Source organism: Neolamprologus brichardi, chromosome 13 (genome assembly GCF_056152115.1).
Source record: "Neolamprologus brichardi isolate AB-2024 chromosome 13, ASM5615211v1, whole genome shotgun sequence".
Taxonomy (NCBI): domain Eukaryota; kingdom Metazoa; phylum Chordata; class Actinopteri; order Cichliformes; family Cichlidae; genus Neolamprologus; species Neolamprologus brichardi.
The window spans coordinates 22,156,947-22,407,352 of record NC_142116.1 but is presented as its reverse complement, the minus strand read 5'-3'; the positions used below and the strand labels follow the sequence as shown (position 1 = coordinate 22,407,352).

Here is a 250,406-nt window from a genome sequence, read left to right as displayed (position 1 = left end):
ATTTATAATAATTACATAATAATCGCTTTTATGACGTTATAACTATTAAGTAAGTTCTTGAAGATACCATGTATACTAATTAGATATTCCCATACCAAACCAAAAAGAAAGATGTGCCACACAGAACTTGTGCAGCCCAGACAATTTCTCTTTCCAGTCAAAATTCAAACGTAGAAATTCTCCAGACTACCACCCTAAAATAACCAGTGTCGCAGATATTCGATGGAATATCTAAGACAACCTTTAGCGAATTACTCGTCTTTTCAACAAAACGTTCCACCCTGACTTCTTCCACAGAGTGAAATATCTTTACTGGAAGTCCTGCAGATGTGATTTGCGATTGCTTTCTGTTAACCATCTGTGCATCTTTTTGAATATTGGCCACTGTTGTGTGATGCTTACTCCATACGTTTGTTTTCATTCACTTTTCATGATTATTTTTAGGTCTCAATTTAAAATTTGGCTTCTCCCTGTGGTCATTTAACATCACCGAGAAGTTGTTTTGTGCATCATATTTTTTTCTTCTTGTTTTTATGTCATTGTCATTTTTTTGTAGTTTTTTCCCCCTTTTTGTAGTAACACCTTTCATCTTTTTACAACCACTCTCTTGGAATAAATGTACATATCATCACGTTTGGGTTTACTATCTAATTTTGAGTGACAATTGGGGTATTTTCTATGTGTCATTGTTTTAACTTTGTATCTCTTTAAGTGTACTTTGTGTCTCATTTTAGTCATTTTACATCTTTGTATTGACATTTGGTCTCTTTACCAGCATCTTACATCTCTTTGGTGTGTCATTCTGGATGATTATTTTGTGTATATTATATTTGTGGATAAAACAAGACCAGGACCCAGATGAAAAAAACAAAACAATTTAACTTACCGTTGTGATGAATGAATGACAGGTGTTTGTCATAAAATATTTATATGAGTATCTCCATGCTCAATAAAATTTAAAATGTTATCCAATATGGCTTCCAGTAAGTGATTTAAGTCACCGGTCTGTCATAATCATAAGTTTCATAAACTGCACGCCACCCAACTTATCTGTCTATCATAACAGCAGCAAGCTCTTTAACTTTTTGTTTGTGCGAAAGGAATTTCACCTATGCGAGCCAGGAATGAGAACACAACACCGTGCTGCTGACTGGAGATGCCTTCAGGTGCTCCCTTCAAGCTCCTACAAAATGAGTTGTGCCAAAAACTGGTTTCCGATTCTTCTGTTTTTATTATGTCTTTTTTCTCATAAATACACTATAGTCAACAGGAGTCACGAAGGGGTTATATATAAAACAAAGAAACGACTTGTTCCACAAAAAATCTTTATGACCCCGTCTTATTGCATCAACATCATGATTATAATCCAGTCCCTTTTGGCCAATTAAAATATCTTTATAGAAGTGTGATGTTAGTTCTTGCCATTTTAATTTTAATGACACATTTGACTTGCAAGTGGGTAGCTTCTGTTTCAGTAACATCACAAGGTGACAGGGCTCAAAACGATTTGCTATCATTCATAAGTGGTATGTTTAGCAGATTAATAGTGGTTTGCAGCAATGCAAATACCTCCAATTATGTTTTTATTTTTATTATTTTGCGGGGGCAAATACCAGAAATCACCTTTCGGCACGACACAGGTTTTTAGATGCTCTTTTTCTTAATATAGAATAATTACAGCAGCACAACCACACGCAGGTAGACAAATACTCATCAGAATATCTGGTTTCTTACTTTATGATTTAGGCTATATGATACTATTGCTTCGATAGGAAATGCGCACAAAGCGAGTCAGTGATGCTTGAAGCAACACTTGCCATATGGCCATATCTCTTTTGCTTGTCCTTTCCACAAATCTGTAAGCGGTTTGTGTCAAATTTAAATGACAGCGCTACCTTTAATTTGCCATTACACAGTATTGCAGTGTTACAGTAATGGTGAAAGTCAGAAAGAAAGCAACATTGGATTTATAACCTATTATACTGGATTGCGTACTCAAAGTATAGAAGTATAATCATGCATTTATGTTCTTTCAGTCTGTTGCACATTTGTTCATACCTATTACTGCATGGTTGGTGGAGCTAATTTTCTGCACTGTTAGAGAACATGAATATATTGCATAATTGAAACAGTTAGGGTAACATATGTACATCACTATTTACCGACTGACCAGAGGCGCATGCTCCCTTTATACCCCCGACAAGACTTGAACATGAACTTCCACGTGTCGCAAGCACGACACTTTTTCACCGCCATCTGTTTGTCCGACCGCACCTGAAAGCAGCACGAAAGAGGCGGTGCCTTTGTGCTGACGTCAGAGCGGGCCGGCCCTCGAGCAGGGCTGGCTGAGCACACTCTGAGCGGCGACATCCATTACCCCGGGAAGGAGAGCTAGCTTGCAAAAATGCCTCCCAAAGACCTCGACCCACCCCTAAAAGCTGGTCCGTGGGCGCACGTTGTTGTGTTATTCCACTGACACACGAGGCAGAAAAGGACATGAGTGCGATAAAATGGCAGGGTTTTGAATGTTTGGTTCCTCTGGGTATCAGCGTGGCGTCGGCGGCGGGTCGTTTCCAAAGTTGTCGATTAGCAGGGCGCGTGAAGGATCGGTATTAAAGGAGCAGTACGCCTCCCGTATCCTCAAAACATGGAGAAGCCGCAGAGCGAGCTGGACCGAGACCGACAGTACTGTGAACTTTGCGGGAGGTTTGATAACCTTCTTAAGTGCGGTAGATGCCGCAGCTCCTTCTACTGCAGCAAGGAGCACCAGAAGCAGGACTGGAAGAAACACAAGCTCATTTGTAAGGAGGCGGACAAGCCGCAGCCGCCCGCACAGAAGCCCGAGCAGGCACCGCCGCCCGGGGACGACGAGGCGCCTGAGAAATGTCGAGAAGAGCAAAGCTCCGAGCAAGCTGACATTGCAAACACAAAAGCACTGAGAATTGAGGTGAGAGCTGGACATGATATGTCCGACGGCACCGCCACACCTAACGGACAGAGCAGCTTATCCCCGCAGAAACTTGCCGTGGAGTGCATAGTGCCGTGCATGAATAAGCACGGCATCTGTGTGGTGGACGGCTTTGTAGGAGCAGAGATCGGGCTGGGCATTCTTGAAAATGTCAAGGCCCTGTACGAAACTGGCAAGTTCACAGACGGTCAACTGGTGAGTCAAAAGAGCGACTCCACTAAAGACATCCGAGGGGATAAAATCACGTGGATCGATGGCAAGGAGCCCCGCTGCGAGAGGATCCAATTTCTAATGAATCGCATGGACGACCTGATTAGACATTGTAATGGCAAACTGGGAAACTATGCGATAAATGGAAGAACAAAGGTAAGTACGAAGCACACGCGCACACTGCGCATCTACTGCATTCATCCTCCAGGAGCCAGAGGCTTGCTGGTGTGACACCTGCCACACACACTACAAGGTCAGGGATGAAATCAAAAGTACCGCAGTTTTTAACAGGGGTGCATCATTCTGCAGAAGCTTTTTTTCCTCCCACTTTGTCGTTAAAGCGCTATTAGGTGTAATAGATCAACCCTGTTTGCTAATTAGATTCGAATTTGCGGGTAAGAGGCCGGTGAGTCCTCTTCTGGCTTTGCTCTGAGTCAGAAAGGTGATTGCTGGTGCTGCTCACATGTTAATGGTTTTGTTTTGGACGCACGAAGAGTGTGCACAGACAGCGCACGTGTTCGGTCGCCATGGCAATAGAAAGACACCTTCAAATCATTGCTTTAAATAAACCCAATACCTCAACCAATAAGAAAGATTAAATTTGGATAGATCACGTGTCTGCAGCATCTTTGAATCAAATGAAATCCAGCTGAAATCTAATGAAAGCAAAGCACGAGGCACATTGTTCTAGCAAGCAGCTGCAATCATATGCCATGCTGAACTGTTTATTCTAGCCTAAAATGATTTAAAAAAAAGTATATTGATCCTAGTTCAGATGTGTAAATAGTTTAGCTTTCTGATGCTTACAGAATATATTCCTAAATCCATATTATCCATAGATTACTGCTCAAATCCAGTCCTCACCTCTACAGGCTGCACTCCCTCCATTAAGTGTGTATTGTTCATATTTTGAATGACTATTGGTTTTTAGATGTGTTTTGTAGGTGTTTAATTATGTTTGGTGCTCTATTTAAAATAAACATGATGGGGAAAGCATCAGATATAGAAAGCAGAGTTTCCAAATTAAAGATCAGATTTCGCTGAAAGCACCTTAGTAAGCAGTGAATAGCAGAGCTATATGTTGTAACAGACTGCATTAGTTTCAGGACAGTCATTCTGACCAGTGACACGACTAACACAGTTAACACATGCTGCCACATGCACAAACAATGGAGACAGTCCAGCTTATCAGAGTGTATACCCATATGGAAAAGATATATATAAATCTTATAAAGTTTTTATCTGTCTTGTATGAAACTTGTATGAAAAGCATACAAGAGTGAAAACACATATAAGATCCCTTGAAAAATATATAATGAAACTTGTATGTTTTGTATATTTACTAAAAAAAAAATATGAAAGTAATGAGAAAGTGGCCACTTTCATGAGTAAATCATGTAAGCCTTATATGATTTATATATGATTTACTCATGAAAGTGGCCACTTTCATGAGTAAATCATATATGTTTTTACTATTTCTTTTCCATATGGGTATATTGCATTCATATGTTTGTACTTTAGCTTTTATTTTTGGTAAAATGTGAGTGTTGTGAAGAAGCTGCAACCATGTGGCAGAAACCAGCCCGAGGCCCCATTCTACTGAGAATTTACTGCAGCTCACTGTGACCTCTGACCTCGCTTTAGTGGTGACAGGTTGTGGTGATAAGTTCAGTGTCACGCACATGTGTCACACGACATATTTGGTTAGGCAGCATTCCTATACTGAGAAGAAAACCTGCATGTTTCAGGGGGGAAAGGAAGCTGTGGGTAGCTTCTGTTTCACTAAAATGTGCTTTCTAAGAACTTGTTTTTAATTGTCGGATGTCCTCGTTTTTTCAGGCTGAGCAGCTAGAGTTCAGAAGCTCTCCCGACACCTGGTTTGTTTTTTCCTAACTGTTAGTGCTGTCTAGTGGATAAAAATGGTTGCGTGTGACCTGCGACTCTTGACAGATCTGGTCACCATGGCCTTATAGCATTAGACGTTATTATAATATTAGAGAAATAAATCAACTTTGTAGTCACACACTTCTCACACAGTTGATGGAGTGGATGGAGCCATCACAAATATCTGCTCTGTTGGTTGAGAATAAATAAAAGCTGCTGAACTGTGAAACAATTTTTTTTAATGATTTTTGTTAATATTATAATCTTGATTGTTTAATATAATTATTTATTAACCTAACATCAAGCTGTTTGAGATTAAATCAGTTTTTCAGAGCGATTTCTTTAGTTTTTAAATTGAATTCAAAATGAAAAAAATAAATAAATCAGTGAATAAGAGGTGAGTGGGATACATGGCCTAGATTTATGGCTAAACTGACAGGTATTTTTGACCACAAAGTCTTTTTCACAAGAGTTAGGGTTTTCTACCTACACCACAGGAAGCTTGCTGCTGGTGGAGGCTGTGCCGGCAGTGGGCTCATACACTTTAGGACAGCGGTCCCCAACCTTTTTTGCGCCACGGACCGGTTTTCATATTATGGACCGGCCTTTTAAGGTGTCGCGGATAAATACAACAAAATAAAACTAGTACAGGTACCGGAAAATTTATTCATAACACACGTGAAAAGACCAAGGAAAACCGAGTAAACGGTAAAAACGATAACAAAATAACGCTGAAAACCGATAAAAACCCTGAAAACTATACATTTCACACCTGAGCCTCAACTCTCGCGGCCCGGTACCAAACGACTCACGGACCGGTACCGGTCCGAGGCCCGAGGGTTGGGGACCGCTGCTTTAGGAGACCTGCACAGCAGCCGTGAAGTGAATAACAAAGAGCTTAAGCTCACAGCTTTACTTTCTCCAGATAAATCACTAACACTTTGAAACTGGTTCAAAACATTGCGGACTAAACCAGTAGGTATTTTTTTACTAAAATATAAATATAATATAACATAAACTTTCTGGTCATTTGGGGAAATGTAGGGTTTTTTTGTATTGTTTTGTCCAAATCGTGTGTAGATTAAACATGATTTAACTGCAGAGTTAACAAACACCATATATTGGAATCAGCACATTTTTAGAATAGTTTAATAATACGTAAACATTGTGGCCTTTAAAAAGGTCAGATTTCTTACAGAGGTGCTATTAAAATCTGGTACATTGAAAAAAAATGATTACAAAAGATTTAAGGTCTTATTAACAGTTATTGCATCTATGGTTGAGCCATATTATACCGTTCACGGTAATACTGGTACAATGTAAGGCAACGATAAGAAAATAAAATTGCGATAGAATATGGGTAAAACGCGCATGCCAGTGCCTTTGTTTTCATACGCACATGGCCGAAAAAGCGTGGCGGCAACGGAGAAGGGGGAAAGCGGATCGTTGAGTGAAACGGATGAACCAGAATTGACCCTGTGCACGAGAAAATGCTAACTTCCTGGTTTGAGAACGGATGTGGGGTTGTACATTTCCGGTAGCTTTACTTTGCGGTCAATTGCTACTGCAAAGATATACTCCAAAATCATGTCCAAAACTCGAAAACGGAAAGATCGCGTTAAGTTACAAAGAGCAGAAGGTGGGAACACTCAACACTGTTGTGTCATAAAAAATCTAATGATCAATTTTGATGTTTAAAGAGTTTAGATCGATCAGTTGTTTACATCACTCAACACAAGCAGAACTGCATTACTAGATGCAGAAGACACATCGTCCACATTCAGAAGCACATCTCTGTACAGTGACTGGTCTTATGATTTAAACAGGCAAATGTTCAGCATTCACACTACAGTTGAAGAATAGTCAAACCAGATGTTTCCCGTTATGTCGATATCAGCTAGTCAAGTACACACCTACACAGCATGTCAACAAACCGTGAAAAAAAGCCACACAAAAAATGAATGATTGCTGGTAAGGGTTTCTACACATTAGTATTTATGAAGGGTATGTTGTGACTTACCTTAAAAATTACAGCGGTCCCTCGCTAATAACGCGGTTCACCTTTCACCTGGCTGTGAGATTTTTTCGTGCAAGTTTGCATGCTTATTTTTTTACATCACATTGTCCTGCGTCCTGATCGCTGCAGACGATCTCCTCCGTGACGTCTCTCCTGTACAATACAGAATCTCTGCATCGATCGCTAGCAGTGTGACTCTGAAGTGCAGTGCTGTATGTCCACAATGTCCACGACACGTTTTGCACCGTCAAAAAATAAAATTGGCTACTTGATTTCACCTATCACTGGTTATTTTTAGAACATAACACCCGCGATAAACGAGGGACAGCTGAGAAATATAACATTTGAATCCATTTTCTCTTTTGCCCTGAGGCACGGGGGAAAAATATCGACAAGTTGATGAACATTATTTACAGATATATTGGGTAAATGCCCAAGACATCTATAGAAGTGTAAATCGCCGCTTGATTCATTCACTTGCTTAACTTGTTTTGGACCGTAAACCAGGCGCGAATAGGACACCGGAAACAAAGCTCCCCACAGGAGTTTCCGCACCAGAAGTAGCATATGCTAACGTGCACATAGTCAATTGGTTTGTAAAAATGGTTCCACTTCACCAAAGCACATTTTTTTTGTAGAACATGCAAGCGGGCCGTCGTTATTGTTGTATTTGTCGGACTAAGGTGCTCGTAAATCTGGGAGTAATCTGGGTCCAAAACCCCGTTCTACAGGTCCCAAAGTCAAACGAACATTGCGGCACACTGAGAGTTAAAAACTGTCTAAATTATTTCATCTTTAATATAACGATCAGCATTGATGCTTTACCAGGTGTAATAATTAAGTTTAACATCCAGGCATCCATGATGAGTTAGAAGTTAGCAGGAAGTTAGCGGAAGTTAGCTCGCTAGTTACCTAAGCATGATATAGCATGTTCTGACTGAGAGATTTCTGAACAAATTAAAACGTACAGCTCTGCTATCACCTCCAACATAAATGAAGACAGAAAACCAAACAGCAATGACATTTGTAGGGTTACTGAAGTTGGGCTAGCTGGTATATAATGATGTGCTACGTGATCGCTAGCGACACAGCTATGTTAGCATAACATAAACAGTGAAGCTGGAGGATGAACGCTAACTTTTTTCCACTCGATAAAAGTTAACGTGAAGGTTCCTGATGGTTAGAGACAAATGCAATCTCATGGCAGGATGCTGTAAACGGACCAAACTTCCGTCAGGAGAACAACTGAGATAATCCATCCACAATACGAGGTTAGTCATTAATATACTGCAACAACATGGGAATAGAGCAGCTGTGATAGAATACAGCATTAATGAATCAATGGTACAGAAGTGGAGGAAGAAGAATGAGTCGAATAAAGTTTGATTTATCTGACTGCTTTGTTTTGCTTAATGTGCCTTATAATCCCGTGCACCTTATGGTCCGAAAAATACGTATTTGACTTTTTTATTTGGCACACTGCAGTTTAATGTTGCAAAGCACCTCTTTTTAACTTTAGTGGATATTATACATGGTTATGCTCAGGATATGTCAGCCCATTTCTACTGGAAATGCCTTTTGGTTAAACTTTCAGCAGGGAATTTGCATTTGCACTGTTAAATTTTTATAAAACTTTAATGCACATAAAAAATAGCTGCTTGTTTAAGTGAAAATAAATGGATGGGTTTCGTTGAGCTATTAAAGTTGTGGAGTTGTATTTTGTCTCGCATTCACTATATCGTCTGTTATATCGTTATCGCAAATTTTCAAATATATATCATGATAAATATTTTTGGCCATATTGCCCTGCTCTAATTGGATCTAATGGTCTTTTTCTTTATGCCACTTAAATTAAATAATTTTTCCATCCAGTTAAACATTTAAAACAGAAAAATAAATTTAAAAAAAGTTTAAAATTCAGTTTATATTTATACATTTCATCTTAGTAACTTGAAATTTCAGTTTATCATCTAAAAAGTTTGAGTTGCTAAATTTAAATTTTGAGATAAGTTTGACTTATACATGGCAAAATAAATAAAATTTAACAATTAAATGTCAGAAAACAGCCTTTCATAGCTCTTTGAGTTTTACAATAATTAGTGTGAATGCTTGTAAAAGCATTCACAGTATTGTTCTTCTAATCTTTATTATTATTTTCTTTTCCGTACGTTTTTCGCCGTCTATCTCCTTCAAAACCGTTCAACTTAGAAAAACCATTCAAACACCATCAGATTCCTCTTCTTTTGGAAAGGTGTGCTTCTATTTTTTTCATTTTTAACATTTATATTTTTAATTTTATTCAACTTTTTTCATCAAAAATTTCCCATGTATTTCAATGGGGAGACCCTTCAAATCCTCATTCAACTTACTCATTTTTAAACTCTTACTACTTCCACATACATTGACATAGAGCAACCATTCAAACTTTAAAACGAAGACAAGACATTCAACTATTCAACTTGTATTTATCTTTTCAATATCTATTATACTTTTTCTTCAGTTCCAGTTTAAGTTTCATGATGTTTTTTCAGCCGTTTCAGAGTTTATAATGGGTGTGTATGGGACGGAATGTTGGCGCTAGAGTGAGACAGCTCAACTGCTAGAGTGAGAGGAGCGAAAAAATTAATCTTAAAATCTTTTTTAAAACTGCTGCTGTTTCTGCAGCGTTTGCTCTACAGGTATGATTTTACCCTCAAAACGTAGCCATGGCTGTCCTCTTTCTTCCAATGTGTTTACTATTGTACTAGGTGTTATGGTTCTTTCATAAATGTCACCAATGCACAGCCTCCTCCCTCCAACTCTTCCATAGACTCTAATGTTAAAATGGCTCAGGAGGTTCGTTTGAAAATCAGAAGAGCATGGGTTCTTTCCACTGTCACCACGTCCATATAATAAACTCCACAGGCATGAAAACTGAGAATTCAGTAGACCAGACATTGCTGCCACTCACGGTGAAAGAATTTTGTCAATACGACCTGTACTTTTCATTTGGGAACGATTTGTTTCGGGCTGACTTTTCTGTTCATTTTAAGCAGCAAAAGTGAGGCGCATGTCTGTGTGCGTGTCACACCTGCCTGCCTAACGAGCTCTGCCTGCCACTCTTCCGAGATTCATCTTAAACACTTCTCTTTCAACTGCTGCTGTGTCCACAGTGTTTGCTCTACAGCCATCATTTTACCCTCAAAACGTCGCCATCGTTGTTCTCTTTCCAACAGCATGTCTTTCAAAGCTCAGAGATGTAAACTTTTTAAACTGTGTGGATCCAAGTGGAGGGATCACATTTTAGTCATTCAGTGATTCAAAGAATATGAACTTTTAATATTCATTCAGATGTTTTATGACTCTAAATTTTATTTTCTCATTTCTTAGGTTTTTCTAATTTACATTTAAAACATTTTCAGCTATTTTCCAACTTCTTCTGTGTAAATGTCAGCTTTTAGCAGTTCAGCACTTTTTTTTTCCAGGCGAAAATTTCTGTATTTTTCATCTCATTCAACATTTTTAACTTAAATTCAGCTATTAATTCATTTCAGTGCATACATTCAGATTCAAGCATTCACACTGCAGTTTCTTCAGAAAATGCACTTTCTAGTTTCATTATTTAATATCCTGATCTGTAAACTTTTTTTTTATCTTTTTACTCTTTTGCATATAAAAACAAAGCTCCAACCTTCTGACAAGCTTTAAGCAGTTTTGTGGACTTCTTTGGTCTTTGACCTTGAGATGTATTTGTCACATCTTTTTAGAGGGAAATAACAGACTATACCAGAACTGGAATTAGCACTTAAAAATGATACACTAAGAGTTGTCCCTGATCTACATTTGTTACATCATGTTCTGTTATAACAGCCCTTGACATTTAAAGGCTCTAGTGGTGAAACAGCCCACATTCGAGTCTGTGGCCTTTACTCGCTCCAGGTACTTGTTTTTATGTGCTGGCACAGCTCTAGTTGCCGTATGCTGTTATTTTTAGGTTGCTTCTCCTGTCCAGTTGGTCCCCCCTCCTCTCCCACCCTTGGCTGTTTTGGAGAAAGCACATTATTTCAGGTTGTGCTGTTGATCCATGCAGCTGGCCGCTCACTCACACTCTACTGAGAACTTGACTTCCTCGCCTACTGCCCTAGTTGCCTTGGCAAACACACGGCTGGACTGTGACCAGCAAATATCAGCATGACTTGCACAAATGGAAATGCTGCAAGTATCAATGGCTCAAAGGGATATGACACAATGTAAGCACAATTCGCATTGGGAGAGACAGAGGAAAAAGATTTTCCCCAAATAGTTATTAAATGCTATTGTTTCCATTTCCCCCATTCACTTGATAACACTGTGGGAAGTTGCAGGCAGTTGCAGGCAGCGGGACATGTTTGTTTCTTTGCAGATCCAGCATGTTGAATGCTCTCTGATACCATTTAAACATTATCCGGAAACCTAAAGAAGCTTGTAGCAGCAACATAATTGTCCTGTTACTGACTTATTTCACGCTACTGTTAGTCTGTCTTACATGATAAAAGAATAGCCAGCTAAGCTAAGGCTCCATTATAAACACCCTTACTGCTACTTTTCAAAGTTGACATTATTAAAGTTATGCCGTTCACATGAAACGTGATAGCCGTGTTAAGCATGCTGAAATATGACTCAGTACTGAATTTAAACACTGTACATACTGTAATGAGGTCCCACAGCAGCTTAAGTTTTCAAATATAATGCAGCCCAATACACACAAGGGAGATGTTGCTCCTGATTTGTTTGTTTTTTTTGGTCCTTTTTGTCATGTCATAGTCAGGGCGCTGCAAGGCTGCACATATATGGATTCCAGCTGCATTACTGTCTCAAACATGACTCTTTATTGTGAAAAACAACGGGTCAGCTGTGGAAAAAACATCCCCCTGTAACATAACTGTAGGCAAGACCTAGAGACAACAATAAACAAACAGTTTTCTGGGCTTTCTTTTAGTGCTTCCTTGTGTATGCGATAATTTGTTGTTTCAGCAAGGAATACAAACCAGAGACATCCCATAGATGTAATTTAATTGTGTGCATTTGCAGGTTTTGTTAGTCTTAGTTGTCTGTAAATGCATTGAAGTTTGGTAATAGACTGTTAGATTAAAGATAAACATTTAAAAATGTTGTTCTGGTTTTTATAATGTCTTTGGGCACTAATTGATTCATCAAGAATACATTTGTAAATTGTCAAGAAAAGGGCGACTTTAAGGAAGTTTAATTGAAAAGCTGTTACTGACGTAGACTGTGAGCATGTAATACGGTATGTGGTATTGCAATTTTCCGTTGTTTTTTCAAAATCTTTTCCTCATGCTATGAAATCATCTTGTCAATTCATTCATTTCAAAGCTGTTCAACTTAAACAGGACAGAACTGGACTAATACCGCGGAAGCACTAGCTGGTAGTCGGGCCGTACGCGTGTCTTTGTGCAGTTGAACATAATCCACAAAGTCCGCTTGTAGTTGAAAAACAAACAGGCAAACATTTATTTCCACAGTCTTGAAATACAGTGATCCGTTTGAATGTTCCTGTACACTGCAAACACGGTAAGAAAACTGTTTTACTCCACAGCTAGTTAAAGCCGTTACTCCACACTGCCAGTCGTGAACGCTCCCCCCGTGCACAGTTGCCATGTATTAAAGGAACAATACGTAAAAATTAAATAAGGCAAAAGTAAGTAAAAACTGAAATTCCCCATTATCTTACACTTATCCTTATCCAAAATGATTCAAATTATTAACAAATATACACTCTGTGCAGTCTGAGTAAACTAAGAGATGATTAGACCTTTATCTTATACATGGACAGACCCCTTCCCTATCAACAGAGTTTGATAACAGTGTTTTGACGTTGTTGGCAGTTATTTGCTTTTGTCATTTGTTCTGTCACAGAGCGACGTGTGGACATGTGCTTTCAGAAGGAAGTTGACCGTTGACCTAAATTTTAAAGCTGTACAGAGCGAGTAGACAAGAGGAAGTCATGTGACAGTGGTCCTCTGAGCGCTGGGGACAGCTATACATTATGCTATAGGCTCCACGAGCTGCTCATTCCATCCGCCTACAGTACCAGCTTGACTTAAGTGCAGCACATTTCATGCCTGGTTTTATCCTGCTTATTGTTTAACCATCTCACTGTTGACCAGAAATAGTCTAGGAATTATTCAGCGCTCAGGCTCACCCATCATGGTCACGTATCCCCTCTCAAAGCCTGTAATCCATCTGTGAATTTCTTCAAATGCTCATGATACCATTCTTTTAATTAAAACCATAATGTGGTCTAAGCCGTGTAGAGTGATTTCTAAATCAGTGTGACATACCAGAGAGAGGGATGAATGCATCTAATTTAATCCAGCATTTGTTACAGTGTCGTTTTCTTGAATAAGTGCTCATCAGTTAAAATGAAGCTGTTAAAATATACATTGTATTAAAGCTTTAAGCGCACATCCATCCTTCTGTTTCCTATCACAGCTGTCTAAGAGCAACACCTGGCCATGATCCAGGTGGAGCCCTGAGAAAGAGCTCTTTGTTTTTTACTACTTGCAACCATGAGCTTGAAGACAGGAAGGATTTATGATGGGTGGAGAGTGATAGTAATGGTGGTTTTAAAAAAACAAATTAAAACATTTTTCTTTTAAATAGAAAAAGACAGTCTCAGGGGATCACAAGCTAATGTATTCCAAGCCCGGATAAACAGGATGGTTGTGTTCGGGAAGGGCATCTGGCATAATGTCAGTGCCATATCAAACATGAACATCCATCCACTGTGGTGACCCACAGTGGAGCAGATGAACATATTTTTGCAAATTAGATACTTTAATAATTATAATTGCCTCTTTGCAAGAGTAAATGAAGGCTTCGGCTGTTATTTAAGTCATGTTTAATATAGATGTAGATTTCACTTTGTCTTTTACTTAGAAAGCCAATTTTTTAACTCATATCTTGACATGTTCAACTGTAACATATCAACATGCTGCATCACCCAGTTTCAGAATGAGTTCACATGGCTCTCACACAGTTGATGGAGTGGATGGAGCCATCAGAGGTCAGATACAAATATCTGCTTTGTTGGTTTTTGGGCTGTTCGATATAACGATATATATCGGATGATGATATAAAAATGTCTATCGTTTCATCGTTTGTTTCGTGGTGTCGCAAAATAAACTGTTTACGGCAATATTTTTTCATTATTTTGATGGTCACTGTAGTGGCTATATTAATTTCTTAAAGTTTTCTCTTTCTCTTATATTTAATATAACCACACTACTGACAGACAAGCGTTTGTTTTTATGCGTTGTCGTTAGCAACAACGACGGTAAAACCACCGCGTGTCCGCTTGTTCCACATAAACCTTTCACAATAAAGCTCAAGATCCTGTTGAGACTTTTCAAAACTGAATCACGTGAAAGATGCAGAGTGTTTACGGATGGGAAGCAAAAAAGAGCCGCCAGGTGCTAAAAAATAAACCTTAGACTCAAACGTTAGAACAGGCTTTTCCCCGCAGCACGCAAAGAAAACAGCGGCCGTTACAACTTATGTCTAAAAATGTATCATTTCAGGCATCGGTTAAAACACTCGACTTCAGGTACACGACGCCCAGCTGGAAACACTTAACGCAAGTCGAGCTGCCCGAGATTCACAGAATTTACAGAAAATGTTACATTTTTGTGATTTATATCGTTATCGGGATGATAGATGTCTTATAGCGGGATATGAGATTTTGGTCATATCGCACAGCCCTAGTTGGTTTTCATTGAATATAAGTCAAGGCTCTTGAACTCTGTGAAAAATCATAATGATTTTAGTCAATATTGCAATTGTGATTATTTAATATAATTATTTATTAACTTAAACATCAAGTTATGGAGATTAAGTCTTTTTTCTGGGGGATTTCCTTAATAAGCCGGTCGTGCACCTCTCGATTTTTGTAACCTGTCGCGTTTTGCTGCCACAGCTGGGTTGAAGACTCAAGTGTTCAATCATGTCAGTTTTTATCACCATTTTCAGGATATTTCGGTACAGAAGATTAGAGGGTCACTGATTGCACATGTTTTATTATATCAGCTCTGATGTGATAGTATTGTCTGAGTGGAAACGCCTTTCGTTCAGGAGAAGACAGCAGCGGCTGTCTGCGCCTTAACGGCAAGCATAAATAGACGTGGCTTTAAAAGCCGTTAACAGCGGTGCACGAAGCGATCAACATGGTGGGCACACTGGGCCCTTTAGGAGACACTCACAGCAACCATGGGTGAACAACAAGGCGCTGAAGCTGACAGTTTTACTTTCTCTAGATAAATCTTGCTCATCGAAGGCTCTCTTTTAGTCCTCGTGGCTGAAGCTGCACTAAACAGTGAGCGAGCTTGAGATTTAAAGGAAAAGGGTGGGCTCGATTTATGACGCAAGAAAAAGCGAGAGCTTTATAGCAAAAATGAATAGTAATAAAGAAAAGTTATCCTTTTTTCCCCCTATTGGTTTTATAACTCAGTTAATTCCACTAATATGAATAGACACAGACTGACTGACTGCAGGGCCGTTTTGGTCTGTCACTGGATCCCAGACCTTAAAGCACTTACTTAAAGCAGCTCACAGAGATCAACATATGCATTTATCTTTAGTTCGCCAGCGGGAGAGTGTGCTGAGATATACAGCGCTTTCAAGTTTAAACAATTCCTCCCAGAATATTTGCGTAACAGTACCAGAGAGTGCGTTTGTGTTTCCACTGCAACATGTGGAGGTTAAAGGGTAGTGTTGCTGCTGCATACGTCCCTCAATTGTTCACAGCCTGCCATAAAGAAGAAAAGAGTAAACTGGGCCATTACTTTAAACAAGGATTTCCTCTGAGGCAGCACCACTCTCGGACAGATAAAGCAGTGAGCTATCCTGGGCCAAAACCCAAACGGTCGTGGTTCCCACACTCCTCTGTGCTACAAGGTCTCCATCCCAACTGTTTGTACTCATGTTTGGATAAGCATCTCTTATGTGAAGTGAGCGGACTCCTTGCAGTTTTTCCATTTTTCTCCACCCCAGTTCAAGGCTCACATCCTGAGTTATGTGTCGACACAGGGTGAAAGTTCCCTAATGTCATGTGTAGATGCATTTGTTTCACAGGTCTGTTTTAAGCAACTGTCCTTTATGTTTAAAGCTGTAACCAGTTTTTAATTTGAGGACATGTTCTGGTAAACATATGCCATTCTGCTGAATTTCTTAGTTATTTCCTTCTTTCTATATAGGAGCCCTTTAAATGTTTGCATTAGCATTTCTTTTACCCAACAATGCTTAAGTGAAGTGTGTGTATATATATATATATATATATATATATATATATATATTAGGGGTGCAGCGATACACAAAATTCACGGTTCGGTTCGATACTTTGGTGTCACAGTTCGATATTTTTTCAATACAAAAAATGTTCATGCTTTTTTAATTTGTCATTTATTAAAATTATAAATACACATTTTAACTCAAAAGTACAGTTTATAAATTTAATGTTGCTGAAACAACAAAGTAATTAAAAAAAATAATCTATCTGATCGAGAACTCGCTCATCTTTGGAAAAGAGAGTTTATTACAGAGAAATGGCTCTTTCCAAAATAAAAGCTATACTATACGCTTCTTCTGAGCTATATTCTCAGCAGCATATTAAACATATCAGGTCCCCATAAGGAGAATCGTGTGCTAACGCTGTCTAAATGACTCGGGTAAAGTTTGTAGCATGCGTGCTTGTTGTTTTTGTCTGCTTCCACTTGTCTTTGCACTAGGATGATGTTGGCGTAAATGTGTAGTCATATTTGTTGTGTTCCCACTAGTGCTGTCAGCGTCAATCTGAAATGACGTTAACGCCACAACACGGCAAATCTCCGTTAATGAGCTACTGCGGATCGCCCCGTGTGTGGGGCTGGACGACGTCAACACGTTAACGAGCTAACTGCGCTAACGCACTAGTTCCCACCCATGTAATTGAGCATTGCTGGCACATCCAACATACTGTTTTACTTTAGTCCATGACTCGCTTACCTTCACGGTCATACGTCACATGAAAACCAAAATAGTTCCAAACGCCAGATCTGAATGAGGGTGGGGGAGGTTCAATTTGCCATGTTGCAAGGAGAGCTTAACTTCTGTCTTGCTAGCTTGCCCTGCGCTCAGTGAATCTGCGTTCGACTACCCCGCCTAGGCTGCACTGTCGAGCGCAGATCCACTGGGCGCTCAACACAGACAGCATCGTCAGAAGGAAAGTTGATAAAATAAACATTTTTGTATTGTTCGATACATATGCGTACCGAACCGAAAGCACTGTATCGAACGGTTCAATATCGATACGAGTATCGTTGCACCCCTAATATATATGTATACCTGAAAGGCAGAGAGTTGTCGTGGAAAATAAATAATGGGACTGTTTGTTGGGAGCAAACTGAGAGAACAGCTGAAAGGATGTTCAGGGATCAGAAGTGAGAAATGGCAGGGTGAAAGTTTACACGCTGAAACACTCTGAACTTTCCACAAAGCTGTGGGCTTTTTGGAACGTGTCCTGAATAATTTCAGGCTGGTGATGAAAGTACTAGCATATTCTCGTTTTAAGTAAGCTGTCATACAATTTATTACAACCTACCTACTCACACCACAAAGTTGTTGTTGCTGGGGTTTTTAAGTCAAGAAATTTAATTTATTCAAAGGTCAGCACAACACAAAACATGTTTATTTCCCTCACCCAAATCATATTTTCATACTTATTCACTACATTTTTACATTCATATCTCACCTTGGAGCCCTCCCCTCAATTTGAGAATCACTCATATAATCCCAAATTGTCTCTTATCTCTTCATCTCTTTAGTTCCACATCTAATATCATCTACTTTCTGTCAGTGTTGGAACAGATGGAGAGATTTACCATCCCTCTAAAACTCTGTTATTTATGCACTACATTGATTTGCAGTAAAACAGTAGTCTCTGTTGTTCACTGTTAAATTTGTCTTAATGCTCTCATTGCTCTACAGCAGAGTGTTATTTTTTGTCAACTTCACTGGTCACTTGCAGACGTAAATTTAAAGTAAAAGATGTGCACGTTCCTTAAGATGTAAAGTGCTTTTGTTCTCTTAGATAAGAGTATTTGTATTTTATTTGATCAGACTTTTATGTAAAAAATAAATAAATTGATAACCCAATTCTTTGTTTAAATGCTGTTCAATGCTGTAATGCTTAATTAATGCTAATCTCCGTGCACATTCAGAAGCCCTGTAAAACTGCACTGTTAGCCAAACTATAAACTTCCCTTATATGCCAACACAGTAGTCTGGAAAAATTCATAATGTTAGTTTCCAGTCTAAAAGTACCAGATAAGTAACCCTTCAATTATTAGCTTTTATTATGCAACATTTGAAAGCATGTGCTGCAGCAGCAGCGTTTGGGTACCAGGCTTTATTTGTTTATGTCCTCGGCCATTATCAAAGACCCATTTATTTAATTGACTGCTGTTTTTTGTTTTGTTTTTTTTAATCAAGAAGTGCATGGTTTGGTACTAGTTGCAGGTTGTGCGTGTTTGTAATGTCAATTATTTTCATGCTCTTTTAATATCCATCTGTGAAAAGAAGCCTTCCTTTCCTGTGGCCTCAGCGACAGCCTCTGAGCTTTCTTCTGTGACCTCCTCTCGCTCTCTGCCTGTGAATGCCCATCGGCTTCAGAAGCCATGCCTGTGGAATGTAAACAAACAACACCAAGAGTAAGGTCAGCCTCCTAATGAGGGCCGCGGAGGAATGCGGAAGAATAAGTGGCTAAAGGAAGGGAAGCTCAAATAGGTATAGAGGTTAGGGGTGAAGAGAGTGAGGAAACAAGTGTGTTAAAAATAGCTTTCATTTGAAAACATTTACTCCTGTCCCCACTATATCAGCAGTAACTCTGTTAGACAAAGGGAATGGAATTATGGGCTACCTGAGTTTAGTAGGACATGTTTTTTATTGTGGGAAATATGAATGTTTTTTCCTTCCCAACTATTATTATTATTTATATAGTTGTTGTTATTATTTTAATACAGATTCTTACACTCCGAGGCTGTCTGTATTTTGCATTTTTGTAAATGTTTTAGCTAAAAAATCTTATTCTCTGAGGATTTTTGTTTTTGTATAGACCAGCAATCCATATAGGTTTAGCTGTTATGCATGTCATGGTTTTTTTGTAACAAGAATAATCACAAACCGCTCTTGCATTTGTTATATAGCATGTGCTGATGTCAAGCTTTCCTGGATCTGATGAAGCATTAGAACGTTTCTACAGCTGTCTATTTGAGGGAATTGAAAGCTAAAATGCCGCGTCGGGAGTTTTGCAGAGCGCCTAGGCTCTTGCACCTCAGCTCAGCAGATGCACAAACACACACACTTCCCCTACCCACACACACACATCTCATTCCACACAAACGTGCTTTTCCTAGCAGCCGCTGTTTACCCATCTCCAGCCTTGCAGCGCGAGCCCAGCAGTTGAGGGTGGGAGGGGTGACATTGCCGAGGATCAGCCAGCCCTCCTCACGATCTGCACGTAGCACAACCATTAAAATACTGCTGCCTCTGGAGGGAGGCCAAGAGTCAAAGTTCACTCAGTTCACTCTTGTCTTCTTCTCCAGCCCCACCCCTATGTTTTCTCTGTCTGTGCCCCTCTACCTCTTTCTCTGCCACACACAGACTCACACAAAGAAAGAAAGCATACTGGATTGCGACTTACTTACAGGAAGCGCTTTGTCAGTTCGTACCCCCCCATCCCCCAACCCAGCAACTGTTCTTGTTAAACCCACCCCATTTATATTTAAAAAAAAAGATAAAATTCATGCAGCCAGAGCTACCCCCCCCCCCCCCCCCCCCCCCATCTTTATGTCAGATTTTTGTTGTTTTTCAGCTTTAAAGGCCCTGATAATGTGCATTCCAGCGGTAACCTGCATCACACAAAACATGTGAACACAATGTGGCCTGACGCAAGTAACTGTGATCAGACATGTAGAGTAAGAAGATGCCGACGTGGGTCTGATGTCATTTTATTTTAATGCTCTCACTATGGCGTTAAAAGGCTTTGCACGCAAAGATTTACAATTTTTCTGTGGTGCAGTGAAATAATCATAAAATTTGTCTATGTGCAGAAGTAAATGTACCTGTTCAACTCCCGGATGTTCATTTTGAATCCCAGCACCTTCAGTCTTTTCTTTGTTGAAAGGGTAGCTTTAACTATGTGCTAGCATAGATGCTCTATAATATTTTATAGGGTAGAAACCCTGAGGAAGAAGTTTAGTCTACACTGAGTGTTTATAATAATGTTGCTATGGTTTATGTTGATGCAAGTCCTTGAAAGAATGTGGATGAACTTGCCTTTGTCTGTCATATCGCTGCTTAGACACTGCTTAGCATGAGGGCTTATTCCACCCTGTGTGCACGTTCACCACTCATCTGAAAAGAAAACACACGCTGTTTGGTGTTCAAGTGTCAGCTGTAATTTCAGTGCAAAGGCTCTGAGATGTCTGAGAAATTTCTACTGTTGAAGAAAACAACACATTTTTCTGTATCACAGTCCTCGGGGTGGTGTGCAAATTACCGCTTGTGTGTGTCTTATTCCTGAAGGGCATTCGAAGGAGCGGGCGTGCTCTCTCGATGTTTACACCGAGAAGTTTACAAGAGCTCGTGGAGGTTCACTGCCAACACCCAAGCAGATCATGCAAGTCTTAGTAGAGCAGGACGAGGGGAAGTTGCAGCATGATATCTCCGGTTTATTTTCCTTGCCAGTTTAAAGTTTATAACGAGGCAGCTGTGTTTTAGGCAGCTTGTGCCTTGTGTCAGTCCTGGTGCAGGTGAGGCAGTGCTACAATCAGACTGCGGCGAGGCTTTCTGCTACTTCCACATCACGAGCCAGCAAATCCAGTTCGAGCTCCTTTGCTCCTGTTCCTCCCTTCTTTCTTGTCCTTGCAGTTCAGCTTTTGTTCGACACATGAGCTGTAGAGACTGAATGCCTACATTTCTGCTGTTGTCACTGCATATCTGTTTTTACTAATCAGGATTTTTTTTCATGTTCCTCTCTTCAGGCAATGGTGGCATGTTACCCCGGAAACGGGACAGGATATGTGCGCCATGTGGATAACCCTAACGGCGATGGACGGTGTGTCACATGCATATATTACCTTAATAGAGATTGGAATGCCAAGGTATGGTAGTGATGTGTGGAGGACCTTCTTGTTATCACCATTTGATTCAAGAGTGATTTGAAATTAGAGCCCTACCGATACCCGGCCGTTATTGGTCTGCCGCAGATCTTTAACGAGTTTGAGCAATACTGGAAGGTTGATTTTAAGAAAGCAACCCCATCGTTTTGAGTTATTTTACGTGATATTTTTTTGTTTTAATTTCAATGACTCCTGTATTGGTCGGGCTCTATTTGAAATTATTTGTAAAATAATCATCAAAACAAAGTCATCATGTCATGTGTTTGTGTGTCAGGTCTTCATAACTTCTGACTTCCTGCCACAAGCATTTGACCAGTCAGTGCAGTTGGTGTGTGTGTGTGTGTGTGTATGTGTGTGTGTGTGTGTGTGTGTGTGTGTGTGTGTGTGTGTGTGTGTGTGTGTGGGGCACTGTTGTCACCCTCCACCCTGCTTTATTCCATACACCACACCCGTACAGAGTTCATGATAGTGGTTACGTGTAGGTAAATGCTGTGTGGCCACTCTCCCTTTTTCATATTTCCCATTAAAATGCAGAGAAGGAAAAACACCCCATACTACCTTCCATGTTTCTTTGTTGTTGTTGTTTTATTACAGGGATTTTCATATAGTGGTCAAATTAATTGAACTTTGTGTCATACAGTACTTAAAATATATCCACAGGAAGTCAGTATTATCTTAACTTTATTTTTAGATGTCCTGCTTGAACTGCCTTTCACCTTTACAATTGCCTAATTCATTGAAGATGTTAGAAGTGTTGTCTTGAGATTTTTGTGCATATCAACAAGATAACGTCTTGTACTGCAGATACAGATTACTGCAGATTTGCGGAGAGCTCTTTCATGGTTTGATCCTCCTCATCCACCACATATCAAAGCTGCTCTGTTCAATTGCTGACTGTAGAGGCCATTTGGGTACAGGGAATTCAGTGTTACTTACAAAACCAGTCTGAGATTATATAATATATATGACATTAGAGCAGGGCGATATGACCAAAAAATATTTATCACGATATACATTTGAAAATTTGCGATAACGATATAACTGACGATATAATTGACACTAGACAAAATACTTTACAACTCCACAATTTTATTAGTGCAAACAAAAAACCATCAATGTATTTTCACTTAAACAAGCAGCTGTTTTTTATGTGCATTAAAGTTATATAAAAATTTGCTGTGCAAATGCAAATTCATTGCTGACAGTTTAACCAAAAGGCATTTCTAGTGGAAATTGGCCGACATATCCTCAGCATAACCATGTATAATATCCACAAAGCTTAAAAAGAGGTTATACACACACAATATGGTAATATTATGTTGAAGCACAGTACGTATCACTCCGCGGGACTCCTGACTACCATAGCCGTAATGCTCCCGACAGTCCATCAAGCGGTGCGGCTTTGTAGCTTAGCAAAGTTGTACTAAAACATTTGACAGATTTTCTAACGCCGTGTACGACATAAAGGTCAGTAAACACAACCAGAATTCATACATAAGGCCCACGAGATTATAAGGGACACTGTCGATTTTCAGAAAAATCAAAGGATTGATTTTAAGTGTGCATGGTAATAACGACGGTCCGCTAGCATGCTCTACCAAAAATAGTGCTTTGTTGTGTATCTGACGGACGAAAGCTAAACCAGTTCCACACTGAAGTTGCAGCATTTTTACAAACCAATTCTGGTTCATCCGTTTCATTCAACGATCCGCTTTCGTCCTTCTCATTCTACGTCGTCGCCATGCTTTTTCTGCCATGTGCATATGAAAACAAAGGCACTGCGCATGTGCATTTTACCCATATTCTATCGCGATATTTCGTTTTCTTATCGTTGCCCATTATACCGGTATTACCGTGAATAGTATGATATGGCCCAGCCCAATATGACATCAACATCAGGAGATGGGTACACTGGTCACAGAGTGAAGGTCATGGTCAAAAAATATTCAGGTAGGTCATGACATTTAAATGAAGCTCAGCTGGTATTAAAGGGGACAAAAGGGTATGACATGAAACCGCCTCCCACACCATTACACCCCCTCCTTGAATCTGCTGCTGGAGCTCATCAGCTTTAAGGCTGACGTGTTGTGCGTTCAGTGTGATGTAACAGATGTGTGATGTAATGGGTGGTTATTTGAGTTACTCGTTCTGTCAGTTCGACCCAGTCTAGCCGTTCTTCTATGACCTTTGCCATCACAAGGCATTTTTTATTCATTTAACTGGATCATTTTTCCTTCCAGACGTTTCAGTAAAGCCTAAAGTTGCGCATGCAAGTGTAAGTAGATCGTCAGTGGCAATATGCATTTAACTGCAATGTGCTTCAAGAGTTTGACGTATTTGTCCTTAGATAAGCAGTTGGGGAACATACCTTCTAGACAGGTTCCAAGTTTCCATAACAGAAGGCAGCAACTGTAAAGTGGATCACTTTCATGTTTCTTTGAGGAGACGGTGACATGACACCAGTGCTGGGGCGGTATGACTTGTATTTGTATCGCAGTGTTTTTTAGTCTTTTTACAGAAGCAGGCCTTTTATATATTTTCACAGTAAGTTGTTCATCTGCCAGGATTGTGCAGAATAAAAAGTGTTTTACTGTCATAATAAAAACTAAATAAACATAGAGGGTTTTTTCTTTAAATGATTAAATAAAAAAATAATCTACTCTTGGGCTATCTTTAAAAAAATATACATTTGAAAAGGGCTCTAGAGGCAGTTTTCAACATAGACTGTATATAAAAGATGGTCCTATCCACCATACCATAACCTGTTGCATAGTGAAGTCCTGGGTTGAAGCCTCAAACAGAGCGTTTTCACTACTTTTTCAAACAGTCAGGAGTAAATGGCGGGTCTGACTGTGAAATCAAGGGACACTGCATTCCCTGCTTTATCTTCCATTCTGACTGTAGTGAGGAACATAAGTTACTAATTGAACTGCATCTTGCTGTCACTGCGACCTGAAACTAGCAACTGAGCTCATAAAGTCATGCACAAAGTGTTTATTGAGGTCGAAGAGCAAAGCAATAATTTTTCTACAACTGAAAGTCTTTGTGCAAGGCACTTGTCATTGGCTGTACTTGTTCAGACCTGGAAGCTGTGTCCAATTTTTATATATAGTAAATGTTTCAGTTCACTGTATTGCCACATTTTGGCTTACTTTTTAAATGATTGTGGTGTTAATTGTTAATCCATTGTCATATAAAATAATCGTGAATTATTATTTGTCAATCTAATATAGTTTTTTTTGTTATAAAGAGGGTGCAGAGATCATACAGTTCCCCTCCCAATACGCTCTAAAATGCATATAATATAGTGTGTATAATCTCTGGGGAAAACTGTGTTGAGCGTTGTCTCTTCACCGATATAGCGATATTTGAAAAGATCATATTATGCATGAAATTAGGACTGGTATACTGGATGTGCGGCTATATCTGCTAGCATTACAAGTCACATGAGTAAACAAGAGGCTGACGTCCACACTTCCTTACATAGTTGACCTCCAGACCTGTATATGAAAATGACATAATTACAGGAAACTCTGTGCTGCTTTGAGATGCGAGTTTGCGGCAGAAACCAGGTCATGCATGAGTCTGTGTTCTCGCTGTGATTTTTTTTTTCTAAACATCTATCACTGAGCAAGCAGTGAGGTGAGTGGAATGTGAGAGGAGACAAAATACACGGCCGAGTTAACAGTACTTTTACATTTAATTGCAAATACTGAGGCTGTGATCAACCCTTTTGCTGGTCACTTATGTACTGCTTTCAGCTGCTGCCTTATTCATCACAGGTCTCCACATACAACCCTCAGACCCTCAAAGGGATTCCTGGTTGTTTTAGCATGTTACTGTTGTTCATCTGCATTAATGCGGTTTCTGTGATGGTCAGGATGATTTACTTTGAGTTGTGATAACAGTAGGTACTTTTTTTTTTTTTTTAGTTTATCAGATGTCACTACACCTTATTCAAAGCAGCAGTCTCCTGAATCTGACTTGCACCATTGACGTTGTATCATCTGTTCTCTGAGCACTTCCTCCGCAGAATTTCCTGTTTTCTTATCTATATAGTAAATCTTTTCCTGTTAATGCATGTATCAGTCATGAGGTAGGTTGTGCTGCTTTTTTCATGCTCATGCTTTAGTTGTTACAGCAAGCCATGTGCTAGATTCCTGTTGGACATGTGAATAATTACAATCTGGCCTCTGATTGGCTATTAGTAGGCTTATAGAATGTGGTTGCCTGGATACCGGGGCCTCACTATGAGAGAGTGACATGGCTTTGGAATGTTCAGGTTCAGTTGTTCCAGTTATTTACCCCCCAAATTTATGTCTCTTCAGCCGCCACGCCTTCTGTATAAAATCACTTTGAGACTTGAACATGTAGGTGTCCATCTATCTGCAATGCAGTAAATAAAATGTTGATGTAATATTATACAGTCATTGACCAGTTTTGTAGATGTGAATGATTACTTTAACCCATGTTACGGGAAACACCACTACTGGAAAGGAGATAGACACAGGCAAGCAAATGTAAGAGAAAATAAATGACTCAGCCGCTTCACTGCATATACGAAGTGCAAAGTATGCTTAAAGGTTTAACCTACAACCCATATATTTTTCCCTCCTTTTGGAGTCACTTTAAACATCAAGCTAAAGTACTTTGCGACTGTAGGGAAAGAAAAAGCTGCCTTTCAGAAACCTCAGCATTTTAGTGTCTGCCAAGGTGAGTTGAGAGGAAAGCGAAACAACAAAATATGATCACTGAGAAACAAGGAGCCTTACGAACAATAATAAGGTTAAATTCATGTGTTTTAAGATTTGTTAAAATGGAAAGTATAAAGCCTAATCTTTAAAATATAGACGAGCTGGGCTGGTTTCACAGTAGAGGAACGTGATGGCTAAAGGTTCTGCCTCCAGTTTTATTTTTGGAAACTCTCTGAACCACAAGTCTGCACTCTGACAGTTGTGTACTCTTTTGGAATAATGTGAAATTGCGAGGCCTTAAAGATACGATGCAGCTTTGTATGCACTGAGAAAAGCTTTAATACCGTTTCTCGATTTAAAGGGAGCTTATGAAGGGAAGCTTTTATGAGAAAATGTGTTCTTTTTGTTCTGGTTGCTCTCAGTACTGTGTTTTTTGTTTGTTTTTTTTATGGGAGGGTGAATTAAAGGCTTTTCAGAGAGAGAGGCATGCAGACATCCTAAAAACATGAAAATATAAAAGTTCAATTAGGAAGTAACAATGCACCAACTATTTTTTTTCACTGTCTTGTGACAGGATGTTCCATTTTGTTGACAATGTTGCACAGTCGTCGAGACTGTTACGTATGAGACAAAGAACATATTCTTGTCAAAAATGACTCCCAAGATTTCTGATATTAGCAATGAAGGCCAAGGTAACATCACTGAATATACATGTTAAGACTGTGTTTCCCTGAGGTTTTTGGCCAATATACTTAGTTGGCTTTAGAAATAGAAAATTACAGGTCATCCAATTCGTTGTGCCTTCAGATGTTTTTGTAGTTTAACCAACTGTTGTGTGTGTTCTGGATATGTGTTTGAGTCTTATATGCATGGAAATAGAGATTTATGCACTGTTTCTTTGTAACATTCCCTATGGAAGCACGTTTAAGGTAGAAAGTATCTATCTCTAACACAGAACCCTGTGGAACTCCATGGCTACATACAGGAAAGAATCATCTCAGACATAAAAACATGGGGAACTTGAATTATTATGTTAACAACCTGTGCTGTGTCAGTTTATCTAGTAGGACAAGTATAGAGATGAGTACAGTAGTCTGAGATTGTGACAAGATTGTTGGGTGGCGTTTGACATTTCTGTTTCTGTGATAAATCCTGACCTAGACAGACTTTAATGATACAGCTGTGAGATAGTCACCGTTTTATTTTTAAAGATATGAAGAGTCAAGTGATCATTGGTGGTGTCAGTCTGGCTACAGTGCTGGGTTTTTTTTCCAGTCAGCAATGAGCAATATGCAATTCTGCCATTACTAAAGGCATTTTTTTCAATGTTGTGATACTTTTGGTGAAATTCTTCCACATTAGTAAAACTCCCACCTCCTGTGCAGCTGTATCGCAGCTGTATGAAGTATTTATATTTTGCAAGACTAGCTGCTATTTTTAAAAGTTAATATGCTGTACATTAGTAAGAAGTATGAAGTATCCATACATGCTTTTTCTAGTATAATTATTTTGCTCAGGGTTCCGGGGGATTTTATCTTCCTCCAGCCTACAGTGGGTGAGTGGCGAGGACCGGTCCTGCGTGCGTTAACACCCACGCTTGTAGTCACCACTCCTATCATTCCTGTGAGCATGTTGCAGTAATCACCGCCACCATCACCAGTACTAAAGCTAAAGTTATGAGCCCTGATTTACAGTAAATGTTATTTGATAATGATAAACAGTCATCCACCAGTGTGTGAATGGGTGGATGACTGGGTGTGTAAAGTGCTTTGGGGTCCCTAGGGGGGACTAGTAAAAGCGCTATACAAATACAGGCCATTTACCATTTTACTGGTATCAGTGCAAGGTGCTGTCAGGTTTGGTGAGACTATTTCTTTAACTTGGACAGAGTGTAAAAACATCACGTCCCTACCACAGTTTCCAGCACCTACTCAAAAAAAAGTGTCTCATCAGCAATCTCAGTATTAGTAATTTCATAACTCTGTCATTGATGGGAAGCTTCCTTTTATGAAGAAAGATAACAGACTATTAATACTGAGAAAATTCTGGTAATGTGATCGCTGTCTTTGAAATAATTTAAAGCTCAGCCGTCTGTTAAAGCAATCTGTACAGTCCACCCCAGTGTGTGACTCAAGCTGCATGAGTGGGTGTAATGGTGTGTGTGTGTGTGTGTGTGTATAGAACTAGTGTGCCATGCATTCAGAGAAGACCCAAAGCAGGAAGGCAGTTCATTTGTAAATGAGCAGAAAAATTCATTGGCACTTATTTTGCTGACAGATAAATCCTTTCGCTTTACTTTAAAGCAAAAATCCAAATCCTGCTTTGGTTTCAAGCTTCTGAGACATCAGACTTTGCTCCTTTGTCTTCATTAACTGAATTGTATATTTGGAGTTTTAACTGTTGGCCTTAACTATTGAGCATAAGGACAATAGTTTGTAGCAATCTGTTGATGTAATTAGCTGTAATCAATAATAAAGAGTTGCACTGGTGATCCAGAGCACAGCTAACTATTGAATATTAATTCCAATCATGTCTTGGGCTGTTTTTCTACTTACATGACTTTACTGACTGGCTGAACTACAGGATGGACTCCAGCCCTGATTCTATATTTGAGGATAGCCTAAGAGTCTATAGCCATGCTAGCCTTTGCTGCATTCAGCATGTTCAGTTCAGCTCCATGTGGGTCAGGAGGTCGTGCCCTTTAGGCAAAGGGTAATCCTGGTTGGGTTAATCCATACAACCTCATCTGCAGGCCTGCATAATAATGGTCAGGCCAGATGGCTGCCCCTCCCTGAGCCTGGTTCTGAAAGTACGTCGTGTTAAACTGGAGATTTTCCTTCCCACTTTCGCCAATTAGGGTGTCATGGGCGTTGACTGATTGTTGTGGTTTTCTCTCCATTATTGTAGGGTCTTTACCTTAGAATATAAAGTGTGTTGAAGCAACTGTTGCTGTGGTTTGGCGCTGTATAAATAGAATTAAATTAAAATCACATACATAGAGTTAAACTGCTGTTAAAATGAGTGGTCCCTGAGCTCGTTGACTCAAATTGCAGGGGAAAACCATTTCTCTCATCTTCTTTGTCGCTATTGTGCTTTATTTAGTTTGGTCACACCATTGGCATTCCCCCTCATTCACTGTACATGGGAATAGCATTACATTAGGGTGTGAGCCTTTATAATGTGCCAGTTTGCGTGTGAAGAGAGGGCTATCATATCAGCTGTGTGAGAGTTTAAGCGGCACGCTTGCAGTAATCTGCTTTTTCACTCCCCAGCTCCTTTATCCAGCCACAGCAGTTTTCCTGTGGGTTATTCTTCCTATCCCTCCACAGGAAAGCCGTCCCCCGCTGCTGCTTCCTATCCTGAGCTTTCCTCCTTGCCCTTGGAGTTGGACAGCCCTTTTCCTTCGACACTATCGTTCCACGTTGATAACTTAAGAAGCTGTCTGTGTGTCTGTTTTATGAGTAGTACATGTGTTTATTGTGGGGGCCTCCTGTCTCTGAATAGTTACCTGTCAGCGATGAAGATTAAGTCCAGAGATGTGATCACTGCAGAAGCTTCACATATGTTTGCTTCCTACAGTCTCGCTTTACCTTCCTGCTATTGCTTTGTCCTGATTTGTATACATAATGGGGTTGTTTATTCGTGTTCTGCTCTTCCAGGAACATGGAGGCCTTCTTCGAATCTTCCCAGAGGGAAAGGCCCAGTTTGCCGACATAGAGCCAAAATTTGACCGTCTGCTTTTGTTCTGGTCGGACAGACGGAACCCTCACGAGGTTCAGCCCGCTTACGCCACAAGGTCAGTGTCTAAGTGTGTCCGCTGCACATGCTCAGGCAGTCTCGTTCTCTTTTACGGGAGGCTCACTGCTCCTGTTCCATCTTCACAGGTATGCCATCACCGTGTGGTATTTTGACGCAGACGAGCGAGCCAGAGCTAAAGAAAAGTACTTAACAGGTAGGATTTAACGTATCAACTGCACAGTCTTTGCTTCTGGGTATCAACCCCTTTGTGATGTCTTACGTCATCTCTTGTGTGTTTGTTTCCCTTGCGTGCAGGTGCGGGGGATAAAGGAGTAAAAGTTGATCTCAACAAATCGTCAGATCCCAGCTAGTGGGATGCACAGTTCCCCTGCAAACAGTCATTAAGTGCTCTGTCCTAAGAATGTGGCCTATAGTGAGCGTGCAAGTGTGTGTTTTAACTGCCATACAGCAGACTTTAGTATGAGTGGGTGGAAGATCTGTGCTTATGGAGAGAGAAAAAAAAGACAAAAATCTGGTGATTTCTGTTCATTTTCAGCCAACCTCTGCGACCCAGCGGAACTTGAATGTCATAACATTGTACTGAAAGGGATAGTATGTTGTTTTTGCTCTATTTTCTTTCACCTCTGGTGAAGGAAGCTAATGTTACAACTGACATTTTCAGCCATTTTCTTTGAACAGGTATTAAGCTCAGAGCAAGTCTTCATCTTTTTCTTTTTTTTTTTGCTGTTTATTTCTTAAAGGTACAGTGTTCTGCAAATTTGTCATGTGTTATGCTTTTCACAATGAATCAGCTGTTATAATAAGCTACTGTATGTGCTTATGTTTGCAGTCATTTCAGAAATGATCTAAAATTCAGATTCCCGACAGAACGTCTTAGTTTAAGTTCTTCTGCAGCGCAGTAGATGCTAATGGAGGATACATGAACTCTCGCTGACTGATCATTTGTATTTTCAGCGTCGGAATGTGAATATGCGCAGAAATGCATATTAAGGCTACCTGAAACATGATTGCTGAGTCAGTTTATTTACGCATACCAACCTTCCACACTGTGCATGAGCAAATATTTTTAAAGCGTGTTTAATTTGTTTTAATCCAGTATGTCTGGACTAAGCAGTATTTGAACTCTCTAAGCAAGGTGCAAGGTCCCCCCCCCCACCCCCAAAAAAAGACAAAAAAAAGGCATGAACTGTGTTGGTAAAAGCACTTTTCAGATTTGGTTTTATTGCAAATCGTCATCTTCCGATGTTAAACAGTTTTATGCAGTTTTTCCTCACATTATTCAGGCTTAACATGAATTATCGGACTCAACATCAAGTTTGCAAGACACATACTTAGACGGTATCCTTGACAAGGACTCGGTTTTTATGTGCAGTCCCGGTTGCACCATATACAGTGCAAAGATCTGTGCTGCTCCCTGCAGGAAACTTGCTGTACTGCATCTTTTTTTGTTTGTTTGTTTGGAGGTTTTTTGTCTGTAGATGCGTTGCTGATTGAAATGAGCATCTATTTTTGGAAATAAAAATAAAAATTTCTCAGTTTCAACAATTGATATGCTGTCTTTGTGCTCTTTTTGGGTTTTAGTGATTTTACGCAGTTACGTTCTAGAGAAGAGCTTACGTGTCTGTGCTCAGAAGTGCTCTCCTTTTCATCACAGCTCAATGGGAAAATGTGTCAGGCCTGCAGAAGCTGTTATTTGTCACTGAGCATGATCATTATGTAACAGTCGTCATGGGTTCACCTAAACCTATTTGTGTTATGTAGGGTTTGAAGATTTGCCATGAGTAATATGAGTAAAGGTGACATAGCTATAATTCGTGATATTGGAGTTGCAGTTTAAAAGGACAGAAATTAAAATGCTACATCACATTAAGTACAGATAGATTAGGTTTGAATAGTAGTAACTGGCTTTTTTTCCATTGTGAAACCCACAAGTGCACGCTGCCAAATTTCAGAGGCAGTGAAGCAACCACAAACTGTAACATCTGCACCATCATCTTGTCATGGGTGAAATGAGGTTATTCTTCTAGCAAGCTCTGTTTGGTTTTCATCAATGTGGTTATCTCAGCTATCCAGTTTTTTTCTAGTCATCTGCAGATACTGCGCTGAAATCTCATTTACTGCAGAACAATTTGACACAATGTTGAGGTTCTTTTAAATCACCTGCCAGACACAGTTTCTATTCATTTTTCTTTGGAGAAGGCTTCAGATCTTTGAATATGACCCTCCACGCTTCCAATAGCAGAGAGGACAAGTCCTCGTTGTCAGGTGTTCAAAGAAAAGGGATCACTCCCTAAAGAGAGTTTAATCATCAGTACCTAATCTTGTTTTTTTGATTTTCTGTTCCTAAGTGACCACAAACCCTTGCGAGTTCTCCTTTGTTTGAGTGTTTCACCATCATTAATAGAAGCTGGAGAGGAAAGCCGTCTCTTTCTGCTTTCTAGCAAGACTGTTGAAGTTAAGTATCTTTACCGTTAGTTTCTTGTGCTTATCTAGCTCAAGGCACTGACATTTATGTACTGAGAATTACTAGAGATTCCTAAAAAGAAAAGACATACTCCTCATGTGTTAATGTCATAGATGACACAGGTGCTACAGAAGTCTCCAAAAGCACATTTTTTGTACAAAAAGATGAGAATCTGTAGCTGCCAAAGCTGTAAGAGATCCACATAGAAACTATTCTGGTGCGATATTAAAACTAAACTTCATTTGTATGGTATTTTTCTTTTTTGTTTTTTTAATATGAACTAAATGAATATCTTCTCTATATAAACAAATCTGTATGGAAAAAAGGAAACTTGTTCATAGATGTTACATAAAACAGAAATACAGTACATATTACAGAGATCAGGATATATATTAAGTAATATTCAATATAAACCTTTACAAGCAGATCAGGCTTTATACAAAGAGTGTGCAAAATCACGTCCCTTTACTGGGTCTGTATACATACTGGCAACAAAAGTCTATTAGTTCTTTAGACAAAATAGAAAATTGGATGTTTGAAGTCTGAAGGGCACTTTGATCCCAGTGTGCCTTGGTCGGTCAGTCAGTGTGCAAAACTTTACAATTTATAAAAAAAAAAAGCCACAGGTCCGAGGAAGTCATCATGGCCTCCTGTCAGTAGTGGCTGAGCTCCTCTGGAGGAGTGAAGTTGTAACTGTCATCGCCGATGTAGGCGCCGATGCCGCCGCTTTGGCTCCCCCACTCATAACTGTCAGCGGCGAGACTAGAAAGTCAAAAATCAAAACACTTGAAGCATCTCATGAACATTCTTTTCCTGTGCAGCAGTTTCTAGGGAACATGTTGTGGCACGCTTACCTGGCTTGGATGTTTTGAGGCATTACGCTCCACGCTAGGTCATCGTCACTGTCGTAACGCCGCGGGTTGTCAAAGAAATAGGCCCTAGAGGAGAAGACGTGACCAGGAAGCCCAGTGCCGCTCTGTGGTACAAGACAAACAGAAGGCATCAGTGCAAACGCTCAAAGGTAACTGTCCTCCTTATAAACCTGTGATCTCAAGGAGGGTTCCTGACTGGTTTAAGGTAACTGCTGGCTCACCCTGTCCAGTTTAGGCTGTCGAACTCTGAAGAAGAAAACTACAAGAGATGTGGGGAGCAGCTCCCACACGAACAAGATCACTCCGAAGACGATGTAGCCGGTGTCGCCCAGAGTCGACTGTAGGTCTGCCTGACAGAAACAAAATTGACGCATGCATTTTAGAATAACATGAGAGCAAAAAGGGGACACATGCAAGTCTTACTAAATTCTGACCAGCTACTCTGAACAGTCAAACACAGCTAATTGGCTTTTAAGAGATAAAATATTTAAAAGAGCTGGAAAACAGACTGATTTCTCTAGAACTTGCACTAAAACCGATTTTTTGTTACATATTTGCAGCAGAGCAAAGAAACAAAAAAGTAAGCTTTAGATGGGCCGGTCTGAGCTAGCATAGCTGCTTCCCCTTGTTTCCACACTTCCTACAGTCTCTTTGTGAGGTATCGATTTACTATAGAGAGCAATCATTCCTCTTATCCAGTTTATCCAGTTAGACAGGAAACCAAATGACATTTTCGGACAAAGGCACTCAAACTGTTAACATGAACCATCGTGACCCCCTCCCCCGGTGATTCACCTGGTCTGAAACGTTGTACCAGTCATAGTCAAAGGAGTTAATACTCTTGTTTGAGAGCGCCAACACCACCAGATTGTAGCAGGCCCTGGATGCGTACAGAAGGATGACGATGGCTCCTATAATCGTCACCTGGCACACTGATGTCCCCTTCAGTTTAAAAAAACAAAACAAAACAGAATGACTCGTGAATTCATATTAGGCTGAAAATAAGACATAAACTGGTGAGACGTCAAGAAATGGCTTAAAGAAAGTGATCTAGATCGTCACTAAAAATATTATGTGCTTCCCCTTTCCACGCCTCACCACTCCACTAAGTTTCATGAAACTGTGCTGCTGGGTTTTTTGCATCAGCGTGCTCAAAACTGGGAAAACAGACCTTCACGCACAGGAGAAATTTCTGTATCTTTAATTAAGGTGTGATTGGGACACAAGAAGCATGTCCACACTGTATCGAACCTTAAGCTTTCGTATGCACCGCAGCACAATTTGTCACGCACAAGAACGACGCCCAGTTGCTAGGGAACTATCTCTACGTGGCAAGTACGAATTATTATTAGAAGTGACTCTTCACACGAGGGTGCACAATACCTTTTGATGCTAGTGACGCACTGGCTGTTAAATCAGTCGTAAGTGGCAGTGTTCAGGAAGTGTTCTATACCGCAACAATCCTGCCTGACTTTGAGTTGCAGGACATCTCACCTTGGACTCCAGGTAAATGTTGGCCAGCGACATCTTGGCGATCTTGTAAAGACACAAGGCCAGCGAGATGGCGCACAGGACGAAGAGCGTGTCGTTGATCGCGACCCTCACCAGCACGATGGTGTGGGCTTCTGCAGAGGACATCCTCACCAGCAGGGCGCACACCAAATTGACAACTAAAAACACCAGGCTGATAAACAGGAAGGTGAGATACAGTGGCAGCCTGGTGGTGAGGAAACAAAAACAGGCAAAGATTTATTAACCCCAAAAATTACTATTAAAAAGAAGAAGACTCTTTATTTTATTTAAGTCCACCAGCTGGTCTTACCTGTACTTCAAAAGCTCCGGTGCATATTTGGACTTTGCCTTAAAAATAACCTGTGAAAAGGAAACAAACAGTTTCATTCAAATGAGCAATGGCCTTGTGTCAGACTGCTTTCACTTCTCTGTTCTTGCTCTCTGAAACGCACAAGACACTCTGATTAAACAGGAACCTCCAGGCTGTAAAACGATTTAGAGCTGAACTTCGGATATGCAATGGTCACACAGCGCAGGGCCTCAGAAGCTTTGAGCCTCGCTTCTCGTTCGCAAATGTGACTCACATCAAGCGCAATAGGATTTACGCTAAAAATAGGCTTCAGGCAGAGGCCAGAGGAGCTATTATTTAGTATCTGGATTATGTAAGCAGTTGAAGGAATGATTCACTGCATCCCACTTTTGCACCTGATGTGAATGGGAGTCTGTTGCACTGAGAGCAACAGGTAATATTCAGTGGACGACTTACTTCCTATATGAATCACTGTTACAGTGGCATGTCAAGCCCGGGCTCATGGCCTGTATCCTGACAATGCCACTCTCTAAAATTCAAAATCCTGAAAAATTAAAAAATAAATAGAGCCATCCATCCAGCCACAGTGGGTGGGTGTATGGCTCTGAGTTCATGTGCATTCAAAGACAAAGACAAATTAAGAAAATTATGACATGAGGTTTATGGCCTATATTACTAGTAAAGCGCTATACAAATACAGGCCATTTACCATATTATCAAAATGCGTTTAAACTGGCCAACTGATTCAATGCAAATGAATTTTATTTATATAGCACCAAATCACAACAACAGTCTCCTCAAGGTGCTTTAGAGTGTAAGGTAAAGTCCCAACAATAGTACTATGAAAACCCCAACAATCAGATGACCTAGTGTGAGCAAGCACCTGGCGACGGTGGGAAGGAAGAACACCCTTTTAACAGGAAGAAACCTCCAAAAGAATCAGGCTCACAGAGGGGCAGTGATCTGCCTAGACTGGCTGGGGGTTATACCTAGAGTGACCAGGTGGTCCACCTTTCTCCCCATCCTCTCATCCATGACAGTAGAATACACAAAACAATCACATACATCAGTATTTTAAAGCAGCTCTCAGCATTTCCACATTATCCCACTCAAATCTACCCTTTGCCCCACATTTAGTTTGTTTGCTAGTTCATTATCACACTGCAAGTTGGATGTTGGACTAACTGGTTTATAAACCAGCTGGGGTGTGACACAATTTGTTTTAGCCCAGACATAGACTTCCCTCATTAATCAAACACTGTGCTGGCACACGAAAAAGAAAAATAACGTGACAACATCTGAGCAACTCACCTGAGCAAAGTACAGGTTCATGAGGCAGAGTGTGAAGAACTGCAGGCAAACGGGGAAGCAATAGAGCAGCCAGAAGGGAAAGGGTCCCAGAGTGTTGGCCGTGACAAAGTTCTTGAAGTAGAAGGAGAAAAGCACGGTGCGCAGCGCCGACCACAGCAGGCACAGAAACAGGAACACGGTCTGGTAGCTGAAGCGCTTGTGTCGGTACCGCAGGACCAGCCAGAGCTGGATGTAGATGAAGATGAAGAGGAGAGAGTAAAAGACGGTGTAGACCACCGTCAGGCCCAAAGTGACGTAGGGTGGCACGGCTGGGCTCAAAGTAGGCAGGGGCTGCGAGTCGTCCGACGCCCAGAGCCCCTTCTCCTTCGCCAGAGCCTCCATGACCTGCTCTCTGTGTCCGGGGTGAGAAGGTGATCACCGCCAGCTCCTGCGGCTTCACAGAGCCAGCTTGTCGGCTCTTGTCTCTCTCTCACGCCCGGCTGAAGAGAGAGATGGAAGCCAGAGGGAAAACAGGAGAAAGGGGGAGGAGAAAACAAGGCTGTCAAGACGAGCGAGGAGGGAAGAAACGCAGCAAGTCCAACTTCCTGCAGCCGAGCCGGAGAGCGAAGCACATGATCAGCGATGAGAATGAGCCGTTTGTCAGGAGAGAGAGCAGGAAGCCGCTCAGAGTTGCAAGCAGGAGCTCCGAGAGAGGACCAGCCTCCTCCAGCGCCCCCATCCGCTCCGTTCTGCGCACTCGTTTACTCAACGCGACGCATCAGCTGACGCACGTCGCCGTACCTTTAACCCCGCGGAGGGGTTTCCCACCGCAGCGCCGATCCTGGGAGAGTTTACATGTGTTTACCTTCAGTTCATCAAGATGAGTGAAATAAAGAGTATAATTAATCACGCAGGGGGAGCTGCCCTCCCGGTTCACACAGTTTAATGACAAAAGTCAGGATCCTTAATCAGTTTTTATTTTTCTTTCATTTTGACTTTTTGAAATGTATTTATTTTTAACTCGGTTTAGTTTCAGTTCCTTTCCAGAGTGGAAAGTAACTAGTTTTTGATGTTTTATAATTTTTTAGTTTCAGTTTAGTTTTTAGTATGTAAAAAATATGTTTACTTCGGTTTTTATTAGTTTCAGTATTAGTTGTTTTCTTTATTGAATTCCTGTTAATGTATGGAGAGAATGTGTCAGGGTTAAGATTCAGGAAAATCTGGAAAGGTATTATACTGAAACAATGTAATGAACATGTCCGCCAAAGCCTCATCAGGTAAGTTCTGATAATAAATTTAACCAAATTAACAAATATTAAAACTGAAGCTTTTTACTCGATTTATTTATTTATTTTATTCGCATCTAGTTTTAGTTACTGTAATAACCTCATGTTTTGAACGAGAACGTGTAAACCCCAGATCAACATTACGGTTTAAATTTTTTATGAAGTTTAAAGACTTATTATACGCTAATTAATTATTCTTAATGAGATACATTTGCACACAAAAAGGAGGAAAATGTTATTTTTATTTAGCGTCTGGCACTTGTCCTCTTTACAAGACAGAGCCTCAGACTTTCGAGGTTATCTCATTTCAAATTCCAGTTAATCAGAATGTATTTGTATATTTAATAGATTATTGCAGTCCAAAGGTCCTTACAGATGACTGATAAGCCAATCGTAAAACAGGGCAAAAAATTTAATTTACAAAAAGGACACAAGAATTGAATAAGGTCAATAAAGTAATGATTTTATTTCCTGTGATTGGCTGCAACTTGCAAACAGAAGGTTTGAACCGCCGGTGCTGTGCTCACAGTCAGAGGTGTTTGCCTCTTTCAGGACTTCACTTTAATGCGTCAGGTCACAGGACTTTCTAACATTAGCTTTGCCTCTTATTCACACTGATCTTCAAAAAACTGGATTTAGAAACCTTACTGCCTGTAACTGGAATGAGCTCCAACAAATACAGAAATAAATAAACATGGAGCTACATTTTCTGATGTTACCGGAACATTTTAAAATGATCTATTTATGAATCTGAAATCATTCTTGTGCATACTTTTCCTCAACTATGTATAATGTGTTTTTCTATTTCTATGTACATTCTTTCTTGATCAAAGTGGGACATCCTGTTTAAATAAAGGGTGTAATACTGAACATGATCTAGATCCCAGAGCAGAAAAGTCTGTCTGAGCAGTCGAAACCTGAGGTTTTGACTCTCTGAGAAGACACTGACGTCATTATTGTAGACTTTTTCCATGTTTAATATGAATATGCAGCACTGTAACAGTATGTTGATGACACAAAATAAGAAAAAAAGTATGATAGGTTGACTTTATGGTATAAAGACACTGTTTATACAGTTAAATTATCATAAAGAAATGAACAACCTTGGCGAAAGACAAACTTTTAAATGGTCAACAAATGTTCGAACTAATCCTACAGAGGCGATTGTTTCCTGACTTTTAGTTCCTGTTATGAGTCATGATCCAAAAATACTGAATCCTACAGCTTTGATGAAGCAGATCGGTTCTTCATTTGACCTTTCCTGCCTGGAAAACACCCACATTTTTAGAACTTCACAAATACATTGTGCGATGTAGCTTTTCCATTTTAAAAAGTAAGTCCCATGGCTTTCATGACATCATCAGGATTATTTTCTGCCACATTTTAAACTACATCCTGAGTTTCAGAAGACCTCATATAGTTTTCATACATTGAATAGTCCACCTGGTCACAAATAAAACATTTTTTGTGTTTTAAAATGAAAATGAAATCTAATGTAACATTTCCCTGTAATTCCAACCACAAGTCATATACAGTGGGGCAAAAAAGTATTTAGTCAGCCACCGATTGTGCAAGTTCCCCCACTTAAAATGATGACAGAGGTCAGTAATTTGCACCAGAGGTACACTTCAACTGTGAGAGACAGAATGTGAAAAAAAAATCCATGAATTCACATGGTAGGATTTGTAAAGAATTTATTCGTAAATCAGGGTGGAAAATAAGTATTTGGTCAATAACAAAAATACAACTCAATACTTTGTAACATAACCTTTGTTGGCAATAACAGAGGTCAAACGTTTACTATAGGTCTTTACCAGGTTTGCACACACAGTAGCTGGTATTTTGGCCCATTCCTCCATGCAGATCTTCTCAAGAGCAGTGATGTTTTGGGGCTGTCGCCGAGCAACACGGACTTTCAACTCCCGCCACAGATTTTCTATGGGGTTGAGGTCTGGAGACTGGCTAGGCCACTCCAGGACTTTCAAATGCTTCTTACAGAGCCACTCCTTTGTTGCCCGGGCGGTGTGTTTTGGATCATTGTCATGTTGGAAGACCCAGCCTCGTTTCGTCTTCAAAGTTCTCACTGATGGAAGGAGGTTTTGGCTCAAAATCTCACGATACTTGGCCCCATTCATTCTGTCCTTAACACGGATCAGTCGTCCTGTCCCCTTGGCAGAAAAACAGCCCCATAGCATGATGTTTCCACCCCCATGCTTCACAGTAGGTATGGTGTTCTTGGGATGCAACTCAGTATTCTTCTTCCTCCAAACACGACGAGTTGAGTTTATACCAAAAAGTTCTACTTTGGTTTCATCTGACCACATGACATTCTCCCAATCCTCTGCTGTATCATCCATGTGCTCTCTGGCAAACTTCAGACGGGCCTGGACATGCACTGGCTTCAGCAGCGGAACACGTCTGGCACTGCGGGATTTGATTCCCTGCCGTTGTAGTGTGTTACTGATGGTGACCTTTGTTACTTTGGTCCCAGCTCTCTGCAGGTCATTCACCAGGTCCCCCCGTGTGGTTCTGGGATCTTTGCTCACCGTTCTCATGATCATTTTGACCCCACGGGATGAGATCTTGCGTGGAGCCCCAGATCGAGGGAGATTATCAGTGGTCTTGTATGTCTTCCATTTTCTGATGATTGCTCCCACAGTTGATTTTTTCACACCAAGCTGCTTGCCTATTGTAGATTCACTCTTCCCAGTCTGGTGCAGGTCTACAATTCTTTTCCTGGTGTCCTTCGAAAGCTCTTTGGTCTTGGCCATGGCGGAGTTTGGAGTCTGACTGGTTGAGGCTGTGGACAGGTGTCTTTTATACAGATGATGAGGTCAAACAGGTGCCATTTATACAGGTAACGAGTGGGGGACAGAAAAGCTTCTTACAGAAGACGTTACAGGTCTGTGAGAGCCAGGGATTTTCCTTGTTTGAGGTGTATTTTTGTTATTGACCAAATACTTATTTTCCACCCTGATTTACGAATAAATTCTTTACAAATCCTACCATGTGAATTCATGGATTTTTTTTTTCACATTCTGTCTCTCACAGTTGAAGTGTACCTCTGGTGCAAATTACTGACCTCTGTCATCATTTTAAGTGGGGGAACTTGCACAATCGGTGGCTGACTAAATACTTTTTTGCCCCACTGTAATTCAGTTTATGACCCAATCGGTTATTTATCCAATGTGCACAGAAATCTAAGGGACGTTTGTTTGTTATGGTAAATATCCTAGCAGCAAGGTTTTGGTTTCACAAGACCAGGGCATGTGAACACAAAGAATGTCAAGGATGGAGGTCACTGTGATCCATTAATCTTTTAGCACACGGGGTCAGTGCCAGCCAGACACCAAACAGGATGCCATCAGCTACAGTACCTCCGCCTTGGCTGTGAAACCACAGGCTGGTACTCTCCAATATCAGAGATATGTGATTTTGTGTTTGGCCTGTGTAAATGCGAACATAAATGCGTATATTTTTACTTCAAAGATGTATAATTCAACAAGAGGCTTAATTACGGCATTAATTAGGCCAGGTCAGTGCAGTTTGTACAGCGTGCTGGGATGAACTGTTCTGCTGTTGGGGAATACCATTCTCCCACTCCACTCTGACATGGAGTGGGAGGTGTGGATGGATGTCTTAGTCCATTCCAAAGTTTAGGTGGGTGGTAAGTGTCAAAGTAACATCCACATGAATGCCAGGACTCAAGGCATTTCCCGGCAGAAGATTGCAGTAAACTGACCAGTCAGTGGTTTCACTGTTGTGGCTGTATAGTGTCAGTCTATACAGATAGCATAAAACCTCTTTGTACATGGTATATATCGGTTTCTTTGCTCACTCAGAATTACTTCAGCCTGCCTGCAGCCCTTCGTATTGCCTGCATCTCTGGTTTCATCTGTAACAGTATTGGAGTGATAATGAAATAGCACTTCAGTCTGATTATCAGGCCACAGCGTCCTGTTACAGACACATCAAACACCAGCCTGCTGGTTCCTAGGCAACTTGGTAAGAGAAAGCAGACTTTCTCAGACAGTAACAAGTCAGAGCTAATGGCATCACCAGCTCTGATGTAAATATCCCAACAAGGGTCCATTGTGTCTCACCATTCAAACGCAGAGAGATCCATTTTATTTGCTACAAACAATGTGCTGTTATGAATAACATTCTCTGCAGCCCATGTATAACAATCTAAATCTGTGTTAAGGAAATACAAGTGCACTCTGTTATTTAAATATGGTGTATGCAAATTAATTTTGAAGCCATGTGAATCTGTGGGGTAGGCATTTAGAAACCACAAATGGAAATCCCACAAAGTGACCACGAGGTGGCGCCTTTTAGCTGTAGAAAAACAGAAATACATCGGGGGATACTGTCTTGCTGATTTTGGAACCACAGCATGTTCGGTGCTGTGAAAAAGTATTTGCTCTCTTCCTGATTTCTTCTTTTTTTGCATATTTGTTACAGTTAAATTTTTCAGATCATCAAACATTTCATCTTTTAAACATTTCATGTGTTTGCGTGTGTGTGTGTGTGTGTGTGTGTGTGTGTGTGTGTGTGTGTGTGTGTGACGGACTGAAGTAGACTAAGAGATCTCAACATCTGAGATTCATTTGGAAGTGTAATTTCTAAGGTTTTGGGACTTCAGTGAAGCACGGTAGGAGCCATTATCTACAAATGGAAAAACCTTGGAACAACATCTTGAACATTCCCAGGAAAGGCCAGCCTATCAAAATTATTCCAATAACCCTTTAATGATCCATTCAGGAGGTTACAAAAACACAGAGAACAACATCTAAAGAACTGCAGGTCTCACTTGTGTCAGTTAAGTTCAGAGTTCATAAATCAACAAGTCCACCTTCGACTGGATTTTAAAAAAGGGGGAGGTTTTTGAGTGGCCTAGTCAAAGTCTGGACTTACATCAGATTGAGATGCTTTGATGTGACCTTAAACAAGCCGTTCATGCTCGAAAAGACTCATTGCCCGTTATTACAAATGCTTGATCATTGGCCTAACTTTGTGCTGAACATTGGGGGGGGGGGGGGGGGGGGGGGGGGGGGGGGTCAAGATCTCTTTCTAAATAAATAAATACAGCTGGGTAAATTCCCAGATGATTAAACATGCAACTATTTTGCTGGTAATACCTGAAATGAGTAAACAAAATCAACAGCCTATTTATGCAAGATAATTCATAATTTTATTTTGGGGGGGGGGGGGGGGGGGGGGGAGAGAGAGCTGTCATAACCCCCCTGGAAATTATGCCCCTCTGCTTGATTTCAGTTTTGCTGCCAAAAGTGGCCAAATCAGTTGTTAGCTTTAAGGGGCAATTACTTGTTGTCATGGGGCCAGGTATGTTTTTCCCTTAATAAATGAAATAATCATTTTAAATCATTTGTATTTCCTTGGGTTGTCTTTGTCTAAAAGTTTGATGACCTGAAGCATTTAAGTGTGTCAAATATACTCAGGGGAAAATACTTCGTAAATTATAAATTGTTACTACTTGTTAGGTCAAATTTACAAAGAGAACCTAGCAGCTCAGAGGAACAGAAGAAATATTTCATTTACACAGTCTCAGCAGGTTTGAAAAAGAAGTTAATGTTGGGTGTTTTATCACAACATTAGGCAGCTTCATAAATCACTGTCTTGTTTAAAGACATCTCATCCTCGTGGTATTTATGAGAAAACCGCAGAAACATTGTCTAAACATATCAGATACTTTGGAAATCATTCTAGGTCTTGCAGGTAATTTGTCATTGAAGATACTTTAAGTGCTACAGCAGTGGGTGAGTCTGCATTTTGGAGTGATGGTAAACATTTGCAAAAACCCTTTGTGGGGGACCATGAATACCAACTGTCAGAGCACTGTGGACCAAAGAGTTGGACGGTTCACTAAGCATCTCAAAAACAGCTCCAAGTTGAAGCATATTACTGTACCGGCATGCCTCTCATTATCCCAACTGGAGATGAGTCTGATAGCCTCAGCACATGCCTCAAATGATTAGTGTATGGTACAGTGCTTTGTGATATTGTCCTTTACATAATGTTTCAGTCAAACCGGGCATGGGGCTCTGTTGCCGGTTACTGGTCCATGCTCTGATGGCCTGCTGGCCTGTGTCCAAACCTGCAAATACAGCTTCAGTGTTGTCCCTCCAGAGACAGTGGCCCTTCTATTAAAACCACTTATAATCTGCACATAGTGTCTGTTTTCTACTGTATTGGCAACACTGTAATAATCCGTTTGAAGAATTTTAAATAAAGGATCTGCAAATGACCTTAGCTCTTCTCAGAGTTTAATTTGACTCAGTCAAAGTGCATGCCATTATAAAAAGAAAACAACAACAACAGCACCATACCATTTGTTTCAGGAACATTAATGAAAGCAAAGCATGGGCTACCTCTCACTGAAACTCCTCTGTGAGTTAGTGACCGCCCACAACTCTTTCTACAACTACTGGGTTGGATGTATCACTCGCGCCTTTAACGCAGGACTGCTTAGCTCCCTCTGAAAGACGGACCATGGGTTGGAAGGAGCAAGGCTGGATCGCTTGTCTGAGTTTTCTCGGACTTGTGGTCTCGGTACAGAGCATAAGTCGAGACGAACTTTTTCCTTTTGGTCCGAGCGCAAGAGACCAGTTACTGGAGCCAGGGAATGATCAGACGTACCGACTGGATCTGAGCACCCCGGTGTTGTTTTATGATGGCACTTTCGGCAGCATCTTTGTAAGTTAATTCTTAACCTTTTGATGATTATTATTATTAACATTAATACACTTGCGTTGGCTTTACTGGTCATCAAACGTCCGTAGTTCTTGCGCAATTGCGCGTTAGCCAGAAATGGAGTGAGTTTAAACAGTTCCTTGAAGTTGGAAAACGGAGTTCCAGCAGGGTATCACTTTTTCCTTGTCTGTGGAGTATTTGTAAATACTGGATTTCTTATCGCTGTATCATGTCGAAAGCATGTGCCCAGGCATTTCTTTGTTTCCCTCGAGGTTATCATTTTACTGCCGGTACCAAATACCAAACCTTATTTTGCAATCCATCCTAAAAACACCCAGTGATGAGACAGAGAACTTTACAGAGTGGTCACTGGGAGGTTTGTTTCTGGAATAAATGCAGTGAATCATGTAAAACTGTATGATTTGCTAGAATATTAACTGTTGGCCTGTAGTGTTTTTAAAAAAGAAGCCGCACCATTGTGTGGAACGGACAAACAGCCCTTTATTCCCGCAGTTCTGGTTTCAAAGAAAAGTGCTACATCTCTGTTTCAGTGCTGCATGAGGAAACTGTGCCATGACGCAGTGATTACACTAACAGATGCATTCGTCAAAGCTTTGCTGATGTTTTATGCATAAAGATGTTTCTACCAAGCATTCAAGCTCTTAAAATGAAAGTTTCTTCTTTAGTAAAGCTTGCCATTCATTCCACAGTAGCCTGTCCAGTCTCAACCCAGTGGAGGCTGTCTCTGCACGATCTCCTTAAATGGAGATCGTGCAGAGATAATGATTAACGTGATTAACACATGAGCCTGAAGCTTAAATGAAACACATGAATGCAGCGTTCACCAATTAGTCTGCTGACTGCCTCCAGGTTAACCTTCCATTACCCACCACAAACATATTTCTGCGCTGCAGTCAAGATGCCCTCAAGAGTTTTGTTTTCATCTGTGAGACGGTCTGCCCTGAACTGTCTCTGCCCTGGGGTGGGGGGGATGATTCTTCTCACCCTTCATGAGTATGATCCATTTTTTTACTGAGCACTTACATGTTAACCACTAACCTTAGAGCTCTCTATCTGCAGCACCTCTGTAAATAGGATCACTGATCATTTTCCCAGATCTACCCTCCATTTTGGCAGGAAGTTTCTGTAATGACATTTAGTGCGCAATCTTTAGGCTCTCTGGGGCTACTCATCGGGGGCAAGGACAGGAAACCTTTTGTTTTTTCCTTTGGTCAGGAAGTGAAGGAGCCCCCATGTCCAGTGTGTGTCTGGGCGTGTTTTCTTCACACGAGCGCCTTTTTCTTTCTTTTTTACGAGCCTCGCATGTGTTCCCACTGCAAGTGTGTAAAGACTGCGTTAAATAGCATCTTGTTTGTTCATTAGCACAGTAGTGGGACATAGCTGCTGACTCAAATCATTACTGTAATGAAGATCAAAGTGGGTCAGATTGTATCCCCTGTGAAACAGTTCAAGTTGTGTCAAGAATAAAACTGTGTACAACATCGCAGGGATTTCATTTCAGTTTCTGTCTTCTAGATTAATGATTTTAGCTTTTCCTTTCAGATTAATACCAATGGGTTCGTCGCCACAAAAGAGCCAGAAAGCGAGCTGACGTATCTTGGCAAAATGCCCCCAAAATTTGGCATGATTGCAGCTCTGCAAGGAGACCTGCACACGAGCGATGGCGTGGGGAAAGTTTTCTTCCGAGAGGACTCCAGTCCTGATATTCTACGCCGCGCTGCTGAGCACATCAACAGGGCTTTCCCTGAAGACGACGAAATCAATCCCACCCATGCTGTGGTGGTCACCTGGGTTGATGTCACCACCCATGGACTTGAGAGCAGAGGAGATAGCGGCATCAAGAAGGTGAGTGTCACATAGTTATTCAAGTAATCTCAAGTGGATGTGATCACTGACAGAGTCTATAATGTTTTGTTCCTCAGAGAAACACCTTCCAGCTGGTTATTGCATCTCAGGAGACCACCTCATACGCTATTGTCCTGTATCCAAGGGATGGGATAAAGTTTTCCTCCATGCTTGTGGGAGACACTAATGTAATCATGCATGCTGGTTTCAGTAAGGGTTTAGTCTGGGGTTTCCTCAGTTACAGCAAGGGACCATACTACCGCACCACCACTGATGACGAGCAGTCCGTGAGAGCTTTAACAGAGTAAGTGAGACGGTAACAATGACGGTTCTTGAAGACATGTTTTCTGCCCAGAATCTAAACTTTTCCCCCCACAGGGAGACGAACTCTGGCCTGAGGGGTGTATGGGTGTACGAGATTGGGACTTCTCCCTATTTTAGCAACGTGGCTCCAGGTGAGGTCCCTGAGCTGCCCACTGAGGCTCCACCACAAGAAGATGTTGACGCTTATGAGGAGTCCAGCGCTGCAAGGAAGCCGTTGTACCCTGACAGAGAGGTGGTAGCCTACCCTCCTTATCTGGGGGAACAGACTGAAGTCCACCCAGTTCAGTTCCAACCACAGAACCCGGAGGTGGTGGAGGTGGATGATCCAATTATAAATGTAGATGGTGAGTTTATGATGTTTTAATCCAACGAGTGCTTTTTAGTGAGCCGTTCACCCACACTCGCTGATGGTAGCAAGCTGGTCTGCAGCTCTGCTTCCTGAGCCATGCTGTCTATCACAGTGTATTTTGAGAGTGAGAGCATGTTGTATATTGTCTTATCAGCTGTTCCAGTCATGGTATTCTTACTGTTCCTACCGTTTCCCATGTTTTCAGTGTTCTCGTACAACCTTGGCAGCTGTACAAACAACAGAAATAAATGCTCCAAGTTTGGTGAATGCAGGGACTATGCCAACGGATACTGCTGCCATTGCATCTCTGGCTTCTATGGCAACGGGATACAGTGTGTGGCAGAAGGTACACGCAGAAAAGCATTTAAATATGACGTTTTTTATTAGCTGGTTGATGTGGAAACATTAGAAGAAATCTTAGCTGTTCTTGGATGAAATTCATTTTAAGTGAAGTGGGTTTGCACGTCTCTGTGAGTAACTTCAGTGGGGTGGCTGTGTTTTTGTTTTGTTTTCTTTGGGGGATTTTGCAGGAAAGCCACAGAGGGTGAACGGCAAAGTAGACGGAAGAGTGTTTGTGGGCAGGTCTCCTTCTCCGGTGGAGTTCGCCAACATCGACCTCCATTCTTACATTGTTGCGAATGAGGGTCGAGCCTACGTCGCCATCAGTGACCTCCCAGAGACTGTTGGGCCCTCGCTGGAGCCCCTGGTGTCAATTAGTGGTGTGATTGGGTGGGCGTTTGCTCTGGAGCACCCAGGCTTCAAGAACGGCTTCAGCATCATCGGTGAGTGAGAACAATGCTGCAATGAAGATATCTCATGATGTGTGTGATGTCTTGTAGTTTTTACAGGGTTTCAAAAAAAAAAACTAGTGGGAAGCATACATTTCTGTAAACAAATGTCAGCGCTGCTGCAAACACAGCTTGCATACAGCTGCAGTCTTCTGCGCTGTCTCCCTGAATTCCACTCGCATTACCTCAGCTGTAACAGAAGGCCACGAGACAAAGTTCATCCCGGGCCAGTATTAGAGTTAACATCCTCCTCTCTGGCCTCCACAGGGGGGGAGTTCACTCGGCAGGCTGAGGTGACCTTTATGCCAGGGAATGAAAAGCTGAACATCAGGCAAGAGTTTAAAGGCATCGATGAACACGACCACCTGATTGTGAGCACCAACCTGGAGGGCCGGGTGGCTGAGGTGCCTATTGGCTCCACCATGAAGCTCGACCCGTATTCTGAGATCTACCAGTACAACAACAACTGTGAGACATGACTTGAACAGAGAAACAATATTTCACCACCTTTTCTGATTTTGACCGAGACATAAAAGAAGTAAAAAAAGTTGAGCGTTTATAACGTGTCCATCTTGCCTTTCAGTGATCACCTCGTCGTCCACTCGGGACTACGTAGTGACTCTGCCGGATGGATCCAGGGAAACCAGGAGATTTCAGTGGCGTGAGACCATCTCCTTCAACGGCTGCTATCATAGCGAGACTTTGAGAGACATGAAACCTACACAGATGCTAAGCGTGGACCACATTTTTGCCATTTACGATCCTGGACAACGACTCATCCGATTCGCCCTGACCAGCAAGATCGGGGACATCAATGGTGAGAAGACTTTTTTGTTTTCCTGCCTTTGGTTTGAGCTCACTTCCTTCCTCAGGAACAACGTCCTGACAGAGAGATTATTTTTACCAGACAGGCTTTTTGTTGCTATTGTTAAATGATAAAAATAGGTATGTTTTGCTTCAAAAACCCAAAACAAAACCTGTTTAGAAATAAAATTCACCTTTCCTTTTCAGGAGGGCAGCCGGAGCAGAACCCATGCTTAACCGGAAGACACGGATGTGACACGAATGCTGTTTGCAAAGTCAGAGAGGGAGCAACGTTCACTTGCCAATGTGCTGCTGGTTTCAGCGGCGATGGACGCACATGTTATGGTAAGAACTGCATATTTAATCGTGTAACAAAGAGCAGTTAGAGTTTATTTTCTGCTTTTGGAAAAATCTAACTGTTTCCATATCTTTCAAACTCATCATTAAAATCAACCCAGATTTTCTAAAGCCTTCCTTCCTGACTAGGGAACAGCACAATCATACAATTAGCAGGGGGAGTCCCATAGGATAAACAAAGCATTTCCGACTCAGAGACCAGGTTAACAGAGCTAGTTCAAGCTCTATACAACCGAATCTTTTGCATTAGAGACCAAACAGGAAGAGGAAGGAAGAATTTCAGACAGATGCTATCATAAAAGTATTAGGAAATCTAATCAGGCTCTTTTCTTTGATCCCAAAACATTTGATAATGTAATGAAAAACTTATCTGGCAAACCAGACTTCTCAAACTCAAACCCAGTCCAAGACTATTTAAATCAAGTCATTTTGTTTACATGACTCAACGTCACATGTAAAGATTCCCAGGATTTTACATACATAAAAACAGGAAAAAGGCACTTGGACAGAGAGGCGATCTGTCCAGGATGTACCCCGCCTCTCATCCTATGACAGCTGGGATACGCTCCAGCCTCTTCTGTGACTCTGAATTAGATAAGCAAAAGACAGTAGACAGACGAAAAAAAATGTTATCAGTTCAGCATCTCATCACTACTCTTTTCTTTCTTTTTCTTTTTTTAATCAGACAACGATGAGTGCAGAGAGGATCCTCAGCGCTGCGGCCCTAACGCTATCTGCAACAACCAGCCCGGGACCTTCCGCTGCGAGTGCGAAGAGGGGTATCAGTTCGGTAGTGACCAGAGAACCTGCATGAGTAAGTGGCTTTTGTGTGCTGTAAAGTGCTATTCCATATCAGGCAAACCCCACCTGGTTCTAAGTAGGTAGAGGTGCAAACATAACCTGTAATAAAATTCATTATAGTATGAAAAAGTCTGTGGTGATTATTAACACGTGTAACAGCAGCAGCAAATTACTTTTGCTCAGCGCGGTGGCTGTAAAGTATTTTCTGGCATGCCCCCAAAGGATCCAACTTGAATTTCAGTTAAATAAATATTCAAGTATATTCATTCGTCTTAATTTCACGCCATATTTTTCACCCTGTTCCCCAACTTAAGCGGCTCTATCCAAAACCAGTCAACACATTATTTTTCTCACGCTGATAGCATTTCCCAGAACTTGTTCTGCTTCTCCTCAGAGGTTGATCGACCCGTGGACCACTGTGAGGCAGGCACCCATACCTGCTCACCCCATGCTCAGTGCAGCTACACCGGAGGCTCGTCCTATGTCTGCACCTGCCTACAAGGGTTCACAGGAGACGGTAGAAGCTGCCAAGGTACTGCAGACAAACATTATGCTCTCAGATTTTTTTTCATTGCTTGTTTGTTTGTGAGTTTTCTTTTTTGCATGTTAGTTCACCAACCTGCAATAAGCAGTGTTACATGTTTTCTATTATTAAATGAGTTTTTAGGTAATTTTACTGACAAAAAAGGCTTAAAGTTTGTTGGCTGCATGTAAGAATTTGCAGTTTTCCCTGTTTCTTCCATTTATAAAATAAAATGAAACAATTAAATTAAATAGTAGGAGCTTCTAAAGTAGGGGTGTGAAACATAAGGCCCAGGGGCCAGAATCGGCCCAGCAAAAACTCCACTCCGGAGTTTTAGAAACACAGTTTTAACTTTACTTACTATAACTTCACTTTATTTATATTTGTTTAAGTTTTACACCTTTTCCTATTGATGAAGATTCCCCCCACCCCGCTTTATACACAATTAAATGATGGAAATTTCCTGGGTTTTTTTTACTATCTACCACAGAAATTTATGGTTTTGTTTTTTTTTTACAGTGAGTTCACAGAAAAGGACTTTGTTTTCTGAATGAAACTTTGAATTTTATAACTACAGGACAGTCTGGGCAATGATTTTACACATTTGTCATGTAATTTCACTGGTCCGGCGCACTTAAGATCAAAGCAGCTTTAAGTGTGACCGGTCAAAAACGAGGGACATGAAGAAAAATCTGCTGAAAGTAAGGACTATGTTCAGTGTGGCCAAAATCACTTGATTCACCAAATGCATCCTTAGGAATTATTTGAATTGTTACACCATCTGCTCGGGACTGTGGGCGGTGAAGTTGGTTGCATAATACACCAACAGAGACCGAAGAGTGAAACATTAAAAACAGATGGGAATTTCATGTGTAGAGGTCCCGGGTCTGGGTGTAGGGTTTTTTGGAGGGGTTTTTCTGGTCTGGGTCCTTCCATTCTTTCCACATTTTTGCTTGATTTTCTGCTATTTGAGGAAAGTTTAAGTCAAAGGTTCGCCCAAGTTCTGCTGCATGGATCTCCACTCATAAAATTACACAGAAAATGTTCATATTTGATTTTTTTTTTTCTGCTCTCTCATCCTCCATCCATCCATCTCGCTATCATCTCATCCATCTGCCTGAAGACATAGACGAGTGTCAGCAAAGCAGGTGTCACTCAGACGCCGTGTGTTACAACACCGAGGGATCCTTCACCTGCCAGTGCAGGCCGGGTTACAGCGGCGACGGTTTCCAGTGCCTTCCTGGTAGGTGAACTCTCTGAATTGAACCGCTTTAAACAGGGTGTTATTTGTTAGCGTGCTTGGTTGCACATTCATTCTGGGGGTTGAAAATAAAGCCTGTGTAGTTACATGTTTGTTTTGGAGGTCCTTCACTGGAGTTCAGACAGCCGAGTAATAGTTTTTTGTTTGATGTTGTTTCACAAAATGGGTCATTTTCATTCACAGCCTTGTAGCCGTTTAGGCCGTAGGGGGTGTTTGGAAAATGAATTCCTCGCCAGAGTATATTGGTGCCAGCTGGAATCTGTTTCTCATTCCCTTCTGGAAAGCGCGAGGAATTTGTCATGCCTTGTGAAGGATGTGAATATGTGTAGCTGAAATTTAAATTAGAAGACTCCAAAAAGATAAAAGAAACAAGTTCGGGGAGTTTGTTGCAGGCTGTATTTGTTAATTTTTGAGTCTTTCTTTTCATATTTTTCTTCAGGGAGGACAAAAACACGATGTGAGGTTCACAGAGAGAGCGTCCTGGGTGTGTCTGGCCCACGGGGGCCGCGGCCTCCGATTGGCGCTTACATCCCCACGTGTGATAACAACGGTCAATATGAGCCCATGCAGTGCCATGGAAGCACGGGACATTGCTGGTGCGTGGACCAAAATGGACAGGAGATCTCGGAGACTCGCACCGGACCTGGCAGCAGACCAATGTGTGAGTAAATCACAGAAAGAGGTGACAGTGTCACTCACAGTGGCATTAAACAAAAACTATGGAAGCACAAACACTTCGGGAGTTTTGATGAACTGATTTGTGTGCGTCTCAATTAGGTATCGACCACAATACTGGGCTGCCGCCCGTCGGACCCCGGCCACGGCCCGATGTAGACGCCCTGACCCCAGGAACACACCTGCTGTTTGCCCAGAGCGGCAGGATAGAGCACGTTCCTCTGGGGGGTTACGACATGAAAAAGAACGATGCCAAGCCCGTCCTCCACCTGCCCGTAAGTTCATCTTTAAGAGAGGAGTTATTTCATAAATGTTTATGTGGCTTTTGCAGCAGTTTTATTCTTATTTTTAAGTTAAAGCCACAATTTCCTGTCAGGATTGTTTACTTAATTTAAATAATATATGAGAAAACAGTCACAAATAACTGCGCTCTGTTGTCCTAAAACTTTCTTCAGCTCTGGGATTTTTCCCATCTGCTTCTCGCATCCAAAGCTTGCACTTTATTGGGGGCACATGGTGACATTCAAGCTAATTGCTAACATCAGTCAGACAACTTTACAGTTGCAGTCTGCTTTTCTTGTTGCACTGATTTCCAAAACAGCTGGCATGAAGTCTGCTTGAGCTCCTCACTGTGTGACTCAGTTTGTTTGGATTTAAAGTCTCGACGATACCATCCAAAAAGCACATCTGCTCCACGTTCTGGACCGTTGTTGTGTGACGAAAACTGCACTTCAAAGGTTTGTTGTTTGCTCACACCCTCCTTGGCTCCACAGGAGAAGGTCATCATTGGTGTAGCCTACGACTGTGTGGAGAAAACGGTGTACTGGACAGAAATCACGTCTCCCTCCATCAGCAAGGCCAACATCGAGGGGGGAGAGCCCACTTCTGTCATTAGTTCAGGTAGTGTTTTCTTCACGCTACTGGTTCCACTACATTTTGAAAGAGGAGGTTAAAAAAAACAGAAAAATGCACTGTTTTAACAGGTTTGGAAAGCCCAGAAGGGATTGCGATCGACCACTTGGGTCGAACAATGTTCTGGACGGATTCCGCTAAGGATCGCATCGAGGTGGCGTCTTTGGACGGGTCTAACCGGCGTGTCCTCATAAACACCGACCTCGTCAACCCCCGAGCCATCATCGCTGACCCTTCCAACGGGTGCGTTACGATTTAACAGCCTGTTTATTGAACATAGTTTGAGTTAAACAGCACTCTCTGTAAAAATCTGCGATGCTCATTTACTTTAAAGAGCAGGTAACATTCACAAACAGATTGATATTCAGTGTTGCTGAACATCACAGCAGACTCACTCTTCACCTGTCCTCCAACAGTAACCTATACTGGGCTGACTGGAACCGTAAAGCCCCCAAGATTGAGACATCTTACATGGATGGATCCAACAGACGGGTGCTGGTTAGAGACAATCTAGGCCTGCCAAACGGCTTGACTTACGACCCTCACAGCTCACAGCTTTGCTGGGCAGACGCAGGTAGATTTCAGACGGGTGACTCATCTGTGAAACGGTGTCTGCTGTGTGCAATCAGCACTAATTACAGTCTCTCGCCTGCAGGCACGCATAAAATGGAGTGCATGGATCCAGGTCGGGGTAGTCGCAGTACGGTTTTGGAGAGGATCCAGTATCCTTTTGGAATGACAGCTTTCGGGAAAAACATCTACTACACCGACTGGCAAAGGTTTGATTTTTATTTTAAGAATGTTTTTTCAAACTCTACCTTTTTAAAACGTGAAAAATATATATATATATATTTCTTGCAGCTGGAGTTTGTTTATAAATGAGACCCACTGGTGTTGTAGCACCCAAGACACAGGGTTTTTACTTTTACCTGTGATTCAATGTGTCAAGGCAGAGGAAAGAGAGGGAAGGTTAAAGGTCAAAAAGCTGCCCACACTCAACCCCCTTTACATTCTCTGTGGCAGGGCTCAGACGCTCCCACGCTCGAAATTGTGGAGCTTCCTCCACATGTGTCCGGCTCTGTAAGTTATTTATTCCTGAGCGACTGCAGAAAAAAAGGGGAGGGCTTTGTGTGTGTGCGCATGTGTGAGTATGTGTGTGTGTTAGTGTGCACATGAGGTGAGGAGGAGTCCTAAAAAGTGACAGCTGCTTGCAATTTCTCAGCCCCAGACGTCTGCGAGTGACCTCCACAGGGCCTCCCTGTGATCTCGCCAGGGCCGCAGAAAGGTTGAGAGGAGGTGGTGTGGGTGGTGCACACTTAAACAGTTTACAACAAACTATGTCATGTTGTGGCTAAGAAACCCACCCTCATCACCCTCTTTGGCCTTACTCAGTCTGTAGGAAACATAAGGAGGCCGGACGGATGATTGCGCAAGCTCAGATAGTCCTGGATTTCTGAACTCCTGTGCTGACTGTGTTTGCAACAGGGATGCTGTGATTGCAGTGGACCGCTATGCCAGCAGGGAGTCAGATGAGTTCCAGCCTCAGAAGCGGACCAGGTTATACGGGATTGCCACAGCCTATGCCCAGTGTCCTGCAGGTAGGAAGTTGTGATGACACATTCCCCTTCAATTCCCCCTCTTCACATGTGCGAAGCGAATCTTTGCATGGTATCTAACCCTGATGTTCAGCTCCACTTTAAAGCCGCATGCAGAAACTGCTTGACCCTTGTATATTTGGGGGCTACCTTTGAGGCCAACCTTATTATGCATTCCTTTTCCTTTTTGGGACCAGGCTGACCTAGTTGTGACCTCTGCAGGCTCTCTAAAGAATCCTTTAGAGCACTTTGCAAACAAAACAAACAAACAAAAAAACATGAGTACAGTTCTTAATCTTTAAGCAACTGGGGGAATTCTTCCAGCTTGTATTTATTATCAAGCAAAGGAATGACTAATGGCACCAGGCAACAGCCTCTCTTCTAGATAAGGTTAAAGCCAGGGAATGCAGAGTCAGGGGAAAGGGGCCTCCAACATCTGGAGATTGCTGCGTGCTTCCTTTGGATGTTTTTAGTGCATTAATAACAAGCAGTGAAGAGGCTATTTCCCACCGATGCCTGCTGTAAAATGTTTCCTTTGTCCCCTCCGTCTGTCAGGACAAAACTACTGTTCTGGAAACAACGGTGGCTGCTCCCACCTGTGTTTAGCAACACCAAACGGCCGTTCCTGCAAGTGTCCCGACAACGCGGCTCAAGTGGGCTGCGTCGAGAGAGAGTACTGAAAGGAGACATCCGGCGCTCCCGGAGTGGACAAGTTTTAAATCCGGAGCCCCTCAGCATGACTAAATTCTAACTGCTGCAGAACCAGAACCGCCTCTGAAAAGCAGGGGTGAACTTACTGTGCCTTTTTTTTTCTACTGCTCACTGTTATTGTTACCTACATTTTTTTTGTGTGTGTGTTACATTTCTCATTTATAAAATCACAATGAACTGTAAGTAGAAGCACTACCATGGTGACCTTTTTCCTGAGTGCACGAAAACTGAGAATGAAGCTCGAGGGAATGCGTAATTCTAATGTGAACTTTATCAGAGCGGTAGATGACGTCATCTCATGCACTACTGCACGCTGAACCTGGGCTTTTTCTCATGGAAGTGTTATTGTGCAACAGGGTAGGGGGGAAGCTGGTGGGATGAGTCTAGATGCTGAGCAGAAATGTGAGGGAATAAACATTTTTCTGACACCGTGGGCTCCCGAGTTTGTTGCTTTACAGCGACACCTTGTGTTAGGTAAGTGAATTACAAATATTCATATCTGGTGCTGTTGCGGTAGGTGTCGCCATTGTATAACCTCAAAAAGGGGATGCCTTGTGATATACAGTACCTGCCATGGTTGAATAAATAACTTGTCTTGCAGATTTATATGTATGAAAATGTAATAAATGTTTATTCTTAAACAATTTCTGCGCGACTTTTATCGCAGATGACTTATACACAGGTGCCATTATACACCATTTCTTCCAACAGGCTTATTTTTAACAAGCTGTGTATTTAAAGACTGTCTCTGTGTGTGTGTGTGTGTGTGTGTGTGTGTGTGTGTGTGTGTGTGTGTGTGTGTGTGTGTGTGTGTGTGTGTGTGTGTGTGTGTGTTTCTTGTCACATGACTTTTTTTGCGTCTGCTTGGATGATGCTTCTTCTTTCTCAAAAAGGATCAAGAAAAGCTGCCACCCACGCAGTCTGTGTGCTGGAGGGGGGAGACACGTACGTCAGTGGTGCATTAAGGGGGCTTTTAATAAACCCGGAATATTTTTATCATAAAGACTTGAAACCTGATTGAAAACCTGCTTCGAGCCGCAGAAGTCCTATCCAAAATATCAGTGACTGTCATTGTCTAACAATAAAAAAATTCTGGCCATTAGTGCTGTGCAAGACTGCAAAATTTGTTATTGATCGGACACAAAGTAAATATTGGGACAGTATTTTCAATATACGGATACTTTTAATCTATAAAGATTGTGTGTGTGTGTGTGTGTGTGTGTGTGTGTGTGTGTGTGTGTGTGTGTGTGTGTGTTATTTACTATAAATAAAAAAAGACCTGACGATCAAAAAGGTTCAGATATTTTTCAAAGGGCATGTTTGATAGAAAAAAAAAGTATCGATTCTATCGTGCTACTATTGATCTAATACCAATACCAGCGTTGGAATCGATACTTTTGGTTCAGTCCGCCTACCTCTACTGGCCATCTGTCAAGCCACGGGTAAGGAACAGCAGGGGAGATAGTGACCAAAACCAAGAAGCTAGTTCTGTTTTTCATAACTGTGACAGATGTGCTTGTCTTGCTTCACTGATTACCAGCTGTCCATTAAAATGTATGAATAAGGGAAAAAAATAATTCAGTGTCCTGAAGCCCACAGTAATGTCACCATAAAATAAATAAAAGCAGCAAATCCTTGTTCTTTTTTTTTTTCACGAAACACATCAATCATTTGTCATTACGCAAAAATTACCTCAGTCGATTCGTTTAACTTTATAAGTAGTTCAACTACATTTTCATACTCGTAATAACCCTAATCTGCAAGAAAGATAACCTAACGCCGGGATTTTTAGACAATTCGCCTCGAGTGTGGCGTCTTCTCACTTTGATATGCACAAACAAGCAAATTACACTTTAGTGGAAAAAATGGATTAGGCTTGCCAGTCTGTTATGCCATCTACAGAGCTTCCCCAAACGCACCACCATTCCCTGGGCTAAAAGCTTTGATTGATTGGAAAATGATTTGCGTGTTATCCAATGGGGAGCAGAACAGGAGTTAGTGGGCACGCCAAAGACCTTAATAACAAAATGGTCATTTGCACCCTCAGATAGTTCTTTGAGGAAAAAAGCTGATCAGCGCATAGAAAACTTAACTATTTGGCTTTCAAGGGCTAAACATGCATTATGCATTACGCACAGTCATATTAAGTCTTAGATCATATTAATAGTTTCCAAGGAAATAAATCGCGAAATTAGTGTAAATGTTTAGGTGTTATTACAAAACATTTGCTATGACTTCTCTTTGGATTCTAGGAGGTTCTTCGCAGCCAACTAAATGGGCTGTATTGTAGAGGGAGTTGTCTTGCAGTCAGAGCTGAGGGCTTAACGACCCAATATCTTTAGTGCTGGATGGATGCTAGCTTTAGCTGGGTTAATTTGGGGGAAAACGAAGGTATGTCATAAAATTTATTCTTCTTATTACAGGTAAATATCATACATGTAAGAGATATGTGGCTGTACCCATAGCACCTGCTTGTTATGGATGTTCTTGAAGATGTGTTGGTCGCTCTGTGATACAGTTTTGACAGCTGCCGTACACAGGACGGTGCGATGCAACAATCAGCAGAGCAGAGCCGCTAACGTCACGGCTGCTGGCTAAAGAGCCAAGAACTCCGGAATAGCTACTTTATTCGTTAAAAAACGCTCATAAAGTCAGTCGGTAATGCGTATCTCAGGAGAATATGGCATTTATTTGGACATTTTTTTAAAGTTACCGAAGCTGCTGGGTTGTTTCTTTTTCGGTCAAGCTAGCCACAACTATAAACACGCTAACGGAGATGAACTTTCAAAATATATCTAACTCGTTCGTGCTATGTAAAGTATACGTATTTTAAGTAAAGCCCAGTTCCGAGGAGGGGAATAGCCACATTACAGAGTTTCCACTTGCAATTTATATATTTCTTTTGTCTCAGTATGAAACCTAGATGTCTCTGCATTTGAATATTTCCATAACACACTTGAAACGAAATTTTAAATATAAACATACAAATTGCATTTGAGTGTAATCTAAGCGTTTAATACTGACTGAATACAGTAAGCATCCAAATTGGATATTTTATTTTCACTTTATTTGAGATTCGGGTTATCGATGTTCATTTACTGCAATATAAATGTGGGTGCATTTATTTTGAAAACACAATTTGTCGCCGGAAATGGGATGTGTGTTGCTGCGTAAAAACTTCACGCAGTTCTGTCAGATACCTAGCTAGCTAGCTGTCTGTATGGCTACTGTCCGTTTTGTTTTGGTAATGCTCTAGCGTGTCAAACTCGCTTGGGCGAAGTTTATGGTTCAGGTGCGGGTTTTTTGTTGTTGTCGTTTTTAACTGTTAGTGTATCTGCGTTTGTTGACAAAAGTGAATGCGGCTTTGCCAGCTAATTCTGCTTTGCTAACCCATCAGACTTTGTATTTTTCAGCAGAAGCCCAGTTTAAAAGTGGCAGAGCGATGCAGTGAATATGCTATGAAAGACTCCGAAGAAGATTTGGGGCTTCGTTCGGGTTATCCCGGGGCACTTCCAGCCACCTGGAGGATTGAGAAAGAACCCCAGAGGAGACCTTTCTGATTCCTAACTTCCTCAACCAGACTTGGTGTTGTATCTGGAAGTGTGGACGATATGGCCAGTCCACAGGAGACGGATCTGTGCTATGCGTGGGAAAAGTATATGGACTGTAGACTGCAAGGAGCCGATCTCCAGGTATGGCGCTTCTGGCAGGAGTTTAACGTCAGAGATCATTCTTTGGGTGGTGGTGCTGCTTACTTTTTACAGGAGCAGGTTCTTAAAAAAGGACATGTCATTGTACTTGGGAAAGGTCTGAAGACAGCCATGTATCTTGTTTATTCTGATGGAGACAAGTTATTTGTTTTCAATCACGATACAGTTGCCAAACCAGTTCTCTCCAGGATTTCATTCAAAGGGCTGAGTCGATACAAAGTTAGTGTGCTTTCTACGCTTGAATAGCAAGAGTTTGTTCTGTGACAGGTGCTATATGAACGCTTTTAACCTAGATAAACTCATGAATAAGCTAATCTTATCCAGAAATACTTTGCTTCTCATTTTTGCCCTCGCTGTGCTGAGGTCAGTGTTCACTAACACGTTTAGGCAAAATGCTCCAGTATGAATTTTGTGCAGAATTATACATGTGCATATAAAAAGTGGGTAAGGGGGAGAGTCACTGACTATCAAAGAAAATGACTTCCGATGTGTTTTTGCTTATACCTTAAACCCTCTGGTTTACCTTGGCGGTCCCCAGATATCACTTAAGTGGCCAGAAATGTGGCTGGTGCACACCAGAGGCCTGCGTAGGCCCAGCATTAAGTCACTGCACAGAGGTGGAGGCAGGTGTAAACCACAGATTATTCACTGTTGGCGCCGCATAAAGGTGCTTTGCTTTCTATCTCATTGTATCCTGTGCATATGTGGTAGCGGTTCTGAAAACTGTCAGATCTCTGCAGCTCTTTCATCCCCCTCTTTCTGTCAGGGAATGAACGGCATCCAGATCACGAGACTTGGATTAGGTTCAGACTGCGGATCTAAGAGTACACACTCGCGCACACACAGGGGCACACTCACTCATAATGTACCCCATTACTTTTGATTAATCATGTGTGATTTGTCCTTTTAAAGACAGACCTACTATCATTTTTAAAGCTAATTAGTGTTTAGAAAGCCTTGAGGGTTTATTCTCTCTTGGAAATAATGACTTCTTTCCTCCATAGTCATCATGTCTTTGCTGGTGTAGAATGCTTCATTGCTTTGTTAATCACATTAGTATGCATTATGATATCAGCAGGAGGAATGGTGCTGGCTTTTTCTCAGTTGTTGCAACACTTGGAGTGTGCCAGGCAGGCTCAGCCTTTCTATTACTGGTAACTTTTGTCACTTGTGACGAATCTCATGGGACAACTGAGTGCGCTCCTCCACCTGTCAGCTTCCCAGTGATCAAAGTGCCATGCAAGTCTGTGTGTAGAGAGATGGTTAGGTGAGCACAGCTGTCCTGTCCTGTGTTATGATCCTGTAGCTTGCCCTCCTGATTGAGCCTGCAGCACACAGATGCAGCTCATTCTGCCAACCCCGTCAGTGCAAGAGCGTCTACTTTCCATCCTTTTCACCCAAAGTGACATCTTCTGTTCATGGCAGTCAGTCTACAGGTAAACACAATAAAGCGATCATGGGAAATGTCCAACCGTTGACAGAAGCAAGGCTCTGTTGTGCTGCTCTGCATCCATTTCTGTGATCACACCTTCTAGAGAAGAGGGGAGGGAAAACACAGCTTCTCCCGCTGCAATCAATAAGAGAGCACAAAAAAAGGTGTGAAATATACCGGTGTTGCAGCTCCTCACTTTTATCATCTTTTATTCATGCCTCTCTCTGCTTTTCTTCTTAAGGTGTTTCAGGACTAATTTCACACCCTGTGTTTCCATCATTTGTTCACAGCGCAATCACCGTAGTCATTAACATAAGTGCTGGGTGGGCTAACCCTGACCGATATGTTCCTCTTTCTGTTTCCTCTTGTGGCTCGATCGTCACTCTCTTCTGAGAAAGCAGACAGTGCGAGTTTGTTTATGCTCCACGTAATCACAGATTTTTATGAAGCTGCAAAGACAAAAGACATACAATTTCTCTATGATTTATAGTATTTATTTATTTATTTATTTTAAATGCCACAAGGACGACTTTGTCAGACCTTAGATGTGGCCACTGAAATTTGCATACTTATCACTGGTAACTTGAGCGTTCTTAATGTGGGTGTTAGTTTTTAGTGTCTCAGAATTATGCACTCAACAAATGTCTTGCTTCTTTGTAGCCAGAGGGAATTATTTCGGGGGGGATTTAGCCTCACAGTGGGACTGTGACCTGTCCAGGGTGTACCCCATCTCAAACCCTATGACAGCTGAGATAGGCAGTTACTAAAAAAAAATCAAAACTGGTTAGAGTAGAATGTTTGGATTGATACTGCTGCCTCTTTTTGCCCCTTGTCACTTAGTTTCTCCTAGTTTGCACATTATATTACCATTTAGATGACAGCAATATGGCATAACCACAGCCACTTCGTGTGCTGAATTGGTGGTATTTACCAAGGGCGTGCGCATGTATCATAGCTTCAGTATAACAGGATTACTGACATTAAGCTTTTCTATGCATTCATTCTAATGGAGCCAAAGCTACTGAATTAGTGTGATCTGCTACAAAGAGGATATTTCGAAGGATCTGAAAGGATACTTTTCATTCAGTCCAGTCTCTCTGAATCTTGATGAGCAGAGTCCATTTAGCAGAATGGCTGCCTGGCGAGGAGCCAGGCAAGAAAACAGGTTGCCTGTTGATAGTTAAGTTTCATTATGAGCTAACAGGATGTTTCAAAACACCAAAGTGAGGTGTTTGTAGCGCTTCTCTTTTTCTTGCTTTTTGGCACAAAGGGGGTTCAGCTTAGTGATCTCTTTGCTTGCTCTGTATGACTCCTGAACTACTTAAAATTCCATTAACTGAACCAGTTGGTCTTGAATTCATGTAAGGTCCGCTTGGCTTTAGCTTTTTTGCATAAATGTGGATAACCAGTCTTTTCCTGCACGGTGGATGAACACATCTTGTGAGTTATGGTTTTGGCAGTTCACAAATTATGGGGTGTAGTGTTAATTACACTGTCTGTGCAGTGTCAATTAATATGTGACAGCAGATACTTTTGTTTAAAGCTGATAAAATGGTATGTTTGTTTTGTTTGAATTGTTTTTATTAATTTTTTTTTTAAAATTAGGACAGCCACACATTCCACCCACATCACTTGTTATTACTTCTCCGAGTTCTGTTCTGTGCATCTCGTTCATGCTGTGGTAAAGCACTGAATCCTTGTCTAAAGAAGATTAAACTTGTCGAGCAAAGCATGAGACAAAAATGTGGTGAATACTAAAAGGAGAGTAAAGATGGCAGTGCTGCTTCACTTTCATCCCCAGTGTTTATTTGGCTTGTCAGGACTGAACAGTGAGGGGAAAAAACTGTGCCATCCTCGTATTTTTAGAATATTTTGGTTAAAGGCTGTGCTGTCAATGTTATTTCTGTGATCGTATTAACGGAGACCTTATGCTGTGCTGTTTGTCTTGCAAACGATTGAACTCATAGCAGTACAGTGCAGGAAATGTAATTGTAGCAGTAAAAATGGAAAAATAATTAATTATAGTGTTTTCTTTTCATTTTAGGGTAAAGTACACTAAATGGTCTATACTAGGCCATTTAACTAGCCTATAACTTATTAAAAGGCATATATCTGCAGTGCTATATTTAGTTTAACCCTAGGTTATTCACTAAAGAATATTTGTTTGTCATTTTTGAACTGTGTGTATCTATTTGTGCAATGTAAGTTCTTATCGGTGTATCTCATTCATCTTCATACTAGTCAGAAATGAATGTTCAGTTCTTTCTTACCATAATTTAGATTAGTGATTTTGAAATTTATGTGAGTAATTGAAAAATGACAACCACTAAGTTTATGCTGGAGAGTTCTCGATCTTTATGCTTTCAGTGTTAGTAATTCCTAACCTCGGGTGGTGGGAGGTTGTTCTATCATACCTAATGTGTCAGAGTCACGTGGACCAATAAGATGTAATGCATTTAGAGACCACTTCAAGATCTCTTCTTTTTTCTTGTTTTAGACTTATCCCACAAATAAATCAGATCACTGAGGTCCAGTGAATTAATTTGTTAGGCAGAGATGGACTTCAGTCAAGATGTAGACGCATCTTCAGCGTCACTGATGGAAGTAGGACACTCCAGAGCTTTTTTGCAAGCTCATCAAAACAGACCGGTAACAGTAATATTACATTTAGAGAAACGCCTAAAAACTTGATTTTACTTTTTCATAGGCCCTTTATTTGTTATGCCTTGTTAATACTGAATTGGACGGCTTTTTACCTTACTTTACCTTACCTTTATTTTTTGTGTAACTTGCTGAGATTTAAGTCCATATCAACGTGGTGGCATCACGTAGCTGCTGTAGGTTTGCACATGCATGATGCAAATCTCCCGTTCCACTATGGAGGCCATTTGACTTCAGAGACCCTATGTGAAGAAACCAGTTTGAGGTGATTTGAGCTTTGTGACATGGCACGTTATCTTTCTGGAAACAGCCATCAGAAGATGGTTAAACTGTGGTGAAAAAGATCAGCAGCAACACTGCGGTGTTTAAAAGATGGCTAGTTGACACTGATGGACTGACCACATGTAGCTGTCGATACAAGACAGGATGGATTTGTGCTCTGATGTTTATGCCAAATTTTAACACTACCATGCAAAAGCAGAAATCGACACTCATCAGCTGGCACACTGTTTTTCAAATTTTGATGAGCCTGTGAGATTTTATAACCTCAGTTTCCCATTCTTAGCTGACAGGAATGGCAGTGTGGTCTTCTGCTGTTTTAGCCCGTCTGCAGCTAGATTTGATGTGCTGTGCATTAAGAGATGCTCTTCTGCATACTTCAGTTGTAAGGAATGGTTATTTGAGTAGCTGTTGCTTTTCTGTCAGCTCAAAGCAGTCTGGGAGTTTTCCTCTGACTTCGGGAATCAACGAGGCATTTTTTGCAAAGAGAATTGCTGCTCACTGGATATTTTCTCTTTTTGTGGTTGTGTGGTAAAATCTCGGTAGCTCAGCAGTTTCTGAAATACTTAAATGGGCATGTCTAGCACAGACACCCATGTCATGATCAAAGTAGCTGAAATCTCCCTTCTTCCCCATTCTGATGCCCAGTTTTATCTCCAGCAGCTCATCTTCACCACATCTGCATGCCTGAATTCACTGAGCTGATGACGTGATTGGAGGATTTACTTTAATGAGCAGTTGAACAAGTTTATCTAACAAAATGCTTTTTCCAGAGCACCATTTCTGTCCTTCAGTGCTGAATAAACAATAGAAGTTTTAGGATTACTCATTTCTAACATCTGTCAACACAGTAGATGAATCATTTGATCCTCAGTGATTTGCCGATACTTCACTGTTAAGTGATTCACCACTGAATTTTAATTCAAGTGCTACAGATCATGCCGGATCTGATCATGCTGTCTTGTGATCATCACACTTTGACAGGCTGCTGTTGGCAATGTTTATCATCGCAGTTTTAGTGAAGTTGCTTTGTTGGGCTTGCTGACTGACCATACACTTGTTTCACATCTGCTTTCATTGTTCTGCCCTTTAGCTTCAGCCTGACTCCTGTTCACTCTGGTCTCCGGGGCTGTTCCAAACCACTGGCTGAATGGATGAATTATTCATCTCTCCGGTTTGGGGTTGAGTCAGATCCCAGCCATTGCTATGCCTCAGCTTTTTCCACCCGGTGGCTTGTTATTAAGTCAGATTCCTCCTCAAAAAACACAGTGTCTCAGGCCACAGGGGAAGAGAAAGGCCAGAGCAGGTTGCTTGGTTTGTAATTTTGACTTAACACCAGCTTGCGTGCTATCTCCCTGTAATGAAAACAATGAAGCAGACAGTAACACATTTTCATTTCCTGCACAGTGGCTATGCTCAAACAAAGGTCACTGTTTGTGACAGTGAAGATCTGAGAGTAGCAAAAACACCAACATGCTACTTTTTTTTTTTTTTTTTTAAATTGTGGCTTCCTGATATTTTGCCTGTGTCTCATTGGACGGGGTGGGGGGGAAGCATTTTATTATGTTATTTATGATCTTGTGTGAAAGGATTCTGCTCTCTGACTCATAGCGGAAATGTGTAACGTTAGGGGCTTCTCATGATGCTCATCACCCAAATGTCAAATTAAATCAGCTGAGATCTCAAACTAAAAAAAACAAAACAAGATTGCATAACTAACGCTACACGTCCTCTCTCATGAGGACAGGATCACATCGCTTTCCGCGCCTCTGCCAAGTTGTAGACTGCCCAATTATCCAAGCAGAGCTTGAGAGGAAAAGTCTGTACAAGCATGGGTGACTCACCCATCACACTCCCATGACTAGGTCTCCCATGATCACCAATTGGATAAAGACACAAGTCACAGCAACTGTATCAAAGCAATTATGGAAAGTCAGCCTCAGCTGGAATCATGTATACCTCCCATGTAGTAGAGAAGGGAAGTCTGATTTTGATCTGTTATTTTTACTTAAATGTGTGTTACTTTAAGCAAATTAATCTTAAACATGTGCAGTGGCAGTCCACGAGAGAAGATGAAAGGAAAGGTTGACATAACCAAAGTTACCTGTGGTTAAATTATGTTAATGTATTCTACTGTCGCAAGCTATAAAACAGAAAGTAACACCTTAAATAAGCAATAGTAATGGAAATCTGTAGCGGCAAGTGTCAACCGACCTGGATAGCCTGCCCACGTCTACATGACAAATGAGCGAATAAAGAAGTCGGTGCAGAGGAAAGGTCAGAACTTTCCTTTTGTTTACAGAGATGTGTTCAGTGAGCTTTGTGAACTGCTGATTTCCCTTCTAAGCTGCATTAATCGCTATTGGCAGTCTCTCCATTATCAAATCACGCTGGCTGCTTGGTGCTGAGTGCATTGTAATATTGGATTAGAGCCTCGGAGGAAAAAACAAACCTTTGCTGGGAAATTGCATGTTATCTCGAACCATTCAGTTTCCCTTTCCCATATGAGGAATACAACCAGAACACAGGTACACAAGATAACACGAGGACACAAACAGTCATTTTAGATCCTCATTTCGGAAGATTAATTTAATAGACGGCGTGCACAGCTCCAGCATTGCTTCAGGGCTTATTTATCAAACTAATAACAGTTTTGGCGAGCTTGAAGCTTTGATCTCCTGCCAGTCACCTCCTCTGTTTATCTTTGCTCTCATCTGTTGCTGCATTTATTTCTTTCACCTTTACGCTCTTGTCCACTCTCATGTTTCCCCCCCCTTGTCCTTTCCTGTCTCTCTCATGATCCATGCATTTCTTTTCTTCCCTTTCCCGTCTGCTCTGTATGATGTTGTCCAGCCCCCTGATGTGCAGTGACCCCTCCCCCATCCACCCATCACATCAGTGCTTAGGTGGGTTGTTGCCTCAGGTGTTGAAGTATCACCCTCCCTGACCCTCCCTGACCCTGGTGAGTGTGGTCAACTTTGCACCTTCATCATCTGGTACCTCACAGTGTAAGACACCTGCCTTAAATGTCTACATGCTTTTGACCATATGACACACATGTAAAATCTGTTTCATACCATACATAAGCTAACAGAGTAAATAACCTCCTTTTGACAGTTATGACACAGGAAGGAAGTTGACTTCTCGCCTAAATGTAGGGTAGCAGAGCAGTGATGCCAGAAAATAGCCTCAGTCCTTGTGCTAAACGTGATGCTTGGCGTCAAAAGCTGAGGTGTAATAGAACTTCAGCGCCTGAATAACCGATGTGAAACTTTTCCCCTGTTGTGTTTCTATCATAGCGTGTGAGAAAATCACACGTTCACTCTAACTGTCGCCAAGTTTACTTGTTAAAGTGATGCTTTACGTCACTTGGCTTTATTGTTTTGTCATGTCGTACTGTAAGTTGTGTAATGATAAAAGACTGTTTTGCAATGAATCTGTTCAAGGTGCTTGACATAATCTTTTATCCAAAGATAAAGATCTGTTCAAACTATTGTGGTTTTCATGGGGTTGGGGGCTAATACTCGGCTCGTGACAAAAATGAAGACAAATCAAAAACAAGTGTGCTTATTTTCTGCTTTTTCTTTCCAAAATGCGCAGTTTGTCCTTCAGGTCTATGTTGATTCTGTTTCCTTCCACATAAAATCTTAAAATTTAATTTTAATTTAATTTCTTCAGTGTTTCAATAAAATAACAGAAAGCTTTTGCCAGTAATGTTTACTTTCATGCTTGTGCCATGTGCATGCACTATACAAACAAATATGGACCCACTTTTGAAAACATTGCTGCTGCAGGAGTTGTGGTCCAAACCTCCACAGGATATATTGACATGTACTTTAAAAAATTTACTTGAATCAATATACTCCATGAATGTGAATTATCTTTTATTTCAAGGATTTAAATGCGTCTTTATATTATTTTTAATGGACCAGCTGTGGGGATTGTCATTTAATAACCATACCTTCCAAAAAGCAGTGTAGGGATCACCCTAAGCTTGTAGATCTTGTTGTGTAATGTAGTATGTGGTGTCTGTTCTTTGGCTTTGTGACGCAGACACTCGGGGCAGCCGCATCAGTCAGGGATCAGTGTTGCCCGAATGAATCCAGTCAGCGGTATCAGATTAGCGGAGGCGTAAAACTAGCTCCTGTGTACCATAGGAGACAGCAGTATACTGGCTTAGTGGCTCACCCGTCTGTTGGCAAGGTATTAACACACTACCCTAGAAAAGTAATGCAGTTAAAAGTGGTCAGATGGCATGTCTTACCGGTAAGAAAGTTCCTGTTGCCTTCCAGCTCTAATGACAGATTTGTGCTTGGCGGTCAGGCTCTGACCGCTGCACTGTGACAAAACAGATTCATCATTATATGGTCTTTGTTTCCCCACACTGATAGATGCCTCAGTACTATTAAGGTTACTACTTTTATTGCTAATATTGTTAATCGTGAACTTTCATAGTGCTCGCCAGTAGGGAAGACTTTTTGTTCAAAGTGTTAATTCTTCACTTTGCTAATAAGTTTCTGGAGTTGGGGCAAAGATTATATTCGAATATTAGAAAGATGCTAAAAAGAAAATGTGGTTATTTTCATCAAAATGGCATCAGAAATATTATAACTACAGGACTTGTAATTTTGGTAACTTATTTTTCTCTTTGAATGTGTTTTTAAATCGGTGCTTTTTCCATTCCAGTGCTTTTATAGTAGGAGGTTAGAAAGGAGAGAGAAAATATACTGGCTCCCAGCACTTTATCTGACCTGAAAAATCTATATTGGAGCAATACGCTCACATAATGACATTGGAGGCTTTTACATCACTATTGAATGGACTCTGCTACCATTTCAAATGATTGTAAAACCTAAAAATGTTACAGTAGCTGTCACTTTAAAAGAAAATGCTTTCAGGTCCTCTTTGTTTTAGCACATCTACATAATAACCTGGGTTTGATTTATGTTGCTACTCTTGTGTCTCATTTGTGTGTTTCTGTGTGTTATCAGGTCAGCCTTCAGAGTCTGGAGAATTTCCTTTGTCTCTTCCACTACGTGCAGCACCACTGCAAGCACAGCAGCAAAGATGCACTGAAATTCTGGTAAGGTCTCATTACTCTGTCAGTGTCTTAACACCTCATTATAAGACATTTGTGTCACTTTGCCGGGATAAAGCCTATGCATGAAATGAGCTTTCGAAAATCTGGTGCAACAGTGGAATCATAAAGACATATTTATTAGCATTATTGTAGGCTAATAACACAATCACTATAGTTGTGTCTCAAACTATGTTGTCAAAATCAAACAATCAAATTTAAGAGAATAAACAAGGCCACATGCAACTTAATGTATATATTAAATTCAGCTCAGTTTTATTAATATAGCGCCCAATCTCAACAGCGGTCACCACAGGGCGCTTTATATTTTAACGTAAAGGCCCTACAATAATACAATGGAACCAGTGTGTCATAGATTGGATACAGAAGTGCAGTTATTTTAGTCCTCTTTTTCTCTGTTTTGGCAAAAGAACGGCAGAAATGACACATTTATTTATATCCTTTTATGTCCTGCCTCTGTAGTAGAAGTTTGAGGAATTATGTAATCATGGTGCATTAGCGTTTGGAGTACCTTACTGCATAGATTTACATACTGATGAGGAAAATTGTGGTACTTTAGGAACCTCGAGTACCTCTTGTTTGTATTCTGTTGAGTCTGGGTAAGTCGGTCTTTCACACACGCGCGCGCGCACACACGCAGTCTGCCTAGAATTAAGTGGATGCATTAGCATTTGCAATCCACATGTTCCTTCAGCTGAAAAATCATTGTTAAAATACCTAAAATAATGTCCTTGTGTAAAGACGAGCTTGAGGCATTTTGATGTTTTGCTCTGTGAGATCAATTACTGAACACTAATTTGCTTAATTAACAGAGCTTTTTTATGTGAAAATGAAGCAGTTGGCTAACAGATGTTGTAGAAACAAGACCTCATGCTGTACTGCTTCTTACATTGGACTAGGTTGTAGATTTGCAATTGTGTGATGTTACTGTGGTTTGTTTTAAACCATCAGATGCTTACACGTTTATAAGTAATATTGTTAGAGGAGCATGATCACAGATTAAAGTAATACCTATACTGCCTACATGCTTACATGTGAACAAAGAGTTGTGCCAAACCTTTAAAAAAAAAAAAAAGCATGTTTGTCGGGATTATTTTTTGAAGAGGCAACATCCAGTAAACATATAGTTTAAAAAAATTCAAGGAAAACACTTGGACTGCATTTTGAAATAAACTCCTTTTACTTGAAATCGTTTGAGCAAACGTGAGTAGAAATGTTGTTTCTTTTTTTGTTGCAAAACTAGAACTGAGAGAGGAATTGAAAAATTTGACTGTAAGCCTTTACAAAGTTCTGAAATGATACAGGAAGATTAGTGACCATAGTACCGCTAATCACAGGAGAGATGTCACAGGAGTATTGGTGATGGTCTGGATTTCTGTGACTTAGACAGTGATCAGACAGACAAGATTACAGTGTTAGTCTGTATTGATAATGGTCAAGAAATGAATGTATTCTAGCTGCATGGTTAACCTAAGATATATATAGGTGCTCCTTTAGGTCAATGAAAGCATTTCAACTTCTATTAAAACTAATTTACTAAACGAGAGTGCATTGGAGTTCCCTGATTTCTCTGCTCAAAAACCCTGCTCAAAAAAAATTAAAGGAGCTCTTTAAAAACACATCAGATCTCAAAAAGAAATCATGCTGGATATCTATATTGATATGGACTGGGTAACCACCAAACTGGTCGTGCAGATTAATGTTACAGGCAGCATAATGTTCTCCACGGCTTCTTCAGACCCTTTCACATCTGTCACATGTGCTAAGGGTGAACCCGTTCTCATCTGTGAAAAGCACAGGGCTCCAGTGGTGGACCTGCCAATTCTGGTTTTCTACAGCAAACGCTAATCTGCTCCACAGGCAGTGAGCACAGGGCCCTCTAGAGGACATCAGGCCCTCAGACCACCCTCAGTGAGTCATTTGTAGCTCTGGCAGTGCTCATCTTGTTCTTCTTTGAACAAAGGAGCAGATATCGGTCCTGCTGATTAGTTAAGGACCTTTTACAGCAATTTCCAGCTCTCCTTGACTAACTGACTGTTGCCTGGAATCTCCTCCATGTTCTTGAGACTGTGCTGGGAGAGACAGGAAACCTCCTAGCAATAGCGCATGTCCCCGCCTTCCTGGAGGAGTTGAACTACCTGTGCAACTCTGTAGGGTCCATGTATCCCCTCGTGCTACCAGTAGTGACTCTGACCCTAGCCAAAGGCAAACCTAGTGAAATGTCAGCGTCCTCCACGTGTAAAACTATTCCTGTTTTGGGGCTCGTCTCACTGTTGCCCCTCTAGTGCACCAAAGTAGAAACTGATTAACAACCTTGTCTACTACTGAACTGATCAGATCAATATCCCAGAAGATTAATTGACTTCATGCTGCACTCTGATTAAAATGTGGTGCTCTTTTTTTCTTTTTTTCTTTTTTTGTCCACATTAAATGGAATCAGGTTGAATTTCAGGAAGCGCTTCGGTACTATTACCAAAAATTATTTGTTCAGTCAGAAGGAGTCCAGCATGTTTTAGACACATGGCTAGCATACTCCTGTTAGTGAAGTGCTGTTGAGACGACACCACGAATGCCTGTGGTGCTGGATGACAAGGTGACTCCCAGTCTTCTGAGAAGGGAACACAATGATAACAATGATAAAATCACAGAGCTTCTAAACAAGATAAAAATGGAAGACCTTACTGTCTTACCTGATCCAGTAGAATGCCTATGGAGAATACAAACGAGAACGATGGCGCAAAACAACCCTCACAAAAAATAGTGCCTTAAAGATAGCGGGGTATCTGTTCAAAAATCTGTGCAATGCTTAGACCCTCCTCACCAAAGAGGATTTAATGTGCCATTAAAAATCCATAAAACTGGACAATAGAGTAATGAAGTGTGTAATACTACTCTGGATGTACTGACTTCTGCTGTTTTCTGTGTCAAACATAGAAGCCCGGAGTCCACTGTCCCGATTGTTGTTGTTTACAAGCAGCCATGAAAACTCACTTAAGTCTTAATTGACAGATTTAAATTCATTACACTTTTTTTTTTTGCATTAAATTTGCATTAATTATCTAATCTCATGTTGTTTGTAGTAGAACCAGAACTACAGATGCAGGAGATAAACAGTGCTGGCAGTCTGTTAACAGTGCATGCCACACAGGAATCCTTTCAATGACACTGAGGTTTTTATTCATAGATGAGGGGAGCTGTATTTGAATATTATCCAATGCATGACTCAAATGACAAAGCTGAACAAAGCATCCACTGTAATGATAACTGGGTTTGAGTGAAGAACATCAGTTTTTGGCCTGGGGGTTAACCCAAAATTTGACATCTGGAGTGGGAAGCTTTCATGGAAATCGTTTTGAAGTACTGAATTTTGAATTAAGGTCTCGTGGTAGCAGGACGAAGCAGGTGAATTGGATCAGATATTGACGACAAAGAACTTTCTGAGCTGTCGCTAAACTCTCTTAAACATGGTGGCTGTAAACTGATGGTGCATTTGCAGAGCTGTCACATTGATCATGGTGATGATTTTGAGCTATTAGCATTTCTTGATCTCTGATAACAGTGGAAGAAAATGGTGCATGCAGTTTTTTCAAGAATTTGTTAGACCAACTGTCATAAAAAAGACAAATATTTTAGCAACCTGTCAAACACTTGTTTAAAGCTTCAAATTTACATTGTTTATTATGCAAATAATAAAGCAAATTCACATTTTTATACCCAAATTTGAGTCGGCACGCTGGATTTCTCAGAAATTAATCAAGCATAAAATTCAGCCAGTAAAAGAAAATTTTCTGTTCAGAGATGTAATTTGGTGTCTTAATCAAACATCCCGAATTAGTTTTTTTTGTTTTGTTTTAAACAGTCAAAGTTGAAAATTCAAGGATTAAAAACAGTAATTAATAGTAATACACCACCACCACCAGAAACATAACAAAATGATATTGCCAGTACTGTACCTTTAATTTAGGGGAACTGTGGCGTGAACCTTAAACTGGGTGGTGGTGTAGTATTTTTCTGAAACACTGTACACAAATTTATCTGCTTCTTTTAAAAATTATTCTGTGCTTTGAACTTTGATCAAATATTAAGGGAAATGAAAAATGCTGTGCACTCACTACTAATTACAGTAAGAAGTGTTTGAAAAATGTGAGATCCAAAGGTTGTTTGTCAAATTGAGGGGCTTGAATTAGGTAACTCTGAAACAATTTTTGGCAAATTCAGCAAATTTAGTCAATGAGCTGATATATTTAGTCATGTACCAAAGGTTCAATTTGAGATTTATAAAAATTTAGATTTGTTGCAACTGCATTATGCAAGCCAAATTACATGCAAATTCATGCAGCCAGTTATGAGATAAAAATGCTTTCAGGTTGTGGTGCCACCTATTAGTGAAGCACAATTCGCTTTATTACATCAGACTACTGGAAGTCTCTAGAATTTCAGGTTGAAATCCCAACGTGTTTACAAGTTATTGAAAGCGTTTGAAAATTAAAGGAAGGGAAAATAAAAGCAGCTCAATGTGGGCAACCTCAAATGTTCAGAGTCAAAATGGTAGGGAAGGCTTCTTGGGAAAGGTTAACCGTCCTCAGAGACAGTTAGAAAGCCTCTGTAAGCAGAGGCAGATCTATACAAAGGCAAAATTTTAGACCTGGCTCACAAAACCAGGTGTTGCAGCTGGATTTTCTAAAATGTGCCGCTCTCTTTTCTCTTTTCTTTAGCCAGTTCACTTCATCTGCTTTCTTCTTGTGACCTTATCTTTTTCTGAGTCTAGCCAGCAGTGAATATCTGCAGCCCACTCCTCTTTCCGACAGTGCTGTTTTTTTGTTTTTTAATATTTATTTATTGTGTAAACCTCATGGCCTTAATTAGAGCCAATATTGGAACTGCAATAAATTAAAAAATAAACATGTTTTTTACACTTAATATCTTACGGAAATGGTGTTTACTGATTGGAAAAGTATAATTAGAAATAGTTGGGGAAAAATTTAATTAAAATTTGCATTTCAAATTCATCACCGTGCAAGGTTAATTTGTAAAGATGAAAGCAGCAAAAAGTTTGAGAAATATCTTTTTTTTGTGTGTAAAGTTTCCCTTATGGCACCTTCTCTGCGTATCCTCTGCGGGGCTCTGTGTGCATTAAAGAAAACCTCTCAGCTGTTGTAGTGGAGGATACAAAGGCAGTTACAATGAATGATGGTTGAGGTCTAGTACGGGGCACTGGAGGCTGATCAGCTCAGAGGGCCACTCCCATCGCCATGTGACATCACATGCTTTCATGTGATACGCTGATCTGCTGCGAATCTGGAAAGCTTCCATTTGAAATTCCAATTTAATGGAATTTGTGCTGCAGAACAGAAAATTCAGTCAGTAGTCATGTGAGATGGTATGCAGATACAGCCAGCAGAGCTGCAGTCAAGCTTTCAGCACACAAAAGATGACTGGAAGGAAACTATTTGGCCCAGTAACATTTGGTAAGATAAGAAGGACTGTGCGTGTTGCAGAGGTTTGTGTCAGAAATGGGTGTTTTTTGTTCTTTTAAATTAAGTACATGTTGAAGATTTCATTAACCAAGCCCTCCTGTGTGTAGATTATTGTATTGTAAGCAGGTTTGGATTAGAGGTGAAATGTAAACATCCAAGTGTGAACACTGAGTTATTGGATCTGTCTGATGGAATTAATCATGTCTCAGTCCTGAGGCCGTGTCTTGAATTCACGTTGTGCTGTGTTACAGAAATTGTTCTGAAACAGTGATTGAAGGAGGTGTGTGGTTTACAGCTTATGGTGCACGTGGTTGCGGCAGGCAGGCATGCACATACAAGCCTGGAGCCGCTCTAAATGCCGTTCTTAGTAGAATAAGCACAGTTTGCTGTTTGATTTGGTATCAGTACGAATCAAGTTTTATGTTTGATCATAATGAGCGTAATTGGAGCATTGATTTGTTTTGCTCATTTATACAATGCCTTGTATAGTCTGGCTGTTTCAGGGGGGTTGGGTTTGGCGGTTTTTCATTCATCGCATGGTTTTGTGTCGTAGACCTGACATCACCAGTGGATTGTAAAGGGAATGCAGTTTTACAAAAGAAAGGCTGAACTAATGTGATTACATCCTTGTTTTGTCTCATTAGTTAGAGCTTCACAGCCATCTCAACATATTATGGCAAAAGGATTATTTGTTTGTTTGTTTTTGGAGTGTTTTTTTGTCTTTAGAGGTAAGTGAGTGCTTTTGCTAAAATCAGATATTCACGTGATTCATGTGTTTTCTTTTACTTGAGAGAAATTTACTATCGTTCGTCTGAGCGAGTTAAGTTACAAACACACTAATAGCAAGGTGTATTTTTACTGTTTGTCCACTAATGCTTGTGAAGAAGGAAACCAGAGTTTTTCAGTATTATAATGCTACAATCCAAAATATTTATGAGTGTTTTGATGTGTTTGTCTTCTGTTGTAGCTCAGACATGAGTGGGGCCAGTAACACACTGGCACGGGAGTTCTTGACTGATGTGCATCAGCTCTGCAGTGCGGTAGCCCAGAGATCGGAGGCACGGGAGGAAGATGAGGAGGAAAGTCACATGGTGGCTCTGGGCGAGTACCTGGTCAGGGGACGAGGCTTCCTGCTGCTCAGTACCCTGGACTCGATCATTGACCAGGTAAGGAGAAGTCAAGTGCACCCATCCTGACTTTGATTATAGAAAAAAAATTCCCCAAAAAGTTAACCTTTCTGTGCTGTAGTTACAGAGAACCCACAAACATTTATCATTTATGCAGCTTTGCCAACACCAGCGTATCAGAATCAAATTTCTCTTCACTTGCCGCCTCTTGCAGCATCTAATCTCTTGATCAAGGGGAAACTGCAGATAGACTTTGCAGTAGAGAGATGCAATATAGTTAAAGCACATGACAGAAATGAAAGAATGGAGATATTTAATGACCATTATGAATTTATAAGACGTGATAACATTTCAAGAGCGAACAAGATGGGATTTAGTTGAGCATGCTGTATATTTTAAAGTTTCCTGGAGTTTGATGGTTGTCAGTAACTTTCTCTATGCTTTTTTTAAGTGCCTGGAGGTGATTTGGTGATATATAAATAATGTTGGATTGAATTGACTGCTTTTCTATGCTTCTAGAACCTTTATTCACATTAGGGGACTTCCAGGCATTATAGCCAATTCTTTTACTACCACAGAGCCAGTATTTTCTGTTTGTTCAAAGGCAATTTAGGCTCCTACAATACATCTGCTTCTGGTGTTTGCACAACTTACAAGACGGTTTTATCATAAGAGGAAACTGGCGATGCCCACACGCTGTTGATGACATGAATGATTGCTGAGAGACGGTCTTTCTGCTTCTGGTATATGCAAATTATAGATGCAAGTCTTTATAGAATAGATGAGTTGCACTTAAAAATGCGCGCACACACACACACACACACACACACACACACACACACACACACACACACACACACACACAAAAGCCTGTTCAGCTATCTTAGTGAGGACCTTGATTGACATAATGCTTACCCTAACCATTAAAAATGAATGCCTACCCCTAACCCTGAACCTAAACATAACCTAATTGTAACCCTGACACTAAAACCACATTTTGAGCCTCAAAATGCCTTTAAATACCATCAAATTTGTGAGGACCGGTTTGTGTGTCCTCACAAGTGATGGTAAGTTGAGTAGAATGCAGATTTCGGTCCTCACAAAGATAGCTAGACAGGAACACATACACACTGTGTGCGTGCATTTTTATAATAGATCATAAAAGACAATTCCTCAAAAATTCTTTGTGATGTGGTCTGAACAATATTAGTACATAGAAATAAATGAAGGCCAAAGTTTCCTACCCACTGTCTATGAGGGTAAGTTGAGGCCTTTTTTGTGGTGCTCCTGTTAAATAGGATGTGCCTCTTTTAGTTTTTGTTTCCTCTGTTAACTGGCACCAGGCTCTGACAGAGTGCAGTGTTTTTCCTGCCTTGTAGCTCACGCTAGAGCGCACTGTGTGTTTCTTATATATTGATTTGGTCTGTGAGTGTTTTTTGTGTCAAGAAAGAGTTTAGGAGATTTTTCATTTGTTTATTTGTTTATTTATGGTTGGTTTTTGCAGCTTTCACGTGACTGCTATTCCCCTTGATAGTTTGTGTGAGAAAAAGATTTCGGGAAAAATGACCTGTCTATATCAAGCAGAACTGTTTGTCAGTGTCCCACCTGCCTCATGTTATTCATATCTTTTAGCTAATTTAAAGTATATTTTCTATTTTTGTCCAAGCCTTCAGTGTAAAGCATCCATGTGCAGCTGTGTGCATCAGCAGCGTCCCAGGTGGAATAAAGCCTTCAGAGACACATTATGAAGAACTTAAACTTTTTGAACAAATCAGGTTTTAAATCATAGACCTAGTGTGTGAAAAAATGTATTTTGAGTAGTGTTTGTTCCACACGGTTGTTATCACCTCCCAGACTGTGTCACCTTCACTCTGTTGGTTTAGATGATTCAGATCTACTCTGTAAAATTCTCTTTAACAGTAGAAGTGTAATTAGTCTTTACATTAGCAGAACAGGAGTCCTGTAGTCAACCATGTAACATCCTATTGATTTGAGGGTTTTATTAAATTATTTTTTGTTCCCTTTTAAATTGGTTGTGTTTTGATGTATTAAGCGTCAGGCTTGTGTCGGCTCTTTGATTTCACCTTAATGGTTTACCTTTCAAATGATTACTACATATACTACAGCTAGAAAAAAATGTATTGGAGATGGTGAATCTGCACAGAAGTCGTCAATAAATGGTGGTAAAAGTATTTGTGAAAAATTCCAGAGTAATACTAACAGAATATCTAGTGAAGATAAGTGACTGGATGAGTGTCTTGCATTTACTTACTGAATGTCAGTGTGAGTCATTTCTGTCTGCAAACAGTTAAAGTTGACACACCCATTGGAGATGTTCTAAAGAACAGACCCATCAAAGGTTGCGCTGGAGTACCGACGTTTTGAGCCAAGGCAAATAGGCACGTTGGCCATATCTCTTACCCTGTATTCGCATTTCAATAACAAGTACACTTGAGACAAAAAAGAACTGAAAACAGTTGTGGCTATAATGTTCACTTACCCCTGGACCAGAAAAACATAAGAGAAGCACCAATTAGAAACACAGAAGGAGTGGGGCTTCATCCTCTGCCAAGGATGCTATTATTACTCTCCTTTGGGCATTTCCACAGCAAAGGTGTTTGGTGTTGTGTTCATACTCTTCTATTATGAATCGTTAAGAAAAGAACAGCTTATTGTCTCCCTTCACTATCCAAAAAGTACCTTTTGTGATAAATGGAGATGCTTATTTGTAAAAAGTAGTAGCTGAATATAATACTTTGAAATGCTCAAAATAATCCTGGAATTGAATGGATTGCACTTTTTCTTTTTTTAATGCAGTCTAAGTCAGCGTGCGCTATAAACTAAACATCCTGTATGTTTTTGCTAAATCAGAAAGCTGTTTAATTCACACATGAAGGAGTAGGTTTATCATTTTTAATTAACACCTGGAGGAGGAATCCCCTGGATAGACATGAGCTCCCCGAGGTCTCAGAAGTAAGTCTGTCATGTAGCTGCTACATTGCTCCTCGACACACTTGCATTGGAGATTAAATAACAAATTCAATAAAAGTGCATATTAAAAAAAATGCGTTATTTCCAGCTGAAGGAAGTTTTTAAGTTTGTTAAATTTAGACGCAAGGCAGATTATTGTGTCTGGCAATAATCTATTCATTCTAACTGTTGAAAGTAGTGCAAACCAAGTGTGGTGGGTGTGTCTTGGTGTGACTTTGGAGTGTGACCACAGGGAAAAGCAAAGAGAGGCTTTCTAGGTAAACTCAGTGTGCTTTGCTGCCCTCAGGAGCTGACCTGTCGCGAGGAACTGCTCACTCTGCTGCTGTCTTTACTCCCATTGGTCTGGAAGATTCCCGTGCAGGAGGAAAAAGCCCCAGGTCAGTGCCCACACATGACGTGTAATGTAACATTACCTAAAAATTTTCCTTTAAATGTTTCCATTTCATAAGTATAAAATTAGCTAACCATTATAGTTGCTCTGTTTCGTGTTCTAGCGTTTACATTATTCTTAAAAAATTATTACTATCAAGCAATCCCAAATAGTTGATTATGGGAGAAACGAGACTGAAGAAGTCACTCGAATGAATGACGAAACGTTTCTCCCACTGAAAGTGCTACGTTCAGATGAACAGAATCAGCTTTCTGGGATTTACTTACTTGGATGATTGAGCATGCATCAAGACTATCAAGCAGTCTACCAGCATCAGGTTTGGTGGGTTTATCAGTAATATGCAAGAGTCTTTACCCATTGTTCATTTCTTTATATTTTCATTGGCGAATGGGGAAATGAATGCAAGGATTTATGGACATATATAACATATATAAGTGAACATTAAAAGTTAGTGTTTTCACTTTTATTCTTTTGCACAGCTTTAGTTGAGCTTCTTTGTAATTTCTTTAAGTAGCCTTCAGGAATAGTTCTCCAGTTTCTTTGGATGTTTGCTGCCTTTTATTCTGTTCTCTGTTAAGACAATCCCACACTCCTTCAATAATGTCGAGGTCCTTGACTAATAGTCTTCAGCTGTGTTTTTCTATCCATGCTTATGCTTTTACTGCTCTGGTAGTGTGTTTGGGATCATGTTCAAGCTGAAAAATGAAGCCATTACCATGTCCAAGCCATTACCAATGTCACCATTGATAATTAAATCTATTTTGAAAAGATCCCTAACACCACTGACTGAAATACAGCCCACAACCACGATAGAGCCTCCACTGTCTTTTACGGATGGCTGTAAACATTCAGTTGTACTGCTGTCCCAATCTCTTCGGTATATACTGATGACAGTTTGACAGTCACACTTCCACAGAGACAATTTCTGATCAGGCTTTTACAAAAAGTAAAAGTCTTCAACTGAAGGGCCAGATGCATCTGTTTTTTTTCCTTTCTTATTTCTTAAGGACTTTCAGATACTTTCATGTGTTTTGTATAAGCGTTTAATTGTGTCAATGTTAAATGTCCAAAGAAAATGTTTGAAAGACCTTCATGAACTCTGGAGAACTGCTGGTCAAGACCACTTTAAAAAAAATTACAAAACTTTGTCTCCTTGGAAACAAAATCGATAAAAATTGGGGGGGAAGCTCAAGAGTTTTGCACACTACTGTATGTGAAGACACTGAAGTTGGTTTTGACTTTGAATTGCGTCTCTAATGTCCTTATTAAATTACTTATTTTTATTTCAGGGCTGTACTTGCACAACACAAACTTTCTACTATACTTGTTTCACAACGGATTAATCAATTTTAACCATTTACGACATTGTGAATGATGTTAGTATTACAAGCACAAGCAGCCACAGAACAGGAGAAGAGCAGTGATTACAGAGTCCTGTGACCTCCAGATGACACTGGCATTTAGTATAGGGCTGCCGATCCTTTCTAACATGCACCCTAGACATTTTTACTTTAATTAATTCTTGCTTACTGAGAGTTTGAGCAAACAAGGTACGGCTGCTGAGATGCAGCTGAGCATTACACTTAGGAAGTAATATTTTTGATATTTAAAAATAGTTGTCAGGCTGGTGTCTAACATTAAGTGTCAAATACTAAAATGTGACATTTACAGCTGCTGAGTATACGTCTACAAGTATACTGGCCAAGGTATGTCTATAGGTAGTCCTATGAAAAATGTTGCCTTTTTGGTATTTGTACAGATAACATTTTGTACTTTTTGAAGCAATACCAATTAATACAAGTGTATTTAAACCCAAAATGTAACAACTTGACTGCATTAAAGATTTGCCTATATTAAACCAGTAAATAAATATTAGTCACTTGCAAAAAAATACCCTTGTAACACTATCAGATCCACATAAATGGAATCCAGCGTTTGTGAGATCTAGGGTTGGGTATTTTCCTTTCTGTGGGAGTTTGTGGTATAATCACTCCAGTCGCAGTCAGGCTTTAAGAGAAAAAGGTTGGGGATACCTAAGAGTTAGTCAGGGTGATTTTAAAAGATTTATTTGAAGTATGTTAGTCATGGTACACATAACAATGATTGGCTCCAGCAAGTTCAGATCAAGATCACTTGATGCGTAAAAAGAAATGAATAAAAAAAGGCCCAATGAACCCTCCCAGATTCTATCTCGGGATCTGCGGGTAACTCTTTCAACTGTCAGTGACAAAGTGCATGTATTTACAATCAGAAAGCAATAGAAGAATTTTAACTTGCATGGGTGCAGGGCCAATAAAAGTCTTTTCTATCCAAAAACAACATCAAAGCTGCAGTTTGCCAGTGAACATATGGGCAAAGAGCTTACCTTTTGGAATATTGTGTGGTCACAGTAATGATAGGATGTAGAGCACAGACCAAAGACAGCTTTTGATGAAAATAACCCCATTCAAACTGTGAAGCATGGTGGTGAAAATGGTACGGCTTGAGGTTGCTCCTCTGCCTCAGGGATTTGGCAGCTTGTTGGCAGGGTTTTAACTTTCATTTTTCACTATCAAAGCTTACTTGTTGATGATGATGTGAAGCTATTTGTAAATGGTAAATGGACTGGCACTTTTCTACTCAATTTGAGCACTCAAAGCGCAGTCTGAGTGCTCAGATTGTAGTCTGAATGTCTAAACAATGTAGGACCATTTAATAGGATAGTGCTTCTAAGGACTCAAAGAAATCAACCAAGGAATGGTACAAAAACAAAAAAATGAGGTGGTGTTGAATGGCTTGGTCATAAAGAAAAAGGTTTTCTATTCCATTCCATTTAGATTTGCTGGGGAAACCCTGTATAAGATTTTTTTTTTCTTATACAGGGTGTCATAGTAGTTTGAAAGGTTACTATATTTTATCCACACAAGCATTTCACATCTATTGATATTTTTGTTGAAAAGGTTTCTTTTGGTCTTAAGTATGCCACCTTTATCTGTAGACACCAGGATCAAGTGCTTGTCGAAATATTAAAACAAAAAAAACAATACTCTCACTTTGTGGGATTTTCTTACTTTTTAGCGATTTGTTTGCACCTAGAACAAGTATGATAGATATGTATTCTATGTATTGACAGATTTCACCCTGCCGTCCCTGCTGGAGGCATTCCTGAACCGGGAGGTGAAGGCCATCCCTCTCAGAACAGGGCTGAAGGCTGCAACAGATGAGCAGACCTCTGGGAAGAAATCCCGTGTTGCTAGCAGTACCTGGAAGTCACGGAGGTCCCGGCGGACAGCGCAGAGATACTCTGTGAAAGATGCTCGCAAGTCTCAGGTTTCTACCTCAGATTCAGAAGCCAACTCTGAAGACAAAACTGGCCCAGGTAGTGCACGGAGCCGAAGATCACATGGCTCCACCATCCAGGTAAGCTGTCAGCATCATCGATCAGACGCCTCCACCGGCACCACCACCACAGAAACTATGAGTGCCCCATACCCACATCCCAGAGCCCCTGGATCCCAGATGGCTGACAGCGAAACCCTAACAGACCCAGCTGCAATATCAATATTCAACCGAATGGAAAACTCGCCTTTTGATCTCTGTCATGTGTTGCTTTCCTTGTTGGAGAAAGTGTGTAAATTTGACATGAGCATCAACCACAACCCTGGCCTGGCTGTCAGCGTTGTACCTACTCTCACAGAGATCCTTACTGAATTTGGAGATTGTTGTGGTCCAGGGGGTGGAGGTGGAGCAGGACCAGAGGAGCTTGCTGGAGGCTGGACAGAGGAGCCAATTGCACTAGTTCAGAGAATGCTACTGCGAACCATCTTGCACCTGATGTCTGTGGATGTGAGTCAGAATGACAGCCTTCCAGACAGCCTGAGACGTAGTCTAACAGACCTGCTGCGAGCCACTCTCAAAATCCGGAGCTGCTTGGACAGACAGAGTAACCCTTTTGCTCCTCGGCCCAAGAAGACTCTACAGGAGGTACAGGATGACTTCTCATTCTCTCGTTATCGCCACAGAGCGCTACTGCTTCCAGAACTTTTAGAAGGAGTACTGCAAGTGCTGCTGGGTTGCCTGCAGGCTTCCACTCCCAACCCTTTTTTCTTTAGTCAGGCTCTAGAGCTCATCCATGAGTTTGTTCAGCACCGTGGCCTGGAGCTCTTTGAGACTACAGTGCTTCGACTGGAGGGACTTGGCAGAGCCAGAGATTCTAAAGTTGGAGGTGAAGCCTCAGAGAGGCTACGAGGCCTCATTGCAGGGGTCTTCAAGATTGTCAGTGCTGTAAAGAAGGCAAAGTCAGAGCAGCTGCATCAGTCTGTGTGTGCCCGACGGCGCCATCGTCGCTGTGAATATTCCCACTTCCTGCATCATCACAGAGACTTGTCAGGTTTGCCCGTCTCTGCTTTCAAGCAAGCTGCTAGGCGCAACCCCTTTGAAGAGGATGGAGAAGGCGGAGGAGAGATGGAGGGTGAAGCAGTACGTTATCCTGAGCGCTGCTGCTGCTTGGCAGCCTGTGCCCACCAATGCCTGCGGCTCCTACAGCGCCTGTCCCCCAGCGGGCCAGGTGTGTTGCAGGTATTGGCTGGGGTGCAGGCTGTTGGAATCTGCTGTTGTATGGACCCCCGTTCAGTCGTAGGACCTTTACTCCATGCCTTTAAAGCTCCAGGGCTGCGTAGTTACCAGTCTCATGTTCTTAGTGTCCTGGGGAGACTGATCTTAGACCAGCTTGGTGGGGGACAGCCTTCAGAAAAAGCCAAGCTGGCCTCATGTAACATCTGCACTCTGGATAGCAGCCAGCTGCCAGGCCTGGAGGAGACACTGCAGCACGGGGAACCTTCAGCTATTTCTACCAGCCTGTGTTACCGCTCCCAGGGTATTCTGCCAAGTGGAGGGGGCACTGAGGATATGCTGTGGAAGTGGAATGCTCTGGAGGCCTATCAAGAGCTAGTGTTTGGTGAGGACTGGCAGCTTAGTCAGCAGATAGCTGGCCATGTGTGCCACCTAACTCAGAGGGGCAATGCTATAGTGCAGTGGCAGCTCTACACACACATCTTCAACCCTGTGCTGCAGAGAGGGGTAGAGCTAGCCCACCACGCCCAGCAACTGGGAGTTTCTACTGTCTGTACTCAGGTCTGCAGCTATCACACGCAGTGCCTGCCCGTGGAGGTACTACTTGTTTACCTACAAACGTTACCATCGCTTCTCAAATCAAGGTGAGCTGGTTCACAGGTTTAGTTAGTTTAAAATATAATTCTCTGTTTTCCCTCTTCTTCTGGCTGTGTGTGTGTGTGCGTGTGTGTGTGTGTGTGTGTGTGTGTGTGTTTTGTTAGATGTCAAAACCACCTGAAAAAAAGCAGCAAAGTTCTTTGGTTATGAATATTTTCAGAAGCATTAGCAATTTATTTTATAAATTTCTTCTGAAAGACAAGTGATATAGATGTTTATTTCGAAAGATATTGCATATTTCTTTCTTATGAAACGGATTCCTGTCCTTTTGATACAATGACCTAAAGCAAATATAATCCGCCAGTTCAATGTAGGATACCTAATCTACTTGGAATTTCTTTGTCATTAGATCTATCCCTCCAGGTCATTGCTAATTAATGCTAATCAATAATTTAGCACTGCTTTGTGAACTCAGCGAGACAGAGAGTATTATTGACAGTTTATGTAACAGTGTCGTGAGTACAGTAGCATAACATAGCAGAGGCAGATAAAATTTGTTCATGTGCTTTTATCAAAATGCTGGCAAATGTGAAGTTGTGTAAAACTGTATTTTTGGTTTTTATGTGGGTATTCTCAGTTGTCTGTAGAATTCTGAGATGTTGAGACAATCCAGAGACATACAGGTTAAGTAAACTCTGAAACGCCCATAGAATGGGACGTGCAGAGGTTTGTGCCTGTGTGTTAACCCAGGTGACCTGCCTAGATTACATCTCAGCGGCCGCTCTACACATGCTGTGATTGGTTGCATGTTCTTGCGACCCTCAGCAAGATCGGGAGTGTTAAAAAATAGATGGCTGGATGCTTTGAGATGTTTTGTCAGCAGTAGGCTGATAGATTTCCTTGTTAAAATTCAGAGAGTTCTCTGCTCTCTGCAGGTTTGACTGGCATCTGTGATGGGTTTGTTTAGAGCATAACAATAAACTACTCAAATCAATAGAGGTGGGAATCACCATACATCCCACAATACGATATTATCACAATACTTAACGCACGATACGATATTATTGCAATTTTTTAAAATATTTTGCTATATTCAGATTCTGTACATAAACTTTATCAATATTCGTTTTATCTAATATCAAAGTCTCACACTCAGTCTCTCTCATTTCAGTCAGTTTTATTGTTGACAAACTTGAACGGTTTGTATTACAGTCTAGTCCAACTTAACTGAATGCAACCATCTGGTACAATTATAGCTATTCTGAACTATGCAATATGTGAAAACTATGCAGCCCCTTCAGCAACTGAAGAATTTGAAAGTAAATTAAAACAAAAAATATAATTTTACATTAAATAAAAAAGTTTTAAACTTAATTAAAATAAAACATGTCTTAAATTAAAATAAGTAAACTGTCATGTTTATTGCTGCCAAAAAAAAAAAAATAAACACATTTGGACAGTGAAGGAATGTCAGGATTCTTGCTCAGAAAAAGGATCAACGTGCTCTGAAGTCAGAGTTCCAGTCCACAAAAACTTTTTTTGTAACAAAATATCGATTTCTGCTGTCCCTGTATCGATACATTATTAGCAAACAAAATATCACGATACTACACAGTATCGATTTTTCCCCCACCCCTACAAATCAATGAGGTGTCTGATAAAATATTTATTGATAAAAAGTCCACGTGTTTTAACAGGAAAAAACATTAATAGCCTAATAGCTAATCAGTTTAACTCTGCTGCTGTTTTTTCATTATGTTAAGTTTTTTGAGACCAAATGCACAACAATTTACTTTTAGATTCAGAAAAGCATGAATCAAAATTCTCAGCTTGTGTCGAGACTTAGTTTAATTAATAGACTATAAATGACTATAAGTTTATATAAACAAGTTTTCACTTATCCTCAAAGCCCAAATGAAGGGGTATAACATTTACAATTAAAACTCTCTTTTATGTTTTCTGCAGCAACTTTAAGGTTTTTGTGCCATATTCAGTTTTTTGGTATACAATGGATGTAGTTGTAGATCTAGTTGTATTGGTCTGTTTTATTCTAACCTCAGCTCACAGAACACAGGATAGTTGGTGCGTGGCTGGCTTACTAAGATGTTAAATCTGTACTGGTCTCAAGGATGAAATTGAACGACCACATTTCCCCATGAAGTCTGCAGCATTACTCCATGACAGGCTCCAAATTAAAAAGTCTTCATTGGTACTGAATTTGCAGTTGCATATGGTCAGACCTCACATCTTTGCACATGGTCACTCTCGCTAGGTTAGACTATACAGCTCCATCTACTGGGCTATATACATATTTGTTCCAAATATAGCTGCAAAGTTAGCTGGCTGCAAAGCGGTGATTAACTTGTGTTGTTTAGGTTGACAGACAGATGGAAATTAGGCGAAATAGGATCCACAGATCATTTGATTTGGGGCACATTCATGTATGAGTTACACACATTGGAGCTTCACAGCCTTCAGTACTGCGGGAAAAGGTTTGAGCGACATGTGTCAGATTTTTCTGTCTTTCATGGTCTCACAAACCGAGCGATTGAATCGATAAGGACTGAATTTTAATATTTGTGCAAAACCAATTCTACTTAAGTGGTTTTTACATCACCTTCTTATGCAGTCTGCTCATGCAGAAAAAGTTATCGAAAGATAACCTGAAAGACGAGCAGCTTTTCTTCAAAGTTGGACATCATCTGATGCATTGCCCGCCACTGCATCATCTCCTGCTCTCATTTCAGTTTCTGCATAACAGGAATCATATTTTTCAGAAGTGAGCATTAAATATGCAGACTAATGAATAGCCATTCTGATGGACTTTCAGACCACTAATGAAAGGAGGAAATGTTGTGAAGAAGCAGATTTAATCAACTCTACATTTATTTAGAGGAAGACTGGAGAAAATGGGTTTAAATTGGTGAAAAGAAATCAACAAGTTAATAATCTGTTAAATTTGTTTTGTGTTTCACGCTCCCATCTTAAAGCTTTAACTGAACATCTGTGTCACCGCACACTGCAGAGAAAACTCCATGCTGAGATTAAAGTGGTTGTTTTTTGTTTTTTTGTGGGATTTCAGTCCGTTTGTAACATTAGCACTTCTCTCAAGTTGTTTTTCTACACCAAATGTTGATTTCACTCAGAGGTGACGCTTTATTCTTTCACCATAATTTACCTTGTGCTGTGATAGCGTCATTTATTATTCATCATAGCCTCAGTAGTGTGTGTATATCACCAGTAAACAAATTTAAAAGGGTAAGGTGTCAGCTGTGTTTTCCCAGTAAATATATGATTTGCCTTAATATAACAAGTCGTGAATTTGTCTTTCATGTTGCTCAATAGAATAAACATGAAACAGAAAAGACATTGGAGAACAAAGAAAACGCAGTAAATAAGGAATAGCTGGTTTGTCCGTGTGCATTATTGTAGATGATGACTTATTTATGTAAAGGTGTTGTGCTGGAGAGAAAATTATTTCTGCAAGCTGAAGAGAACAAATGGAGTTGGCGTGTGAAGGCTCCTGCGTGATGAGGTTTTTTTTTTCTGTCACTGGCTGGTTACAGCACTTGTCTGATTGAACTGAGCGGTGCTTTTTATTTTAATAAGGGAGCGCTGCGGTAGGAGGTATTTGTGTGCACTCTACACATCTACCCGAGTGTTCAGCATGTTGTTTATTTTGCTGGCTAATAAGAAGTACAACTCCAGTTCCAAAAAAAGTTGGGATGCTCTGGAAAATGCAAATAACAGAATGCAATGATGTGCAGATTTCATAAGCCCATATTACATTTGCAGCAGAAGATAGAAAAAGTATGTTTAAACTGAGAAAACATACAATTTCAAGAAAAAGGTCATTTTTAATTTGATGGCAGCTACACGGCTTGAAAAAGTTGGAACAGGGTCATGTTCACATGTTCACAATCACGTAGCATCTCCTCTTCTTTTAATAACAGTCCATAAACATCTGTGAAATGAGCTGCTGGAGAGAAATGTTGTCCCATTCTTATCTGATACAGGATTCTAGCTGCTCAACAATCCTGGATCTTTGTCACTCTTTCCATTTCATGATACACTAAATGTTTTCAATTGGTAAAATGTCCTCAGCACCTGGATTCTTCTACTATGGAGCCATGCTGTTGTAGTAGATGTAGTATGCAGTTTAGACCTTCCCTAAAAAGGCATTGTCTGGATAGGAGCATATGTTGCTCTAAAACCTGGATATGCATTTCAGCAGTGATGGTGCTTTTCCAGATGTGCATTACCATAGGCACTGAGGCACCCCCATACCATCAGACATGCAGACTTTTAAACTGAACGCTGATAACAAGTCAGATATTCCCTCTCCTCTTTAGTTCGGAGGGTGTGATGTCCATAGTTTTCAGAAAGACTTGGTACATTTTCTAAGTACAAATATTTTATATGTTTTATATGTTCTGTTGTGATTAATAATAATTCATGGCATTCTGTTTTTATTTACATTTTACATAGCTTCTCATCTTTTTTGGTGTTGGGTTTATATATATATACCCATTCTTTATGAGGGGGGTAATAAATGACACAGTGCATTTTAATGTGAAAAACAAGTTATTAAAATGTCCTTTTTGTTTAACTTAGTTTCTCATCTTTTGTATTATAGGGTGATCAGAGACCTTTTTATTAGCTGTAATGGACTCAACCAGGTGACAGAGCTTGTCTACTTGGACCAGACACGCTCTTTAGCTTTGAAGGTGTTTGAGACTCTGATAATAGGCAGTGGAAAGCAGCAGGCTGAGGGGGTGCTTCAGGAGCTGGAGAGTGCTGATGCTGAAGAAAGGGAGGCTGTCTTAGGCCTGGCTGAGGAACTGGGGTCCAGAGGCATCGGAGAGGGCGCACAGAGTCTCAGCAAGTTCTATGAAGGCCTGAAGGAGGCTTATCCACGACATAAGAGCCGTAGTGGCCAAGCTCGTGGACCGGGGCGCAGCCGAACAGAGATCCACCTCCATGTTATCAATCTTTTTCTATGTGTGGCCTTCCTCTGCGTCAGCAAGGAGGCAGATTCTGACCGGGACTCAGCCAATGACTCCGAAGACACTTCGGGTTATGACAGTACAGCGAGTGAACCTCTGGGTGGACGGCTGCCATATCTGTCCCCAGACAGTGTAGCCCTGCCCTCTAAAGAGCAGCTACGACGCGCTGCTGATGTTTGGTCAGTGTGTCGGTGGATCTACCTGGCCAGCCCTTTGTTCCAGAGACAGTTCTTCAGGCTGGGTGGACTGGATGTCTGTTTGCGCCTTATGGCAATGGTCATTCAGAAGCTCTCCTGTAAAACGAAGGATGGAAAAGCAAAGAAGAAGAGAGACGGCAAAGGTAAAGGCAGCCCCGACTCCACAGCCACTTCACTGGGACTGGAGGAGACTTCTCATGATGCATCTGAAACCAGCAGCACCAGTCCAGCTGAAGGAAAGACCAAAGACCCATCAAAGAAACTTGAGGAAGAATGGCAACTTCAAAGTATTCGACTCCTTGAGGCTTTGCTGGCTATTTGCCTACACAGTGCTAACTCAGCCCTGCAGAGGATAGAGCCTGAGCTTTCTTATCAGGTATGTTGAGCAATGTGTTTAATTAACTAACCCCTAAACAGGCCAAATACGCAAAAAATTACCTTGGGTTAACTTAAATTGTCATGTCCTCTCGATTATAGCTCCATTCAGTGGAAGATACCTTGTTAGAGGTGAGAGACCAGCTCTCTCGGTCTGGAGTGGTGAACTCTGACCTTGCCATACCCCTGTTTGACTCTCTCCTGAGAGTGGCCTTGGCTGAGGTGTCATCCTGTCCCGATCCCCCTGAGGAGAAACCAGAGAGGGTGAGTCCTGCCTTGGGAGAACCTGTGAGACAATAAATATTCTCCACTTTCATGAAACACTCATGTATAAAGAGACATGAGGTGCTGTCATTGTTGATCACATCTAATCACTCTATAAAGCTTTTGGCAAAATGTCTCTCCATTATTTGTTCAGCTGAATTCCATTTACTCATTAAAATTAATCTTTTTTTAAATCTCTTTTAAAAACCATTTGTTTTCGCTTGCACAATATGTGCCTGTTTTCACACTACTAAAAAGTCACTCATGAAATAAATATTTCAAATGACTATATTATGGCACTAAATGAAAGCTGCTATAGGTTCATTTATTGACCTTTTTTTGAGCAGATAGTATCTTGGTGGCCTTTATTGCCCATATCTGTCCTGTTGACTCTATAATAGTTAATGCTTTTACAAGAAAAAGCTTCCTAATCATACTTTCCTGCCTGTTTTTTACTTCTGTCTTTTATGTTACTGTTTTTCTCACTCTTTTAACAAATTCCAGAGATAATTCCTACTGATTTCAGCAACGTGGCAGAAGGGCAAAACAAAAGGGCAAATGCCTTTAAAGGTTTCAGGCAGGGCTGAGAACTGGAGAGAGAGTTGAGAGCCCGTGTGATCAGAAACAACTGCATTTTCTTGTGTGTGACCCCATGTTATTAACTCATCATCTCCCACCAGCAGCCACTATTAACCAGTCAGACGGACAATAACATACAGTACAAACACGAGTGAAAATTGTATGTTTCTTTTTGCTGCCTCTTTTGTCTGCAGAGTGAAGTATCTGTGCATCTACAGCGTGTGTTTGAGCACCGTGGTAAAATATAATGAGCAGCGGTGTTTATTTAAGAGGCAAGCGTACAATGAGAGGAAAACCATTTTCCACCCAAGTGTTATCAAGCATCAGTACTGCCGTGTAAGGCCACTCGCGCTATGTTGCTAAGCAGCTGTTATCAGCCTGATGTACAACAACAGAAACAGCGAACGTAAATAATTGTAGCCCTTGTGTGGAGACAGCAGCGGATGCAGCCTCATTTTAAAACCCAGCATGCTGCTGATGTTTCTTTGTTGTAGTGGATTTTACACTCTGCTGTCAGCTCTTCAGACAGACTTAGTTTAATTAACATATTGAAAACATTTTTAATTCAATCAGTTATCTTCACACATGTTGACAGTTTCTCATTTGCTCAGTACAGATGGGCCTCTACAAACTCTCCCCTCCTTAACAGTGCCACTATCAGTGCAGGCTTTGTAAAGCGTTATTTAAGATTCGCAAGAGACATGAATCTGTTTTTTTATTTATTCCGTAAATAAGGCAAACACAAACGAGAAAAAGCCGTCCGCACTTACATGACTGAAAGTAACTGTCTCATGTCTCTCAGCCCTCGACGTGTTTTCTTCAAGTCTTAAAATGCCTGTCTGACTAAGCCTGTTCCAACACAGGAGGATTTGGCTTTTTATATAATAGATTTACCTATTTCCTAAGAGCTTAGTTCTTTCTCAGTGAGCACTGGCAGACTGTGATGTTCGCTTAACCATTACAAGTATGTGCTTGAAGCACGGAGATTAGTCTTCCACCGCAAAGTTTGTCCACTGATTTAGACCATTCTTTTAAAATGTTCACCCACAATTAAATATAAAAGCAGCCTCATATTAGTTTCGAAGGAATAAAGGTGTGTGATGCAAAAAGCCTCTTTGAACCAGGAAATGGTTTAGTTTGTCAGTTTACGTGTGTGTGTGTGTGTGTGTTTGCCTACATGCACATATGATGACTGTTCATGTCGAGGAACTGGGGCTGTGTGAGCGCCTTGCAGGTCAGCTGATATTTGTCTTATGACTAAAAATCTTTTTCCCCCGTTTTGAGGGCAGTCGATTCGCCGCATCAGGCATGACACTCCATGTCATGCCTTTTACATTTTACCCTAAAAATATTCGATCAAGGAATTTTTTATTTTTTTTTTAAAGCAGCATTGGGTAAGCTCTTACGAAAGCAATCTTATCTTACAAAGTGCTTGAAAGTTAATCAGCCGTTGAACTTGGAGTGTATGGGATTGAAATTCATAATTTTTTTTCTTCTTCTCATTCCTACCTCCTCCTCTGCCTCACTTGCTCTTTCACTCTCTTCTTGCCAGAAGCTCCAGGTCTTGGCGGAGGGGGCGGCCCCAGCGGGCGATCTGTCTGAGGAGGTGGACGAGGTGCAGAGCTGCGGCGGCAAGCCCCCAGGGGAGGAGGAGGGCTACGACGCTGACAGCGAAAGCAACCCAGAGGACATGGCCAAGCAGGAAGAGGGTAGGTCCACACTTACTGCCACACTACCACACACACACGCGCGCATGCTTTTATTCTCACTTACTCCTCCTCAAGGATCCATAGCTGCTGCACATACCAAACCACTTCAGATATTGTTACTGAGGCTGGTTGCAGTTCACACTTATATGAGTCTTATTACTTTTCACTGCCTATTCATTTTTCAGTTTATTTTCTGAACGCTATAAATCATTTTTACTTCAGATGTTTGTCTTCTCTGCATCTTGTTTTTATTGGCTATAACAACAACAGACTAACCTCGATGGATTGAGAGGTCATGTGACCGTTATAACCTCTAAACCTGCTTGTTTTGAGTCTTGGGAAATCTTGTTTCTCACGCTGTTAACTGTTTATTTGGTCTTTTTGCTGAATGATTAGTCCTTTCTGGAGTTCTGTGCATTCACTGAATACTCTTTTTTCAGTGCAAATGCACATACAGTTACTTCTATAATAAAGAAAAAATACAACATCCTCCTTTGGTGTGCTGTGGAGGATGTGAAGCAATAAACAGTGGCTAGTTTTTAATTCATGCATATGACAAGGCAGAAAATGCGTTTAACCTCTTGTGTTAGCTCTGTTTCACCGCTTGCAGGTTAAAGACACGGCCCAATTACACTATTTTTGCTTCATCTCCTCAGAATAAAGTCATTGTTTTACGTTTTACAACTGCAGGCAACTAAATTCTTTTGGCCTCATGAGCTAGATCTTGTGACTTAAAGTCTTCATCAGATGGAAATTTTAGCTTCCCGGAAAACTCTTATGTCATGAGAAACAGAGAATCTTTAACCTTGAGTCATATTGAGCAAACCAACTTCAACTTCACAATGCAGTGCTATTTATTTGGTAATTAGCCTTATCACGTGTTTCTGTAAAATCAAACCACTAATTTCCACTGAAAATCCCTTTTCAATGGTACATAGCTCAACTTAGGTAACTGAGCACAAGCACCAATGACTGTTCCTTTTTTCACACTCAATTAAAACTTAATCCTTTTTCCTGTATTTTTTTTAATCTAGCATTACAGCAATTCAAAATTATTTCTAATATTTAATAATAAAAATGTTTATTCCAGATGTTCTCGTTTTGTCCAAATTGGCTCCTGTAGCTGCTGCCTCCTCACATTTCCTGGTCTCTTAGCAGCGTTTACGCTGCTCCAGATCCTTGTATTTATTAGTTTGAGGTTAATTGAAAGGATAAAGACCATAAACATAGCGAAAAGTGACGTGAAATGCATACTGTAGACTTCCTGCAATTAAATTTAACCACAGACCAAACACAAGCATCAGTATAATGCACTATCAAGGCAGACGGGTATGACAGTTGGTACGTGGCTTTTAGTTTATATTTACTGCTAGCAATATGTGACTGGATGTGTGTGTGGTAGATTGTAACAAAGCGTGTAGCGGTGCACAGGAAGACAACCAAGCTTCTTTAATTAAAAGGAGTTTCTAGGAGCCGTGTGAGAGCCTGCTGGACTGCTTTCCTTGAAAACATGAGGCAGCTCTGCGGCTGAGCACAGAACTGAGGCAAATTCATTTTTATGCTCTACCTCCAAGAACCCAAGAGAGGGAATGCCTTTGAATCGTGGTGCCGTTCAAGGAGCAGAGGGTGGCATATTGTGCCTGTGCTTTAGCGAGGCAGGCAGTGCGTCCCAGTCTCTTGTTTGTGTCTCTGATCTTCTTCTGTTGGGTTTCTTAGGTTTGAAGGTGGAGCCAGCCGCATTGCATGAGTTTGTAGCGGTGGCAGACGGGCCCGGGCGAGGCGCGCTCCTGTTCCCAGAGATCTGCACGATGGAGTTGCAGCTACTTGCCTCTGGCTCCCCAGACCTGGAGGTTCTGAGTCATGTGTTTCACAGCCTGCTCAGTGCAGTACACGCCAATCGCCACAATGCTGCTCTCCTCTATGACCAGGTCCCGCCAACCACAGTTTCCTCTTTGTGCTACACTTAACCACCTCCCGTATTTGTCTTACTTTACTACTCAGCTGTGGTCTGAAGAAAATGACTGACTGCTTTGTTCCTGTTTTCACAGGGAGGAGTCAAAACTATCCTGTCTGGCTTTCACAACATTCTCAGTCAAACAAACCACTCGTTCACAGGTTTGTTCTTCATCCTGCTTCATTTTTTTTCTGTCTTATCTGATCTAAACACATATTTTTCATGTGTGACGTCTCAGGAGGAGGGGAGCCCTCTCAGTTTGCTGTTTTCCTGAGATTTTTTCTGCTTCTGACATTTCAGCTGGGTCCCCTGGGCTCAGTGTCATGTTTTATCATAGGTACCTTTAGTAGTTCTTAGGCAGTCTGTACCCGGTGGGCTTCTTTGGAACTTAAGTTGATCTTATTTGACATCATAATATCATGATGTCCAAAATCTAAAGGAAAAACAAGATAAGTGTTTGCACTCTGTGGTGTTGGGGAGGACTTTTTTCCTTGGGATATTTTGTCAGCCAATTTCTAATGGCTAAAACATCAAATACAACATAGATTACATTCACAATTATTGAGAAATCTTAAGAAAAATCATCTATTTTCTGTGGTAAGAAATTATTCTGATGCCTGCCAAAATGCGATGATAACTCTTTATGTAATCTGCTCTTCATTGCTCTACATTCAGATTGCCAGACTGTGCTTGTGGAGCTGCTGGTTGCCATGGTGAGCCAGAGGATCACAGCTGAGGAGCTGGCTTTGTTGAGTCGCCTCTTCCTGGAGAAGACCCCACCTACTGTAAATAGCCATCTCCTATCAGTCACTCAACAGTGTGCTGTTTGCTTGCACTCGTGATGCCTGACACTGATGTCTTCTTGTTCTCAGTGCCTGCATGCTCTTTTTTTTTTTTGCTTGTTTTAAAGCAGGAACAAGAATCTATTTTTAACACACCGTGCTGTCACCCTCTCTTCTCACTTCTTGCCGCTTTAAAATGTATCAACACATAATGCTCCCTTAGGTAGCTTCATTCTGTATACAATTAACACCCAAAGTGTGCAGAACAGATGTAATACTAGTACTTATTAACACACGTCTGCGTTTAATTGGAATTCAGATGTCTATGAGAGCAGACAGGAAGGATTTATTTTTAACAACTTGCAAGGCAAGTTAATTTTGTCATCTATGAGGATAACACACAACTCTTTGTGCTTAGTTGTGTTCATCTGCATTCTTCATGGTTTGTTGGCTGGTTCTTTATCAATATTCTGCAGGTTTATTATGGATCACAGTTGGATCAGTTACATTTCTTAATGTATTAGCTTTTATGGGGGGCTTGGTTTTGTTTTTTGTTTTTTAAAGGGGACATATCTCTTTATTGGGTTGTGTCAGGACACCCGCTGTGAAAATCGTCACGATCAAATATGTGGAGCTACCCATTGTGGCAACCCCTTGTGAATAAGAGAGCAGCTGAAAACAGCTTTAAGTTTAGGGTTACAAAAAAAGTGTTTAAGTGTTTTTTGCATCAAATTTAAAACAGTTCCCCTAACTTCAAATTTACTTTGTTACCTCCCAGGAGATTTTACTGAAGGGCATCTTACAAATTGTCGAAGCCAACATGAACATCGAACCTCTACACTTTCTGAGTTTTCCAATAATCCTTGGGGCTTCGACTCCGGGAGCGTTTTCCCCCAGCTCCAGACAGAACTGTGCCGCCGCAGGGAAAAGTGTTGGTTTGCTCTGGAAGAGCAAGCTGTCACCAGGCCGTAGGGAGGGAGAAGCTGAGTACCAACCGAGCCACCTGCGCACCTCTCCCTGGCACATCGCCCCTCTCCACCTGCCCTTAGTTGGACAGAACTGCTGGCCCCATATGGCCAGCGGCTTCAGTACCTCTATGTGGCTGAGGGTGGCCGAGCAGGGAGCGAAGGACGGGGACAAAAACAGGGGTGAGGCAGAACTCCTTTACTAAGAATCCTTTGTGCATGATGCCCATGAACTCGAATTGTTTTTGACATTCTCTGATTATTGTTTTCCAGAAGAAAGTAACCCTCCTGCAGCTGAGTTGCACCATGCGTCATCTCAGGCAGGGACAAGATTGCTAGAGGAAGGACTCATTCATATTCTATCCATGGGCTCCAAGGCACTGATGCTTCAAGTGTGGGCAGACTTCTCTACAGGCTCTCTCACTTTTAGGTGAGCTCCAAGGAGTGCAGTCTCAAAGTAGTGTCAAAAGAATGAAGTGCTGTTTCTTAAGTATTCAGATTTTCTTGGACTTTAAGTATTCTAATACATTTCTTTTCCTCAGGATTTGTATAGACCCCAACGATGAAATAAAAGCAGGCCTGTTGGCACAGGCAGACTCAGCTGAGGGCCTGTTCAGTGGGGGCCAGTGGCAACACCTTGCCCTCACTTACAGCCAGCAGCCGGAGGGAAAGAAGAACGTCCACGGCCGCGTGGTCGTCTGGGTGTCTGGCATCTGGTGAGGAAAACTGACCGAAATGTAAGCTGTCGTTTGGCTCGCATGGTTTGATAAATAATTAAAATTCAGTCCAAACTGCCATTTTCTGTAGGAAGTGTGAAGTTTCTTTGGATTACACCCTACCCAGAAAGTCCAGTTTATCATCTGACAGCAACAAAACCTTCTGCATGTTGGGCCACTGTGTGCCATCCTCAGAGGAGATGGGAACACGCTGGAACATGGGCACTGTGCTACTCTTCAACGGTAGGGCTCCTGTTGAACTGAACTGAAGATAGTGTCTGTAACATCATACTTAGACATGCACACTGCAGTCCGTTTTAATTGTTTAACTGCCCTCAGTGCTGCTCTCTGGTGGCACATTGATTATCACCTTCACTTTTACAAAGCAGTAGAAACTGTATAAATGCTTTGTGATGCATTTGTATTTTAAAAGCGTATGCAGCTGTAGAAGGCTGCGCGTGGTGTGATGTGTGGCGTGCTGTGGATTCTCAGCATTCTCTCGGGAGGCTTACTGAATACTTCTCTGGTTACCTCTAATTGGCTGTGAAAGCCTTGCATCTAGGCGCTCTCGACCTATGAGCCCAACTGATGTGTTTAGACAAGCTTGGCCTCTCCGCTGTGGTTGGAATTCATTGTGTGTAGCAGGTTCTTCTTCGAAAAGCAGGACTGAACGTATCAAGAAAAAAAAAGTTGACCAGGACATCTCGGGAGTCTTGCATTGCATCAGCTCATGTGTTATTAATTTGCAGCGTATTAGTGGAATCATAAATCATTAACTCGTTGAGTTCATTCAGGCTTTAGTTTGGATTTCTCACAAATCAATTTTACAGCTTCTGGATTGCACATACACACAAATGTCCAAGATATTCCTTAAGAGAGAGGATATTCCCTTTTCCTAAGTCAAATAATAATAGATGTTTGCATGCCTCTTCTCAGGGTCTAGAATAGGATCTGAGGAGGCCTTCTACCTGTACACGAGTGGACCAGATCTCACCTCGATCATGCCCTGCAAGTATGGCAAACCCAGTGTAACATTCTCCAAGTTTGTCACCCAGGAAGGTCTGAAGTGTGAGCACGTGAGAGAGATTTTAATGAAGAGCAAGGATGTAGACACAACAACTTTGGTCGTGAGTCTCTCTTTTTTTTTCTCTTCTTTTTTTTTTTTTTTTTTTTAACATGAGGCATTAAAACAACAGCCGTGTCACAAAAAGTGTAATTATGAAATGAAGCCAGAAAAAAAATGTTGCTGTGTTTGTTCATCTCTCACTCAATACCTGCATGCCCGCCGCCGACCCCTCTACTTATGCAGGGTGATTCAAGTGCTCTGTTAGCGTGGCAAATCCCCCCTATGTCTCATTTATTGTTTCATTTCACGGTGTATGAGTTATGTGCTGTTCCAATTAGCTGTCATTAATGATACTGCATGGTAGGAAGTAATTTGTCCCAAATGGGGAAAAACAACTATTATAGTTAAGCTGCAGTTATTTTAGTCAGACTGAAAATAGTTTTTCTCCCATTAAGTGGGAATTGCTTTGTTGATAATAGCTCATTTTTAGCTAATAGCTAAAAAAAAGAAAAGCCAAGATGATAAGAATAAATGTTTGGCCATTTTTGTGTAACTTACTGTTAAATCTAACAGTAAGTTACAACTGTTAGATTGTAACTTGATATCTCTAAATAATCCTAATATTTAGGATATTAGATATAAAGTACTTTAAAAAAATTTTAATAAGGAGCCAAAATGTCCTCAAATAGGGTACAAATGTACACCATTTGTACCCTATTTGAGGACATTTTGGCTCCTTATTAAAATTTTTTTAAAGTACTTTATATCTAATATCCTAAATCATTACAAGCATCAAGATATTACTTTTTTTTCCCAAAAAGATAATTGTGTGCGTTTCTGCACAGGAGAGCCTGGCGGTCGTGTACGCCCCCAGCAGTCCGAGAGTCTACACAATTTATGAGCCTGTAATCAGACTGAAAGGTCAAGCAAAGACTGTGGTGACCCAGCGGCCCTTCAGCTCCAAAGAGGTGCAAAGTGTTTCCATGGAGTCCATTGCTCTCAGAGCTCTGCTCCCCACTGAAACCCACGGCCTGCAGAGTGTCCTGCACAAGATCGGTGGAACTGGAACTTTTGTCTTCCTCTTTGCACAGGTGGGATGATTTAACCCTTTCTCACCCAAGTGTCATACAGGCTGCCTGGACTTATTTTGTAATTTTTGCTTTAAAATTGCTACATAATTCTCAGCTTTCAAGAACTATTTGAATTTTCTCTCTAGCCCAAAATAGTTGAGGAGTTACAGTAATGTGAGGCACATATGGTAAAATCTAGAACCTGATTTTTCTGTTTGTGTGCACACAGCAGGATCTCGTGAATGCTTTGTGCTGCCGTTATACACCAAACATCTCCATAAAGCTCATTTTCTCTTCTTTCCGAAACCAGTTGGGGTTTCTTTCTGACACAAACTGTAACAGAGTTATGATTATTTAAAGAGACCCAAAATAAGTAAAGGGTTAAATGTGAAGGGCAAAGCCTATATATAATATGTATGCAGTATGTAGGAGAAAGAAGGCTCTTGAATGACTTTGAAGAATTTTTGTATTTGATTAATTATATTCCAGCATGAGCAGGCCCTCATGTTCACTCTGTTTTGTTTTTTCCCCCTTCCCTGCTCGCCTCCTCTGGCACCGTTGTGTCCAGACAGTGGAGCTCAGTGACTGTGAGAAGACCCAGGCTCTGGCCCTGCAAGTGCTGCTGTCGCTGTCCAAATTTAACCAACACCGCATCCACGAAATGGACTGTTACCATGGTTACTCCATGATCCATCAGGTCCTCATCAAGCCCAAATGCATCGTAGGATATCACGTGTTGAAAGTGAGTCACACCTTGAACTCTTGTCTTCTGTCCCTGCAGCCTCAGCTGATCTGCGCAGTAAAATATATCCTCCATTTATTTTATTTTTGGGGGGCCACGAATCTGATCTGGCCCGACACACTGGTTCCTCTCTGAGCCGGTGTTGGTGACCCTGCTGTTACTTGACCCTCTGGCTGTGTCTGTAATTGAGCTGTGTGATGGCTCTGGCTGAAATGGATTGTGTCTGACTTGATGAAACACTGAGCTCCTGCAGAGTAACACAGCAACTCTGATTGCATTTGTCACTTTAGGCTTTCACATCCTGTATTGTATAGCATAGACCTGCACTGATTAGTGGCATTAAATTCCCATGATCATTCCTATATAAAAGGAACACGCTGTGCTACAGTTGTTGATAGTTTCCATTTGTACTTTTCACTTTATACTGTAAAAGAAATATAATTCTGGTACCTTTCTTAAACTGGGGTAGTCACATTATTAACCTGCATCTCAATGTTTTAACTGAGTGCAAGGCTGCAAGCTTCTGTCCTCTAGTAATACAATGTACCAGAGACATAAAGGACTGCAAGATTTATGACCACTGCAGTGAATGTGGTCACAAATGATATTCTTTGATCGATACAGACAGGGCTGCTCGTGGAGTAAATGGAATTAGTTTTGACTGAGTTGACTGAGTGATAAGCACTCCAAATATTTCATGGAGAATGTATTGATTTCCTTCCTGCTTGAGATTCAGAACTAGAGATTATCAATATGTTGAGGTGTGTTTCTGATGAGAGTGAACGCCGCCCTGTGAGTTATTATCACAGAAACTCTACAGAAGTCGTTGCGTTTCTGACGGCCACATTTTTTCTTCCTAGACTTTACTCGATGGGTGTTGCAGTGGACCCATCCTCATCCTCGGAGAAGACGGTCAGTTCCGTTTGGACGCGGAGTCTGTGGCCGTGGTTCAGGATTTAAGGCTTCTCTCAGACATTCTGTTGGATTGGAAGATCTGGGCCAAGGCGGAGGTAAAGACTGCATTACAATTAAATGTAACTATGGCACACCGTCTAATTCAATTACATCGTTTTGGTCAGGTCCATCATGTCCAAAAGCAACATCCATGTATTTGCACACATATACATGTATATATATTTTCTTAAGAACAGTTTTTATCATTTAGCATTTACATCAAAAAGAAACTAACATTACATCAAGTTAAAGTTCATCGCCCATCGCCCTTCGTGCAAGGATATGTGTAATGTAAATATCCAGAAAGCCTCTCTCCTCCTTAATAACAACTCATCATCTCCACTCTCCTCGGTGGTTCAGAAATAAGTAGAGCATAAATAAATAATGTATTATTTTTGAAGGACACTGTGTCTAACAAAGGCAGACAAAACATGACAAACTAAGCAGGTGAAGATGAGCAATCACACATTCATTACTGGGAGGATACTTCAAATGAGCTGCATTTCTAATGTAGTTTGTTCAAGATCTAATCATTTATTTTCTCATCACACCTGAAGGTACAGTTGTAAAGAAAAGAAGGAAAGTTGTTTTTTTTCTGAAAGACTTTTGTGAATCTCAGCGTTTCTGGTTTTCTCAGGGTCTGTTCATTTATTTATTTATTTATTTATTGTTATTGATATCCAGTCCTGATGAGGGACAGAAAGCTTAAAACATTATCAGCTAAATGATGAGCTTTTTAGAAATTCATACATTAACTCTAGTGGCCATAGTCACTGATTTTAGTTTTCCCACAAAATCTCCGCTGAAGCATTTTAAGGTTTTATCTTCTGGTGAATCAAATGTTTTGGGAGGAAGCATCAGTTAGTGGTTATTCCTGCAGTTTTTGTGCTGCAGACGACATTTTTTAAAGTCAAAGAGTCCGTGATGATTCTTTCCAGAACTGTTTTACTGTCTCAGCCGTCATATTTTGTCATTTACTGTTTGTGTCAGTGCGGAGTGTGGGAGACGCTGCTCGCTGCCTTAGAGATCCTCATCAGGGTTCACCACCCTCATCAGGTCTTTAACATCCGTCAGTTCCTCAAGGCTGAAGTAGTGCATCGCTTCCTGCTCACCTGTCAGGTATTACAGGTAGGTCGCTGCCACAGAGCTGCTTCACATTCCCTTCCCTCTTCCTTCCTTTTTATTTTAAATATCGTGTTTGTTTTAAGGAACATCGGGATGAGCATCTCACAGCGATCCCGCAGGAGGTGTCTTTGTCATTCATCAAAATCATCCAGGAAGTCCTCGGGTCTCCTCCGGACATGGATCTGCTAAAACTGATCTATAACTTCCTGATGGCTGTGCACCCACCTACCAACACCTACGTCTGCCACACTCCATCCACCTTCTACTTCTCACTGCATATAGGTGAGGAAGCGGTTGCAGCTGAGCGCACCGGCTCCATATCAAAGATCCATTAATCTAATGCGCCATGTTCCTTTGATGTTTCTCTGTCAGATGGGAAGCTGTACCAGGAGAAGGTGCAGTCCATTATGTACCTAAGACACTCCAACAGCGGAGGAAAGTCTGCCAGCAGCTCTGTGGTGTCGCTCTCCCCGACTGCTTTCGCCGATGCTCCTCATGACGGTACAGCTGCTCCAACTAAACACCAACCTTAATGCACTCCCAGTACCCTAACAGCAGATAATTAAATACAGACCTCAGGTTGTTGCTTTGAATGATATTATAAATCGAAAGCTCAGCAGTGCTTTTATGAGAGTATGTGCCTCTAACAAAGGAAATTTGTTTAACGTGTTTAGTGCTGTATCAGCCTGATTATGTTGGGGTTTTTTCCCCTCACTCTGTGATGAATTGGTCTCAAAAGTTTTATTTTAAGAACTTAATGTAAACATCATTACTTGTGGGAAAAAGCTGATGCATGAGCATTAGGTCATTATAACTCTCCCTCCCATCCTCCTCTGCTTTTAGCTTTTAAAAAGACTTGAAATAACCTCAGCTTGATGTAAGTCTATTAGAGCCTCTCTTTGTAATACTTTGTGGTATAAATACAACATATCTAATTACCATATCATTTTACCTCTTTTGACTGAGCATTTATTATTCCTGGTTTTACTTTAAGAGCCCCATTTTGCCCTCACAGTGTTTCTTTTTGATTGATATTTTATTTTAGTTAAACACTTTGATAACTTTAGCAAGCACATGAGTAATTCCTACAATACTTTGTGATCAACTCAGCTGTACGGGGATAGATTTAATTTCCTAGTCCTGTTTAAACAAGGACGCATTATGTTGTTCGCCGCAGCCCGCTGGTCTCTGAGTATTTGTATTTGCACTTTAAGTGTTGTATACTATGCGTGCATACAAATAAGGTGCTCTGCAGCCTTTAATTGAAGCATTTGCAAATACTCAATGAGTCTCTTGTGTTTTCCAGGCCATCTCCATGCTTCTTCCCTTGATCATGGAGGTGATGATCAGTCATTACGTGCCCCTAGTCTGGGGCCGTCTCCGTACTCTTCGCCTCTGCTGACGCCTCGGCTCGGACGCAGTAGCTCAAACGAGGCAGCCGAAGGTGACGGGGCGTCCCTCGCCACTCATCAGGCTCTCGGAAGCACAGAGACGCTTAAGAAGGGCGGAGGTGATGAGCAGCTCCTCAGCAGCTGTGAGTCTGCCAAGACGATATGTGAGGACAAAGACGCGGGCGAGGGAGCGACCCCGCGCACACCATCCATCAGTGTGGAGGAGGAGCGGGATGAGGCAGCAGAGGTCGACAGCCTGGCAGACGGGAGCGTTGGGGTGGCAGAGTCTGAGGACAGGTTCGAGTGGGTCACGGACGAGGCGCCACGCCGCCCTGACAGCCTGAAAGGCATCCCGTCCTTCCAGAGGAGCCACAGCAATCTTGCTAGTCTGGGTCTGGCCTTCCCAGCTACAAATGGCTCACTGACAATCAGCCGGTGGCCCACAGCTGCTGACCGGAGCTCCATGCCTGAAGACTGGGAAAGTTACACCTACTCTCCTGGCTATGAGAGGGCTCACAGCAAGACTGAGTCCAATGACAGGTATGTAGTTCTCTTTAAAATGGTAGCTTGATATACTGTGAATGAATAAATAAATAAAAAACACTCAGGATGTTTTAAGCACTCATTATCATAAGTAATTATGTTTATGCAGCCCATAACAAACTGTGGCCAAGCCGCAGTGAGCAACAGTTTATCTAAATCCACGTGCACGTGGGTTTAGCTCTGAATGTATCACCAGAAACGTCTCACATCTGATAATGACTAGAGTCGGGATTTGCATAATCTTCATAAAGCATTTGCTCAGAGTAATAATCCCCAGCCAACTATGACAACGATTTGTACTTCCGTGATAGATTCAGCTTATTCCTCCTTGTCAGCTGCTAACTTAAGCTTATATTTTGTTTGTTTTTTTTAATTGAAGGTTCTTTGGGATTTTTCTGTCACTGAGTATCAGTGCAGGCACAGCGTGGGTCGCGAGCAATGCTGAAATGCTACTATGATGCTAATTTGGGTTTATGGATGTAACCTATATTAAATTCAACACTCTGTCTGTACTTGACTTTTTTAGTGTTATTTGGTTGGTGTAGCCGTTCATGTGCAGTAACATTCGTCTTGGTGTGTTTCTTAGGTCCAGCACAGAGGATTGCCTGGTGCTGATCTGCTGTGGGCTCTATGATCTTCTGAGGGGCATCTTGCTGCTGTTGCCTGACCTCATGCTTGAGGAGGTGATGGACAAACTCATCCAGCCAGATGCCCTGATCGTCCTGGTCAATCACTCATCACCGCTCATCCAGCAAGGAGTCATGAAGGTTGGTTTCTCCTTAGAGAGTGTGATGTACTGTAAAGCAGAGGGGGGTCTGATTATGCACCAGGAGTTCATTTTCATCCCAGTATCTTCTGCAAAATACTGTTACGGGCTGTAGGATGTGTGAGCTCATTGCCATTCCAACAAGCTGTATTTACGCATTCGTTTTGTATTTTATGCTTTGCAGCACGCACTTTTTCCCCCCTAGATACCTCACACTGAGCTTTTAGAAAGCTGGGAACAGCTTGGACAGGCTGAACACTACTTTTTTCCTTAATGCTTACAAATCCCACCAAAACTCCAAATCACAAATGTTTTTTTGTCACTGAATAGCCTTTTGTTTTACTTTTGTGTATTTTTAAGAATTTTATAAACTAGGTGGTTATTGCAGCCAAAAGGTCTGTACACTGAAACTTCACTACACATTTTCTTTTGTTAATCATAATTTACTTGTAAATAGTGGCTCTTTGAAAAACCTTGCATTCAGCCCACTATATTTTCCAACAATTAATCCAAAGTTTTTTGTGCATATCCCTCCTAAATGCCGACACACATGTGGTTCCTGTGGAGCGTAGGGGCAGTGCTACAACCCAATTGTCAGAGGTGAAAGGGTGCAACAGCTGTTAATAAAACAAACAGTAGGATTGTCGTAATACCACTGATGTCTGTATGAGGCTGAGGGATAACACTGGTGCTGTACTCCTCTGTACTGACAGGCGTAATTTATTCTGCTTCTCCCACCCAGCTGCTGGACGCCTATTTCACCAGAGCTCTTAAGGAGCAAAAGGAGAAGTTTCTGAAGAATCACGGTTTCTCACTGCTGGCCAACCAACTATACATCCACCAAGGCAGCCAGGGGCTCCTTGAATGCTTCTTGGAGATGCTGTTTGGACGGCCGGTGGGCCTGGAGGAAGAGTGAGTACATAACATCCACTGCACCACAGGCGCATGATTGCACATTAATATGTATAGAATTGTCTGCCGTATGAATAATGTTGGATGCAAACATATTCTTCATGTTGTGCCACATTGTTCTTTCTCGTGTCTCTCTTTAGTCTGGACCTGGAGGAAATGGAAAATCTCTCACCCTTCAGAAAGCGCTGTATCATTCCAGTGTTGGGTCTTATTGAGAACTCTCTGTATGAGAACTCTTTGGTGCACAATATCCTGTGTATGCTCCTGCAGCTCATCAATGCCTGCCCCAAGCTGGCAGACATCCTGCTCGACCACGGACTGCTCTACGTGCTCTTTAACACCCTGTCTACCCTCAATGGCATGGAGAACGGGTACGACTGCCAGAACAGGGAATGATTCATTCAGACACCTCCACGGGTTCATAGCACGTTTGTGTTGAACCTTTGAGCCAAGAATTAAATCATTAATCCTCGTATTGTTGGTTGATCTGGCACATGTGAGTGGTAGACAGACTTCCTGTGCTTCATATTTTCTTGTTTTCCCTGTCCTCCCTCTGTAGTATTCCCCTGAATGACTACAAACTCCTGGTGTGTGACATCCAGCAGATGCTTGTAGCTGTGACTATTCACTCCTGCAGCTCCTCTGGGTCCCAGTATTTCCGCATCATCGAAGACCTCATTACCTTACTGGGTTTCATGCAGACCAGCAAGATGCGTCGCACACAAGGTGAGAACCGGATTTCGATACACATGCAAAACACATCAGTCTTGTCACCTCCCATGCTCTGCAATCGTGGATGATATCAAGCTGTCAACTTTGGCTACAGAAACAAATAGGGCTGTCACTTTATTATCTCCATCTGCAGAGTGGAAACTCATTTGAGAAATATCTCCCATTTTCATCTTCCCACCAAATGGTTTTCTCTCATTTTTCCCTTTATTTGCTCTCTGAAAAATATCTCTCCCTCCTCTTCCCCATTAGCACTTATTTCCTCGCTATATTTATGATCTGATATTATCATTCTGTGATCACAGAAGCATTAGAATGACATTATGAGTGTGTATCTTTTTATTTTTGGTTGTTTTTCATTTCAGATTATATTCAAATGTTCAGATGTATTATTAACATTATGGGGCTCTGTGCAAAAAAACATTTTGTATTGTTGTTCTCAACTTCTCTTAATTATTCCAAGTCTTAATTGTACAGCACTTTGCAGTTTGCTTATTTCAACTTAATGACTGTGTCCTTGTTAGTGAGGCGTGTGTGTTCATCACTAGTGTAATCAACACCATTAAATGCTGCATGAGGCTACCTGTGCTGCTCTGTTTGCAAGTCCTGTTGCCATTAATTTTAGTGTTGTCAGTATCAAAGAGCAGTAATTAATTGTAAAATTGACTAACCTGTCATTGACAGACTGCCTCAGTTGTCTGTAGCATGCAGAGCGTGACCTTGAAGCTCTCGAGTCACTCATCAGAAGCAGGTTGGCTCTAACATGACAAAAATCTTTCTTTTCCCAGAGATGGCTGTGGCTTTGCAGTTCCGTGTCCTTCAGTCGGCGATTGAGTTTATAAAAACGACCGCCAACCAGGAACCTCAGAAACTGAGCACTTCTGTTAACGCTCCAAGCTCTCCGCATCACGCCATCTATCAGAAACGCAAGAGCATCGCCGGTGAGTGTCTCAAACTGGCTCTGGCACTGTAGAAAGCTGCAGTCTGCTTCTGTGCTGCTGGAGGTAGAAATGTGTCTGTTTATTGATCGTCTCTTCATCCCGATCTGAAGGTTCCATTGCCATCAAAGACTCCATTATCCCCCGCATCCCCAGGCAGCACTACTGCTCCTATGGCCAGATCCCCTTGTCCCCTCCATTCAGCTTCCTGTCCCAGGACTCCCCCCTCCCTTCCCCCACCGGAGCTCCATCGTACATGCTCCACTGTGACGCAGGTAGCTGGGACTGCGGTCCACAGCGGAGAACATCCTCCTTGTCAAGGGGCATGTTTCCCTCTCATGCAGTGAACTCACCCTGTCCCCAGGACCTCACCTTGGGGGTTAATTTGCCCAGTACCCCAGTGTGTTACTGGTGCCTCCTCTGTGTGTGTGTGTGTGTGTGTGTGTGAGAGATCAAATGCTTAACTACGTCAGTGTTAAGCATTCCAGCACAGATGACTATTTGATTAGTGAATCCTAATAATTTTCTCTTTACCAAAAACACGTGTGCTTATCCTATCTGTAAACTGGCTAATTATCCCGGACTACCAATTTTATAACCACATTCAAGCACTTATCAAAATTGTTCTTGTAGGTCGGCGCCGGTTCTCTCTGGCCCAGACTGACTCTCTGCTGATGCGAATGCGCTCTGTAGCCAGCGACGAGCTCAACCAAATGATGCAGAGGAGGATGAGCCAGGAAAACCCCATCCGTGCCAGTGAGACCGAGTTTGTCCAGCGGCTGCAGAGGCTTGTGGTTCTTGCAGTCAACAGACTCATTTACCACGGTACACAGCCTGGTGTTTCTTTGAATGATCTGGTCTATATCCTTTTGGACGCTAATCCTGCTTCTATTTTTTTGTTTGTTTGTTTTCCTTATTTCAGATGTGAGTCAAGATTTATTTGATCTGCTGAATATCCCAGAGTGCACAGACCAACAGCTTTTCACACCAGATCCAGCTGAGCAACCGCACGAAGATGGTGGCTCCGCTTCTGTCCCGCACTCTCCAACTCCCTTCACTCTACCACCTGCGAGCAAGAAGAGCTTCCAGAAGGACATCCTCCAGCTCATGATGGACGGGATCAAAGTCAGCCTGGTACGACAGCAGTCCAGTCGAAGCTTTTTCATGCTTTAGAAGCTCTTATTTGTAAACCTCTACTCTGAGTGTTGTAGAGTTTGATGGCTAACGTAGTGTTGCTACTGTGTATCCGTAGGGGAGCACAGGTCGTGGCGGAGCCCCGCATCAGCAGTGGCGAAGGATCCTGTGGTCCTGTCGGGACACTTTTCGGATCCAAATTGGCCGTTTGCTGGTGCACACACTCAGCCCTGCACTTCCTCTATCAGACAGGAAGGAGGCACTTCAGTTTGTGTTTGATCCCAAACATTTGGATATCCTCAAGGAGAGTCTCAGCCCTGGACTAGAGGTGAATGTGATTTCTCATGTTAACTCCCATGAATTAGACCCTAAAGTGAGATATTTCAGTTCATTTTAATCTATATAATGAGAGAAATTGCGGATTAGGTACAGAAAAAAACTCTCTGTAGCTTTAAAAGTTCAAAAATTGGTGTCTTTCCCTGTTCATCCCACTGCCAGACTTTACTGAAAGCTAGATAAAGCTCGGCTCCAATAGCCAGTGTCTGTGACTTACTTCAGACACAAATGAACTAAAATCTGCACTTTCTTTTCTCTCGCCCGCTCTCAGCACGGACCAAAGTTGTCGCTGTACCTGTACGAGATGCTGCACGATCACAAGGATAACCTCACCAAAGAAGAGCAGAGCGCCGTGGGTGTATTCATGACCTCTCTCAAGCTTTGCGGTCATCGCTGCATCCCACCCAATGCTCCACACAAACAAGACTTGCTCAAGGCCATAAAAGAGGTACGTCCCACACGGTGATTGTCAAAGAGTCATTGTTAAAGGAAAGGGCAGCAGCTTCCAGGCTGTTTTAGTCTGACCTAATTCACCTGTTTCCTTCAGCTGTATGAAATATATTAACTTTAGTGCAAGCAAAAGTCTGTCTTTGATAAATGCTAAGCATAGCCTGTCAGGTTTTCTTATTATTCAGATAAATTTGTTTACCTGCAACAGGAAAAATTCAAGTATGAAGCAGAAGAGAAAACAAGTAAAGTGGCATGGGAAAAGAAAATGGCAAATGCTCAGAGGAAGTGAGTATAATTCTTTTCTTTCTTTTTTCTATTGTTAACAGTTCTATTGTAAACAGACAGACTCATATGTTAGTTTGTTTTATTTCGTTCGCTCACTCTTTTTATTTTTCCTCTGCAGTCTTATCCAGAGGCTGGATGGAAAGTCAAAGGATATATCCAAGATTGCAGCCGATATCACTCAGACTGTGTCCCTCCGGCAAGGCATGGAGAGAAAGAAAGTCATCCAGCACATCAGGGGCCTCTACAAGACCGACCTGAGTGCCAGCCGCCACTGGCAGGAGCTGGTGCAGCAGCTCACACACGACCGGTAGGAGTTGTTCATGATCTACGTTATTGCTCATGTCATCCTCGCTGTGGCTGCTTGTTTGTTGGTTTTGGTTAAAGTGCGAATAAAACAAATCAAATACTTCCCTTTCAGACCTGCAAAGCTTTCTTTTGTACTAATGTAAGTTTTTGAGTGTGCTGTTTTAGTTTCTTTTTCTTTTTTCTTTTTTTCCTCCAGTGCGGTTTGGTACGATCCCACATCCTACCCAACTTCCTGGCAGCTGGACCCCACCGAAGGGCCGAACCGTGAGCGACGGCGGCTACAGAGATGCTACCTCACCATCCCCAACAAATACCTGCTCAAAGACAGACGCAAGTCTGAAGGTGGGGGGAAAAATGCTCTTTGGCTAAATTTTGTGTCGCACTGGTGTCTCCCAAATCTCATATTTCTTTCTTTCTTTCTTTTTTTTATAGAAACTGTGAAGCCACCGCTGTCCTTCCTGTTTGAGGATAAGACTCACTCCTCCTTCTCCTCCACTGTTAAAGACAAAGCCACCAGTGAATCCATCAGGTATAACATCCTGCTTCTTTCTTCCTGTAACCCTATAAGTGAACATGTCATGTCAGGTTGTTAGAAAAACGTCATTCTTTTGTCCTTAGGTTCACCAGACGTTGCATCAGCGTTGCCCCTTCCAGAGAAACAGCAGGGGAGCTTCTCCTGGGTAAGACACCGGCCACTGTTTACACAGAGCTCCATAATCTGCTCTCTCTGAGGCACCGCAGAGTACTGCTCCTCCATCACACACAAGCATTTGCTATTTATCCAGTAAAGGAAGCGTTTGTTTGTCTTGCATTCAAATCTCACTCTCACCTGTGCTGTCTCACAGGAAAGTGTGGGATGTACTTTGTGGAGGACAATGCTGCTGACGCTCATGACAACCAGGTAAAGCCAGAACACTGTTCAGGCGTGTTCCCTGCCAGAGGAATGACAATAATTTCTGCAATAATTTCCGCCTGGCTACTCAACACTGAACACGTTTGTGTGTCTGAGCAGAGCCTGCACGGGGAGACCGAGGCACCTTCTTTCTCCTGGACGTACGAGGAGATCAAAGAGGTGCACAAGCGATGGTGGCAGCTAAGAGACAACGCTGTGGAGATATTCCTCACCAACGGCAGGACGCTGCTGTTGGCCTTTGACAACTCCAAGGTGAGTGGAGTCAGAGGGGCTTTTAAATAAAAGATACCGGATCGTTTGTGGAAGGTTTGGTTAATGCTCATGATTAATAAACAGTAGATTTTGTAAGTTGTTCACTTTAGCTGTTCAACATAACTATTGCAGAGCACTGACTGGACTAGACTACCCAGCAGATTACAGGAGGAAATATTCCAGTCTGTGTTTCATCTCAGTATAAAATGTAACCACACAGGATGGACTGTGATTAAAAATGATAAAACAAAGAAGCATAGTGATGGTCAAAGAGAAAGATTGGACAAAATCACAGTTTCAGAAGAAGAAAAAATAAATGCTGTGGGAGTTAATTGTTGAATTGCCTTTTTGGTATTCTGCTCTTGAAACCTCTGGCTCTGTAGTGCTCCGTGCAAGAAATCGATCTTGACAATAAGCCATGATAATAAGATTCAGTACCATCGCACTCTGCTGTGAAAATATATCGTTATTTTGCAGTGCCTTAAAGTGATACACTGAGAGAAAGTTACAATATGGTCAGACAGATGGCTTATTGCTCATGCTTTTAATTCAGAAAAATCAAAGGGGTGCAGACCTACTGAGCACACGAAAGCCAAACAGATAATGTGTCTTCCGATTGTTTGCAGACTTCTGAAAACCTTTCTCTCAATAAGGCAGGAAGAAAAGTTTTCCATTTCTCCTTTGTATTTGTTTCAAATTCAGAAGGATATTTTTAAAGTGTAAATGTTTGCATGCTTGACCTAATGTGATGTCGGTGGATCGGGATTATAGTCAGGAGATCATCGTAATTCAACATCATTACGATAATATAAGCCTCACAGAATGGTGTGAAGCATTCATGTTCAACTAAACCTTATTATATGGCTAATAATTATTGATGCCTGATATATGTACTTTTTAAAAAATAAATATATTTCGTTTACATTTAAAATAAGCTTCTTAATAGTCGAATTAATCTTTTTAATTGTAAAGATCGTTATGTTCTATCATAGTGGTTGCAGAATCTGAGGCTCGGTTTGCTGGAGAAGCTTTAGAATGAATGAAACTAAAACTAAAGAGTAATTTAATTGTTTTATGTGGATTAGCCATTAAATTTTTTAAAATTAAAGTTCATCTTTCATGTTACATTTGCAAGTTAGCACCATGTTTCAGTCAAGTCTCTAAACTACCTCTGGAAATGATCTCGTGGTGTCTCTGCTCTGGCCTCAGTTCCGAGATGACGTCTACCACAACATACTGACCTCCGATCTTCCCAACCTGCTGGAGCACGGAAACATCACGGCGCTCACGCAGCTTTGGGGCTCGGGTCAGATCTCCAACTTCGAGTACCTCACGCATCTCAACAAGCACGCCGGCCGCTCCTTCAACGACCTCATGCAGTACCCGGTGTTCCCCTTTATCCTGCGAGATTACACCAACGAGACTCTCGACCTGCAGGACCCAAACATCTACAGGTCCGTGCTGGATGACGAATCTTTTCCCGAGTTGACATTGACACAAAAGCTAATTTAAAGCTTCCCGTTTAAAGCTTTTCTATTAAAGTATAATGAATCCAGACAAACATTGAGCTGTTGTTATATTTTTTGAGAAAAACTGAAAGGGAACTGGCGTCTCTTTGAAGTCAACGCTTCTGTCGCTGATGATGTCATTACTCAATAATTGTTTGCTTTCGTATTTTAACACAGGAACTTGAGCAAACCCATCGCCGTCCAGTCCAAAGAGAAAGAGGATCGCTACGTGGATAATTACAGGGTAAGTCCTCGTGTCTGTTTCAACACGTGCTACTCGAGCATTTTGCATATCCCATAAATAAGACACACTGACGTGTTCCTCGTGCAGTACCTGGAGGAGGAGTACAAGAAGGGCATCCGTGAGGACGACCCCATGCCTCCCGTCCAGCCTTACCACTACGGCTCCCACTACTCCAACAGCGGCACTGTGCTGCACTTCCTGGTTCGAATGCCTCCTTTCACAAAGATGTTTCTCGCCTATCAGGGTAAGTCGCAACATTAAGCCTCACTCAGAATACAAGAAGAAAATCTTATGGTTATGGTTAATTGTTTTGGGCCTCTAATAAATGAATGATGCTATACTTATACTGACCAAACAGTATGTTTTTTTTTTTTTTTATGTCAAGCCTGAATCTGGCACGGTGCTCTCAGATCTAACATAGGATTGCAGTGTCTGTGTTATTGCTTCATGAAAGCCTGCTTCATCTTTACACTCTTCTCTGATCAGCTCCTCACCCTTCCCCTTCCTCGCTTCTTTCTATTTCTTTGGTGTTAATTTATTTTGCATTCATCTGATCCTCCGAGGCATCTTTTTATGTGATTTGTAAATGTATTCAGCGAGCGTGGTGTTTAAGGTCATGAAAGATGTTTTCAATCAGTGAGTCGAATTTGTAATTAGACTGTCTCCGGCCTTAATCAGACCAGAGCTTTGATATCCCGGACCGGACGTTTCACTCCATGAACACTACGTGGCGTCTGTCCTCTTACGAGTCAATGACTGACGTCAAAGAGCTCATCCCAGAGTTTTTCTACCTCCCAGAATTCCTGGTTAACAGAGAAGGTAATTAGTTTTCCTTTCCTATTTTTAGCTTTTGTACGTGCATCTTTCATCTTCTCAGAATTTCCTCTTTTTTTGTTTTTTCTTTGCCTGGGTAGGTTTTGATTTTGGGGTTCGTCAGAATGGCGAGAGGGTGAATCATGTGAATTTACCGCCATGGGCTCGCAACGACCCACGTCTGTTCATCCTCATCCACCGACAAGCACTAGAGTCTGATCAGGTCTCCCAGACGCTGTGTCAGTGGATCGATCTGGTGTTCGGGCTCAAGCAGAAAGGCAAAGCAGCGGTCCAGGCCATCAATGTCTTCCACCCAGCTGTACGTAGCTGCTGACTCTCGCATTTCCTCGACGTTAGTGTAAAAAAATAAATAATAAACCTTTGTCGCTCAGACACCAGTTTCCTGTCACTCTTTACAGACCTATTTTGGTATGGATGTTTCGGCTGTAGAAGACCCTGTTCAGCGACGGGCCCTGGAGACGATGATCAAGACATACGGACAGACGCCCAGGCAGCTCTTTAACACCTCTCACATCAGCAGGACAAGCACCAAACTCATGGAGGGGGAGCTGCCAGCAGCCATGGGCCTCCTGGTCCAGCTGGCCTTCAGAGAAAGCAGAGAACCAGCCAAGGAAATCGTCTGCCCGGTAATCAACTCTGTGGTGTTTGTGACTCTGGCAGCCTGCTGTGCGCTGAGCAAGACATGACTTAGTTCACCACCCGTGAAATGATCTGCTCCTCACCTAGCAATTTTCTCTTCCTCTCCCCAGAGTCCGCTGCCGTGGATCAAAGGTCTGAAGTGGGGCGAGTATGTGGGCTCACCTTCCGCTCCGGACCCAGTGGTGTGTTTCAGTCAGCCGCACGGGGAGAGGTTCGGATCCCTGCTGGCTCTGCCGACGCGAGCCATCTGCGGCCTCTCCAGCAAGTTCTGCCTCATGATGATTTACAGCAAGGAGCAGGGTAGGAAGCCCGAAGACTCATCCCAGAAAGTATTGCACAAGTGCCCCGCTGACTCGCATTAAATTTTTCTTCTCTGCTCTGCAGGTGTGCGGAGCATGCACAGCACAGACATCCAGTGGTCAGCCATCTTAAGCTGGGGCTACGCGGACAACATATTGAGGCTGAAGAGCAAGCAGAGCGAGCCACCTATCAACTTCATTCAGTGTTCACAGCTTCACCAGGTACACATCAGTTTATGCTTCGACAAATCCTGACCACCTGTTATATAAGAGTTATCTGGCCTTTGGTGTGCGCTCCTCCATCCAACCGTCCGTCTCCCTCTCCTCCAGGTGACCAGCTGCGCCTGGGTGCCCGATGGCTGCCAGCTATTTACGGGTAGCAAGTGTGGAGTCATCACCGCCTACAGCAACCGCTTCACCAGCACCACGGTGCGTTTCCATGGCAACGTCCCCCTCTAACCTTCCGCCTGCACACGAACACCCAAACCGCCCACCCACCGCCGATTACACCCCCACCCCCCTGTCCTCTTCTTTAGGCAGCCTCACCATGCTCAAACGCTCAGCTTCATTAGTCACATCACAGCTGCCCTTGAAACACATTTCCACCGAGCCCATAAGTGGGATTAGAGGTCTCAGAGTTCAGTCATCAGAGAAGCTTTCAGACCTCGTCAGTCCCCACCAGTAGACATGTGGATTTGCCATTTTTCTGGACTTCCAGCAACTACCGAGAGGCAATTTGACTTTAATTAATGGAGATTTTTAGGAAAAAGCAAGACGCAATATATAAGAGTCACAGATACATTTAGATCTGTATTTCTTCTCTGTGTGGTCTGTAACATGTATTTCCCTCCATAGCCATCAGAGATGGAGGTGGAATCTCAGGTTCACCTGTACGGGCACACGGGGGAAGTCACCAGCCTGTTTGTCTGCAAACCTTACAGCATCCTCATCAGTGTGAGCAATGATGGCACCTGCATCCTCTGGGACCTGAACAGGTCAGTGTGTGTGAAAGGTCTTTATGTTTTGGTTTTTTTAAAGAAGAAGAAGAAGATGCATTATGCAGTGTTTGTGTGGTTTCTGAGTACTTCTGTGTTTTCCAGACTCTGTTATGTACAGAGTCTCACAGGCCACAAAAGCCCGGTGATGGCTGTGTCTGCCAGCGAGACCACAGGGGACATCGCAACAGTGTGTGACTCAGGTATGAGGGGGCGGGCATCTTCTTTTATAACCCGAGTGTTTATCGCGTCTCATCTTCTGGTTATTGAAGTGTCTTCTGGTCCTTGGTGTGAGTTATGGCTCCTCTTCTTTTGTTTCCAGAGGGAGGAGGCAGCGACCTTCGCCTGTGGACGGTGAATGGGGACCTGATTGGGCATGTCCACTGCAGAGAGATCATCTGTTCTCTGGCTTTCTCCAACCAGCCGGAGGGCGTGTCTGTCAATGTCATCGCTGGTGGGCTGGAGAATGGCGTCGTCAGGTAGGCAAAACTTTTCTTTTGCCGTTACATTTGTGTCCTGTTCCACTAGACGGCTTTGGAAATTTTGGAGGAGGGAATACTTTTTCGACTTCAGCTTTTCCTTCTCATATAGACCCACTCCATGGCCACTCACCAAAGTAATTAATACAGTTAGGTCCATATAAATATGGACACTGACACAAGCTTGGTTTTTTACATGTTTCCTGAAACATATTTCAAATATAGTCATAGAAGTTTATATAGTTACAGGAATGAACATTGTATTTTCAGTTATTTAATTAGTCCAATTACTTTTGAGATCCTGAAATGAAGGGATTGTGTTCAAAATACTTTAGTTCTTCACATTTTTATGCAATCTTTTTGTTAAACCCGCTGAATTAAAGCTGAAAGTCTGCACTTCAACTTCATCTGAGTTGTTTCATTTAAAAACATTGTGGTGATGTTACAACCCAAAATTAGAATAAAGTTGTCTGTCCAAGTATTTATGGATCTAACTGTAAATAAGTAAATATTACATGACAGAAAGTTCCTGTTTTTCACTCTCTGCTATAGAGTTTATTTATTTTACAATAGCTCAGAAGGTTTTAAAAAAGGAGAATAAAATAGGAAGTTTTCTGGGAATTTCCAAAAACTTTTATACTTAGAGTGCAGTCTGAGCAAAGAGCTACCAGGACATTATAATTTTACACATTTATTTCTTATAATTTAAGCCCAAGGAGTCGCGCTGACAGATTTCTTTCACTGCAGCAGAATTTCTGTCATGTAGAAAATCCCAGATGTCCTGTTGAAACTGCACTGCTGGTTTTCTCATATTAAGAGATCCCAGGGATTAAATGTGTAGTTAAATTTCTTTGGATTGACAGGAGTTTCACTTGTCCGGCCCGCTGGGCTTGCATGTGGCCCACGATGTAAAATGAGTTTGACATCCCGCTCCCTGCACTGTTTATTTTTAATTTTTTTAATCTCTGATATGTTTTCAGGTTATGGAGCACCTGGGATTTGAAACCAGTGAGAGAGATCACATTTCCCAAGTCTAGCAAGCCCATCATCAGGTTTGTTTACAGCGCGCTGTTCTCTTTGTACTTTTATGCCACGCCTCTATGCTCATCAACATTTTAAGTCTAACGGTCTCCTCTCGTGTCTGCTTCAGCCTGACGTACTCGTGTGATGGCCACCACCTCTACACGGCCAACAGCGAGGGCACGGTGATGGCGTGGTGTCGACGGGACCAGCAGCGCATGAAGCTGCCCATGTTCTACTCCTTCCTGAGCAGCTATGCTGCAGGATGAGTGTTTGTGTGATGTTTGCGCCTGTCCACTTCTCAGCAAGAGGACCTCCCCTCCTCCTCCTCCTCCTCCTCCTCCTCCTCCTCCTCCTCCTCCTCCTCCTCTTGTCTGCACTGACCGAGAGGAGGACATGTCAGCATGTCCTCAAACTCTCTGAACCCTCCCTGACTTTTAAATAAAGCCATCCCCAGCAGAGCAAACTGTACCGCCGCCACTCCCAGCATCAAGAAATGATTATGAAAATAGTATTATATGTACATAAGTATATATTTATAAATACATTAAAATGGACTCTTGCAGGAATGGTTGAGTATTTGGCTGAGGCTGCATCAGACACTTTATACAGGATGTATTTCTGAGAGTGTTTCATTTGTCGAGTCTTTAATTCCTGCTGATGTGTTTTTGTTGGCTGGTGTTGATTTAGCCGTTTCCTGGTAAGCTGCTATGGTCTGGACAAAGCCAGACTCAAAGTGTGAAGACCCTCGTGTTTCACCTCGACATCGCTCACGTCTCCTGCAGCGTGCGGTCTGACAGATCGCCGCCCCAGCTCAGTGAACGCGTCCTGCTGACGCTGCAGTGGCTGCGAAGAAGGGGAGCCCCCTCCTCGCATCTGTCGCCAGGAGAGGTCCCGCTCTGCGGGAGTGAGACGTCCCTCCGCCGCGCTGTCTGCTCCACTCAGATCTGAACGCTAGAGTCACAGACCTGCTTCACTTTGTGTCTGACCTCAGTTGACGGACCGAGGGGACCTTGTGGGTGCCTGTTGTTCTGTCCTGCTTTTGCATGCTAGGACGATGCTGCCCTTGACTGTGTGAATGTGGATGTAACATTTGCTGCAATGCTCCTTGTTTTAAGGCCTCTCTTAGTTAAACCAGTCCATTTGCTCTTTAAAAACACCATGGAGGCTCATCTCTGTCTTGCCCGTCGCTTAAATGCACAAGAACCACTTTTCACTACTTTACAGGGCTGATTTATTTATTTTTTTGAGAAAGCAATTAACAAACTGTTAGATGCTTGCAGTCGGAGGAGGAAGAAGGCGGAGGAGAGAGTGATTTCCTGAATGCTCCGTGATCCTCACTGATCTCCCACACTTACTTAGCACCTGTGCAGCATTACTAAAAGGGTACAGTGGGTGTGGGAGGGTTTAGTAAAGAGCGTCGCGTCGGCTGATATCGTATACACTACACGCATCGGTCTGGGAAACGGCCGAGCAGCTGTTTCTTTTTCTTAACCCACTCCAGGATCCATGTAGCCTTTCTTTACATTCCCACTTATGTTACTGCACTTCACGGTTTCTTAAACGAGAATCAGAAGCACTTTTTTTTTCCCTCAGCTACTTCAGTTTAAGTAGAGGCAATGATCTGTGGCCTTAACACAAACTGAGCTTGATTTAATTCCACTAATAAATCAAATCCAGAAAGCAATATCAGACACAGACATGCAATAGGTCATGTTTTTGCTACCTTGTTTCATGTGGGAAACCAGGGTTCATTTCGTTTCTTTTTCTAAGACAGCTGTGAAACAGTTTTTATTCCCTTTTGTGGTGACTGCAGCACTCTGTGACGACTAATGTCTTACACTTACTTGAGAAAGGGATTATTTCTTGTTAACTCATTCCTTTTCGCTTCGTCCTGATTTATTTTTCTTCCTGATCCTACGTGGACATTATGTTACTGTGTTTGTTTACTGATTTTCTCTATGAAATGTATGAAAAACTTTATTGAACCACAACCTCTCAACCCAAATGTATGTTTGTATGTATTTTTTTGTTTGTTTTTTTTTAATGTAAAAGGTAGAAAATGTGACAGTAGATTTTCTGATGGAAGGAAATATTATTTTTCTGTTAATGACTTAAAGCTATGCATAATTTAAGATTATCGTTTTAGGTTGCTTAAGTTGTATTTTGGCCCCTCCTGCTAGTTTTCTGTTTTTTTCCTTTGCAGTTTTGGCATCTTGAAGGTTCCTAATGTTTAGTTTTGTTTGTATGCGTGTACGTGTTTGAATGAACCAAGTGATAAGCATATTATAAATATATAAAAGTCTATAAATATTTGAAGAAATATTATCGTCGTGTTGATTGTGTCCATTTCTTTGTGTGCGTGTGTGTTGGGGGGAGGGGTTGCGTTCAGGGACATAAAGTAAGCAGAAACTCGTGTCGTACTGCACAAATCAGATCGGAAGCACGAACAGGAAAAACAAATTAAAATTTTAAAAGTTATCAGGATGCAAGCCACGCTTAAGAGCGCGTGCAGTCGTTAAGGGTGAGGCCATCAGGGGGACACGGTGATGTCAAAGCTGATAGAAAATAAAATAAACGATACGGGGAAAGCCTGCAGACCTGCGCTGCCTTTTGCAATAATAAAGCTAATTAGAATCAGCCGCTCCTAATTTGACTAACAGGCAGCGTCGGTGCGTTTACGGCCACTCTGGACAGCTGAAGCTCATCCCGGCTCCCTGCTGCTGCTGCTCCTGGTCCACTGATCGAGTGCTCCCCGCCCCACAGCCTGTATCTGATCGTCATACAGAGGTTTCCCCCCCTGCTGCTGCTGCGTAACATCTCTCCAAGTCCAGCCGTGGTGCTCACCAAGACCTCACCGCTTGGAGCTCATCTTCCTACACGGAATACGCACTGAGCGAGCCGCAGAGGCGACATTTAAAGACGCCGAGATTTTTGGCTCCTCGGGTTCAGTCCAGACCGAAGCGAGGCTGGGATTTCCTCTTATCGTTTCATATTTGACAGATCTTTGTGTGTGCGCGCGTGTGTGTCTGTGTGTGTTGGGTGGAGTCAACCCGGAATTCTCCCAAATTGGAAAACCACTGGCACATTTCAGGTAGGTCGGCGGCTGCAGGCTACATTAATGAGCGCGTATCCGACCAATGCAGGGATTTATTTCAAAATGTTTATCATCAGTGCAAAAATCATTGCTGCTCCTTTTTTCCCCCCCACATGATGCATGGTTTGCTGTTTTCTGCTCTAACCAGGGCCGCAGCTCGCTGTGTGTCCATAGATTAATCTCCTCTTAGAAATAAATAGTCGCACGCGTTTTCACAGATCTGCATCAGCAATTAGCAGCATCGTTGCATTTGGATAAAACTGCACAGGGGCGAATACAGCCGAGCAACCCTCAGGATGGATGCATCTAAAGCAAACCTAAACGGAGAAGGCCCGATGGCTTCCTACGAGGGTGTGTTTTTAAAGCTATAAATTGGCCGTAGAGCTGTGGAGGCTGGAGGGATGGCAGATGAATTTGTCGTCTTCGACCGTTTGCTTTAAGATAAACACAATTTCTTTTAACAAAGAATAGATGCGCAATAATAATAATAATAATGCATATTATCATAGAAAGGGGGATTGATTCAGCAACCCCTCACCTCCAGTGAAATGCTTCATTTCTTAAGGCAAATTATTAGAAAACACATCTGTGGGCACATTTTTGCCGTGGCTGCCAAACTGGGACAGTTCAGTGGTGAGTGGGTGGGTGGGGGTGGCTCAAGGAGGCTAAAATGGGAGTAAGATTTAGTGATTGCGAGAATTGATCTGCAGAGCTGCAGCTGATGTACTCCTGAGGTGAAAGTTGAGAGGAAGGCCAGCAGTGGAAAGATCTGCAGATCCTGGGAGGAACTGGGGAAAAGCTGCAGGTGCTTTGCTTTTCTAGGTGTACCAGCATAAACTCCTGCTGAAGTGCACTTGAGCAAAATACTAATTGTGTGTGTGTGTCTCCTTGCTAACTTCTCCCCCAGCCAGTTGGTCTAAATAATAACGTGACAAAGGAAGAAAAACAATCATGCATGAGCGCTGGCTGAAAAATGACAGGCCGCTGTCCAGCTGATGCCCACAGAGCAGCTTCTTCAGATAACAAATGGACAAACAAAATGGGTCCTTCCAAGTTTTACTGTGTAAAAAGGAACGGGTGGGGGTGAGGTTGTAGTAGAGAATTGCTGCTCCATCAGGGTAGAGCTGTCGCCAGGGGGGTGCTGATTTAATGTGACGTTCACTGACCCCCCCCCCCTTCTCCCTTGCATCTGTTTGGCGTCACAGGAGCACCATGAAGGACGGCATCGTCAACAACAGCACGGCCAGCATCTCCCAAGCGAGGAAAGCTGTGGAGCAACTGAAGATGGAGGCCTGCATGGATAGGATAAAGGTACGAAGCTTTATTGTTGATATTGTCTGCGCACGTGAACAAATATTTTCACATCGCTTCTGTTACCAAGTATGCAATTACTCAAAAACCGTACCTCCACTTATCATGGAACTGAAAGCTTTGTGTGCCTCTAACATCGGCTGGGATTTTGGAGCAGTTCAATAGGCGCGTCTCTATGAGTGACAGTTCGCAGCAAGCATTTCATTTTTGCTCATTTTTGTCTGAATAAAGCACAAAATTAACTTTGCTGGCTTACAATTGGCAACATTATCACGCTTGGCTCTCATGGCTTCATATTTGCACACAGTAGCACTGTTTAAAAGAAGAAATGGCCGGGCTGATGGTGCCGTCGTCCAAAAACTGGGAAAAATGCATCAATTAGCCACACTGCATTGGCTTTTCCTCGTGTTTAAAATACTCACTCGTGCACTAAATCTGCATCCTTTATTAATGCACTAATTACTCCTGTTTGAATCACCGTTGGTAAACACTACAGTGCCCAGCTGTTTGAACGTTATTTATTTAATTTTTAAATGAATCCTCATTTCCACAGTGGGGTTGAATTGGCTTGCTGTCAGACTTATTGAGGTAGATCAAAATAAACCTGGCACAAAAAGTAAGGAAATTTGTCTTTGGTCAATTTCTTTTTGTTGTAACAAAAAGCCTCTTGGGAATAGATATTATACAGTTGGAAATCTTGTTTATTTTTCTTTAAATGGTACCACTTGTAAGGAAAGTGCATTTGTTGCGCCCATGAAAAACTTGCCAACTTGGCAAGCTAATGGACCCTGCTGCAGCGGTCAGTTGGTGTCTAATCCAAACATGCCACGTTTGACTGATTTGGTGCTTGCGCTGTAGGACAACTTCAAGCTGCAGAACCAAGATGCAGCATTATTTGGAGTGAGCTCTAGTACAATCTCCAAATTGAAGACGACGTTTCCGATAATGGAGGATGTCAGAGAAAGGCGGTGAAGTTGGCGTCCCAAGAAGACTGTTTTCCTCCCTTGTCAGCACTTAAGAACTGTTAGCAGTCTTCTACAGATTTGCAGGATGACACGACAGCGGCTCTCTACCCAGATGATCTAGAACAGACTCCATGCAATCTCCGGTTTTGTGGCGGCCTGTCTCGAGCCCTTCACCATCAGGCATGTTTGCACTGGTGTCACCAATATGTGCACTGGAACCTGAACATGTGGAGGAACACAATGTTCAACCATGAGTCCAGATCCTGCTTGTGCTCGCCCCTGCAAATCAGAGACTCCATCCAGAATTTGGGAGTGGAGTGGATGGTGTGGCATGCCTGCAGTAATGACATCAACCCCACTGAATAATTGTTTGATCCACTTGGGCGTGCCGTTTGTGTGAGTGACCAACACAATTATACTGACTTATGACAAATGCTGGTTGAAGAATGGACACATCACCATAGTATCATGTGACCAGCATGAGGAGGTGGTGCCAGTGTTACTGCATTTCCACAAATTTCTTTAGGCAGGTTTAGGTATATTTAGAGACCAAGACACACGCTGTACATGGGCATGGAAACAATGTATCACTAGTCTTGTTTAAACCTTCATCCTTGTGACATGGTCCACTTTTCTTTCTGTTACTCCAGCCTATTATGTTTTCTTGATTTAGAAGCACAGTGTAACAACTCTGCACTCATAAAACATTCAAGATAACATCCATGTGTTGAATCCTGAGTCCGCTATTATTGTGCACTCTTTGTGTTCTCAGTCCATTATAAAAGCTTTAACCCATTTATTAGATGGCCTGGTCCAGTTGGAGTAAATCACTGCTATTATCTTCCCTCGTCTTTCTTGGATTTCTTTTCTTTAGAGAAGCGCGCCACAGTTTTGAGTATTGCAGTGCCGTCATTTTGCCAAACTCGTGATGGATGCTTGGCGCACTTTTTCCCACCTTGCAGCTCGACTCGGTGACAGTTCAGTGTAATTACAAACTTGCATATTTGTTATTTTGAGTCCCTGGATTGTGTAAAGTTGAATGAGGAATGTTGGGCACTTCTATAGATTGTATATAAAAGGTAACTGTGGTCACTATGACATCAGCAGGGCCTCTTGATGTTTTGAAGAAGTACCTCTGACGTTCATGGACATGGTTGTGGATTGCGTGTGTCAGTTGCATATGTGGGGAGGGGAAAAATAAATTACCCTAAACTACCTCTTTATTTTAACCTGTTAAATGCATTTTAAACACCATCTTGGTTATGTAGTGGAAGGGATCAACAACCAATTTATAGCAATTAGAAGGGAGGGAACGTTGGTCAGCGCTAGCTAGTTAGCAAGTAATTGACGTTTGATGATGTTTGATGTTTGTTAGTGAGGTTTGAGTTCTTGATTTATGGCTCTGACTGCAATCACTCAAATTGGTGACGTTCTACAAGTAACTGCCCTCTAATTTAAAAGCACGGACAGATTTCCAGCACATCGTAATCACTCTGAGATTTACACTGATGGGCTCAACTCATCTGTGATGACTTCTTGCAGCAGGAGACTCGACTCAACTGGTTGCCAACTGGTTCTATTCTTGTTTCTCTCACATGAAAAGCAAAGTTGCCAAGCCACTTTGTCATTTTGTAGTTAAATTGCATTCCTGCAGCAACTATGTGGAAGAATTTCAAACTTATTGTAATTTCACCCCCAGCTGCTCACAGCAGATGGCTGCACCTCCCTGAGCCTGGTTCTGCTCAAGGTTTCTTCCTGTTAAAAGGGAGTTTTTCCTTCTCACTGTCGCTAAGAACTTGCTCATTAGGGGTCCTCTGACTGTTGGGATTTCTCTGTATTATTTTAGGGTATCTACTTAAAAGCGCCTTGAAGTGACAGCTGTGATATGGTACTATTTAAATTAGATTGAATAGCCAGCATGATTACATTAAGCTGTAAACTGATGGCAGATGGACTCTGGTCCTCAATTTGGCATTGAAACACCAATAAGGCAAAGTTGATCACATGAGTTCTCAAAATCAGGTCTCTATCTTTGAAGCGGCCATTTCAAAGGCAAAGAGACTGCAAGTTCATTGCACAATAATTCTGGTTGTGCTGTAGTCTCCGACCACTGCTGTCTGATCCGCTAAGTGGGATCGCTTCTTTTTAACTCCCCCGATTTGCATCCTCAGATGTTTCTGAGCCTTAGTGATATCGCTTGAGTCAACATTATCAGATTTGGCCTAGTTCCCTGTCACATAAACCCTCAAACTACAACCGTTGCATTTCCCACCACTGACTTCCACAGCAGAAAGTGACATGCCAATAAAATGCATGTGGGGTTTTTTTTTTGTTTGTTTGTTTTTTTGGTTTTTTTACTTTAGTCCGATGTCTTCTGACAGGCATTGCACGAAGTCTCGGTTCACCTTATCATCGCCTCTGCTGTGCACAGCTTGGAATTCCAAGCAGATCAGTGTGGTAAATGTGAGGGATGAACCCACAGGAAAGGTGGGCTATGGTGGCTGCTAACCAGCTCTGACAGTAACTTTCCACCAATTTAGGTCAGTGTGGCTGCAGGATTACTTCTCCACCACACACATTATTGTGAAGCAGTATTGTTTCCTCATTAAACAACACCTGGTTAAATATTGACTTTTGCTCCCTGTGCACTCTGCGGTCGATCACCACGAGGCTCTTGCTGCAATTAGACATCAGTTTTGTGCTTCCATCCATTCCAGGCGTCATTTTCTCGGTATGTTTACTTCCTGTTTTCTGTTCATGTTTCTGGCATGTTGGGGCAATTCTGAACATTTTCTTTTATGAATGACTTCTTGTGCAACTTAATGTCATCTCATTCAGTAGTGTTTGGGGAATGATTGCCCTGCAAATCAGAGGCTGTTCACTCAGCAATATAGCTAAGCATGGAAGCCGGCCAAACACCTTCATTCCTACTCAGCACAAAGGCTGCTTACAAGCAAACCTCATCGTCTTAAAAAGTAAAGTGATCCGCCTGAAACTGCAATCAGTTTTAAGAAGATTAGGAATCAATTTGGGCTTCTTTCAGGTAGCTCATCAAAATAAGACCTCATGCGTTTTAAAGATATTAAGTGTACCGAACAGCAAAACCATTACTTGGTTTTTAACACAGCCTGTGTGCAATGGGACTGCAGCATTTTTGTAGACGATACAAACTCTAAAATGCCAAATTTTCATTGGAAAATTGCTGAAAATGTTGAATTTTTTTTTTTTTAATTTTTCAACACAAACCAGCAGATTGAGTTCAAACCCATTATTAAAGAGCAATTCTTCCTCTAGTTTTGAATCCTGTTAATAGCAATAACTTTATTATTTTAATAAATCTGATGCACTTTGGCTACTTTTTGTGAGATCATTGTGGAGTCTGTGAAAAATGTGTTTTTAACAGGACTCCATGCAGTATCCTCGTACTGCTTCCACAGGCACCGAGCCGCTCAGCCAGGTGCTGACAATCAAATGCACTTGATTAACTGATCATCAGCAGGTGTGAGCACCTCTATGAACGCAGCCGTTTTGGCAGTTTGCGTGTCTGGAGCATTCAGGTGTGTTAACGCAATCTGTCCCGGGAGCAGACGTCCCAGCAGTTTCACCCCCAAGGTCAGACGGTGCAGTGCTCTGACAGCCAAGAGCTTCATCTCTGCAGGCATCAGTTAGCATGTTAAAGTTCATGAGTACATTTAGAAAATGACTGAACAAGTCTGACTTCTTTGGAAGAGTTGTCAGAAGATCATGCAGCACAGCTTAAGTTTGCAAACTTGTAAGAATAATGGTGCGCACTGACTAGTAAGTAAGTGGAAATGTTAAAAAAAAAAAACAGCAGGGGCATACACAAAATTACCTGATTCATGAAGTGTGCCTAAAAGGGGAAAAAAGCACGGCCTACTTTGTTCTTACCACCGTGTGTCGTTAGTTAATGAGAATCGTTCTGAACCAACAGGATTGAGCAATACACCCTCAGTTCTCTATGTAAGGAGACGTCTTTACCTTAGAGTGAAGCAGAGATGATGATTGAAAAACTAACAGACTAGAAGTAAACGAGGAAGGACAAAACGGCACGTGATCTGCCAACCTGAGATGGGGAAACTCACTGCAGTGGATGGGAAAATAAAAATCCAAATTCTCCAGCATCTATAGGATAATGCCAAGAAATCAAAGTTTTTTGGGAGATTTAGGTTTTCAGTTTTTCACAACCATGCTCTAAAACCATTCTAACATTGTTCAAACTTTACAAATTTAGAAAGCGAGTGGTCCAAAATTTCTTCACAAGATGTGAGAGATTGGCAGCAATAAGTTGGACTATCAAAGGTGGTTTTAAAGCTACTGAATCATGAGTGTAGGTAGGTGTGTCCCCTCACATGACTGTAGGTCGCCATTCTGACGTAGAGCATCAGTGTTCCCGAATCAAAACACGAGGTTTCCTCCCCCGTATGCAACCGCGTAGAAGAACTTTCAGGTTTTGGATGCCAGTCTTATCAGACTGTCTATGCAGAAAGAAAACCCAGCATCAGAAAAATGGACAGTTTCCTTGTTGTTTTTTGCACATTATGTTCCTGCCTGCAGCCAGTTCTCGAATGGATTCACAGGATGGTGCCAGAACGACAGCAAGGCAGCTGAAAAAATATTGTTTATGATTCATAAATTATTGTCTTGTGACCCACGTCTCTACACGCATTTCAGTAGCATGGAGTTATAAATGGTTTATTGCAATATAAAAGGAGTCTCTTGTCTTGTCGCCTTGAGGCGACATTTGTTGTGATTTGGCGCTATATAAATAAAATTGAATTGAATTGAATTAAGATGAGAATTAAAGTTTTACTGTCAATTTAGGATTTTATAGAAAGAAAAACTGTTTTAATAACAACTTTATTCTTTAGCCAAATTCTCCTAACTTTGGTTTTCATGCAGGTGTTGTTACACTGATGTTAAGTATTGAGGATCATCTGCTTGTTTCCTCTTTTATATGAAGTGTTAGCTTAGCTGTAATGGTGTTCAGACATTTTCAGGCAATATAATATTTTAAGCTTTGTTTAAATTTCCAAATTAAGTGTGTGGGGGGAGGAGAATCTTGTTGCTCTGCAAAACAGCAGCTTCAGTTGCAGCATGATTCACATCTGTATCATTTTCTCGGCGGTTGCTCAACGAAAGCCAGACAGCTGCTAGTATTTAATAACAGCATAGTGCATCAGATGTGGCGATCCAAATAATACTTCATAAAACTCAAAAAAAAAGGAATAAGCAGCCGCCATACGAGACTGATGTGGATGGATATAAAAGCAGAGGGAAAAGGAGACTTGGCCACGCCTGGCGATCCCTTAAATTTAATTAAGGGATCTGACGAGGGAGCGTGTGACAAGAGCGGTCTCTGTGCTGCTGATTGAGGAATCACCACACTCTCATTAATTGCTCAATCAGCCAAAGGAATGTGATCTGTGCTAATTAGGAGGACTCTCCTTCCATCATGGGGCTGCGGTGTAATTACAATCAGTCTGGGCCTGATGACACACACTGAGCAGTACCACTCTCTGTCCTGTGAGCCTCCTGTTCAGAGCAGGAGCATTTGGCTGCAGTTGCATAATAATATAATGACTGCATTTACTTTGATTATGAAAATAATTAAACTGTTTGCTTTGTTAGTGTTCACACTTCATGCAAGCTTGGATTCTGTAATTAGTGCCTGAGTTTGGTCTTTTTTTAGTTTTTAGGTAGCCATTTGGGGTACATTGTGTCTTCTGAGCGACTAATTTTTAGTTCAGCTAATTCAAGTTCTCTGTTAATCAACGCATTAGTCACATTATTCCAAATATTCAGATCACTGGTGGGTCTGTAAGCGTACAGTCACTGATGACGATTGATCCTCTCATGAATGCAGCGTTACAATTCTGCCAACTAAAGTGTGGTGTTGAGTCTTTTTTTAGTTTCAGCACCGACACCTCTGTTCTGAAATATCACCGTGTGGTGTATTGAGTATTAGGTGACTTAACAGCTTTTATCAGCAACAGAGGAACTGCAAAAGGGGATCCATGATGTAGGTGCAGACATAAATAATAGAAACGCATTAGCTGGAAGAAGGTGGCGACAGTACCGTGGCTGGAGCAGAAAGCTGACAGAATGATGCAGAGAGGTAGCCATGCGTGGTAACACTGCTGTGTCAGTATGCTTGGCTTTCCTTTTTTAAGTTTCATGCATTGCACAGCTTATAACTAAACTTAACTTTGGGTTGGATTTTGTTGGAAGAGGTGCTCGATGGAAGTGAAAGCACCAGTGGGGGGAAATGACTCCGCTGTGCATTTGAACAGGATGTCGTACTTTCATGGAGTCGTTTTTAAAAGTAGTTCAAAAGCGGTGAATATGAGAGATACACTCGCTGTCCATCTTCTATAGTTACACTTTGCTTGTACTGGGTTAGAGCACAGTTTTGCCTTTTTAATGGCATCAACAAGGTGCTTTAAACATTCCTCATGTTTTGGTCGATGCTGACATGAATGCAGTACACAGTTGCTAACAATCTCCTGTTCAGTTGCGTGCAAAAACTGGTTTGGTGACACTGGGGGCCATTTGAGTACAGTGAAGTCACCGTCATGTTTAAGAAATCAGTCTGAGACAGATTTGAGCTCTTTCACGTGCAGGAATACCGTACTGTAAGCGGTCATCAAAAGATTGGTGCACCGTGGTCATAAAAGGATGGACATTCAGTAAAAATACAATATGATGGGGTCTTTAAATGATACACAGTTGGTACTAAGTGTGCCAAGAAAATATTCCCTGCACGATTACACTGCCAGCACCCCTGAAGCAATGATACAAGGTAGGATTTGTCCATGCTCTCATGTTTAAACCATATGCTGACCCTTCCATGTGAGTGTTTCAGCAAAAATTGACTCATGAGACCAAACAACATCCAGTCTTCTGTTGTCCTCTGTGTGGTCTTCTGCTGCTGTAGCCCATCTGCTCAAAGTTGTGACAGGTTGTGCATTCAGAGATGCTGTTCTGCACAGCTTGGTTGCAACAAGTGGTGATTTGACTTCCTGTTGCTTTCCTATAATCTCAAAGCAAGTTTGGTTATTCCCCTCTGACATCAACAAGGCATTTTCACTCAGAGAACTGCTGCTCACTCAGTATTTTGTCCTGTAGACCATTCTCTGTAAACCCCAAATGGTGACCATCTCAGTAAATCACCAGTTTCTGAAATGCTCAACCATGAAACCTTGAAAATCCTCTAAATCACCTCTCACTCTGCTCAGTTTGAGCATGATGATGTGTCAAACTACACCGAGCTACCATCATGCATTTGGCTGATTAGAAATTATTTTTGCATTAATGAGCAGATGTACCTAATAAAGTGGCCGTGAGTATCTCTAAACTGTTCTAAAAGTTTGGGCAAAAGCTAACTTTCCAGTGAGAATGAATTACGATTAGAGAGTCTGCCATTTCTCTCAGCAGTCCAACCATGTGGAACAAAATCAAAGGCTTCGCTGCTCCTTTCAGGATGGTTTGTGGGGACACTGGTGATCCCTGACCTTTTAATAATGTCACATTTTTTAATGTGGCCAATATTTCATTTAATGGATAATATCGCCTGGACTGTTTGTTTATGTGGCATTTAGCAAGCAACATAATGCTAATATGGTAAATATGGTTGATACTGTAAACATGATAAAGCTTCTTAAAGTCGGCTCGCTGACATTAGCGTTTGGCTCAAAACTGAGTTGTTGAGATGGCTACAGACTTTTAGTCTTGTTTTCTGATTTACTGGCACAGCATGATGTACCTCAGTGTTTGCCAGACTGTGTGACCTGTGAGCGTATTGTCAAATTGTTGTGGTTGCCTGATGTGAAAGCAAAGCAGGCAGTAAAGGCTGTTTGTGGAGAGAGAGGGAAGAGAACATGTTTAATAGATTTTTTTTTTTTTTTTATTTTTTTTATTAATAGATATGGGTGTCCTTGTGGCTAAGTGCTTGGTAGGGATGTTGAAATTAAGAAACTGAATAACACATCTGGGTTTTCTGCCATTTCTTCTTTTTGTGGGATTTTATGAGTTGAAACGGCTCCATTTCAGGCTGCAAGATGGTCGAAACGGTAATGTAACAATCCATGCTGAGGACCAAAGCTGTGCTATTCTCTTGTGAGAGCAGCAGTGGGTGAGGTGAAGTGGCAGGCAGGAGATCAGATGGCTCTGTCCTCCACATAGATCCCTGAGTCCTCGCCAGCCCTCTGATGCAGCTGCTCCTCTGCTCTCCATTTGCCGCCTCCCCTCCCGTAACCTCCCACTCAATTCCCAGTTGAGAACCTGCATTCACATACAGTCTAACTGTACTATAAAATTTATGGTCACTGTTCGACTTTTTTTTTCTTTTCTTTTTCATTTGGAAGATGTCACATGCTTCGTGCTATGCTTGTTGAAGTCCCACCTTAAGACCCGTGAGTTACCTCGACGAGCTTTCTCGCCCTGGTGCCTGAGGCTCGGGTAACGGGCATCAGTGCAGTCACTACAGGCGCTGACAAATCGGGAACATCGGCAATATGCAAGTTGAAAGAGCTTTACAGCAATTTTCCCAGGTCTCATCTGGTGTGAGTTTAACTTCATAAACATCTGCTCTGAGAATGAATAAATGGTGAGCTGCAGAGATGTGTGGAGCTTATTCACCTTGCTCTCAAGAAAAGACGTTTGGGCCTCGTCCACTAATATTTGCACTAAAATGTTTTTACCCTGCGCAAAAAAGTTTGTTTGAAGTATTACTGTTGGCAACATGAAACGTGCATCTGCATACTGCCACAACTTTATTTTCCTATGTAAGGGAACATGTTTCTGTGTGGGGGATGAGAAAAAGGAGTCTGACAGAAGACACTAATACAGTGGGGTCTGAAGAGCAAACCAGTGTTTCCCATTAAAAATTAATAAAAACATAAAAATTCTCCAGCATTACTATTATAGTCCCTAAAAAATCATCTCCAAGCAATGATGCCCAGGACTGATAGATGAGAGGAATATTGGTAAATGTTTAAAGTCTACACAGTTCATCAGTTGGTGCCCATAGTCTGAATTTGATTGTACAATACGAATTAATTCGGTTACTAAAATATTGATGGGTCACTAGTGTTGTGGAAGATTTCCACTTAAATAAAGCCTGCAGACGAGCGGTAGCTAACATTCTTTAATCAAAGCACACAAAGAACATACAACCCAGCTTGATGGAGCCCCTGCATGTCTGCGGGACAGACGATCAGCAGAGTCTCCCTGAGCCTAGCATGGCTCTCAGTTAAATACCTTCTCCAGGAACAAAAGGCAGTACACAGCTGTTTCACACCTTAAGGTTCACACTCCCTTGCTACTTCCCAGAGTCCTCGAAGAGACAAAAGACTGGTCCTCTGGAGTTCCTGTTTCCCCCAACATCCTTACTATACCCCCTACCATTTGTCTTACAGTATGACTGTCAGACATGTTAAAATCCAGTGGCACCAAGGCATTACAATAACGTGATTAATACACAAGTGAAAGAAATTCCTATACACTAGTTTGAAAACTTTACCATAAATACTTTGTGATGTGTGCGTACGGTCCGACGTCTGCGAGTTACTCAAACCTGTACTTGAGCTGAACTTGAGCACTGATGGTGTCTCCACACTCTGCGCTGACAGCAAGGTGAAATGTTTCGGTCCTCTTCACCTCAGAAGTCGTTGATTTCCAAGATATTTCATAACAGGACTGTTTTTTCACTTCATGCCCAGAGAAGGGTTACCCTGCAACTTCTGAACACTGAGCTCCTTCACACTGGATTTCATGTGACTGCATGAATTTCATGAGCTCCAGTGACCGTTTGAACCTCTTTAGCTTTTAAGCAACAACTAGGGAAGCTTCTCAGAACCCATCTTTGTCTTATCTCAAAGATACAAAGAGAGCCAGCATTTCATTGATTCTGGGGAAAAACTAATCTGGTTTTAATTGTGTAATACGATGTTATTCGCTATTTTCTGGGGGTCCTTTATGCTGCTTTTTAGACAGCTAAAGTGCAGAGATCAGATAGGAGATGCAGCTATGGCCCCAGGATGAGTTTGAACTTTGAAGCCATGACTACTGAACTTTAGTAAGAGAACACTGGGAGCAACTTAGACAACATGAACATTGATTGAAAATCTGAAATGCAGGACTGCGTGTTTGAGGATTCTGGTAGCGCCCCCAAAAAACGGCCTTGAAACATCATCACACAGTTTAAAGAATAAATCTGAAATGTCTGATCAAAAAATTTCTTCTAAATATTTCAGGTATCCAAAGCCGCCGCAGACCTGATGGCATACTGCGAGGCGCACATACGCGAGGACCCCCTCATCGTGCCCGTGCCCGCCTCTGAGAACCCCTTCCGGGAGAAGAAGTTCTTCTGCACCATCCTCTGATGAGCTGCTGGTAGAGCTGTACAGGTGCAGGCATGGCGTTGCCTGGCTTCTCTGTCTTCACCACACCTGAAGCTACTGGCCATAGGCATTGAGCTGAGTTTTGCCAAGGCGGGGACACTCTGTTGTTGGTCAGCTCTGCCCCTGGTGGCTGAAGGTTTTGGGGGAGTCAGCTACCAAACTGGCAACCCAGTGGGCGTATAATGTCTTGTTAAATAGGTTTGTTATTGCTTTGTTATTAGAGAAACAGCCTTGCTTAGTGCTCAAAGAGATGAGAGATGTTTTGTTTTTTCTTTTCTTTTTCTGTGCTAGATTTGAACTTGCCTCAGGAAACAACTTTGCCCAGTGTTTGACTTTTTTAAAAAAAACATTTATTTCCCCTTTTTTTTTCTGAATAAAAATGCGTAGGTCTTTGTATAAACTCAATCATGACTTGTGTTAGTGTTTTTTTTTTTTCTTTTTTTTTAATGGCTCTCAATGCACAGATGTAACTATTAGTAGCAACACTTAAAGCACCACTAAAAATTCGACGACTTCCCTCAGCAGTGGTTTCAGTTTCAGCATCGACAATTAACCCACTCGCTTTAGATCTGATTCAGATTAAAGCCCAGAAACGGAAACCGTATCTCACAGTGAATAATTTCCGCTGCACTCTCAGTAAGAATGAGGCGGCCGCACGACGCGTCCTGCTGCAGAGAAATGAGTGGACCCCTTTTTGAAAGGTGCAGAGCTAATGTTTCAACAGCCAGATGAGTTCCTCGGGGTTATCACTGTGCAAACAAACCCTTAAGTCAAGAATTATTTATGAATCTGCCACCTTCTGCCCACTCTAATGCATTCTAACTTTGCTTCTCGGTTTGATTTGCTCTTCATTTTCTTTCGAATCTGAAAAAGCATCAGTTAATCCTGCAGCCCTCTGCAGGAATAGATATATATATAAAATATCATTATTTCTTTCTTTTTTTTCTTGCAGGACACCTTGTTCCCTTCAGCACTCTCTCTTAATTTCTGGGCATGTTTCCTGAGCCTGATTCTTTTCCTTCTTTTCTTCTTCTTCCTTTTTGCCTGTCCTAGAGTGAATGGCGAGGCCTTTGACATTAATACCAAACTGGAGGCCTGCATGTTTCTCTGCTCCTTTTTGACAGCCTCCTCTGTTTCCGAGGGACCGTCAGTCTCTTCGAGTGTACAGTATGTTACGGTGCCAACTTCTGTGGGAGCGGTGTGATCTTCACACTGTGCTTCCCGGAGCCTTTTCTTTTTTTCTGTTCTGGGTTTTTTCTCTTTTGGAAGAAAAAAAGCACACTGTCGAAACATTTCCTTTACATGGTAGTTGAATAGCATTTGCTGATTTTTATGATGACTTGTTCTGATCGTTATTAATATTGTTATCAGTAGTATTAACGAATATCTGTTGCACAGCACTGACAGCTACATGACGTGCAGTGCTCCTAAGCCTGTATGATACGTAGAGAAAAAGAACGTTTATAAATCATGCAATTATTGATACTATCGTGAGTATTTTTTAAAAACAGCGCTGAGGGTCGTTTACATAATAGGGTCCCTTTTTTCTTTTCTTCTTTTATTTGGAGGTTCAGGCTTTTTGCATCAAGGTTTCTATCATCGAAGGGGAGGGGGAGTGGGGACTTCCTTTTTGGTACTTGAATAGCCATTGCATTAGGAATCAGTCTCTGATACTGGACCGTAACAAACGCAGACTCAAATTGTCTTCAGGATAATTATCGTCTTTATTTCCTATCTGAAAACCTGAGCTGACCTCAGGACACTCGCTGACCTCATCTCAAGGATGGTGCCAAAATCTGAAAAGAAATACGACGGCTAGAGATGAATATTGCATGGATTTATTTCTATTTATAACAGAGAGAACTATTATGATATGAAATATTGCCTGTTCATTGACTTTTCTGGGTGCTACTCTGCACATAATAATCTCCCTGGAGTCCGGATATGTCAATAACGTGCAGCTGTATTCATGAATGGTATTGTTTTTTTTGGGGGGGGGGAATAAATAGCATTTACATAGCAGACTTTGTAAAAATCCTTTGACGGATCAAATGAATTAAAAGAAAACGGCAACCCACAGTGTGCTGTGTCTTCAGTATTTTTCTCTCTCTTTCTGGCATCTGTCTGATCACACCGACAACATGCTGCAAATCGTTCTGGGTCTCGCAGAAGAACATTGTGTTTCGGTGTGTATTGGAGACCTCCTGTGGCTGAGCTGAACCATGGGCCATCTGGATGCACTCTTCTTTTTAAAAAAAAAAAAAGAAAAAAACGCAAAAGGATTACGATTCAGTTCAGCCTTGGCCAGTTTGCCTTCTATTCTGCAAATCTAAAGCGAGAGTGCATTACATGTGCGGGGTGACAGCACAGTTTGCACGAAGAACGGCGACATCAGCGGCTGACATCAGCATTCACGTTGTCTGCTGTTGCTCCTTCATGTCTCCATCCATGCATCCATTTACATCCTCACAGAGGGAATAGGCCAAAATTACAACTTTCCACCTAATTTGGTTGATAGTGGTTATTTTATTTTTAGCCACTTTTCACTACACTTCATGGTCTGATGATCGGGTCAGAGGCAGAATTGGTCTTTTTTTTTTTTTTTTTGGACAAACCAGGAAATCAACTCTTGCGTGTTGATATTATGAGAGACAGCAGTTATGATTTAATGCACAGCACTGACAGTTTTGATGAATGACACTGAGAAGGTGAATACTGGTATCTCTTATTGATTTTTTTTTTTCTTCCCCTGGTTGATCCCAAAGGGCTAGGATGTAATTAAGAAGTAGTCAGTGTTATAGTTTCTTTTCTTTCTGTTTTTTTTAGGCTTGGGACCAGCTGTGCTGTGGATTATCTACATTTATTTCACATTTAAACCCCAGTGAGAGGCAAAGTTTCTCAGTCAGCATCTTACAGTGAATGATGGGCTGCTCCATGAACACGCATCTGGTTTCTAAAGTTGAAACGCTTTTGTTGTTTTTCCACAATCTGAATAATCTTGATCTCTGTCAATCTCCACCTTAAATCTCTTGGCAATTATATTGCTTAAATTTAGTTGTTGGTCATGGCTACATCAAAGTTAAGAAAAATCGTTTTGCTTGTGGAAATGATATGCGCTATTGAGAAGACAAATGGTGTACCCAAAAAAAACCCCCTAAAATTAGGTCCCTGCATCATTGCAGGCACATTGTTCCCATGTGGGACCTGACTGGATAAAAGAAACCTTTATAGATGTGGAGGAAAAGTACAGTGATTCCTGAGTGGGAAAAGATGAAAAACACAAGTTGGAATAGTATAAATAGAGTATGAACTCCACATATAAATAAAAAGTGAAATGTGAGAGACAAACAGCAGACTCTGATAGAGGGCTGGAGAAGCCACAGCATTGCGGGATGTTTGGATGGGTTTCAAGAACCCCTGAACATGCTATGAATAGCCTTTTCCTTTCAAATGAATAATGTGTTGCGGGGAGAGAACTAAATCATCCTAATGAGTAGATCTATGAATACGAGTCCAAAAAGAATTATATAATGCACAGGAAAGTAATTATCCCTGGGGCAGTAGGTTATCTAATATTGGGTATCTGCACTGGAGCAATTTTCCAAATTGAGCAGTGAGGCCCCCAAAGTCTACCAGAATAGTAATAATTCCTGATAAGATTATTCATCTACAGGCACAGCATGGTGTTCTGCAGCAGCTTCTCAATGAATTCTGCTCAGAGCACTGACATGCAGCACATTGCAGTGTTTCCCCGTCACATTATTATTTTTTCACTCCGAGGGGCAGTAAGGTCTCTGAAATGGCATTTTTGAAACGCTGGAATGCCATTAAAATCAATACAAATAAAATGTTTACAAGCACTGTATAGGGCTTGTGTTTTTTTTCTTCAGTGGGGTGACCCATTCCTCCTCCTCCGGGAAAACACTGGTGCTCTCAGAGTCAAAAGAAATCCTCCTCAAGCGTTCGTCTCCATGCACAAAAGATTTCATTTAAATGATTTATGTGCAGCACAGGGGAACAGCTTTTGATAAAGTTGCGCTCTTAATGCTAGAACACATCACCTGGGTTTAGAGAGGATGAAATGATTCATATGTTAATTTTTGTCTTTGCTTACAGTGTTTTCCTCACTTTACTGTGTGGAGTAAAGGAAAACAAACCCACCAAACTGACATGTCTTTATGTGATAATCATGGGATGGGACGCACCTTTAGTGTTTTAGCGTTTCATTTGTTTTAGGGACATGGGATAAAATATTTAGTGAACATACTTAAATTAACATACTGTTGACTTTAATATGATTTGAGTGGAAAATAAAACAGCACGAGGCTGATTTATTTTTAATGGAGACACATTAAATGCTAGAAAGTGTTGCCTGCTGTTGTCAACACATTTATCTTTGTACACAGTATGATGGAGGAAAGGGAACTGGACCGCTGTATCACATAAAAACTTTTTTTTTGGCCCTAAATATCCAGTATTTGTCACTCTAATTTGCTCCTTTTTTTCCATGCTAGTCTAACTAAGTAAATGTACTAGATACATGTACTTTATAGTTTTATTTCACTAGCTAGAGTTTTAAAAAAGTAATGTAAAACTTAATATTTTTAAATACTATTACTATTAATCCTACAAATAATAATATTGACAATAATGAATCTGAAGATACATGCACTTTATAGCTAGTGAAATAAAAGTAAAAAGAATAAAAGTAATTTTATTAAGCTGAGAAAGGACCAGAACATACATTAGTATGATTTATTATTTTTATTATTAACCTAGAGAACTACTATATCAAGTTTAAGGCTCGTTCGATTGGCTACAGGGTTGAACTTCACCTCCCAGAGTGCACCGCGGTAGGGCTCCTCGTCTCCCATTGGTCTCGCTCATCGAGCAGCGGAGGCAGACATGAGGCAGTGGTGAGAGCCCGGCGGAGAGCTGCGGAGCTGAAATGAAGCGCACACACGGAGCAGCTCACACCGCGCAGCACCGTGCGGCTCGAGGAAGGTAGGCTCCGCGCCGCTAAAGCTGAAGGCTGCTCCGGCTGAATGAAGGGCTCCGTCCATGCGGAGGCTAGCGCTCATTCTGCTTCCCTGTGCTGTCGCCGTCCTGGTGCACTTGTGGTTGGCACAACGACCCTCCTCCGCCCCGCTGGACAACAACACATACTCGGGTACTTTTTTTAGCCACTACCCCGGGATTTTACCTCCTCAGCTTCGCAACTTTGTTTCCTTTCGAGAGGCTGGTTAACTTTGCCTTTACCGCCCCGGTGTGGTAGTTTGCTAGTTAGTGTGTGTGTGTGTGTGGACAGGTAGTTAACGGCAGTGACTGGAATGAGTGTTTTCTAATGTGTGTTTTACGGAGGAAAAGAGGTGAATGTAACATTTGAATAGTGCGGGGCGTTGCTGGGATAGTCTCTCGCCGTGTTACAGTGTAACTACTGTGCTCCGTGGCTGCTTGAAGCGGGTTATCACTCATTATCAGCCCTCACGCTGGCTGTGTGAAGCGGCTTCACCATCAGATCAGTGTAGACTAACTACCTTTTAATGCACGAGGACATTAATCTTCACGGGGTGCATCGCAGTAAGTCACCGCAAACTGAGTATGAGAGGAAAACCGGTTTGGTTAGATTTCTTTTTTTTTAAATTTATCCATATCTTACATCTGCCCTTACATTTTGAGTACTCTGCTATTGTGCGAGGTCATCTTCAGTGAAATGTGTCTGTCTCCAATGCAGATGAGCCATTACCTTTCTATGAAGTTTTGGTGGGGGTGCTGTCAGCAAGACATCATTATGAACTGCGACAGGCGATAAGAGAGACCTGGCTGGGATACCTCAGACACCACCTCCACTTCCAGCACAGGTCAGCAGGCTAGACCTTCAACTTCACTGCTTTTCTGTTTGTTTTGATTTGTCTTGCCTTTCTTTTTCTCACCAGTCAAATTCATATAGTAGGGAGAAAGGGAGGGGGGATGAAGCCAGCAGCAGCTGGCAGCAAATAACTGACAGCCCCATCAAGCCTTTTATCTTTACCTGACCAGCGGCCAATATTGTTCTCTTTCATTCTTCCTCTTTGTCCATTTCCTTCTCATTGAGCGATCGGAGCACAGATAAGGTGTGATGGCCTTTAAGCAACCCCCCGGTAACCATGGCAACGCCGGGTGGATAGATGGACAAGCTTTAGAAATCTTGTAGCCGAATATTGCACAAACTGGGGGGTATGTCACAGTGCTTGTGTTGTTGTTACATATTTTTTGTTGTTTACTCTTATCCAGAGTGGGGGTGAAGTTTATCGTGGGGGAACATGGGTGTCCTATACCAGAGGAGGACCGAGAAGATCCTTACTCCTGCTCCCTCCTGAACTTCACCGAGCCAGGTAAAAGAGGGGGGGGGGAAGAAAGGCAAAAAGAGGGGAGAGGCATCTGACTGCAGCTCTAATTCTCTCGGCAATCTGTTGCTTGCGTGCACGGTCGTCAAAGGGGAGTGGAGGCAGGATAACAGCAGAGGAGTCGAGAGAATGAGAAGAATGGCTGTTGAGAAAAAGAGTGAAACACCTTTTTATTCATGTGTTCCCACAGCTCAAGGACAACTTTCTGTTCCTTTTGTATATCTAAGGCCAAAGCAGAAATGTTCACTGCTGCTGCAGGGCTTAGGGAAGAGGAGGTGGGGTAACTAGAACTGCTTAACACTTAGAAAAGTAGAGCTGCACAAAGAGCAGACACTATATGAAATAATTTAACTCCTTCGCAGTCAGTTTTGAACATCGGCAGTAATTGTTAACGTCTGTCGCCTTCGCCGATCTCGTCCACTTGAGCCGGCTTTCTCCACTTTTACTGGCGTTAAGCTGCCTTCATGGAAACATAATTACAGCTCATCAGAATGGGCTTTTCACACAGTGGCCTTTGGGGTCATGGCAATGCGTTACATAGATATATTTATTTATTTTTTTGTTCCCCAGCCCTTTCTCTTGCCCTCCACTGCGTTAATGGCTGTTGGTTGTTGACGTGATTTGCTTCAGAATGGCAGGCAGGCTTTGGGTGCGCGTGATGCTCCGTGTGATTGGAAGAGAAAGAGGCAGTGGCAGCTTTTTAAGCACAGTCGGGGTACCTGACGCAGGATTCAGGTCAAAGCGCGCGTTAAGTGGACAATTAATTGTGGCGCTGAAATGTGTTTGTTTGCTCCGCGTTCATCACAGGGATTTTTTTATTTTATTTTTTTGGACTACAATAAGGTGAATGCTAATTAGCTTCTCAGAGCAGTAATCCTGCTGCCGGCAGAGTGTGTGTGTGTGTGTGCGCTTTGAATTGAGGAGAAATAGTGAGATATTTAATGATGTTTGAAGGTTTTGAGATTTCAGAGCTGATATAAACACACTACAGCATGAGATGAATCGACTGATTGACATGCAATTAAAGATTTTTGTCTTTGCCTTTGAATTCTGAACTACTACAGAAAACAAGCACTTTAAAGATGTCACACTGAGCTCTGTTTTTGTGTTATTTATTTGTGTACTTATTCTTTTTTAAGACTGAATGTTCATCCACTAGCCAGTAATAAAAATAATGGTTTGATTTATGATCTATTTAATGAGCTATGCCCAATGCAGCCTATAGTTGGTGCTTGATATTGAAGTAATTGCCCATAAACACCCTAAGCGACAGAAATGTAATGATAAAAATGTATGATAGTTTGATAATCACATTTTTGTCATGTTTCCAGGGAATAAAGCATCGATCAAAATGATTTATGTCTATTCTCTCCTAGTGGTAGCACAATCCTGCAGCTCAGTCCCATTCAGCTAACGTGAGAAGCGTTTGCCGTGATAAAACGTCTGCTCCTCTTCGCCTCTAATTGTCTTTATTTTGGAAGGAGCTGTAGAAGTTGTGTAGAATGCACATAAAGTGAAAGCGGGGCGGGGGGGCTTCGCAGCTTCGCTTTAACACCCTCGATCTTTTCATTGATCTCTCGAGTAATAAACTGCTCTTTTGTAATTAAGAGAGCACGCTCACAAGCAGGGGCTCGCTTTGAAGACAGCCGTCCTGAAGAAGCGGCTCCTCAAAGTGCTGATGGTGTAGCTTTCCCAGAGTCCGCCGCCTTTTCCGAATGCTTTCTCTCTTCTCTTCATCACTATGAGAAAAAAAAAGAAAGATAGTCAGCGTGTTGGGATTGTAATAAATTTCATGTGTGCTTGTGCAGTGACTCGCTGCCCTCTCTGTGTCCCAGCGGCAGGCCGGGACGGAGAGATGGAAATTGTGACGGTGTCTGATCCCTCGCTGCTCGCCCCCTCCGACGTGTCTGCCATCGCCCTGGATTTCAAGGTACTCCACCCGGTGGTGATAACCCGGCTAGGGGTGTTTCCCAGCGGGACCCGAGCCGAGCTTCAGAGCAACGTGACGGTGAAGCTTCTCCAGCTGGACCAGGAGGTAACGCGGCTTTGGCCTGTGAGCATAATGCATGGCGTATGCTGCGTTTCTGTGGAGCTCAGTAGAAACACAGCCCGAGGGCAGCTGGAGGACTCTGTGCTGCTGCTGTTTGTTGAACAAACTTCAGCTCATTTTAGAGTCCTGCTGTTGACAGAGCAGTGTGTGGCTGTGTTCAGTATGGAGGACGGCATCTTTGTGAACTCTTTATGGATAAAAAGTTCGAATATTTCTTTTTTTGCACTTTCCTCTTCAGGAGGCTGTGGTTACTGCTCGCTTCAGCTCCATTAGCACGGGGACCTTGGTGAACTGGATGTGGTACAAACCAGTGGAGCAGTTCATCCTGCCGAAGGTCAGTTTGTCGCTGATCCTCTGAGCTGTAGCCACGACTAAAGAAAAATGGAGTAAAAGTCCTCCAGTCGGGAATATAAGTCTTCAGAAGCTGTTTTAGTCTATTCTACTTTCTTTTTGAATTAAGCTCTTCTTTTTAAGTACTAGAAAGCTACTTTCAGCTGCTCTTATTCACAACGGGTCACTACAGCAGGTAGCTCTGCATATTTGATTTGACAGATTTGTTTTAATTAATTTTATTTTTTAACCTGGATTTTCTTGATGCAGCCACAAAGGGATTTGTGTCTCCTCCTGGAATCAAACCAGGGATCTTTGGGTTGTTTTAATGCAATCATTTAATGCCATATTAGTGTACCTGCTACTGTCCACAATCATTTCCAACACAATATTAATTTTATTTGTACAACACCATTTAAAATACAGTTAAAACATGATTGACAGTTCAGATAAAATACACACAAATAACCAACGTAAAGTAGATACCCACACACATATGTACATATAAGATAAATATAGAAAGAAAATGTAAAAATGCAAACTATATAAAAATGAAAAACTTGAGCTTGAAGCAATTTAAAATTCTTCCTCACATGAAAGAAATGGACGATTTGACTCAGCAATGTCTCGAATGTGAGCAGGTCTCTCTTCACCCCTAAATAATGCCTGTGAGTTACGATGCTGTACGAACACTGAGTCTATGCAAACATCATGGTCCCCGTCTCGCACGCCCGCGCAGTGCGAGATGATTATCTACATCAGCGGCGTCTCGTCCTTTTCATTAGCTCTGCTCAGGGCGATAACTGTGGAGGAGACGAAAAGAGAAAAACACACGAGACTTATAGAAGTTCAGGAGTTTATAAATTTATTTAACAGAAGTGATTTATCATTAATGTGAATGGGTGCCACATGCAGATTTAAAGAGGTTAACCCCCCAAATCAGAGGAGGACACATGAAGTCATTCATGTGTATGAGCTCACTCATTGAGGTTGATGTTAAATAGAATAAGTATCTGTTTGGAGAGCCTCGCTTCATTTTGTCCTCTTATATTTATATAACGGTGACCTCGCGCTGAATTTGATGTTTACCTTTGCATAAGTAAACATCCCCAACCTGAACTGATGCAGAAAAGCAACACATCAGTGCATAAAAAAGTGTTTGATGCTCACGATGTCCTGGCTTTAACACGCACCGCCAAGCGAAAGCCGTCCCCATGTCTGCACGTACGCCTGGCGGTGATGTCAGGGGTACAAGAGTACACCGTTACATCGCTGCAGCAGAGGCTAGGTTCAGGGGATGTTAAATGAATCTTTCATTAACATTGTAGCGAAGCATAATGTAATCCACTCTAAAGTTTCCAAGTCTGCAGTGTCCTTGATGGTAGCTAATTACATCATTCAGATGAGATGGCGTTGGACAGCACACCCGTGACATCTGTCTTTATTCCAGGGGTTTGAGGGGACGCTCGTCTGGGAGAGTCTCGACTCTGCTGCACTGACCACAGTCAACTCCTCCTCCGTGCAGCTCAGCGATGGAGGAGGCGTCCTAAAGATCTCTTCTGTATGTGTTCGCACACAGTATCTAGAAGGAGATATATGAATAACGCACTCTCATTCCTCTTTCAAGTTTCCAATAACTTAAATTTTTTTTTTTTTTTTTGCTCTTTTTCTTGGAATTGCAGATTGCAGAGGGGATATTGCCTCATAGAAGTGCTCTTGGATTTCCTGGTTTGGCTGGAGGCTTCACATTTACTATCTATGGTTAGTCCTGCAGCAGAATAAACTTTGCACTTTTTTTTTATATGATAATTGTGTGATCAAAGCCACATTTTTAAAAACAGTCCAGATGTAAGAGCTCGAAAAACACCGCTCACCGCGCTGCAGGCTTTTTGTATATGTTCCAAATAGGAAATAGCATTTTCATAGCCTCAACATCCGGCTGTTCCAGTATTGATTTTACCTACATGTGTTTGCATTTTGAATCTTAAGAGCAGATTTGGTGTAAATCTGTGCAAAACAAAATTAAATCCATCATTCAGCATCTCTGAAGAACCGAACTAATGGTCCATTGTGCCAAACGTTATCATTTTTTCATATCGTTTTACTCGATGGTAATTAAAGTTATTATACCTCAAGCGCCTTAGGTTATTAAAAAAATTGGGCTGAATAAATATAATTTTTGCACAAAAACTATTACAACTTTTTCCCTGATTACCCCGAATGTTTTCCTCACTCTGCGTCAGATGGAGACGGTCTGTCAGAGCTCCTGCGGGGCCGCCCAGCCAGGATGGAGCGCCATGCCTCCAGGCTGAGGGAGGAGGATGCCACTTTGCAGGAGGAGAGCCTCAGGCATGGCGACATGGTGTTCGTAGATGTGGTAGACACCTACAGGAACGTGCCTTCCAAACTGCTTCAGTTCTATAAATGGTATGCCAAGTGCTAATGACTCGATTCTCTGTCTCCAAATTGCCTGGGCCCTCTGAGGAAATCAGCAACCTGAAATGAAAGTGTGCCGACGCCTCAAAATGTCTCACTGTTAAAATCACGACTGCAGTCGCTCAGTCAAGAAGTAGAGTTCTGAGTCATCAGATAAAGCAAAATACACAGAGTGGTCTTAAGCTGTGATGTGATAAGTGTTATACTTATTTGCAGACCTCCTGCCCTTCATGCTCGCTGGTATTTGAAAGTAAATCCACTCTGGGATATTGTATAAAATCAGAGGGTGGGCTTTAATTAAGGCTGCATATTCCCTCTCTGGCAGGTCTGTGGGAAACGCTGACTTTAATCTACTGCTGAAGACGGATGATGATTGTTACATCGACGTGGACTCTGTATTAATGAAGATTGACCACAAGGGTCTCAAACGCAGCAATTTCTGGTGGGGGAAGTAAGTACAGTTCGGCGTCCGGTCCTGTTGACAGCGTATACTTTGTGTCCTCTTGTGCTTACAGTCTAACTTCAGTGCGCTGTCAGCTGAGTTTTGGAGCAAAGAAACAGGAACGCTGTGCACGGTTAAAATGCTGATAGGTCACCTGAAATGGAGACTGTATTTGATGATGTCTCTGCCATCCTGACCCAGTTTCAGGCAGAGCTGGGCAGTGGATCGCATTGGGAAGTGGCAGGAGCTGGAGTACGCGAGTCCAGCCTACCCGGCGTTTGCCTGCGGCTCTGGCTATGTGGTCTCTCGTGACCTGGTCCAGTGGCTTGCCAACAATGCAGAGAAACTGAAGGCCTACCAGGTAGAGTACGAATGCTAAATAAGAGCGGCCGACGTTCATGATCATAACGTGAGCAGCCCATCCTGGATGTCTCGTTGCAGGGAGAGGATGTGAGCATGGGGATATGGATGGCAGCTGTTGGGCCTCAGAAATATCAGGTGAGAAGCTGAATGGTATGAACTGCCAGCTTTAGTAAAACATAAATGATTTGTTTTGCTTTATTATCAGTCTAACACTGGATTAAATACAACTTAGCCCAGTGCTTTCACTTTCCCTTATCAACGTCAGACTGATAAAGGTCAGCGTCTGGCATTAAGAAATGTTAGAAAGGTACAGATATGAATGTGTTTAATGTGTACATTTTTCTTAGAATTTAAATGGCAGCTGTATTCCATCTGTAAATATAAATGGTACTTAAATTTACAGCATTATTGATAAGATACTGTGTATTAACACATTGTTTTTTTTATATGACTTAGAGCAGTTAAACAATGTAAGACAAAGAGAAAAACAAATACTGTGAAACAAAAAGAAAACTGCACTCATTTGTACTCACTATTGGTCCTCTGAGCTTCATTAGCCAAACTTTAGCACCTCACTAATAGGCTCTGCAAGCAAAAGACACAACGTGAAATAAAAATGTGAACTGAAATGATAAAACCCCTTTTCACCCTTGAGTTTTTTAGTCTGCTAAGCACGTACAATTTGATTTCTGTGGAGAAAAAAAAGGCAGCAAAGAGGCATGAACATTTATGATTGTTTTTCTCTTACCAGTAATTCAATATTCGGTTTGTTTTACAGCTTAACATTTTTATTACGAGCATGCGGCAAAAAAGCTTTGCTAGTGGAGTCGCAGTTTAAAGGCGTAATTGTGTTAACTGGTTTAATGTTTGTAACCTGGAGCATATCAAAATAAAATACTGCCAATTTCACCCGAGAGAAATGTGACCCAGCGTCCGCCTCATAATTAAATAAATTTTATTCCCCTTCCTGTTGCCAGGATCCCGGCTGGCTGTGTGAGAAGGAGTGCTACCTGGACATGCTGTCGTCCCCCCAGCACACGGCCAAGGAGCTGCACGTTCTGTGGGATAGGAAAAGAGCCTGTGGAGACCCCTGTGGATGCCCCTGGGACCACTGAATGTGGTTCACGCTACACTCACTACGTGACACTGTGGGTAAAATGCACTCGACACTAGCTGTCAGGTCATTTTCTGTAATATTTTTTTCTTAAAACACTAAACTGAGCCATTGTCAGTTACTAGAATTATTATTATTATTATATTATAAAAAAAAAAACCACTTATATTTGGAAATGTGGGACTCTGTAGGGAAAATAATGTCAAACTTTGCAGGTTCGTAATATTAACAACATAAACCATTTGCAGCTTAAAGAAAAAAAGACGTCACCTTTAGCTGTAGCATCCTGACGGTATTTGTGTCATGAAGTCGGTTATTAAATTTGAAAATGTCAAAATGTGGGAAGACTGCAGATGAAAAGATGCTTTATTAATGTAACTGTCAGGGATGGTACAAGAACCATGTGCAATACCAGCGTGTGAAGGTCATCATGTTTAGGGTGATTGCTGTCAGACTGAGTACTTTATTCTAATTGTTGGTACTCTGGAGACAGAGCTGAACCTTTTTTTGGTTTAATGCAGATATTTGATGGCGTTTTAACGATGATTCCTCTGCATTGCTATGTTTTGTAAATTTATTGTCTGAAGCTTTTCATCTTCTTTACTGTTTGTAGGTTTATGATGGGCTTTCTCACAGACACACACACACAGTTTGTACTGTAATTGTTATTGTGCAGATAGTGATGTGGCCTTACTGTATTTGTTAGGCGTCATACTGTACCTATGTTAACACTTGTGATATTGACAGACTTTTTGGGGAACTTGACAAAGCAGTCGGAGCGACTGTGGAATAGACTCACTCGTTTAACACGGTTTTATGAAAGCCTCCTCAAAGGTAATAAAGAACACTTAAGAGAGATTAATGGCTCACTTGTTGTTTATTTTGGGAACGATGAACGCAGTAAACTTGGGGGCGCTGCTGATGCTGCTGTGCTCAGTCCACACTGGATACGGACCACACAGGTCCTTTTTTTCCCACTTAAAAAGGAACAGGAATCCTATTCTTCTCCTAAGAGAGAGTTTTGAAGCAGAGGATGTGTTGGCACCAAACTGATCAGTGTTTTCATGTAATCGATAAGACCAAGGCTTCTTTGGACACATGCTTCTTTTAGGGGGATCTGTTTGTTTAGCCATGTGATTGATGCTGAGTCCCCACAATTAGATTTCCTCCCTGTATATTTTCTTTTCTTTCTTTTTTTAATTAATTTATTTTTGGGGGTAAATAATGAAAGATGATGCTGAATGTTTTACTAATGGAGGACAGTTTGAGTCGTTTGTTTTATTTAGGCCTGTCCCACCTGCCAAGAAATCTGTTCATGCACTTAACCTGACATTCGAGCAGGCATTCCTCTTCTTCTCCTAACCACCCTCCTCCTCCTCCCTCCCATCGTATCCTTTCGCCTCTCTTTCACTGAGCAGCATGATAACAAAGTCATATCCGCATCTGTTCCACTCTCCAGCATAGATAAGCGCGGCGCTTTCCGCCCCATCAGCCTTTCTCGCTGATTCACATCGAAGCCCTTCATTGTGAACTGGGAGAAGCGTGGAAATGACACACTGACGGGAGGGAAAAAAAGGTCACTTCTGCTTTCCGTGCCGATGATTCTTTAGGGGAAGAAGTTATTAAATTTGTCTAAACTTTGATGAGCGCTGCAGGGATACTCATGCAAAATGTTTAAATTATTATCTCTAGAGATATTCTTCATCTCCTCTGAATCCTTTTATTCGAGTCCTGTCCTCTCACCAGAATCTGTCATCGTGTGAAACAAATTGTACCGTGTTTACTGTCAGATTGCAGTTATGTATTACACTTTAAATCTCCTCAGGCTTTTCTATTATTATAATAATTTAACAGCTCGGCCGTATTTCCTGAGTGTTTTCTTCCGTTACATTTGCCACTGTTCATTTTCAGAATAACGTGTAATTCAGTGTGTAATTATGAACTTCCTCATATTTGGAGGGAAGATGAGCTCCTGTTTGGGTTTAAGCAAGAGATAGAAGGTACAAAGTGATGTCGTCTAGGGGGAACACTACTTAAGAATTCCTTGTTTTTTGAGCGATCAATACTTGTGAACATATACGCTCTCAAAGCTGGGCGCTTAAAGGCTAAAGAAACCAAAGTGTAAAAGTGCCACAGCAGTAAAACGAGCGGAAAGAAAAGATCTCAGCTCATCTAACTGACCCAGAATCTATGATTCATTCATACGTTTGATATTAATAGACCCCACACGTTCTGAATTGTTCTATGCCCTCAAGCGTGTATGTAATCTTTTCTAAGTGACGACAAGAGTACAATTCCCTGAACTACTGACTTCTTTCACTCTATTAATATTTTGCCATGAAAGTGCAATCATCCGTTTAGACTGTGACAAGCGCTGCTCAGAGAAAATAGAAGGAAGTTGGGCGCTGGAGTTAATTGTATTTATAAAATCCTTTTCATCGTTAGTCTCACCTCTTCCAAAAACTCATCTTCTCGTGGTGCCGAGTGAATACGAGAATGTGTTGACATTACAAATCTGAGTCTCATTTTCGGGATGGGTTTGGCAGACACTTAATTTTTGCTTGAGCAATTTAAAGATTTCTTTTTTTTCCCCTCTGGGGTAACCCACACAGGCCAGTCTGAGTTTATACCTACAATTTCACACAGTTACAGAATTGTTACAATATTTTTCCTTGCAGCCGAAGTTTTTATGTTGCTTTGGGTATATTTGGACTCTTGACTCTTGGACTCTCTACTGCCACAGGAAAAACTGTTGCTTCGGCAGGTCAGAATTTTAATGTTAGTTCATTATTTTTGGTTATTTCAACTCTTGACCTGCTACTTTCAGCCATTTCATTGATTACTTTTAGCCAAACTAACTGCTGATTATTTTCCTTTTAATGTATCTGCCTATTTTAATTTATTTCAGCTATACATGTTTCTGTTATCTACAGTCTCCATGCACATCATCGCAGCTTTACGAGTACAAAGCTGCACCCTGCTTTCAGAATTGCTTTAATTCTTCATGGCAGATCCAGCTAGGTTCTGGAAACATTCTAATAAATGTTGGTCCATATCGACTTTATAACATCACCCAGTTGCTGCACATTTGACAGCTTCACCTGTCCTGTTCCACCACATCCCAGAGGTGCTCTATTGGATTGAGATCTTATTACTCTGGAGGCCATCTGAAACCAGTCTGAGAATATTTGTGACATGGAGTGATCCATGCTGAAAGCAGCCATCAGAAGATGGGTGCACTGTGCTCATAAAGGGTTGGGCATGGTCAGCAACAGCAGTAGTTTGTGGAGTATCACCTGCAAAAGCAGAAATATTGAGGTGTAACATTAGCATTTAAATGCTACACTTGGTGACACCATGAGTGCAGTGGGTATCTGGGTTGATCTCATTATCAGCAAATGTGTTTTAATTTGAAAAAGATTTTACTCCAAACTGCGAGGCCACGAACAAAAGGCAAAAATAAAAGATGTTGATATGGAATTTGAAATGGTAAGTAATTACAATTCATTTCAACATTAATCCCCAGTGACAGTAATAACCCGTGCCTTTTGTTTTTCACACCTTGGCTCGTGTGATTACTAACATCACATGATCAGTACTGGGTCTGTGGGTTCAATATTCATGACTCTTCAACATTTGCTATTGGAGTTAAAGGAGCCCGTTGGATAAAACAAACGTCAAGAAGTCCAGTTGTCTCATTTCTTTTTATTTTATTTTTTTAAAGCTCTTTAGACCACCATGACCTGGATGACCGAGAACCTACAAGTACAGCTAATTACACTTTGTCACATCCAAAATAACAAAATGACCCTTTAAGCAGACAGATTTGGAATCATGTAGCAGTGTGTCTGATTTTACCTACATTAGAGACTATATTAAAACCTACCTGTTGTTTTAAACTGAACTCGCCTGGATTCAGATGAGGCACAGCTGTCTCAGATCTCAGGAGCTTACAGTGTGCTGAGAGCCATGCATCTGCATACTTATTCAAACATCTCCAGATTCTTAGACTTTCCTCGCAAAGCATTACACATTTCTGTCAATCAGCCTCCTCTTCTCTCCCCCCTCCTCCTCTTCCTCCTCTCTGTGCACTAAAACGAGGGGGAAATCATTTATTCATGACACCCGGCATTCCAAAACCAGCATTTGTGCCCGACTCTGATTCGCAGGAATGAGGAGATATTATTAGATGCACAACTATGTCCTAATGGGGCAACGGTTTCATTCCCAATTTGAAACCGCGCTCACGTCTCTCTTTGATTTCCATGGCTTCTACAGCGTCTCAGCCTGGCGAGGTTATGACTGCCCCCCCCCCCCCCCCCCCCTTTTTTTTTTTTCCTCTTCTTTTTCCAAACATTTGCAGAGCGCAGCTGTGAGACGTGTGTGACACATCGGGTGGAGGGCGTCGTCCAGCTAATCCATTACATTGATAAAGCCGTGGAAATGCCGAGTGAATCGCGAGTTTCATAAGCCCACTTGACCCCTGCTGCAGTAACGCGGCAGATTTACTGTGATAGTGTTTGTGAGAGATAATTAGTAGAGCCATTACTGACAGTCATTCTGTCTTAAGAGGATCATGAATTAGCTCATTGGTCTGATGATGATGATGATGAGATTCTTGGAAACCACTCAGTCATTTAATGTAACCTGATGTGACACCATGTGTGCAAGAAATGCCACGATGTTAGCTCAGTGAATAGTTTCTCCCCCTCAGTTCAGCATTAAATGGGCTCTCCTTCTATTTAGGATTGCACTTGATGGATTTCTAAAAGAAACTCTGCGCTTTAGAGGATGACTTTTGCTCCCTGCGAGTCACGTAATGTAGCTCAAAAGCATGTTTGTAGACTTCACCTACCTGATGAACCCTACATTTATTTTTAAACCCCACCTCTTGCCCCAGTTTGTAAGACTGGATATCTGTCGTTATGTGTAATCTTCAAATCAAAGCAGAAATGACCCCGGTGTCTCTGTTCCCTTCAGACAGCGCCGTATCTGCACATGGCCATGTCGAGCTCAGAAGACAGATTTATATAAGCTACAGTGATTGCATGCAGAAACAAGTGAGCACTTTGTTGCTCCTCTTTATCCCCGATAAGACATCAAGACGCAGTGAGGGGTTTTGTTTTTTTGGGTTTTTTTGCAAGCGACTGAGTGCTGGCAGAATTATGCATGAGAACATGTGTTGTTCTGGGATCGGTGACATGAATATTATAAAATGAAGGAAGCTTTTTATGAAATCCATGAATCAAGTGGTTTTAAAAACATCTGCAAAAAAAGCCCAACTTTACATCCACATCAAATTGACCCTGCTAACAGGAAGTGTCTGTAAATCTAAAACCAAGTGTGGGTTATTCTTCCACTGTTGTCCAAAGGTTATTGCCAAAATATCAGCGTGCCACCAGGGTGACATGTTCTTTTTCTTTTCATTACTATGAAGTCTGAGACTGTGGTTTCTTTTGTGTCAGCCCAGCCTGGAGCTATTGACTGCACACCAAATCTGCAGTCGATGGTTGTCCCCAACAATTGGCCAGGAGTTTTAATAGTTTCTCAGGCTTTTCAGAGAATGAAAGACCAGTTTTTCAAAGTGTCAACGGACAACTTTTCCCTCCCTCTGCTCGCTTTGCAAAGATTGGATCATTTTCTCTTGTACCAGACTGTTAAGTAAGCAGGTTTGCCCACTTACTGATTAAACCGAATATCTCATTTGGATCCTCCCAAGTCTCAGCTCTCTACAATCATATGAATGCCTGTCTGAGGTTCACTGCTGTTTAATGTTTTGGTTTCTTTTCTATGTTTTTAACCTCCTGTTTTTATTCCATCACAGAGCTTCTAGTAACCACTAGTTCAGGCACCTGAGGAAAGCTACTTGTTGTAGCTGCAGAATCAAGGCTTCATTTTTCTGGGAAGTTTTCTACAAGTGGCAGACACAGCTGCATGAAAGAGAGGCTTACAGAGAACCAATCTACAGTAAATGCTGATGGTTGATTATTCTGTAGCCACTGGGCCGTGAACATTTATCACACAGTGAGAAGTTAAAGCAAAAACAAAACAAAAACGCTGAACACAGTGGTAGTAGTTTCGGGAGGGCGGACACTGTGGATTTTTGGTAATTTCAGGGGATTTTATGACTGTTCACCATGTCGACTGTTTTATGTCACAGAAGCCACTGAGCGGTCATGTGGGTGGTTTTCTTCGGAGTCTACTGTGGAAAATTTTAATATCCTGCCAGGTGCTTCAGTGAAGGACTGCAGTGGTTCTGCCAGCTCAGAGGTGCAAATGTGTGCAAGGTGAAACCTCCAGCGATCGCATGAAAACTTACCCACACAGTTGAGCAACAAGAAGAATATAGAAGCTAATAGTATGATTCAATTCAGCAGAATCACCAGAAAGGCAGCGAAGGAGTACACACGGTGCCCGATATGTACATTTTCAGAAACAAGGTTTTCAATTTTTTTTTTCTCTTGTTGTCACAAGAATATTTATGAAATATCCATCAGAGTGCTACCAAGCAACACAGATGTGTAAAGCACGGCCCAGTGATAAATAATCCAAAGCTTGCAGAGGATGAGGGAGACAGTGAGCGAGCACAAAAGCTATTCTGTTTTGCTCTCAAACAGAATTCAGACACCGTGGGTGAGGAAAATCAATCTAGTCAACCTAGAGAGCGCGCGAGAGCGAGGGAGAGAAGAAATGAGAACCGTGAGAGGCTTTGATTATTGTGATGGACTTAAGTCAGCTCTGCGAAAGCCACTTCATACATCTCCACTATTTATCAAATCAGAAATGCATTTGCTTCACATTTTCCTGCACTTGCGGCTGCTTGGAAGGCAAATTAGCAGAGGTGCCGGTCCCACAGATTTATAAAAAATGGACATTTTGATTAATAGATGCTTTTTTTTTCCTTTTTCTTTTGTTTTTAGTGAAGCCACAATTCAATCCAAAGGACACATAATTAATTGAATTGCAGCTGTCAAGATCTGGGGCTTCACTGAGTGAACAGAGCTGTCGAGGACAGATAGCCGCCCTCCGCAGCTCTGCCCGTCTTTCAGCGGCTCAGGAAAAACTCACAACAGTATTAACAGAAGATAACGCAGGATTTAGATGAGCGGCGCCCAGTTTTGTTTTGTTGTCATGTTTTTTCAGACCAAGCACCAGCCGCATCTAGAGGAGCCAGGCTCTGTATGCATGTATTCAGTCAAGCTTCCTCAAATCAAAGCAGGCAATTCTGTAATAATCTCAGAGGCCGTACTGTTCAGCATGCAGATGTAAAAGCACCGATAACCTTGAAAAATAAATACACACATCTGCTGTAACAGGAGACAGCTTATGATTACATACACTATAGATAATGATGCCTCTGTGTTCTGTAATGATGGGCCCATGTGTTGTGGTTGTGTGTGTGCAGGATAAATGAGAGACACACACTGATAGGTTTGGACAACTTTTCTCCCTTAATCACCGAAATTATCATTTGAAAGCTGCATTTAGTATTTACTCAGGTTATCTTTGTCTAATGTTAAAATTTGCTTGATGATCTGAAACATGTAAGTGTGACAAATACAGCGTGATAAATGTAAGGGGTCGAACGCTTTCAGTTTCCTATTCAGACCCCTTAGTACCAACTGAACACTGTTTAAACAGCACAGGCTGAGTATTGTTGATGACTGTCGCCAGGAAGTCACGTCACAAAGCTCAAATTTTATTGCTTTCTTTAACCTTTATTTAACCAGGTTACTCCCACCAGGAGCCAAGATCTTTTTTTTCTTTAAAAACAAAGGAGACATGGCCAAGAGGGCAGCAAACAGATTGAATTAGCAACATTAAACTTTTTCTTCACCGGGAAACATACGTAACCTGATGTGTAGCTCTGGAGAAATGTAGCTACATGTCAGGTTGGCCTGTAAAAGGTTGTAATTCATTTCTTATGTTGGACTACTTACTACTATATATGTGAGCAAAACTTTGTCCTTATAAAAATTGTTGGAAATTATTAACTGCATCTCCTGACATAATACCCAGCTGTTTCGGGGGGTTAACCACACACAGAGAACATTAGGTCACACTAAAGGGCAGAAATGTACACTCTTGTTTCTCTTCAGATCGTATAAATCTTTCGCCTTTTACTAAAGATTTCCGTGGAAAGGAACAACGAGTTTTGCCCAATTTTTTTTTTTTCTATACTGTGTATTTTGTTGTACAGTTATTTTATTTTCAACTTTAATTTATATATTTTATCTTATTCTTTCCCAGTTAAATTTACCCTTCATTCTAATTTGTGCTGTACAGTTATTTCATTTTTAACTTTAATTTTTATATTTTATTTTATTCCTTCCTAGTTAAATTTATCCCTTTTTAATTTTCATATTTATTTCCTATCTTATTCATAGCCTTTTCTTTTTTTCTTTAGGTCATGAGCAGTTGTCTAAGCATTTCACTGCATATCGTACTGTGTATGACTGTGTATGTGACAAATAAAATTTGAATTTGGAGTGTCATTGTATGAAAAGAATCAGAATATCTGAAATATTTAAAACTTTAAGATATGTTGTAAATATTTTTTAAGGTGTGTTTTGTGGCAAAAAGCTATTTCAGTTTCAAAAAGAACAGATTCTTTGTGAAGTGTGACTTTCATAAAATTTAATGTGTTATCAGTATTTCAATATTTTTTTTTTTTTTTTTTTTTTTTTTAAATTGACATAACATTCATGGATTTTATTTAATCTAAAAACATTTTTATAACTTCAGCTTTCCATTTATGAAGCTTATTTAAAAAAAGAAAAGTTTCAGTAACATCAATGTTATCAATTACCAGTGCAATTCATTAAAATTTAGTCACTTAAATTTATACATCCAGATTATAAAAACCCATGCTGTTATAGTGACTCAATTCATTATATAATATATTTTTGCAATTGTAATTTTTATTACTAGCACTACTCCAGTGCTGAAGACTACTGAAGAATCTCCATGAACAGCTTCTGTCATTTGCACATCTGTCCTCAGATTAGTTACTGTAATAGATTCAAAAGATCAAACTGGCACTAATGCCAAAAACTGCTTTCCACAGGTGATCTTTAAAGAATCTTTTTTATTAAATAAGTACAAACAAGGTGTTACTGCACAGAGTTGTTTCCTAATAAATACCAGTATGACACTAATGAAGTGTTCAAGGTGTAAAGATCTCTGTTGGAACAAAAACATAAACGCGTGAGCATGAGCAACAGGAACACTACTTTGCATGTAAAACCAGCGTGTTATGTAACAAGGAGACAGTACAGTGGTGGAGGTCTTTCCTATAAGCTTGGCACTCTGGTGGTTTGATGATTAAGGAGCCCCAAACCACACATAAGCCCAAGACATCCACATCCTATTTTTAAACATGAGAGAGGGGGGAGAAGAGACTTGCTCTTAGATAAACAATTTACATTTGCTTACAAGGAGGGGAGAAATACATTTATACACTGTTGTGCACATCAAAAGGCGTAAAAGCTTTTTTGCCATCTTGGTAGTTTTCATTTTCAGAAAAAAAGGGAAAAAAAACAAACAAACCCTGAAGTTAATTTCAATTCATGTCTTCCGCTGATTGAACTGTTACACTTTGATACAAAAGTTAGTTATGTGTACAATAAAGCAACTCTTGCAGGATGCCTTCATGAACACAAAACCAAAAGGCAACATTTGGGACTGGTCTGCTTTCTGAATTCAGTCATGAAGACTCAGCATAGTGTGTGAAGGAGATGTTCTGGTATGTACTGAGGTTTTCAGGAATGTGCGTGTCTGTATCAGTGCATCAGCTAAGGATCTGTGTGCTGGAGTGCATGGGAGTCACGCAGCATTTAAGGTAAATATGTGGTCAGTGGTTTTGGCTGGAGGGCGGCTCACAGCTAGACTCGGCTGTGGCCTCGGCCTCGTGATGCATCTGGCTAAGATGTTTGACCAGGCTCTCCAGCTGAGGGTTTCCCCCAAACTCCCTAATGAGCCGGTAGGCCTCCATCTCCAGTTCCCGCAGAGTCTGGCGGGTGTAAGCAAATGAGCCCACCTTTTCCAGGTAGTCCACGCAGTATCGTTTGATGTCCATGTTCTCCGTGCGCTGCCTCAGGATGTTCTGCACCTGAGTGCTCTCCGGACGTGACCATATGGCATGAATGGTGGGGAAGGAGAACTTGCCCTCGGTCAGGTCCTCGCAGAAACTCTTGTTCTCGCTGTACTCGCGGGAACTCAAGTTGGCGTAATCGTCACGGATCTGGAAAAAAAGGCCCAGTGTGTCCAAGAGGGGTTTCAGGTCCTGCTTCCAGTCTGAGAAGAGCTGCATCAGGCCTACAGCGAGGCCAAACAGCCCTCCTGTCTTCTGCAGCACCATTTTGCGGTACTCCTGCTCGGTGGGACAGGTGTAGGTGTCTCTCCAGTGGATGTCGAGGCCCTGACCGCGATGCAACTCAAGAAGCTGACGGGTAAACACTCGCACCGCCTCAGGGTGCTCCAGGATCAGCACCTTCTCCAACCCCAGGAAGTACACGTAGTTGGCCGAGTTGATAACAGAAGGAACGCCATAGATGCTGTGTGCCACAGGGAAGCCTCGACGCAGCTTGGAGCTATCCTCAATGTCATCTATCAGCAGGCTGGCATTGTGTAGCATCTCAGTCACCTCAATGATCACCTGGACATAAGAACAAGTGTGTTTGTGTTAATTCATATAAAAATGTATCTGGAAGTAAAATATCCTTTTCTTCTACAGTTGTTAATGTTTCATCTTTACAAGAGCTTCTAGTGCAGAGGAAATATTTTTAAAGAAACAAACAGTCTCTCCTCCAGCTCAAACAGACTCCAACAGGTTGTCAGAGGCTGTGTAAATTATGCATTACAACTTGTATACAGCAGAGGGTGCCATGTCTACACTCTTGTCTGCACTGCTCCACAAGTCAAAGTCTTCATCAGTAAACAAAACAGTTGTTGCTGAAACAAGCTAAGCAGTCAGTCTGAGCATGAAGAGCTCAGCAAAGATGCACTCTGGCCCGCAGCAGACTCACACTGTGACGGAGAAGCTGTCAGGAGAGACACAGAGCTTTGACGAGGTTATAGGAAATGCATGGTTGAGCAATTAGAGGCGTCACTGCGGGGCTTGGTGCACTTTAACCTTCTCCACAGAGACAATGAGGAAGGCTGAATGCTTAACCTTAGTCATTACGATGAGTGTACTGACAAGCTTTTTAATACAATATGACCTACCAGCCTCAACATCCAGAGCACTGCTGTGGTGAGTCAAGGGCACTGTGGATATATTCTATCCTGATCTTCACCACTATGTGGCAGCACACATGTACCACATACTGTTTATGCTGTGCTTCACGAACCAATGCCAAATAATAGTATTCATTTATCAGTGGAAAACCGAGCCCCACACATACACACACACACACCCCGTTAACCCAAAAACGGCCCACGTCGACTCACAACAGTCACAGTGGCCATCAGGTGTCTGCTGTCCTGAGCTGGCCTTACAGCCTGCTCGAGTGCCCTGCTGATTTAAAAGACAAGTGGGGTGGCCTGGTAATGAAAGCTGTTTGTATGAGGCCTGAGAGCACAAAGAGTGACTCAGTGGGTCAGGCAGATGGCCAAGGCTAGGCCAGTTGAGCAGTTTATCAGCCAAACACAACCTTTCCTTCGGCAGGGTCCCAAACACTTGCTCACCCTGAAACCTCAGTGAGCCACTTACAAAGCAGGGGACGTGGGTAAAGCTAAAATAAATGCATGCATGAACATGAAAATTTATTTTTAGATGAAAAAAAACAAAACAAAACAACACAACAACAACAAAAACAAATACATTCTGAAGTATTTAAAAAGGTTCACTGCAAATTACAATGCACCATCAGGGGGGGGGAAGAAACAATGGCTCAATCAACTTGAAATTCAGCTAGAGCGCTTCAGATAACAGCAGCAGTCATCAAACCCGAACACGAGCACAAACAATTTTCAGGTTTTCAAGTGTCTCCATTCTCCAAGGAATTTAATCAGTCAGGCTGTCACTGCATACACTGCATAATGCTGTTTGAGCCCCGAGTGCCACTACTCCGCAAGTCTATATTGATTATCACAAGAGGTTAGTGACGCAGAAACTCAGTTTGCTAAAGCTATAATCAGTAATCTATTAAAAATGCAGAGACACATTCACAAAAAACAAGCATACCGAGTCTGTCATGATGACAAGAGGTAAATGAAAACAACAAGCCAGTTATGTTCTGCCATAAAACCGTCACACTTGGCGAGATTACAGCAGGTGATCACATTTATACCTGAAGCAGGCTGCAGCACTGGTCACTCACACCATGCCTACTGGATTGTGTCATTCACAAAAATAGCTTCATTCATCCATTGTAGTGTTTTAGTGTCCAAATGATTTATGGATTTATAGATATTCTGCCAATGTTGAAAATTCATTTAAAAATAAATAATCACGTTAGTATTTATGCCGAGTTCCCATATTTTGCTTTCGCACGCTCTTGTTTTAATAAGAGCAAACAGAAGCGTATCATTTTTAAGCAGTGCAGTGAAGCCAGAGAAATTTCAACTATGTGGATAAGTGAGCTCTGAACTAATTAAATAACTACTGTGAGAGAAATCCTGTAATACAGGTTTATTACAAATAGTTATCCACATTTCTAACCTGACACCTCTTCCGGGCACACAGCGATAGTGATGTTAGTCACTGTAGCAATAAATGTGAGGACTAGGTAACAAATAGTGAGCCCATAAATAGCTGCTTAAACCAACGCTGGTTAACTGGTTGGGGTCAATACGTGAAGTCAAGGTGAAGATGGCAGAAATGGTTTGTACTACAACCAGTGTCTCTGGTAATAACTAGATCAGAGTTATGACGTTAGAAAATGTGAACCCTATACACAGAAAAAAAATTAAGTTTTAATGTTGTATTTTTAGCTATTATGTGGGTCATGTCCTACATCTGTCCCCTGGCACCGCATCCCCCTTTTGCTGAACATCAATAGTGGTGGCTAACATGAACACACACACATGAATGACTAGTCCTCCGCTATGGAATCCAAGTCAAAACAAAAAGTCAGAGGTAAACAGGATTTAACAGTGTGTGAACAGATTTGTTTGCTTTCACTGCCAATGCTGCTGGCTTGCTGGTATTCTGGATCTGAGGATTGAGTCAAAGCGACCTGCATAGGCTTTATAGCTACCGTTTCAAAGCAGGCCTCAACATGCTAAAATCCCCCCCCCGTGTTTCACAACTGTTCTGTTAGTTAAATAAATAAATCAGTAATAACCTACTGCAGAGCAGACATGTGACATAAAATAATTTATATTATTTTATACTCATTAGTAATGGTCACTATGGGCTCAGATGTGTTTCGCATCTCCTAAATGATTCTTTGTAAAAAAAAAAAATAATAAAAAAAAAAATGGTTAGAAATGTTTGGGAATATCATGCCAGGAGGATTGCGCACATGCGCACACAGCGACCGGCAGTGAGTGAGAGCTACCTTGACCTTGATATCAATCCATTCTCTTCCACGTATCCAATTCAGGGTTGCAGGGACCTGTGGATTGTGGGAGGAAGCCAGAGTACCCGGCGAGAACCCACACAAACAAACCCAGTAGCAATGCGAACCACAGCGTCACAGAGCTGCCCATGTTTTAGGAGTAAAACTTTCCAAATCTCAGACTAGTTTGTCCAAATTTCCATTTAAATGCATAGCAAATTAGTTAATAGACACTCACCTAACGTCTTTCATAGATTATTGCTGAAGAACCAGTTGACATTTGTTGTCTTGGCTGATAACGTCACATTAACGGACTGAACAGAGAGGCGGTTCAAAGAATTACCATTTTAAGCCATTTTGAGACCAAGTCGTACAAACTAATTCACCTTTATTAAAGCTAAAATACTCCCATGCTGACTATCTAACCTGGTCCAGCTTTTACTGTGATGCGATTGTCTGCAGGTCATCCGCTGCATGTAATAATAACCTCGTCAGACATTACAAGTTCAAATGCCAGCCCGTGCATCGGAAATACTTTAAGCATGCCTTCATTATTCCAGTAGTTACATTTTTATCCACATTATATTTCATGAGAATCTCACATCTGATTCCTAGTCTTTCTTTTCCTCCCCTGTTGTCCCACTCAGGCCAAGAGCTTCTTATGTTTTTGTGACAGAGGTTGCGGGCACTCATGAACATGTGTTTCTAAAGTAAAAGACTGTATATAAAAAATATAGCATCAACAGTGTCAGAGAAAACAAAAGGAAAGCCATCAGCTAAAGGTCGCAAGGAAAATGATGAACACGGGGAATTTCCCCAAGCCTCCACCACCTGTGCTGTCATACGCAGTACAGAAGCACATATGGGGCTTGATAAAAAATGCACTGCCAAGTGAACGAGAGAGAGTACCGCTGACACTGCCTCCATCTATCTGAAGCCATGGTTGTTTCCATGGCGGCGGCAACGATGACTTCTTGGCAGTACACTAATGATGACAAGGAGCTACATTGTGGGTTCAGCAGGAGTTTATGGAGCTTCTACACAGAGATGGAGGGAGACGTGTGGAAGAGACGGGGCTGTTATATCTGAAGTAGATTTAAACCACAACCAACTGCTGCACCATAACAGGGAAGTATCCACCAAAGTGGAATTATCAGGCGAACGAGAGTAGATTTTCACACAGCTTGCTTATGAATGCACGTCATACACCCTGTCAACAACATCGCAGACTCAACCAAACTAAAAACTAAGGATTCATAAAGTGTTTTCTCAGCTTTAATAAATTTGACCTGCATACAGTGTGAAAATAATCAAACATGACACTGCAGGCTAAACTGTTTAGGTTATTCTTTTTGCAATCTGAGTTTATTTCAATCTGCTGTAAAAGCTGCAGTATGTGATTAAAGAGTGAGGTAAACAGTGTCTCATGGGAACCGCTGACATGACTGCACTGATGACAACTTTATTACTTTCCCCACAAATGGTATCCATGTACTTCTTTTTTTTTTTCTTTTTTTAAATAGATGCCTGAAAATGGTCATCAAAAATAAGACTGGACTCCTCTTTGGAGACTACGGGAGACTACACAGGAGACAACCGTGTGAGACCTCCGGGCTTTACTGCAGAGCTAAGATTCCTCTATTTGTGAGGGGTTTATAAAACATTCAGGACAAACAGACCTGTTGAACAGCAACTGTAATGAGACCCGACAGGCTCAGCACTTCTGCATTTTCCACCATAAAAAGGCATGCAGATTCAGAAAACACAGATTAGGTAGCTTTGTCAATGCAAACAAGAACAGTATTGAGTCAGTACAATGCTAATGCTATCAGTATAATGGGATCAATAGCCTGATCGCCCTAAGGAGACAAAGGCAAGGGCCCTGCTCAATAAAACCAATAAATCCAGAATGAAATTCATTTAACGGCAAAAAAGGGAGGAATTCAAGAAATTTCAATCTGCCTGCGGTCTGTATTTCAATGTGTCTGTAGCACTCTAATCAGGCAGCCAAGAACATGTTACAACAATCTAATGGATGAGTGGAACTGTAGGTTTTTACTCTGGAAGCAGTCCGTGACTTGAATCCACTAATCCCCGTCTCAAAGGTGATCAGAGCACAAGAAGCTGAAAAAGAAGTAGCCTTTCACTGGAGATTAACGCAAGTAGAGTACATCTTAAATACATAAACATTCACCAGATGCTGTCTAATACATGCTTTACACTAGAGCATGTATTAGATATGACAATATAATTGACACTAGACCAAATACTTTACAACTCCACAACCCTATTAGTGCAAAAAAACAACAAACAAACAAACAAAAAAAACAAAACATCAATGTATTTTCACTTAAACGAGCAGCTGTTTTTTATGTGCATTAAAGGTATATAAAAATTTAACAGTGAAATGCAAATTCATTGCTGACAGTTTAACCAAAAGGCATTTCCAGTGGAAATTGGCCGACATATCCTCAGCATAACCATGTATAATATCCACAAAACTTAAAAGAGGTTATACACACACAATACGGTAATATTATGTTGAAGCACAGTACGTATCACTCCGCGAGGCTCCTGCCTACAATAGCCGTAATGCTCCGACAATCCATCAAGCAGTGCGGCTTCGTAGCTTAGCAAAGTCGTACTAAAACATTTGACAGATTTTCGAGCGCTGTGTACGACATAAAGGTCGACATAAAGGTCAGTAAACACAACCAGAATTCATACATAAAGCCCAAGGAATTATTAAAATGGCACTGTCGATTTTCAGAAAAATCAAAGGATTGATTTTAGGTGTGCTGTATCCCCCCCCCAAAAAAAAAAACAAAAAACAAAACAAAACACAGTAATAACGACGGCACTGCGCATGCGCGTTTTACCCATATTGTTGCCCAACATTATACCGGTATTACCGTGAATGGTATGATTTGGCCCAGCCCTACTTTACGATTTACTGCAACATCTGAAATAATCTATAGCGACTATGTCCTACCCACTTTTATAAAAAACTAAACAAAAAACCTACAACTAAGCATGCTTTTCATCTTGAAATATCCCAATATAAACAGCAGCTGCCACATCATACTGAAACTGCTGTTAATCCACATTTGCTTTCATTTGTCCATCCAGCTTCAGAGAAAATGAAACAAAAGAAGACAATTGAGAGGTTCTGCAATCATTATGAAATTTCCATCCCAGTCTTCTAGTGAAAGGGTGATGTGATGCCCAGCATGCACACAAACTCATAAAAAGGAGTGTAAGCAGTGAAACTTGTATGAACAAATATACACTGAACTGAATTCAGTGAGTAAAGCCACAAACACATACTATTGGGAGTAAAACATGTATCACCGCATACATTTTTACAGTGTTTAGCATACCTCTAGGCATGGAGTTATCTTGTTTTTCTGTTGTATTGCATTTAATGTCTTTATATAATGTAGCCAATAAAAGGGATTGTTTGACATATTTCATTTGTTCTCCTCTGCATTTCTATGTAGACCATTCCTTAGTGGAGTTTACTGGGAGCTTCTGTGGCATTCAGGGGATGGAAATCAGTGTCATAAAAATTGATTTAAAAAAAAAAAAATGTCTACACAACATGCCCTGATCTGACACAGCTTGGTATTGTTAGTTGCATCAAATTTAGCTTCAAGCCACAAAGCTGGATGATGAATGAACCTTGTGCCTCTAACTGGCTCAATGACCAGTCATCAGAGCAACATGAGCTCTTTTTGAATCAGCCCTCTAAACGTGTAATAATGTGGCCGTCAATTTAGAGATGTACAGATGAGATAAGGAATCATGCCTTGTAGCTGCCACACCTCACACTCCTCTCTTAAAGCAGTCAGCTGGCTACATGTAATGCAAACAAGGTCACTAGCAGTTATAAGATGACAATTCATTAAAAAGGTACAGTCAGTCATTTTGAGGTTATTTTATATAAAAAAAAAGTTACTTCTAAATGTACATCGATTGGTATGTTACATAATGCAACAATTACAGCATCGCCAACACACAGATTCATTCCTATCAAGTTAGAATTAATCCATTAAAAAGACAGACGGGCACTGGTTTTTGGAAGCTGCCATGTTGCCCTCCCATCTTGAATACAGTAGCCGACCCAATTCCATCTCCTAAGCTGAAGTCAGGGCTCTAATACACAAAAACATGCATAAACAAACTTATTTATTCCCAATATTGTTACAATTACATATCATCAGGAGATTAGCCTCCAAACTGCTGACAACGAGCCAGCTAAACAACCACAGCTGATTAAAAGCTAACATTATGCCAGTTAATGTTAAGCTTGGCTGTCCAACAAAAAAAAAAAAAAAAAAAAAAAAAAAAAAAAAAAAAGTTCAACAACGTTAGATCAGTCACACTAAAACCGCTAACAGCAGCAAACAGCAGCAAAAACGGCAGCACTTGCAGAAAGAAAAGTCCTCAACAACTATTTTCAGTATTACTGTCATCGGACAGAAATGAGCTTCACTGACTCAACTTCATATTGAACTCCTTTTAGAAAGTTATAAAGCCTTCTCGAGAATAAACCGATGTGGAGGCATTGACAGCTGAGATAAACTGACTCACAACAGCTGGCCAGAGTTGTTTGTCTTACCATCGCTTGAATTGGGAGGGGTAAGAAAAAGTTCAGCTGAATGAAATCTGCAATCCACCGACATCTAGCAGTGAGATTTTACACAGTGTATCTTTAACCAGCAGCAGGCTGAAAAAGGAAGCCAACAAGGAAGTGATAAAACTGGAAATTCCTGTGGTGGCCACTTGAGACCAGCTTCAAAAACAGAGCCAATCCCCATAGACACTCGTTAAAGATGCCCAACTTCATAGTCTACTAGGCTTTACCTTATTAAACTGGACCTCTTCATTCTGCGTGCATGTTTTAAGCCGATTGACTGTACACGTGTGGTACGGTTCATCACAGATGTTTGTGCTTCAGTCTTGGCGAGTGTAGTTTATTATTAGTCTGTTACTTTGTAATAATTAGCAGATCTGTCGCTGTTGAAGCATGAATTAATTTTGTTAACCAAAATATCTAGCTTTAGCTGATAACTTGGCACTACACTCTCTAATCCAAATAAGGCAACTTCTGGCACCACAAACTAGCACAGCCATGGACAAAACTTGCAGCGCAGAGTTGAAAACCAGTGTTTGAATCACAATGGCGACATACACAGTATATGCAAGTCACTGTGTTACCCAAGGGTGCATCTCTAATGCTCTAGCAACATGAACAAATAACACACCACAGGTAAACACAATGCATTCAATCTTAGGAATTCATTAAAACTGGAGAAACAAGGGTTTAAAATGCAGAGAAACTGAACAGTTTTTAAAAGCTTTGCATCGTTTTTTTTCCCCATCTCGTTCCGCTTAATCCTCAGCTGCATTAACAATCTCCTTTAATAAATCATGTGTGCTCTAAGCTCTTCTCACAAGCTTTACACTTAGGAACAACTCCGCTGATAAAATGCAAAATGGTCGCATTGCAAAAATAAACTACCTGTTCTCAACGAGCACAGTTTCATTTCACCTTCCTAAATCTGTCAGCAACAATTAACACCAGACAGCTCTGGCAGCAAAACGGATGATTTTTCTCACCTGCAGCTTGTCCTCGGGAACATTGAGCCAGTGGTTAAATGCTTGGGCGAGTTTTGTTCTCACTTGTTTTCCTACCGAAAGAGCAGAACAAAAAAAAAAAAAAAAAAAAAAAAAAAGATCAATTGTTGCATCCTAAAAGGACGTGGCATCTACAGTGGTATTACTTCACACAAAGACTTCATGTGGACAATTTTGGGGTTGCCCCCCCCCCCAAATGGCCCCACTAGTCGTAGTAAATGACTACTCTACCAACTAAGAGTTCTGATATGTCATGAAACAATGAAGGAAAACAGATCTGACTGCTTGTAATTGACTTGGCCATTTATTTTTGAGCCTCTGTAAATTGGGGACTGTGTATAAAAATGGCTATAATTCCTAAACAGTTAATGCAATACTTTTGTTAAACCCTTTGAATTGAAGCATGAAGTCTGTTCACATCTTAATTGTTGGAGTGAAAAATCCACTGTTGTGCTGCACAGGGGCAAAAATCACAAAAGTTTTGTCACTTTGCGAAAACGTATGGACCCAAGCGTTAATTATAGAGTTGCAGGTACAGAGTGTTCTCAAAGAAATGGCTTTTGCATTTAGTGTGCAATGAGGCTAAATAAACACCAGTCTCACACAGATAAAACACATTTTAACTCCACTTATACAAAACACAGTTGAAGATTAAGTGAGGGTGAACATTTAAACCATTAGTTGATCAGCTCCCGCTGAGCTCCTACCTGACTAAAACACTAAAAAGCTGGAAACAGGCAGGATTAACAGATATTTTTATCTTCAAAGACAACATTTAAGGCATTTTTTCCTCCTTCATCCTATTGAACTCTGCTGTAAAGCAGTTTTCATCGAGTGCTCAAAGCCATAGTCTAAACCATTAGGAGTATAATGATATAGTCTATCTTACAATTGAGACACTATGCCTTAAAAGGGCTCGAGTATATTCCAAATGCAGTTCTTTCAATATTAACCAACATCGCCTCAACTTTAATAGAGACCTGGTGCCATCCTTTGTTCTATTTAAAATGTAATTTGTGAAACACAGAGCCAGGAAGGAAAAAGGGTGCAACTTCTAGCAGAGAAACAACCCTACTAACAAATACCAGGCACATGTCCCATTTATCCAAATTAACGTCTGGTGTTAGGTCAGGCTTTTCTCTACTGACGAGAAGTGACCAATCAAAACTGAAGCAATAATTAAATCCCAAAAACAGCTGCTAGGAATGAGAATCCACACTAAAGAAAACAGTTAAACATGCACAGAGATGTGCACAGCTTGCTCATTTCAGGGTTTCATTGTCTCATTTCTACAGCTGTTCCATTTTATTAATATTAGAAGTCATTATTCTGTGAATTACAGCCTCATACTCGAATCAAAGAGATTACAAATACAGCAAATTGGTTTATGCTCAAATTGTCTAGCCAGTCTGTGGTGAACATTGAAAAACCATGTAGCTTTAGAGCTTAGAAAAAAAAATAATACCCTCAACAAAAAGAAAGCAATATACTGCTGCAAAACTACATATTATAATGTAATAGCAAATATCAGTCAGTTAGTGTGGTTTTATTTCAAAGAGCGAATGCGCCAAACACCAAAATTACTTGAAATACTTTGTTAAAAGCTGAAATCTGTAAGCTATAACTTATGATTATGCTCAACTGATTATAAGACAATCCCTTTTCCAAAGTATTTGAGAACCATAATTCTTTTACACTCATCCTTTTGTCAAAGTTTCCCCTCAGACACCAATAATTTAAGAAGACTGGAATCCTCAATGAACCTTTTCCCCTCATAAAATATGAAATATGGTAACATCCAAACCCATATCTGTGTATCTCGTCTATTAGTCACAGACTTGCGCACACACTCCCTTATCAGACTCCCGAAGAAGTCAGAATCATTTGCTCTCACAGTTAGCATTTGAGTGTTTTTGAGCTCATCATCTGTGAAACCCACAGTTCTTGACTGTCTGACAGATGGTTACTCCAGCAGTGAGGACATCAGGAGACAATTCCAGTTATCATAAATTAGACGACCCCCACGTTTTCAAACCTGATTACTAGAAACAAATACGGCTTGTGTGATGGTAATATGACATTCTTTAGTTTAACACCTAATATGCCAGTACTGCAGCATCATACGGTGTTTATAAAAAGACCAACATCTGCCGATCTTTATTGTGCCGACTGTGTCTGAACTGGAGCCTTTTATCATGTTCAGTATCCAAGATATTGTCCTCATGCTCTGTTCCACAAATACTAAAAGGAAGCAAGCGGCTCAGGTCAGTGTAGCTAAAGTAGGCTACTCATCAGCTATATGTAAAGCCCCTTTTCCATTAGTACCTACTTGGATCGACTCACCACGGATCACCGTGACTCGACTGGTTTTCATTTACAATCCAGTACTACATAATGTGCATGGTTGTCGTCATAGCAACGCATCCAAGCATCCCGCGACGTAATTAATATATGACGTGAATGCTACAAAAATGGTGGACGTCGCCACATGAATATACCTGCTGCTGAGTCTGTGGCTTTTTGTCAGACTCGGGGATCACAGCGTTGATTTTTGTAGTCATCTGCCTTGTTGCTGGGTTTCAAAAATGGCGGTTTAATTTTCCCGAATGGGACGCTCTCATGACTCATCGAGTGACACTACTGACCAGCCAATTGATGGCATTTTAGTACCTGCTCAGATCGCTTTGAACCCAGGGCAAGCAGGTACTAAAAAAGTACCTGGTACCAGGTACTATGACCTAATGGAAAACCCTGAAAACCATGGAGAACCATGCCAAGTCGATTTGAGTAGGCACTAACTAAAAAACTTCAGACATTACAGCTGCTTGTTTATCTACATCTCCTTCCTGCCCCTGTGGTCACTGAGAGACAAAGAGACTAACCTGGCAGTTGCAACAAGTATTTGTATGGTTCCAGCAAGATTCGGTCAGCAGCAGCCTCCGTGCCATGGTCCATCGCTTCAACTTTATACAATATATCTATAATGGAAAATAAAGAATACAAAAATCAATTTATTAAAAGAAAAATTTGGTTTTTGAGCGAATGCATGCACTGTGTCATTTGGCCTCATAACAACTTCACTAGAACAAAAACCAAACCATAAAAAAAACCCTTATGGGTGCAACTTTGTTTTGAACACTGAAGTTCTGGTGAATTCAAAACGCCATTTTAACTATTATATACAAAACAAATCCTGTTTGGATTTGTTATTTTTATGGATTGACATGTAGGGGGGGGGGGGCGAAAAAAAAGAAGAAAAAAAAATGTATTTTGGCATTTTTCAAGGGCGTTTGGTATAATGAAAATGATAGTCTTCCCATTTTTAAGCGTTTAAGATCTCAACATGTGGAATGTGAATTTTGAATTCATTAATGAACGTTATGCCTTCAAGCCCAGTCATGTCCTAAAAGTGTGAATGTCTGCATCTTCTTTCATGGTTTTCATTATGTTCAAAGCCTTATTTATTTATTTATTTTTAAGTGCTAGAACCGTTTTGCATTAAACAGAATAGTTAAATACATCTAATGTACAATGACAGACTTATATGCTCTAAATGTCGACTCATTTTCTGCTGCTTCTCCTGGTCCAGGTTACAGGGGCAGCATTCTAGTAAAGACACAGTGTATTCCTAAATAAGTCAGAATTTTCAAGTTCCCAGTTGAAATTTGAATCTGGAATGCCCCCTCAACTTGGATTTTCTACTTGGAACATCAGCGCAGCCCCACAATCCTAGAGCTAACAATCCAAGATGTCTGCACTGAGCATAAACACTAGTAAAGTCTAAGACATTCATGGCTACATCTATGAATGTTTTGCAGCAGGTTTTTAAGGGGGAAAAAAATATTATAAGAGTAATGTCACTCCCAAGTTCTGACATCCAAGTTACGAAATATCTGGAATGTGGAATAACTATCCATCCACATCAGGGGTACACCAAGACATTATCAAACTAGCAGAGAGATCTCTCCAGTGTATCCTGGTCTACTCCGGGTGTCCTCCTGGTGAAACCTGCCTGAAACACTACACCTAAGGTGTATCAAGGAAGAATCCTAGTCAAGTGCCCAAAATACTGGAATTGCCTGAAAAGCTCATTTAAGCTGTTTGCATCTACAATTTCATTCTTTTGGTCACTAGCCACAGCTCATGACCATAGCTGGGGACAGGAACAGAGACTGTCTGGTAAACTGACAGTTTAACTTTAATGCTCAGGACTCTTGTCACTACGACCAACTGGTACCACAAGCACCACACTGCAGATGATGCTCAAATATGATCTTCTGCTCCCTTCATCCCTCACTACTAGATACTACATCAGGGGTGGTCGATCTCCAGGACTCAAGGGCAGGTGTCCTCCAGGTTTTAGATGTGTCCTTGATCCAACACAGCTGATTCAAATGGCTAATTTACCTCCTCAACATGTCTTGACGTTCTCCAGAGGCCTGGTAATGAACTAATCGCTTGATTCAGATGTGTTGACCCAGGGTGATATCTAAAACCTGCAGGACACTGGCCCTTGAGGCCTGGAGGTCCCCATCCCTGTACTACATACTTTAACTACTCCACTTGGGGCAGCAACTCACTCCCGGGGTGATCTGGTAACACTTGCTCTTGCTTTAAAATTTTACTCACCAGAAGAAAATACCAAAAGTTGCTTTTCAGATTTAGTTTTAAATCTAACAAATGCTAAAAAGGAACATTTTAAATGCAGACATTAACTAAAATTACATTACCTCACATCACAACAGAAAACAGTTAAATTTGATCGATGAATGACCCTAAAGTAATATGGTGGAATTAATGTTGACACTACTGAGCTCTAGAAAACGAAGATTTGACACACCTAACACTAGAGTAAAAAGAAATTAAGTATACTATTAGTGAGGTTACTTGTATCTGTCATTTGTCACCATCAAATTTCGACCAAGCTCTTAAATAACAGATTGGGCAACAAGTTTTCTGAAGACAGAATCTTTGTACAGGAAATAGAGTGCTGACATGACAAGAAGAATGTGAGACTCAAGGCCATTTAAGTGTAGCTGAAATCAGACACATAGCACATTTTACTCATACGAACAAAGTGTAACTATGGGTTACACTTTGACCTGTTTACGCAGAACTGGGCAACAGAACTATAAATTCCCCTTGTAGTGGTGACAAAACTGTCACATGAGCCACTGGATAACTTAAAACAACTACTTCACCCGTGAGGCACTCAAAACTCCCAAAGATTGGCTTAATTTTTTTTTTTTTTAAGGGTGCGGCTGTTTTGGATTTGTGACTACTAGATCAGAAAAGTCTGTGATAAAAGAGACCAAAAATAAAACTATGGAACTATATTTGATCAGATGTTTGATGTGTGTACATTGTTACTGTATGTATCACTAGTTTTGCAGTATTTTTTGTCGTTTTGAACTTTTATGCACCGAAAGGTTAACTGAAATCATCGCAATTTAGGAAGTTTGCCTCGTTTACGCCACTTTCAGCCACATTTTTAACCAGTGTACAGCATTTCTGCACCATGTTTTCGCGTCTTGCTGGCTCCCTTTAAATTAAGAACATACAGTAGTGATTAATTTGAAATGAAACATGCTCGGCAGAGCAGAAAACACCACTTTTAAAATACAATGCTACCGTGGAATCTTAACACATACCGAAACTTTAACTCCACCCACCTTGGCAGACTCAGTCCGCTAACTAGCCGGTGCTGAATTCCGGTTAGCCACACTGCTACTGGGCTAGCGTTAGCAGGCTAGCACAATGGTGTATCACCATTCAGTATGTCTTTCTTTCTCAAGATAAAATCATCCACTTCCACGCTGGTCGAGTAAGGCACAAAATATAACTGTTATAACCAGACCTTCATATCATTTTAAATCGGTGTGCTGTCGGCTACTTCATCTGGTGCTATGCTAAGCTAGCGCCGTTACAGTAGAGCACGCTACAAGCCTTTCAATTCTCCAGCTAGTGTTGATGAGCTACATATATATGTTTCGTCTGCGTTACAGAGCAGGCGCGAAGTAGCTAGGCAATGTCAGATAGGTGCAGCGCATTAATCTCCGTTGCATTTATATCTCTACATTGCCCGGTACAATATCCCTTACATGTAAGTTACCAAGAAAAACCTTACTTCGACTGTCGGGCTACTCTGTCATACATACCTAACACACCAGTACTCTAAGACTGGGTGTTGTAGTTTTTCAACATTTTTTGTCTTGGTATTCTCCGGTATTGTGTCAACAACCACCCAGTAGGGTACATCGGACACTTTACCATGGATATTTTTTCTCCACGGTTGACCAATCATGTGTTACTAAGGCGTTTTCTTTGTCGCTTCCATCCAATTGGAGGGGTTTATTTTTGAAAAGGCGGGATTAGTATACCCGTCAATCATTCTCAGGAGGAGGGGGAAGGATCACAGAAAGAGCTAGGCTAGAGGAGCTACTCAACAAGGCAAACAGCAGCTCTGCGAAAACGACTTTTACCCATCCGCATCCAACATCAATCGGTGGCCAACGGACGACGTTTAAATCTGTCGTATTTTTCTCATAAATGTTCCTATGGATTACTAATCCACTTTCGTCGAAAACCAGAGGTGTTTTTCAACTTGACAGCATAGGTAAGCCTGCTTTTGTTCGGTAGAGCCGTCGCTATTTAGAACATTTTACTAGCTTGCTTCCCTGCTGCTATCAAGCCAACCTTGACGTTAGCTAACTTGTTAACTAATGCTGTGTTGTGTTTAGGGAGGGTGGTTTAGAGGAATGAATGAATTTGGCGACAGGGCAGTCGAAACCTGCAGATTAAAAAAAGAAAAGGAAAAAAAAACTTGTTCAGTTCGATAACAAAGTTAAGCCGTAGCCAGCCAAATTAGGCGGATGAGCGCAGTGAAAGGTTATGCTACTCCGTGGCTGAATAGTTTCAAGTGTGCTGGACAGGCTCCGGAGTGTTGTGTTGTTGAGCGGAGGAATCCTCGGGGAGGCTGTCGTCGAGTAGCGCCTGCCACGGTGCTCGCGAATAGCCATTTAAAGAAAAAAAGTGATATTACCCGAAACAATCGGTGAGTTCTTATTAGCGTGACGAGATCTGTCGAGCAGCGGGCGGACGATGTAGTTAAACGGAGGTAAAATGCATTGTCAGGCTTTCCTTTTGTGCCACCAGTAACGTCTGGCTCCTCACGACTGACTTGTCCAATGTAGGTTTGAGCTACCGTGTATCAAGGAACTCGCCCATTTGATCAGTTGTGGGGATAAAAATCAGCTCAAAGGTTATGCATATTTCCCCACCTTCTGCTAGTGATGACTTGTTATTCTCGGTGTTGTGGGTGCTTGGCCAGTATTTTTTGTGATTATTATTATGTTACGTATGTTAAGTAACAAACTGCTTGGACGTAAATCACTAGTGGAGAGGTTTAAATGAGCTCGACGCTCTAGTTAATCACTGTAGCAGCTTTTAGGACAGGAGAAAAGACTACCGAGTCTCGAAGCTTGTACGAGTGTGTTAACGTTGTTGGGAATGGTGCTAGTGGTGGTGGTCAGTCCACTCACTCGCATCGGCTCGGTCTAGCAAATTGTCTGGGGCGGATGACATTGTATCCTCCGTGAACTAAACCAAAGGAGGACTGCGACCTTGGATTGTGTTACAACAATAAAATTGTGTGTTGGTGGTTGTGATTGTGGGGGGGGGATTAACGCGATGTTGCTGCGTTGCAAGTCTTCTTCGAGCTTGACCTTGTTGCGAACCGTTTCGTCGACTTGTTTCTTTGTCAGGAGCAAATCTCCACTCATCGCTGCTCCGTGAACGTTCAGCGAAATGCCACAGTAGAGCATTCCGTTCAGAAAGTGACTTCCAATCGGTCTGCACGGCCGAGCTTCACTTTTTTTCTTTTTTCGGGGGGGCTCAACTTGACGTGTTTTGTACTACCAGGGCGGTGATATGACATATCTATAAAGGTTTTTGGGGTCTAGCTACTGTGTTATTATCTCGCTCCCTCGCTCTACATTTATATATATTTTATTTATTTATTTATTGCTGTCGAGCGCACTCTCCGCAGAGAGCAGTGCACCGACACCGAGGGAGAGAGAGAAGCGAAAACGAAAATGGATGGTCTCGGTGCAGTTTTCCTGTAACAAAAAACAGCGTTATCCCAGTCTCCGATGAGAGAAATGGCCGTGACACGGGCAGGTGAATTGCGACCGCGGTTCCCTGGATTTTCCCAGTGTTTGCCTGCTCAACTGTTCTCCTTTTCTAGCTTACTGTCAGCTACAGAAATGGCGTCATCCTCTGCTGTAGCGTTGGTATAGTCAGTGCAGTGCAGACAGCAGGCACACCACGCTGCCGTGTACTCGGAGAAACGAGTGCCGTGCGGCTGTTAACACTGTCCATCACTCCATTAAACAGCTACAATGTTATCCATCTGTGCACACAAACAGACACACACACAGAGGAAGCCTTTGTAGTAGCGACTAGTTACTTTGTTTGTGCTCGCCGTTCTTAGTCTCAAGCCAAGTCTGGCTGACTAGCGCTGACTGACTGACTTACAACAGTGTGCGCTGGGCATTACATAAACGGCTTTAAAGGCTCTGCGAATGAGCGATCAGCCTGCCACGGTGTACTTTGCAACACATATTATTGGGCTGGAAAGATCCCGTACACACACATACACACACCCTTGTCTGTCTCTTTCTCGAGCAGATGTGTTGCAGGATGTAAAGAAAAGAAAGATGTCTCGTGTGCAGTCGTCGATGTTTTTTTCCCAAGCCTTTTAAAGTGAGCATCTACCGCCCAGCTTTTTCTTCATTGCATCCAGCAGTGTAGCAGAAGAAGTGATGTCATCATAACATAATCGTGTCTTGTTGTGGCAGACATAAGTTGGCACTCTCTGAAATTTTTAACAGCTTCTCCTACCTTTTTGTTTTTCCAGCTTGGGATCCGTTAAACTGGTCACCTAGAGGACTCATAGAGAGATGAAGGTATGTTCATTCATTTTTTTTTATCTTGCATGTGCTCAGCAGCACGGGGAAGCTCCCATTAGCTCTACTACTTCTGCAGCTCAGTTTCATTCAGCTCTTATGTAAACACGACTTAACCAGAGGAATTAAACTGTTGGATCTTCCTATTAAATGTAAATGTAAACACAGTGTCCTGGATAAAGGCCAGACTAATACAATTGTTGGATGTCCCCGATGTTGAGTTTCTAGTGTCTTCAGCTTGCTTTGCAAATGCAAATTGAGAATTGTAATACTAATGTTGTGCTTTGTTATGTGTTGGCATTGAATTATAAGACAAGAGGGCGTGGATGTGAAGTGATGTATGTGTATGTAGCTCTAAATTTATACCAAAGGTGTGGCTTGTGAACTTCATGATGAGATTTAAGAAAAACTTGGTCATGACATTGTTTTCTTCAGCCTTATTTAGCCTGAAAAAGACACAGCTGTCTCTCTCAGTAATTTGAGCTATTTATTCTCGTGTTATAGCTGCAGTTATGACTGCAGGCAGTGTCTTAACTTATCATTTGTTGCCACGTGAGTCATTATGCTGCCTCGTAACCTGCAGAGCAATTAGTATAACGCACATGAGTTTTTTGTGTTTGTTTGTGTTTCCTGACTCATGTAAGGTAATAGTGATGTTTGAGGAACATAAACCAAGTAGAACAAGAAGTTGCCAGGCTTTGTGATCGGAGAGTTGATAGTGGCCACATTACAAGCAGCTCTGGTAATGATTTGCTACTTTGTTATGCTTATTGTGGTTAATCAGACTAAACCGCCACCCACTAATGAACATGTCACCTTCAGCCAAATTATCCAGTTATTAAAGTGCAAGCAGAAAGAGCAGGGGAATACAAAGATAGATGCCACATTGATATGTTTGTCTACATCCAAACTCTTTCTGTTGGTTGTCCTAGTGGTAACGCTAACTTAAGCTACTGGGTGGTCTGCGATTATATAACGACCTATTTGTGTGGCGAGAGGAGTTTTGATTGCCGATACTGGAAATGCACTTCAATAAGCCGAGATGCACACTGAGGAAAAACGTGGCTTTAGCAGATACCGCCTGACTCGCATGTTAGGCTGGCCTTTTGCTGCTTAATTTCCCCGACGTCTCTTTGAATAAAGCTAAACATATAAAAACTCATGAAACATGGTGCTATTAGTAACCGTGTCCATTTTGCAGTTATTGTTGTTTCCACTTGGGTTGCAGTAGGCCTCTAGTAGATGATTATTATGCTTAAATGTTCACATCCACGCGTCAGCTGAAAGCAGTGATGTTCCCACACTGACATTTTCTGTTTAATGTTGTAGCATTTGTTGTTTTCACAGCACTCTGAGTTTGTGTGGCTCTATTGATGCTAGAGGAGTGCTCACTCATTTTACCGCTGTGTGTATGAGCATCTGCTCAATGCCTAAACTGTAAATTGCTCTGTAAGTAGGACAACTTTTCATTATGTTCACTTAGCGTTATATGTCACTTAGGCTCATGGTCTGCAGGCTTTCTTCACCAGCTGCGCACACACACACACACTGCTGTTATACAGTGTGTAAGATGAAATGCTGTAAACATTAGACCCATTATAAGAAGTTGGAAGTGTTGGATGTTTGTTTAAATCCTTAATAAATGTGTTATAAAAGAAGTAGAATACATTAAGCTTCTGCTTTTATGTAGTAGTATCAATACCAGCGGACCACTCTAAATTCAACCACAGTCAGTAATATTAAGGACATTTGTCGCTTTTGTTAATAACAACAAAGGGGTTTGATTGTGTGTGAGTGTAAATGTGTAAAGCTTAAATTCGCACAACAGTGAAAACGTTGATTTTCTATATATTCTATATGACAAAACAACACTACAGGAAAAGTACTTTTCCGACTTTATTTACATCACAGTTTGATCTTATAAAGAGGAAGTTTTCCATATTTTTCAAAACAACTTTGTCAGTGTTTTTATTACATGGTCATAAAACTGGAAAATCAATAATAAAAAAAAAGCATGGCTTGCAAACTGGAGGTGCTGGGTGTGTAAGAATGAGGCAGGGGAGGTCTGATGAAAGATGTTTTTGAGTTACACTCTAGGAATATCAGGAGAGCTTGGCTTTTAAGTTTGACCATCCCCTTTTAAATCTGTCATTTATAAACTTGAACTGCAGTTCTAGTCCAGAGTTGCTCTGTTGTGTCAAAGCAGTGAGTATGCAGACTTTGCTGTTACAGTGAAATTAGTTATTTCTGTGGCCGTAAACTGTATGCAGTGCAGTCATTTGGTCCCTATTTTTGCATTTGAGAAGATGGACTCAGGAGGTCAGGTACAGTAGGCTGTCCAATGTGCTTTGAACAGGCAAAAGTACACCTCATGATCACATTTAAAAGCTATGGTTCACTTTTGGTTAGTATTACGTAGATCTGGATACAAACAATATAATCATTCTTTGTAAAAATACAGTACTTACATTTTTATGTTTAAAAAATGCATAAAGTAAAAGTAAAGTCAGCCTGTTCATTCATGATTTTTAGCTGTACTTAAATTTCAACGTTGTATCTTTAAGTGACATTCACTCAACTGTTTATATTACTTCACTTGGGTCCTGGTCTCAGTAGCGACACTTAAAAAATAATAGCACAAGTAGCTGTAAATGTAACCAATTATACTGATTATACTTTTTTACATTTACACTCATTTAGCTTGATTTGTAACTCAGTTTCGGTGTACCTTTCATTCAACATTGCTGAGAGATTTTCAGTTAATACTTTGTTAGGAATACTTTTGCTAGTATGTAGATAAGTTTACCCATAGAGCTGTAAACTGTACAGTTTTAGTCGAGAAGAAGTTTTCCAGTCTGTTAATCTGATGTTGAATTGTACCTGTTGATCAGTGTTTTATCATCAAGGGTCTGTCCATATGCTTTATTAGAAAAAGGGTGTCTGATAAAGACTTATTTAATTTTTTTTTTAAATATAAAAAAAAAACTAAATTCAGAAGCACTGAAATTCTCGAAGTAGATTAAACTGCTGCTGATCGCACAGGAAGCATGAATATGGTGAATGCCCTAAATGTGGGGGAGTGAGTGAGTAAACAAAAAGTATTAAGATTGCAATTTTTTTTCTAGTTCAGAGCTGCCATGGCATTGCCAAGGCAACTCCTGCTGAAGCACCAGTCACTGGAATTGTGGCAACTCTGGTTTGGACAAAGAGGTGATTCACAGCAGGATTATTGTACGTGTGAGCTAGGCTGGGAGGGAGCTTAATTCTTTCCTGCGTGCCTCTTGCATGTTCCTTTGTTTGGCCTGTGAGCACCACAGTACAGTATAATGGGTGTAAAACTATTGTTTATAATATTTCAGAGATGCTACAGTCATTAAAGCATTGTAATTCTCTTGGATAAATATAATAGATTTTAGATTTAGATGTAATCCAGTAATCTTAATAGACTGAGACATTTGTGTTTCATCCTATACAGCCTAAAATAAAATAAACCTAAAATAAATCAAACCACATTCAAACTAGCATGTGTGTCATTTTACATTTCACACATGCGCAGTATTGATTCACAGTACTCTGGGAAATGGCAACAGTTTCTTTATTTATTAATTTTTTATATCTCACAAATACAAAGTGTGTGAGTTTCTGTGATGGTGTGAAGTGGAAAAAAGAAAGAGACTCTGAGATCTGAACAGCAAGCAGCTTCCTGTCGTTTCAATTTTAAATCTGATCTGGGTTCACATCATCAGAGTTTGGCTAATTAACAATGGTTTTTAATATTCTGATACTGTATTTCAATGAGAACAGCTCTACATAAGTCATGTTTTAAATATATAAAAGTATGTAAGTAAATTAGAAAGTATTCACAATATCTTTGCCAGGTTAATCAGTATTACTGTTTCATAGTTTGAATTTGTTGGGGATTTGAAGTCTTAAAGTGTCGCCCACACACAGCCGGCACAGGTGTTTTCACTTAAAGTGCCTAATTAGAACTCTTCTTCTTAGAGGACAGTGTGGGCATCTATAAACTGTTTGATTGACAATACACTCTATTATATTTTTCAAGACCTTTAAAAATGGTATGAATTGTTTTAAATTCTTTTTGGATGGGACCTAAATGATTTTTAGTTGCATCACTGTGAGATTTTCATCAGACAGTATCTGCTCTTCTGTTCTCTCAACCACACAGTGTAGCTGCATGCCTTAAAAACAACCTGTTATTTTTATATGTGTTTAGAATGGTTACTGGTAACAGTAGGCTGTTACGTTAGCTAAGTTAACAGTTGCAGGTCAACCCTAAAAGGGAATAAAAACGTATTCAAATGACAAAAGCCCCAATGCTTTGACCTAAAGGTGGCAATGATGAGGAGAAGGCCTTGTTAGCTACAGGAAAGACAAGAGACAAATCATGTGACTCTTGGAAATGAAGTCATGTCAGGAAAGTGTCCTGTATGTCAATGATTGTTCAGGAGAATGCTCCTTGAGTTAAAGTAGCATTAAAAATGTAAATTTAACTCGTATATCTTTTTAAATTAGATTACACATAATAAGATAATGCAATATATTGCATCGTCAATTATAAGTTAATCACCCATATATATTTGACTGCAAGTTGAATCAGCTCAAATAATTGCAAATATCTGTGTGTAGTAGTGTTTCATTTGCAACTTTTTTTTGTCATCGTCTTTATTTCTTTTGTTGCAATTTGTGGATAGCTAAATGTTCAAAGACAGTGAGACAAAGACCTGAAAGACTTTAAAAAGCATTGTTATTTGTCAATTTCTTTCTTTTTTTTAAATTTCTCTGTTGTCTTGGCACAAAAGGGAATTACATAACAAAAACACTGGTATCATCTTTTGGCCAAATTGCTTTTTTAAACATTAATATCAGCCCAGAATTTCACAGTTGGTGATTTTTTTTTTTTTTGAAAAAGTCCTTTTTTTGGTGCAGAAATAATCTGTCATGCGATGTGCCTTGTTGTATTTTGAATTTGTGTGACTGAATTTGTGGTCAAGAAGAATAAATGACACGGAGTCATTGGTGCACCCTTGGTAGATGAATAATATCTTATTAAACTAAATACTAGATAACCTTTTATTGTCTGGCAGTATTGGGCATTATTTTTTTTAAACAAATAAGTCATTCATGGCTTTGTGAGAGCAAAATTAACCATGCTTCTGCTGTTATAGACTACCTTACGCTCTCCATGTTGGAAGTGGAAAGGGAACTTCCTGGGTCCTCTTCCTCTTTTTCATCTGCTGCAGTGTCTGCACTGATGAACTAAACGTACCTACACAGATCTGCTGTTCAGTCTGTGCTGCACAGTATGCAGTGTGGTTGGTATAGTGCTACACTGACCCACCTTTCCGTATCTCTGGGTTGCTTTTCCATGAGAAGAATCAAACTTGGAGTTGGTTTTCTTTTTAAAAAAGTTCATTAGTTGCCCTGATGTAGATTTTCTGGAAATGCAAGCAATCATGGGCTGTAGAAATCTATGACAGCGTGTAGAATACAGCTAGATTACAAAGTTTTTCTCTAAGCACATCATTGTTGCTAACTTTTTTAAATTCAGCATAAATGAACTTGAGAATATGACAGAAAGTGGAAGCATATTCTTGAATGGGATGGCTGGACTGGCTTTAATGGTAGAGAATGATATACAGAAGACTGCGTGTGTCCAGAGTCTGTGGGCTTTTAAGAAATCCCTGGAGACTTACCAGTGTCCCTATAAAGTGAGGCCCTATGTATGCATTACCTCCCCACCATACCATCAGTACTGGAGCTTTAACATTTTGATAGCTGCAAGGATTTTTATTTTATTTTATTTTTACTTTTTACTTAGTTGTAGAACGAAAATGCTATAGTCACTAAGGCTGTCTAAGAAATGCGCCATAAGCAGCAGCTTATTTTCAACCATGCAGCCGGCTGTTAAATTTTTCATGACCCGAGTCTTTATTGAGCAGAAACTGATCTCATTCTGCTGCTGTCAGTGTCACTCCAGTCTGCTTTATTTTTGGTTAAAGCGGCGATGATTTCAAAGCTCTGTCTTAATGTACCGATATCTTTTGTTTTCCGACCAGAACAGCTTAAACGTCGAATAGGTTTTTGGATGATCAGTAATCAGTGAAGCACTTGTACTCTATCCGAGACAGAAGTACTTTATGACCAATAACAGTGGTGCACCTTCACCTCTGGTATTTCTTTTAGATGGCTCATTGTGGAGGGAAAAAAAGCTTTTAAGGCATGATTACACATAAGGCTATTATCCTGGGTGTGCATGTTTGACTGATAGCCAAGTAGAGCATACTAATAATTACAACTTGGACATCATTATTTTCCCTCTCGAAGCCAGAGTGCAGCTTTTGGAGGAGTTCGTGTGTATTTCTATGAAAGGTAGCCGCAGGTGCATTTTGTCACCCCATGCCAACTCACATTTGTATGTGTTTAATCAAGCACATGTGCCTGGAGAGTATTTTCCACATCAGTAGCGCTAGGTGAATAGCCAGAGAGCTGGTCTTGATTGTAGTGCTGCTGCTATCATCATGCTGACTTTCTGCATGTAGTGGCTGAAGTGGCGCTTAAGGCTTATCATAAATACTGTTCAGTCTTTTTTTTTTTTTTGTCCCTTTTTTATGACAGAATCTTGGGAGAGAGCCGCTCTCATTAGGTGCATGATGTTGTTACGAGTTGGCGAGAGGATGTTTCACATCCCAAAGGCATAGGAATTCCACCTCTTTGAGTTTAGTCATCTTGACTGGTTGATCTTCTGAGCGGGGGAAACAACACAAGATCATTCAGCACTGGCAGAAGCAATGAAAATAAAATAAATAAAAGTAGTCAGTGTTTTTTCTCCAGACAGCTGTAGGCCAAATAGCAATCTAATCCGAGGAATGGAGTTTTCTTTTCATAGTTGTGGTTCAGTGCAGGGCGGCAGGGCATTATCGGTGGAAACAACAAACTCTCCTCTGTTTGTGTTGGAATGTGAGCATGACAAATGTAATTCAGGCCTCAGTAGTGTGTTGTTAGCCCTGTCTGGTTAGGTTGTGCATATTTGGCTAGCGCAGCTGTTGAGATAACCCAAACTGCCCTTTCTGAGTCCCCTAGTATGACTTCTCCTTTTTTTAAAAAAAAAAAAAAAGAAGAAGAAGAAAGGAAATGGGTTAGTGCGTAGAGGACAAAAGGAGACCTGTAATGGTATGAAAGAGGAGGCTGAACACAGCTTTGTGGCTCAGCCATGACTGACAAGAGAGTTGGTGAGACAGTGGAAATGGCTGCTGCGTCATGTAAACCCATAGTTGTCTAGGGCCACTGGTGCTGAGGCCAGACTGCTACAGACTTATGAGGTGTTTATCGGAGAGGTAGAGAGGCTGGAGGGCGCTGGACTCTGCCCTCGAATCCCATCTGTCAGAATCCCAGAGAGTGTGGAGACGAGGCCGCCTGTTCTGGTTTGACTATAAAAAGCTTACCAGCATTTCACATAAAAGATGCAAATTTGCTAAGCTGCAAGCTTCAGTTATTTTTGTAAAGTTTCCAGGAGAGTGATTATTTCTGATGATTATTTGAAATATCACCTTCTGTTGTTACATATTAGCATACCATTTATATACGGTATACAAGGGATGGCAGACTCGCTTTAGCTAATAGGCCACATATGGCTGAAATGAGCTGCAAGAGTGAAACGATTGTATAATAACCTGTCTTTCTTTTCAAGTAAAGATGTAAACATCCAGAATTAGAATAAGTGCGGTTTCAACAACACGTCTTATTAGGACCGATTTATCGGCAGGCCAATATTATCAGCTTTATTATTTAGCTATTTTTGTTGTTTGTTCTGCATTTATAGCGGTTGGTAAAAAAAAAATTTTTCTAAAGAGACTGAAGAAACACTCTACGATGTTACAAGTACTGATGTTGCATAGTTTGTCCACTAGAGGGCAGCCTGCAGATTTCCTGTAGGCAGCATATGGGGTTTGAACGCCACAGACACGACAATCTAGAGTATAAACGGGGAAATTTGTTTAATGTTTTGTGTTTCTGAAAGGAAAAATAAAAAAATGTAATCCACTTGGAATATCAGATTTTTAAATCTCCAAATATCGGTATTGGATTTTTTAAAAAATCGTATCTGTCAGGCTGAAATCAAGAAATAATTTGTAATGCCAGCCTGTGTAGTAAAGTTAAGATATTAAAGCTATGACTGTAAATTTTACACTACAAGTGGGCAAGATTAGACCCTGTGGCAGGCCCACACTGGCCTGCGGGCTGCATGTTTGACACCGCTCACATATACTGTTTCTACCCCCTCATGGTAGATTAGGTTGGAGAATTCTGGAGGGATTTTGGGGGCCATATATCCAACCATTTGTATACTGAAGTGAAAATAATCTTTTCAGTGTTTAACTCAGTTTGAGTGGTTTGAAGACAAAGTTAGGCAGGCAAGGTTGAGATGCTTTGGAAATGTGCAGAGGAGGATAGTGGATATTTTGGACAAAAGATGTGGAAGATGGAGCTCCCAGGCACGAGAAAAAGATGTAGTAGATGTAGTGAATGAGGACATGCAGAGGGTTAGCGTGGGATGGGGGCAGATGATCCGCTGTGACGACCCCTAAAGGCAGCAGCCGAAAGAAGAAGAAGGAGGATTTTAACTTTACGGCACAAACTAATTAACACCATGTCCTGAAGACAGCTCTACAGGCAATTCTAATGCAGACCTACATCTAATAGCAATAAAAACCCATTAAAGTGCAGGCAGTTACATGTTTGACCACTAATTACTGATAGTTAGAGCAGTATGAGTGTTTTCTGTGTTTAAAATGTCTTCACTGTTCTGCCTAGTTTCTGTGATAAGGTAGCAGGAAGTTGTCAGTCTGTCACTTGTTTTTGCTTAAACAAATCACACACGTTTCAAAGGCGAGATGCAGCCAACAGCACAAGGCGCCGTGCACCTGCAGAACGTTGAAGTAGCAGCTGCTTCTCCCAAAGCCGCTGTGCTCGCTTCTTCTGTGCACTCCATCAATGCAGAAGTCCTCTGAGTTTAGTTTTTTTCCCCATTTCCATGTCACTCCATGGAAGCAGGTCATTTTAGGCACTTCTGAGCTCGATAGGTTGCAATAAGCTAAGGTTCTAATTAGGATTGAGATTTGTAAAGCTCACAAATTACCAAGCATCCTGACAGGATTAGGACTTTGGAGCATATCAGGCCTGAAAAAGTGGTTCGGTCATGACACAAGTATGTGCCATGGTGGACTGCATGCAGCTGGCATTAGCAATTAGTTCCTCTTCACTGCTTCAAGTACAGCTAACCGCCGGTGTAGTTTTTAGCTGGAATGACAACCTGTGCACTCTTTGCTCTCCTCGTGGGAACAATGAACAACTGTTATGAACAGCCCCCACAAATTATGTGGTTTGAATCTCTTAAAGCGTAGAAAATGAAAATGTCGCAATAAAAGGAAAAAAAAAGGAGAGGTGTGCATCTCACCAAGTCTTACAAGTTATCATCTTGTCGTGTGAAATTGAACAGGTACAATTTGCAAGGGAAAATGGTTTTATATGGTAATGAGTAATGAGCAGAACCAACTTCCTGCTGTGAATAACTTCATTTGAAATTGATTGTTCTTGTTACTTTTTGAGCATCTCCATTCCATCTGGCGCTCATTCACTGATTTCATTCAGACAAGATGAGAGGTCTTCTTCTTTTTCAGTGTACTGCAGAAGTGCTACATGTGTTTGAGCTGCTTTCCTTGCTTTCAGGAGTAGCAGGAAGTGTGGCCCACTTTGGTTCTTATTCTAGAAAGATGTCTAAATATACCGCTGTTAGGCTGGGCTTTTTTCCTCCAGTCTAAGTGAAACAACCTCAGTAAATTCATCTTCACACTGTATGAAGCACAAACATCATCTGCCCCCATCTATAGACAGAAGGTCTGCTTTCTCTGTGTACTCTACCCTCTGCAAATCTGTTCTTGGAGGAAGCTGGGGAGGGGGGTGTTGAACCATTGATGACACAAGATGGTGCTATGTGTTTCGGATAGCTTCTTCTTTGTAGTCATCAAAGCTGTAGTGAAGTGGCCTTTTTGTTTGCTCCCTCAGAGGCTTGTTTTCCAAAACCCAGAGCAGATGGTATGTGTATTCCATGGATGAATCACTGAGCTGGGTGGGTTTTTTGCGTCGTTGCCCTGGACTCTGTTATGCCTGTATGTGTGCATCCTCCTGCTTTAGCTTTGTGAATACACCTGTGTCATTAAGTTGTATTGTATTAAAAAAGGGTTTGAACTCTGTGTCATTTTTTATTTCTTCAGACTCTGGAGGAGCCCCCCTACCTGACAGTAGGGACGGATGTGAGCGCCAAGTACCGAGGGGCTTTCTGCGAAGCCAAGATTAAGACTGCCAAGAGGCTAGTCAAGGCCAAGGTAAGTCATATTTCAAAGTGCTTATGATCCAACATTAATATTTAATTATCTGTCTGTGTTGTGTATGAAGTGGATAGCAGCCGGGCCGGGGGGGTGCTCTTGTCTTTGTGTGAAGCGGCTACAATCAAGATCACACAGCACTGCTTTATTGTGCATCCAGAGACGTTGGTTTGGACACAGACACATTATCCAAAACGTTCCTTCAGAGCCTGGGTTAGCCTGGGATAATTGGATAAAGATCCTTCTATTAGATAATAGAGTCTGCCACAGTCAAACCAGGATTAGTTTCTTATTTCCAGTGTTGCCAGAAATCCAGCTGTGCTGCTCACACGCTGGAGACCCGCCACCTGGTTTACGCCGTCAGTCAGAGGCCGATCAGGAGCCCAGCTGCGGCAGATGCGAGATCACCCAGTACCCGTTGCATCCTCGAGCGCACCTCTCACCCGGAGCTTCCCTGCTTTGTCACGGCCACGGGAGCGATCGCCGCCTCCCCATTGGTTTTCAGCCCTCCTGATGAAGGTTTTGCATGATACACGTAATACGGTATCTCATTTCCCAGTGGGGCTGGAGCATCTGGATAATACAATAGAGACAGATCGCTTGTCTCTCATTCTGCTGTGTGTGGGAGGAACAAAGACTGGATGCTGGCTTTTTCACTGTGTCAGTGCACTGTAGTTCCCCCTGTAGAGACAAAAGAGCAGAGATGCTCTGCTATTCCAGCACACCAGCTGAACTCATCAAATAACGTCCTCTTTTTGTCTCATAGACGGGGGACAAACACCATGACAAAGTAGACCATGCAATGTTCTTAGTTTAAATGATGCCGGCTGAAATGAATCTAATAGGACAGTCTCAGCTCATAAATTAATTACCATACTAATTAGATGAGAGTAGGGTTTGTTGTTTTTTCCCGGGTAGCTGCGATGTGAATGTGGAGCTCGGTTACACAAATGTTGAAACATGGCAATTATTCCGTGGTTGTTGCGAGTCTGAATATTCCGCTGTAATGAATTTCTTCGTAGCTCTTTGGTTCATTAATCTCTGTCTGCTTGTTTATCAAAGTCGATGTTTGCAGCGTACAGCGCCGGTGTCTTTTGAGTGATTTTTAAGGCTTAGTGGAGGAAAAAAACAAACACGTGGTTAAGATTGAGCTGCGCTAGAAAACACGTAAGACACCGATTAACACCATGTTAGTATCAATCACTGCAGAAGCGAAGCACACGCGTTCAGTTAGGACTAATGCTGAGTGTGTGTGTATATATATATATATATATAAGTCTTTGTAGTATTTTTATATGCATGCAAACAAAAGAGTGTCTCAAATGAAGCAATTGTGAAATCTCGTTGTGAGGTTCTTCTGACTCATTTAAAGAGTAAATGGGTGAAGCTGCATGTACTAACAGCTTCGAAGTACTCGTGGAGAACAGATGAACACCAGCTCCTTCTCTTAAACACATTTCCCGGTTCTTTGAGCACTTGCAGACCACACTGAGAGAAAGCCCACTCCTCTTTAGGATGGTGCTGTTTCAGAAATGTCACACTCAAACAAGTGCTGACTAACTCAGTCGTGTGAATGCCACTCATGATGTAACCTAACCTTCCTAAAACTGATTAAAATTCCACTTCTGTGCATTTGAGGTGCCTCACAAAGTCTGCAGTTTTATCCTTGTGGTTATGTCGCTTTAGCAAAAAAGGCACCAGAAAGCTTCACCATTGCTCTTTTATCTATTTATTCCCCCCCCCCCCCCCCCTTTTTTTTTTAAATGACACTATTTCTAGGCTTCAGATTAGGTTACTGTAGATTAAATATTTATGTGGGTTTTCCTTATTTAAACAGCCAGGTGTTTGACTTTTGGAGGTAAATATTGATGTCATTGTCCTGTTAATCTGTGCTCTTGCTGTGTGGCACGAAGCGATACTTCGAGGCAGTTGTAATGGAGGGAAAGTCGATTAAATAGATGCGAACATGTGAGGTGAAGAAAAGCAGATTTATAAAGGCACAAATGGTGAAGGTGTGTACTCTCGAAACGTATCTTTTTCAGCATAAATAATAAAATAATGTTGAAATAAACAACATATAAAAATCAGAACAGTGGAGGGCTTTATCACTGTGTCACATCCTTTTAGCTGTTTATGGCCTCAGAATCCACCGTTGCTTGAATAAAGCAGTCACTTCTCACAGCTCTCGTTTCCTGCTGGGAGAAAACGGAGCATGAAGGACTACTGGCTCCTCATAAATCTGTTCGCAGCATAAAATTGCTGCGCCGAGGCTCTGTTGTATCAGAAATATGGTTTCATATCTTATTCCAATATTTGTTATCAAGGCTAAGTGGCTGCGCCGTGTGTACGGCTTGCAGTTAGGAAGTCGTCAGAGCGCTCTGTCGTTATTGAAGCCGAGGCCTCGGACAGCGGGAGTCACCCTACCTAAAGTCTGGGGGGAGTCGAGCCGCTTGCCTTCCTCAGAGAAGAAAGGGATTCCTTTATTCCCCCAGTCGGGAATGTTATTATCTCCATAACTGATGAAATGCTACCCGAGGAAGCTTTTTATTTCCCCCCCTATTTTATTACCTGACAATCTTACAGTATGCATTTCTTTCATTCATTGTCTTGATTGTGCATTCACAGCGAGACCTTGATTGCTGCTTCTGCTGTTGTTATATTTGAAACTGACTCGAGCATTGTCTGAATTTGTTACCCGCAGGCTTGTTTTCTGGGATGAGGTGCTTAACTTTTTTTTTTTTTTTTTTTAGCCCCCGTTCTCTCCTCTGTACGGCAACTTATTCTAAACTGAATCACAGTCAATAAAAGTGATGCCAGTTTTCCATTATAATTATGTTACAATTTTTTTGTGCATATGCTCTCAACAAATTACTTTAATTTCCCTCCGGAAACAGAAGGAAGCACATGAGCATTTGGATGTACAAAGCAGGGAGGAGGTTTGCGGTAATAAACAGTAATGCTGTGCAATTCTGCAAATTTTGGTATTGATCCAATACCAAGTAAACACAGGGCCAGTATTGCCAGTGCCAATATCAATCCTGATACTTCTAACCTGTAAAGGCAGCTTATATTGGGGAGAGCAGTGTGCATTTCATCCATTTTTCCATTTCCAGAAAAAGTGATCCATTTAAAACTATTCATTGTTAAATAGATCACTTTCAAGTATTGATGCTATCACATTAATATCGATCTGATACCAATACTAGTGTTGGTATCGATACTGTTGATATTTGGATCCATCTGCCCACATCTACTAAAAAGATCCAGCACTTCTGGCTGCTCTCAAACTTTTGTACATGCTCTCTGGAAAAGACGTGGCAGTCTATGGCTCTTAAGTGCGTGTGTGCCTGCCTTGTGGCCTTTTCTGTCTCACAGTAATGCCAGGTTGCCATGCAGATACAAGATTACCACAGCGTGATCAGATTATGATCTGCCGTGGCTCACTTAGGGGGTGGACATTGCAGATGTAGAGAGCGGGGGATGGTCAGTTGTTCGGCATCAACTGAGGGTTCAGTCATTGTGTAAAAGTCCTGCAGTATTAGGAGAGACTTGCTGCCTGTGTAAGGAGGATGATTGGTGTGATCCGGTCAGATCTTTAGGTAATTGTTTTGTTTATGCTGTTACTGATTCTACTCTACTGTTGCCTCCCACCTTCCCCAGGTGACCTTTAAAACAGATCTGTCCACAGCTGAGGTTCACGATGAAAACATCAAAGGACCTCTAAAGGTAAGGCAGGAAAGATGGAGACCTATTATTATTATTATTCAGTATTAGTCATGAATCCCTCCTGTCTGAATTTAAGACTCCTTATTTTATTTTATTTTTTTATTTTTAGCTTCACTCCTGTTTGTATCTAAGCTACACTTCACCCTCCCTTTGCATAAAAGCGCACGGGGCAGCAAAGCATTAGCTTTGCGATTTAATTTCACTAAATTAAGGGTTTATGTAGCAGCGGTATCATCTTCTCATTACCTGAAAAGACATCATTTTGATTTATCACCATAATATAATAATAATTAGTGCACTGACTGGCAGAATAACAGCGGTGTATCCGTCCCACAGGTGGGTGCTGTTGTGGAGGTGAAGAATCAGGATGGAGTTTACCAAGAAGCCACAATCAATAAGCTGACCGATGCTAGTATATATACAGTTGGTAAGTCAATAACAAGCTGTCTGCCTTGCCTCCTTCCTCTCACACTCTTCTTTACTCTACTGCTACGTCATAAAAAAACATGTTTGCACTGACAGAAAATCCTGCATGCTGATTTGTGTTTCTTGGACTGCGAAGTTGCTACAACTTTAAGAATTTTAGTCAACATATTAAATAAGGGGAACGTCAACCAGTGGTGCCTCTGCAGTTTTGAATGTGTGCATGGTAGGGCTGCCACAAAGGATTATTTTGATAGTCGACTAGTCACCGATTATTTTTGCGATTAGTTGACTAATCAGATCATGCATCCATTACTCCTTGCTATCTAAAATACAATACGGGACACCGGAGTATATTCTCGAGCATCTCACACTTCTGATAATCAGTTGTCTGCTTGACGTTTATTCAGCGATGTAAAAACTATAACTTTAATCTCAGCCAAACCGATTTACTCAGAAACAAATAAAATACTTAAAAAAAGCCAAACAATAACATTTTTAAGTTATCGAAGTGACTTATATATGTTTAACCTGAGTAGCGAAAGACGGCGGTGGGTTTGAAAACGATTTGCCGGGAGTCCGGTGTTCTCACCGGCTCTAGTGAGCCTTGCCCCCGGCTAGCTATCGAGCTAGTGGGTAACAGACGTCTCCGAAAACGTCGGAGCGCTTTTGCAAATATGTGGTGTCCTGATAAACTGAGCAGATATTTGAGATTTACACAGCTACATTCTCGCCTGAAAATATGTTAAACGTTTGTTTTGTGACCCAGAAAGAATAATAAGAGTAATATTAAAACTAACTAGCTGCCGCCATTGTTGGAAACTGAGCTGGGCTGAGCTATGAATTCTGGGACAGAGCTTCTTCTTCTTCAGGGTTTAAAGGCAGCTGGCATCCTTATACATGCAGTGCTGCCATCTTCTGTTTCAGTCCGTTATTACACTCTTAAATCCTACCACTTATTCCTGCGTCTTTTGTGATCTTACAAAGCTTCAAACGACGCATCGACTATTAAATCAGTCGTCGACAATTTTGATAGTCGACGTAATCGTGACTAGTCGACTAATCGTGGCAGCCCTAGTGCATGGAAAGATTAACTGTGCTGATACTTTTGGCTGCTCTCTTATTCACCTCAGCAAGTAGCTCCACATATTTCATTTGAAAACTATTTATTTATTTTACACCTTATGCCCTTCCTGACGCATCCCCAGTGGGATTTGAGTCTCCTGCTGGGATCATTAGGCCAGTGTGTCTTCTTACCAAAGAAGGTAACAAAGAAGGCAACAACGAAGGCAACAACGAAGGCAACAACGTGTGTCCTGTGGTTTCTTAAAACCACAGGACAAATACTGGGCTGGACCTACTTTTGTTTTCTGAACTGCCTTAATTCAACAAGTTCTTGGAAACATCGCTTAGAGATTTTGGTCCATATTTACATGATGGCGTCAGCTGCACATCCATGATGTGATTCTCCATTTCCCCATGCTTTCATGTTGTTTACACTGGTTGGTGACCCTGTGTGAACTGTAGGCTTAGTTTCCTGTTCTTAGTTGGCAGGAGTGACACCCGGTGTGGTCTGCTGCTGCTGTAGCAAATCTGCTTCAGGGTTTGATGTCCCTTGGTTGCCTTACTATCACCTTGAAGCAGTCTGACCATTCTCCTCTGACCTCTGACATCAACAAGACACTTTTCCCCAGAGAACTGTGCCTCCTGGGATCTTTTCTGTTTTTTAGATCGTTCTCTGTGAACCTCGGAGATGGTTATATGGGAAAATCCCAGTCACTTAAATCATCTTTTTGTTCTGATGCTCAGTTTGAACGGCAGGTTGTCTTGACCATGTCGAGCTGCTGTCATGTTATTGCCTGATTATGTACTAGCATTAATGAGCACTTTAACAGATGATGAAGTGGCCAGTGGGTGTATCTGGCTAAATAGCGGAAACCAAAAGTGTCTTATTAGCAATTAGTATATAGTTAGCTAAAACAATGGATAATTTAGAGTATCCATGTGTGAATGCATGAAGTTTAAACTAATCTTAACTCCAGTGATTTCAAATACAGTCAAATGAACACATCTGGATGTCCAGTGGTGTCATGCTGAGGGTATTGGAGCTCAACCAGAAGAACACTGTGGGCCAAAAAGATGGGAATCACTGTAATATAACACAAGATAGCAAGTGAGAAATGCTGGTGATGCTACATGTAGGGGGATGAAGTGTGATATCAATCATTTGCTCTATAAAAAGTTCAAAATAAATATGACAGGGTGGTGAGAACCTCAAAAATCCCACATTTTAGCTTCTAACTGAACAGATTTGGTGTTGGTGTTTGTTTTTGTTTTTTTGTGCCCACAGTTTGTAATTGCGAGTCTGTTAAGAGTACACAGTTACATTGTTGGATAATCCAGAGTACACAGCATATAGACTTGCTGCAAAGCTTTCCAGTCTCTCGGCAGCTGCTCGTCACTTAAGAGCACCCGTGGGGGTTTTCTGCGCCTTGAAAACATTCATCTCGGCACACTTTCATTCTTTTCATTCGCTGGTGGGGAAAACAAAAACATAACTCACTGTTGAAGTTACCTCAAGTGTTCCCCTCATTATTGTCTACAAGTACGTTTGAACAATGAACGACCCAGGGTTTGTCTTTGCGATCCAAGAGACTGTTTTAAGAGTCCTTGAGGTCATTATTATTAAATTTAATGTTAGATTTAGTGCTGTTTCACGTGTGAGCGCATTTTACAAATGGCTGCTCATTTATGGATAAAATATCAGAGAGATATGAATTAAATTGAGACGCTTCTCCTCACGTCTTTATTTTGCTGTTTACTCAGCTCTGTGTAGCAGAGGGTCCTTGAAGCTCGAGTAAATCTGTGAGCTGAAAGTAACCGTGGCTGCCTGCTGGAGAACGTATGAGCCTTAAAAGACGAGCATCATTTGTTTGCAGTATATCTGAGGCGCGATGGCATTTTGTAACTGAGGCAGGAGTCTGTCTGTGCTTGAGTTTGTTTTTGTGTGGGCGCGGGGGTACCGGTGGGCTCGCAGTCTGATAGTTGGTCTTTTATCTCTGCAGTGTTTGATGACGGCGATGAGAAGACACTGAGGCGTTCCTCCCTCTGCCTGAAAGGAGCGCGTCACTTTGCGGAGAGCGAGGCAAGTATCGCACTGCCCCTCAGTCCCATAACAGCCTCATTTCTGCTTTCTGGGGAAATGAAGCTCATTTTGTGTATAAATTATTATAAGTGTACGAATAGAGGGTAAACCTTTTTGTCCGGTTGTGTTCTCTCCATCGCAGACACTTGACCGACTCCCTCTCACCAACCCCGAGCACTTCGGCACACCCGTCATCGGCAAGAAGGGGAACCGCGGTCGGCGATCAAACCCGATGTGAGTATCGTCCACGGGTCTCTGTGCTCAGTCCCGCAGCGCTCATATTTAGCTTCATTTTATCAGAGGCCTGTGATGCCAGTGGGAAGGTATTTTCTGTTCCGATCCTCCGCCATCAGAAACAGGCTCGCCCTGCTCTAAGTGTGCTGACAGCAGTTGAAATGAAAGATTTACTCTCATCTCCATCCCCTCATAAAGAGCCCCCGAGGCCTGGAAGGAGAGAGAGCCTGCTCGCCTCCTCCAGCTCCTTAATCATAGCGGGCTCCCTGAGTGTGTGCGCATGCTTGCTGGAGAGGCAGAATGAGCGTGGCACAGTCCTGCTGAACGTTATCTCTTTTTTAAAAATTATTTATTTAATTTTCCCTGCTTTGAATCTAATGTTGCAGTGAGTGTTTTATGCTCTGATGTCCCTGCTCCTGGGAGACGGCACAGTTTTCATCGGGGGAATAAGAACTGCTGAGGGTCTTCTTCTTTTCTTTTCTTTTCTTTTCTTTTCTTTTCTTTTTTTTTTTTTTTTTTGGTGCTGGGTATATTCGTAGCTCCTCTCTGGTATAAAGAGGACACTTGGCTAGATAATCTTATTCTCTTGCTAATGGCGCCCAGAGAAGTCAATATTACTCTAAGCATTGATGCAATATTGACTCGGAGCGGTCCCAGCTGCACATTAGCACCTCGGACCTTTTGTTTCTTTAGTGTGCACTAATAGTGTTTCAGCTTTTGAACTGCAGGGATTGGCTGCTCTGTAAAGATAGCAGCCACAAGGCTTGCTTTTAAGTTGTTGTTTAAAAAGGGGGGGTTGGGGGGGGGTGTATAGTTTGACTTGTTGGAAAACATGCTAATTTGCCCTCCTGAGTTAAATGAGAGGAGAAATATGCATTAACATAAACACAGGAAACAGAGGAAATAAGTTTATGTAGCTGTGAGTTTGCCAGACGACAGAGAAGGAGTCACTGACCATGCCAAGAAGTAGACGAGCTGTTAATTAATGATATTTTTAGGTTGCTTTAAGGCTTATTTTACTTTGTTTTTTAAGGAGCATAAGGAGAGCTGTTACCCGTGTTGTTTGGTGGTAAGAGTGCCATCAATCGTCTCCTCCAACAGGAAAAAGCGAGTGTATCTCAGAATGTGTTTATTTAAATTGCTGCCTTTTAAAAACAACGACAACTGTAAAGCAATCCCTGCAACATCAGTCTTTACAAGTGGAAAAAACGTTAATTTTTTTTCCCCTAAATGAATAATAGTCTGTGCCTCATTGAAGAATTAGTGTTTTCTTTGTGACTTTGATTCACAGCTTAGTTGTTGTTGTTGTTGTTGTAATAGTAGCAGCCTGGCTGATTTACTGCTTTTGAGTGGTGCCAAATGCTGCGTGTGTGTATATGTACATAGAGCTGTGCTCAGAGCTGGCCCCGTGAGCCATAAAAAGAGAAAAGCAGGGTCTGTTTGCCTCTCGGTGCTTCCTGCATGATCACTCAGAGACGAGGCTATCTGTCAGGGCTCTGCCCGAGCATCAGGAAGACTGTCAGACGGCACACAGCGAGCCGGCTCCTTTTTACCCACCGATCCTAATGAGTGAGCTCATCAGTAGAGGCAACCTTATGTCTCACTGTGCTACATGATAAGACAATGATGGATTGTTAGGTGGAGACTGGTGGAGGTGTTATTTTAAATTTGAGGAGCAGTTAAATGATGACTTGGTTATCAGAAATCATCTGCCTCCCCCTTTTTTAAAAAAAATTGAGACACGCAGTTTTCTGTAACTGAAATATAAATGTAATACGACCATTCACAGCGCCTCTTTATTATATTATATTGCATAACACAGAGAAAAGCAGCAAATACTCAGAATCAGATTCATTACTTAGGAATGTTTGGCATTTTTGCTAAGTGGCTTTTAAAATCAACAGCAGCTCTCACGTGGTATACTTGAATTCGTGTAATGAAGGTAAAACGGTGTAAATGGTGTAATATATGAATGCTCGCTGTGCCGTTCTGTAGCGAAGTCCATTGAGCAAAGTCTCCCTTCCTCCCACAGTCAAGAGGAGGAGTTGTCCTCATCCTCCAGTGAAGAGGAGGAGAGCGATCAGCGGCAGAATGAAGACCTGTTCGGCAAGGTGGTCTGCGTGGAAGGGGTTCCCACCGGGGACAAAAAGAAGACTACGTGGTATCCTGCTCTGGTGAGCTGATAAGCAGCATCGCTGTGGAGGAACGGGGGCTGCTGCTGCTGCCGGGCTTCCAGTGAAGTCACGGCATTATGCAGTTTCATCAAAATGCCTGCTTACGTAACCTCAGCACTCAGCAGGATTATGTTATTGTACTAGAATTTGCCTTCCATCAAATGCTGTAATATGCATGTAATAACATTTCATAGCCAGACAGACTTCATGTTCCGACTTGAAGGACGAAAAAGAGCTCGAGTCTTATTTTGCAGAATAAAAAACCCCCCGACTTGTTTTCCATGATGTGTGCGAAATGTCAGACAGACATCAGTTTGATGTCTTCAGTCTTTGCCTATCCATTTCCATCCACCCAGCTGTAACTCTCAGTCACCGTTAGCGCACAATGAAATAGTGACAGGCCTTGTTTGTTTGTGTAAGTGTTACAAGTAGAACTGGCAGAATAGGAGAGGGTGGGGAAAGCTGTCCCTTTTACTGTGTAGTCAGCAGGGGCCCCGCCTCCAGGATTTGTTGTTCTTGGCTTGCTACTGACTGAGCTCCATGCTGCCTCCTTGTGACAGTTGAGAGAAGTGCACTGCACAGTAGCCTGTCATTGTTTACACTGCAACCATATGGCAGAGGGGTGGAGTAGGTACACTGGCAGCTGTCTTGTGCAACAGATGATGCGCGGCTGTGATAGACAGGGGCTCTTTTGGGTGGCCTTGTTATGTAAAAGTTCTAAGACACGAGCGTGCACGTGTGAGCGTATGTGATAGAGCTCGAAATCACACAGCAGGCGTGAGTCATGGACCTGAAGTGAAAGCATCCAATCCCGTGAGCCCTAGTGTACGCAGGCCTGCTGGAAATGCGCTGCTTCCTTTGGGTTAGACCCCGGCAGGAGTAGCAGCCCTCACGTTAGTCCTCCTCCTCAGCTCCAGCTGCTAATGATGCTGGCGGGTGCCCACCCCTCGTCATCTCTCGCGCTTCATCTCTCCTGCTAGTTTGATTTTGTATCATAGGCAGCACATTTTGTAATCAATCAGTGTGCCCTTTTGCTGAAACCACTTTAGTCATTAAGTCATTCTCTGATACACCCCCACCCCTCCCCTATTCTTCTTCTTTTTATTGCCTCAGCACCACCTCACGTGACCTTTTTCTGACTTTCTCTTGTTTCTGTGCAACAAGGTCATCTCCCCCGACTGCCACGAAGACATGACCGTGAAGAAGGACAACGTCTTTGTGCGCTCGTTCAAGGATGGAAAATTGTGAGTCATTAATAATTCGCCCAAAGCCACATTTACATTCTGTTGTGTTAAGCTGCTTCTGCACTAATTATTATTAGTAGCTTATCCAGCATAATTTATGATGCAATCAATGAAAAGTGAGACAGAGGGAACTTGGGCCGCTAGTCGGCCACAAAACTAAGAGGTAGTAAAGCTGTGGCGTGCAGATGCTTTGCGCTGGCCCTTGATCATTTATATAAGTTGTTCTTGATTCATTTTTGTTTGTAAGTCAATTTGCACACTAACCATTTAATACTAATAAAGTACGGCCATTGTGGCTCTGTCAGATAACATTTGTATTTCTTGACTAAGTAATTGTGCGTGTGTTTGGTGAATGAATTCAAATCTCCATTGATTAGAGGAATATAGGCTCATATAGGCCTCAAGCACACAGCCTTCCTCAGCAGCATCGCCTATTGTTATTTTATTTTTCCTGAGGCTGTGAGTTACTGGTGTGGAGAGGTAGTGTAGCTTCCCTGCAGCCTGCCCTCGGCGTGGAACCACACAGCCAGATTGTTTTGTCTGTGGTAAAGAAAGAAATAAGTCCTGTCAAGAGTGTGCGCTCAGCTGGCGGTTGTGTTACTGCAGCCTTTCTTCAAGTGGGTAGAAACATAGCCCACTCTCAGCATAAATTAATCTGGCGCTTGTTCGCCCGCTCCAAAGACTACTTTCCTGTCTGTTTGAATTCCCGCAATGACTAAATACACTTGCTTCAAAAGGAATCCTGAGCGAGTCGCCGGCATGACCTCCTTAATCTGCGGCTGAAGACAAATATGCAGCACAGGAAGTCTTATCACTCGGTTAAAGGTAGAGCTGATGAAAGGGATAAGATAAAGAATGATAAATCGGAGACGAGCTGGAAGTTGTACGGCTGTGAAGTATTTCCTCTCTGACCGAGGGCACCCTGTGAAAAACCTGTGTGGTGGGGTTTTTTTTGTTTGCAAGTGGAATCGCATTTTCTTTTTCTTTCTGCTCTGCAGCTATTTGATTTAAGTCGCTGAACTGTGCATCCAGGTGAGATTGCAAAAAACAGCAAAATGAAAGGAGGAGGAAAATCTATATGATTGTAATGAGATTTTTCAGTTTGTTTCCGTCTCCAATCGGTTTGCTCTCATATGCATGAAGCAAAATTTCCAACATGTGTATCATTATTGTTACGCATAGCATTTTTAGAGTGTAGTAGCGAGACATAAGAAAACACATTTTAAGCACATTTGATTGCTGAGTGTGCATCCTCGCTGTCGCTGCAGTGCTGCGTGATTTCCTTTAGCCCTTTTACTGCTTTCAAGTGCCTTTCCATTCTTCTGCACACACTTGTCACTGTTTATTATTCCACTTTTTATCTTTTCTGACAAGCTCTTCTCAGCTATTATCAGGCTGGCGTGGTTTGTTTTTTGAACAAGGGGTTTACATCCATAGGCCACGTGACCTCTCCCGCACAGCGCCCGGGGTCAGTGTGTTCGCTTTCCTCAGGAGAGTTGTGTATTGTTACTAATAACCATTTTCAAAAAAAAAAAACAATGGCTTGGAAAACATTTTGAGGGAAAGGAAGGTCAGATCCAGGGGTGAGGCGGGAGTTGTCAGGAAGTGGTTTTACTGTTTCCACTGTTACTACAGTAACCAGATCTGACAAGTCTTTCCTGTTTCCACTTTTTTTCCCCCCATGTAGCCAGCTTGCAAACTTGTCTGTGTTTTTAACCTGCAACAGAAAAAGACAGTGTAATGAGCGTGAGTGGGTTTTAAACGTCAGCTAAACAAACCTGCACGTGGTTTCTCTGAGTTACAGACAGGTGTCGTTGTCAGTGCAGTGTTTGTAGTGATTATCTAAGGAAATGCCAGGAAACCGAGCCGTTCTCTCAGTGTGAGGCCGTTTAGCTTTTATACACTTGTTTCTTTAAAATTTCACTCCATGACAAATCTAGTCATTGGATCTGCTCAGCTGCCTACAGATACCACAGCAAATCGCCTCACATTGCTCACCAGCCAAACCTCTGACTGCTTTCAGCTTACAAGCTTCACTGATCCGTGTGTCTGCCAAATCGCCAGCAGCTGACTGTGCCCAGCCGCTTTAGGGATGCTGTAAGAAAGTAGTCTGTGACCGCTCAGGTTTTTGGAGGCTTTGATTGGCGCACAGCTGTAAGGTTGTTTTAATGAATAAGACTATACAGTAGAGCTCTGAGCTGTTTGGACTTTGTTGTTTTAATAAAACTTTCTTTTTTTTTTTTGCAGCATTTTGTACATTTTCCACACATTCTGTTAACCTTTCTAATCAGAGTTGCTATATTTTTATTTATTTTTTGCAGTTACACGGTGCTACAGAAGGACGTCCGTGAGTTCGACAGCAGCTGCCCTCCAAAAGCTGACGCGAGCCTCAAACCCGGTGAGTTTGAAGTCGGTGCTACAGAAGTGGTGCGCAGCAGAGCATACCTTTTATCAGCCGTCTGCGGGCCGCTCTGTACGCTGACACACTTGGCAGAAAACACTCGCAGAGTGGAAGACCAGAGAAGTTTTGTTTATGTTCTGGAGAGAACGCAGCGGTGGAGAGCTCCTGTCACTCTGCAGTCTATTTTTAAAGTCCTCACTAAACTTTTTTTTATAAAAGTGCTACATTATTTTTCATTTTATTCAATTTTTTTTCCACCGCTGAGCTCGTACTCTCGTAATTGCACTTAGCAAACAGCTTTGTATTGTCCCCGTCTTGATATTCACAGGTGGTTGACTCACAACTGTGATATTTTCCACGTTACAAAAGCGTAAAACAAGCATCTGCCGAGGTGGTTAGATACTGCTAAAACCCACCTGTGACACTGTGGCTGGATGCTTCAGCTGCTGTGCGTCACTGTGCAAACACTGGCAGGTTTTCATGCTTCCAGAGCTCCTGGTCTTTTTTATACTGTAGCTCTTATGTGGGCGTATTATTGTTATTGTTGTATATAGTGTAGAGCACATTTTTAAAGGTATAAGTGTGTCTTTTGAGCATGTGTGATGCACGCACAGCTCCAAGAAGTGTTTACGAGGTTCGATTAATCCGCTCTTTCAGCGCTGGACGCAGCCCTGGAGTTCCAGAGGCAGCTGGTCGTGCCCAGCATCTGGAAGACAGAAGTGAAAGAGGAAAGTTCCAGCAGCGAAGAGGATGATGACGACGAAGAGGAGGAGCAGGAGGAGGATGCGAGTGGTGAAGAGGAGGAGGTAGAGACAGCACTTATCCTCTTATCCTACAACCTCCCAGATTTTTTATTTTTTTTTAAAAAGAGAGATGCCAAACTGTCTTGTTTCCTGTCTGCAGGAGGAGGTGGAGCCGTTCCCCGAGGAGAGGGAGAACTTCCTGCAGCAACTCTACAAGTTCATGGAAGACAGAGGTGAGAGCAGGGCAGGGACCAGTGTGATGTTTGAGGTTTATTTTCATTTGTGAGACGGGTTGTGAATTTTGTCTTTTTTTTTTTCCTATTAAAAAGAAAAATCATAATTTTCTCCAGCAGACAAACATGTTGTGCTGCTTTTCTTACCACATCCACCTGTGCCTTCTGCTTCTCCTCTTCAGGGACTCCCATTAACAAGCGGCCGGTTCTGGGCTACAGGAACCTCAACCTGTTCAAGCTCTACAGGCTGGTGCACAAACTGGGAGGTTTTGACAATGTGAGTGCTACTGCCCGCCCCTGAGAGCAGTTTGATGTCGCTCTTGTTTCGTTTGGTGTCGACTGTCTCTGAATTTTGTCTCCCTCGTTGAGCAGATTGAGAGCGGTTCTGTTTGGAAGCAAGTCTATCAGGATTTGGGAATCCCCGTGCTCAACTCAGCTGCTGGCTACAACGTCAAATGTGCTTACCGCAAGTACGTACAGACACTCCACAGCTCGAAAGCTTTCAAAATGCAAAATCCTCCAATCGACTTGCTCTTCATCTTTGTGTGATTAACTCTGAGCGGCGCAGGTATGTCGGCGTGCGTACGCTTTGGAGCAGTAAGATTAAACTTTGGAAAATCTTATTGGATGTGTTGAATGTCTCATCACGCAGGTACTTATACGGATTTGAGGAATACTGCACCTCCACTGCCATCACATTCAAAATGGACCTCCCTTTGAAGCAGGGGACCAAGGGGGAGGCGAAACCTGAGGGGGAGGCAGGGAAAACGGCTCCTACGTCATCAGTCACCGAAGAGCAGAAAGCCCAAGTGGACGGAGAACCTTGCAGCACACAGCCCGTTATCTGCAAGGTGCATTATCCCGAGTGCTGTCTGTTATTTTAGATGAATTTCTGCACACCTCCCATGTTTCTCATAATAAAGCATCATGTCTGTGACGCTTCTCAGTCTATAACCTTCACAATAATAAAGCGTCCTTCTCTCACAGGACGAGAAACCTGATTCGGCCCCGAGTAAAACGGAATCCGAAACATCGAAAACCGAGGGGAAAGAGGGCGGAAACGAGGGCGATGACGAAGAAGAGGACGGTCCGCACAAAGCCGACGCCGACGAGGGCTCGTCGACGGCTCGCCTCGGAGCCGACGACATGAAGGAGGAGCACGATGAGGAGCAGGAGAGCAAGGACAACTCTGGGTAGGTTCACTGAAGGGGATGCTCCCTCCTCCACAGTTGCTTAAAAAACAAAACGTATGGTCAGGGCACAAACGTGAGCTCCTGCATGGTAAAACTATTCCATGTGAAAGCAAAATAAGAATGCAAAAGGACTCGAGGTATTTGCTTTCCTTGGTGGCAGCACGATGCTAGAACACCATTAGCAGATGAGGAGCAGTGATCCTTCTGACCTTAAAAGTACTAATACGCCGTATACTCTTACCTGCTAACCAGAGAGAGGCGCGCTCTCCTCTCTCTCTCCTCTAACTAAGCTCTTATCCACTGCCCTTTGTGCTATTATTATTCCTTGTTGCTTAGTCGACATCGGCTGGCAGAGACATCTTAGAGCACCAAAGCCTGACTGCTACCTTTCACCTGGCATGTCATGCTGTGCTTTCTTGCTGTCTCTCGCTCGCTAGGATTGTTTGACCATGCCGAGCCTCTCTCACTCAGTGCACAACATGGCCGTGCTCTTCTTGATTCCTGCCCTTTCCTGATCTCTCTCTCTCTGCCACCCTTTTCCTGTCTTTTCTCTCATCTTTTTGGCTTTCAGTGTTCAGCTTTATTTAAATGTTCCATGTGTGTGAATGTTGTCATAGATGCATTAACCCTCCAGTTGTGAGATATGTATATATCTTTATATATACAGTGCTTGAGATGCTTTTAGAGGAAAACTCTGAGTGTTGGTAAATGGATTGTTGTACAGTTTGGCCTCAGCAGTCGCATTTTCCCTGTTGCTTCCTGTGATTAGCGCCGTCTGTCCAGCTCAGACCTGTTTGTTCAACGTCCACAGTGACAGATGTACAGTTGTGTTGTTTGGACTGCTGAAAGCTAGAAAACAGTTTCTTGGTTTATTGAGTTTCTGTGTCTGACTGAAGGACTGCAAAATTCCTGCACGTTATGAGGAGGTTATCTGTAGTTTATACCAACCGTGGCCACAGGTACCTGCTGATAGAAGACCACTTGTGACCTCTATGACAGTCAGAAGTCTCCTTGATCCTTCGGCTTTGTCGGGATCAACGTCCTTGCAGATTACGAGTTTACAGATGCACTCAGTGGACAAGCCGCAGGCTGATCTGATCTGAGCTTTTCTGATCATATCAAACCTGTTTGATGTTTACAGGCTGTAAACTGGAACAGACCGGTGTTGTGTCAGGGTCACGTTTTCATTCCAGCATCAGCACAGACGGCGTGTAGCCACTGAAACTAGCTTACTGTGAGCTTAAACGAGAAGGCGATGCATTAGTAGGAGACATCGATGAGTTATTGTTGAGTTCTTGCTGGACAGGTGCTTATTTTTACGATGAAGCCTTCTCAACAGCTTTGCTGAAAAGTTCATTTGGACTGTTGACCTTTTGGCTTTTATTCATAATGATGAGCACTGCAGTTGAATTGTGCTCATTTTGAGCAAGACGAGTCTTAATCTACGTGATATTTGTGTGTTTTATTTATTTTTCAATCTGGGGTGGAAATGTTTTTTAAAAATCAGTCGGCTCCTGGAAATAAGCCCGTCTGCACGTTCTGAGGAGCTAAGTTTGGGAGGGACTGTGAGGCGTGCTGTGCTGTAGATGTTGTTTGTCGCAGCGGGCCGACTAGGACCTCGCAGCTGTGCTTCCTCTCAGTGCTGTAGCCTCGCTTTAAGTTGCTGCGTTGCCTGTCCCGTTGCGCTTTGCCATGCTTAACCCACCCCACGAGGCCCCCTGGCGCCTAAAACACTTACTGACACCCCTGCACCACCCCTATATCTCCTGATTGTTTCCCTCTAGCTCCTTCTTGTGGCTGCTTTGTTTCTTTACAGCGTGCGTACGAGGGTGAATGAGAATCCCCTGTGTGTGTGTGTGTGGGGTTAGACAGCATAACAGTAGTGTGATTTCTTATCATCATTAATTTTTACTATGAAAGAATAAAGAATGATGTGTTTTGTTTGTTTTTTTGCTGAAACACTTCATGTACTGTTCTTTGACTGGCTTTTCTATTAATGATGCAGCTGGACTAGAGCTAAGGCAGCTTATGTTTCTGTGCAGGTGAAGGTGTAGTGTTGTAATGGGACAGGGAAAGGCAAGGGTGGAGCAAATAGACTAGAAAACAGGCTTGTTATAGCAGCAGGCAGCGAGTTGGGGGTGGATGGGTGAGGGTGGTGGTTTTTGTGGTGTTATAGCCTAGGGCCAGGAAGTGCTGAACTGTTTTTCTTGCAGGGATGACAGCAGTCAGGAGGGGGAGGAAGGGGAGGAGTTTGAGTGTTACCCCCCGGGGATGAAGGTGCAGGTGAGGTATGGGCGAGGCCGCAATCTGAAGACGTACGAGGCCACTGTGAAAGAGGCAGACGTGGAGGGGGGAGAGGTGCTCTACCTGGTGCACTACTGTGGCTGGAACGTCAGGTAAGACAGGACCTGGGGAGAAATCACCTAAACGTCTATTTTCACCCTAATTCAAAAGAAAACAGACCAAAAAAACAAATTTTTAAAAATCCATCTCTTAACTCATGGGATCACTGCCTACGTGGGTGTCCCCGCAGCAGTAACCCTTCCTCACAATTCTGCTTCGTGTGAACCAGTGCCATGGTCAGCACTCTGATTATGGAGAGCACTGGGCCATCTAGTGGCAGAAACACAACTGAGTATCGGGTTGATGCGGATTCACTCCTCAGCTTCCTCTCTCTCAGTTTTGACCAAAATCCCCTGTCTGTCTGTCCCCCAGCTGTCTGTCTCTCAAACAGATTTACAGACAGCCTGATTTTTTTATTTCTTTTTTTCTTTTTAACCAATTTGAAGTCTTTTAACAATCAAACAAAAACTTCCAATCCTTCAATGTGATATTTGAATGTGAGCTAACACTGAATGGCCAACCTAAGTGCTGCTACACTCACCTCTACCTCTCAACCCTCTCCCCCCTCCCCAGCGGGTCAGGGTTAAACGCAGTGTTGAGTAGAGTGTTAGGGTACCATGACACAGAGGTTAACTAGTGCAATCGGCATTTCATCGTCTCAATGTTGTTGTGTGGTCCTCTAGCACTCTATAAAAGACAGTGGGATGTTCTCTGCATTGTGTCTGTTGTGTGTGATGTTGTGAAACTTTTTTCTTCCATCCCCCCCTCCCCTCCTCCTCATACGACCCACTTCCTCGGTATTGTGTGAATTCTACTGAATATGATTTGTGTGGTGGTCGGTGTTCTATCTTGTTTCTTTCTTCATCGTAAAAAGGTTGTGTCTTTTTTTCCACATAACACCATGGGATTTCTTCTCTTGCTGTTGAGGCTTACTGTGTCACAGCAATATGTCGGGGTCAGACAGTAGAAGCGTCTGTGTGGTGGTGGGTGGTGTGAGAGAATATTTCACAGCTCCTTCTTCAAAGTCCTAAATGATGAAACTCTTTCTCGTCTTTGTACTTGATTTTTTTTTCTTTTTTTTTCTTCTTTCTTTCTTTTTCTTTTTTTTTTTTTTATAGATATGATGAGTGGATCAAAGCAGACAAGATTGTGCGACCCGCCAATAAGAATGTACCAAAAATAAAGCACCGTAAAAAAATAAAGGTATGACTTTGGAGAGCCGGTGACTTTAATTAAGTCTTAAAATCCCGGTTTGGTGTCGTGAAGTGAAAGGCTGACTGACTTATGTTGACTTCTGGCAGAAAATGCAAGACAATTTGGAGAGGCTCGATGACAGGGAGGTCCTCGGCCCTTCGTCCAACGCTAACCGCGTCCCGCGCTCCAAGTGTGGCCTGAGCCAGGACGTCTTTTCCAAGATGGACGAGGGTGAGGACAAAGGGCCTCAGCAGTCTCCAGTCAAGGCTATAGAAATTACTTCTATCCTCAATGGCCTGCAAGGTAGCAACACTCATTAGCCTGTAGTGGTCATGCACACTTGCAGCAGATTAGGACCGCGTCACTCTGATGTGTGTTGTTTTGTCTTTTTAACGACCTAATATAGCTTTGTTCTGTTTGCTTCAGCCTCCGAGGTGTCCACAGATGAAAGCGAGCATGAAGCTGAGGAGGGAGAGCATAACGAAGAGGATCAGCCAGGGAGCCGTCTCAGAAAAGGCCAACCAGAGCCACCGCAAATTCCAGAGCGCTGGGAGGGCGGAGCCCCCCCCGAAGGGTCCAAACCCTGTCCTGTCACGGGAAAGACCCAGGACACCGTCAGTGTGGAGAGCCCAGATGCCGGAAAGCGCAGAAGCCAACCAGAGTCGGAGGGAGAGGCGAGCACGAGGAAGAGGAAAGCTGACAGCGCAGCAGAGAGGACTCCAAAAGGTCAATCCAAAGCTAAGACCAGGAACACCAGGAGTGCTGACTGGCTACCTGCGGGTTCTCCGATGAGAGCGGAGGAGAGAGCAGCCGCTCCTGGAGAGGAGAGAGGGGCCTCATCTAGCAGCAGTTCAGATGATGAGGGTGCAGCTGTGGCCGAGGCTCAGCCTGAGGAAAGTGAGCGAACCCGCCCCAAAACCAAGGGGTCACCGACCAAGAAGTACAACGGAATGAAGGAGAAAAGCAAAACCAGCAGACAAGGAGGCTTCTGGGAGATTCCCGAAAAGAGAGCCAAAGTTTCTGGGAATGTAGAGGAAAGGCCCGCCGTTCGCCCTAAAGGACAAAAAGACGTGTGGTCCAGCATCCAGGCCCAGTGGCCAAAGAAGACTCTCAAGGAGTTATTCTCTGACTCGGACACGGAGGCCGCAAACTCTCCTCCCCCACCGGTGTCCTCGTGTATGGAAGAGCCAAGCGTCGAGCAGGACGCGAGAGGCGAGGACGACACCTCACAGGAGCAGATGGAGACCGAGAAGCTCCGGGAGTTCCCGAGCAGCGGGAGCAACTCTGTACTCAACACGCCACCGACGACGCCGGAGTCCCCATCGGGAGGAGGAGGCAGCGCCGTGGAAGAGTCTGGTCAAGCGCAGCCTTCCTCCCCGCCCCCATCCATACCCGCTGCCTTGCCTTCAGAGCCGGTTTCGGACGCTCTTCCCACAGGGCCGGTACAGGAGGAGGTGATGGGCGGGCGCAGCGAGACAGATAGCAGCACAGTGGAGGTGGAGAGTCTAGGAGGAGAGCTGCAGGACGAAGGGGCGAGTTCCCCCTCAAAGGTGTTCGACGTCAGCCTCTCGTGCAACAGCAGCAGCAGCTGCAGCCTCGAGCTGAGCAACAGCAGCCAGCAGGAGAGCGAACAGAAGTCCAAAGGTACGAGTGGCAGCAAAAATCTATTTTAACAGGTTTATTTTTCAGTGACACAACTCATTATTTTTCTTCAGGATGCAATACTGAAGAAACAGAGGCTGACTACTCATTTCACAGTCCGCCTATTCCCTCACCGTCTTCTCGCTGTTTTCTTTTGTAGCGTCTGCGAGTCAGAAGCGGCAGAAAGAATCACAGACTGGCGGCGCAACAAAGAAACACAAGCCAAACCGCAAGAGCCTCGGTGTGCCTCCCAAAAAGAATAGGAAAACAGGTAAGAAGAGCTGTGGGTGGAAATGATGACACCCGCTAACGCTCTCATTTTCAGCGCCAGCACTGCTTTCATGTGTCTCCGTTTCATTTATTAACCCGTTTGCAGGCATCATGTAACAGATTCCAGGTAGGAGAGGAAATGAGGCGTTTCCTGTTCACTGCATTTTCTTTCTTTTTCCTCTTTTTCTTCAGCCAACAGCAGTGACAGCGAGGACCAGTCTGTTGTTGAGGGCACTGCCAAATCAACTGCCTCTAAAAACAACCCATCGGAGCTGAAGGCTGCCACTTCGCCCAAATGTCACGGGCGATCTCCCCCTTCGAGCCATAAATACCACAAGCAGGGTGATGCAGACCATGCACAGCACCGGGATAACCACGGAAGATCGCCGCGGGTGTACAAGTGGAGTTTCCAGATGTGTGAGTATCCAACCCATTTGGTTTATGCTTGTCAGCTCTTTAGCGCTTCTTGTGAACCTATCCTTTCATTTTGGGTGCTCTCAGCTGATCTGGAGAAGATGACCAGCCTGGAGAGGATCTCGTTTCTTCAGGAGAAACTTCAGGACATCAGGAATCACTACCTCTCCCTCAAGTCTGAGGTCGCCTCTATCGACAGACGACGAAAACGCATGAAGAAGAAGGAACGGGAAAGTGAGTCAGCTCTTTATTGCCTGAAATAATAACTAGCATGTTATTTACTAAATTTGGTTCACCATTAAAGCAAGAGGAGTAAAACAGGAAGTCACTGTCGCATCTTTTTTTTTTTTTTTTTTTAATCAGCTTAACCAATCACTGCTTCTGCTCTGCAGGCACAGTGGCCGCTTCCTCCTCATCATCCTCCTCCTCCTCACCGTCCTCCAGCTCGCTCACAGCGGCAGTCATGCTGACGCTGGCAGACCCTCCGGTATCGTCCTCATCGTCCTCATCTCAGAACTCCGGGGTTTCAGTGGAGTGCAGGTGACAGGACGACCCAGCAAGGAGCCACACCGCACGAAGCACTTAACCAGCACCCTGGGGTCAGCGCCCCGATTCCCTTTCAACAGGATGAAAAAGTCGACCCACATACTGTAACTACGGGGCACAAAAACCAGACCAGAGACAAAAAAAACACAAAAAAAACAAAACAGAAGAAACAAGCACTATTTTTTACAGACAACTGTTTTCTCGGCAAGCTAATGGCACTTAAGTGCACTTTTATGACGATTGTGTAGGGGTGGGGCGGGTGAAATTTGTCCAAAAAAACCAAACCCAACATATATACAGATTTGACTTTTGTGCTTTACTTAATTGAACATTTAAAAGAATTGTTTTTGCAAGCAATAATTGTTTCCATTTGATAAAGTTGTATTGCAAAGGGATGATTTCCAGTGAAGACCATCTGTCATCTGTCCTCGTAGCCCAACATGGCGCTCGCTATGTTATTTCTGGAAATCTGGAGGAGAAACGCTGCCACATTGGCATTAAGGGCATAGGAAAGGTAACTTTGCTATGTTTCTCTCTGTTTCATTAAAAAAAAAAACACAAAGAAAAATAAAAAGGACCTTCATGTGGATGGGGTTGCCCTCCCCATGTACAGGCAATCGCTCCTGTACATGGTCTGAATCAAGTAGGTGGTGATGGATAAGGTTTCAGCACCATCGTATGTCCGCTGATGGCCTCAGTGGATCATAAGGAATGATACTGTAGTGCCTTTTTTTTTTTTCTTGTTGTTGTTGTTCTCCGCGGGGGCACTTTGAGAAACGGACAGTACTTTCTTTTCCTGATCCTCTTCTCAGATCAGAGCGTTAGCTGGAACAACGTGTCCCATATAAAAGACTGCAGAACGCTGTGAGTGAGCGAGTGAGCGGGCAGTGAAGGGCTAAGTCTTGGCAGGTAACGACGGGATGTTATCAGTGTATTAGGATTATTACGGTAATTGTAAAAGCAGAGCTCCTGTGTTGGATCACCTGCAAATCTACTACTGAATACTCATCCACAGATTACTGTTGAGGTAACAGTCTAAAATGTGCAATGATGGAGGTTGGCGAATGCAATGGATGCATTAAATCAGTTCATCAGCGTTTTTAAAAGCCCATCTGCTTTTTTTCATTATGTTTCCATCCTCCATTTTTTTTCAATCCCCCCACTTCAGTTGCATCAGCTTCACTGATGTTGATGTTGCATATCTGCAACCGGATCGAGTCAAAAGTCAGAACACACACAATCAAAGCCGAACTCCACGTTTTCAGTGTTTCCACCTACATGAATTTATTTAATTAAGTACATTTTCACTTCATCGAAGTGACGCACACTTTATTGGCATGACATGCCTGCTTCTCACACTCATCCCTACCAAAAGAAAAGAAAAAAAAAAGTTTGACTCTGTTTCTTGTACTATGACCAGAATAAAGGTAGAGATATTGTAAATGTGCATTTATATGATAAGGTGACGTACATGTATACATTTCTGAAGACATCTCCAGTGTTTCCTTTGTATAGACCCCCCTACTGTATGATAACCGGAAGTTACATTTTGTTCGGCACTTGTATGTAACTGTATGCTTTTGTTATAAATTTGTATATTGAGAAGTGTTTTGAGTCGAGCTATTTAATATCTTGCACTGTTAATAACATGTACTTTTCTGTACAGACAGTTTTATGGTTTTAACTGTAGTTTGAGTGTAAATAACTGAGGGTTGCAGCATGTTCCGTTTTTGTTTTTTTGTCCTCTTTCTTGTTCTCAATTTATTTGAGCTCATTTAATGTTGTTCTGTTTTCCCTTTCTCATCAGTTTTGAGTCTTTATCTAATTTTATGTTTGCTTTAGTTTTTATCCAGTTTTTCTTTGTGTCTTTTGTTTTTCTATAGCTTGTGCTTGTGAGAGAAGAATGGTGGTTTTCGGATGTGGCTGAACTATTTTCCAACCTGTACATGGCCTAAAGCTAAAGCTGTACGAACTTGTATACAGGAAAAAGTCTGTGTCATAGATCAACAGAAAGTAACGGAGCTTATTGAAAAATGCTCAATAGTATTTATTAGGCTCATCTGAGGATGGTCATTGTGTAATTTATTGTAAAAATGTAAGCAAAGCAGAAGCCTCTGTTTGAAATAAATGCCATAGTTTGTGAAGTACTCGGTGTGTCTCTTGCATCAGTGGTGGAAAGTAGTCAAGTCTTTGAAGCACTTTACTCAGACACGTCTCTGTTATTATATCATTCAGTGATGACCAGCAACTGTTATCACTTCTATCAAAGCAGAGGATTTTGGCAATTTGCCAGTCTGCAGCATTCAGCGGTGTGTTAGCATAACAGCAACAAGGAAAGACATCAGCAATCATTTTAGGGAACCTGCCCGTCAATTTGGAAAGGCTTTTAAGGCAGCGTCCAAACAATATGAAGCCAATCGCTCTACAGCGAGAAAGATAAAAACTACTAGAGTGGGCATCCCAGGAAATTCACCCCAGGTTTATGACAGCACAATTAGAAAAAGACTGGACAAGTATCATGTGTTTTGTCTCCAGAGAAAGCCTTTCTTCCCCAAAAAGAACATGGCAGCAGTGTTGGTTTAAAAATGTGCACCTGAACAAACCACAAGATTTCTGGAACAATGCCCTCAGAGCAGACAAGACCAAAGTAGATACATCAGACCATAATACCCAGCACCATGTTTGTTATAAACCAAACTACACATCAGCACAACCCCCTCATACTAATTGTCAAGCATGGTGGCTGGTGGAGGGGTGATGATTAGGGCTTGTTTTGCAGCTACAGGACGTGGACGTGTTGCAGTTAGTCGACCACAAAGACCTCTGTATACCAAAGTATTCTAGAGCCAAATGTGAGGCCATCTGTCCGACAGCTAAAGCTTGGCCAAAATTTCATGCAACAGGACAATGATTCCAAATACAGAAGCAAATCTACAACAGAATAGCTTAAAAAAACAAAATGATGAAGGTGCTGCAGTGGAATGCTGCGGTGAGATAAGAGATCTGTGCATAAATCAATGCCGGCAAACCTCAACCATCTGAAGCAACTTTATAAAAAAGAGTAAGTGAAAATTCCTCCACAAAGATGTGAGAAACTGATAAAGTCATACAGAGGTGGTTCTGTTATAGGGGTGTGCTTAGTTTTTCCTCTTGGTCTAATTTTTGTTAAATAAATAAGAAATAAAAACTTTTTTTTAAATATCTAAGACGTAAAACCTTAGAACTGAAAGACTACATTTTAACCATAAATTTAAATACTTGTTTTTGTTAGTTTGTACATAATTATTTTTTTAAATGCGGCATTTTAACTTTTTATCAATTTATATTAATATTAGTATTATATTATGTATTTATAATATTTATATCTTAAATATTATTCTTCATCATTTTGATTTTAATTTAAAGCATGGCTGGGTAAAAGTGCTAAGGGGCGAAATGTGGGCAAACAAATTACTCGACAGATTATTATTGGTAATTTAACTACATTATACATTAATTTTGGTAAAGTACAGATTATTAACCAGATTAATGATGGTTAAAAGCAACTAATCTTTGTGCGTTATTTATATTTGTCTTTGCTAATTAGCACAGGCAGTATATAAAATATTATACAGTCTATGGTTATTAGTGGATGTTTTATTTCCTTAGTTTGAGCTTGTTTGTTGCTAACGCAGATGTTTTGGGGTAATTTGGGTCACATTTCCCGCCTTCGTCTACGTCATCACTTACGTACTTCCTGGCACACTTCCTCAGCAGCGTGCTAGCTGCTAGTCAGCGGCGAGCGTGGCTGTTCATAAGTAGTTTGAGAAATGTTGAGCGGCAGGACGAGCGCGCTGGTGGCCGGGGTGTGTGGTGCTCTTTTCATCGCATACTGTGTTTACTTTGACAGGAAGCGGCGGAGTGACCCCTGTTTCAAGGAAAAGTTACGTGAGCGTAAGTGTGCAGGTCAACGGCGTAAACTTAGCATCGGTAGCACGTTAGCCTCCACGTGACCGCGAGGACATTAAAAAAACCACTCAAAGCTTCTGGAAACTAATCAAGACTGCGTATTTTCTATAGTCTTTTAAGCTCCGAGTATGGTAACATTTACTCTTAATATTATGTCCCTCAGCTGCAGAAGAAGAAAAAGCATGCTACAAGTAACAGCTAGCAAACTTATTGCCTCGTGTTTTCCGTGTTCTAGAACAGCAACTAAACATGCAGCATGGTCTTAAAAACCCACTTCTCTCTCACAGGTCGACGAAAGCAAAAGGTTTCCAGTGAGAAGACCGTGCTTACAAAGGTAGGACATGTAGAAAATAATCGATTTTTGTCTCATTTTGTTTAGTTGGAGCTTAAATTTGTTTTTTGTTTATTAACTTGACTTTGAAGCTGCCGAACTTGAAGGACGAAGAAGCTGTCCAGAAATTCTTCTTGGAGGAAATCCAGCTGGCAGAGGAGCTCCTTGCACAAGGTCAGCCACATGTTCATTCACAGAAAACACATGGAAGCTTGCTGCATGCAAGACACACCACTCATATCACTGTAACTGTGGCTACACTGGTGTAGTGTCTCTCTACAAAGTTTTAAGCCCTGATCAATTTTTAATATGCTTGTTTTTTGTGGTCTGTAAACCTGTTTCTTCCCTAACCCAGGTGAATTTGACAAAGGTGTAGACCACCTGACCAATGCCATTGCAGTATGTGGTCAACCTCAGCAGCTACTTCAGGTGCTTCAGCAGACGCTGCCTGCTCCAGTCTTCCAAATGTTGCTCACCAGACTACCCAGCATCAGCCAGGTGAGAGTGACCTGCATTTCCTTGTTTTTGTTTTTTTTGTTTAGCATCCTTGAAAACCCCCCAGTTGCCATTTGTGATTTCTGGGACAAGAAAGGGTGCAAGAATAAACCTTAGAATCATCCAAAGCTGAGAGCTGTGTGTCAGTAGCTCTCTGTTATTTCACCTCTAAGACAAAAATACTTAACGGCCCGTGTAATTGATTTGCCTTTCTGTAATGGGTAATCCCTGAAAGATATTTTCTTCCTCTCTTTCAGCGACTCATCGACACTCAGTCTTTAGCAGAAGATGACGTCGAATGAACGTGTGTGTGAATGAGATGGAAATCCATGAGGGAAGGGGGGTTTTAGACACTGTCACTGCTGCACGGTTCAGTTGCTTGCAAATTCTGAGCTTCACTGGCCATCGGTTGAGATGACTTTCCCTCCATCACAGCACTTTGAGGTGGACGAAAGTCTGCCAGGTTACATTTATCGAAATGCATTCCTCCTTTCCAACATATTGGTTATTATGTAGCCATTTGTTTGTATTTAAAGTGCAACCTAAGTATGTAAACAGGAATGTAGACGGTTTGTTCTGTTTGTGACTTGGACTGAAGAGTCTGTCTACTCTAAGCTGAACACTTGCTTGTGGTATGTTTATATAAATGATTTTGCAGGTTAATTAAAATGTACTTTTTACAAAACAAAACAGAAACATTCCAGTCTTTCACCTGGGTTTTTGTTTTTTGTGTCTGTGTAATACTACAATAAAACATGATAACATGTGTTGACTTTTTGATTGTCCACTTGCCAGTAGATGGCAGTAGCAATGCACAGGAAAACCTGAAGCATTTAGTTCTGAAATATGGAGCAAGGGCACTTTCACTTTCCCCTCAAATAAAGGGTGTGCAGGGACAAGTATATGTTTGTATCAATAAATATTAATGAACACGGAGGGGAGTGAGCCAACCTATTGTACTTATCCCATCCATGTAGGTGCAAAACAAAAGATCTGTGAATTGCTGACATTAGTAATAAAACAGATGCTGCTGAAATGTGGTTAAATTGCCATTGTGAGAGTATTTGTTTCCAGCCAGAATGCTGAAACCTCATCTTGTACGAGTCCAATGAACCACAATGTCTTTATTGTGTGTGCAGGAATATAAAACTGGAGCAGCTTGTAGGGGAAGGGAGTGGGTCTGCTTGGATGTGTGTCTCTTGGAAGACAAATAGAGCTGTAATTATTTTTATCCCTCTCTGCAGCTGTTTTTTTCTTTCTTTTTAAGGGCTCTGGCCAGAGCAGCCCAGGCCTGAAGTTTTGCCATGAAACAAGAGTAGGGGGAAAATAGTTTTTCAACATTAGGAATGAAAAAGGAACAGCGGCCCAGAAATGTCGAGTGCAGACTAAATGGTAGACAGTGTTCCATTTTCCATGAACTCATGTGATCACTCTTCAGTCTTTTCTCCACCACTCCTGGTGTTTAGCCACTTGGTGGAAATGGAGAAGCCTGTCAGGGGCCTGCAGAGTCCACTGGCGCTAGGTGTGTGCATGCAGAAGAAGTGACTCGTTGTTAATCTATCCTTCGGGGAGGCGGAGAAGAAAAATAACAGACTGTGTTGGAGGTCAAACTGAAATCTGTGGTCTGCTGCTGGCAGATCGAGGCTAGAAGCAGGTTCAGACTTCTCCACGGAGCGCAACACTGGCCTGCCTCTCCTGTAAATAAACACTGCTGCTGGCCTCGTGCTCTGTCCCCTGCAGACTGGAAGGAGCTCAGGGGTCACTGAAGGATGCCAGATAGGCCCTTCCTTCTCTGAAAGCGTGCCAGCACAAAATAAACCCATTGAAACAGGCCCTGACACGAGGACAGACGCTGTTTGATTTAAGTATGACACAGCAAATCCAGTTTCGGGGCAGAAACCACACCCCGAGTGAAGAGTGGGATAATAATCTAATGAATGGAGTGCTCACTGTAATACTTTTAATATAACATCATTCTTTTAATTGCCTTGCTGCTCTATTTTCAGTCTGTATGAATGGGTTATGAGTCAGCTCTTTGTATCTGATGAAGCTGGCAGGAGGAAGAAGAAAAATGAAGAAACTCCCTGTTGTTTTGCAGTAGGGGGCACTGTTGCTCCAGGCTGTATATGGACACCTCTGTGGCGTTACACTGAGCCGCAGACAGATTCACAGTTTGAGGACGACTGAATGGACAGAAGCTGAGAGCACAACAGTTCCAGTTGACAGCAATAACAATGTCTGTGCCTGCAGCACAGATACCCTGTGATTTTTAAAAATCCTTTTGTTGTTGTTGTTTTGCTTTACTAATGTGTGCACGGTGACACATAAACATCGCTCCACCACAGGTAGAGAAAATAACCCCACGATCATGGCACAGGGAATGCTCAAAGCAGCCTGACTGCCATTGTAATTTGCTGGAAGTGTTGAACTGGGAATATTATAATCACTACAATAATCTGAACTCTGCAACTCATTAGTGGAAATCCTGTCAACAAATTATCCGCATCGCTAATGACCTTTGCTGTGTGTTATTGGAGTGTGTGAGTTTGAATGTCAAAGCCTGATTACTGCTTCTGTGTACCAAGTGCTATCTGACCGGTGGAGATGTCTGGTTATGTAGGAGCAGCTGTGTTTGGGATTTTAAGGCAGCCAGAAATAACTCGGTTGTGTGTGGTTGCTATGGCAGCTTCACGTAGACTCTCGGTTGAACCGGTCTGCATTTGAGATCCTCTGAGTGTTGGCTTCTGAGCAGCGAGGGGGGTATTTGCTGCCTGTAGCTTGCTGATCGGTGTCTGTTTGGTCAGCAGAGGCCCGGAGTCCTGCCGCGTGATGATGCTCGCAGTCCCGCTGTCTGTGTCCTGCTGCTGCTGAAGCCATGGTTGTGGTGCTGGGAGGGGGGGGGATAAGAAATGTCCCAGCTATTACAAAGCCCAGTGCCCTCACTTTGTGCGCTCAGCACCAACACGGTATATTAAATACCCGCCGCCTTTTTTTCTTCTCTTTGTCAGTCACCAGCGAGGGGAAAAGAAGACGGAGAAAAAAATTTCCAAGGCACGTCCTAAAAATAAAGCAGCACTGTCTGTGCTCAGAGTATTAACTTCCACACAGATGACCCATTTTTCCATCTCAAAGGGTCTGAGGATGGTTGGAAAGGAAAAAAAGGAGGGTGGGATGGGGAGGCAAGAGTGGAGCCAATCACGTGAATCTAAAGGAGGCTACAAATCCTGGCAGATTTCTCTTTCTCTGTGGGGTAATGCCTTGCTGTCATCTGTTTTTCCATTACTCTGCTGCTAGGAACTGAACTTGTGCTGCTGCTGCTAGCTGCTGCCAGGCAGGTTTTGTCCTCCATGTGTAGGCCTGCCTATTGAGCTCTGTTGTTTACATTCCCCGTGAGTGGAAGCCAAAGGGTGTGGGGGCCCCCCTTTTCGTTCCCCACTACCAACCACTCAACCATACTGACTGCCTCTCTCCCTCTCTCTCTCTTTCTCTTTGCTAATGTCAGCCCGCACCCTGCCTCCAGCCTCCAACCTATCTCCCGATCACTAAATCTCTGATAAGGCTGAAATTCAATAGCGCGGCTGTTGCCTGAGAGAAGTGAGTGCGTCACATGACCTGTGAATTCCTGTTTACACTGAGCGGTTTTCATATTTCTGGTCTGATAACACGAGAGCTGAAATTTTGTGATGAAGTGGAACAAAAGGGGAGAATATCAAAAGAACGTGTCACTCAGCATCAGTTCTCACCCTGTCATTGGCGTTATCTGCACAATCTAGGCATGCAGTTAAGCTGCAAGGGGGGGAAAGACACACATACACACACACAAACTGAACTGGAGGGTGAAGAAAGGGTTAACTAAGCAGACTGTGTGCACAGTTTTTTCTCTTCTCCCTCCCCCCCCCCCTCTCCTCCCTGTGATCTGCCTTCCTGTCTCACAAGCAGTGCAATGCAGAGGCTTTGAACATCATGAGAGTCAGACAGGCTTGTTTTGCATACTGTAAGTCTCCTGCATTGACTTGTAGCAAATCCTTGCCCTTGGGAGGCACGTCAGAGGGGATTAATGGGAGGGCCGGGGCCTCACAGAGTTTCCCATTGTCGTGGCTGTGCCCGCACTGTATTTTCATCCCGCAGAGTGAGAAAAGAGTGAGCAGGTGGGGAGGTGGTGGTGGTGGTGGGGTGTGTGCAGCTTGTGTGTGTGAGAAGGAGGGGGGAGGGGGTTATACAGTGGTGTTATTTCCCTCTGCCCTGATTTTTGGAGCTGAGCTGTAGGGAGGGGAGGACAGTGTAAATAATGTATTTGGAGCGGCGGGGTAGAGGGAGATGGAGCTTGACCGAGCTCAGAGCGGGTGGAGGGGGAGGGAAGGAAGGGTTGAGCGGCCATTCTGCTGCACAGGAAGCAGGGGGGTTGGAAGAAGGGGAGGTGGAGGGGGGGAGCAGAGGAGGAACTGTACGAGCTACAACAACAATGTTGCTGTGGTGGTGCTCTGGGGAATATGGGGCCTCCGCAAGAATGTGGCAATCCTCTACTTCCGCTCTTCTTTCTCACTTTTAGCAAGACAAACAGTTTGCTGCTGCAGACTGCCGCTAATGATGCAAAGTTAACAATAATGTAGGCGTAATCTTACAGCTGGTAGGACTTTCTCACTAAGAGCAACGATTGCAAAATGACACTGGCCGACCTTCTACAAAGCACGCATGCTAAAATTAAAATTTAAAAAAAAGATTTGAAAGGTGAGGTAAGGGACGCATTTTGCATTTCATGCTTACAAGCTCGCCACAAAGACTGAAAACACAGAATCATGCAGCTGAACTGTACAAAGCATGCACAAGTATCTCTAAACTGTTAAAACAGACAAGTTTGCAGGTTTTCTTTTACACTTCCAAGAAACTGCATTAAATGGCACACGCCACGTCTGACACATTTTTGCAGAGCACTGAGCTGTGGTGTCATTTTTCAAAAATAGATACACAAACACGCCAAGAGCCAAAAATAAGCTAAACCTGCAAAGTGACTTAAAGGCAGTTGCTGTTTTTTTCCCCTAACCTTTTATCATTCATGTTTACGTCCAAATAACACCAACTTCACAGGCATTAGCTTTAAACTACTCATGCAGGCACTGACAGTGATTGTTTACATAAATACATTTTTATTTTTAAAAGCCTGCATGCTAGCTAGCCTCATCATACCTTATTTAAAGAAGTGTAAAAATGACGAATAACCATTATTATGGGGGATGTGTGCTGGACTGTCTCTAGTATTGTGTGTTCTCCACCTTGGTCTAACGTGTGCTAAGCTATGCTAACCTACCTGTGACCTAAGCTAATCACAGGTTGCGCGGTGATTGCATTGCGATGTGTGTCTTTCCAGTTTTCCGGTTATATTTATATATAAAAACACTGCTGAGGGCCTGTGTTATTTCGCACTTCAATTGCCCGCATTCCTATTTGTGGAGAAATTTCAGCTTTTTTTTTTCAGATCTATCTATCTCTATCTTTCTGTGTTAGCAAGCAACCACAATTAAATCGTTGCATGTAATTGCCAACTTGACCCCATTCAGTCACAAATGGATTGCAAACTGATGCCATTCATTGCCGTTTTGTCGCCATCTTGATGCGGCAGCATTACTTTGAAGATGACAGCCGACTGCGCAGTCGCAAACTCTCTTCAAAGCTATCATTTCAAAGACAAAGAGATTGCAAGTTCATTGCACACAGTGGCATTACTTTTGGTCGTGCCGCAGTCTCAAACCACTGTTTACCCTAGTTGGACTTTGGCATAAGCCGGAGGCTATAGCAGCTTAAATGGCGTACATGAAAGCAGTGTTGGTCTTTGCATGAACACAATCGAATGTATTTTACAAAAAACCCTCTGTTCCACTACCAGAACCTCTTTATTTCTCTCCTTATCATTCTTCCCTCACTCTCCCTCGGCGTTCCCTCTTCCCTGTATCTCTCTCACACCTGCCATGTTCGGTGGCAACAATAAAAGGGACCTCAACCTTGAAAGATGATAGAGCAACTCCGACTACAATAACAAAAGAAGAAGAAGAAGAAAAAAAACTACAAGTCACTTCTGCTCTCCTTTACACACGATGTAACCTTGGTGAAACTTTTGTATTTTATTATCTTTTCTTGGGCTCACACAGCTCTGTTGCTGTATCACCCTGTGCAGCTCGGCAGATACAACCCACTCGTTCACCCGAGAACTACAAAGTGGGTTTGACGCCTTGCATCTTGTGTAACCGCGGTCTTTGAAGACTTTGGCTTTGAGCTCTGTGTCTTATCAATTCCCTACGCAAAGCTAAATCTGAATCTGAGGCAAGCGCATAAGGGGGTAGCTTATCTGCCCCACTCATTTAATATTATTCATTCATGCGCACTATATTTATGACATGCTGTGCATGCGCAACTAGTTTACATTTTTTCGTCATTTATGTAAGCATCGTGTGTGTGGAAGGGCCAATGCTTAGACGTGGCGGTACGGTAACTTATTAACTTTGCATGAGGTAAACAACTGGTTTCATTTTGTTGAATACATCAAATAAAGGAGCACTTCATACATTAAAGGTGTAATTCATAATGTTTTGCTCACAGAGTTTATGCAAAAGAGTCGACACAAGTTGACGCGTTGGTTTGTAAAGCCTTGTTTTGAAGTCTCGGTGTTAGCATAGCGGCGGTCATATTGTTTTCCAGCACCAGAAATAACCACCTTCAGATGAGAGGTTGGCGTTATCAGCTAATGCTACCAAGCTAAGTAAGGAATAATTAACATATGAATTATGAAAAACCATGTTATGTTATCAGGTTGGCTGTTTACATGGGAGTTTATGGGCATTGAGTCACTTTTTTAAGAAGGCTCCAGTGGCCATTCGGGGAACTGCAGTTTGATTTTAGCCCAAAAGGATGCCACTTAGTTTAGCGTGAAAGCTGTCACAGAGGACCCAGTCGTGGGTCCTTTTAGGGCACACTTTGAAGTCAACTCACATTTAAACCCAAGGGAAAGTGAAGCAAAGTAAAACAGATTTCCACCCAATTCCAGTCAACGGAGCCGCACCGTAAAGTGAGTGGTAGCAAATTCCTAACTTATTTGTCATCTGGGGCCTCGGATTTGTCACATCGAATCTTCTTTTCTCAATGAACTGGGGAGGGAGATTACAGGCTCATAGTCGGTGAGATAATGACGGCTTTGACTCTCAAATGAAAGTCCTCAAGAGGATGCTGTGGAGAATACAGACACGTAACATTTCATTCCCACGGTGCCACCGAAGCTCGCTCTCTCACCCATCTGGAAATAAGATTTATTTCCCGGTCAGCCTCAGAATTATTCGGTGAACCCGAGCCGCAGAGCCACACCGCTCTTTCCCATCTTTCAACCCTCACTCTGCATGCAAATCATCACATGGCACGTAAATGACTGGATGGTTCACTTACTTTTCCACCTTTTGACTGATTCTCAGATTTAGTTCCTCTCCAGCAAACAAGGTTCATTTATTTTTGCATGATGTCACGTAGAGCACATGAATATCCCCATTTGACCCATTTTAGCTAAAACCTTGTTTTCCCCTCTTGTTTGTTTGGCAGCTACTGTGAGGATTTGATATTGCTGCCTAACACATTAGCAACTTGTTAGTTTCCAAACCTGGTTTCATTAACATATAAAAGGCTTGTTTTTTGGGGGGAAATATCCTTATCTCATTTGAGGTGCTTCTCCCCATAAATTATTCCACAAACGAGGCTGCCCATCAGCCAGATAAGCTCTTTACTATTTTGTTTCATGCAGAAAGCCCACATTCCTGGACTTGATTTGAATTTAATGGACTTGTAGATGATTAATGAATCAATTACCGGATACAGCATCTGATCTCTGGGTGGCTGCAGAGGCAAAGCTGACAGCTTTTCAAATTGAAAGGAGCAAAGTCGTTGTGGAGTCTTGCCAGCTGCCAGCTCAATGCGCTCCTATAATTATAAATGCATGAAATAATTAACAAACAACTCCACTTACACGCCGGGTCATTCGGGGTCAGCTGGAAGGGTTGGTGGAAAGTGGAGCTCGCCGATGATTGCACTTTGTCTGATAAGGATGGTAACGCGGATTGAGTTAATCTTGTAGCGAGAACTGCACGGAAGGCTTTTAGTCCAGATGACGCTCAGTGAGAGGCCTCTGTCCTGAAAACATGTTAGTGTGGATGTAGCTCTAGTGAAAAGCTTAGTGAAAGCCCCCTCGCACCAGCACCGCCACCTCACCATCCACACCCCCGTCTCCCCTCCCGACCCCTGCCGCTCCATTCTTCCAGAGGGATGGCTTGTTGACATCCATTAGGAGGTTTCCCAGCACCGAGCCAGGCCAGGAAAGAGAGCTAATGATGTAATTCCCTGAGAGATGACATTAAAATGTCAAAGTGCCGCAGCTGACATCATCCATTTAGCACAGATTTTCCTATAGCATACATTTGTCTTCCATTTCCACCCCCCCACCCCCCCACCCCCCCCATCCCTCAGCTTTTTCTTCCTAGGAACAGAGCTCCCCACCCATCCCAGTACCTCCAGGCTCCACTTAGGTGTGCAGCCACACAGTGGAGGACAGGCTGGAATCAAAGCATGTCTTCCCCTGCAGCTATAAATGCCCTGCTCCAGAAAGCAGTATTTTTGAACAGGGTATGTGTGTCACGTTACATTTAGCTCTTCTTCTTTTTTTTTCTTTTTCCAAGCTTCAGCAGATGCTAATTCATCTTGTCTGCACAACAAAGACACCACACGCCCTACAATTCTCTCACCTCCACCTCTTTTTTTTACTACTTGTTAATTCCCGCCCTCCTGTGGAAATGACCTCTGCGTGATTTTGGGTTAGCTACCCAAGTTTATCCTGTTTTGCAAAGTGTGATCCGACCTGGTTTTGTTTTGCGTGACAGAAGCAGGAGAACATTTTGTACAGACCGCATTTTGCTACCTGCCTCACGTCGCGACCCTGCGCCGTTTCACATCGGTCAACAGTCACGCTGTTGAAAATGTGGACTCTGAATTATATTTCTACGAGGGAGACTTGACAGCTCTCTGTTCTTCAGCCCAGCGAGTGGGCAGGCTTACACGTCAATAATGGATGCTCGGAGGCAGAGTGAGTAGACGTGAACTGGAAGCTGAGAAGGGGGCTGCGCCTCACTCAATAATGAATCAATTGATCCTCCTGCAGATGATGGATCAGGTTGCTATGACGACAGATGCAGTGTTACCCAGAGCGTGGAGGAGAGAAGCTGGTTTCCCAGAACCATAAACTCCAGGCTGCGAGTGTGTCTTGGCTTTAAATGTATGGTGACGCTGGATGCGATTCATAAAGAAGACGAAAGCAGAAAATATTAAGCAGTAAATTAATGCGGCCAGATTCTCCAAAGAGGAATTACCGCACAGAATCAGCAATCCATCACATCACTCCAGATCTTTCCTTTTTTCCCTCGATTTCTACCGTGAAAAACAGATGTATAGATGTTTCAGGTGCATAAGAGATTACACTGGCGGTCACCTCCGCTTTGATTAACCGAGGCGTCGTTCCTCTTTGATGGATGCTGTAGCACCCAGAGCTGAATACACATGTGGGTTTTATTGTCCGTGTAGCTCTGGCTTCTTGAAAAACCAACATGTTTACCGTGTCTGCGTGTGTGCATTGTGTTGCCGTGGCAACGCGGCTGATGCTGGGTCCAGCTGGGACCACGTTGCCAAGTAACAGCTGAGTTATGAGAGCGGAGGAGAGGAGCGTAGGCGTTGGGAGGGGTGGTGGGGGAAGAGGGTGGAGGGAGAGCAGAGGATACGAGGACTTCTATAAAGACAGCAGCGAGTAACAAAGACTGGAAGCATGAAGGGAAAAAATATCTCTGAGGGTTAAAAAAAACTTTTTGCATTTATTTAGTGTAGTGCTATGGATTGAAAAATAACATGGTTTTCATCTCTCGCTCGCTCTCTCTCGCTGCGGCTTGCTGCCAGAGAATATTAATACTTGAGCACATCTCATCGCTGGCAACATAAAGTGTTGTGCCCCATGCTAAATAGCAGCAAAGCATCTCTTAGAATTTCTTTGATGTACGTTAAGTTGAAGTAATTAGTATAATCCTGTGTGCGACCCTGTCTCTAATATGACAATACTAGAGGCAGGCCTCCAGCCTCCAATGACTTCCAGGTAGGCCGACACAAGCCTTTAGCTACAAATGGTGATGACTGTGCATCCTTGTAGTCCAGGAGGCTCAGGTGCGGAGCTTCAGTACAAGGCCTGTTGTTGAGTCAGCACTGAATGGCAGCTTTTAGGAAAATGAACCCAACACCCAAGAGCCAAAACTGCAGTTTCTCCAGTGGCCATTCAAGGCTGGCTCTCTAAAAGAGTCACTATAGACCAGAGGACCGGTACCGGTCTGTGAGTCGTTTGGTACTAGGTCACGAGAGTTGAGGCTTGGGTGTGAAATTTATGGTATTCAGGGTTTTTATTGGTTTTTAGCATTATTTTTTTATCGTTAACTCTGCTTCCTTGGGTCTTTTCCTGTGTGTTATGAATAAATCTTCTTATTTTGGTACCGGTACTGGTTTTATTTTCTTGTATTTATCCGCAAAACCTTAAAGGCTGGTCCGTGAAAATATTGTCGGACATAAACTGGTCCGTGGCGCAAAAAAAGGTTGGGGACCGCTGCTATACACAACCTTTTTAAAAAATTTTTTTACATCTTACAACTTAAAATGAAGTCTTAAAGATTTTTATTATTAGGAACGTTGCTGCTAGTTTTAGTCACTAAACTGGACTATTTCATTGTGTTTGTAGTGTTGGTGCTGTCCAGACCTTTTTTTTTTTATATAATTACCTAACAAACAACGTAGCTTCCTGTGTATTTAGCTGCTCTAACTAACTGTCCAGAAGGGCTGTGCTCAATTTAGGCTAGTAAATCTTAGCATTTTATGTGTCTATTATGTGTAGCACTTATTAGCATCTACACCCCTTGACAGCTGTTGCAAGGAAAAAATGTCTATTCCCTGACTAGTTCATAAGTGGTTGCTGGTTGTTGCTAGGTGCAGCAAAAACCTCGCCATGATTGCTTTTGTTGCTAGCAGATTGCAGCAGATTGCAGTTTGAATAGAAGATGCCGACCTTTCTGTAAACACTCGCTAACTACTAGCGGTGGTACTAAAACTTGGCTAAAAATGGAAACAAAGATCCATCTTCTTCAAAGTAAGAGTTGTGCCTCACCGCTGAAATCATCAAGTTTCAAAAGGCACAACCTTGAAGATATTTGGTCTCTGTTTCTGGTTTGTGTTGCAATTTTATCACTTTCAGTACCGCTTGGCACTTCAGCACGTTCCAAAAAATTACAGGCAAATCATGGCAATCTCCTAGCATCCAAAGCAGTTGCGTGGAGGTTTTCACCAACTGGTTGAGGGAAAACACATTTTTCATTAGCGACTGGTCGTTGCCAGATGTTTGCAAACCAGTCTTTACGTTGTCACACTTCCAAAATGACAGACAGGTTAACCTCACGTGGTTAGCTGTCACATAACTGCAAAACCTCAATACTATCTATGGATTCAGTAGTTGACTTTAGCTGATTACTCAAACTAAAGCTTAAAAATGGGACTTCACAAACCAATGGCTGACATCACTGTGGCTAAGTCCATTTTCAATATAAAGTGTGGTCAGCTCTGGTTTAGTGAACACCAACAACAACAAAAATGTGGTCTGCACTCAGCAAATTACATGAATGTGTAATGGTTTGTGATAGCAACAGCCGGTCGTGTTTTTCAGCTTCCATTAAATTGTTTCAAAGACGGGTTACACCCATTAAACTCCATCTGTGTGTCAGATGATTAATAGCAAAGGATGACGGTATGTTTTTACTCTCCATCCACTCCTCTGACCTGCTCGTTCACACACATGAATCATCCGACCTCAAAGACTCAGAGTCTGTCCTCATGCTCAGGGCATGATTATGCAGTTCCACTGTCATATCAGTATTTGTTGCAGGCTTCTGGCTCAAATGCTTCCCTTCATGGTCATTAAGAAGAAACTGGCTGAGCAGTCTGATTTGTTGTCATGGAAACTGATCCTGAAATGCCTCTGTGCTTCATTTGAGACTAATTGTCCTCCCCAAACAAACATGCACGCTCTCAGACTCACATTAGCAACTGAAATCACAGCATTTCTCACTCTCTTTGTTGTAATATCCTTGTGCTCCAGTACTTCTCAACAATAAACCTCTGAAACAAGCCCTGCAAAATCCTGTGGAAGAGCGAGTTAAACAGCTAAAAACAACAAACTCTGCAAAGCAAAGCAGCTATTCAGGTTCCCGGAGCTGCTCCCTGGCCAACTGATCCAAATATGCTTGACTAATTTTCCACATTTGACGCTGAAGTGTGGTTGACTGACACATTTAGTCCTTGGCTGAGGGGTTCATTAAGTTCGCCGCTTAGAGATCAGAAGGCAGATTTGTGCGGTGGAGAAATTGCAGGTGGAAAAAAGGGTAAGCCAGAACAACAAAAACAATGGAGCCAACGTGGTCCAGCACTTTATATAACAGAGCTCGCCTGTGGCGATTGTGCAATGCGGTGCAGTTGTCTGGGCTGATGTAAACAGAGCCTTAGTGCCTCTGGAGGCCCAGCCATGTGCCTTGATGCAGCAGTTATGGGCACATGCCCTACTTTCATAAATCAGAGCTGGAAAAAAAAGGAAACAGCGTGATGGGGAGTGGAGGAGGAGGAGGGGCGAGTGGTGAGAGGGGATGCCGAGTGAGCTAGCGAGGGGAGGGAGGGAAAAGAGTTTTAGAGGAAAGGAGGGGAGGTGTTGCGGAGGGGGGAGGCTGAACAAGGCTCATATTGATGTTCCAAACACAGCTGCAAGCGTCAGCTGACTAGCTGGCCTGGAAGCAGCCCCAAGCTCTGCCTCCTACCTTTATCAGTTTACACTGCGACCTTTCTCTTTCCATTGGAATAGATGACCCTCCCCCCTCGATCTGTCCTCTCTGACATCTGACTTCTGCCGGGGGTTTCTGTATCTGCATGCCTCCAGAAACACTGGCTCTCTTTTCAGCACATCAGCACTTTCATTTGTCTCACATGGCTCGGCTTTCAAGCCTCGCCCCACGCTCTTACACAACTCACCATGAAGTCACTGTTACTCCTCACGTCCGCACCCAATGGCGGAGGATAAAGAGAGAGTGATGATGACGGGCTCGGTTACTTTGCAAATACATGCCACTTCAGCGGGATTGTTGGGCAATGTGCAATCCTCTCGTCTCGGGTTTCTGCAGAGCGTTCCTGGAAACAAAGAGATGGATTTAGATACTATGTTTAAGCTGACACCTCAGGTTTGGACATATTTGGTGAACTTGAAGTTGAACTTGAAGCAATAGTTCAGGGTTCAGGTTTGAAGCAGCGGCAGCAGCTGTTGTCAGGAGTCTGTCCTCAAGGGGCAGTAATCAGCAGAGTTAACTGTCAATCCCCCAACCTCATGGGCTTTTTCTCAGAAATACGCCTCCTTGCCTACACACACACACACACACACACATGCACACACCTCCTCTTAATGACTTTCTTCAAGTGTTACTGGATAGTGTTTCTATGGGAGCTGTCCCTCCCCCCCCCCCCCCCCCCCCCACACACACACACACAGCAGTACCTCCCTCGCCTCCCCTCCCAACTGTTTGCAGGAAACACTCATCCCTTCTCTGGAGATGTCGCTCGCGGCGGCTCATGCACTCACAAATCCCGGGCTCCTTTCTGGGAAATGAAGGGCTCAAAAGATACATACATTTACACACACAAACTGGGAAAGCAAAAACCGAGGGAGGGGTGCAGAACACCGCTTGCCAAGTATATCTGCGTCGCCTTTTTGACAGTGAAGAGGTTGGATTGACTGTCTGCCTTCTGCAGGAAGCAAATGAGAAGCATATTCTGTTCTTCCCCTGGTTACTATGTGACAATCCGAGTTGCTGCGGTATCTAGGCAGACCACAGCGATCCCCAAAACATCACAGGAATGAGAATTGTTTCTGGCAGAGACGGATGGAGGGAGCAAATCAGAGAGGAGAGGGAAAGAATAGAAGCATTTAAAGGCAGCCATCGCTGGCTTCAAATGTCACCGAATTCCCGGTTAGACAATGGAACACAGCTGCTGCTAAGCTTTGAACTGCAGCTGTCTGTCTGCTCTTGGCATTATTTGTGTGGAAATGTGGTCGCTGGTTGTGTTTTGAATGTGAGGCAGATATAAAACATCATAGGAAGATTAGTGCGTACAGTATTCGCATGTGGAGAGGGTGGATCAAGGTCAGATAGAGCTGCAGAGAGACACATGAGTAGGTGGCGGCCATGTCAGATGTTCCCAATTTAGAAACCCTCAAGCAAGAAGCAGAGATGAGGAGAGAGGTGGCGAAAAGAGGCTGCGGTGCTCAGTCTGGAGTGGGCTTTAATGGTTTGGGGTTGAGGGTCAAAGAGACGGGGGAGGGGGACGAAGGATGAAGCTCCGAAGGACGTCTCGCCTTTTGAGGCGACTCTGAAAATGAATTTCGATTGCCTTTTTTGGCGTGCTCGTGACTCAAACGGCCGCAGTGTCCGTCACACCTCCACAAGTGGCTCATTACCAGTGTCATCTGTGGATCATTGCAGAACATCTCTTCCCCATCTCTGCTGCTCCTTTGATCATCCTCCAGACAATACCCCATTAGGCCCGGGCTGATTTTCTAAAGCACGGCTCAATTACTTAAGGATACACTCATTAGCATATCTGAAAGCACAGGCGTGACTCTGCAAATAAAAGAACACATTAGATCCCCCCCGCAATATGTTTCAATTATTCATACAATACGAGGGTGAGTGGAGAGAACCGAGTCACAGCCCCATTTGCATTCAGCCAAGGTAATTAACATTTATCGAGCTCTCGTCCGGGCTTCCACTTTGGAAGCACTTGAGTCGCTGGTGTTTGCCTGCTCTGCAGCACACGGGCAGGTAAAGCAGGCTGACAATACGCATCAGCATCAGTCCGCCTTAAACGTCACTTTTCAAGCCACATCATTTTTGTCACAGTAGTTAAGCGTATCACCCTGGATGCCTTAGTCAGCAGCTGCTCAGCTGCGCTAGGCAGGGCTCCTCAATTATTCACAGAAAAGAACGCGCACACACATATGGGCTCACTTTGCATGTGTTTGTGTGTGTCTGGAGAACAATGATAGCACTTTGCAGAAATTCTTCTTCTTGTTCTGGTATTTTTAGCCAAACAGGGTGATGGCAATGTCAGTCAGTGCCACCGAATCCTTAAAAACGCTCATGACAGCCATGATGATGAGTCAGCACTATCTGCCTGAGTTCGGAGAGGAGGAAAGTAGTAGAACATCTTGTTATCCGGGGGTTGTGTGCAGCAAGGTTAGAAAATGAAGCAGGAGGACTTTTCTTGAATAATATATCAGCCGTTCGGCTCGATCCCTACCATTTTTTTTTTCTTTTTGTATGCATGAGTAAATTCCTGTGCGTGCTTATCTGTTCACGGCCTGCTGCAGTGCAGCGCGGCGCAGTGCAGATCTCTGCGTCGCACATTAAGAATGTGTGAATATGTGTGTGCGTGCGTCAGCCGCTGACTTTGTGTTCATTCCACAGTAAATTGATCTGGCTGCTCACTAGACTGGATGGAAAAGGGCCCGGGGCGAGAAGTGCACAGTGCATCAGCAGATGGGAGAGCCCGCTGTGTTGCCATCACACAGCATTCCTCCTCCACTGGGCATGCTCAGAGGGGCCACGCCTCACGTCTCACGCAACACCACCACACCCCCCCCCCCCCCCCCTCCTCCTCCTCCTCCTCCTGCTCTCGGGGCCTGTTTGAACCAGTCAGTTGGAGGTGGCGGCGGCAGTCCTTTCTCCTGTTTCTCATCTGACCTTCAAAAGCCATGCACGAGGACAGTAGGTTGACAGGGAAGGGAGGAGGGCTGTTTTTCTAAAAGCTCTCTGGGTAGCAGGGCTGATATGTCACTCATTATTTCCACTCAGTGCTTTTGCTCCGTCATAGCCCTCGGAGGGATGTGGAACAAACCGGCGCCTTGCACGCAGAGCCAGCAGAGGCTGGAACACAATAGCTAAACAACAGAGATAACCTATCTTAACGTGATCTGTCACCAACGTTAGCTACTATTACCTCCTGTTTCTTATCAGTACGTGAAACTAACAGCTGATGATGATTCCCTCAAATGTCAGTTTCCTTGATTGTGAGCTGATGTCGAAAGGGAACTTGCTCAGAAGGGTTAATAACAAGGAAGTGAAATCATTTTAGTCACTGTGTGCCTCGCTTACGTAACGCACAAGTTGTGCAACCTGACAAAAATACAAGCTGGTATTAATTGAAATCACTTTTGGTGAAGACTCACACATGTGCTCCAAAATGCAAAGTGCAGTACTGGAGGTGTAATTCCTTTCGAAAGAAAAAAAAAAGGTGTAAATGCACGCAGTCTCATATTTGCAGCACTGCTCGCATATCTCATTCACACTTCTATATTTAAATATACTGCAGGCCCAGAATGACCTCATGAATCACATGGTGCACTTATAGAGCGACAGTATCGTCTTTTTTTTTGGTTTCCTGCTCTGCTGTTGCCAACACAATCAAACCATACTTTACACATCATCATTATTGCTGCAAACCGCCTGCTGACAATGCAGAGAATCTCAGGCTTGAATTCCTCCATGAGTCACATAGCATGCTACTTTTTTTTCCACTCTCTCTCTCTCTCTCTCAAAACTAAATCCCTCAGGCTTCCACACATTTCCTCTTTGTTTTGCCACCACATTCTGCTTGTCTCTTGTCCTTCCGTCTTTGCTCGTTCCTCTCTCTGAGTTGCACGACCGGGTTCCTGTTTATGTCAGGCGAGCATCAAGCCAATCAGCTGTGAAGGCTCTGATCCTCCTCGTAGCTATTTACTACCCTGTGGTCTGCGTAAAAAAAAAAAAAAAAGAAAGACTGAAAGCGAGCTGAGCTTGGGTGCAGGCTGCTGAGTAAGCACACATGCAAAGCTTCAAATCACTCCACAGCTGACCTACATACATGTAAACCCCTCTGCTTTAAACTGTGCATGCGTGGGCCGGCACAGTTTTACCTTATCAAATGTGCTCCACTACATTTGCTTGAGTTTCTCACAGAGCAGCAGGAACAGCGACGTGATGACATTTTTTTTTTCTTTGTTGCCGTTGAGGGCTGGAATGTGCTGGTTTGTAGATAACAAAGCAGCCCGAGGCGGCTGCATGCTAACTGCGCATGAGGTCACAGTCCGCCAACACAGGACGGCGTGATATGAGAGGGGATTTTATCCTGGATTCTCCCTCGGTGGTGTCATAACTTTGCCCTTTGTTTTCTTCTACTGCCTTGTTTTTCCTCAGTGCTGCAGTTTCAGACTGCAATTGCCGGTTATCAAAACTGCCAGCCTCCTCTGTTATTATATGGTTGGAGTAAAGTGCAGACTGCATTTGAAGACAGCAAGAATAGACTTTTGCAAGAGTGTGCAAGGACCTGTTCACGAGTCCAGCCAGTCGCAGCTTTCTCTTGGGAGTTCACGATGTACCATGAATCTGTTAGGCAGGGAGAAAATATAATCAGGGCTTTGCTGGGGCATTTGAGTTCACTACAGGCAGTACATGAGCACTAATGCCTGATTCAACTCTGGCTCTGGGAAACATGCCTGACATTCAGTGTTTACACCCCTCAATGAAAGCTGCTAGTCAGACAGTCTGATCGCTCAGCCTGGAATTAGATTCAGGAAGTCATGAGATTTCCAGGTGGCTCGGCTTTCCTCGAATTGTTAAGCAGGGATTTTTCAAAGAAAAGCCAACACACATTAAACCGAGGGCATCGACTGGCTCCCCGCGCTTTGCACGTGGTCACGTCTAAACACGAGAAAGCTAAAGCAAAAGGGAAAAAAAAAACCAACTAACTGAGTGAAAACAGGGGGAACGACATTTGAGCGTTGTCAGAGAGAAACCTCTTCGATGTGCCATCGTTTGGTGCACAGAAACACACGAATTATGAATCAGTGCTGAACTCCTGCTGAACTCTCTGCACCAGCACCAGCCAGAGAGCCGCACCACATGACATCCAACACACACATGCGCACCCTGTGACCTCTGCAGAGCTCCAAGCATACGAGGCAGTCTGCTGTGGAGTGCTGCGTCTGCTGGGTGAATCATTACGCTGTGCTGCACCTGGCTGCAGTTAGAGAGCAGAGAGGATTTTGATAAACTTGACGTCTGTTGGGAGGTGGCGGAGGACGCAGCCAGCCAAAGGGGAAAGATAAATACAAACTGGTGGTGCAGCGGTTAAACCTCCCGCCCTTTTTGGCAGTCAAAGTGTGCGTGTGTGTGAGTGAGTGAGCAAGCGGGTAAATATTTAACCCTTGTGTCAACACCACACATGTGTCACAACAGCATTCCTGTGAGGCGCTTGTCTTGTGACAGAGCGGTTTCATAACAGGAGCTGTGCTCTGATCGCCCGCATTAATTGTTTTGCGGCTTTTGGAAGAAGCTTTGTGTGCCGGTGCAGAGTGACTCGTGTGGCATGACGAGTTTCGTGTTCCTGCACGTTGGGCGTTAATGAGCGCAGAGGTGAGGCTGTGAATAGCTGGGTTAACTAGTTCAAGACAGCAAACACAGCACTCTGTTTACCCAGCAAAAGCCTCTTTCTCTCACTTCCTCCCGGCTGTAAATGGTTAACTTGGCAAGAATCATGTGAGCGCTAGTAAGCTTTTTTTTTTTTTTACTGCATGGGGGAGGGGTGGGGGTTGAACTTTACTCGTCTTGCTGTTAGGCAATGGCATTTCTGATCAGAGCGATTTTATCATGAGGAGAGAAAGCGAGAGAGCGGAGCACGTCACACTGCCTCAGGAAGGAAGACAGAATTGAGCTGTCTGCTAAGATGTTTTCTCGATGAACAAAGCAGATACGCGCATGTGAAAATAAAAGTGGAGGGAGGGGGAGGGAGGGGGTGGTTGGTGCGTTGTCCTTCAGGGCAACCCTGGGTGCAGCTAGACTTGTCAGTCGGTGTGAGAGCGTTTCCTCTTCAAGGCTGTCTGGCTCCTCCTCCCCCCTCCCTATTGTGTGGCAATGCAGGGTGGGTGAACTTTATCCCTGTTTGGTGAGAGACACAGCTTTCAAGTCATTTGCATGGAGCAGGATCAGGTTGCACACTGTGCACCTACTGCACAATGAGAATCCCAGCACTTAACAGAAAAACAGGGAGATGTAATCACAACCTTTTATACGGAAAACGGCCTCTGCCCAAACCTGTAGGACGACTCCAAGCCCGCCCTCCACGCACACACTCAAAACAAGGGTTAGCCTACATCACACACACTGATATCACAAAGATTGCATTCACCACACCCAGCTCCACATGCCCTTTGGACAGGCAGGTAGGTTTTTGCAAACACATGGCGTAAGACGGCTCAGTATCAGCGGCGTGCTTGTAGTCGTTACGAATTTGCACAACACAAACATGCGGGTTAATATCACCTTTGCCTTATCAGGCTCCTTCAAGGGCACCAAACTTTCCCACAGTGCTCTGCTCTGTCCCGCGTTCCTCTGGGACCTCAAACTGTTGCTATAAGAGTTTAACAGTCATTCCATGTGCTTCCCACACTCTTACTGTACCTCTTCAGCTGAGCTCGTTGTGGTGACTAAACCATCCACTATGTCTTAGTAAGGACTGACTGTATGTAAGCCAGCGTCTGCCAGTGGCTGTGTTGCAAAACTAGTTTGTCATAGACAATTACAATGCTGGGAAATGTGATCACAAGTTCCCAAGACCATCAGCACTTTCGTTTCAGTTTAAATAATAACAATAAAGCCTAAAATACATTTTCACTGTTGGGCTTAATTCCTACCAGTATCTTTAGCAATTTATTCACTGGAGTTTTCACTTTTTTGGGGAAAAATAACAGAACTAATTTAGTTTTGAGTATATAAGTAATATAATTAGTAGTTTTATTTAAACTGTCAGAAAATCTATGGTGTTGAAAATATGCTCATTCATTACACTTTTGCTCAGATGATTTGTCTTCAGAATTACATTGTTATGAATTACTAGTTTTCCCCATTTTGCCTCAGGAAAGCCAACAACAGCCTTCTTTATTTTTTAGGGCAAAAGGGCACAAAGCAGGTCAGACAGCCAAGTCTGGACAACATCTATTTATCTGGGTTTTCCTTTGTAATAACAAATTGTCTCTATCTAAGGCAGGGGGAGCAGCAAAGACTCCACAGTGTGTAGCAGGAAAGTCAGTGACAACAACTGTTACATTAATTATGTTAGCTTACAGAAAAAAGAGGAGGATTTTGGTGGAGGTGGGTTACAAAGCGGCTTGCAGTTGGTGAAACAATTGCAGGAAGCCTTAAAAGGTGCCTCCTGGGAGCATATATATGCACATACTGTTTTTTTCTACCTAACCTCATTTTTACTTTTACTTCTTTCTTTCTTTTTTTTAATCACTGTTGTGTTTACAGATTTTTGCTCATAGTATACGGCCCTTACCAGGCATCTGTGGCACTTTAACTCTGTTTTTCATTTGTACTTTTCAGTCTCTATCATGCTCCTGTAACACAACAATTTATCTTTTGGGATCAATAAGGTATCTATCTATCTATCTATCTATGGTATTATCATAACATGCAATTACATTAGTGACTACAATGTCCCAGACTATAAAAACTGTACTTCAGTACACATTCACACGCTTGTCCTTGTCATCAGGACTCTATTTTCTATTTCAGCTCTTCACAGTGAGCCGTTTCCTGAGACAAGGCTTTGAAGTGGATGAGGGAGGTGGGACACCGTGTGCCCAGATGCCCAGCCGCTGTGGTTAAGTGGTCTTTATCACGCAGACAAGGGGGACAGCACTCAGCTCTTGCCCTTCTATCTTTCACCGCGGCAGAAGAGTGATTTTGACAACCAGCGCTCCCCAGCTGCGCAGGGGCCAGGCCTGCGAAACCACAGGCGGATAATGAATGCCACACCATCGTGACAACTTGCACTTTTATGGAAAGGGGAGGAAGGACACTTGTGCTCACAGCGTATGATGGGACGTCCTCCATAAACCAGACAATCAAAGCGAGGGCAGATAAGCATCTGTGGAATCTGTGACGGGAACCTCCGCTGATTTATGGGCACTACTGGAAAAGGTTTGTTTCCAAGTGAACGTGTTTAGAGGTAACCAAAGAAGAAATACAACTTTCCCAATGCAACCACGGCATCTGTAAATGATAAACCGCAGTCGCATTATCCATGATCTTCCTTGCTTTCCTGAGCTGAACAAGCCACATGCTATTTATGAAGAACTTCCTCCACAATGAGAAGACTTGAGGTTTTCCAATTAGGTCAGATTGCTATTCTTGGTTTTTCTTGACTCTCACAGTCGTGTTATTTGTATTCTGTACATCAGAGGGATTATACATCCATTTGCTTTCAAGGCAAACGTTACTAGAAAAGGAGCAGCTTTGATCTTCTTCCAATAGACACGCTGAAACAGCTTCTAAATAAAGGAGTTATAAATATGCATGTGCATACGTTCTTTTAGGGATTATTTGCCAAGGATTTACACAACTTTAGTTGAAAGAATGAAACAAATCAGTTGTGTTTTCGAACTAATAACTGGAAAGGGCAGCAAGAATCTGCGAGCCTGAGCTGTGCCGTGCCAACTGCTTTCTCCGGGAACATCAGAGTCCATTTCTAGCAAATAAATGGACAGGAGCTGCAGTAATAAATAAGCCTACTTTGGAAAAGTTATATTTTGACTCATGCTCAGAGGAAGAGGTTACATAACACATGAAATACTCTTCATGCTTCTCTATTTAAAAAAAAAAGAAGCAATGTTTCCAAATTTATCCTTCCATCTAATACAGGCACATGTGCTCAGACACACTACAGAGCTCTACAGAGTGATGTCTTTGGAGTTTGCAGGGTGATCTGTCAAGAACAAACCAGGTGCACAGAAACCACTGCATTGCTGCTGTAGGAGTGGCCGTGGGCGATGTTGTCCTTCTGGAAATTATAAATGTGTCTGTGTTGACATTTTTAACATTTTGTCTGAGTAAGCCACAGAGAGCTGAAATGACTCCGCAGATCACTTCAGTAAGCTAAACATAACAACCGTGAGTCAGGTTTGAAACTGCCTTTTAAGGCCAATAAATAAGACGCCATTGACATGTGCAAGGAATGCGGCTAATAGTAGCTTTTGAATTGAACCTCAGATAATGAAAAGAGGCTGAAGTTGCATTGTGATTCATTGAGGTCACGCCATGTGCTGATTTAGCTACAAAAAAACAACAAAACAAAAAAAATAAGAGAAAGGTTGTTTACATTAACGTCTGGTTATGACTGAAAATACACGGGGGTTTCCACTGGACAGGAAATGATGTCGTCAGCCAGCCATGCATGCAAGCTCGCTTAAGCGCGGCATTACAGAAGCAAAGTTCAGCTCTTTCTGTTCCTGGTTGCCCAAACCGAATCTGTACTGCAGGCCACTGAAACTACCTTCTGTTGAAAAAAATGGATGTGAAAACAATGCTGTTCATTTACATTTTTCTGTGGGGATTTTTTCTTGTTTTGTTGTTTTATTTAATTCTTCCACTTTCCCATCTCAGCACAGTGGGGTTTTTTTGTTTGTTTTTTGTTTTAACCAAGCTGTCTGAGTCCCAAAAAGCCCGGCAGATTAAGAGGATATGTTACCATCTTGAGTTTTTTTTTCTAAATGGATACACATGTGGCACATCTGGGTCCAAGCCTGACTCATTACTCACTTTTTTTATGTCCCATTCTCTGCAGCCATGGCAACTGCTGCATGTTTGGCAGAAAGCTTTTGAAGGCAGTGGAAAAAGAGAGAGAGGGAGCATAAAGGGAGAGCTAGAGATAGAGCGAGAGAGGGAGAGTAGCTCTCAGTAGTTGGCCTACATCCAGTGTAATCATGCCATGGAGCTGAAATGAGGCCTTTGGCAGCACACCAGGTTTCTGAGAACAAAGATGTGAGCTTCTAATGTTGGCGGTGGGGCCTGCTTGGCATCCTCTGCCATTTCCCAGCAGCCCTTGCCTTGGCTGACTGCCAGCCCCCCCTCCCCTCCCCTCCCCTTGCTAGGACTGCAAAGAGGATCAGAATAAAGAGAGAGACTTGTTTTTCACTCGCTTCTTGCTCCGGCCCAATGACATCACCTCTGCAGCCTCCAGCCCCCAGATTCCAGCCGCCCAGCACATTTTTTTCCCCCTTTCGACCCTCCATTTTATTTGAATTCCACCATTTTATACCTGACTTTTAAAATCCCATCATTTGTTTGTTTGTAATTGCCATGTGCCGCACACACGGCTTCTCCGCTCTAAACACAAGCGAACACGATAAGGAACGAATCTGCACGGAAAAAAAAAAAATCAAAACATACTCAAACTAACGCTAATAAGGGAGGTGAGGCGGCAGATGGATGCTCATTAGCTTTCAGAGCTCTGCAGATCTTTTTCCTTTTTTTTTTTTTTTTTAAATAATCAGCCCTTTAATCCTTGCTGTGCAAAAGTGTGGCTAAAAATAGCACCGTAAACAGGATATATATGGTAGCTGGGGGTAGCCTACTGTGATAATCTCTATGGTTACCTCTCCCTCTTCCAAGCTCCAGGAGCTCTGCAGAGCATGCACGTTAAAGTCCTTACATTGACTCTTTATACTTAGCAGCTTTTGCCAGTTAAATCTTCAAGACGGGGTCACGACCACAGCTGCTTAACTCGCACTATCCTGTTGTAACCTCCCTTTGTGTCGGTGCAACATGTTACAGTTTTGTTTGATGCTCGCCTCAGCAGTTCTTCTAAAAAGGTTATATAACATAAAATGTTGGCAGTGAGGACGACACGAGGAAAAAAAAAATCCAGTGCTTGCGCTCTGCTTAGGCAGAAGACTTCACAGAGAATCTGTAATGTTTCGCTGGCATAAATAAAAGATCTCCAATATAAAATTTAACAGTCTCGGAGAGCGATGAGACGCAAATATCATCATCTCACCAGCCCCGCGATGCTGTCACATGCTGGGTATTCCCCTGGCCGTCACCTACCTCGCACTCTTTATTTAGCCTCCTCACGTCTCAATTTACATACTGCTGAAAAAAAGGAAGAAGTTCAAAACTGCTTTAGACAGCTTTATACACCCCGCCACTGGCCAGGTGACACTGTGGTGATTTTCACTGTATGTACACGATTCATATTGGCCAGTCAGAACAATCCGTGCATGTCTGGCTTCCTCTCAGACCTTTGCTGCCTCTGTTCAGTACAGCTCTGCCTTTCCTTCATAGCACACTGCAGCATTTTTTTTTTTTCAAATCAGTAGATCTACTTATTATAGAATCAGGTCATTTAGGATTTAATTGAATCACAGCATGCCTCTGTCTTGCATAATAGCTATTTGGCCATGCAGCTATTTGCTTGCACAAACATCGACTGAGTGGAAACCAAAGGATCAAAGCATTAGGCAACAATTTTCCCACCAATCTGAAGAAAGGAAAGAATTTGTTTAGTTTGTCCCTCACAACAGCCGTTTCCTAACTATGTCATAAAGCCGAACAACACTTCCTAGTGTTGTCCATCCAAAACGGGACTAGGTTTTGAGAGAAAGCGGCGATGGGAAGCAGTGGGACAATGCAGTGTTAACAGAGGAGGTGGGGTGGAGGGGGGGTTAAACTTTCTTTAAATATCCTCTTTCACTCCAAGGTGTCCCCATTCACATAGCGGCAGCTTTACGGGAATAACAAAACAATATGGCAACGTACTTGGCGGTAACACATGAGCATACGTGTCTTGTTTTGTTTCTGGTAACCCTTTGAAGAAAATGCCACAGCGCAGGATCACGGTGGCAGGCAGGGAGCCAGAATAGCCTGATGTTCTGTCGATGGGTGAGGCGGATGAGGGTACGTGACTAAACATCTTGCTTCCTCTTTTCCAACGTCACATGGACTTGCACAAACATATCCTGCTTTGTGTCTGCAGGTTTCAGACGCATTGCCTCACCCAAAGCCTGAGGCTAAGCTGCAATGAGTTGGAATGAGACCAGATGAGAGGGAGGAATGAACTACTGGGACAACTCCTCCACTTCAAAAAGCCTCTCCACTTTTACTTCAGGGGATTTTGGCTGAGGTTATGCCACATGACCTGTTTCTAATATCATTTCTTTCTTTTTGCCTTTCTGTAAAACATGCCACACTAGAGTAGAGTCATTAATCTTGTTAAATCTTTCATACTAATATCTGTTGAGCTGCTTTGACTGCTAAAGTCGCTTGAAATGAGTCTGAATCACTAATTCACTCCAGTGCCATTTCATTTCAGCAGTGGCAGATTTGGACTGCTCCGTGCACAAGAATATTAAAATATATATATATATATATATATGTGGGCACAGCTACAGCAGGCTATATTCATGCTGTAACCCCAATCCATTCAAGTTCACAACACACTGGCTGGAAATCCCCACCTCATGACTGAGCTTCCTGGTTACTGGCTGGTGGAGGCGCCTTTTTTCTTCTCCTCTCCCTCTCTCATTCTTTTCTTTAAACATTAACAAGCCAGGAAAATATTATCTAATCATAACTAAAAGACTAACTGTGTACATCCTGAATTCACCCTGGTGAGCTGGCACAAACAAAAGAGAGAAAATACGGGCCGTAAAGTCGCTCCAATAAGCCTGTAAATTGTGCCCATGTGCTACAATAACACATTTTTGAGATCCTCTGTATAAATATAAGATCTGCCATTGGATTACAATCGCTGTTTTTCTCAGGGTCGACCCACCTCATTCAGTGCACAGTAGTAGTAGCAGCAGCTCACTGCGTCGAGGCGCGGTGCATTGAGAAAAACAAGCTGCAGCCTGAACCGGATAATGCTCTGAATTTAGGACAAAGCAGCAACCGGAGGAGCTTGAAAGTCGCTTTTTTTATTATCCCCTGGCGGTCTGTTGCTAACCTACAGCCATATTTCTTTTAGCAGCGTGCAGGCTGGTACCGGTGGACCTATTTTTTTTGCAGGTTAGATGATAATAATAACAGTAGCGTGGGTTATTCCGGAGTCGGAGGCGGTGGTGAAGCTGAACTGGGTGCTTTTTTTGTTGGCAGAAGCTCAGGTGATTAAGTTAAAATATTAAAAAAGGGAGAGAGAGAGAAAAGCGGTGAGTGACAAGAGGCTGCAGTAAAGTGGGGGGAGAGGTGGTGGTGGTGGTAGTGATGGTGGTGGAGGGGGGTGGAGGGGTCTGTCGAAGAAATCAAGTCAATAGAAACTGAAGTGGATGTAGGCGCTTAGAGCTGTGACGTCACTTTCTACATTGAGCCAGTAGTAGAGGAGAGTCAGTGGAGATAGATAGAGGAGCGCCGTAGTAAAGTACACACCGTCATGAACTTCTCCCTCTAAAACTTCAACCTTGTTGCTCTAGAAGTCGGAGAGAGGACGAGATTACATTTTTTGTTGTTGTTCGACTAACGGAAATTGCTCTTTATTCGCTTTCTTTTTGCGGGGGAGTTCGGGAGGAAGGAAAAAAACAAGAGAGAGCGGGGGAAGAAGGCAACATTTTGGGTTTCTTTTCGGGGGGTCGACGACGAGCGCTATGTCGTCCGCGGCGGTCGCTGCTTCTTCCAGGAGGCAGTCGTGTTATTTATGCGACTTGCCCCGCATGCCTTGGGCCATGATCTGGGATTTTACCGAGCCCGTCTGCAGGGGATGTGTCAACTACGAAGGAGCAGACCGCATTGAGTTTGTCATCGAGACGGCCCGACAGCTTAAAAGGGCTCACGGTTTTCAGGAGGGCAGGTCTCCCGGGCCGGGGAAGTCGCAGCTCTCCGGGAAGGAGATCCAGGCGATCAACCACGCTGCGGGGGGAGATCCGGGCTCCCGGCCGCCGCAGCCTCTGGACCGCTACCCTCTGTCCGACCGCCCGCCCAGGCTGGGTCCAGAGTATCAGCCTAGAGGGCAGACAAACGGCATCCAGCTCCCTAATGGATTTCCTAAGCCTGACGAGCCACCAGAGCTGAACCGCCAGAGCCCCAACCCGCGCAGGAATAACACGGTGCCCCCGAATTTAGTGCCTTTGCCTAACGGGGGCTTGACCCCGGGGCATGCCGTCAACGGCAGGAACCCGATCGGGCTTTCCTCCACTCTGGCGGGCGGTAGTCCCGCCGACATGGGCAAGAGACCCGCCTCGGTCTCCAGCACCGAGCACGACAGAGAGCTGAAGGAGAAGCACAGACCCGACAGTCTCACGCCGGAGATCTCGGAGAGCCACAAAAACAGGGCAGACCCGGACTGGATGGGCAAAGGCAAAACGGTGAGGGACCTGATGGCTCTGCACACCACGTTCGAGACCAGGTACAAGAAGGACCATGTGCCCATGCCACAAAGAGCTATGGTCTATGAGCCCGGCCCCACTCTTTCCAAGTCAGGTGAGCATTAAAAGGCAGGAATGTTTTATCTATACTGTGCATTTTTAAAAATTTAATTTTTATTACTGATTTATTAATTTTCCACCCAGGAATGTGTCAAGATGGTAAAAATGGTATTTATAAAGCCATGCCCTAATATTATAAGGGCTATAAATAATTTTTTGAATCCTTTGCTGTGTTTGTTATTGTTTTGTAGCCTGTGGTGCAGCACGAATTGGCAAAATTCACATCTCCCTTTCAGGCTAATTGTTGATCCTTGTATGAGCTGTGCAACTCAACTGCTCTGTTTAACCCTTTCCTACCTCCAGACAGAGGAAAACATCCCCGGGGGAGCAACAAGAGAAAAGCATCACCTGAACCGGAGGGAGAGGCGACAGCTGCCAAGCTCAACGGAGAGGGACAGCAGTGGTTACCACCACCTACTGACGGACTGAAAATGCCTCCAGTTCCCCCGCCAAGCTTCGCCTCTCCCCCTTCCACAATATCCCCTCACTCCCGCACCACCCCACCGGAGGCAGCTCAGAATGGTCAGTCCCCCATGGCGGCGCTCATCATGGCTGCAGACAACGCAGGTGGGAACAGCTCTCCCAAGGACGCCAACCAAGTCCACTCCACCACCCGGAGGAACAGCAGCAGCCCCCTGTCGCCGTCCTCCATTAATCAGAGGAGGCTGGCGCAGAGAGAGGCGCCGAGTGCAGGCACCCCCCATGTGCCAGGCATGGACCAAGTGCACCCCCCACAAAGCATTCCGGACTCCTCTGTACCCAGCAGCATACCTCTGTGCTGCACGCTGTGCCACGAGCGTTTGGAGGACACACACTTTGTTCAGTGCCCGTCTGTGCCCTCTCACAAGTTCTGCTTCCCATGCTCAAGGGAAAGCATAAAGCAGCAAGGCGCCACGGGTGAAGTGTACTGTCCAAGTGGAGAGAAATGCCCCCTGGTTGGCTCGAACGTACCATGGGCTTTCATGCAAGGAGAAATCGCCACCATCCTTGCAGGAGATGTCAAAGTAAAAAAGGAGAGGGACCCTTGATTTTTTTCTTTTTTTTGTCTGAACACTTCTTTGGGGAGGGGAAGCAAAAAAAATATGAGTATAAATATATAAATATCACATACATACCATTCAAACAAACTAACGGACTTGTACATATTGGACCCAAGGGAAGAGTATACTTCGTAAAACATGGTTGTATAATTTTTGATTTTTGAATACATTGTGTTTCTATATTTTTGAAGATAAAGGTATGTACTCATTATAATGAACTACGTTCCTCTTTGTTGATGTTTAACAAAAAATTCTTGATGTACTTCTAGGTCTGGTGGCAGTTCCTGTTTAACGTAGAATGTGACTAATGCTACTCTACGAGCACTTGGCAAAACTAAAAATGCTTTTAGCTGTACTTGTATGCACTTGTTTAAAAATTGCCAAATACAATTTCTGATCTTGTATGAACATATTGTCTGAGCTTGCTTCATTTTGAGTGAATAAGTGACACAAGGGGCTGTGGACAGATGACGAGATAGCGCTCTCGGCTCTGACATGCAGGCTTGTTGTTGTGACGGCTCAGGAGACTTGATTTACGCTGCACACAACACAACACAACACAACACAACATGAGCAGGCTACTGTTTCAAGCTGCAGGACGGAAGAGCCTTTTTTTTCTGTCTCTCTTTATGCACACGTGTCTTATGTGATTCATGGAGAAGCTTGGCTGGGAAAAAAACAAGAAAAAAGGAAAAAAATACAAGACACACTGTCCTCGACTTTTGTGCATCGCTGTAACTGATTGCAGAACTAGGTGCCAAGTCATGTTCAGTCAGCTGGAATCTGTCGAGTCAGTAATGAAAACGTGCATGAATGTCAACATAATACAATAGTGCAAACCACGCCGTGTGACCGCAAATTTGGACTTTTCCTGAAAATAACCACCCTTGGGTTTTTTTTTCTGGTGACGTGTATTTTTCAAGCTTGTATGCAGATTGTGTCTGACGTCACAAAGGTGTTTGGCTTTTTTCGTTTTATTACACATATAACTTATATCTCTCTCTCCCTATATATATATATATATATATATATATATATATATATATATGTAAGGAGAGAGAATTTTTTTTATTAAAAAACATACTTTTGGTTTAGTCTGCAGATGACAAACTACAGATAACGAATAAAATCAGCTTCACAAACCAACTCCAAGCATACGTTAGGTACAATTAGCACTGCAGCAGCACACTGTTTGCTTTCGGTTTTAGCCTTTTGTGTCACACTGAACATGCACTCATAATGCAGCACCCTTCCCCACGCTGAGAACGGAGTAAACATCCACGCTGCCTTACATGCCAGCCTCGCTCTGTATGCCTTCAAATGTAAATGCAACTGCTGCTGCAATTTCTTTGACAGTGGAGTCACACACAAACGTGCACAAAACCCCCTACAAACTCTTGTATCGCTAATGGCAGCCCTTACTGGTCTCTACAAGCATTGAGGAGCTTACAGTGGGCCATTAAGTGACAAACTGCAGCTACTGTATGTCTAGATGAAAAGCAATCCTGAGACTATTTTTTGCTCTCTCTCAGACAAAGAGCTCCCGAGTAGCTGACCACACAGACCCAGACATGGAGGATAATATCTAGCAGAAAGGAGGGCTTGGTGTTAGCAGGCAGTTGCGTAATTATTTTCAGACGTAATCTGCTTCTTGCTAGCTCCCTGATTTTTCAAACAGCACACAATCCAAAAGCAGATTGTTTTTCTTCTTCTTCTTAATTAAAGGCCCACAAACTGCTCTGACATTGTTGCTTTACTGTTCACCGTGGTGCCCATGAATCTGCTATTCAGCCGGGGATTTACTGACGTTCTTGCTCTGGCAGACATGTTTAAGATGGTATTTTTGGAAGGCACCTGAAAGCTGTGATTACCCGCTTCTTTAACAGGCTGCATGGTGTCCCCGATTAACTGATTGATTCATGATGTTGAATGAAAACACAGCCTTTGCACTCGCCCATTTAGCCGACTAAGAATAGCAGGGATAATTATTGTCCCCTAACCGAGAAGACTGGAAGGGCTGCAAAGGATAAAGGCAACTCTAAAGGTAACTTCAGAGCACGCGTCAGCTTTTACAGTATGATTTAAAGCTTGAAACGTGTTTTTCATGAGTGCGCGTTTTCCAGGCAGCTGTTTGTTTATACACCCTTTTCCCGTTCTTTGGAAAGCTATCTTATCAGTTGGACTTTAAAACGAGAAATGCAGCCCACATTGATAAAGGCAGCACTTTACTGTGCCCATCAACAACACGCCCTTATTCCACCTTACGTGGTGTTCTCAGAGATTTTATTAAAAAATTTTTGTTAATCAGTTGACTCATTGACCTACTTGTTCCTTATCACACTATACTGCCAACCAAATTAAAATTGCCACATCTGAGAATATCAGAGTTGAGAGACAGGTTTTTATAACCTGGAAAGATGATGCAATGAGACGTAAATGAACACGTCTCCTTCTCTCGCTTTCCTCTGTGCTCGTAAAGATATATGACAGCAGACGCAGTACCTGTTTGTCCAGTGGTGACTGAAATAGCTTGCGCCATATCTAATACAGTGATACTGTGTCCCTGGAAGTGGCTCTGTCATAACACAGCACTCTGGTGTTGCGTGGTTACCGGTGAAATCGGTGCACGGCAGATGCTCCGGTGCAGGCTGTTTGTTAATATGTAGGGAGGGAGCTTTTCTGTAAACAGCCAGCATGTGAGGATCAGGGCCGCACAGAGCTGATAGCATGACGTTCAGCTTTCATTTTTCTGATTATACATCTTTTCTTTAAAAAAAAAAAAAAAAGTGAATCATCTCTCCTGCTTTCGGTACGATCACGCAGGAACCATTTGTGGTTAATGACTCACGTTTTTATTATGTTTACTTACGCGAACCTCCAGGGATTTTTAATGTCTAAGCCCTGCTTGTGAGGTGAGCGCTCCGGACTTTGATGTGTTTTTACCCTCAAATGATTTATAGAAAACCTGACCGGGTGAAATCCAAGTCCAACCTTGGGTAAAGTTTAATTCGATTCCTTCTCTTCCCACTGCTTCCGGATAGCAACTTGGGGCTTTTGCTGGGCTACAGTCAAGTGTTTGAAATATCCCTGAAATCCGGCGATCTTTCATCATGCGGCCGCGGGTCCAATCAATGGTCATAAAATCCTTCATTGACTGTTTGATCGATATTGACTCGACACAATCCAGTTAATCAAGCTAAGTGAAAGGCAATAACAGATAGGTGACGCAGCCAGTGTGTGCTGCTTGGCTGCCTCTCCTGGTAATGATTAACTCGGGCATTACACAAAGATGTCGGCGCGATAGTAAAACTCAGAGTTCATATTTGTTGTCTTTACAGCACTAGATGAGTTTATTCTAGCACTTGCCCGCACAGATAAGCGTTTCTCCTTCACGTATGGAAAAATACTCAGAAAATGACACCGTTTTTAAAAAAGATAATCGCATTTGTTGACGTTCGTTTTGTTCGAAACATCAGCAAAGCGTGACGCCAATGCTGACAGCGTGTTCATTGAAAAACACAACTACAAATTCTAATCCTTAGGCATTTATTTTACATCAAAAAATGTTGAATATGGTCCAGTGGGTGGGTGGAGGGAGGGAAGGCCTGTGTGGGAGACACTAAAGCACTCAATGTAGCCAGCTGTTTCACTAATGAATCCATGTTTAGCACAATAAATCAAAAGGCGTGCTCGTGCTGCTGTAATCCCCTGAAAGCGAAGCAGAGACGGGGACGCGCCAAAAGGAGAATCTGGTCTACATTTCTCCACTCCCAGTATAACTGAGCCGCTTGGTTAATTTTAGACCTGTCAGGGAAAACAAGGTCACAGCAAATGTTGTATCGAGGACACGCTCAGATCTGCTTCTTTTTCTCTTCATCAATCAAAGTTCCCCTTTGGTGCTGGGCTCGGGCTCCTGCGAGACTGGTAATGACGGTTTCTCTTCTCAGCACCGGGGGAGAAGCTGGGGCTTCAACCAGCAATTAGGAGGATCCGCAGGATGTGTAAAATTTCCCTTCTGATTCTTGGCTTGGTCCGCAGAGTGGGGACAGGGGCCGGGGGGGTGTTACATCTGACTGGCCTGTTTACCATGAAGGCCAGCAAAGTTAAGATGATTGCAATGTTGAGTGCCAAATGTGTGTGTATGTGTGTTTTTCCCCTCAAACTGGTATGAGGCTTGTTTACTGCAAGAGCGCCATGAATTGTTCAGTGTTTTCTCTGCTGTAATTACATGTGTTTAAATGTAGTTTTGGATGGCAGTGGAACTGAACATACACAAAAACAGTGTCTTTAAGAGGGCACACACAGCTTTTTTGTTTGTTTTTTTGTTTAAAAGATAGTATGGGGACACCTTTCCCTCACTTCATGCTTCATGTTTGTCTCTGGATTTCTTTATTAGCTTTATCGCTGCGGTTTGGGAACCTAATTTTCCATTTTTCTTCCTTGCGATCGCTTCCTGCCTTATCTTTCCATCCATCCGTTTCTCTCTGACTCAACCTCTCCGTATTCCTGTATTCTCCCTTTTTGCTCTGGTGTTGCAGTGAATGGAGTCTGTGAAATGGAAATGAGGACTCTGGCGCTCTCTCACTCTCTCAGTCTCCCCCTCTTTCCAGACATCAGAACGAGGCTATGCCTCCAATGTTTTTCTCAGATCTTGGAGTGCTGCCAAATCTTATAAGTGGAGCAGAGAGAGAGAGGTGGAAGAAGAGAGTGAGCAGGATGCAGAGGAAGGAGAGAAGCGTAGGAGAAAAAGATGAAAGGAGAGAGGATGAAAAATGAACGAGGGAGAGAGGCAACATGAGGGATGAGGACAAAGCATGGGACTGATCCAAGAGCATTTGGGCTTTCTCTCATATTATAGCCGAGCCCAGCACAATCCCTCCTCTTTCTGCTGAGCAACTACTCCTAGCTTCTGGCTCAGGATCAGCTGATAAGATGGCGTGGTGCTACTATGCCAAATGAAAAACAGGAGGCGTGTGAGGGGACTGTTATCGCGTGCAATCGAGAATTTTTGGTACATAACAACATGGCTGGAGAAAATAGGCCACAACAAGGTCTAAATTTGCTCCACTGGAGACATTTGTAACATAAATACACCCCTGCAGAGTTTTAATAATGGCAGAAATGCAGTCGTGTTTAATAGAAGCCACGACTTCTTTACCTTCCGGACACAGTATTTTGGGCCTTTGGGAGGTGCGTGCCAGTCAGGGTAGTAAGATGCTTGCTGCTGCCTTTGACATGCCAAACTAAAGTTAGATTTAGCTGGCAATAAGAGCCATGCTAAAAGTAAATATGGGAGCAGCGAGCACCACTTTGATCTAGAAGGATCCTCAGCCTGCCGCCCTGCTGTGGATTTTCAGTGCTTTGAGGTTTTTTTTGGGAAAGATCCAAAATGAACTAGAGTTCATGAAAATGCACTATATATACAGAAGGACTGGGAGCCAGACCTTTTCAGAAACTCAGATGCAATCATAGTGATTGACTGTCTGGTGGAGTGTTGCTCAAAAAAGTGCTGTCTTTTCCCCTGTGTGTTTGGTGAATGAGGCTTTGGTTGAGCTGTCAGCTTTGTGGTGGTTACAGTGTGCAAGCTTGTGTTTGCGTGTCTGTGTGTGTGTGTGTGTGTGTGTGTGTGCGGGGGGGTGTTCAGGTGACTGTCTGTCTCTCTGCACCCCCAAGATGCTTGTTTAGTCAGCTGAGAACCTGGATTTCATGGATGCGATGGCTTCTGAGGGCCATCTGCCTTTAAAGCTTGAATAATGATGCCAAGCCTATGTACGGAGAGTCGAGTGTGCCCCGGTCACAGTACAGAGGTTAAACAGATCATTTCTAATAATCATGATTCATGTTGAGACAAGAAAAAGGAAACGCTGCAGTGATATGATGCAGCAAAAAAAATGCTTTAGCCGTCCATCTGATTGCAGCCTTCTTTGCACTGCTGGTCTGTATCTGAATGTCCTGATGAGAGGGCGGGCTGGTGGTCTGATGAATCGCTTGGTCCCTGGGGTGTGTCAGCAGATCTGTGGTGATGTATTACGGGTTGCTCATTTCCTGCCGTCCCTTTCTGCTCCTTGCCTTCTCCTCTCTAGGGTTATGGCCAGGCGACGAGAGAGGGAGGGGGGCAATTATGGCCAGTTCAAGCCGGGACACAGCACTCCGTGTCTGCGTGCAACGAGATCAGCTGCCTCCGCCGCAAACACGCAATTAAACTTTCACTGTCGTGTTGCCAAACAACAAAGCACCACACACACACACACAAAAAATGTCTGAGACAACTTTTATGTGCTGCATAAATCCAGGATTCCTGAGAGATCTTCAGTGTGTTGTACATCGCCTTTCATCTCCTTAAAGGCATACAGTTGTCAGAAGATAAGAACAACACTCTTAGATATCCTGTCACTTTTGTTTTTATCTGGGAATACGTCATGCGTACATGCCCACACACACAAACACACACACGTACGAACACCCATCCACAAATTCGCTGTATTTTTTTTATGTTACATAACAGTGAGTGGGAGCCATTTCTTCACCGAGTGCTAATGTTGTTGTCAATCAAGGCTTATAGTGGCAGCCATAGCACAATCTCTACAGAGGCAGAATAAAGCTTTTATCGCCTTTGTTTGGTCTCCCTTGCCAATCAAGTGCTCTATTCTCTTGATTTCACCTCCACCTCTCGTTCCTCCTCTCCGCTCCTATTGTTTTCTGTGTTTGTTTGAACTAATTTTCTCGGGAACTGTTTAGGTTATCTTCCCAGCAGTGGAACGTTTGAGTTGGCGTTAAGGAGCGAGAGGAGGTCAGGTCAGCACAGAGAACAAGCAGGGCCTGTGCTTGACAGGTGTGGTCTATTATTAGAGCCGGTGACTTCGAGTGCGTTACACAACCTGCGTCGCTCGGGCAGGTTTATTTAGATCGCAAGCAGAGCCGTTTTGGAGTATCTGATAGCTCGGGCAGAGCTATGTCACAACAGGTGTCTGGGGTTGGGGGTGGCGGATAATGGTACAGTAAATAACAGAAGGGTTTTTATAGCTCAAGGTTGATGGAGTGAAATTCAGAGTGCTCGGAGGAAAGCATTTGCAGATTTAACTCTGCCGTGCGGGCACAAAGGCGATCCATCCATCTATTTGGATCCAACAAAAGCGCACTTGTATTTAGCCATCACGAAATAAAGTATGCTAATGACAGGTTGCGCTTGATATACTGTATACATGTCTGCTGCTCTGTAATGATATAATCACAGAGCAGGAACAGCAGCCGCTCCCCTCCCTTGTCCTCCTCTTTGGCTGGAATGTGCAGGGGGAGAAAAATGATCCAATGTCATCCGCAGTGATGGAAGCTTCTCTGTTCAGCCAGAGGGATATGTTCAAGGGAGGGAGGAGGGGGGAGAGAGCGGATATTTCTGGTTGAGTGTGAGTTTGAGTAAGTCCGGGCGTCGAGCCAAGCATGCCGATGGAGGGGAAGGGAGGGGCGGGAGGCTTTTGGAGAGAGAGAGAGGAGAGAGATAGAAACCCTTTCGGGCTGGCACGCTGTCAGTTTCACTAGCACACAGCTGCTTCTGGAAAATTCTGCACCCTGCCCTACTAAACCACCAGGCATGACATGAATAACAAGAATGGCCCAGCCATCAACAGCAGATACTTTTCCTTTTGACGTGGGCCTAACAGACTGGTACAAATGCCCTGGCCTTGCACATAGTGGAAAAATCAACAATGAAGGGGACACCGGGGCACAATGTGGAAATGAAATCCCGGGTTTAGGAGGCTTTGTCCGGACAAGGACGCAGTTGACATAGAGCCCGAGGGCTTTGCAAAAAGGCCGTGCAACAAAATGCCAACTGATGTGTTTTGATGGGGTTACTCGTTCACCAGCCGGTCACTAATTGGAGAGTAAGAACCCACTAAATTGCTTTCAGTCAGCATGGAGCTGTGGCGAATTTCCTTTCCGAGCTGCATGTGTCATTTTATTGCCCTTCGAAGACGGCGGCAGAAAAAGAAAGCATGAAATGTGGTAGCTAGTGTGTGTTTTGTGTGTTTCTAACATGACCAGTCAACACTTGCCCCAGATCTAAGTACAGCTTTCCCAGCAGTGATGAGATAATGCTAGCCCTTATCCCTCTATGAGGTTGTTAGATATGCGCAACCCTCTGTAGTGTTGACATTTCCGTGCCCAACCCAAGTGAACACATAGGGCCACGGAGGCTCCTCTCAGGCTGTCTGTATCCATGGCAGATAAAGAGGTGAGTCAGCCACTCATCTATCCAGTTCTCCTCCTCCTCCTCTGCATGGCAATACTCCTACCCTTAGCCCCCGTCATCCTCGTTCACAAGGCCTTATGTGTACATTCAGCACATGGTGGATTGTATAAATAGCAGCGACCGCGTGGCTCGCCGCTGACACCTGACATTTTCATGCCCCAGCAAGCCGCTGATACATTTGGCGCTTGGCACGCATTCTTCTCTCGGGTTTATCCATCTGTTGATGTAGAGCCCAACCCCCCAAGCCTCTACTATGTTCCTGTAACATAACACGAGCCTCTCCTTTCCCTCTATTCATCTTAACATGCAAGCACCGCATGGCACAGACTTCACCCCTCCCTCCTACCTCCATGTTTTTCTCTGGCTCTTACTCGCTCTCCCTCCCCCCATCGTGCTGTCTTTCTTTTTCCTCTCTCTGCCTAACAACACCCAACAAACACACGCTGCACAATCCACCCAAGTCATTAGTCTTCAGACTGGCGTTCAGCTGGTCTCAGAAACCCACCAACATGGGGAACAAAAGTGAGATGGGAATTGCGTGAAGCTGGAGTGATAGTGCTGGCAAAGAACTGAATGTGAGATTGTGTGCAGGCAGGGTACTTCCTGGCTGCCCGCCAACTTCCAGCAGCAGCACTGCAGCATGTCAATATGTCCGTTGCCAGGGAAACAGCGAGAGCACACACAGTCCATAGAAAACCTTATTGCTACACTTTACACTCTTCTTCCTCTTTTTAAACTCCAGCTCAAAAATGCTCAATGAAGCTGTATTACTCTCCAGGCTAGGAAAGAGCATTACTAAAGGGGGGTTATGATGAACCCCCATGGACTTAGCCAACCACCAAGAGCTGCTGGAAGGGCATCATCCCTAACTGGCTTCCCACCCTTGAACATGGTCAGTTGTGTTTATTAAGTAAATGTGATCAGGGACCAAATATCTTTGCTGCAGTACAATTTGCTGGTCTGGTTTAAAAAGTGTCAGTACTTCATTTGGGTCATTCAACCTTTACCCCCAACCAGTCTCAGCAAATGGCTGTTGGGGTTTTCTCATGGTTAATCTTTTGCTTCGCTCCAGATACCTTAGAAGTCGGATGTTGTAACTTGGGAGGGATGTCACTTCTGAGTTAGCATGTCCCAGAAAATGTGAGAAAAAACAGGATTCGTTTTGGTTGGTTTCACTAGTAGTACAGCATAATACTAGTTTGTGCCCTTAAAAACACATTCATGGGTAGAGCCTGATCAGTGCAAGGTATTAAAAGTTTACAGTTTTACTGCTGTTTACGTTATGTGTTGCCATCTTGCAATGTTACGTTTGGGTTGGTTCGACTTTGCTTCAACTTTCCGAGTGCGAAATGTGAGTTGAGGGGGAGTTCCAGAATCAAATTCCAACTAGGAACTTGGAAATGCAGACTTGTAACTTATATAAAGTGCCTTGAAGAAACAGTTTGTGGGATTTGTAATTAAATTGAACTTAAATTAGAAAAACTCGAAAAAATAAAGTTTTTTATAAAATGTGGCATCTGGGAATAAAACATGAGAAGTGAAGCTACCTTCACCTGGATTTTAGCATTACATGACAAAAGCGACTAGCTAGCTTGGCTAACGTACAGCTAGCTGCTAATTAAGTAGCATACCTATAAAATAAGAGAACATCACTCACCAGCGCTGGAGTATAGCCTTCTTCGATGGTTTGTATGTTAACCGCAAAGCTAAGCTTTGTTATTTCCATAAAAAGGCACCAACACTACAAACACAGTCAATTTGAGTCGAGCTCTCTGATGCCAATTTGCAGAGCTAAAGTGAAGTTAAAAGCTAGCAGCTAACGCTACATGTATTGAAAGCAGCCAGTCACACAAACTTGCAATAGTCTTGGTAAAGAAATGTTTAGGTATTAACATTTTCCAGTCAGTGCTAAATAAGCAGGTTGTATAAAAATGTATTTCTATCTATTATTTAAATTTATGAAAAGTGTATAAGGACTGAGTCCTTCTTGGAGCCATAACACATTAAAAAAGACAACTTAGCTATAATGACTGTGACCTACTTTTACGTAATTTGTTGGTTTGTGAAATCTTGTTTTGAAGTGTTGAGCTGAGCCTTTCTGTCATCTTGATGTCACAAAAGCAGAAGGGCGGGTTTTAATATTAGACTACGTGCTCACTGGGTAATGTCCTGTTATTGACAGCTGACTGTCTTTTGAGGTTTGATATCACAGATTCTTCATTTTGAAACATGGTATGAACAAGCTTTACAAAACACTACCTTTTTTAATTTAATATGACCCAAAATGAGTGAATGAGGCTATAAGTCCAGCAGGAATGCATTAACAGAGGTAGAGACAGAAGCCAACAGACATCTATGGGATTGGAAGTCTTTTAGCAACCACAGGTATCGCCATCTGGTAGCCGCCGGAATGCAGATCGATGCTGGCTTTATTTTTCCAACCCGGAAAAATGTTTTATACCGTCTATGAGAGCCAGCTTCATGTCTTCATGTTTTGCAGCTTGGTTAGCTCAACGTTAATCTTAATGTTCATGGATAATTAGAGTGTCACATTCCTTTAAAAATAAATAAATCCTTTACAACAAAATATAATGGTTTTGAAAATAAATATTTTAAAATCTAAATCATTTTATCTTCAAAGTACTGAGCTTTTTTTGTATCTTTCCTACTCTACAGTACATATTTCTGTTTCCTCCTTTGCACATAAGGTTGATGTTTGTACCCTGCAGCAAACAGCTTGACTGTGAGTTATTACCGGCAGGTCTACACTCCTCCATCAGGTGTTGCGAAACAATCTCTTCAGATACATCAGGCTTCTCTGTTGCAAAGTCGCAACTTTCAACAGAGGTCATGTGTTTTACTGTGTTGATCTACAAAGTGACACAGTAACCTAACCGGCCTCTATGACCTTTATCTAAGTAACTTTTTCTGCTGCTCTGCTGATACCATTATTTTTTTATTTTTTTATTTAACAGCGATAAATATATTTATCTGTGGAACAGCCTGTATTGTGCTTTGTTTGAAGTGTATAGTTTGTATCCCAGGAAGAAATCCTCCTTTATCTCAGTACTCTCTCTGCTCTGTCTGTATTGTGGCTTTCATCAAATAACCAGGGAAATTTAGGAAGGCCAGAGAAGTTTAAGAATGTATCTTGTGGCCATACGTGGTATAAATTTTGACAATAAGCCCTTACATGTCACTGATTACCTTACCATCTAATACCCCGACTTAGCCCTAATAGGATACCATAGCGGCAAACTGGTGTTTATGCAGTGTGTTCATCTTACAGTGTCTTTCTCTGAAGGACGGCTAAAGGACAACTCTGTCAGCCCCACCTAGCTTGGCACTCTTATCCAAGTCTGGCTCAGTCTGTGCTCGTATCACTAGAGGGGGAAAGGGGTGTGCCAACTATAGTGCCTTAGTACTTTTCAGAACTATCCGTGCCTGCGAGTGGTCTAACAGCTGCTGCTGCAGTGTCTGAGCTTGCTCAGGGGTGCAGATGAAAGTGCTGATGTGTCCTGTTATTTTGGGCTGTGCAGTGCCCTGGGGGGCAGAGGAATTTTTGGAGGAGACCGGGCAAGATTGTTAGCGGAGAGGTGGGGGTTTGTGCCCAGAGGGGGATCATAGGAGAG

At 42.3% G+C, this 250,406-nt stretch overlaps 10 protein-coding genes and 2 non-coding genes across 19 annotated transcripts; 10 read left to right on the top strand and 2 right to left on the bottom strand.

Moving 5' to 3' along the window:
• The first annotated feature begins 2,332 nt into the window (after positions 1-2,332).
• Positions 2,333-31,273, top strand: egln1a (egl-9 family hypoxia-inducible factor 1a). The gene is made up of 5 exons (XM_006807666.2): positions 2,333-3,334; positions 21,134-21,253; positions 29,625-29,761; positions 29,850-29,917; positions 30,019-31,273. Exons 1-5 carry the CDS (start codon positions 2,648-2,650, stop codon positions 30,072-30,074), a joined length of 1,068 nt encoding a protein of 355 aa, XP_006807729.1. The 5' UTR covers positions 2,333-2,647; the 3' UTR covers positions 30,075-31,273.
• Positions 31,274-32,441: 1,168 nt separating this feature from the next.
• On the bottom strand, positions 32,442-36,910 carry gpr137ba (G protein-coupled receptor 137Ba). Its single transcript, XM_006807665.2, has 7 exons — positions 36,194-36,910; positions 34,883-34,932; positions 34,555-34,777; positions 33,856-34,002; positions 33,282-33,410; positions 33,043-33,164; positions 32,442-32,950 (listed from the first exon to the last, which is right to left on the bottom strand). The coding sequence occupies exons 1-7, from the start codon at positions 36,572-36,574 to the stop codon at positions 32,842-32,844; spliced, it is 1,161 nt and encodes a 386-aa protein (XP_006807728.2). The 5' UTR covers positions 36,575-36,910; the 3' UTR covers positions 32,442-32,841.
• Positions 36,911-43,911: 7,001 nt separating this feature from the next.
• nid1a (nidogen 1a) lies at positions 43,912-55,782 on the top strand. Its single transcript, XM_006807664.3, has 20 exons — positions 43,912-44,175; positions 45,736-46,038; positions 46,116-46,342; positions 46,417-46,706; positions 46,917-47,057; positions 47,242-47,493; positions 47,767-47,967; positions 48,083-48,316; positions 48,511-48,648; positions 49,346-49,474; positions 49,856-49,993; positions 51,108-51,227; positions 51,685-51,906; positions 52,023-52,195; positions 52,694-52,820; positions 52,904-53,075; positions 53,249-53,406; positions 53,488-53,611; positions 54,318-54,430; positions 54,983-55,782. The coding sequence occupies exons 1-20, from the start codon at positions 43,972-43,974 to the stop codon at positions 55,105-55,107; spliced, it is 3,591 nt and encodes a 1,196-aa protein (XP_006807727.2). The 5' UTR covers positions 43,912-43,971; the 3' UTR covers positions 55,108-55,782.
• Positions 55,783-57,468: 1,686 nt separating this feature from the next.
• lyst (lysosomal trafficking regulator) lies at positions 57,469-118,252 on the top strand. Of its 3 annotated transcripts, none has more exons than XM_087850313.1 (54): positions 57,469-57,529; positions 58,555-58,830; positions 68,212-68,303; positions 74,763-74,961; positions 78,200-78,290; positions 81,417-83,499; positions 88,089-89,031; positions 89,133-89,294; positions 91,426-91,582; positions 93,299-93,510; positions 93,631-93,697; positions 94,212-94,321; positions 95,097-95,466; positions 95,557-95,713; positions 95,826-95,999; positions 96,091-96,242; positions 96,936-97,126; positions 97,911-98,156; positions 98,704-98,877; positions 99,738-99,887; positions 100,822-100,959; positions 101,040-101,238; positions 101,329-101,457; positions 102,263-102,887; positions 103,477-103,657; positions 104,399-104,568; positions 104,709-104,939; positions 105,128-105,294; positions 106,086-106,238; positions 106,869-107,060; positions 107,158-107,369; positions 107,488-107,697; positions 107,977-108,153; positions 108,364-108,440; positions 108,559-108,747; positions 108,943-109,088; positions 109,179-109,275; positions 109,365-109,426; positions 109,592-109,647; positions 109,759-109,911; positions 111,121-111,365; positions 111,597-111,663; positions 111,751-111,907; positions 112,342-112,482; positions 112,578-112,795; positions 112,896-113,123; positions 113,247-113,436; positions 113,521-113,657; positions 113,766-113,864; positions 114,291-114,430; positions 114,536-114,633; positions 114,753-114,909; positions 115,890-115,961; positions 116,060-118,252. In XM_087850313.1, exons 2-54 carry the CDS (start codon positions 58,750-58,752, stop codon positions 116,196-116,198), a joined length of 11,463 nt encoding a protein of 3,820 aa, XP_087706439.1. In that variant the 5' UTR covers positions 57,469-57,529; positions 58,555-58,749; the 3' UTR covers positions 116,199-118,252. The 3 variants fall into 3 exon arrangements, with proteins under 3 accessions (XP_087706439.1, XP_087706440.1, XP_087706438.1); XM_087850314.1 differs by lacking the exons at positions 57,469-57,529; positions 58,555-58,830 and adding exons at positions 67,065-67,423; positions 106,349-106,510; XM_087850312.1 differs by lacking the exons at positions 57,469-57,529; positions 58,555-58,830 and adding an exon at positions 67,066-67,423.
• Positions 118,253-118,561: 309 nt separating this feature from the next.
• gng4 (guanine nucleotide binding protein (G protein), gamma 4) lies at positions 118,562-133,796 on the top strand. Its single transcript, XM_087850311.1, has 3 exons — positions 118,562-119,023; positions 120,232-120,337; positions 131,577-133,796. Exons 2-3 carry the CDS (start codon positions 120,239-120,241, stop codon positions 131,703-131,705), a joined length of 228 nt encoding a protein of 75 aa, XP_087706437.1. The 5' UTR covers positions 118,562-119,023; positions 120,232-120,238; the 3' UTR covers positions 131,706-133,796.
• A 2,740-nt stretch (positions 133,797-136,536) lies between these two features.
• On the top strand, positions 136,537-145,702 carry b3galnt2 (beta-1,3-N-acetylgalactosaminyltransferase 2). 2 transcript variants are annotated; one of them, XM_035915248.2, is made up of 12 exons: positions 136,537-136,893; positions 137,458-137,584; positions 137,997-138,097; positions 139,918-140,144; positions 140,398-140,493; positions 141,940-142,050; positions 142,172-142,250; positions 142,733-142,916; positions 143,251-143,376; positions 143,569-143,728; positions 143,809-143,865; positions 144,708-145,702. In XM_035915248.2, the coding sequence occupies exons 1-12, from the start codon at positions 136,785-136,787 to the stop codon at positions 144,843-144,845; spliced, it is 1,515 nt and encodes a 504-aa protein (XP_035771141.1). In that variant the 5' UTR covers positions 136,537-136,784; the 3' UTR covers positions 144,846-145,702. The 2 variants fall into 2 exon arrangements, with proteins under 2 accessions (XP_035771141.1, XP_006807725.1); XM_006807662.3 differs by having other exon boundaries at positions 136,541-136,893; positions 139,945-140,144.
• Positions 145,703-152,566: 6,864 nt separating this feature from the next.
• ggps1 (geranylgeranyl diphosphate synthase 1) lies at positions 152,567-170,358 on the bottom strand. Of its 4 annotated transcripts, none has more exons than XM_006807659.3 (4): positions 170,148-170,354; positions 166,872-166,967; positions 163,972-164,042; positions 152,567-155,501 (listed from the first exon to the last, which is right to left on the bottom strand). In XM_006807659.3, exons 2-4 carry the CDS (start codon positions 166,942-166,944, stop codon positions 154,698-154,700), a joined length of 948 nt encoding a protein of 315 aa, XP_006807722.1. In that variant the 5' UTR covers positions 166,945-166,967; positions 170,148-170,354; the 3' UTR covers positions 152,567-154,697. The 4 variants fall into 4 exon arrangements, with proteins under 4 accessions (XP_006807722.1, XP_006807720.1, XP_006807724.1 ...); XM_006807657.3 differs by lacking the exon at positions 170,148-170,354 and adding an exon at positions 169,662-170,141; XM_006807661.3 differs by lacking the exon at positions 163,972-164,042 and having other exon boundaries at positions 170,148-170,358.
• LOC118455651 (U5 spliceosomal RNA) lies at positions 152,924-153,033 on the top strand. Its single transcript, XR_004844221.1, has one exon. It is a non-coding gene; the product is annotated as a U5 spliceosomal RNA (small nuclear RNA).
• On the top strand, positions 170,350-207,429 carry arid4b (AT-rich interaction domain 4B). 2 transcript variants are annotated; one of them, XM_006807655.3, is made up of 24 exons: positions 170,350-170,605; positions 172,907-172,955; positions 183,248-183,358; positions 187,019-187,084; positions 187,421-187,511; positions 190,573-190,652; positions 190,795-190,886; positions 192,919-193,060; positions 194,225-194,304; positions 196,626-196,702; positions 197,363-197,511; positions 197,609-197,681; positions 197,864-197,958; positions 198,054-198,151; positions 198,334-198,532; positions 198,669-198,874; positions 201,088-201,270; positions 202,336-202,420; positions 202,519-202,714; positions 202,838-204,055; positions 204,213-204,323; positions 204,515-204,739; positions 204,824-204,970; positions 205,129-207,429. In XM_006807655.3, the coding sequence occupies exons 2-24, from the start codon at positions 172,950-172,952 to the stop codon at positions 205,278-205,280; spliced, it is 3,882 nt and encodes a 1,293-aa protein (XP_006807718.2). In that variant the 5' UTR covers positions 170,350-170,605; positions 172,907-172,949; the 3' UTR covers positions 205,281-207,429. The 2 variants fall into 2 exon arrangements, with proteins under 2 accessions (XP_006807718.2, XP_006807719.2); XM_006807656.3 differs by lacking the exon at positions 201,088-201,270 and having other exon boundaries at positions 170,351-170,605.
• Positions 207,430-209,025: 1,596 nt separating this feature from the next.
• Positions 209,026-210,822, top strand: tomm20a (translocase of outer mitochondrial membrane 20). The gene is made up of 5 exons (XM_006807654.3): positions 209,026-209,215; positions 209,518-209,564; positions 209,654-209,735; positions 209,917-210,059; positions 210,314-210,822. Exons 1-5 carry the CDS (start codon positions 209,092-209,094, stop codon positions 210,356-210,358), a joined length of 441 nt encoding a protein of 146 aa, XP_006807717.1. The 5' UTR covers positions 209,026-209,091; the 3' UTR covers positions 210,359-210,822.
• LOC118455652 (small nucleolar RNA SNORA14) lies at positions 210,101-210,237 on the top strand. Its single transcript, XR_004844222.1, has one exon. It is a non-coding gene; the product is annotated as a small nucleolar RNA SNORA14 (small nucleolar RNA).
• A 24,711-nt stretch (positions 210,823-235,533) lies between the features above and the next one.
• Positions 235,534-238,934, top strand: irf2bp2a (interferon regulatory factor 2 binding protein 2a). The gene is made up of 2 exons (XM_006807653.3): positions 235,534-237,481; positions 237,790-238,934. Exons 1-2 carry the CDS (start codon positions 236,650-236,652, stop codon positions 238,512-238,514), a joined length of 1,557 nt encoding a protein of 518 aa, XP_006807716.1. The 5' UTR covers positions 235,534-236,649; the 3' UTR covers positions 238,515-238,934.
• Positions 238,935-250,406: the final 11,472 nt, after the last annotated feature.

What these genes read in the sequence shown, in the direction of transcription:
- ggps1 (XM_006807659.3), bottom strand. Translation starts at nt 166,944, where the DNA reads ATGGACCATGGCACGGAGGCTGCTGCTGACCGAATCTTGCTGGAACCA. An exon ending in ATACTTGTTGCAACTGCCAG is followed by an intron (nt 164,043 to 166,871) that starts GTTAGTCTCTTT and finishes CTCTTTCGGTAG; the next exon opens with GAAAACAAGTGAGAACAAAA. An exon ending in TTCCCGAGGACAAGCTGCAG is followed by an intron (nt 155,502 to 163,971) that starts GTGAGAAAAATC and finishes TCTTATGTCCAG; the next exon opens with GTGATCATTGAGGTGACTGA.
- egln1a (XM_006807666.2), top strand. Translation starts at nt 2,648, where the DNA reads ATGGAGAAGCCGCAGAGCGAGCTGGACCGAGACCGACAGTACTGTGAA. An exon ending in CGATAAATGGAAGAACAAAG is followed by an intron (nt 3,335 to 21,133) that starts GTAAGTACGAAG and finishes TCCTCTCTTCAG; the next exon opens with GCAATGGTGGCATGTTACCC. An exon ending in TAAAGAAAAGTACTTAACAG is followed by an intron (nt 29,918 to 30,018) that starts GTAGGATTTAAC and finishes CCTTGCGTGCAG; the next exon opens with GTGCGGGGGATAAAGGAGTA.
- irf2bp2a (XM_006807653.3), top strand. Translation starts at nt 236,650, where the DNA reads ATGTCGTCCGCGGCGGTCGCTGCTTCTTCCAGGAGGCAGTCGTGTTAT. An exon ending in CCCCACTCTTTCCAAGTCAG is followed by an intron (nt 237,482 to 237,789) that starts GTGAGCATTAAA and finishes TCCTACCTCCAG; the next exon opens with ACAGAGGAAAACATCCCCGG.
- tomm20a (XM_006807654.3), top strand. Translation starts at nt 209,092, where the DNA reads ATGTTGAGCGGCAGGACGAGCGCGCTGGTGGCCGGGGTGTGTGGTGCT. An exon ending in AGAAGACCGTGCTTACAAAG is followed by an intron (nt 209,565 to 209,653) that starts GTAGGACATGTA and finishes TTGACTTTGAAG; the next exon opens with CTGCCGAACTTGAAGGACGA. An exon ending in AGAGGAGCTCCTTGCACAAG is followed by an intron (nt 209,736 to 209,916) that starts GTCAGCCACATG and finishes TCCCTAACCCAG; the next exon opens with GTGAATTTGACAAAGGTGTA.
- b3galnt2 (XM_035915248.2), top strand. Translation starts at nt 136,785, where the DNA reads ATGCGGAGGCTAGCGCTCATTCTGCTTCCCTGTGCTGTCGCCGTCCTG. An exon ending in TTCTCCAGCTGGACCAGGAG is followed by an intron (nt 140,145 to 140,397) that starts GTAACGCGGCTT and finishes TTTCCTCTTCAG; the next exon opens with GAGGCTGTGGTTACTGCTCG. An exon ending in CTGCTTCAGTTCTATAAATG is followed by an intron (nt 142,917 to 143,250) that starts GTATGCCAAGTG and finishes CCTCTCTGGCAG; the next exon opens with GTCTGTGGGAAACGCTGACT.
- arid4b (XM_006807655.3), top strand. An exon ending in AACTGGGAGGTTTTGACAAT is followed by an intron (nt 197,959 to 198,053) that starts GTGAGTGCTACT and finishes CTCGTTGAGCAG; the next exon opens with ATTGAGAGCGGTTCTGTTTG. An exon ending in TACTGTGGCTGGAACGTCAG is followed by an intron (nt 201,271 to 202,335) that starts GTAAGACAGGAC and finishes TTTTTTTTATAG; the next exon opens with ATATGATGAGTGGATCAAAG.
- gpr137ba (XM_006807665.2), bottom strand. Translation starts at nt 36,574, where the DNA reads ATGGAGGCTCTGGCGAAGGAGAAGGGGCTCTGGGCGTCGGACGACTCG. An exon ending in TGAACCTGTACTTTGCTCAG is followed by an intron (nt 34,933 to 36,193) that starts GTGAGTTGCTCA and finishes TCCTTTTCACAG; the next exon opens with GTTATTTTTAAGGCAAAGTC. An exon ending in GGTACAACGTTTCAGACCAG is followed by an intron (nt 33,411 to 33,855) that starts GTGAATCACCGG and finishes TGTTTCTGTCAG; the next exon opens with GCAGACCTACAGTCGACTCT.
- nid1a (XM_006807664.3), top strand. Translation starts at nt 43,972, where the DNA reads ATGGGTTGGAAGGAGCAAGGCTGGATCGCTTGTCTGAGTTTTCTCGGA. An exon ending in GATACAGTGTGTGGCAGAAG is followed by an intron (nt 47,058 to 47,241) that starts GTACACGCAGAA and finishes GGGATTTTGCAG; the next exon opens with GAAAGCCACAGAGGGTGAAC. An exon ending in GCTTTGCTGGGCAGACGCAG is followed by an intron (nt 53,407 to 53,487) that starts GTAGATTTCAGA and finishes TCTCGCCTGCAG; the next exon opens with GCACGCATAAAATGGAGTGC.
- gng4 (XM_087850311.1), top strand. Translation starts at nt 120,239, where the DNA reads ATGAAGGACGGCATCGTCAACAACAGCACGGCCAGCATCTCCCAAGCG. An exon ending in CCTGCATGGATAGGATAAAG is followed by an intron (nt 120,338 to 131,576) that starts GTACGAAGCTTT and finishes TAAATATTTCAG; the next exon opens with GTATCCAAAGCCGCCGCAGA.
- lyst (XM_087850314.1), top strand. Translation starts at nt 67,241, where the DNA reads ATGTGGTGTCTGTTCTTTGGCTTTGTGACGCAGACACTCGGGGCAGCC. An exon ending in GCAGGAGGAAAAAGCCCCAG is followed by an intron (nt 78,291 to 81,416) that starts GTCAGTGCCCAC and finishes ATGTATTGACAG; the next exon opens with ATTTCACCCTGCCGTCCCTG. An exon ending in CATGCTCCACTGTGACGCAG is followed by an intron (nt 106,511 to 106,868) that starts GTAGCTGGGACT and finishes TTGTTCTTGTAG; the next exon opens with GTCGGCGCCGGTTCTCTCTG.